We start from the raw sequence: 285,102 nt of genomic DNA on the forward strand, positions 1-285,102 counted from the left end.
TCATCCAGCCTGGCATTTCACATGATGTACTCTGTATATAGGACTTCCCTATTATGGCCACCTATTTCCCCCATAATTTAGTTTCAACAGCACTCTGAATAATCTTTAAACATAAGTTTCATTCTGTCTTGCCTCTGCTCAACAGTCCACTTGCCTTTTTCATGACAATGCTGTGAGCACTATTTACCAAGGGCTCAGAGAAGTTTAGAATGTGTTCAAGGTCATACAGACTTTAAATAACAAAGAAGGGATTTTCAACCATTAAAAGTGAAGTTTATGCTGGAAATAGAACTGCCATACGACCCAGCAATCCCACTGCTGGACATACACACCGAGGAAACCAGAACTGAAAGAGACGTGTACCCCAATGTTCACTGCAGCACTGTTTACAATAGCTAGGACATGGAAGCAACTTAGATGCCCATCAGCAGATGAATGGATAAGAAAGCTGTGGTACATATACATAATGAAATATTACTCAGCTATTAAAAAGAATGCATTTGAATCAGTTCTAATGAGGTGTATGAAACTGGAGCCTATTATACAGAGCGAAGTAAGTCAGAAAGAAAAACACCAATACACTATATATTAACACATATATATGGAATTTAGAAAGATGGTTACGATGATCCTATATGTGAGACAGCAAAAAAGACATAGATGTAAAGAACAGACTTTTGGACTGTGGGAGAAGGCGAGGGTGGGATGATTTGAGAGACTAGCATTGAAACATGTATATTATCATATGTGAAACAGATGACCAGTCCAGGTTCGATGCATGAGACAGGGTGCTCATGGCTGGTGCACTGGGATGACCCTGAGGGATGGGATGGGGAGGGAGGTGGGAGGGGGGTTCAGGATGGGGAACACATGTACACCCGTGGCGGATTTATGTCAATGGCAAAAACCAGCACAATACTGTAAAGTAATTAGCCTCCAATTAAAATAATAAAAAAGTGAAGTTTATGGAAACACCACAAATAATTAGAAACAGATAATATTATATGAACATATGTTGACAAGCCTAGGGTTATGTTAAAACAAAGATAAACCTATGATCACAAGAAAAGCAAATAAATACCAATTTTTTTCAAAATACCCAACCAAAACTGTCAAGATTATCAAAAACAAAGTCTGAGAAACTGGCACAACCAAGAGGAGCCTAAGGAGACACATGACCTCTTGGATAAAATCCTGGAATAGAAAAAAAGGACATTGGGTAAAAACCAAGGAAATATGAATAAAGTATGGAGTTAATAATCATGAATCAATATCGGCTTATTTGGGTAACAAATGTACCATACTAATGTAAGAGTTATCAATAGGGGAACAGGGTATGGTGAATATGAAAACTCTGTATTACCTTCTCAGTTTTTCTGTAACTCTTTAAAGCTGTTCTGAAAAAATAAAGCTTATTTAAAAAAATAAAAACTATGACTTGCTTCAAAACTGTGGAGAGGCCATAAATATAAAAAAAAAACAAGGGGAGGCTTGTCGTAAGCATTACGATGTTTACTTGCAATATTTTGAGTGGATGTGCTGGAATATGTTGTATTGGAGGGATCACTAACAGGAAATTCAGAAAATCTACATGATAATCTTGGCTCTTCTAACTCTGAACTCTTAAGAGTTTATTTATTTAATTTTCTCAGGAAGTTGAATGAATGATTCTCTTAAGTAATTTCCAACCCTATAATTCCACGATTCTATGATAAAATATTAAAGTCCCAGTTTTAAAGATTACTTCACCAAATGCAGTATATAACTAGTATGGCATTGCCATGATTAGTGATTCCATACTCATGGAGATGCAGTATACAAATAAATAAACTTCTTATAAACTTGGAAACAGAAATCTATGAATAGAATGGCTCATGGGAGGGAAACTGTGTGGCTGAAGACGGGTAAAACGATAGAAAAGGACTGATTTTTTTTAACCTCTTGAATTTTGAATTTTTTGCATATTTTGTATATTAAAATTACATGTTTACTTATTAATTTAAAACGTCTATGCCTAGTGAAAAAAAAGACTGGATGGAAGTATTCCAAAATAATAATTAGTGATTCTGTTTGGTGATGGGACCTCAAAAGCAGTCTTCTTTTTCTTTCTACTTTTCTGTGTTTTCCAAGTTTTCTTTAAGTCTTATGAATTCCTTACAGGATCTAGGAAAAATATGTAAATGAATATGCTATCACCAGAAAAAATTCTTAGAAAAAAAACCCCACAGGTCACTTATAGCACCCTCCTTTGGCACTAAGGGACATGATTTGTAGCATATTTTGTGCTTATTGATACAGTGTTTGCTGAAGTTGTTTCATTTGTGACCATCATATTCTCACCTAATCTGTAATGGGAAGCATGGAGAGCATGGAGGAGCACAGTTTATATTCTTTCTGGTTTTGTTATAGCACCCAGTTTAGGACTCTGGAGTCCTGAGTTCCTAACCTGGATCTGCCACTAACTTGGGTGGAATCTGCAATATGCCATTTCTCCTTTTTTTCCCCACTTATCCCTTGTTAGCATGCAGGATCTTAGTTCCCTCACCAGGGATTGAACCCATGCCCCCTGCTCTGGAAACGCAGTTTTCACTAGACCAACAGGGAAGTCCCCTGTCCCCACCCACCTTTTTTCCTTTTGTCCTGTGCCAGTTTAATGCCTTCACATACTGCCATAGGCCTGCCTACCTATAGTTCTTAGAGAGCAAGCAACAGATGTCTCATGCTGCTTTATATGTCTATAGTGCCTTCCTCCGGAGAAGGCGTTGGCACCCCACTCCAGTACTGTTGCCTGGAAAATCCCATGGATAGAGGAGCCTGGTGGGCTGCAGTCCATGGGGTCGCTAAGAGTCGGACACGACTGAGCGACTTCACTTTCACTTTTCACTTTCATGCATTGGAGAAGGAAATGGCAACCCACTCCAGTGTTCTTGCCTGGAGAATCCCAGGGATGGGGGAGCCTGGTGGGCTGTCTATGGGGTCACACGGAGTCGGACATGACTGAAGTGACTTAGCAGTAGCAGCAGCAACAGCAATGCCTTCCTCAGGTGTAGGAAAACAACTACAAATATTCTATATCTTCAACCTCTTCTCTGAATGTCCTCTTTTCTTTCTCCCACCCGTTAAAATGAACCTTGCTTTTCCTGGAGTGTTAACTGTTTTTTCTTTCACAGACACTGGAGGAAGGTGGATATTTTCCTTGCTCTCTGTTGCTGCCTCTAGACCATTGCTCTTTCTCCTTAAAAATCCAAACTTCTCTGAAATGCATGCCATCAGACCACATGATCTGCGTTGTGGTTATCTGCAGACCTCCTGGTCACTTGTGTATTTGTTGAATATTTTAGTATCTGGTCAAAGTCTTTTTCTTTTCATCATTACTTTTATCATCATTCTTAGTGACTTAAGTCACTATTTTAATCCTTTCATCTTGACCTTTTTCCTTCCAACAAGATTTTCCTTTACCACCCTTAGCTACCAAATCTGCTTCAAGCATTCCATTCTTTGGGTACCAACTCCTGCCTTTTCAGCTCAGTTACTCTAGAAAGCCTCTATTGGCACATCCAATCCATTCACCCTGTCACTTTTTCACTATTCATCTCACCCCTTAAGTTTTCTCTTCTTTGTTCAGTTTATCTTCCATGGTCTTTCGTTATAATCGCTACACTCTCAACAGTCTTGCCCCTCTTTCCATTTCTCTTATATTTTTGCAGGCAAACCTCATCCCAAGTGAAATCCAGTTCTCTTCCTTTTTCACAGCTGTACCCAAGCATTGGCGTTTAACTGGAAGCAGCTACCACCTGTGCTGACGGGTCTCACTTTACATGTGGCCCATAGACTTCAAGTCAGCCCTCCATACTGACCGACAATCCTAATACAGCCCCCTAGTTAATTTATTTGCATACTTTATGAGATGACTATTCCTGACCTTCTTCCTCCACCTCACTCTCAACTGATAATCTTGCTTATTTCCCTGAAGAAAAAAAAGATCAGGAGCAAGCAGTAGAGTCACATTTTTCCCCTCACTAAATCTACCAATGCATTTACATCTAGATGTGTGGACTCTGATTTCCCTCCTGTAACAATAGTAACAGCTAACACATGTAGTCTAGGGGTTACTATATGTTCAGCAGTGTTTGGAGTCCTGCATATATTAAGTCATTTAATCCTCACTATGAATTAAGTATTATTATCCCTCACTTTAGAGATGGGAACTGAAACAGGGAAATTTCTTTTGAATTACCTTGTCCAAGGTTACAAAGAAAGTATTCTGGATTCAGAGTATAAGCAGATAGGGTAGGGGTATCCGTGGAGAAAGAGAACCAAGCATGACTTTTCTGACACAAGAGAAGTCCTTTTGGCCTAAGCCATTTTGTGATCTAACCTCGGCCACAGTGCTTGTCCTTGAACAGGTCTCAGTATTCAATTATCTTAAGGGAAGTGAGGGAATGTAGGAATGAAAGAAAAGCAGTCAAGAAACAATAGTTCAGGGTAAGTACCCTGGTAGTCCAATGGCTAAGACTCTGCATTCCTCATGCAGGGGGCCTGGATTCAATCCCTGGTTGGGAACTAGATCCCACATGCCACGATTAAGAACTGGTGCAGCCAAATAAATAAATTTTTTTTTTTTAAAAAAAGAAACAATAATCCAGGGATAAAACAGAGTCCCAGTTCCTCGTCAAGGGGTATACATAACAATCTGATACACAGCCTTGAGTTCTGCCGGCTCCCACCAAGGTGGAGAATGGACTAATGACGTTGACCTTTTCTGACCCTTATGACTTCAACCAACTAAAGCTTGGACTCTGTCAACCTCTGCCCCACTTCTATGCTGAATTCAACTCTGTTCACACCCCTTCATGAATATGCATGTACTATTAGCTTAAAACTTCCCCAGTCTTGCTGTTCAGGGAAACACTACTTTGGGACAGATTCCCAGTGTTCTTACTTGCTGCAGGCAATAAATCCTTCCTTCTTCTATGGCTTGGTTGTGTCTTTTGCCTTGCCACCTACCAAGAGGTGAACCCAGTTTTCAGGTAACAAGAGCTCATGCTTGGTATTTCTCTGGTGGTCCAGTGGTTAAGCGTCTGCCTGCCAACGCAGGGAACACGGTTTCGATCCCTGATCTGGGAAGACCCCACATGTTGCAGAGCACCGAGGCCTGTGTGCCACAACTACTGGAGACCATGCAGCCTACATCCTGTGCTCCCCAACAAGAGAAGCCACCGCAATGAGAAGCCTGAGAACCCCAAGCAGAGAATAGCTGCTGCTTGCCACAACTTGAGAAAGCCCACGCGCAGCAACGAGGACCCAGCACACCCCATAATAAATAAATTTAATCAGAGTAAAAAAAGGAAATACACTACAATGGGAAAAAGTCTCTTCAGCAAGTGGTGTTGGAAAAGTTGGACATCTGCATGTAAATCAATAAAATCAGAACACATCCTTACACCACACACACACACACACAAGGGTCATTCTTTCAACCACTACATTGTATTAAGTGAACTGTCCTATCTAGGGTCAATGTTTTCTCCTGTAAACTTGAACCCCTTTTTTCCTGGTCACTTAGGAACTTTGCTCCTTTGGTTATCCCTTCCATTTTTCTCTCTACTGGATGATTCCCATCAGTTTAAAAACATGCTTTAAATTCTCCCATCTTAAAAAGTCCTTCCCAGACTTCCTGTCCTCTTCTCCCCCGCCCCCCCACCCCCACCCTCTTATGATTACTGCTCCATTTCTCTGCTTCCTTGCTTACTAACACTGCTTGGAAGAATCACTTTTATTTGCTGCCTCCACCTTCTCACATATCATTCTCTCCTCAAATTGTGGCAAGCAAAATTTCATCCCTAGAATGTAATTAAAACCACTCCTAAAAAAATTCACTGTTCTTCAAAATCCCATGGCCAGTTCTCAGTCTGCCTCCTACACAATTTATCAACAGCATTTAAACATTTGATAGCTTCTTCCTTGAATCCTTTCTTCACACTTTTCCTCAGATTTCCCACTTACTCACTGGGAAAGGGGAGAATCTATCCTTTCTGTATCCAATTTCTAAATACTGGCAGGCGGGAGTTCAAGTTCTGGGCCTTTTTTCCTACTCTGGCTACCCGTGCCCCCTCACCAATCTTACTAGCTCCTTTAGATACCCCAATAACTCTGGATTGTTTTCTCTTCAGACAAGACCTCTTCCTGAGCACCGAATTGCCTTCTCAACATTTCCACTTGGATATCTGATAGGTTTCCTAAACTTAACCTTGTCCAAAAATACTTACGTCTGCTCCTCCCCCATCTTCATCTCAGAAAATGACACCATTATTTCCCACTCAATATTCTTGGGTTTATTCTTGATTTCTCTATTCCTTTCACCTCTACATCCAGTCCAAGCCTGCTAAGTTCTACCTTAAAAAAAAAAAAAGAACCCATAAATCAACTATACTTCAATTAAAAAAAAAAATACCCAGAGTCTGGGGGCTTCCCTTGTAGCTCAATTAGTAAAGAATCTGCCTGCAATGCAGGAGATCCAGGTTTGATTCCTGTGTCAGGAAGATCCCCTGGAGAAGGAAATGGCAACCCACTCCAGTATTCTTGCCTAGAGAATCCCATGGACAGAGAAACCTGGCGGGCTACAGTCCATGGGGTCGAAAGAGTTGGGCACGACTTAGCAACTACACCACCACCACCACCACCCAGAGTCTGACCCTGCTGATCATCTCTACCACTTCCATCCAGGCCACCACCATTCTCCCTTGGACCACAGCAGCAACCTCCTAACTGGGTTCCCTGCTTCACTTTAACCAGCTCTCTCTATTTTGTTCTTTTATTATACAGTAGCCATAATAATAATAATAGCAATTTCATAATTTATATAATAATGTTATTACATATTTATTTATATTCTGCCTCTACTACCAAGATATTACCTCTATGAAGGCAAGGATTTTTTCTTCTGTGTTTTCACTCTGTCCCCAGTACCTGGCTAGCTTGAGAAGTATTTGTTGAATGAATGAATGACAGAAGCATGGTAAATCATTTAAGACTTAATGAATGAGCAATATGAGCTTTAAAAGCATTATTTACATGCTTTTTAAATAATCTGAGTTTAGGGAATTTCCTGGTGGTCCTGTAGTTAGGACTCTGTACTTCTACTGCAGGGGGCATGGGTTTGATCCCTGATCAGAGAACTAAAATCCTGCAAGCTAGGCTTCCCTGGTGGCTCAGTGGTAAAGAATCTGCCTGCTAATGCAGGAGACACGAGTTCGATCTCTGGTCCAGGAAGAACCCATGCAACTAAGCCCAGGAACCACAACTACTGAGCCTGTGCTCTAGAGCCTGGGAACCTCAACTACTGAGCCCACGTGCTGCAGTTACTGAAGCCTGGGACCCCTAGAGCCTGTGCTCTGCAATAAGAGACGCCTCTGAAATGAGAAGCCTGCACACTGCAACGAGACAGTAGCCCCCATGCAAGCCCCACAACTAAAGAAAAGCCCACGCAGTAAGAAAGACCCGCCACAACCAAAAACAAATAAAATAATTAAAATCCTGCAAGCTGCACAGTGCAGTCAAAAAAAAAAAAAAAAGAAATCTGAGTTTCAATCTGAGGAAGAATTTCCCAACTAGCAGGTAAGTGAAGAGAGGTATGGAGGATACTGGCAATCTATAAAGGTCCTGCAGGGAGATTAAAAATCATCCTGTGTGAAAGTCGTTTAGTTGCATCCAACTCTTTGCGACCCCACAGACTAGATACAGTTCATGGCATTCTCCAGGCCAGAATACAGGAGTGGGTAGCCTTTCCCTTCTCCAGGGGATCTTCCCAAGCCAGGGATCGAACCCAGGTCTCCTGCATTGGAGGTGGATTCTTTACCAGCTGAGCCACAAGGGAAGCCGAAGAATCCTGGGAATCACCTGAATCTAACAGTAATAGTTCTTAATATAAATGAGAATCATGATACTACTACATGGTAGCATATAAGTGCTTATTATGTGACAGATACACAATTATCTAATCACAACCCTATGAGGTAGGTACCATTGCCACTGTTTTACAAATGAGGAAATTGATGATCCAAGGGGTTAACTTATTCAAGGTCACACCTAAGTGTCAAAGTCACGATTTGAATCCAGGTCTGTCTGACTAACTCCAGAACCATCATGCTCTATTCCTCCATTTGTTCATTCATTCATTCATATAGTTATTTAACAGTTTATTCATTGATACCCTCCTATGTACCAGGCACTGTGTGAACTGTTACCTGTGAAGTGTCCTTCCTTTCAAGAAGCTTACAGTCGAATGCAGGAAGCTAACATAAAGTAATTACTCATTCATGCATGATTATAAGCTGAGATAGATATGCTAAAGGGAAGGCAAGGATCTACTAGCGGCTACAACAAAGGAGTTTACCTGACTAGAGTATCAAGGAGGCTTCCCTGAAGAAGTGATCCTGGAGCTGAGGGCTGATGAATGAGCAGGAGTTAAGTAGGCAAAGTGGAGAGAAATGGGGAGAGCATTCCAGGCTGCAGGGGCAGCAAGTGCAAAAGCCCTCCTGCAAAAGGAATCAAGATTTTCTGCAGGGAAGAAAGAGGCCTGGGGGCTGAAGAGCAGAGAACGAGGGGTGAGAAGTATGAGAGGAGAGCAGAGAGGCAGTACGGTCAGACCACTGCAGACACTGCAGTAATACGATGTTGAGTTTTTTTGGTTTGACAAGTTGGAAGAAACAGACACTTATACAGCTGGTGAGGTGAAAGTGAAAAATGAAAGTGTTAGTTGCTCAGCCACGTCCAACTCTTTGTGACCCCATGGACTGTAGCCCGCCATGCTCCTCTGTCCATGGAATTCTCCAGGCAAGAATACTGGAGTGAGTAGCCATTCCCTTCTCCAGGTGATCTTCCCAATCTAGGGCTGGAACCCAGGTTTCCTGCATCACAGGCGGATTCTTCACCATCTAGGCCTCCAGGGAAGCCTGGTGAGAAGTAAATAAATATAACCTCTATGGTGGATAATTCATCAATATCTATAAAAAGCCAAAATATGTAAAATGACATATCAGGGTTATTTATTCCAGCATTGTTTTTAGTAGCAGAAGATTGAAAATAACACAAATCTCTTTTGATTGGTTAAACTGATTATGGTACATCATATAAAAGAATAAAATGTAGTTGTGAAAAAGAGTGAGGACATACTCTCTACTGATATAGAAACATCTCCAAGATATATTTAGTGGGGGAGAAAAGCTGCAAACTAAACTCTGCATAGTTTGCTGTTTGTATATATTTAAAAGAGAGGATATAAATTTATGTCGGCATTTGCTTGATTATAATGAAGAGAATGTGGAAATGTATACAAGAAACCAATTATGTGGTTATGTGTGTTATGTGAGTTGGGAAGGTTGGGTAAATGGAGAACCGGAGTGAAAGGGAGACTTTTCCCTTTATACCACTTGGTCCTTTTTGGTTTTCTAACATATTACCTATTCAACAAAAATGAATACATTCATGTAAAAATAGTTTCAACCTTTGTCTAAAGGATAATGCAATGCCGCTGAAGAATTTTAAGCAGCAGGGTGATGTCAGAGTTGGCTTTAGAAGACAATTTCCAAGGTTGAAATGTGGAGAATGAATTGAAAGAGGGCCAGAGTGGATGCTGACAGGACAGTCAATGAGACACCACTTCATTCGCACTAGAATGTCTATACCAATAAAGACAGACAGTAACAAGTGTTGGCGCAGATGGGGGGAAATTGGAACCCTTATACATGTTTGGTGGGGATATAAAATGGTGTGGCTATTTTGGTAAATAATTTGGCAGTTCCTCAAAAATGTTAAACAAAGAGTTACCATCAGTTCAGTTCAGTTCAGTCGCTCAGTCGTGTCCAACTCTTTATGACCCCATGAATCGCAGCACGCCAGGCCTCCCTGTCCATCACCAACTCCCGGAGTTCACTCAGACTCAAGTCCATCGAGTCAGTGATGCCATCCAGCCATCTCATCCTCTGCCGTCCCCTTCTCCTCCTGCCCCCAATCCCTCCCAGCATCAGAGTCTTTTCCAATGAATCAACTCTTCGCATGAGGGGGCCAAAGTACTGGAGTTTCAGCTTTAGCATCATTCTTTCCAAAGAACACCCAGGACTGATCTCCTTTAGGATGGACTGGCTGGATCTCCTTACAGTCCAAGGGACTCTCAAGAGTCTTCTCCAACACCACAGTTCAAAAGCATCAATTCTTCGGCGCTCAGCTTTCTTCACAGTCCAACTCTCACATCCATATATGATTACTGGAAAAACCATAGCCTTGACTAGATGGACCTTTATTGGCAAAGTAATGTCTCTGCTGTTCAATATGCTATCTAGGTTGGTCATAACTTTCCTTCCAAGGAGTAAGCCTCTTAATTTCATGGCTGCAGTCACCATCTACAGTGATTTTGGAGCCCCCAAAAATGAAGTCTGACACTGTTTCCACTGTTTCCCCATGTATTTCCCATGAAATGATGGGATCAGATGCCATGATCTTCGTTTTCTGAATGTTGAGCTTTAAGCCAACTTTTTCACTCTCTTCTTTCACTTTCATCAAGAGGCTTTTGAGCTCCTCTTCATTTTCTGCCATAAGGGTGGTGTCATCTGCATATCTGAGGTTATTGATATTTCTCCTGGCAATCTTGATTCCAGCTTGTGCTTCTTCCAGCCCAGCATTTCTCATGATGTACTCTGCATATAAGTTAAATAAACAGGGTGACAATATACAGCCTTGACGTACTCCTCATGACCCAGCAATTCCTCTCATAAGTAAATACCTAATAGAATTGAAAACATATGTCAGTGCTCATGTCCCATGCACCCTTGCAGTCAGTGGGTGAGCTAGGGCAGCAAGGCAGCCTCCTTATAGCCCTGTGGAGTGCCTCTAGCCTCCTTACTGGAGTCGCTGGCAGGGGCCAGCCTTGCAGTGGTGTGTTCTACATCAATGGCTCCAGCTGGATTCATTGGACTAGGCAAATGGGGCATCCCATGGCAAAAAAAAAAAAAAAATATATATATATATATATATCCCATGGACATGGCTATCCGCTTGTTATTTATGATGTGTTTCCTGACGCATACAGAGAATTTCTAGATGCAAGTGAACAGGTAGTGTCTTCTCCAGCAGATATAGCCGGCAAGGATAGAATTATTACAATGTTGCCCACCAGTATCAATGGAATAGAAGCTTATTCTGGAGCAAATGGGATTCCAAAAAAAGCAAAGTAAGGCTCACTATTAATAGACTCTAGTACTGCTGCTGCTGCTGCTAAGTCGCTTCAGTCGTGTCCGACTCTGTGCGACCCCATAGACGGCAGCCCACCAGGCTTCCCCGTCCCTGGGATTCTCCGGGCAAGAGTACTGGAGTGGGTTGCCATTTCCTTTTCCAATGCATGAAAGTGAAAAGTGAAAGTGAAGTCGCTCAGTCATGTCCGATTCTTAGTGACCCCATGGACCGCAGCCTACCAGGCTCCTCTGCCCATGGGATTTTCCAGGCAAGAGTACTGGAGTGGGGTGCCACTGCCTTCTCCGATAGTTTGGCAAGATTGGCCAAAGAAGTTGAGAAAATGGGAGCAATTTTCAGGGTTGCCCCTGTTTCTGGTGGTGTGGAGGCTGCTCAGTCTGGGGACCTCACGTTTATGTTGGGAGGTGTGCTGTGCCAAGTTGCTTCAGTTGTGTCCTATTCTTTGTGACCCTATGGACTGTAGTCCACCAGATTCCTCTGTCCATGGGGATTCTCTAGGCAAGAATACTGGAGCGGGGTGCCATTTCTTACTCCAGGGAATCTTCCTGACCCAGGGATCAATCCTGTGTCTCTTATGTCTCCAGTGTTGGTAGGTGGGTTCTCTATCAATAGTGCCACCGGAGGAGTCACAGACCAATTTGCTGCTGCCCAAGAGTTGCTGGGGAGCAAGAACTCCAATGCGCTGTATTGTGAAGCCTGTGGGCCTGGGCAGGCTCTGAGGATCTGCTACAACATACTGTTAGCTATTGGTATGATTGAAACTGCTGATGCTATGAATCTGGGAATCAGGTTAGGACCTGACCCAAAACTCTTGGCCAAAATCCTAAATGTGAGCTCAGGACAGCATTGGTAAAGTGCTGCTTATAATCCCATATCTGGGGTGATTGATGGAGTTCCCTTCCCTAATAACTATCAGGGTGGATTCAGAACAACACTCATGGTTAACGATCTAGGATTAGCACAAGACTCTAATGTTAGCACAAACACACCAATCTTTCTGGGCAGTCAAATCCATCAGATCTGTGTGGATGATGTGTGCAAAGGGCTGTTCAAAGAAAGGCTGCTTGTCCGTGTTCCAGTTTCTATGAGAAGAGGAGACATTCTGAGTCTGTCCACCTTTGGCAGTGGACACTGTTGGAAACCAAACTCTATTTCGGAACCTGTTTATCTTGCTCACTCTGCAAGTAAATAGGTCTGTTTGTTTTCAATTGTTTAGGTCACAGTAAACCCTGGGATTTTTTTCACCCATTTTTAGCTGCTTATTCTTTTTTAAATCTATTTAGCAAATATGTAATACCTGAAATTGTTTTCCCTGTAAGCCACTAATGATCCCTTGCTAACTAGCTGACTGGCTTTTTCAAAAATTTGAGAACTTCTCTGGTGGTATAAGGATCCCCCTGCCAATGCAGGGGACACGGGTTTGATCTCTGGTCGGGGAAGATCCCACATGCTGTGGAGCCACCAAGCCCATGGCCACAAGTACCAAGCCTATGTGCTGCAGCTGCTGAAGCTGGTGCACCCAGAGCCTGTGCTCCACAAGAAGAGAAGCCACCACAATGAGCAGCCCGGGCACCACAACAAAGAGGAGCCCCGGCTCACCGCAACTAGAGGAGCCCGAGCGCAGGAACGAAGACCCAGGACGACCAAAAAGATAAAAGATCCCTGAGCATCTTTAAGTAAATTGTTGCATATTTCAATTACTACAATTGACAAATAAAACCTATTTTTTTCAATACAATAAAACCCATTTTAGAGGGAAGAAAAGAAACTGCTCTGAGGGAAGGAGATAGAAAAAAGGAAAGAATAGTGAATTACCACCGATGTCCCTCAGAAAGTTTGTCCCTTTTGTAGTATTCTTGCATTACTGTTGTTGTTCCATCGCTCAGTTGTGTTTGACTCTTTGTGACCCCATGGACTGCAGCACGCTGGGCTTCCCTGTCCTTCACCATCTCCCAGAGTTTGCTCAAATTCATATCCATTGAGTCAACGATGATGCATTACTGAGGTTACTGATTTATTTTCTAGGAGTTGATAAAGCAAGAGAATGCCTTGCCGTATGTTGTATAATTTGGACTCTGTTACATTTATCTTGGTGTGTCCCTCTTTACAACTCCCAATACTTAGTAAGCTTGTTTTTTATATATTTGCTTCCTTGTACATTCTTACTACATATTTTTGACTTCAAAAGTATACCTTTATAACTGTTTCAAAGCCAAGAATGATATGTGCTTTCAATAATTATTACATTATTCTAAATATAACCATATAATCTTGAATTCAAATAAATTTCTGTGCTGATAATAAAAAGAAAACATATGGTCACACAAACTTGTCCATGAATGTCCACAGCACCAAAGTACATAATAGGCAAAAATGTAAAAACAATTCAAATGTTCTTCAACTAATGAATGGATAACTAAATGTGGTATAGCCAAACAGTGGCATACTAGTCAGTACTTCCTTCATAAAAAGGAATGAAGATTCATACTACATCATGGGTGAACCTTGAAAATATGCTAACTGAAGCCAATCACGATAGGTCACATATACAATGTTCCATTTGTATGAAATGTTTCAGTTCAGTTCAGTTCGGTTCAGTTGCTCAGTCGTGTCGGAAATGTTTAGAATAAAACAATTTATAGCAAACATTAATTAGTGGTTGCTTAGGGCTTGAGTAAAATGAGGGAGAGCTAAGGAGACAAATGAGGATTCACTATTAATGGGTATGAAATTATTTTAAGGGGGACAAAAAAATCTTCTAAAATTAGATAATGGCGATGGTTACACAAGCTCACGAAACGCTAAAAACTATTGAACTGTACACTGTACATGGGTGAATTGTATGGTATATGAACTATATTTCAATAAAGCTACTTTAAATAAGAGATAGTTTTCAAATTTCCCCAGTGGTCCAGTGGTTAAGAATCCATCTTGCAATGAAAAGGAACCAAGTTCAACTGCTGGTGGGTGAACTAAGACCCCACATGCTGCAAGGCAACTAGGCCCACACACCGCAGCTACTGAGCCCGCAGGTTGCAACCACTGAAGCCTGTGTGTCCATAGCCTGTGCTCCACTACAGGAGCCGCTGCAATAAGAAGCCTGCGCACCAGTGAAGACTAGCCCCCGCCTGCCACACTAGAGAAAACCTGTGCACAGCAACAAAGACCCAGTGCAACCAAAAGACAATAAATAAATGATAAATTCTAAGAGGAATCATGCCCATACAGACATACTCATAATTTCTTTCAAACTCAATGATCTTTCAAGAAAGAAAAAAATCAGATATCAGTTCAGTTCAGTCGCTCAATCGTGTCCGACTCTTTGCGACCCCATGAAGCGCAGCACGCCAGGCCTCCCTGTCCATCACCAACTCCCGGAGTTCACTCAGACTCATGTCCATCGAGTCAGTGATGCCATCCAGCCATCTCATCCTCTGTCGTCCCCTTCTCCTCCTGCCCCCAATCCCTCCCAGCATCAGAGTCTTTTCCAATGAGTCAACTCTTCGCATGAGGTGGCCAAAGTACTGGAGTTTCAGCTTTAGCATCATTCCTTCCAAAGAAATCCCAGGGCTGATCTCCTTCAGAATGGACTGGTTGGATCTCCTTGCAGTCCAAGGGGCTCTCAAGAGTCTTCTCCAACACCACAGTTCAGAAGCATCAATTCTTCGGTGCTCAGCCTTCTTCACAGTCCAACTCTCACGTCCATACATGACCACAGGAAAAACCATAGCCTTGACTAGATGGACCTTTGTTGGCAAAGTAAAGTCTCTGCTTTTCAATGTGCTATCGAGGTTGGTCATAACTTTCCTTCCAAGGAGTAAGCGTCTTTTAATTTCATGGCTGCAGTCACCATCTGCAGTGATTTTGGAGCCCCAAAAAATAAAGTCTGACACTGTTTCTACTGTTTCCCCATCTATTTCCCATGAAGTGATGGGACCAGATGCCGTGATCTTCGTTTTCTGAATGTTGAGCTTTAAGCCAACTTTTTCACTCTCCACTTTCACTTTCATCAAGAGGCTTTTGAGTTCCTCTTTACTTTCTGCCTTAAGAGTGGTGTCATCTGTATATCTGAGGTTATTGATATTTCTCCCAGCAATCTTGATTCCAGCTTGTGTTTCTTTCAGTCCACTGTTTCTCATGATGTACTCTGCATATAAGTTAAATAAACAGGGTGACAATATACAGCCTTGATGTACTCCTTTTCCTGTTTGGAACCAGTCTGTTGTTCCATGTCCAGTTCTAACTGTTGCTTCCTGACCTTCCTGAGGCAGGTCAGGTGGTCTGGTATTCCCATCTCTTTCAGAATTTTCCACAGTTTATTGTGATCCACACAGTCAAAGGCTTTGGCATAGTCAATAAAGCAGAAATAGATGTTTTTCTGGAACTCTCTTGCTTCTTCCATGATCCAGCGGATGTTGGCAATTTGATCTCTGGTTCCTCTGCCTTTTCTAAAACCAGCTTGAACATCAGCAAGTTCATGGTTCACATATTGCTGAAGCCCGGCTTGGAGAATTTTGAGCATTATTTTACTAGCGTGTGAGATGAGTGCAATTGCACGGTAGTTTGAGCATTCTTTGGCTTTAAAAAAAAGTTCCAATTCATCTTAAATACTTAGTACAAGCCTGATATAAAACACATCAAAATGTACTATGGTTATGCAAAACATAGTATTGTATGTCAAGTGTATTTCAATAAAATATATAGCAAAAACTTTTAATTAAAAAATTAAAATCTATCAATTTTTGTTCAAGATGATAAACTCAGCATAAGATATATCTTCATATTTTTGTACCTTGCAAATTGGGGGTGTAATATTTTCATTATGGTTTGGTTTAAAGTATTTCATTTCCATACTATTTTATTCTTTGACTCAGAGTTATTTGGAAGACTTTTGCCTTTTTAACTTCCAAATATATGTTTGTTTTGTTGAATGCACACAAGCTCATGTGTCCAACACACAGTGAAGGCCAAACAAACCAGAACATTGGAGTTTGGAACAGAGAAAGGTATGTTGCTGAACTGAGCAAGGAGAATTGGTGGTTAGTGTTCAAAAAACCCAAACTTTTGTGATAGTTTTTGGAGAGGAGTTTTTATAAGCAAAATTGGGGGCTAGGCCTCCAGGGCACATGACTTTCTTCTGATTGGTTGGTGGTGAGGTAACAGGATGGTATTACATGAATGTTGTGCTCAGAAGGAAGTTACCATTCTTTACCTGGTTGGGGGGCTTTTTCCCACAGAAAAACTAAAAAATAAATTGTTATGTATTTCCCTTGAGGAGAAACCAGGGCTCTGGTCTATGGCTGCACTATTGTTTTTTAACAGTTCCTCCTTTGCTTCTGCATTCTCTCTCTTCCCTGATTAGTAACTATTTGAATCTGCCCTTTGGAATTCAGGGACAGTCTAGGAAGCTGAGGGCTTCCCAGGTGGCACTAGTGGTAAAGAACCCACCTGCCAGTGCAGGAGGCATAAGAGATGCAGGTTCAATCCCTGGATTGGGAAGATTCCCTGGAGGAGGGCACAGCAACCCACTCCAATATTCTTGCCTGGAGAACCCATGAACAGAGGAGCCTGGAGGGCTACAGTCCATACGATCTTGACAGAAGTGATTTAGCACGCATGCTAAGAAGATGAATCCATTTTCCTACAAACAAGAAAAGGGGACCAGGAAAAGGCTTGTGGGGCCTTCACGGGTACACGTGAAGGCCCCACAGGGCCCTGCTCAGTTTCATTTGTATTTATATTTTACACTGTGGTCAAAGAATACAGTATGTATTACACAATTCTCAAGTTTCAATTACATTCCTTGAGACCGATTTTTATAAATGTTTTATGTACGCTTAAAAGGGATAAGTAGTTTTTACTTTGGGTGAATGGTTCTACATGTTTATTAAATCAAGCTTGTTAAGTGGGTTACTAAAAAAAAAAAAAAATTGAGGCCATTGCAGCAGTCCAGTTAAGAGATGATGGTAGGCTAGGAGCAGAGAAGATGGAGAGAAGTATAGAGATTCCACATTTATTTGGGAAACAAAACAGATCCTTCCTGATGTTGGAGGGGGATGGGAGGAATGTGGAGAGAGCCATTAAGGATGACTTTCTTGGTTTCTGGTTTATGCAATTTGCCAGATGGCAGATATATGAAATTAAAAAAAAATTTTTTTTTAAGTTCTCCCAGTTTATTGCCAGCAACCCATCTCCCTCCACCCTCATGCATGCATGCTCAGTCATGTAACCCCATGGACTGCAGCCCGCCAGGTTCCTCAGTCCATGGACTTTTCCAGGCAAGAATACTGGAGTGGGTTGCCAAGGTATATGAAATTGAGATAGGGAATTCTAGGAGAGATTAGACATTTATATTTCCCCCAAAATGTTTCTTTGCTTTCTATGGGGGCTAAGAGGGCAGTGGCAAATATTGAGGCTATGGGTGAGAGCATCTCCCTGCCATTCCTTAAGCCCTCTGTGTATGTATGTGTATCTGTACAACACATCACAGTACAGTAAGTCCCCTATGGAAGAATGAGTTCCATTCCAAGAGTGTGTTCTTAAGTCCAATTAGTTTGTAAGTTCAACGAAGTTAGCCTGGTTACCTAACTAATTTTGGCTATTTAGGCTAACACAATAGGCTATATAGTTGTTCTTCGGTTGCTAAGTCACGTCCCCTCTTTGTGACCCCACAGACTGCAGCACACCAGGCTTCCCTGTCCTTTACTATCTCCTGGAGTTTGCTCAAACTCATGTCCATTGAGTCGGTGATGCCATCCAACATCTTATCCTCTGTCGTCCCCTTCTCCTCCTGCCTTCCATCCTTCCCAGCATCAGGGTGTCTTCCAATGAGTCGGCTCTTCGCATCAGGTGGCCACAGTATTTCAGCTTCAGCATCAGTCCTTTCAATGAATATTCAAGGTTGATTTCCTGTAGGATTGACTGGTTTGATCTCTTTGCAGTCCAAGGGACTCTCAAGAGTCTTCTCTAGGACCACAACTGGAAAACATCAATTCTTCAGCCTTCTTTATGGTCCAACTCTCACATCCATACATGACTATTGGAAAAACCATAGCTTTGACCATATGGGACCTGAGTCAGCAGAGTGATGTCTCTGTACTGTAATAGGTTTATAATACTTTTCACACAAATAATACATACAAAAAATAAGGAAAATAAATTTAATCTTAAAGTACCTTGAAAATTATAGTAGTACAGTACAGCTGGCATACAGTAGTGGTAGTAGCTGGCATACAATAGTACAGCAGCTGACATACAGGAGCTGGCATCAACAGAACAGGGAAGAAAAATTACTGACTGGAGGAGGGAGAAGAGGTGGCCGAGGGTAGAGCGGAGGGATTCGTCAGCAATAGGAGACAGAGGGCAAGCTGCATGTGACAATGTACGCCAGACGCGTGAACCAACTTACCTAATTGGACACGTGAACACACGCACATTCTCATCTTCGAAAGTTCATAACTTGAACGTAAATTCATATTGGAAGGGTGTGGCACCCCCTAGACGAACAGCTCAGAAGTCAAGGGTCGAATTTCCTCTAGGCACTTGGGGACCTCGCCCTGAAACTGCCCAGCCCTCTCCTAGCTTGTTTCTCTGAGCCCCGCCCACGGGGATTTCCGGCTGCCCTTTTGCACCCGCCTCTCCCCGAAGCCCTTGGCTCCGCCCCTACTGCCGCTTTTGCCTTCTAGCCTAGAGAGGGAATGGAGTGATTGACGAGTACGTTCTCCAATCCTAACGCAGAATGAACACATATTACCAATTAGACGGTAGCAGGGGCGGATGCTGAAGCCTACGGTGGGAGGGTTACCAGGAAGTGAGTAGAGGCTAAGAAGGACAAGTCCGCCCAGGCAGTGGTCTAAGGGTGACCGGACATCTAGAAACCCCAGTCTCCTTCTTTCTCCATTCCTGGGTGAGGAGTCCCTTCGCAGCTGGGAGTCAGGATCTTTATTTGCCCTTTTGAATGGCTGGGGGGAGGGGGTGTGTCTACTATGTAAGCAACTCCTTTCGCCTCAAGTCAGGTCCTTCTCTTAGCCTGAGGTGGGGGTCTTGTCCCCCGTCTCTCTCCGCCGGGAGCGGTAAAGTGTTTAAGGTCTTTGCGCAGCCTCTGGGTGGTTAAAGTCTTCCGGACTCGGTCATGGAAAGGCAGATGAGTTTATAGGGAGTTTAGGTTTAGGGAGATTGGCGGACTCAGCCTCTCTCCCGACAGGAGAGAGGAGTTAGAAGCCTCCTGCCGCGGCCAGAACTAGTGGAAGGTGGAGGGGCTCTGGGAGCTAGGTTCCTGTGGCTAGGGAACTAGGGATAGAATTAGGTATTGGAGGCGAAAGAATGTGTGGAAAGAAACATTTCTTCCGTGGAGGTCGTGGAAGTTCTCTAAGGGACTGCATAGAGTGGAGCCGAAGTCGTTGGAGTTGGGCCTGGGGCTTGGTCTCTAAAACCCCCACCCACTTGTGGGCCATCAGCTGTTTGCCTTCATTTCTTTCTCCTCAGGCTGAAGGAAACATCTGAACATGTGGAATCCCAATGCCGGTAGGTGTTTGGGGGATCGCTTCTCTCGCCCCAACCCCTTTTCAGATGGGCCACAACAGGGGGTTTCTGCGTCAGTTTCTCCTCCTCCTCTCCATTAACCCGCAAAAGCAAAGTCCTTAGTCGCTGACCCATCTTCTCGTCTTTCCCTAGAGTTCACTGTCTCCATTTCTCCCCTGCCCTGCCAGGGCCCTTCCCTTTTCTCTCTCTTCTGTTAAGTTTGCCTCCCCTTCCCTTCATTCTCTTTCCTCACCTTCCCATTTGCCCTTAACTACTGAGTGATTCTTTTTGTTGTTGTTTGTTGTCAGAGGCTCTGGGCAGTTGTAATCGTAATTTATTCTTTGTTTCTTCCACCAGGGCAGCCAGGACCATATCCACACCCCCCTAACGCTGGGTATCCTGGAGGTTGCAATCCTGCCCATCCACCACCTGCCAACCCTCCCTTTCCTCCAGGCCCCTTTCCCACTCCCCCAGGAGCACCCCAGGGGAATCCAGCCTTTCCCCCTGGTGGGCCCTGTCATCCTGTGCCACAGCCAGGATATCCAGGATGCCAGCCCTCAGGTCCCTACCCGCCTCCATACCCACCACCTGGCCCTGGCATGTGTCCTGTGAATCCATTGGTTCCTGGTATAGTGGGACCAGGAATAGTGATTGACAAGAAGGTGCACAAGAAAATGAAGAAAGCTCATAAAAAGAAGCAGAAACACCATAAGCATGGCAAGGTAAGTGCCCCTGGAGCCTGGCTGGGAAGGGGTGCCCCTTCGAAGGGACTGAGGAGGCAGGGGAGGGCAAGGAATGGAGGTTTGAAGTCTGAGGATGTGGGACAGTAACTGTGTAAAGGATTCCCACTGGGAAGAATCTGATAAGCCTAAAAATTTTATTAGGCTTATTAGGCCTTCTGTCTGGGAGGTGCTAGGCTGAGCCACAGAATGGATGTCAGCATCAAAAGTCTTTCTAGTTTGCCTTTCTCTTCCTAGAACTCCCCACCCCACCCGCACCCCATGCTTGTTTTAGCAAGTTGGAGACACCCACTGAGGTGGTCAAACATCAAGTAATAGAGTCAGTCCTTTGACAAAGCAATGTCTTATATAATGATTAATTTGTAATAATTTGGCCCTAGGTCCTGGAGTTTCTTTTTCTCCTTCAGTGTTCTCAGGGTGTTGTGTTAGTTACATGGGCCCCATTGTCCTACTGTTCAGTAGGGAAACTGAGTTCGAGAGCAGTCAGTGACTCTCAGCCTCTAATAAAACCTGAGTTTCATGCTCAGCTGCAAGGCTAAATATCTTCACTCCAGAGGATTGTTCATTAGCAAGAGTAAAAGTAGCTCTCAGGAAAACTCTGGAAGGAGTGAACCAACCCTGATCTTGAGGAGGCCTTAATTTACATTTTTCTGCCCAATATTTATTTGCCTTATGGCTTTGGATGCTAATTCTAGTTCTTCATCTTTGGTAGAAGACTGAGGAGGAGGAAAAGTGAGCTTGAATGGAGACACTCGAAAATGTTTTTGATGACAGTTTTGATGGGAGTATACATGTAAAGAACCTTGACTAGGACTCTCCCAGCCTCCTCTCCCACCTTCCTCACTTTCTCCCAGTTGGGACTTAGGAAAAAGTAGAAATAGATGCACACACAGCTACTGGTTCTACTCACTTTTCTTAGTCTCATAGCCACTAGGAATGTCCATGCAGCTAATAAATACTATAAGGGACCAGCTGTTTCCTTGTATAATTCTACTCTAGTGCCTATAATTTATTCCTTGCCTAGGCCTTGGCTCAGGTAAAGAAAATTGGGAACTTTCTCCAAATGCAGTATGTTAAATTCTGTGCAATGATTGAGGATGGTTTCATCCATTCCTGTATGCTCACTGCTGAAGGAAATCCTTGCTTTTGCTGTTTAAGGGACAGTCGAGTTGAAGACTCCTGACCTTAGAAAGCAGAGGGCACTGGGGTGGAGGTATAAGGCACCAAAGAATGTCCCACGAAGTAACAAAAGTCATTTGGATCTGATGTATCCTTTCCCCTTTCCCCTTGCAGCATTCCTCCTCCTCCTCCTCTTCCAGCAGTGACTCTGACTGAATACAGGGCCTGGACCCTTCCCTCAAGTCTCTCCAGTTCAGCTCTCCCATCAAGCTTCAGATGCCTTCTTGTACTGGGGGAAATTAACTCTTGCTACCCCTTCCCCCCACCCCTGCAATCTAAGCCTCATTCTGCTGTTCAGCATTAACTAGCTAGGACAAATCGGAAAAGAATTGCCACGGGCTAACAAAAGCCATCTTCTCACTGCTTGGATAGAACTTTTAGCTGATGGGTTTGATAGAACTGTTTTTTGAAGATGGTAAGATTTGAGCTAAAATACTAAAGACAAGTCTAAGATCTGTAAAATGTGATTTTTGTTTTTTTTACTTTCTTCTGTAATACTTATGATTGAGGAGATGCTGTGGACATTGAGTTATGGAAAGGAAAAACGACCTGTACCTTTCTTATAATTGTAGCATGCTTGGGTGATTCAGTGGCAAATAAACATTTCCCAGCAGGCCTCTTATTGGTGGTGCTCACTGCAAGGCTGATGGCAGGTCGAGTCTATTTGGTGGATGAGCCCTGACTGCCATTTTGAAAACTAATCTCTCTTCTCTCACTCAGTATGCTGTCTCAGGCCCTCCTCCCACTCTCCAACTGTCAGTCCAAATAAAGCTGTTTCTCCTGGTTTCTGTTCACCTGTACCATTACCTTGGTTAGCACCTTCTACTAGTTCTGCCCTAAAAAAAAGGATAGATTTATCAAGTGGATGGTGGAGAGGAGCTGGGAAAGGCATGTGCTTAGGAACAGGGTCTAAAGCTCCACAGCATGTTTGGGAATCACAGGTATCCATCCCAGTGGGGCTAGATTAGTTCCCTGCTGCCAAGTCGCTTCAGTCGTGTCCGACTCTGTGTGACCCCATGGACTGCAGCCTACCAGGCTTCTCTGTCCATGGGATTCTCCAGGCAAGAACACTGGAGTGGGTTGCCATTTCCTTCTCCAGATTAGTTCCCTAGAAAGTGTTTATTGAGGAAATACTGTGTTCTGGTGCTGAAGGTACAAAGATTTAGAATAACACAGTCTCTGCCCTTCATGGCCTTTGAGAGCTAATGAAGCAGATAGTCATGTGAATATATGAATGGGTTATTATAATATTGTAGAAGTGAATAAGACAGGGATCAAGCAGTTGGGGAGCAAAGAAGGAGTGACAGTGCCACTGGGAAATAAGTGAGGTCCTGGCTGGGCCTCAGGATGCATAGGGGTTTCCCTGTTATAAACTACAAAAGCTAACACCCAGCATTCATTATGCCCCAGGACCAAGCGCTCTGCATTTATAACTTGTGTCCATCTTCATGGCAGCTCTATGAGGTAGGTACTGCTGTTCCCATTTTGAGGAAGAAGAAAACTTCAGTCAGGATTTGAACTTGGGCAGTGTGGGTCCTGTGTCTGTGCTTGTAACCCAGTGGGTTTCCAGCAGAAGAAGCAGTTTTGTAGAGGCAAAGATTTGTAAAAAGGTGAAGGATGGACGTTCAGGAATTCCTGAGCCGGAGATACCATACCAGAGCCTGATAGCAGGAAGGAGTGGACCTGAGCGATGTTTCTTAGGTGGAACCCACAGGGTTTAGGGATTTAAGTGTGGGACTTGAACAGGAAAGTTGTGTTTTCAGTTGACTGGGTTTCATCTATGACTTGTCCTGGGGGTGAGATATATGAAGTCCATGCTTAAATATATTAGATCTAGCTTCTAATTTTATTAGGAAATCCAAGACCAAGCTGGAGAAGGAAATGGCAACCCACTCCAGTATTCTTGCCTGGAAAATTCCATGGACAGAGGAGCCTGGTGGGCTACAGTCCATGGGGTCACAAAGAGTCAGACAGGACTGAGCGATTGAGCACCAAGACCTGTTTTCCAATGTCCTAATTTTGGGGCCATTTTAGAATCTTAGGATTTTCTTCCTCTGTAACACTGTTTTCATTTATTTATTAGCTTTTCCTTTTCCAGGAGGAGAAGGGAAAGGTGGGCATAAGGGGATTGTGAGGTGAAAGAAAAACTGTTGAAAAATAACCACAAATTAAGGAGAGACAATGTGAGATGGCTCAAGGGGGAGAACACAAAGAGAAACAAGTTAGGGAGAAAATTCACCCACCTCCTTGCCCAGTTTTAATCATAAACAGCCCATTTCCCCTTCCTGCCTTTTCTTTTTCTAACAGCACCTTGCTATTTTGCTATCCTTGTTTCTTCAAAAGTCCATTAACTTTTTGAAAGCTACAAGTAATACATGTACCTGGGGTGGGGGAGGGGGTGCGGAATGTAACATTTCTAATAGGATGTTCAGCAGAAAAGTAAGGTTCTCCTCATAGCAGATTTCTAGTTTACTCCCCAAAGGCAACTATGACTACTAAATTATTTTGTGAACTTTCAGAGCTGTTCTGCACATAAGTAAACATCCTGTTTCTACCTTACATGGTTCCTATTGCTTCTAGCCCACTTTATATCAAATGAGAGCCCTGTTTTGGATCTAACATTTTCCCATTTAATTATCTATTGGAGTTGATTCCATATCAGTGTGTGTGTGTAACATTGTTTTTAATAGCATTTTATTCAACCTTTTTTTTTTGCTGGAATTTAAAAATGTTTCCATCTTTGCTATACACTTAACTGCTGTGGGAAATTTCGGTATGTATATCTTTGCCAGAGGTTGGAACATTGGTTGTACATGGCTATTTCTGGCTATGGACTTTTTTTTTTTTTTTTTAGGGACTACTTTGTTAATTATCAGACCTTTTCAATAAAGGTTTAGATTTCACGTTTCTGAAGACAGAAATTTCTGAACCACTACTGATCCTTCCTTATAGATGGATTCTATACTCTCCAGGGGCTTCCCAGGTGGCACAAGTGGTAAAGAACCCGCCTGCCAATGCAGGAGATGTAAGAGGCTTGGGTTCAATCCCCTGGAGGAGGTCAGGGCAACCCACTCCAGTATTCTTGCCTGGAGAATCCCATGGACGGAGGAGCCTGGTGGGCTACGGTCCATAGGGTCGCAAAGAATCGGACACGACTGAAGCGACTCAGCAGGCAGGCATGCATGCTCTCCAGTCTTAATCCTCCTTTCAGCCTCCTGTTGCCTTTCTTCAGGCAAATTACGTTAGTTGTCTGGCTCTCTGGAGCATTGGGTTGGCGCGTCCTATTTTGTGCATCAGTGTAAGACTCCAAAGATAGTGGTTCTCAAATGTTTTTATTTTATGCCCTATGTCCATGAGAGGATCTGGAGTTCTACCATTCTGTCCTTACTAGAAACTGAGTATAGTAAGAGTTCCACACAATTAATTGAAAATGGGAAAGGATAGGAAACCCATTAAATCTGAAATGCAAATTGACACTTCAACTTTGAGGACTGTAAGTCATGGGACGAATCATCAATTTGCTGTTTTTCCGGAATCATTTCCCTGTATCAGTGTGTTTTGTAGTCATAGACAAGTTCATTCTTTTGACTAGTTTGGTTCTCCTTCTGAGAAGAATTTATTAATTCATAAAACCATTGAATATTGTTATTGGCTGCATCTTTTTCAAAGCTGGCTGCAACTGTTGGCTGGCCCCACCAGAAGCCAGGTTATTGTTAATAGAGTTATGTTGTGTTATTTTGTTGTTCAGTCACTAAGTCGTGTTATTTTATCAAGTTTTAATTTGATCTTTGTTTTGTCTACCATTATTAGAGATGACTTCACAGATAGCCACTCACTTTATTTTTTTGCCACTCACTTCTACTCCAGCTCTTAGAGTCCCTGGGGTGTAAATGACCCAACTGCAAAATCTTGAGGTTAATTTGACCTTCAGCCCAGGCCCTCACTGGGGCTTCCCAGGTGGGTAGACGTGGGTTCGATCCCTTAGGTCAGGAAGATCCCCTGGAGAAGGGCATGGCAATCAACTTCAGTATTCTTGCTTGGAGAATCCTATGGACAGAGATGCCTGGTGGGCTACAGTCCATGGGATCACAAAGAATCAGACATGAAGTGACTGAGCAACCCAGGCCTCATAGTAAGACTGCTCTTTGGTTTGCTTTTCTCTGGGTGTCCTAACATTTTCCTACTTCCTTTACTCTCTTTCAATATTTGCTCTGCTCTTTGCTTTTGTTAAATGACAGACTTCTTTTTATTTCTCACACTGTTCCTAATGCCCACTTATCATTTGGAAGGTGGCAGGAAAGATGTTAGAGTCCCCAAGCTTTCTTTTCCACTTCAGAAAGCTATCTCTCTTCAGATAACTCCACTGAATTGAAGTTGCCCAATAAAACCTGATGAATATAAAGGCCAGAACTGACACCCAAAGAACTTGAACGTGGATAAACAATAACCCCATAGTAGCTGTCTCTTTCAATAGCCTTTTTAAAAATTTTGTTTTGTTCTCTTTCAGAGTTCTTCTCTATTTTTTGAACAAAAGTTTTAATGTGGAAACTTACAGATATGTACAAAAGTAGGGAAAGCAGATTTCCCATAACCTAGCTCCAGTAATTATTAACAGTTTGTTCATCTTTTTTTGTTTGGTTGGTTTGTGTGTGTGTGTGTATGTGTGTGTTTCACACACCCTAACCAGGAATCAATCCTGAAACCCCTGCAGTGGAAGGACAGAGACTTTTTTAAGCATTTAAAAAATATGACCCAGCAGTGCCTCGCTTTATTTATTCATTTATTTGGCTGTGCTGGGTTGTAGTTGGTGGCACATGGGTTCTTTGTTGCCACACACAGGATCTTCCTTGTGGCATGTGGGATCTAGTTTCCTGACTAGGGATGAAACCTGGCCCCCTGGGAGCGTGGAGTCTTAGCCACTGGACCGGACCACCAGGGAAGTCCCACACTTTGCCAATCTTGTTCCATTCCACATCATATTTTTTCCAATTTTTATTATGAAAATTATTATTATTATTGTTATTTTTGGGCATGCCACACAACTTGTAGGATCTTAGTTCCTTGACCAGGGATTGAACCTGGGCCACAGCAGTGAAGGTGCAGAGTCCTAGTCACTGGAGCGAAAGGGAATTCCCTGAAAATTATTTTTTAAAAGTCTGAAGAACAGTACAATGATCACCTATAAACCTACCATCTATACTCAACAACTGTCAACATTTTTACCAATTTGCTTTATTGATTTAATTGTGAAATATTTGAGTCTGTTCCCATGCATCACGACCCTTCACTTTAAATAGTTCATTATGTACCTCTTAGAACAGCATTTCTCCTGGATAGCCATAATTCCATTACCACACTTAAGAAAATTAACAATACCTCCTAATATTAGCTAATATTCATGTCTGAATTTCCTCTGCTGTCTCCAAAATGTCTTATATAGCTATAAAAAAAACAAACCAGAATCCAAACAAGATCCACACGTTATATTTGATTATTATTGTCTTTTGAATTTATCGTCTCTTTCCTCCCCCTCTGTTCTATTACATTTTCATTTTGATGAGAACAGGCTAGTTGTCTTGTTGAATGTCTTGGATTCTGGATTTGCTGATTATGATATGTTTAACTTTTTCCTTGATCCCTTGTAAATTTCCTGTAAATTGCAAGTTGGGTCTGAAGGTTTAATTCGATTAAGATTAAACACTTGAGAAGAATACTTAATAGATGATGCTATGTACTACCTGCATCTCATCAAGGACTATGTCAGAGTTGTACTATTAGTGATACAAGGTTTGATCACTTGGATAAGGTGGTGACCTATCTGATCTTTCCATTTAAAACTTTTGGGTTCCTTTCTTTTCTTTTTTTGCAAATAATCATGTGGTGATATTTGTCACCAGGTTAGTATCCTTTTCCCTAACAAATTTTCCCTTAAAGCTTTGATGATTTGATGACACTTGCTTAAGTCAATTATTTCATTTTGGGTTGGAGAATGAATGATTTTCTAATTTTTAAATTTCTCTACATTCATTATATGGAATTCTTGAAAAAAGTTTTCCCTTGTTGACTAAAGATGAACTACAGTTCTTCCTAAAAGAAAAAGTGCTTCTTTCATTTTAATTACCAATTTTCAGAGTAAAGAGTTGGTGTAAAAGTGACCTCCAAGGTGGCAAGTTAGCTTTTTTTCCTATTTGTATTACTATAGACTAGGGGTTTGTCCCAGTAGTCTCTTCTCACACATCCCATTTTCCTGTCTGGTTTATCCATGGCGATTGCCGACTCTCTCCGCACTTAAACGTCTGGGCTTTCGAACCAGCCCGCTAGGGGACACTAGTTTCCTCCCTGCCCCCACACTGCCGCTCTATCATGCTCTTCGCCATTTGCTACCGGTTGTTCTCTCGCTGGTGCCAACGCTGTCCACGGAGCCGCTCTAGGCTGTTGGGAGGCCGTCCGCATTGCGTGGGGAAGGTTTGGACGACGCAGTCGCCTCGCCGGCCCCCGGGGCGGTTAGCGCTTCCGGGGTCGGAGGGTGCGCGGGGTTGAAAGCGGGCCGCTCCGCCCCGTCCCCCTCCCAGACCAGCAGAGGCAGCAGCCGGAGCAGCCGCAGCCTGCGCCCTCTCCCGCCCGCCCGCCCTCCGCCCGCCCGCCCGCCCTCCGCCGCCCTCCACCCGCCCCGGGGTCTCTTTCCCCCTTCCTCCTCCTCCTCCTCCACCCCCCCCTTCCTCCTCCGCCCGTCCGCGGGGCCCCCCTCGCCTTCCCGCCCGCCCCTATTGTTCCGCCCCCGGCCTCCCGCCCTTCCCCTTCCCGCCCGCTCCCCTTTTCCCCTCAGTCGCCTCGCGCCTGCAGGTAAGCTTCAAATTTTTCCCTCCGCCCGCGGCTATGGCTCTATTTCTACTCTTGCCATCTTTCTTAGCGGGCTCCGGTCCTCGTCACGAGCCCCGGCCTCGCGTAGTCCCGCGTGAGCGCCTGCTCCCTCCTTCTGCTTGGCCGGCCATTCACGCGAGGCCCTGGCTCCGACGAGGCCTAGTAGGCCTCGCGCAAGGCCTCCTCCCCTTCCCCCCGCCTTTTCCCGGTGGCGGCTGCGCAGGAGTCAAGGAGGGCGCGCGCGCGGTAGGGGGGGGGGCGGCGGTGGATTTGTTGGTTGAGGGGGGTTGGGGAGGCGATGGCCGGCTTGCTGGCCGGGCGGGTGAGCGCGGCTCCCCGCGGGGGTCAGGCGCTGGCGCAGCCACTCGAGGAGGCGCTACTAGTCTGGCCCCTCCCCCTGGATCGCAGCGCCCCCCCCCGACCGAACCGTTTATTTTTTCCTTTTTTTCTAGTGGAGGGATGGGGGGGTACATTTTTTGAGTGGAAAATGCTTGGATGGCCAAGGGGAGGGGGGCTGTGGAGTTAAAGAAAGGGTAGACGGGCTCCCAGTTACCGAGTTATTCAGGACGTTTTCTCGGGGTAACGAATTTTGAAATTACAAAATGCCTGCCGCTATAGACCCAGACCGAGCTATTTATAGGAGAAGGGGTAATGGATGCAGGATTAACAGCTGGATTCCTGGGGTTGGGTACACTTACATTCTCCTAGTCAGGAGAGAAACATGACAGGGATTTCTTGAGTGGTTTGGTGTTGGAAATGCACCTTTGTGGCATACCTCAAGAAATGGCTTCAAATAGGTTTCCAATTTTCTTGCCTTTTCGAATTTGCTTTTGTCATGGTATTTGTAAAGTGCTTCTTATTCTGTGAGTGAGGATAAGGGATTAAACTGCCAAATTTTTTCCATGTCTTACTAAAGTCGTCCTTACAGACCCAACTATTTTCTCCCTACCCCCAGTACAGTTGTTTTTCCTTGAGTGAAAAGTGTTGAATTCTGGGATTTTTTTCAGCAATTATATTCTGAAAATGGGGGAATGAGGTTCTTTGGGGATGCAAAGCCCTTCTTTTAAGTAATCACATACTTGAGGTAGCCGTGGGGCAGCTTGCTATATACAGGATGGTCTGGCAGCCACTTAACACTTTTAGGATGTTTAGGATACAGCTTTGTGTTACAGCAAAGTTGAAAAGGTGGCTGGTTTTGTGAAGGAGGAAGACTGGCTGTAGGAGAGATCATTGATGTTGTTTTGAAGAGGTGGCTACTAAAAATGTCACTGGAGAAATTTCACCACTTTGGGGAGGTCCTTTTCAAAACTAACACTGTTAGGTCCTAAGGAAGCATTGTAGGCTGATGTATATTCAAAAGCATTCTTTATCCGTTAAAGCAGAAACGTTAGTAACATTGCTTTAGTGCTTACGTGGGGAAAGGGCCTCAGTAGGAAAGTCTCATTACTGCTGTTGCTTAAAACAACCACACAATAAATTTTTAGAGATACCAGCTATCATTTTGATTGTTTCCTTTGGAAGAAAATTTAAGATTAAATAATTTGAATAAAGACTTGAGTAGTAACAGGTTAATGCGGAAACAGGTAAATTCAGATCTTGAGTGACTATCAAGTTTGGTTGGGAAAAGACGACTCAGGCTGCACTTAATGTATTGAGTCATTTCCCAAAGGGGAATGTGGAACCCAGCTTGCATAGAAGGCATTTCAGATAATGCCTTTTTCAGTGAGGTTGTTGATTTAAATCTTTTAAAAATTATTTGGTGACGTGTATTCACATTCAGAATTTTAAGGTGAAGATACATCTTAATTTTTTTAACCTAAAAATTGCTGCCAATAAAAACATTTACATGTGTCCTTTGTAGCTTTCAACCTGAATGGCTTCATAATAGGGAAGCCAAAGTCATAGCCCTCAGTGTATAGTTAGCTTGAGGTTTGCCCTCATGATTTCCAGGTGTTTCTGTATTCTTTGGAAGCTTATTCTGCTAAAGGACAACTGGTGCAGGTTCAGCAGTTCCCCTTAGAACCATTGCCAATTGAAGGAATCTTTCACATCCTGAGAGTCAGCGGAAACCCTATCATTAATGAGAGTAGACTGGAAAGTTGCTTTATATACTTTGTAACAGAATCTGAGCTGTTAATGCAGTGTGCTGGATGTATACAAGCCTGCCGACTGATACACTGTCATTTAAGGAAGAGAGTCAGCTAGAAAACATTGATAATGACTAAAGTAACATTGGGAAATATTTCTATTGTTTCCTCCTCTGAGTTTGGTCATGTTTGCATTTCAGTTTTTGGCTTTCACCCCCACCAGTGACCAAAGACTTGACCACTCAAAGTCCAGCTCCTCAGAACACTGCTCGACATGGACACCGGAGTGATTGAAGGTGGATTAAATGTCACTCTCACCATCCGGCTACTTATGCATGGAAAGGTATGCAACAGCTTGGGAAATTGGGTCATAGTAACTGCTAGAGGAGGGGCCAGGAAGAGAGGGCATGGATCTTGGAGCTCATCAGATTAGCTCTGTGGGAAGTCTGGCTTTAGCACTCCTCCTCTGGTGGACTAGATGAGACTGTAGTGGGAAAATGGACAGACTTTACTAGGAAGCTCCACTGAGCACGAAAGGCTTAACCAGAGGCTAGAGCCAAAACTATCTGGATGATAAGATTTTTCTCATGGATGTTGTTATAGCTTGTGATAGGTAGATTTCCACTGCCCAAACAATTTTGGGTAACTTTAAGGTGAACTGGTATTTGATATTTTTAAAAATGATTTATATTAAAGACAGCACTTTATTACTCCACTATTTCTTGACAATTCTTTGATAGCTTCCCTTATGTTTTGAGCAAAGAAAATAATAAGCCTTTCCATTCCCCTTCCCAGTGAATCCTAGTTTTTCCATTGCTTTGGATTGTTTTAAAAATTACTTTTTGTGATAACCAATGCTTCAAGTTTCCTTGTATTTGACACTAGTATTCTCCATTGTAGGAAGTTGGCAGTATCATCGGAAAGGTAAGGCATTAGTTGAACTCTTAATCACTATTTAGTCAGCCTGGGTTTAAATAATAATTGGAACTCATTTTTGACTTTCCCTCTTTCAGAAAGGAGAATCAGTTAAGAAGATGCGCGAGGAGGTGAGTTATTGAGGATGGAGGGATAGGGACTGTTAACTTGGAAAGTTAGACACTTCTAAAACAAAAGCAAAGTTTCTGTTTAATGAGAGATTGGTAGGCAGAAGTTGTTTTTTTTTTTTTTTTTTTTTTTAATATTTTGGGTGCACTGTGGGAACATGGGATCTTAGTTCCCCAACCTGGGCAGTGGAAGCATGGAGTCTTAACCACTGAACCACCAGGGAAGTGTCCCAGAAAAGGGAAGATCTTAATAGGAGAAGCTGGTATTTTTCTGGCTTGGGTTATTTGTATGACAAATAGTATGCTGGGAAATGTTTTAGGAAGTCTGCATTCAAGACTTAAAGCAGCTTCTGTAGTTTGTTGGAGGATAAATATGGAGCTGTATTTTAAATGATGTTGATGATGCCTTTTATCAGGATCATGTACATAGGCAGCTTCTTGCCCCTCTTGTTTAAGAGGGATTATTTATATATTTGTATGTGTGTCTGTGCTTAGGTTTTTTTTGTCTATTAACCTTTTGGCTCTGTTTCTATCCAGAGTGGTGCACGTATAAACATCTCAGAAGGGAATTGTCCTGAAAGGATTATCACTTTGGCTGGACCCACTAATGCCATCTTCAAAGCCTTTGCTATGATCATTGATAAACTGGAAGAGGTTTGTTGTTCCCTGCCCCTCGTTCTTTATTTTTTATTGCTTCTTGATAGCTTAGTGATTTCCAAGAGCTTTTAAAATTGAAGAACAGACTAGGTCATAAAGCTCTGTAAATGGGTTCTTTACTCCCATTCAGCATCCCCAAAATTGGACCATTTATAGTTAAAAAGTCACTTCAGTTGGTTAGAAAAATACCATTGGCCATAGAAGAACATGAGTTTGAACTATGCTGGTCTGCTTGTACTTTGATTGTTTCAATAAATAATGTATTACAGTAGTATAAAATATGTACTGTGGAATTACAGTCAGCGATTGGTTGACTCTGTGAATGTGGAACTATGGATAAGTTATACTTGGACTTTTGACTGGGGTGAGGGGTCAGCACCCCTAACTTCCAGCTATAGTTAGAGTGCTCACTTTGGCAGCACATGTGCTACAATTGGAATGATACAGAAGAGATTGATGTGGCCCCTGTGCAAGGATAATACACAAATTTGTGAAGCATTCCATATTTTCCCAATTATGAGTCATTGGGGGTTTATATATACAGTGTAAGGAATATAGTCAGTAATACTGTAATAACTTTATTTGGTAACAAACGGTTACTAGACTTACTTTGATCATTTTTTTAATGAATTTAAATGTCAAACAATACTTGTACACCTGAAACCATAGTGTACATTGACTGTGCTTGAATTTAAAAACAAGAACAAAAAAACCCCAAATAGTTTGTTATTAGGGACTCTAAAAAATGTGAAAAAACAGCATCTTTTACTTCTTTACCAACAATTTGAAGGTATGCCACCATTGTGTTCATAATTATGTCCCCTGACTCTTAGTTGAGTGAACTAAATTAATATGGATTTGTTAGGAGCCCTGCTAAATACTAATATACTCTATAAATACAGGTAGGCAGTTACACATTTAAAAAAAAGCCTGGTAACTGTCAGAGCTATACTTGGAGGGGAGGGAATAGTTATCAGAAGCAAAATGTCAATAGTGGGGATTTTTTTTCTGTTTATTAAACTTTCTCAACCTTACAGTGCTGAACCATCATTGCCCTCGGTTCATCCAGTTTTCAGCCTCCCAGCTTCTGTAGTAATGCTGCTAATAATGCAATTGATACTGCAGGCAGAGGAGGGCTTCTGGGCTGTTGCTAATGCCTTAATGGTGCCTGAAATCTTACTCTTGCCAAGATCAGAAATGTTATCTTTCTGACCTGTAAGACCTTGCTAATCCAGAGCTTGTAGCTTTAAAAAAATTCAGAAAATCTATTCATACTTTAACAAATAAGAAACATGGTCTTGACTTAAGGGGCTTATGTCGGAGAAATTCCCAGGTCTATCTAAATACATACTATATACATAGAGATTAAGCTAAATCCTCAGAAGGATAAATTTAATTAGTTTATAGACAAGATGCAGCATATTGTTATGGGAGAGATTACGGGCTTTGAAGCCAATACAGTCTTTTAGTTTAAAATCTACAACTTTTCAGTTGTGATTGGGGTAAGTACTCAGCTTCAATTTCATACCAAGAAAAAAGGATAAATAAAAGTACACTATTTTTAATCTCTACCTAGTTTAAGAGGACAAAATTGGTCACTTGAATTTGGGTTGCATTGTCTCATCTTTTCTCTTCATGTTTAATGTTGACTTCACCAGTATTGTTTTATTTTGCTGAGAAAACTTATTTTACTTAACAAAATAAGTTTTCTCTCTACTAAGAACACTGTTTCTGGCATGAAGGAACATATATTAAGGCTAAATCTGAGGATATTTTTAGGCCATTTTATTTTTTTAGTAATAAGTTGTTATTGTTTGGGGCAGGGGCAATGTTTAAATGTTGTTGGAGATCATGACATAATATGTCCCTTATAAGGTTGTTTTATGCCAGTTAGGGGATCCCAGGGATCTGTTTAAACTTGTATATTCTTGTGGTGTTTTGACTAATTTCTTTTTGTAGGACATCAGCAGCTCTATGACCAATAGCACAGCTGCCAGTAGACCCCCAGTCACCCTGAGGCTGGTGGTCCCTGCTAGTCAGTGTGGCTCTCTCATTGGGAAAGGTGGTTGCAAGATCAAGGAAATACGAGAGGTTGGTTAATTTGTGCTCTTTCTCTTTTTGAAGTGTAAATTCTAAATGAGCTTCCTCTACTAGCTTTTATTATCTAGGAAAAGTTAGCATTTATTGAGATGAAGATTTTTATTAAAGTAATAGTCCTAGAAGACTATAATTTGGTTGATATGCATATTTTTCTTAGATTTCATATATTTCAACAACAGTAAATCAGAAAAGTTAGCCAGAATTTCCAGCTGTTGCGTGGGACCTGTTGGTGACTTTTCCATGAGGCTACATGATCCTTTTTTATGTCTAAAGAACTTACAATTTGATATGTAATAATATCAAGTGTTTTTCTTGGCCAAATTCTTAAATAGCTTGGAAGAAATGAAGGTATATTGGGATATAGTTGTAATTCTCCCTTCAAAATTATGAAAGTTAATGGTGAATTATGGGAGCTTTTATTTATATCTGGGAGTTACCGAATTGGATGTTGGGATGAAATTTGAACAGCTCCTATTCGAATTGGACTTATCTGGGAGCCTATTGTACGTACTATGTGAGCAGGGATTTTTATTTTGCTCATTGATATATTCCAAGTACCTGGGATGGTGCTTGGCACATAGAATGGGCTTAATATAAACATTTGCTGAATAAAAGGTGGGTGATATTTATGAATATTTTGTTTGATGACCCACAGAGCTATCATTAAATGAGAGGAAACTGTGTAGAAGGACCTTTCTCTTAAGAGCAGGTTAAATTTAGGCTGTTATTCAGGCTTATTCTCAGCTTTCAGAGGCTAATTTATTTATAACTGTGATTAAACAATCTTATCTGGAATAAGGAAAGAGAGGGGAGGGAGGATTAAAAGGGTTAGATAGGAGATGGGATAAATGTTTACTGAGTTTTAGACTCTAAAATTTCTGCAGGGAGATGTAAATGGTATGAATGATCTGTTTCTCTGATTTTTAAAATTTCTTTTTACCCCAAAGAGTACAGGGGCTCAGGTCCAAGTGGCAGGGGATATGCTCCCCAACTCAACTGAGCGGGCCATCACTATTGCTGGCATTCCGCAATCCATCATTGAGTGTGTGAAACAGATCTGCGTGGTTATGTTGGAGGTAAGCCCTCAGGCTCATGCTGAGAATGGGGGGGAGGGTGATTTAGGGAGACAGACTGATCTATATTTAGTAAGACTAGAATTAGGTGAGGCTGTTAGAAGCCTCACATGGGGGTGGGGAAGAGGTTCCCTGAGTTCATCTTTTCCTTCTCCCAGCTTTGACTTTTCTTATAGTCCAAGCAAAAATAGAAACTTAAGCAGCAGTGATCATTTGGTTTATAGCAATTTTAGCAGGGTTGGTAGGGGGGAGATTTGCTACTTGGAATTTGAGGACAAAAGATGTATCTGGGGTCTTGAGAAGCTAAGTTAAATTGCCTTTCAGGTTACAGTATTTTGGCTACATGCAACTTTGATATGTTTAAATTAATTTCTATGTTATAAGGCAGGATTATTCAAAATGATCTACAATAACAAAAAATATCCATAGTAGTGTTTCTGAATGACTTACGAGGTCCTGGTGGATGCTATTCAGTTAACAAAAAGAATAATAAAATTAAGGAGAATTAAACCTTTCTAGAATTGTCATAGGGAATTGGTCCCATATTGGTGAGAAAGGAAAGTAGAACTTTTAGGTAGAGTTTAGGAAACTATTGACTGAATCATTGAGCTATTAATGGAAAGTCCTGAATTACCCTAGATAAAAAGTTTGGGAGCTTTATTTCCTATTTGATTTTATTTCCTATTCAGGTCAAAATGTAGTTACAAAGGTACATGGGTACATCTAGAGGTTTTGGTTTTTTGTGTTAATTAGCACAATTTGAACACATGGAAATAATGCCTAAATTATTACAGGGGAATCTGCCTTGATGAGAATTAGTGTGAACTGTATAGTCCACGGACCATCTTACTGTTTTAGAGGCAAATAACTGCTGATGATTTGAGATTAGATCTAGCCAGAGACAAAGTTGATAGGTGAAGGGGTGGAAATAATAAAGTTTTTAATTTAACTGACCTGTGTGAGCTTAAGCCACACAGCTGAAGCAGCTTTGAAACCTTATCTCTTTTTGTTTTTTTCCCCTCTGACTCTCTCCCAGTCCCCCCCGAAGGGCGTGACCATCCCGTACCGGCCCAAGCCGTCCAGTTCTCCGGTCATCTTTGCAGGTGGTCAGGTAAGAAGTTTTTTATTGCTGGGCTAAGGTGAACAAGATTGTATTTGAAATGTCAACTTTGCCAGCAGCACACCAGGCCACTCTGCATGCTTGCTGAAATCTGTACTCTGGCCATAGTTTGACCTGCTTTCAGTTTTATTTTTTGTACTGAAGAAAGCTATGAATGCCACCTTATTATTAGCAGGCATTGGGAGTTTTGTAGGCACTCGGAAGAGGTAATCTACTTAGTAATTTAAGGTGGGTTGGGTTAGAAGAAAAGATAAAATTGCTTTGATGTCACTGCTCTCCCTACCCCCACCCCATCCATGTTTTTTCATGTGTGGGGTGTTCTTTAGAGGTCCAAATAAAACATAATAAGGAGTTGGACCTCTGAAATAGATTCTTGGATGGTGGTCTCAAATTGGGGGCTCCTGAAATTGAGTGTCCTACAAACTTCCCCTTTTCCCCACCTCACCTCCCCTATTCCTACCCCTTCACTCCCAAATTCCAGTGTGTTGTCCCTGGGCTCTTAACCTCAAACACTGGTTTGAACCCACATGGCATAACTGAAATCAGCTGGGGTAAGGGTTCAGTGTCTAGGAGCGGGAAGAGCATGTTGGGCTGTGACCTTTGGTGTTAGAGTAAGAACACCAAAGCACCCCTTGGCCTCTCCTCCTTCACCAACCTAAACTCTGGATCCTTGGTACATGGTTTATTCTGAAGTTAGAGTTTTATGACAAAAGGCACTGATTAGCACCATGTTAGTTTTATGCTTTTTGGTTAGCGTTTGAGGCATAGGTCAGTTTTAAAATAATTGGGATTCAGGCTGAAATAGTGACCTTCATTTTGGTAGCTGCCTAAACAAGTACAAGTGTCCCTTTTCCTACGTGGGGCTGACCTGTTAACAAACGCAGATAACTCACCTATTTCCATCTTGTATTTAAACTGGGGGAGCTCTTAGAGTCCATCTCATTCCCATTCTATTGAATTGTCATAAAACTGAACAAGTTTTGGGGAACTTAGTTTGTCTTGTAATTCTGGAAGCTTTCATAGGAAGTTAATCATATCACAGTTTTGTACTTTTTAATACTAGCATTGTACAAACTGGTTTGGTCAAAGTGTGCTTCATGAGTCTGGGTAGTTAGGCGGATAAACAAAGGCCCAGAGTTAGAGTAGCAGGTTTAGCTTCAGGTGTTTTCCCTTCTCCCCTGGAACTACAAGTTCCTACTTTTCTGGATTCTTCCAGGTCACTTGGGATTATCTAGAGTCCATACCGCACAGCAGCAGTCCTCTCTGTTTACAATTCTACCTTCATTTCCCTTTCCTTCCTTCGCCTTCCCACTTCCCCCTTCTTACCTCTTTGCTTTCCTTCCCTCCCTCCCCTTTATTCAGTTGACCACTCTAAAAGCTTGCAGCTTCTTCTTCCATGAGTGGCCCTGTCTTGGATTATTCCCATGGGCCTTTTTAAATGGACCAGTTTATGCATTGTCCACAGGTGAACCTGTGTATTTTGTTCCTTTGTGACAAAGTGGGCTCTATAGGGGTGCAGTTTAATCCCACATTGACCAGGAGCTGGCATCAGCTCTGTTGCCCCACTCCTTCATTCTTACTGAAAATAGTCCAATTGTGCAGTGTGAAATCTGCCACTATAGGTAACTTTTTTTTTTAATTCACTGATTGCAGCTCGTTTCAAATTGTGTTGTGAGCTCCTTTTTAAAGGAAAAGAAAAAATTAAACAACTTTTTTTGTGTGAATTTCATGCTGGTGACAAGGTGCCGGATTGACAGCCCTGGAGACTGAAATCCTCTATTTATCCACAGGACAGGTACAGCACAGGCAGCGACAGTGCGAGCTTTCCCCACACCACCCCGTCCATGTGCCTCAACCCTGACCTGGAGGGACCACCTCTAGAGGTGAGAGGGGATGTTCAGTCTCCAAGGCTCACTCAATCCTTCCGCCTCAGCCGAGACTGCCAACACGCGGGGGGCCAGTGGCGCTGGTGATTTTTGTGCTGTGGACACCACCTGTCCACGGGGACCTGGACTGACCCCCCCCACCTCATTTCACACAGGCTGCGTAGCCCACCAGATGGTAACACCAACTCTTTTTTTTTTTTTTTCCCCTTTTTTTTTTCCTTTTTTTGTTCAACCCCTTTTCCCTGTCTCCTATTCCTCCTACCCCATTTTCACCTTCCCACCCCCACCTGGGTACACTTCTGGGGGTACTGGCCACTGTGATGTGAGAAGCTTCACATCCTGTTAACCAGCTGCTCCTTTCTTCCCTTCCTGATTCTCCTTGCCCCCCACCCCATTGCCCTAAAGACCCAGCTCCCTTTTTGGGAGGTTATGGTGTGGGGGGAGGAGGGCGTAGTGGGAGCTGCAAGTGCCTTTTATGGAGGGGAGGTGGGAGAAAGCAGGACCTAGAACATAAGATTTTTTCTTTTTTTTTTTTTCTATATGTATTCCTATGGTCAGCTCCCTAGTGCTAGGGACCCAACTAGCTTCCAGTGCACTTAAGATCATTAGGCAGATGTAGAGAAAAGTCAGATAGGAAAAGGGAAGTGTTTTGTTTTAACATGCCGTGTGGGTCTGTGCAGATATAAAACATGTCACCATGATTGGTAGAAGGGTTGGGGTGGTTGAGGAAAAAAAATCATTTTCCTCCTAGGCCATCTTGTACAAAGGGAGAAAGAAGGGGGCTCAGGCAATCAAGGCATTGTTTAATCCTATCTCCCACATTTTCGTTAAGAAACAAATGTGTTATTTTGTCTTTGATTGCAGGGAACATGGCTCCCTTTATAGGCATCCTGAAATAAGCCATCATATTTAGGGTATAAAGAAGGCCAACTCGGGTCTGACTGTATTTGTGAGATACCATCTACTGCTCAACCCCTGGCCTCCCCATTCTCTGGTTCAACTCTGGCTTCCTGGCTAGTTGAAATGTCTCCCCCTACCCCCCCACCCCCCAACTGGGTGGCTGTCCGTGATTGGTTTTTAATAGGAACTGTTTTCCTCCTTTTGTAGGCCTATACCATTCAAGGACAGTATGCCATTCCACAGCCAGATGTAAGTTTTGTTTTCACTTGTTTTGAAAAGCTCCCTCTCCCTTCCAAAATTGTCTCAGTCCTTTCTCCATGTAGGCAGAAGTGAGCTGGGTCTCAAACATTTGCAGTCTTGTTTCCCTCACAAGGTGAAGTCTGTATTTTGGCCCTTAAATAATCTTTAATCAGGAAAAAGTAGCACCTTGTTTTGAAATTTAATCCCTGGAAATTATAATAGATTATTCTACTTTCTCCCGTGTTACAGATTACTCTGAAAGAGAAATGTTCCACTGTTTACCGTCATTGGTTATCCCAGGGCACAATGTAAATTCACAGTGGACTGTGCATCTTTGCATGAAGTCCTTTCTATGGAGGGAGGGTGAGGGAGTGGGAGGTTGGGTTCGCTTTTGTGTACTCAGTCTGAGGTGGTAATGTAAAAAGCTTCTGGAGGGGTGGGAAAGGGACTTATTTACACAGGGAGGGTTAGGAAGTGAAATACTTGGATTCAACTCAGTGAAATTCCTTGTCACTGAAAACTCCAATTTAAAAAGTGCTGGTATTTAGACTTTTAAGGGCATTTCCTTCTGCACTTACTCTCTGCCCTTACTAACCTTTTCAGGTGCTGAGCTTTAGATTTGAAAAGTTGGAGTTTGGCTTTTGGTTAGTGGTAGGCCCCCGGAGGAGAAGTAGACTTGAAGAGAGATGGTTTTACAACAGCCAGGACAGTTTATATAGATGAAGAAAAATAGCTATAGAAATCATAGGGTCAGGGTTGCTAAACCCAGTTTGGTTTCGCCTTAATCTCTCCTCCTTGCAGTCTCCCTATCCCCTCATTTCCTTCCCTCCTCCCAGTACTGACGGAACCCTGCATGGTGTGTTTTTCCCTAGCACCACTGCACAGTTTGTTTACCTAGCCTGTCTGTGCTTGTCCCTGGGGCAACTGTTGCAATGGCTGCAAACACCTTCATTAAATAGCCCACAAGGGGGTGGTTGTCAGGCGGTGCTGCTGCATTTCACACACCCCAAACGCATATATTCTCTTTGTACTGATACTCTATTTCTAACCCTCACCTTCTTGTGCCCATCCCCAGGATTGTGATACCAGCCCCATTCCTTAGCCTCTGTCATAGTTTGAGTAGTAGCCAACTTTGAGGATCAGGAGCTCTACATTTTCCAATTTGAATGTGCTTGAGCTTTGGCTGTGTTACTCTTTTAATGTCAACCTCTTCTGTTTCCTTCCTGCAGTTGACCAAGCTGCACCAGTTGGCAATGCAACAGTCTCATTTTCCCATGACGCATGGCAACACCGGATTCAGTGGTATGGATACCTCAGTGTTGATTTTTGTAAGGTGTAGTACAAGACAGAGGCCAGCCCCAAGGTCTCCATTTGACATCTGTTTAAAACAAACTTCATTACCCAGCGTCCTGCTGGCTTAAACTTGGCTGTTTTCTATGGCTAAACCGAAGGAGGTAATATGTTTGTTAACTTGGTTTTCATTTGGGGTGAGTTATTCTAAAAGAGAAAAAAGAAAGGCCCTTGGAAGGTTTGGGGTGAGATCTGGGGATGCTTGTCAGGCAAAGGGTAGGCTGATATTTCTTCTAACCCGTCCTTATCGCTGCCCCTTTGATCTGATTGGCACCCCCTTTCTCTCCACCAGCTATTCATAGATCTGGGTAGAAACAATCCATTTGTGTAGTGTGTTTTTGTTTTGTTTTGTTTTTTTGGGCTTTTCTATATAAGGAATAACTTGTCCGATAGGGTTAGGATGAGACCACCAAACTCATTTTCACTTGTATCTTAACAGGCATTGAATCCAGCTCTCCAGAGGTGAAAGGCTATTGGGGTAATGATTAAAAAAAAAATCTGTAGTATTCTACTGTTATATTAATAAACTGGTGGGAGTCTTGTTTCACTGCCCATGACATACCAGCAGAACATGCACATGGCAAAAAGGAGCTGAGAGAGCAAAGCGGGGGTGGGCCTGGTGCCCCTGAGGGTCCCTTGATGGATCTGGCCTACCCCCTTCTAAAAATGTTGTTTCAGCAGCCACAGCTGAGAGCAGGACTAGACTTACAAGTTAGCCAGCTGGCCTTGTCTAGTCCAGGTGTCATATAGATGGGTATGGGTGTTTGCTGATAGGATTTTTTTTTTTTTCTTCTTTTTCTTTGGAAAGCAAAAACCAGAACAAATTATTGAGCAAAGGACAGGGAGTAGTTTGGAGAAATGAAATTCCCACACCTCACTGCCATTTCTTTCTCACTGACCTTTAAGTGTAGGTTAGGGTAAGGGTGTTGGGATTGGTTAATCTGGTATAGGTATATTTAAAGCAACTCTGCATATGTGCCAAAAGTCCATGTTACCCAGTAATAGGCATGGTAGTGGTGCTGGTGATAGCATCAGGTGAGATAAAATTGGGATACAACAATAGGAAATCCAACCAGAAAAGGGGAGAAGTGCAGAAGTACTTGGTTAGATTTCGGTCCTGAGAATTGAGGATACCACATCCCCTTGCCCCGTGCTTCCACCCCCTTAGACCCTAATAGCCTGGGCTTTGCAGGAAATGGCATGAAATCAGCCTCTTTTGTTGGTACAGAGGAACCTTTCCAGCATTATTTCTACACCCCTCTCCCCCTCTTTCCTCTTTGGAGGCTTCCAAGTTAGAGATGAATCCCAACAGCCAATGCTGGGTTTCCAGTTCATTTTCCTTCTGTTAGGTTAATGTGCAAACCAGCGGGAGTTGTATGCTGTGCCTTGAACTTCTTTGCTGTCTTCTGTCTTTTAGCAGGTTTGGATGCATCTGCTCAGACTACTTCTCATGAACTCACCATTCCAAACGATGTAAGTAAAAACAGAGGTTGGGCTACTCTTAACACCTTGGGGAAGAAAATGGAGTTACAGGCACTAAAATTCTTAAAACTGTAAAATCTCAAATAAAAACTGATGGAGATTGATAAAATTATTGTGTGAGTTATCTTGAGCCAGAGGAAACTTTTTGTCTCAAATAGAAATTCCCATTTGCTTTTGCATCTTGTAGAATCTGCATATGTAATCCCTAATGGAGTGGTCATTAGATGTTATCTGTGCTGTCCAACATGGTAGTCACTAAGCACATGTAGCTGTTTGAATTGAGAATAATAAAATGATAAACTCAAGTTTGTCAATCTCACTGGCCACATCAATGTTCAGTAATGACATTATTAGTGTCTACGGTATTGGAGAGTGCAAATGTTGACCAATGGTTTACTTTTTTCTTAGGCAAAAGCGTTAGAAATTAGCCAGAATCCTTGTCACTATAGTAAAGTAATAATCATGGCAGGATGAGTTAAGGCATCTTTATTGCCAAAAACAGAAGAGGTTTATCATCATCTTTGCACTGCTTTGTCTTTGGAATTAGTACTCTGAAAGAAATGAGCTAATGGTCCTAGGAGTCACTCAGTTCAGAGTTGAATGCCATGTTTGTGGGCCTGAGGTATAGAAGCCTGAGGGGTGGGGTGGAATGCTGGGACCTAGCCATGCAACTCTTAATTTGGTATGCCTTGTTTTTCTTCCTTAAGTTGATTGGCTGCATAATCGGGCGTCAAGGCGCCAAAATCAATGAGATCCGTCAGATGTCTGGGGCGCAGATCAAAATTGCGAACCCAGTGGAAGGATCTACTGATAGGCAGGTTACCATCACTGGATCTGCTGCCAGCATTAGCCTGGCTCAATATCTAATCAATGTCAGGTAAGGGTTCCCTATCTTTTGTGTTATTGGTGCCAACACAAGTAATGTGTGTGTTGGGAAAAGTTACACTGTAATATTAAGTATGGGATTCTCTGGGGGATGGAAATGGGAAGGGTAGAGATTGCAAAAGAAAAAGTATCTAGCTCTACTTCTCATCCTTTAGTATAGGGGGGGAAAGTAACCAGACTGTAATGAGTTTGCATGGGGTTGGGGAAAGGGAAGTGGATTGTTTGCATTTGACTTTTTGTTGGTTTGGGGAATGGAAGGTATGGAGCATGTCTTCACTTTGTAGGACTGCTCTGGCTGGAGCACCCATACTGACTTAAAACCAAATGTAGGTCTCATTGTAGGTGTCATACAGACTAATACTTCACTGAGTTTAGGCTCCCAAGCACCCTTAATTGAAATAAAGATAATGACAGCAAGATAGTTTCTTCGAAGCAGTCATTACTGTTTATTCTGAACACATCCATTTGTGCCATTGTGTTCCATTGTTTAGAGCTTGTGTGAAAGGAGAGGTACAGGTATTGGAAGTTTCTAGAAATGCTTAGTATTTTCTTTACCCCCCACCATCTCATCTCATCCCTTATTGACCTGCTGAGGTTTTACTTTTCTTATCCAAAGGTAGCTAATGTTAACACACACAGTTGCAGCAGCACTGTTACAGTTAATGGGCATCTTGCAGGGCATTTTGTATTTCTTGCTTTCTCAGCACATGTGCTTAAGTCATGTTCTTAATTGCTTACTAACATCTTAAAGCAGCCCATTCCGTAAGGGACTTAGTTTTCCCTTTTATGTAGACTTTTACCTAAGTTGTTTATCTCTGTCACAATTAGTTGGTCTCTGTTGTATAGACAGATTTTATGGGTTCCTAAATGTGTAGTGCAAGGGAAAGGAATTCATAAGTATGGTATGGGGTCTATTTTTTGCCATGCTTACGCTGACCATATATTTATTCCATGGTCTTTTATCCCCTGTAAGAATTTATCAGTTTCCCAGTAGTGGTTCCATCTGTTATCATATCTCTTTATGCCTTGAGGTATTTTCTTGTCTTTGTGTAGAAAAGATTTCTATACCTAGATCTGCTTTCTATCGTCTTGCTGTTTGCAAGGGTTTGTTTCCCTGTTTCTGACTGTGGTGCTGTATTGTTAAGAGGCAAGAATTACGTTCTTGCAAGCTGGACGCGTCTGCTTGAGTAGATGTGCACTGAATATTGTCAGATAGTGTTTCCATGTAACCTGCTTGCCTGACCCCTCTACTGGGTTGATGGCTAAGTCTTAAGGAAGCAAAACTTGGGTCCGCCTTCATTTCTTGATTTAGTCACTCTTTTCAGGACCATCCTTTTTACATGAAACTGCCCAAGCTGTGGATTTGGGTCAAAACTTTAAAAAAAACCTTGATTTATTAACAATCAAGGGCTGTGCATGCACGCAGCTAACTCATATTGGCCCAATTTGAACACAGAAAGAAGACTGATTTTATTATGAATACTAGGCAAGAAAGATGTCTCTGTTTTTAGTAATAGACTTTGAGAGTTTCTGCTGATTGTGGCAGCTTTTATGGATTTTAACTGTCCTTGGATTTAGGTAGACAAAATGGGGGTCTTGAGGAGCCTCCCTGTCTTGGAAGAGTTAGTCTTATGCCATAGGATGTCCAACAGACTTCAGCACATACCTGCAGTTCTGGCATAGGCCCATGGAGGCATTGGGAGCTACAGGTCATCACTATTACTTAGAGCTCATTTTAGAAGTAGAAGTGATGTTTTTAGTTCATTAAACTGAATTTTTCAGCAGTGCATGAAGTTTCTCTTCTCTAGTTTTGTAAAGTCTGTGTAAGAAGCATGGTCAGTTAAACAAAAGAACCTTCTTTTCTCCTCACCCATCACCAGAAATAAGGCTTATCTATGCTTCTGTTTTCAGCAATTTTCATTGAAAATGCTACAGAGTTTGAAATGAGTGACCTACTTTGGGCTCTTGTCCCTTTCTATCCTGATATATTAGTTAGTTGACTGGCAATGGAAACAAATTTTGATATTAATTACAGGGGGAAAAAAAACAATTTGAAAAATTCTCGGGGTTAGTGTCCCAAAGCTTCACAAGTGCTTGGTGGATGAAACATTTATTTGTTTGGGAATTGATGAGTATTCTTTCATTTTCTGCTTGAAATCTTTTTCTGCCTTTTGGGTTGCATCAGTATGTCAGGTACATGAAAGTGTGTGATGTCTTTTCTCAGTCCGTCAGCCTTTTCTTCACGTAGAAGTTCTTGATAGCATTGGAATGGAATTTGGCAAAGTATGCATTTTTAGAGGGTGGGACACAGAATAAAAGCTTGTCACAAGCTGATAGAAGTTTTCTTAGTTGGCAACAGAGGCACTTACTGATAAGCGGATTTTGTCCTGTACTTTGCCCTTTTGTGGTCTTCCCTTCCACCCACCCTTTTTTTTTTGTTCCTTTTTTTCCTCTGTTACAGTTTAGAAAACGCTAAACCCTCCTCCCAGGCAGCCTCCGTCACGATCCCCGATCACCTCAGCATCAACCTCTCTCAACCCTCCACCCCTTCTTCTTCTTCTTCCTCCTCCACCACCACCCCCTCGCTCGCCACAGCGGGGACCTCCGACGCACCCTCCAGCCTCCCCAACCCTCTTCCGACCGCCCCTTGTGTCTCCAGTCTGCTTGGCATGAAACCCATCCCTCTCCTGGCTCTAAATGTTGTGTCTGCTGCTAAGGGTACCGGGGCTTCAGCTACCACCACCACCACCTCTGCTGTGCCATGTGTAACTAACAAACTGAAAGGCGAGAAACAGAGATTCTCTCCCTACTGATGGCATATGTCTTGGGGCACCCCCTCAAGTATTTCATGGTTTTTTTTCCCCTTTGTTAATATTGGTGAGAACCAAACAATTGTGAGCTTGTGACCGTTTCCTTTTTACTGTTTCGGGGGGATGACAGGGTGGGGGTAGGGGCTATGGGAAACTGTGTTTAGGTTTAGGCCATTTCTGCTGAGTGCCTGTTTCAGAGTCTGACTTGTTGAATTCTTTATCTAGAGCCACAGTTCTTGCTCTTCTTTCTCATTCTGTTACTTTTTGTAGCTTTATTCTGCCTTGCAATATAACAATGTGTTAGGCTCTGTGTTAATGAATAAAAAATTCTCAGTTAACTTTTTTTTTCTTTTAATTATTTCATGGTTAAGTTATCAGCTGTCCTCCTTGGCCAGATTTGTGTTTCTAGTTGTAATAAAGTTGCCACAGTAAGAACCTTAGTTGACTGCTGTGTAGGAAAGAAGTTTTTTCTTTACCCAGAATGGGGAGGCAAGTTGGGAAAAGTCTAATAAAGTTTGCCAGCTTCTGTCTGCATTCCTCTGAACTAGTATTACTTAAATCTCAAACAACCAACCAGTGACATTGCCTCAAATTTGGCAAGATCCTGCCTGTTTATCCTAAATCAACTCTGATTACTCAAACAGGACCCTTTACCCTTTTATCCCCACCAACCTGTCTGTACCAACCCTGTCATAACTTAGAGGATTAAAGACCTGTAAGATCAACTTTAACTCATTGATCCACTTAAGATTGTTCTAAATTGTCCAAAGCCTTATTCTTTTTTGTATCCCAAGATTACAGTTCTCTCTCCATAAGAGTAGAGATGCCCTGAGTAAAATGGTGGAAGGCCTCTGATAGTCTCCACTTAGCCTGAGTGTATATTGCCAGAGTAATGAAAGTACAGTGCTCTTAGGGCTTAGGAGAACCAGTGTGGAGACTTTTTTTTCCTGGTGACCTTTTCCCACATCCCCCTTCGGCTTACATTGTTTAAAAAACCTAATTATATTGTAGTATATTAACTACAGTATATTGTTGCCCTTAAGATTGGGGCTGTAAATAAAGTCTGCATGAAGGACTAGTGGGGTGTTTCATTGTCCAGATGGGGGTTTTGTTGGTTGGTAGATGATGCTTTATCATGTGGTGCAGTGCCCCTTAGTAAGCTTTTTTAATAGCTTGCTGATACCATCTCTCCCCAGAAACCTTTTTTTTTTTTTTTTTTTTTTTAATTTTTTACCTAGTTCTTTACCTAATGAGTACTCCCTGAAGGATTGCTGGGAAGAAAGTCAGAGGTTTTTTTTCCCCTAAGTGCTTGCTGACTAAAATCCAGAGGTCCTTGGTGTTCAATTTTTTGTAGCAGCCTACAGCTCCCCCATGTGGTCTTTCTTTTCTAGAGTCCTTAATATATTTTAGTTGGGTTTTCCCTTTTCTTTGTTCTCTTTCCCTGCCACCCCCAATTCCTGCCCATACTGGGTGTAAATTCTGGACAATTCTTTTTGAGTTCTTTTTGGTGTCAGAGTGCCACCACCTTCTTGTGTGAACTTACTAATTTTTTTAAATCCTAGATCTGTTTGCAGCAGCTCCTTTCCTGAACCTTCAGTTCCTACTTAAGTCTTTGATTAATGGTCTGTTTTTTATGTTGCCCTAGATCATCCCATTTTGAGGTTGGCAAGAATCTGTCCCCTATTAACTGTTCTCCTTTATACTGAGGTCAAAATACCATTTCTGACTTGAAACTATATGCAGTTTGTAATTGAAGGAGCTCTGTGTTTCCTGGCTTTCCTCCTGGCCAGTTTTTCAATTTGCATTATTCTGGAAGAGATTCAAATGGGGAAGTATTCATGTTCTCTTGACAAGGAATGCCATTACATTTAAAATCTTTACGAAATAAAGTTACAAAATGCGGGGCTTCCCTGGTAGTCCATTGGTTCAGATTCCACACTTCCTTTGCAGGGGGCATGGAGAGGTTCCACATGCCCCAAGGTGAGGGTGTGCTGTGCTTATTAGGTGCTTAGTTGCTCAGTTGTGTCCGTGGGCCATAGCCCGCCAGGCTCCTCTGTCCATGGGGATTCTCCAGGGACGAATACTGGAGAGGTTTGCCATCCTTTCCTCCAGGGGATCTTCCCAACCCAGGAATTGAACCCTGGTCTCCTGCATTACAGGCAGATTCCTTAAACTGTCTGAGCCACCGGGGAAGCCCTGAAGTGTGCTGCCCGCCCACAAAAAAAAAAAGTAAAAATGAGACTGGGTCTTAGACATTTAGCTCTGTTCAAAATGGGAGCCAGGTCTTGCTGCCTACCTAGTATCAGAGAAGCAAGCTGATCACTGAACACCTAAAAGACCTTTCCTTCAAAGCCCCAAGCTGGATTCCAGGACTTCGAATGATCTATTTGAAACAGGCATTGTTGCCAGAAATATTTGAATGGAGAGTTTGGCCTAATAAGACCACAAATTGGGGAGCCCTTAGAGCAAGCCTAGGGAGTTGCTGAAAATGGTTTTGATTTCCACTCCAAGTCTTGAAAACTAGACCTAACAATTGTAGGTTGAGTATAATTCTTAATCCAAACTTACTATATTTGCTCCCTCTTTAACATGGCTTAGTTATAAAACACTAGTATCTCTTAATAGTAATAGTCTTTACATTGATAGAGAAACCCAGGACTGTTCTGTGAGCTTAGAAGAAGCCAAAATAAAGCTGGGCAGTAAAGTTTCTGTGTATTGTGAGCCCCCTAAGAGGGGGCTTTTGTGTGTGTGGTCTGTTTTTGAGAGAATGCTTAATGTATCCCACAGAGATACTACGAAGAGCATAGTTTGAGATAGAACTATGGTTCTGAGGTTAATTTGCCCTAGGAAGCTTGGATTGCAGGGCTTATATAGGACCATGGTACTGGTTAACTCAAGAAATCTTAAAATCAATGTCTCCCTTGATACGGAAACAGATTTATGTACTCCTTCACATCTTATCAACCAGACTAAGTTTTGGAGGTGAGGTACTGCCGGGCACTCAGGAAACTAACTTCGAGTTTTTTTTTGTGTGTGTGTTACAGGCTTTCCTCGGAGACGGGTGGCATGGGGAGCAGCTAGAACAATGCAGATTCATCCATAATCCTTTCTGCTGTTCACCACCACCCATGATCCATCTGTGTAGTTTCTGAACAGTCAGCGATTCCAGGTTTTAAATAGTTTGTAAATTTTCAGTTTCTACACACTTTTATCATCCACTCGTGATTTTTTAATTAAAGCGTTTTAATTCCTTTCTCTGTTCAGCTGTTAATGCTGAGATCCATATTTAGTTTTATAAGCTTCTCCCTGTTTTTTTTTTTTTTTTTTTTTTGGCTCATGAATTTTTTTTGTTTGTCATGGAAATGTAAGAGTGGAATATTAATACATTTCAGTTTAGTTCTGTAATGTCAGGAATTTTTCAAAAAAATTAAAAGATGGACTGGAGCTTTTTCTTTGTGAATAGAAACTGGATGCCACAGTGATTTCATGTGGGTTTTATTCTGGTGTCTTGCTGTTATTTTTGCACCTTTTATCCCTCAAAAGGGTAAGGACCCTGCTTGGGTTTTTAAGCGTTTATTCCAGTGCAGATGTTTTCTTCTGTTTTACCACTCCCATCTTTTTCTGGAGCCCTTGAGCCTGCATTGCAGAGTGATCTTAATAATAGCTATAGCAAGCTGGCTGTGCCCTTGGTCCAAGAGAATGGGGATTACAGTTTTCTAAGACATGCCTGCAAAATGTAAGCAAGCACTTCCCACTGGAAGGGTGCACACGCATACACACGGAAGCAGCAGAATTTGTCTCACTGGGATTCACCTTCCTGGGAATACCTACACCCTTGTCCAGAAATCATTCTGTTTAATAAGGATGGATATTTTCTAAGGTCTGTCCTAGTACAATCCTTTATAAAGATAGACCTGTTTATACAGGTTTTAGGTTGGTGCTCTAAGTGGTTAGCATCACTTAAAGCATAAAAGGAGCAAGTCATTCAGCGTTGTAGGTAATTTCCAAAGCCCACGGCTCCTACTTAACCATGCAAGCTACCCCATTCATTCACCAAGAAAACCCTCAACAGCTGGGCCTGCATGGAGTGGTTATATTTCAAGGTTTTTCACAGGGGTTACAATATGACAGTCCCCACCCCAGTCAGGCACCAAGATAAAAGTAGGGACTTAAAACAATACCCCGGTTCTTCAGCCTGAGCCATCACATGCTTTCACAATCTCCTGGCCTCCCCTAGGCCCTAAGCCAGGGCTTGGGCAGAGAAATGGAGGGACAAAGAAATTACATTGCCACCTGAGAAACCTCAGAGGGGAGGACCCAGCCTTAGCCTCCCTCCTCCCAAGTGCAAAATGTGTAAACAGAGTAAACAGAAAACAAAAAAAAGTGCAGTCTAAATGGCTCCCTTTCCTGCTCCTTAGGGTTTGGGCAGAGAAAGTAAAGGAACATAGGCAAGTTGGGCTTTCATGTTGCCTCACCACTGGTTGAACTCATGGGGGTGAAGCAGGAAGGGGCCAGTTTGCCCTTAACCATATCTCTAGGGCAGTATTTATCCTTCATTTCCACAGCTGCCAGTGTCCCTAGAGTTTATCAGGTGACTTGGTTAGGGGTCAGTCTCCCTTGAGCCCAACTTACGGCTGGGACAGCCCTGTCTTTATTGATTATGTGGCGCATATATATTACTTATATAAATATTTCTCTATGTACAGGGATGAGGGTGGCTTTCACGGAGGGAGGGAGGCTGGGGGCCGCAAGGCTTCACCGCTGTTGGCGTTGTCCAGTTCAGTGCTGTCACAGTCTGAGTCCTCAGGGTTGGGAGGGCCCTGGAAAAGGCAGAAAGGCAGTGAGGTGAGACGGCATCTCTTGGCAAATCGCTTCCTTCAGAATCCACTGACATCTTTGTAGTAACAAGTTAGTGATTTTACTGTCTCTAAATTTCAGTGGTTCAGGCCATTCTCCAAGGCACCAGACTGTCAGGATTTCCCCCTGGTTGCAATTTATAGGTAGCATGCAAGCAACCTTATTAAGTACTCTAAATCTCCCAGAGTCTATCAGGTGAATATCTGCTCTTCAGTATGGGAGGGAACAGCTTCAGCTACAGAGTGACAGAGGTTAAGTACCTCTCTCTCTGGCCTGTGCATCTGTCAACCCAGTAGCCCTCAAATGATCAGGCTGTCTCCTCCCTGGTCAGTACCTGGTTGGTGTGACGTACCTGCTCCCCTCTGAGTAGGTCGTGGTGTGGGACGGGCAAGGAGCTGGGTTCTGGGCCAGTAACCACCTCAGAAGCTGGTGGGTCCAGTGGGATTTCTGAGCCCTGCGAGCACATGTCATCAGACCGTTCATCCGGCCGCTCATCTGTGTTGGTACTGCCAACTTCAGGTGTGCCACTGGGGGAAGGCTCACTAGCTGTGCCCTCCTCCCCATCTGATGGATTCTCTGAGCTGAAGGTAGATAGTGACTGGCGCATTTTCAGGCCCTGAGGCCACCTGTTTGTGGGAACAACCAGGGTCACAGCTTGACTACACCTTGCAGTGGAAAGCGAAGAATGCTGTTACCTCCTAATTCCATCACTCACCTCTGGCTTGAGGCCAGTTCCACTTCACTGTCCACCTCTCCTTCCTCTTCCTCTGATGAGATGCCGCGTTTCTGCAGGAAAGATGAGTGACTGGTCAGAGGAGGAAAGAGGTCAAGAACTCAGGATAAGGAAACATGGTTATATAGTGTTAGGAATGGCTTGAGAAAAAGAACGGAAGGTGGGAGCTACAGTGGAGAGAAGGGAAGGGGAAGAGGTCAGGCAGCATCCATTTACCTGACTTCGGGTGACAGCAGCCCTGTACAGCAGTGCGGCTGGGGTCAAGTGCTGGGACCCAGCCCGGCTTCCTCCCCGTCCCGCCGTCCCTTCCCTTCCAGTTCCCAGCAGCCCTACACTGTCACCAGGTCCTACTGGTGGAGGCGGCTCCCCTTTGGCTCCCCCTGGTGAATCCGGGCTGGTGGAGCCAGGTGCTGAGCCCTCGCTTGGGGGCGTGTCTCCCCGGGCTGGAGGTGGTGAGCCAGGATCCCCAGCTCCCCCTGTAGCCCCCCGGCCCCGGGCTCCCAATGCTGCTGACAGCAGATCTGGCGATGATGAAGACATCTTTCGGAGCAGGAGATCATGGTGGAGCCCACGGAGGGCTGGAGGGCAGGCTTCCCAGGCTGAGGGTCCCCCGCCTAGCCCCACGGGGCTTCCTGGTCCCCCAGGTTCATGGGGTGGCACAGCTGCACGAAGCCCAGGCAGGTCCCCACAGCTGCCCTTGGCGCTGGCCTTGCGGTGACGAGTCTTGCCACGGCGACTCCGTCCTGGTGAGGGGGGGCCCTTAGCACACCCAGGAAGCCCCACCCCACTCAGGGCTGCATCTAGTTTGGGTAGCAAAGACTCAGTCTTGAGGATATCTGGCCTGGTGGGAGAGGGAAAGTGCAAGTTGGAGATTTAACACATTACTTAGGCAGTAAAAGGCACCTCTCTCCCACCTAAGTATCGTCTTCCTGGCATTCTTGAGCCCTACACCTGTCTCTCCAGCACCCCCTTGCCATTCTGGAACCGTGGCACTTGTCAACTCTGGTTGGTCCTACCTTTTGCTGTGGGGCGACAGTTTCTGTGGGACATTCCTCTTCTTGATCAGTTTCTCCATCGTGTTCCCGTGCAGCAGGCCCCGGGAAGGGTGTGACTTCAGCAGACCTGGACACCGCCGCTCTAAAGCTTGCTCCCTCCTAAAGACAAAACGCCTTAGGCATGTGACGAGGGAGCTGGGCCAAGGCTCAGTAGACTCTGGGAGTCAGGTACAGCTTCAGAAGATGGGAATTGGTGCGTGAGGGTGTGTGTGGTTACCTGAGTAGCTCCCGTTCCTTCAGCTCCAGCTGCAACATAAGGGCATTAAGTTCCATGTACAGGTTGTTGGCTCTCTCCAGTTTCCGCTCATAGTGTTCCCTAATGTCCAGGGCATGTCTGAAATGGGTAGAAGTGTTCAGAGGTGAGCTGGCTTCATCTGCTGCCATCATTTATCCCAGTCTCTGGGAACCGCTCTACCAGCCCTGCAGTTGGTGAAGTCACCTTGCCAAACACAGCACGCACCTGAGCTCCTCCCTCCTCCGCATCACCAGCTCCTCTTCTAGGCGGTGCAGACAGGTCCCTTCTGACTTAATTTTTTCAAAATGCAGCTTTACCTCTTCACGCCACTCTGCCTGGGGGTGGAGAGACATTTCGCAGTGAGGGACATCCCTTTACCTGTCACACCTGTAGGTGCCTGTGCTGCTGCAGACTGTGGTGTGTGGCAGCAAAAAGGATTGGGGCACGGGATCAACCAAGACAGGTCCCAGCCCTTCAAGAGCTGATCTACCCATCCCCAGCCACCCTTCTTCCCAGCCTCCCCTCAAAGGGTATCATTATCTCTGCAAAGAGAGGGAGCCGGGGCATTCATCTTCCTCTCCACAGCACACCTGGGACTTAAAGTAAGTCTCCTGGGGTGTGGAGAGTACGTCGGCTGAGGCAATGTCCAGATGCAGCAGGATCTGTCGGAATGATGGGCGGTTTCGTGGTTTGCTGTTCCTAGATGGAATAAAGTTTGGGGGCGGGGGGGGAGGCATTTCAGGAAGGAATTAGAGCACCCTTTCCCAAAGTGTGTCCTGGTCCTGGAGAATCCAACCCTAGAATGTTTGCTGTGACAAAAGGATTCCCTGGTCAACTAGCCAGGACATGTTACAAGCTGTCTGTAGTACGTCAAAGTCCTGCAGTAAGGAAACCTATTTAATCCTATCTTGCAACTTGTTTGCCAAAACAAACCTTTTTGAGTAACTCCATTAAAAAAACACTTTGGGAAATGGCTTAGTGAAAAATTAGAAATCTCCCACCTTCCTCCACGGTCTAGGTTCCAAACAAGGATGCAGGGCCCTGGCCTTCCAGGGAGTGTCCTGAGGCAGTCTACTTGAGGTCTAGCCAGCCGTGCTTAGCGGCTGTGCTGGGCCTGCACTGGCACTTCATAAGCACCCTCTCTATCAGATGCTGCTGTCCCTATTTTGCAGATAAGGAAACAGGTCACACACACCCCTGCAGACTACTGGTCTCCCCAGCTCCTCTCAGTTCTTTATCCTAGCGCCCCTGATCCACACTCTGAGTCCTAGGGTCTTGGAGAGCCGTATCTGGGAGCCCAGTTCCCCTTTCCCTGTTGAGGATTCTGGGCCTGGATGCCCGGATCCTGGGTGCTGGCTAACCATCATCCATACTCCCTTGCTTCCCAGGTGGTCCTTACCAGCACTGGCGAAGCAGGATTTTGAAGCCGTCTGGGCAGCTGGAGGGCACAGGTAGATGGAGACTGTTGCTTCCCACACCCCAGATGATGGCTGAGGAATCTACGTCTTTGTAGGGGATCTCACCAGTCAGCAGCTCCCACAGCACCACGCCAAAGGACCTAGGGATGAGAGGGGACAGCACTTTGGAGGAGGCCCTCCTCCAGAGGCCCTGCTCACTGCAGGCTCATCTCACTTGCACTCAGGCCCTGGAACAACCCTCTCCCCACCCACCGCTGGCCACCTGCCACCTTCAGTCCTCAACCTGGCCCTCACCAGATGTCAACCTTCTCAGACACAGGTTCGTTGCGGATCACTTCAGGGGCCATCCAGGCTACTGTCCCTGCAAAGGACATCTTGGTGCTCTTGTCACTCAGCTCCTTGGAAGTGCCAAAATCGGAGATCTTCACCACATCGTCGTAGGTGATTAGCATGCTGGTAAAGAGTGTAGTCAGCTGGGGTCCGCGCCCCTCCACGCGCCTCCTCTAGCTGCAGCAACTCTTACTGTTTGAAGTCGTTTGGGACACCCGGAAATGGAGGGCTTACCACAGCCTTCTCAAGATAGGGCTGTCACTTGGGAAGGGTTTCTGACATGGCCATGTGGACTTTAGGACAGGGTCTGAAAGCAGGGAGATGGCCACACTGCCCTGGGTGGGGACACCTATGGGAGACTGCACAGGCGCTTCTCCCTGCTCGCTCGCTTACTCACTTGGGGGACTTGAGGTCCCGATGGATAATCTTGTGCAGGTGCAGGTAGTTCATGCCACCGGCGATGCCCATGGACCAGTCAACCAGCAAGGAGGGCGTGACGGGGCGGCCAGCCCGCAGCACCTCGTACAGCTGGCCCTGGGCGCAGAACTCCATGAGGATGCAGTAGCAGGGAGCCTGGGTGCACACACCCCTGGGGGCCGAACACAGTGGGATGAAGGCCTCAGCCATCCCAACAGCCCCGTGCTTCACACCTGGTACCCCCTTCCCAACTGTGCCATTTTGATACCCACTTCAGGAAGATCCCTTGCTACCCAAGTAGGTCTCTGCCCTCAGAAGAGTGCGCTGAGGGGAGAGTACCACGGCCCCTGCCCTGGACCTTACTTGAAGGTGATGATGTTTGGGTGCTTCAGCTTTCGCAGGTGCTTGATGTCAGTTTCCTTCAGGTCCCGCACCTTCTTCACAGCCACCTCCTCCCCATGGAAGCGCCCCAGGAAGACGGCGCCCTGGGCCCCTGAGCCCACCCACTGCAGGTCCAGGATTTCCTCAAAGGGGACCTCCCAAAGGTCTGTGGACAGGAGGCACAGTGCCATAGGCTCAGAGAGCCACACTCAGGGCCTTGGGGTGGTCAGGCACTGGGGAAAGCCTGGGGTTGGCTGAAATGACTCAAAGAGGGTGAGGTAGAAAAGCAGCTAAAACAGGCCAAGAAGGTTAGATTTGAGGGGATGGAGGAAATGAAGAGGTGGCCTAAAATAAAGCTGGGGACTCAGCAGCTGATGGACAAATAAGGGGCGGGGGCTGGGCTCGGGGGGGTGAAAGGGTCATCGGGCGACTTTGGTGCGGCTGTCCAAACACATCTCGGGCTCAGGGAGACGGGAAAGGGCCCCCTTATGGACACAGCCTACCTTCCTGCTGCTGCTTGTGCTCCGTGGAGTAGGCTTTGCCGATCATGGTCCACACAGGGCGCAGGCAGCCGAAGAGGCCCTCCAGGAAGCCGCTGCCGCTCTGGCACTGGAGCCGTACCTCATCCGCTCGGACCCTGGACGCCCGACTCTCAGGGGACCCAGTGGCTCCCCCTGGGCCCCCTGCATCCTGCTCGTGGAGCTGCAGGACACTGTTGGCAAAAGGCTCAGGGGGCGGCTCTCCACCTGGGGAGGGGCTGGGCCCGCCCCCGCCCTGACCCCCGAGTGGCACTACGTCTCGGAGTACACACTGGGTGGGCGTCAGGTCCTTCTCGGGGGTGCAGTCGGAAGTGTCTGGGTCCAGCTTGCGCATGGATGCCTCGCTTAGGGTGGACACGAAACCCCCAAAGGAAGGGGAGGGTGTGCGGGTCTCATGGAGGCAGGCCATGGCCTCTGGGCCCCAGTGTGGTGGTAAGCGGTGGGCCCTGTGGAAAAAGAGGGAGGAGCTGTCAAAGCCCCAGGTGCCCAGCTCAGGTACATAGAGGCAGAGGCACAAGTTGGGGAGCTGGGCACACAAGAACACTCCTAGAAGTAACACATATTTTAGCTTCAGGTACCCATCTTCCTCCAAGTTTCAGCTGGGACCCATCTTGGGGAACCTGATACACAGGCTTCCTCTCTAGCATCTATTAGTAACATAAGTCTTCCTTCAGTTCAGTTCAGTTCAGTTCACTCAGTCATGTCTGACTCTTCGCGACCCCATGAATCACAGCACGCCAGGCCTCCCTGTCCATCACCAGCTCCCGGAGTCTTCCTTACTCAGGTATATAGGCAACATACCTAAGTATCACTCTCAGGCGGATACAGCTAACAGCCCTGCTCAGGTAGATACTGGGGAAGTATGTCCCAATCTCAAGTATGGTAACAGACTAGATCCCTTCTCCCTGTAAGAGTGCTGTAACTCACCTCTGGAAAACATGTTTCTTTCACTTGAGGCTCACATGCACACGAGTGTTGTATTAGGGTCTTTCAGATACACAACTTTTACTTTGAGTCTCAATCTTACACATGTTAACAGTACATGCAGGCCTCCCTCACACCGAAGCAAAGACAGATGACACTGCTCAGACTCTGCCGCTCAGGCACTCTCAATGACATTTCCACCCCTCCTGTGTACATGTGATACACCTGGGCCTCACACTCATGTACTCGATATGTGATCCTGCTGAGAGTCTTATCCTAAGGCACACTCAAGGCTCACAACTGGGTCTCTCAGGTGCTCACAGCTACACACCTGGGCTGATCCAAGCAACAGCTGATCAGCTCTGTGCCCAGCACAGACACAGAGGGAAAAAGGTAGAACTGTCCGAGGAGGAGGCAGAAGCTGTCAGGGCAGGCTGTGTAGCCTGCTCGCTTGGTCCCCCCTCTCCACCATCCCCCCACCTTGTCCCTCCCATTAGTCCAGCTGCTCCCTCAGGGCTCACTTAGAGAAGGGCCTATCTCCTTTCCTCTTCATTACTCTGTCCCCTACTACCTAGCTTTCCAATCAATGGAGATTTGTCCCAATTGATAGCTGACCTCAGCCAAGCTGTATCTGAGCCTTGATTTCTCCAACTGCACAAAAGGACAGACTAGCTATCGTTCAGGCACAGCAGATTTTTCAGCCTGACGGAAGTCATCTCATCTCCCATCTCCCACATCATCTTACCAGTTACCAGATTCTGAGAGGTAGGGATTTCGGAGGCCAAAATGCCTCTCTTAACACTACTCAGTATAGTAGCGTCCCTCCTTGACCCCTTGCACCGGAGCTTCTGAGTCACTACTGGAGAGGGGTGGCAGGAATCTACAATAAAAAGGACTCCCTGGGTGGGGATGTATGCACAGAGAGGCTTGGCACCTCTGATGGGCTCAGCTCTTGTAACAATTTCCAGGCCTCTCAAATACCTAAGTGTTTAACAAGCACCTGAGGTGATTCTTATGCCTGGCACATCGGTAAAGACCAGAACCAATGCCTTACTAATTTCTCCTCTATTCCACATTACTGCCTTAATCCAGGCCTCAGTAGCTGTCACGTGACCTAGGACAACTGCCCCTTGAATGGTCTCCAAGTTCTTCCAAGATCCCCCTCCACCCCATTCTCCACCCACCCTTTAGAAGGGTCTTTCTAAAGCACAAATTGGCCTTTTGGAGCTCCCCTTTTCTTCAAACCCTCTAGTAGCCCCTCCTTGGTCCTGTAGCCTCACCTCCATGCTCTTGGCCCCTCCCCAGCCTCATCTTCCATTGCTGTTCGTACCCAGGCCCTACTGAACTGAGCCTGTTCCCAAGGTTCATCAGGTGTTTGGGCCAGGGCACCTAATGAGAATGGCTCACACTTATGGAAAGCTGCCGCCCATATTAGCCTCTGTTATAGGTCCATTAGCTTATTTAATCCTAAAATCTCTTAAATTAGGCGTCTAAGTTACTCTCATTTAACAGAGGTATTAGAGGTCTTAAATAACCTGTCCTAAGTACTTCAGCTAGGATGAGGCTCCAGCTCAGTGCCCAGTCGTTCTCAGTCTGGAAGGCGCTTCTCACATACCATCTGTTGTCCTCCAAGTTTCACTTCATCCTGGAAGTGCCCCCCCCCCCCATGCTCTGAGTTAATGTCCAGTCTGAGCTGTGCTTCCTGCATGATGGCTCCCACCATCCTGGAGGCACAGTACAGTCGGGCGTCCTTTGAGAGCCTGTACTCCTGAGAGTGACGACGCCACACGGGATCCCAGGGCTTCCAACAGCATCCAGAGCGCATGAAGGTGCCCAGTTAGGTGCAACCACTGTTCTATGCATCCGAGGATCGTCCTAAGGACCACATGTACTAGCTCCCTCACTCCTCAGAACTCTCCAGGGAAGGAGGTATTATTATAGGTCTCTTTACACTCTTGAGAAAACCGAGGCTCAGAAAGATGAAATCCCAGCCTCCGGACCCCCAACATATCCTGCGAGATAACGGCGGCTTCAAGGAGTGAGATGCACATAGTAAGACAAACGACAGGCCAAGCAACGTGCCAATTCGCTGGAGAACGTCCGCGGGAGGACCCGAGGGCTTTTGCCTGTGCCTCCTCAAGCCGGCCGCCCCTTTGGGGCCGCTGAGAACGAAGGCTGGGGCTCCCGGCACTCCGCCCGGGCGGGTCTGCGGGGAGGGCTGGCGGGACTGGGGCGCTCAGACAGCTAGAAGCCAGAGTGAGGGCGGTTCGCAGCGGAGAGGAAGGGGTTACGGCCCCAGCGCCCCCTCCCCCTTCCCGACCTCCTTCCTGGCCGTCACGTGGAAAGGAGCTGGGGGCGGGGCGGGGGCCCGGCCGTGAGAGGAGGGTGTCCGGGAGGGGACGCAGCGGGTTGGGGGAAGCGCTGGGCGCTGCGGCGTAACCATGACGACTGGACCCGAGGCGGCGCGTGAAGTCACCGGGACAAGATTAGCCCGGAGTCACGTGAGCGGCGACCGCGGGGGTGGGGCCGCGCCAGGGCCCCGCCCCTGACCTGGGCTGGCCCACGTGCTGGTTGCGGGCTCGCAGGCAGGGACCACCGACCAGAGCCAGTCACCGCCTCTGCGTCCCGTCTTCCCCATGTCCACCCCCGTCCCCGAGTGCAGCGGAGAGAGAGCTGTGGTGGTGAAGAGAGGGGACTTGGGTCGGCATTGGGGGTGCGGTGCCATAGAGAAAGCAGGAAATGGGAAAACGGGGAGACTGGACAGGAGAAAGGGCGAAAGGCAGACCAGAAAAGGAGGGCCTGTCTAGCTGAGAAACAGAAGAGCGTGAAACACTGGGAGAGGCAGTCCTAAGAAGGATGGGCTGAAAAACTGATTTGGGAAGCAAAGGACACGGAAAAAGGAGCTGAATGAAAGGGGATTGAAAAACAGGAGATCTGTGCCCTCCCTGATTCCTTTCGTATTTAGAAGCTGAGTTCTGAGTAGGTACAACACCTGGCTTTGTAAAGGAATTTTTCAGCTTTCATCTGGTGTTTGGCAACCAGGAGGCTTAGGCATAGAGAGGGTGACACGCTCCACGACACTTGAAGCCGATCTTCCCTCCAGCTGCCCAGGCCTCCCCAGGGGCCCCTCCTGTATCCAGGGCCGGCAGCTGGGGAGAGAGAGAAGCCATTTCACCTGTTTGTCTTTTCGGGCAGTGGAAGAAGCTGAAGAAGTAGTGGATGGGACCAAAGAAAAGGGAGAGAACCTAGCCAGGCTCAACCCACCCTTTCCTGGTTCTCAGGCTAATGACAGCTCTTCCAGATTGACCTGAAGGAGTGAGTGTGGTGTGCACGTGCGTGTGTGTGGTGAGGGGAGTGGAGGTGGCGGAGCTGAGGCCCCAGGGAATTCTAGTGAAGGAGAGATTCCTCTCTCCTGGCCCACACCCTCTCTGTGTCCTTTATCTCTGACCTGCCAGCTGTGTCCCACTGCCCCCCAGCTGGGCCCTGGCGCCGAGGCTTTGGAGGGGGATATCACGGCTAGGAGCCCCTGGCCCAGACACCCGGTCACCCGGGGGGAGGGGAGCTGTCTCCCTGGCCATCAATTATGCAGAGTGTGGGGGAAGGGCTGGGATGTGACGGGAGCGGGTGGACCTGTCAGTCATTCTGTCACCCATGTTTATCAAATGCTCACAGTGCAGAATTCTGCTTCAGATTGGGTATGGGGCAGAGTGGCCTGTAAATTATGCAAAAGAGGCTCTGTGGGCACCGGGGAGGGGGGGGCCCAGATCAGTTTCAGGTACCAGATTCTCTGTTTGCTGGTGGTACTGTGGGGGCAGGGAGTACCCCCCCCCCCAACCTTGGTTCTCCTGCCTGAAAGGCTGGAGGCCTGTGGCAAGGCAACCCTTTAAGTCCTTTCTCTCTCCCTCCTGTTTAACAGCAGAATGTCAACGCCAGGCTGCTTGTCTGGCTGTCTTGGGGGTTCAGTTGAGAGGCCAGGCCATCTGTCTAAGTCTTGGGCTCCCATAATGAGCCCTCGCCACTGTCTTGGACTCTGTTTTGCACTCAGGAAAGGGAGGAAGATTCCCCATCTCTCTTGAGTGGGGGTGTAAGGAATGTCTTCCCAGGGAAAGGAGCCCCAAGACACTCCTGAGAGAATAAAGGACTCTAACCCCTCCTGGCCAAGGGTCCTGGCGCCAGGGTTATTCTCAGCTGGAAAGAACTGTAGCTTGTCTGTTGTGTCCTCCTGAGGGGGGAATGCTTTCCCCTGAGAGCCAGGGTAAAACTGGAGATCACCGCTATCTCCAGGCCCCCAGGCTCACACAGGTCCAGCCCCTAAACCTCTAGCCAGCACCACTTCTTCCGGTAGAGTGGGTACCGAAAGGGCTGGGAGGGAGCAGTACTACTTAGGAAAAAAGGAACCAGCTTTGGATTTGGAGAGATCAGAACTAGAACCTTGGTTTTGCCACGAATTAGTTTAAGGACCATAATCCCTCTGAGATTCCCACCCCTACCTTATGGGGTAGTGAGGGCTAAGTAAGATGATGTAGGGAATGCCATGAGCACAGTGCCAGGCTCCTGGCTTTGTCTTTCTGGTTGGCTGGACACCAGGTCTTTGTAGATTCTGGAGTCTGGAGAGGCCGTCTCTTCTCTCTGGTCAGAAGGGAGACTTGGGTCTCCAACCTTCTATTTCCCCAGGACACAACTTGTTTTCAGGTCCCAGGGGAACCAGGTCCCAAAGGCAGTGGTGTGCTAGAGGCCCCCCGTCCTTCCTCTGCAAATCCTTATGTCCCACCTCCTCTGAACTGAGGGGGAAGGCCTCCTTCTCTGCACCCTGTCGTCACCCCATGGCTCTCGTGGCCCAGGATCACCCCTCAGCCCTACCGTTAAGATGTGAGGGGAAGGGGAGGCAAACAGCAAGGTATGGTGGCTCATAGGGGTCCCTGCTACTCAGGACTTCAGGTGAGCCTGGAAGAAGTTCTGTGTATTTTTAACAAATTGTTCCTGAGCCGGGTGCTATTGAAAAAGATATGGAAGGACAGATAGAAATGTATAACCATTGCTAAGTAGATGGAATTGTGGGTATTTTTATTAAGAAATTTAAAAACCTATTTTAAGTTGAAAAAGAAGAAATGAAAATTACAGAATGCCTATTATTGATTTCTGTCACCCAGCCTTGGACAGTAAGACAGGGAGGGAACATGGATGACCTGAGAAGCAGAGTGGTCTGGTTGAGGGCCTGCCTCTGCTCTTGACCACAGTCTCCAGCTGGGTGACCTGGACTACGAGACTTTTTTTTGGCCGCGTGGCATGAGGCGTGTGGGATCTTAGTTTCCTGACCAGGGACTGAACTTGTGCCTCCTGTATTGGGAGCGTGGAGTCTTGACCACTGGACCATCTGCAAAGTCCCTGCCTGAGACTTAACAAACCTCAGTTTCTTCATCTCTAAATGGGGGCTCACTAATTCACACGGTGGCAATGCAAGCTATTATGAGGGTAAGAACACAGGCTCTGGGTCAGACAGACCTGGATTCAAATCCTAAACTCTTTGGCCACTGATTTTTTGATTTTGAACAGATTACTTAACTTCTTTAAGTTTCAGTTTCCTCATCCCTAAAATAGAGATGATGATCACACTACCTCTCAGTATTGTTATGAGTGGTATTGAGATAATCCAAATAAAGTTCGTGGGCCTGTTACCTGGCATACAGGAAGCTCCCTATAAACATTAGCATATGGAAAGGACCTAACAAGCAGCAGTAGGTTTTTATAAATGGTGTCCCTTCCCTTCTTTCCCCTGTCTGCCTCCTCAAAGCAAGAGGCAGCGGGGAAGGTACAGATGGAGAGTTGGGTAAACATAGGGGATAGAAAAGGGAGTAAGGAGAGAAGGAACCAGAGGAAGATCCTTAGTCTACTCTGGAGTAAGCGCCCCTGCCTCCTCATCACCTTTCCCCAACACACAGCTGCCCCTAGTTCTTCTGGGAGCAAATGAAGCAGACAGACCAGTGTCTGTGGCCAGCTATCGTGAAGCTCCTGTGTCCCCTGCTGGTGTCATTTCCATACTATTCTCTGTTCTGCCCCAACAGGGACTCCTGAAAGGGTTGATTCCCTAATCCTTTCTCCCAGCCCAGCAGGGCAAGGTGGGACTGCCTGTGCTAAGTCACAGGGCGAGTCCATGTAGTGGGTACTAGAATTTAGGGTCCTCTTCCTGGCAAAGCCAGAGTAGCACATCATCACCTCTCGGGGAGGAACCTACAAACAGCAGTTGGATTTTAGACGGGTTCTGCCTTCCTTAGCTGGAAGGACACCCAAGAAGTCCTGAGCCACTTCTTTATGTAAACTTGACTCTCCTGCCTGTAACTGGGTTGAATTACAGGGTGGATATTTAGTTGCTTGTTTTCACAAGTGCTGGAGTTAGTGTCTCACACCATTGGTCATCCCAGCATCCCGCAGTCCCTATAGTGAGTGAGTGGATGGGCTGCCCGGCTGGAGAGCGCAGAATTTTTTTCCACCCTTAAGTGTGAGATAGGACAGAGCAGGCCCTTAAGCTTCAGAGAAACTTCAGTGTCTGGACAGGAAGACCCAGGGCTTTTACTCAGGTCCTTTCCTTCCTGAATCCCTGCTACTTGCCTTCCCTAGGTATGACCCTCTGGCTGAAACAGCAGAACTCTCAAAGCCATGGAGTCCATTCTGTGAGCTGGAAGGGAAATGGTGTTTAGAGGGAGGCACTGACTGTGGCTTGAGAGGACCCTGAGTGCAGGAGAGACCTCGTGTGCACCCCTTCCTAAGGCCCTGACCCACTCTCCTCCCAAGAGGGAGCTAAACGGTGGGACTTTTCCTTCAGTTCTAAGGGACACCCCACTATTTCCTTCCATTGTCCATGCACACTCTGACCCCTTAGCCAAAGCCGTGGTTAGAGGAGTTTTAACTCTGTGGAAAGGATTCTTGCTTATTTTTAGGCCAAGGAGTTTAAAGAGTGTGTAGGGAAAAGGGAGGAGGTTCATGAAAGGCCTGGGCTGGGGAAATGGGTTAGAGGAGCCAGAGCAGATGGAGAGATGGAGAAGGGAGAAAGCCATATATGGATGGGGGAGGGGAAGATGACCATCACCTGGGCATCCAGGAACAGGTGCTGTCTGCCTATAATCCTCAGGTCCAGCCTGCAAAGTGTGCCTGTGCGCGCGCAAGGGGTGGGGAGGGGGAGTGAGGGGCCTATGAGGCCTTGTCCTTCCTTTCCTTTCCTGTGGGGCCGAAACTCTTCCTCCTCCTCCTTCCCATTCCCTCTTCCTGAGGGTGAGTGGGAGGAGAGGAAGATGTTCTCTTGCCCGCTGTCCTTTAAGTCTGTCCCCCAATCATCCCCCTACCCCCACCCCATACACTCCTTTCCAGCTTTGGAGGCCCTTCACCTCCAAGCTGGGCCGCGGCGTCCCTCGGCTCGGCTCCCCTCCTTCCCATCCCCACAGGCGGCGGGTCCAGGTCCCCAGTTCCTCCATCCCGTCTCAGCATCCCCGCGCCACCCTCCCCACACCCCTCCACATCTTGCGTCCCGACCCTCCCTGGGACCTGGATCCCAGGACCCAGACCCATCCCTGCCCCCCACCCTCCACAACTCGGCCCGGCTCTCACCTCGGGGGCTCCGCGGCCGCAGCACAAAAGGCGGCGCTGCTGCAGCTCGGCTCCGGATGCTGCTCCCGCCTCCTCCTCCTTCTCCTCCTCCTTCCCGCCTCCCCCCGCTGCCCTCGACCGGACCAGGGGCGCCGTCACAGGCGATGCTCGTGAGGTGTCCGGGTGCACGGGTGTGTCAGTTCCAGCTTTCTCCCCCCACCCCCCGACCCCAAACCCCGTCCTCACACGGCTTGAACTCCCGCTCCTTCCGAGGCCCCCGCCCCAGGCCCCCCGGGACGGACACGCCCTGAGCGGGGGATGCTGCGCTGGAGCCACGGCCTCTTAAAGGAGCCCGCTGCTGCCATCCGGCACGCTCCAGGCTAGTCCCTGGCCCGTCTGGTCCTCGCACCTCCCTGCTGGCGGTGACCTGGAGCGATCCCACCCCCGACCTTAAGCCCTATGACCGGTCTTATAAGCTCCCTCCTATACCCTGAAACAGCAACCCCTCAGATGGGAACCCCCTCCTCCGCTCAGCGCTCTTGCATCGCTCCCCCTGTCAAACGATCTTGCCTGTCTTCTTTTCCCTAATTGCCACCACTCCGGGTCCACCAATTGGAATCCACTCAGCTCAACGCCCCGTCCCTTTCCAGTGTTCCTGGATGACCCCTCGTTTTTATTCCAAGATTCCATCGGACCTCTAGCCCCGCACGGAGCAAGCCCATCTCGTCTCTGACCCATTCCCAGAACCCTCATTAGAGTCAGACATTTTTCGTGATTTCTTTCCCTCCAAGGTCACAAAAATTTCCCTACATCTTTCACGCTAGTGGCTGAGACTTTGGCGAGGAGGAAATGGAACTCTGGGACCCAAAAATACGGGTTCTGTTCCGCACAGATAAGTCGATTAATCTTAAGAGGCCAGAATTCTCTCTTGCCCTCTCTTTAGCTGAGACCCGGGACACATGGCAGAGGGAATAAGACCACTATGTGCCTTAGTCCTTCTAATCTTGTCCCTTATAGCTCGATTCTCAGGCCCCGGAGGGTATCTCGTGGTGTAAGGGGAAAAGGTGTAGGTCCATTCTAAAAAGGCTTTAGAAAATAAGCGGAAATCGACAGCCTGCAGAATTAATGAGAAGGGTGGTGAAGGACAACACAGGAAAAAGAAGCAGGTTCTATAAGACGAAGGCCCGAGCGCCAGAGGATTAGGCCAAAGGCTGAGGTGGAACTGAGACTGAGGTGCACCAGGATTTACAACAGCCCCAGCTCAGAGGGGCAGGGAATAGTCGCCTCCCGCGTCCAGGCAGGGCCCACCCTCCTAGACTGCAAAGTGTCAGCAACCGACAGCGGCCTCTCACCTGGGCCAATCACAACCTTTTCTCAAGAAAGAGGCGGAGTCAAGAGGGTTGACTCTTCCCTTGTCCCCGCCCCTTTAGATGAGGTAACCAATCGCAATCCACCTGGAGCGAGCACGCAAAATCGGGACTAGCCAATTATGCCGCGAAACTTTTCGCGCATGCTGCCTCCCAGCTGCGACAGTGATGGCGCGCGAGCTCCTGGGTTCTGTAGTTTTCTCGGTACCCGAAGCATCCCTCCCCACCTTCCTAGGCTTGAGTTCGCCCTTACTGCCCCGCCCCCAGCCGCTTCCACTTTGCTGGTACGCATGCCCCGAGTTCCAGCCCGGAGTGAGGAGACGCGGAAGGAAGGAGGCGGGACGTTGTTAAAAATAAAAAAAACAAAAAACCACCCTCAACTCGGGAAGCGACAGTGGAAGGGTCCACTCCTCCCAGAAGGCGGTGCTGCCTGCCTGAACGAACCACGCGGAGGGTTGTGGGGCGGATAGCTCCCCTCCTGATGGAGGCTCATAGAGTCCGGTGGGCGGGGGACTCCATATCCCAGCATGCCCCGCGGTGGGCCCGACCGGCCGCGACTTGGGGCTTGGCCCCGGCCCTAGCTCGTCGGCGGTGTATTGGGGCGCGTGGAGGCTGCAGTCACGGTGGCGCCTGCGGGGACGGAGGAGGGAATGAGTGAAGAGGAGCAAGGCTCCGGCACTACCACGGGCTGCGGGCTGCCCAGGTGAGCCGCCTGGTACCGATCCCTGCAGGGCGCAGAGCTTGGCGCGGTGCGGAGAGAGTAGCGGCGCGGCCCCAGCATGCATCTGGCCTGAGGGTTGTTCCCGGCAAGCACTGGGGTAGTGGGCCGTGGTTCCCGGCATGCACCCCGGCAGTGGCCACTGCCTCCAGCTTTAGCTAGTTGGGGTTGGCCCGGTTCCCAGACTGCACTGGGGCACTGGGCTTTATGCCCCCGACATTCAGTGCATTTGGTGGGTACTGGGTTCCTGGCCTGCACTGTGTCAGGGGACATGCACTTCCAACCTGCACTGGGGTACAGGATCCCCCGCCCTAACTGAGACAGGAACAGTGCTTTCCCTGCTTGCCCCGGGGCAGTGGACCCTGCTTTCCCAGCCTGCACCTCTACTCCACTTTGACCCCAGCCAGTGGCTGCCTGAGGTTTCCTGGACCCAGTGTCCCCCATAGTGTGCGTGGGTCTGATAATGGCAGTGCTTGGCCAGGTGGGTGCAGAGAGGGGAGATGTGATGAAGGGTCTGTGCCCCTACCCCCAGTATAGAGCAAATGCTGGCAGCCAACCCGGGCAAGACCCCGATCAGCCTTCTGCAGGAGTATGGGACCAGAATAGGGAAGACGCCCGTGTACGACCTTCTCAAAGCCGAGGGCCAAGCCCACCAGCCTAATTTCACCTTCCGGGTCACCGTTGGCGACACCAGCTGCACTGGTGAGGAAGGCTTGGGCAGCCTGGCTGGGGTGTGCATTCACAGGGCCCCATTGGCTTTATTGCTTGGAGTCTCTTCACGGTCCTCTTCTCCAAGACCAGTGAGGGAAGGAGAAATTTTAGGGGGAAAATCACTGACTGGATTGGGAGAACAGGTCTGTGAGGAGGTACCTAGGACTTAGGAGAGTTAGAAAAGCAAGCAGAACTGGCACAGTGATCGGGCAGATCGTTGTCATCCTAGAGGAAAAAGGAGATAAATCGAAATCTCAGTGCAGCATTTGGGGGAGTGAGTGCCTGCTGTGCTGGACTCTGTTCCAGGTGCTTAATCAAATTCCACTTAATCTTAAACCTTGGTCGAATCCAGTGATGTAGGTGGTAGTATTTTCATGTTGAATGCGAGGAAACCAAGAGAGAGATTCAATGGCTGGGGCGAGACCACATTCCTAGTAAATGGCAGACCCAGGCTTTGACTCTGGAGCCTACACTTTTACTATTTTTCCAGCAATCTCTATTGAAAGAAAGTGCTCCCCAGAGGAAAGTAGGACAGAGCAAAAACTTCCAGGTGGCTAACCTCAAGGACAATTCTACCTGGCATGACTTGATTTGGGGAACTTGTGGAAAGATAAGGGCCCTTCCTTCTAGCAGTTAGAGTAACACTTCCAGCGTTGGGCAAGGGGAGGTTGGTGAGATGGGGCTTGGTTGATTCCCTCTGGTTGTGAGGAGAAAGGCTGTGGGATGCTGGTTTCTTTTCCATCCTTCTAGTGACCTCCAGTATTGCCCACACCCCCTCTCTTAGGTCAGGGCCCCAGCAAGAAAGCAGCCAAGCACAAGGCAGCTGAGGTGGCCCTCAAACACCTCAAAGGGGGGAGCATGCTGGAGCCAGCCCTGGAGGACAGCAGGTGAGGGAGGAATGGCCGAGGATCCTAGAGGCTCTGTCAGGAACCCAGGCCCCTGCGTCAGCCCCTCTGCCCCATAGGCTTCACTTGGTGACACTGAACTGCCTTGACGTGGCTGCTTCCTGAGAGCTTCCCCTGAAACCTGAGCAGGATGTTTCCAGGGCTCCTGCTGCTGTGAGGGATGCTGGGAGGCAGTGGCCAGCCGCAGTGTGGGGTTGTGGCTGTGGTTTGGGTCCCAGGTTGGGCCTGGGGAGGGAGAGGGGTGGAGGCTGAGGCTGGAGGGGGTTGCTCCCCAACATACTTCTCCTCTCCAGCAAGATGTTGTTCCCTCTTCTGCACTCAGGTTGGCGTTGGTTGCTCCCACGGTTCTTGGGTAGGAAGAAACACCCCTCCCACTTTTCTTAGTATTTTTGATCAAGTGTTTGACACCAGAAGATCTCAGGTGGAACTGGTGGTTGAGCTTCCCTGAGGTTTTGGCTTCGGTAGAAAGAGATTTTCTTAGGGGAGGGCAGCTCAGGAGGACCTGGGTCCCCCACCTTTTATTCCCCACCACCACCCCATGTGGGTGTGAATCAAAGGCCCCCTTCCCCTCGGGAAGTTCTTTTTCTCCCCTAGATTCTTCACTGCCTGAGGACGTGCCAGTTTTTACAGCTGCGGCGGCTGCTACTCCCGTTCCATCTGCTGTCCCAACCAGGTATCTTGTCTCTCCTGACTGCCTGAGGAGGGTGGAAAGGGGTCCTAGCTCCCGGTCTCACAGCCCTTAGACCCAGGCTGGTCAGGCATGAGGAAGTCTGAGAGTGAACAGAGGATGGAATAGTTGGGGACCAGAGTTTGAAGAATTTGCACCAGCTGGTAAGCTCTTGAGACAGGAGGTAATTTATAATTTGGCAGTACCACGTGGATAGTATTTGACCACGCTAAAGGTCTTCCTGGTCCCATTTTCTTCTGAATTGGCCGCATGATGGTCCTCTGTTTGAGTCCCATCAGGTGCTTCTGGGGACTGGATATACCCTCCTCTCCACTGTCCTGTCTAGGTGGTGATCAAGTGTTCCAGAAAACTGAAATGAGCCTGGGACCTGGAGGAGACCTCGTCGGGGGGAGGGGGGGAGGGGGCGGGAGGCGGGCTTGATGTTTGGAGAGACAGCTGCCTGCCTGGTGGGGAGCAGGGAGCTGGCAGTGGGGAAAACAAGAGCAGGGCGGAGGACTCCTGGGCAGCCGCAGGAGGAGCCAGCCCCCTCAGCTTTGGCCCTGGGCCCTTTTTCCTTCAGGAGCTCCCCCATGGAGGTGCAGCCCCCAGTCTCTCCTCAACAGTCTGAGTGCAACCCGGTCGGTGCTCTACAGGTGTGCCGCGTCCTCGTTTCCCATGCCTGCCTGCCTGCCTGCCTGCCTTTGCTTTTACCCGGGGCTGTGGGGGAAGCTGATCGGGGGCGGGTACCCTGTTCTGAGGGCTTTTCCCACCCACCTCCCTTTACTCCTGCTCTAACCTGGAACCTGAGACTCCCAGGATGGGAGCGGGGAGGATGTGAGGACTCCTCTCTCACACTCTTGCGCGCCCTTGTTTCTCCCTTCCAAGGAGCTGGTGGTGCAGAAAGGCTGGCGGTTGCCTGAGTACACGGTGACCCAGGAGTCTGGGCCAGCCCACCGCAAAGAGTTTACTATGACCTGCCGAGTGGAGCGTTTCATTGAGATTGGTAACTGGGCGGAGGGGAGTGCTTGTAGTGACTACCCCGCAGCACTCCAGCCCTGGCCAGGGGCAGCTCCCAGCTTCTCTCTACGCTCCTGGCTGAGACCCCAGCTTGGCTGCTGCTTCCTTGCACCCTTTCTTGCCCTCCTCTTCTGGCCAGCCAGGTTCCCGGGTGCCTGGCAGGTCCTGAGCTCCCCTTTTCAATTGACAGCCACTGAGGGGACCCTCAGCCCAAGTTTAAGCTGGGTGGAAGCAACGGGTCTATTGGGAGCCATAATTCAGCAGCCCTCTCCCCTGTGCAGGCAGTGGCACGTCCAAAAAGCTGGCAAAGCGTAACGCAGCGGCCAAAATGCTGCTTCGAGTGCACACAGTGCCTCTGGATGCCCGGGACGGGAACGAGGCAGAGCCCGAAGACGATCACTTTTCCATTGTGAGTGGCTTGTGGGCCATGCCCCATGCTCCATCCTCCATGCCAGGGCAGGGCACTGAGGACTCAGGTCTGTGACTTGGAAGTGAGCCTCCTGGGCCCCAGGCCTCCTCCTGCCCATTTTCCTTCTGGACACAGGGACCCCTGGGCCCCCTTTCAGCCTCAGCTGTAGGCCTGCGTGGTGAGTGCTTTGGGGGAGGGAGCTGGCCCAGGGCAAGGGACCTGTAGGCTTCTGTTATTGGAATAAGAAAGGCTGCCTGACCATCTGGTCCACAGTCTAGTAGTTAGAAGGGGCCACACAGGGATTGGGCTTCCCGGTGGCTCAGTGGTAAAGAATCTGCCTGCCAATCAGGAGACATGGGTTCGATCCCTGGATCAGGAAGATCCCCTGGAGGAGGAAATGGCAACCCACTCCAGTATTTTTGCCTGAAAAATTCCATGGACAGAGGAGCCTAGTGGGCTACAGTCTGTGGGGTTGCAGAAGAGTCAGACAAGAGACCAGACAATCCAGGGATTGACTGGCAGGTGGGAGGCAAACAGGAGGAAGCATTCTTTGGGCTTTTCTCTCCTTGGGCATAGAATGTCTCTTCAGGGCCTGGTTTCAGAGCCCCTGGCTGCATCCTTCCCCCTCCCTGTCTTGTCAGGGTGTGGGCTCCCGCCTAGATGGACTTCGGAACCGAGGCCCAGGCTGCACCTGGGATTCTCTGCGGAATTCGGTGGGAGAGAAGATCCTGTCCCTCCGAAGCTGCTCCCTGGGCTCCTTGGGCGCTCTGGGCCCTGCTTGCTGCAGTGTCCTCAGTGAGCTCTCTGAGGAGCAGGCCTTTCATGTCAGCTACCTGGATATTGGTATGGCTAGTCGGGGATCGGGGGCCGGGGGCCGGTGGGGACTAGACCAGAGCAAGTATGGATGGGAATGAGGGCTCGGGAGGGCATGACAGTGACATGGACCCGCCCCGGTGCTGCTCTCCTGCCCAACACTGCCTCCCTCTTCTCTCTCGGTCTCCAGAGGAGTTGAGCCTGAGTGGGCTCTGCCAGTGCCTGGTGGAGCTGTCCACACAGCCGGCCACCGTGTGTCATGGCTCTGCAGCCACCAGGGAGGCAGCCCGTGGCGAGGCTGCGCGCCGTGCCCTGCAGTACCTCAAGATCATGGCGGGCAGCAAGTGAAGCCACGACAGGACTCATGAAATACATCCTCTGCTCCCTGCTCTTCCTGCGCCCGGCCTGTGCGCCTGCCCAGCTCTGGTACCGCCTGGAGGTGCCACCTCTACCTCTGACACAGACTGCAGGCTGAGGAGGGCACAGGGTCAGGAACCAGGGACCACAGGGCCTCAGCTGGCCCAGGTTCTGCCATCATGTAACTGGTGATGACCAAGGGGAATGAAACTGGGGGCTCTCCCATTAGAGCCCCAAATAAATGTGCTGCTTTTTGGATTCTTCAGTCCTGGTCTGTTTCCCTGAGTGGTCAGCAGCAGAGGGGGTTAGCGCCAGCTCACGTGCCCGGTGCGCCTCCCCACTCTGCTCCCCACGCGTCCCCATGTTTGCCTTTCTGGTGGGTGCGCTGACATCTGGGCACACCATCGCCTGTGTTCCTGGAGAGTTGGGTTTAGTGGAGGTGGGGGAGGCTGTGGTTCTTGTCTTGGGACTCCCTCCCATGTCTCATGCGGATGCAGACACGCGCACACGGATTCAGAAGCCAGACAGCTTTATTTGCAGGGGACACGTGGCAGTTTGGGGCGTGGGCCTTGCATGCAGACCTCAGAGGATGACATGTCACTTCTTCCCAAAGCGCTGAGGGGCAGCCAGGCTCCAAAAGGGGGAACTCAGCCCCTCTCCAGCTCGAGGACTCAGTCTTTTGTTGCTCCAGGAGCCCCGGGTGTTTCTGCCAAACCTTAGGAGAGATCCACCCTCAGCTATGGGTCCTCCCAGATCCCCCCTTTCCTCCTCTCCTCCCACTCCTCTCCCTTCAGCCCTGGCCTTGCCTCTGACCCTCCTAGACTCACCTCTGGGGCTGAAACAGGAAGGCTGGACTCCGGCCGGGTCTCTGCATGGCCTGGAGCAGGGAGCGCAGGAGCGACCTAGGGGTCTGAGCATCCTGTGCTGGGTGGGCGCCGCTGTCTTCCTCCTGTAGTATAGAGCCATCCAGGAAGGAAGATGGGTAAGGGCCTTGGGCATTTAGATCACAAGGGGAAGGGAGTGACCTCCAGGACAAGTTGTAGGAGGCTAAGGAGTCATTTCCTCAGATGTGAGGACCCAGTGACCCTGGGAGCCAGAGTATTTGAACCTGGAATGTAAGTCTCAAGCTTTTGTTTTTAGTCAGTCGTGTCCGACTCTTTGTGACCCCCGTGGACTGTAGCCTGCCAGGCTCCTCTGTCCATGGGATTCTCCAGGCAAGAATACTGGAGTGGGTTGCCATTTCCTTCTCTAGAAGTCTCAAACCGAGGTCCAGGAAAATGGTGAGATGAGGACGGGCATGCTCACTTACCATGAAGATCTGGTCTCCTCCATCCCGGCCCCCTGGTCCTTCAGCGTGGCTCCAGTCTGTTACTAACAGCAGCACCAGCAGCAGCGCTGCTGCCTGCCTGGCGTCCATGCTGCCATCTGCCTTGCTGTGGCCACACCCGCCTCTTATACCTGCTGTCCCCCTGTTCCTCACCTCCCACAGCCGCCTGAGGGGCAATCTAGAGAAGGCAATGGAAATGCACAGCTCCATTAAGAGCCGCCTGGGACCCCCCTCCCCGGCCCCTGTGGGACTTCCTGCTCTCAGCCTCCGGCCCCAGCCCCTAAGCTTAGAGTTACAGACTTTATTAGATGCATAAATCCTGTCTCCAGAGCTCAAGAAGCATCATTAATTGCAGATGCTTTGTCAGAGCCCTGGGGGGCCTTCAAGAACTCCCAATCCCTCAACAGGTTGGAGAGCTCCCATGGATCACCTCCTCTCCTTGCTAGCTTGTAAAATAAAACACACAGAAAGCCCTGTCAGGCTAGGCATCATGTTCTGGAAAGGAAGGAGGAAAGAGCCAGGGTGATCCCGTCCGGGGACTTGGGAGGCTGCAGGCAGGGCCTCCTGGCCCATTTACACCCACGTGGACCTGCCTCTTGGAGGGTTAAAAATGGAGTCACTACTCTGAGATGTGCCTGTGGAGAGAAAAGTGAGGTACAGGAGACAAAAGCAGTCTCAGAGCCCCTCAGAAAGTGGAGATTGCCTCAGATGTTTGGAGACAGACCCCATCTTCACCAGCACTGCTCTGGACCAGCCCCACTTCAGAGTACGGAGCAGCGCTCTGCAGCCGAAGCACTGCTGCCACCCTGCGGCCACGGCTGTGCACGGTCGGCTTGGCCATTTTCTCTCTGGAGTAGAGTTCAATGAAGGCGAGGTCCCAAGGCCCTGACGTCAGAGTCCCAGAAAGGCAGGGGCAGGATCCTGGGGTTAGATTGTTGTTTTTGTCTACCTCCCTCTAGTCGGTCCAGCCTCTTCCTGGCTCTGCCTCTGACTGATTGGGGCAGGTACCTAGAATCCCCCTTAGGAAAAATCAGTCACCACCTCTCAGGAAGTATTCCCTTCTGATCCTAGTCCTTCCTCAGAACTCCCGCCAGTGTGGTTCTTTAGCTGATGCCAGAGAGGTCTCATGATATAAAGTGCCTATGAATCAGCTTTGGGCGAGATGCTTAGCTCTCTGTAAGTGAAGTTTCTTCACTTAAAACATGGCAGCATTAAAAGGAAGCACTTTCAAAGGGGAACATTATTTGAGACGCTTTTGGTAACCCTGGCATAGAGGAGGGGTCCTTAAAACACTAGCTGTGATTGTCTTTGCACATCCGGGTCCCAGGGAATTTACCATTTCCTGAGCAGTCCAGACAGAATCATCCTTGCAAGGAGTTGGCTTTCATCTTGTGGCCTCCACCAGGGGTTCTGGTTTGCCCCACTCTGAGCGGACCTGTCATCTCACATTACAAGCCTTTCCCGTGTTCGAAGACAGATTGTGATTCTTCCACTCTGTAGAGTTGGGAAGCATTCATTTTCTTTAAAGTGAGGCATCTAGAAACCAACTCACACTTTGGAAAGGTAGATGAGAGCAGGTTTTGATCTGGGTGGCCTAGATACTCGTTTCTATCCGTGCAACCTCAGTTAGGGTGCGCCTTTCTGCGAGGTTTGTCTCCTGGATGGTACGAAGCACAGAACCTGACCTTCATCGTCATCATGTCTTAGAGTTTCACCACTTCTCAAAAGGAAGTGTCATGTCCACGGGTAGATGGTTTTCCATGGGAAATGGATCGTGCACCATACTGAGGTCCTTGTCCGTTCTTATCCGACTAAGTTCAGAGGAGCAGGGTCTGAGGTGGGTGGCACGCTGCAGAGCAGCTCCCGGGTCGAAAGGTTTTAATGCAGCTGTTAACACTTCACTGTGTGCCTTGGTCAAGAGTCTCAACCTATACCTCATCATCCGTGACAGGAGGCAACTACTCGTTATCCAGAGCGCTTGTGAACGGTAATTTAATGAATGCCAAGCATCTAGCACTCCACCAAGCACGGAGCGGGCTCACCGAACACGTTTATCCTGTTATTTCTCTGATCACTTACAGATGGATCTGAGCTGAGGCTGATTCAGAAAGGAGCTGTTCTAGCTGCTTCCTGTGTCCTGGATGGAGGTGATGGGCCTCTCCTTCGGCGAGAAGTTAGAATGGGTTAGTTCTTCTACCTTGGCAAACTGTCCTGCTCTCAGTTTCATCTCAGCCTCCAAAGCTTCTGTCTCGGCTTTGGTATTTGGCCTTCAGCAACTCCCTTTGCCATTCGCTGGATTCTCGTGCTCTCGACCACAGTGAGGACCACCCTGCCTTCCTGCTCTCCCGCAGACTGGAGCTCTCTGTTTGTGTAAGTTGCACCAAACATCAGCCATGAACTGCATGTAAATCACCTCTCCTCCTGGACACTCCCCTGGGGGCAGCTGGCTATCTCCTAGTCGGCTTCTTCAGCCTGCTCACCCTCCTCATTTGTGGTATCAAGAAATAGAGATACAAGACATTGGTAGTGCCTGCCCACACCGCCTCACAGTTCCTGAGCACTACCTGTTTTTCTTGTGAACTACCTTATCTGCTTCTAAAGAAACTCCACCTCTCATTTCTAGATTCTCTTCTTCCCACACCCATAGACTCACAGAATGCTTCTCTAAGTCTTCGTGTACTCCTAGCTTCTTGAGGGTAGGGCTTATTATTCTCTAATTGTGGGGAAGTGGGGACAAAATGCTGAAAGGCTAAGAGGCCACTTCACCTGCCTTCCAACATCGTCTGATCTCCGAGTTCTTTCTAGGCGGGCTCCCATGATGCCGAGGACCCTTGTCCCCAGGGCAGAGCTGAGCCTTCTGGTGTGTTATGTAATTCCTACAAACCACCCACCTCCTCTAGGCTGTGTCTTCCCCTGCATAAAAAGAAGGGATAAGAATGCCAGTTCTTTCTGTCCTAAGAATTGGGAGAGTGAAGATCCCAGGCATGAGAGCCCAATGAGTTCCCAGAAAGAATGGGACTTGTAGATTGAAGCATCAGACAGGACAGTGGTTCTCTTCATAGTTTAATGTTATATTTGCAGCATAAATAAGGCACAATATACGTCAGGGCAAGGCTGGGAGAGGGAGAAGGCATGGCTGGGGTGACTGCTATGTGGCGAGGGGAGAGGAGGAGGGACGGGAAGGGAGAACAGAGCGAAGCCTCCGCCTCAGCCCCGTCCCAAGGAGACTGTGAGAACCTGCTCACAGGGATCATGCTGAAGTGGGTGGGGGGAGAAAGGAAGACAGTTTTGTAACAAAACAGCCTGTAGCACTGCATCCTCCTGCCTGTCAAAGTCCACCACTGGGGCCCGGGGAAACCCAGACCCAGAGTCAAGTTCCTTAATGACATGGAGAGGTGTTGCTACATGTCAAAGATATACAGATGAACAGAGATAGAACCATAGATACACACAGCTTTCTTTTCAACAGATACTATGTCAGGAGACTATGGCTTCCACTGCTGGGGCTGGAGGCTCATCTCCCTGCCTGAAAGGTGTGTTAGGGGGTGGGGTGGGTGGGAGAACAGGACAGCTGGTCCTTCCTGTAACAAAGAACATGGAGTAATCCGTTTGCGAGGGGGTATGGGCCAACTCCTGTCCGGATCCACGCAGGACAGGTTTTGGGGGTAAGTAGAGGAAGACAAATCTAGGTTTTGAGATGAGTGATGTTGTTATTGTTTTAATGGCAGTGGAGGGAGGGACTGGACAAAATGGAAAAATGTTAGTGCTACGGCAGAGGATGGGACACCCTACAAGGATTTCCCAGCTCGCCCCTAAGGCAATGGTTCTCAAACCTCAGTGTGTCTGAGAATGGCTCTGAGTGCTTATCAGAGCCCATCCCCAGAATTTCTGATTCAGTATGTCTGGAATGGGGCCCGAGCGTGCATGTCTAACAAGTTCTCAGACGATGGTCCTGCTGGTCCCGGACCACATTCTGAGAACCACTGCCCTAAGGGAGTCAGTGAAACTAGTGCTCATAGCCACTTCTTACAGCTAAAACGGCACTCACCAGAGGTTAATGCTGATGAGACAGCTCTAGGCTACCAGCCCCCATTAAAAAGAGAAACTCTGTGATACAAACCTGCATCTGCCAAGGACGGAAGCTGCCCTAAGCTGCCCTACACTCCCCAGCCCCTTCTCATTCTGGGGAAGAACTTTACCCCAAACAGAAACGAATGAACGGCTCTGGAGGGTGGGAATGCTGGCCAGCAACCATCTCTGCTCATTCCTGCCGGGTCACCGCCCTGGAGTGTGGCATTTAGGCCTGTGTGCGCCTGCATGCGTGCATGCAGAAACAGAGAAATCAGTTCTCTACGATCAAGGGAATGATTAGGGTTGTGGGAGGCTGAAGTAGGACTGTGGGGCAGGATCCTTTAATTTGCCTTAGGATCCTCACCTGTCCTGCTCTTCCCTCCACCCCTGTCAAAAAAAAGTCTAAAGAAAGCAGAAAGAGCGTATCAACAAAGGCATATGTGATATACAGCTAGAAGGACTGGATTCTAAAGACTGGTTATGACATTAAAAAAAAAAAAGGAGTACATTTCCTTCCTGTGTATACAATGTATAATATTACTGAAAAATAATGATTTCGGGATGGGAAGGAAGTTAGGAAAGAAATGGGATCTTTGTGGGGAAGAGCTGTCTCAGGGCTAGCACCTTTCAAGGAGCCTCTCAGTGTGAGCGAACAGGGGAGGAATACTTTGGTGTCTGCTTGGTGGTTCAGGCTGCAGTTGGGGCGTTGTTATGGATAAGCACCCTGTCTACCAGGATGGGTGGTGCTGGAGGGCAGTAAATCAGGAAAGGAACTGAACAACAGAACAGGCATAGGGAAGGCAGCAAAATGCAGTTCAGTTAGGCTATCTCCTCCTTACTGCCACCAAGAGTGTAGAGTCTAGGGCTCAGGGCCAAGGAGGAGAGCAGAGGCCAAAGGAAGCCAGATTTGGGACATACAACCAACAGGGAAAAATGAAGCAAAGGAGGTCCTACTCCTTCTAGTCCTTCCTAATAGAGTGGGAGGCTTTCTCAGACTTTTCAACTCTAAACAAGCTTTAAGACGACGTGGCTGAAAGTCTGTGAACCAGAAGACGTGGTTCTGGCCCCTCCTCTATGGCCTTGCATCTCTAGCAGCTGTGTCCTTGGGGTGAGTGGGAGGACTGAGTCCTGTGTTCACTTAGGAAAGTCCCAAGGCATCACTCTTCCCCTTTCAGAAACTGTCTTCCCTTAGAAGTCAAAGTGTTAGTGGCTCAGTTGTGTCCAACTGTTTACAACCCCACGGACTACAACCTGCCAGGCTCCTCTGTCCATGGAAGTTTCCAGGCAAGAATACTGGAATGGGTAGTCATTCCCTTCTCCAGGGGATCTTCTTGGCCCAGGGATGGAAATCGGGTCTCCTGCATTGCAAGCAGATTCTTTACCATCTGAGCCACCAGGGAAGCCCATTCCCAGCCGCTTTCAGAATGTGTCCTCCCTTAGGCCCATAGAAAGGCCATGGTCCTTCAGAAGGAGTAAGTGACACCCTCCATGATGTTTGTTCTGGTTCAGATGGGTCTGGAAGGCAAGGAGCGGGGTGAGCGGCCACACAGCTGGCTGCAGTCACAAGGTAAGTGTCATTCTCCTTGACTACAGGAGGGGCTTCAGCTCTAGCAATTGCTCTGCTTTCTCAGTGAGACCGAAAACCAACAAGAGGGCTGTACGGGTGGGGGCGGTCCTGTCGCGTCCCTTCCGCAGCTCACTGCTGCTCCACTAAGGTTCTGCCCATGCCTCTCAGGTCCCCAGGACTAACTTCCCACTGACGAGAATGAAATAAGGACTTACTTAGACACGGGGACTAAGAAATTAAGACCCGCTCCATAAATTAGACTTCCTACCCAGGGAAGACCAGCAGGGACTCCAACTTCCCTCAAGGTCAGGCAGTGAGGCAGCACACATGTGCAGTGCCAGCCTGATCCTTAACTTGAAGACACTTGACTAAAGGGGGAAGAAAATTAGCCAAGGGCCTTATGAAGGCTCCTTAGGAGCCATAAACGCAGTCAAGCTTTAGGGCAAGGCTACTAGCGGGAAATCAAGGTAACAAAAAAATGAAACACAGCTAAGGCAGGAGAAAATCCCAGAGAGCAACCATCTACAGGAAATGTCCTGAGCATAAGTATGGCTGTGAAGTTTTAAAGGCAAGCAGAGTCCCTGGAGGTGGTCACCTGTATCCTGACCATCTGTTGTGCCGTTTGCTAGTCTGAGTCACCACAGGGGCTGTTCCTGTTGGGTCCTAGGTGGGGGAGGATGAGAAAACCATGTTTCTCTCTCCTCTTTCTTCACCAGGTGTGGCTTCTTCAGCACCAGCTCTGAACACAGGAGGGGAAATTAAAAACAAATGCAGTAAACATGTCATCTGGCTGGCTCACCAGTTTATCAGTCTGAGGAGACAGGGATCTTGCAGTTTAGACCATTTCCTCATTGCTCTCTGACAGCCAATTTTGGAAGATAAGAAAGGAAGCTGGCAGTTACTCTGTATGCATGTATAAGATGGAAGTAGGAAAGAGAGAGAGAGACAGAGAGAAAGGGACATTACTGGCATGGGCAGATGGCAGAAAGTGGCTCTGGGACAATTGGAAGGGATTCATACTGAAGGGCTATTAAAGCTGACCTATCTATCCACAGGCCTCTGGCTTTGGACTGCTTCCTATGGCCTTGGTAGAAATTGCATAGTTCAGAGCCAAAGGAAGACGAGAAGTCTTAATGGGGAAGAAAGAGGGGCAAGAAGGATAAAAATGTCCCCCCTGCAACCCAACTTTTCAAAGTAAGAATGGCTGAGAGCAATAGTCACTAATTTCCCAGCAGGTTGGACCTTTCAACAAACAGGGCTCTTTGGTGGACATCAGTATTCCACCTCCCCTTCCCGCGCCTCCTTCCAACCTATCTCATACTCAAGAAAACCCACTCCGGACCTTGGCTAGGATGCCTGAGTCCTGGGGCTTAGACTACAGAGAAGCATCACATCCCGGGGGCAGAGAGCAGAAAAGAGCGAAAGAAACACTACAGAACCAGGAGACCTAGAGGCCAGGCTTGGAGTCGCGCGCGAGAAAGAAGGTAGATCAGTGAGGCTCGTTCGTGCATATAAGACCCTTGCTCATAAAAGACGACAGGCATGTGAGGCTGAGAGATGGGGGTGAGGGGAGTGAGGGAGCACAAAAGTCCCCCACATGACAGCCTCCAGAGGGCTGCATCAGAACCAATTACAGAAGAGAGACAGAGGCAGGGATACAGGCAGGGGGATGAAGAGACAGAGACACAGGAGTGTAAAGATGACCAAAAGGAGTATGTACGCTTTGGCTGATATGCTGTTGTAAAACATAATCAATCCAGTAAACTGATGGAACAAGCTTTCAAACCACATTGTTCCTGTCTGTCCTGGAGGATAGAGCAGGGGTGGGGAGGGAATCAGCCAGTCAGATCCTGGGTGTTTTCTCTTTTCACTACTGAGCGGTATCTAATAAGGCCATAAGATGAAGGTGCTAAGGCTTAGTGGGAGGTGGAAAAGACTTCACCACCAGACTGGGAAAACTCAAGAGAAAAAATGAGGTACCCAAATAGCTCTGAAATAAATGAGAAAGTACTAGAACTTTTAAGATTTCATTTCTTTTTGTTTTTGGTGGCTGGTAGGGAGAAGGGCTAAAGTTTATGGAAGAGCTGGGAAATACTGCTAATTCATACATTAGAGGTAACCTTACATTCTCCATAAGTCAATGTTTTAACTAGAATTTATGAAGGGGAAAATGGGACCAATAAGCAGCTCCTGGGAGATGAAGTCCTGAGTCCACGGGGTGGCTAGGGACGGGGCAGCAGTGATGTGCTGTCAACTCTAGCCTCCCTCTACCGAGCAGGAAGTGGCATGCTGCTAAGGATCAAGAAGGTATCATCCATGGCTGGGTGGGAAGAGAGGCAACTGAGAAACTGAATCCCAGAAGTGCAAGCGTTAGTGTTAAGAGACAGGTACACGTGCATGGGCAGGGTGATTGTTCAGACCATCCATAAAGGCCTCTGGCTGTGGGTACATCAGAAACTTCCCTCTTGGGGAATGATCTATGTGGCTCTGGGGCTGGGAGGCTCCTAGTACAGGTGTCAACGTACATGACTGTGTGAGAAAAGCCCCACATCTGACCATTACTCACAACACGCAATTCCCTCCCCCATATTGCCGTGTCCAAGGCAGACGGGAGAGCATAAGATGACGTCTCTCTTGACTCTTGGGCGGGCGAGCTCTGGCTGGGGACCCCTCCACCAGGGGAGGCATCATCTGCCCGCAGACTGAGACTGTGGGGTCATGATCACATGCGACTGTATGGGCATGCCCAGTTCTGTCCTTTGGCTGGCCATTTGAGTGAGCACTGAGGTGGCCACAGCTTCGGCTGCAGAGCGAACACTGAGGCCGTTGCTCGGGGCTGTTGCTGAGCTGTGTTGAATCACAGGGGCTGGTGAACCCGTTGGCTCTGAGCTTTCCTTGGGGCTTTCTGAAAGGAAGCAGGGCAAAAAACAGAGCAAGTGGTTAGGAAACAGAATGTGGACGTAGGCAGAACTACCTTTCCCTGAAATTCTAAAGGGCCCCAAAGGAAAACGAAGCCCATATTTTTAGTGGGAGAAACTTCCCAGAATCTTGGCTTCTAAGGCACAAATGGGCTAGGAAACCACTAGTTGTGAGAAGGGAAGTAAGCTAGGCCAAAATTCACCTATTCATCCCAATAAAGCAAATCCCCAACATGTTAATTACACTACCTGGCTTCTTGGTCTCTGCATAGTTCATTAACCCATTGGAACACTCTTCCTCTTATTCATGTCTTTAAAGGTGATTTAAAATAAATCTCTCTTTTTAAGCTATCCTCTCATTAATGCTCACAACACTGCAATCATTCTATTACTTTTAATATTCCTTTAGCATGGAGTTGCACTAAGGATCAGTTCAGTTCAGTCGCTCAGTCGTGTCCGACTCTCTGCGACCCCATGAATCGCAGCACGCCAGGCCTCCCTGTCCATCACCAACTCCCAGAGTTCACTCAGACTCACGTCCATTGAGTTGGTGATGCCATCCAGCCATCTCATCCTCTGTCGTCCCCTTCTCCTCCTGCCCCCAATCCCTCCCAGCATCAGAGTCTTTTCCAATGAGTCAACTCTTTGCATGAGGTGGCCAAAGTACTGGAGTTTCAGTTTTAGCATCATTCCTTCCAAAGAAATCCCAGGGCTGATCTCCTTCAGAATGGACTGGTTGGATCTCCTTGCAGTCCAAGGGGCTCTCAAGAGTCTTCTCCAACACCACAGTTCAAAAGCATCAATTCGTCGGCGCTCAGCCTTCTTCACAGTCCAACTCTCACATCCATACATGACCACAGGAAAAACCATAGCCTTGACTAGACGGACCTTTGTTAGCAAAGTAATGTCTCTGCTTTTGAATAGGCTATCTAGGTTGGTCATAACTTTCCTTTCAAGGAGTAAGAGTCTTTTAATTTCATGGCTGCAGTCACCATCTGCAGTGATTTTGGAGCCCCCAAAAATAAAGTCTGACACTGTTTCCACTGTTTCCCCATCTACTTCCCATGAAGTGATGGGACCAGATGCCATGATCTTTGTTTTCTGAATGTTGAGCTTTAAGCCAACTTTTTCACTCTCCTCTTCACTTTCATCAAGAGGCTTTTTAGTTCCTCTTCACTTTCTGCCATAAGGATGGTGTCATCTGCATACCTGAGGTTATTGATACTTCTCCCGGCAATCTTGATTCCAGCTTGTGTTTCTTCCAGTCCAGTGTTTTCCAGCTTGTGTTTCTTCCAGTCCAGTGTTTCTACACTCAAATCATGTTATGAATGACCAGTCCTTGGCCAAGGTTGTTAACACAACCAACTACATGAGGTATGTCAGACCCTCCTGATTGTCAACTAGCTAGGCATTAATGATTTAACACATTTACTCTGAGTTATACCACTCCATGTAAAGTGACAGTAACATTTTACTACTAAACAAGTGTCTGAGGTGCATACAAAGATATCCACATGCTGCTCAACGTTCAGGGAGTTTCATTAAACATTGGATAGCCTATCTGGCTCAAGATATCCACATGCTGCTCAACATTCAGGGAGTTTCATTAAACATTGGATAGCCTCTCTGGCTCTTTAAACAGAGATGTGTAGAGTAAGGGCAAATTCCAACAGTTGGTTGTATTTTTGACCTCCTGATAAATGCCTGTGTCTTCTTTCACAACTTAAATATTACCTCCTCTGTGAAGCCTTCTTTTTGTTATGCTCAGGAAATTTAACTATTTCATTGTCTGTGCTTTCAGAGCATACTTCATTTATTCACTGAAGATTTACCAGGTATTGGCTGTGTGCCAGGCACTGGGGTATACAAAGAATAAACAGGCTTCCTGTCCTCAGGAGTCCCCAGTCTAGGGGCTCTTCGGCACATTTGTGCTTACCTTACCTATGAGTCTCTCAAAGATAGGACAGCGTCTCGCTGGTCTTGTGTCAGGCACTCACTGCAATGTCCACACCACCCAGTAGGAACTAAATATATCTTTGCTGTAACAAGTGATTTCAAAGACTAACTACCTGTCAGAGTTCTTATAGGGACTGAATAGAAACCCTACTGTATATAGACTTCATACTGATAAATGCTCAGTCCTTGTCTTCCTTAGCTCATCAAAAGGATTTGAAATAGCTAATCACTAAACTCCCTGAAATACTTTCTTATCTTGGCTTACAGAACACCACACCCAGCTAACTCAGCTGGTTTTCCTCCTACCTGTTTGGCTGCTCATTCTCAGTGTTTCTTATGGGTCCCTTCTCATCTCCCTGACCTCTAAATGTTGGAGTACCCAGGGCTCAGTCTCGGAACTTCTCTTTTTCTACCTATGCACTCTGTCTTGACAATAGCATCTCATCCAGTTTCATGGCTTTAAAAACTAACCATCTTCTGCTGACTGCCAAAGTTGTACCTTCAGCTTTTCCTTGGAATTGCAGACCCATACAACTGCCTGGTTGACAGCACCACCTGCAAGCCTAAGAGGCTTCCAAATCTGAGCTCCTAATACACCAGCGAGTCCACTTGTTCCTACACTTGCCCCATCTCAGTCAATGGCAACTCTGTTCCTGTAAGGTGCTCAGGCCAAACAATTTGATGCAATTTTTTTTGGGGGGTGCAATTTTTGATTCTTCTTTTTCCTCACATATACTGTCCCATCTAGCCATCATCAAACCTTGTTACTCTAACTTCAAAATCTATCCTGAATTATATCCCTTCTCACCACTTTCACTACCACCAACCGGTACAAGGCTCCATCCTCTTTTGCTCATAACTGTGACAGTCTCTTAAGCAGACTGCCTGCTTCTGCCCGTTCATTCCTCATTCTCTACAGAGTGACCCTGTTCAAACTAAGTCAGATCAGTCACGTTGCTATTGTGCCGAAAACCCTCTAGTGGGTCCCCAAAGCAGAGCGAAACCTGAAGTCCTCTCTATGACCGATGAGGTCCTCCAGAAAAATGCTCCCGTTGCTCCTCCTGCCTCATCTCCAAATACTCTCTAGTCCCCATTCTCTCCAGTCTGGCCACACTAGCCTCCCTGATGATTCTAGAATGTGTGAGACATGCTCCCACTTTGGGTCTTTGCATTTGTTGCTGCTCTTGCTTGCAGTACTTTTCTCCCATATTAATGTGTGGCTAGCTCTCTCAATTCCTTAAAAGTCAAAAAACACCTCATCTAAAATTTCAACCCTGCTGCTAACATTTCATGTTCTTCTTCCCTGTTTTGTTTTTTTTCTTCTAAGCACTTACTCTTATCTGACATAATATATATTGTACCTATTTATCTCGTTTATTGTCTGTCTCACCCACTAAAATATAATCCCCTTACGGGCAGGGACTTTAATCTATTTGGTTCCATATTACGCCCTCAGCATGTAAAACAGTGCCTAGGACAGGTTCAATCAATATCTGCTGGATGAATGAATGTACTCTGAAGTACACATTAAAATTAAAATTGTTGTTCATTCACTAAGTCGTATCTGACTCTTTGTGACCCCATGAACTGCAGCACGCCAGGCTTCCTTGTCCTTCACGATCTCCCAGAGTTTGCTCAAACTCATGTTCATTGAGTTGGTGATGCCACCCAACCACCTCATCCTCTGTCACTCCCTTCTCCTCTTGCCCTCAATCTTTTCCAGCATCAGGGTCTTTTCCAATGAGTTTTTATTTAAATTAAATGTAAATAAAGATGTTTAAAATTGGTGATGTGGTCACTCTCTTTTTATGGGAACATATCTTTGAAATGATAAAGAGAGTTAGTGGAAAAATAATTTAATATATCAAAATTTGATAGCCAACATTTCTATGAATTTAATTTGTAAAGGGAAATGATTAGTTTTTACTGTCCATAAACAAATTATTCACAGTAATTTTAATTTCAGGATTGTGCTTATCCTGAGCATGACTGTGACCAGCTCTTCCTAGCCCTATATTATGCGTTCACAGATTACAAGAAGAAACCAACATTATCCTGTCATTAGAAAGATAAAACATATCACCAAATCTCAATGCTTGACAAACCCCAAGGTATCATCTGCTGTTATATCCTCTTTAGACTAAGATGGTGGCTTTGGAATAAGGAAGAGCTGGATGTGAATCCTGGGTCTGCCACTTCACCAGCGGTGTAACTTCAGGTAAGAGACTAATATGAGTGAGTAGAAATGGAAGTAATATCTATTTCATGAGAGAACTGGGAAGATGGTTCAGTGCCTCATACAGAACAGGTACCCAATATATATTGCTACCCTTTATCTCCAAAAGGATAGTTAATTAGGATAACTACGCTGTTGTCAAAAATTTTTTTTGGCAGGACTGGTTGTTCCACAAAGGCTGCTCACTCATCTGTCTGGGCCCCCCAGAACATTCAGAATGGGGTTATAAAATTATCAACAGTTGAGACACTCATTACATGCAGTTTACTGACTGACTGACGTTGCTTAGGTTGTGAGCCACTCACCTAAATAGCCTTGAGTCTTTTTCTGTAGTGCTGTGACTGGGCAGTCTTTATGAGCTAACAGTAGCTGTTTCAACTGAGCCACCTCATTGCGTAGTAATGTGACTTCATTCTGAGGAGAAAGGTAAGAAAAGAATATGAAGAAATGCATGCTCCACTCTTGAAGCCCCAGTGACTATCCTCAGAGTGAGGACAGAAGGCTGCCTGGATTTTCTCCTTCGAATCTAGAAAAGATCCAGCAAGGCTTCAGACAGCCCAGGGCCAACATGGCCACAAATTCAGTGACAGAAGCTGCTTTCAATGATAGTAGGAATTTTACACAGAAAACTTACTCCTTTGTAGGGTAAATATGATTGTACAAAAATTAATAATACATATGTCCTTTGACTAGTAAAGCCTACTTCTAGGAATCTATTTAACAGAGCTATTTACTCAAGCGCATACAATGTACACTGCAGCACTGCTGTTCTGGCAAAAAATTAAAAACATTATAAATATCTGAATCTTATAACCAAACTATAGAATGCTACATTGTACAGCTATTGAAAAAAATGAGGTAGGTTCTCTGTATACATGACTAGATCTCAAGAAGATAACTGTTTCATGTTAAAACAGACATATAGTCCCTCTATGGCTCCCCAACAAAAGCTAAAAAATGAAAAAAATATTAGAAATATATATAGATCTGGTAGGTACAAACTTATCTACAAGGAATAGAATGAGACTGGGAAAGACATACTGAAGAGAGACTTTATTTTTAATCTATACTTCTGTGTGTGTATGTATGTATATACTACATATATGTTATATAAATATATTACCTTTGTAACTGAGTATTTTTAAAAAATCAGAAGAAGGGAATGATATTCAAGAAAATGTCTGGATTATAACTGTTCTATTTGTACTTGTGTGGTTTTTTTCTTAAGTGAAAGAAAGCTCATTCGGGGAAGAAACACACTTCATAGACAGAGTTAGGCCATCTCAGAAGGTCAGAGAGGCCTTCTTTCTTTCTTTAATTAAGCTGCATTATCTGGACAAATACTTTCCCTCTAGGTGTTCCACTACCAGTCAGATTTTACTGATGATTTAAGAGAGCACCCTGGGGCACTTCATTTATTTTCCTTCATCCAAAAGGGTCTATGGATGACTCATTCTGTAGCTGATTTGGGATTAGATGGTGAGTGTCCTTTCCAGTCCCCAGGGAAGAGATTTCAAGTCTGACTGTTAAGACATTCGTTCTGTATTCTTCCTGGCATATGTTCTGAATCCATCTTAATTTAAAGAATTATCATCTTCTACTATATTGTCCCACTTTCTCATGATTCAACATCACTTTCCAGATTCAACAATCCTAATAAGCACCCAGGACCCACTCACACTCAGCTGAATGTTCTGAGAAGTGAGTTCCTCAGCCTTCTTCTCTAGGGAGGACACCCACAGCTTCCGCTTTTGACGGCAGCGGGAGGCTGCAGCCCGGTTGCGCTCCAGAAAGCGCTGTCGCCGCTCATCTGGATCTTCATCAACCGTGCGCCGACGTCGACCTCCAGTACTAGGAGTGGGTTGGGCTGGTGAGACCTGTTGCCCAGAAGGAAGAGGAGTTACTTGAAGATCTGCTTAAAGGATCTACCAGCCTCTGTCACCATAGCAAGTCTCCTCACTCTGTCCCTTAGCTTCTCTTTTGCAGTAGTTCCTCATTCTGCCTCCTGTTTCCTTTCAGTCTTCTCAGTTCCATACTTGGACAAACTATAGTTCAGTTGGAAACTGATTGTTTCTGAGACAGACAGACAAAAATGAAACTAGGATCATTTTTTGTTTCTTAACAGTGAATATGGTGGGCAGGGAAATTATAATCAGGAGAAGTGTCAGGGGAACTTTCAGGGAGACTGTGGAATAAAAAATTGGAGAATTACTGACTTGGCCAAGCAATACAGACAAAACAACTGCATGCTGTAAGTTTCAGAAAAGAAGAAGAGATTTTACCATCAGTGAGATATGAGCTATCATGGAGATATATGAATTAGCATATTCTTTTTTTGCTGTACCACGAGGCTTGAGGGATCTCAGTTCCCTGACCAGGGACTAAACCTGGGCCGTGGCAGTGAAAGCCTGGAATCTTAGCCATTAGGCCACCAGGGAACCCCTAGTATACTCTTTTTATTTATAATCAGTTATTAGTCATACTCAACAATGGCCCTGCTTCCTGCTTTGTTTGTTCTGTTTTTAAAGAGAAAAACATTTTTAAATCCCTTTACAAATTGGTGATTTAAGACCATCTTTTTTTATTTTTTAAAGTTTTTATTGAACTTATTCGATTTAGCTTTTTTTTTTTTTTAATGTGTCTTTGGTCTCGAGGCATGTGGAACTTAGCTTCCAGACCAGGGATCAAACCTGTACTCCTTGCATTGGAAGGTGAAGTCTTAACCACTGGACCACCAGGGAAGTCCCCGAGACCATCTTTTTAAAAAAAATACTTATTTTCGGCTGTGCTGGGTCTTCGTTGCTGCGCGTGGGCTTTCTCTAGTTGCGGTAAGTGGGGTCTACTCTCCAGTTGCTTCGTGAGGCCTTCTCATTACGGTGGCTTCTCTTGCTGTGGAGCATGGGTCCTAGGGCACTCGGGCTTCACTGGTTGTGGTGCACGAGCTCAGCTGACCCATGGCATGTGGGATCTTCCCAGACCAGGGAACAAATTGGTATCCCTTGCATTTCAAGGTGTATTCTTAACTACCGGACCAATAGGAAAGCCTTTATCTTTTGTTTTTAAACTTTAGGCTGATGTCTCTTGTTTCTAAAGCACTTTTGAATCATTCTCCTTTTCTGTTAGCTGGTATGTACTCAAAGAAGATAGACCAATCTTATAATAATGGCCAAAATTAAAATATAGAAAGGTTAGCCATCTGTATAAAAGAAACTATGTAGTGTAAAACAATGCCAAAAATTAATTCTTCCCGAATCTGTTGCTATTAGAGAACATCTATATTGGTAGTTTCCAAATGCCAGAGCTCAAATCAGTTGCATGAGGATAAACATAAACTCATAAGAAAACAGAATCTTATTCTACTTTAGGCCCTACTGAATCATAGTCTCCAGTAATACAGATAATGAAGAGATAATTTTAATTATTCAGATTAATAGTCTCTCCCCCAAATGAAAAAAAGTGGAGAAGAAATTTCAAACTCATTTTAATGAGCTACAGGCCTTGGGGTTGCTGCTTCTTACTGTACTAAGGGAAGTTTACATAGATTCTCTTGTGATTTTCAACTTGCTCTTTGTTCTAAGCTCACTGGTGCACACGTAAAGACTGGCAATTGAGGGGGAGAATGGGGAAAAGGAAATGATGGATTCCTATTCTCTCATAGGCAACTTAATAATACATGCAGGGAATGGAGGTAAGAGAACAGACCAAGAGAAACTTGGGAAGAATAAGAAGGAAAGGAATTAGTGGTAACTAAAAACGAAGTCATGTCATTTCCTCAAGGGGAAGCAGCACAGTTTGGGCAAGGCGGCTGCTGCTTTACCATTTCTAGAAGGGACTGGCATCAGAAGGGGTTACAGGAAGGTGGGCAGGCTTAGCTTCTAACAAGAAAACTCAAATGAAAGCTTTTGTTGTTGGCCAAGCTTTAAGGCAGCATATGGTCATTAAATGTTAGGACATGTGGTGGTAACTGATGAAGCAGGTGGTGACATCAGGAAAAGGGGATGGGCCAAAGACCTAACTCCACAAACTAATACCAGGTTGTTGTCACCTAACCAGTACAGACAATATGAAACCAAGGCTTACTCGGTTTCCAAAGAAACTTAGTAAAACTGAGGCCTCCTTGAAAAAAAAAGAATTGGGCTTCTAAAGAAGATCTCTCTGGCTTTTTTAAGACTTTAATTTCTCCTGATAAAAAAAGATTAAATTGATAAGGAAAAAGTGTTTTTCAGGGTATGTGTTTGTTTACTGAGCCATCTTAATGCTGTGACATCATATTTTATTAATATATTGTTGTATAATATATTGTATCTGATTTTTGTATAAATATAATCAGTTAAGTTTTTGGGGGGGTTGGTGGGGGTTAAGATAGGAGAGACTAGAGACTTTGTTGTATAAAGTAGCTTGAAATGAGGTTCGGTCACATTTTAGAGGGCTCTACAGATAGAGCACTCACTTGTAGAAATAACAAAAAAGCAGAAAACAAAAACTGAGACCTCCTCTGTGGCAGTTCTGCATTATCCAGTCTGCTTGCATTTGTCTAACAAAAGGACAGATAAAGCAGAGTGCATTTTGCTGTCAAACTGTCAACAAGAAACAAAGTGCAAGTCGAAGCCCAGAAGGCTGAAATCCATTCCTCCTTCATTTTCCTGCTCCTTGAAAAAACAGATATGACCTAAAGAGTAACAGCGACAAGCTGGTTCCCCCATCAAGGGTCTAACTGACCTGTGGCTGGGCCGGGGATGGGGCGTCAGGGTGCTGGATGAGGATCTGGCTTTGCTCTGGACGGGCTGTCACCATGGTGCTGGCAGTCCCCACCACCATTCCACAACCACCATTGATTGAGGAGACTTGGTGGGTTAGGGTAGCTTTTAGTCTCTGTGGTAAAAGATAAGAAAAAATAGCTTGTCAAAGGTGAGATTTTATTAAGGGTGAGAAAAGTGGGCTTAGATTTTATTACTGGCCTTACAGACAAAATTCCCACAGTGATTTTCCCTTAACAAAGGGATTAAAAGAAAATGACATAGAGAGAAAGAGTGCCCATGATCCCTAAAATACCTACTCTGTTCCCTCATTATCATCCTGGGCACAGTTGGAGGGTGGGGGTTGTTGAACCGATAGAGTCCAGATGAAAGCTCTACCCTGGAACCTGGCCAGGGGCTGGTTACGCAGTTATTCACCTCTTGGCCAGCTCTCCTGCCCACTCATCCACCCTCCATCTGTCACCCTGGAACTGAAACAGCAAGAGTTCCATCCAAACAATCTGTGCTGCTTCTTTTCACTGCCATGGCCTGTGTACCAGGCTCTAAAGGTGGAAGAGAGGAGATAAGAGTCATGAATCAGGGTCTATTCTTCTCCAGACCCGGCAACTGGGTAGGTCTTTTAGCTCTGCAAGCCCCAGAAGATACCACTTCTTTCAGAGGGGCCAGCATTGCTCCAGGTTGGGATGTACTTACCATCTTGGCTTCTGATGGCATAGGGTGGCCAGAGGGAGAAATGGAACCACTGCTGTTAACTGGTGGGCCAGGGATACCAGGAATGTTGGGCACCATAGACACAGGTCTGGCCAGCTGGATCAAGAAAAGGAAGAAAAATCAGAAGGGGACATAATGCTATTAGTGGGGCAACAACTTCCCCAAATGAAGTGCTTTTGAGGCTGGCACATTAGGGCCTGTTCTATGCACCCTGTCCATGGGGCATGCAGAAAGTCTGGGAAATACCTTCCCTCATGGAGCACCACAGGATAGGGGATCTAATCCTTCAGTGCTGTGACAGTTTCTATGGGAAAGGCTGAGACTGTGTCTTGAGGAAAGTGGTGGGCAATTTGTGAGGTACTTAGTGCCAAGTGAAATAAGCCAATCAGCAGGCTGGCAAGATCAATTCCTAGACCAGGAGCCAACGGTCCAGATGAGCCTTTGTCTAGTGTTCCATAGTGCTGGATTGGCAGAGGTTAGTGAAAAGTATGGGCAGGCCGCCATGCTCAACTAATACAGACCAGAGCCCATGTTTCCCTGGGGCTCATGTGTGTTTATGAGCATTCAGGTGGAAGGGAGGGGTTCGTGTGTTGGTAGGGTTGGCTGCCCCAACTACAGAACTCACCGATATAACAGAAGGCATCTGTACTGGAGGCCCTGGCAGCACAGGCATGGTCTGTCCATTAGCAAGATGCATGACGAGAGGGAGGGAGCCGGTGGGAGACCTAGAGGAGATATAAAGTGAAATGCTCACAATACAGACTCTTTTGCCAATGATCTTCCTCCTGTAATTATAGCAGATTTCCCAGTCTTTTCTAGTTATGGTAACACTGTAAAATGTTGACACCCTCATGATGGCAGATAAAGCAGGGAATGCTACTTACCTTACCTTATAGATGGAGAGAAATGGCAAGACCTTTACACCTTGCAAATTAAGCAAACATCACTGAATTCAAGTGGGTGGGAAGCTAACTACTGAGTTTAGAACAAATAAATAAACATTCCTACACTGGCATGTATAAATTCTGTGCTATCTTAGATAAGGACTACTTCTACCAAAGTTGCCATTTTGCAAGGCTGTGTCATATGATAGCCAAATCTGAGTAAGTTACTCCTGTTCCTTTCCATGTTTTGTTCTACTCTAAGAAGGAAGCCATTCCTTTGTATTTTTCTTAATGGGTCTAGAGAACAATAAGCTTTCAGAGGCTGAAGCCTGACAACAGCCTCTTTAACCCATGGGTACCTGGAGACAGGATCTTAAGTCATCCCATTATGAAATCTGCATGGGCCACGCTAGGAGTGAAGACAAATAGACAAAATTAGGGATAGCAAAGACCAAGAGCCTTAACTGGGACTCAGGGGAACAACCAGACTTAAAAAAGATGACTTAATGGGTTTCAGCCCCTCATTCAGTAGTTCCTCCATAAACGTCTATAAAATTGAGGCCAAGAACTAAATATATACTTCCCTGTGTGACCTCAACCATTATAATGAACTTCCTAAAGTTCAAAGGATTCTTCTTTTAGGCTGAATAAGTATTAAACCTCCAAATTAAGGAAGTACACGCTCAAATAAATACTTGCTTGCCTACCAAAAAGGTAACGAAGATTCTGTTTATGGAGTGAAAAAAATTCATTTTGAAACACAATCTCAGTAACTTGTTTTCCTTGAGAATTCAGAAACAGTCTCTATTTTATAAAATAATTTCATACAGAGCAAAGAGATTTAAGCTTTGCTGCTTCTCCCTGCTCTCTATACTTACCCCAGTTGCCTGTTAGATGGGGGAGCCTGTGTGATGACGGAGGTTGGGGAAGGAAGGGTTGGGTGAAGTGGATCATAGCCCAAATGGAGAGGCAGGGAGCCCGGGCGTACGATGGTAGGCGTGGGAGTAGAGATCACAACAGGCTTTGGGGCAACATCCTGGGGAGAAGAACCAACAGATCACAAAATGCTTTAAGGGGTGCTTATAGGGAAATACAGAGCTGGTAAAATCTAGTATCAATTTATTGGAAAGAGCACTCAGGCTACTAAGGTAAATCGTGACCTGATTCCATGGTGATCATGGATCCACACCTCACTAACCCATTCAGAAGGAATGATGAGTTAAGACCTTTGGTTATCTCCCTTCCAGGGATAATGGCAATATGAGTGGGATGACAGTTGGAAGACCACTTGAAATCTCTGTAGAAGCATTACAGTATCATATAAATTCTAAGGAGTGACATAATTTTTGTTTGTTTTGGGGCCATGCTGTGCAGCATGTAGGATCTTAGTTCCCTGACCAGGGATTGAACCTGTATCCCCTGTAGGGGAAGCATGGAGTCTTAACCACTGGACCAAAAGGGAAACCCCAGGAGCATTATAATTCTTCATAATCTAGGTACTTTCATTCTAAACCTGATGCTCAAGTGTCCACTGATCCCTAATGGGAAAAGACAAGCATAAGACTGGCAATAAGGCAATCCAGTATCTCCCATAGACCACTTAAAAAAAGGGCTACGGAAGTCTGAATAATGACCATATTGTGATAAAACAAACTGCTTCCCATTGTTAACCCATTAGGACCTTAGACTGCCAGTGCCCACAGTGGCCCTGAAAACATCTCTAAGCAGCCTCTAGGACCTGGCTGCTGCTGGAAAGAGGAGGAGGGGAGGATAGCTGCAATGTTTATGGAGGGGATAGTTTTGAGATGTTAGCAAACTAGTTTTGGAGAGGTTAAGATGAGGTACAGATGCTCTATCCACAGTGGATACTAAATAATAACCACAGTAGAGACTGGAAGGGGCCATAAGGAGACTCCTGAGGTTCTGATAATATTTTCAAAGTGTTGGTTATATACACTGTAGACTGTGAAAATTCAGTAAGCTGTATACTCACAATTTATGTGCTTTTCTGTATGTGTACTATATTTAAATAAATTTATAAAAAAAAAAATCTCACAAAGTGTTTGCTTCAAAAAAGTAACACTAAGAATTCTGATAAATATTTCCTTCGAATCACTTAAAAATGTTCCTTTGGGAAGATTTTTTTTCCTAAATGGTTTAATGTTCAATTTATGAATTATGTGATTTTTCATTTTCACTTAATTGAAGTAGTACAACATATATGATCTAGTACAATATACATAAAGTATATAAATTTAAAGGATAAAACACAAATACATATGTAAAATAAAAACAAAGCCCATTTTTAGCACCCCAGAACATTCTCCTGTGTTCCTTCCTAATTCATACCTTCCCTCAAGAGGTAAAGGGTTTCCTCCACTTAAAAATAAATAAATTAAAAAAAAAAAAAAGAGGTAAAGAGTTGAAGATGAATTCTATCATCTTCAAATAGTTTTGCCTCTTCTTTACTTTTTTTTTTGGCTATATGGCATGTGGGATGTGAGCTCCCCGACCAGGGATCAAACCCGTGCCTCCTACATTGGGAGCTCAGAGTCTTAACCAATAGATTGCCAGTGAAGTCCCAGTTTTGCCTATTCTTGAATCTGATGTAAATGGCTTCACATGGTACGTACTTTTGTGTCTGAAATTTGTTGTTGTTCAACATAATGTCCACATTGCTGTATATATCATTAGTCTATTCTTTTTTTAATGCCATGTGGTATTCCATTTTAGAAATATACCACCATTTATTTATTCCCTTGTTGAAAGACATTTGGACTGCTTCCAGTTTTTTTACTATTATGAATATGAATTAAATTGAAGAAAGTGGGGGAAAACCACTAAAGCATTCAGGTATGACCTAAATGAAATTCCTTATGATTATACAGTGGAAGTAAGAAATAGATTTAAGGGACTAGATCTGATAGACAGAGTGCCTGATGAACTATGGAGGTTCGTGACATTGTACAGGAAACAGGGATCAAGACCATCCCCAAGAAAAAATAATGCAAAAAGCAAAAATGACTGTCTGAGGATGCCTTACAAATAGCTGTGAAAAGAAGAGAATCGAAAAGCAAAGGAGAAAAGGAAAGATACAAGCATCTGAATGCAGAGTTCCAAAGAATAGCAAGGAGAGATAAGAAAGCCTTCCTCAGCGATCAATGCCAAGAAATAGAGGAAAACAACAGAATGGGAAAGACTAGAGATCTCTTCAAGAAAATTAGAGATACCAAGGGAACATTTCATCCAAAGATGGGCATAATAAAGGATAGAAATGGTAGGGACCTAACAGAAGCAGAAGATATTAAGAAGAAATGGCAAGAATACACAGAAGAACTGTACAAAAAAGATCTTCATGATCCAAATAATCACGATAGTGTGATCACTCACCTAGAGCCAGACATCCTGGAATGTGAAGTCAAGTGGGCCTTAGAAAGCATCACTACAAACAAAGCTAGTGGAGGTGATGGAATTCCAGTGGAGCTATTTCAAATCCTGAAAGATGATGCTGTGAAAGTGCTGCACTCAATATGCCAGCAAATTTGGAAAACTCAGCAGTGGCCACAGGACTGGAAAAGGTCAGTTTTCATTCCAATCCCAAAGAAAGGCAATGCCAAAGAATGCTCAAACTACTGCACAATTGCACTCATCTCACATGCTAGCAACGTAATGCTCAATATTCTCCAAGCCAGGCTTCAGCAATACGTGAACCGTGAACTTCCTGATGTTCAAGCTGGTTTTAGAAAAGGCAGAGGGACCAGAGATCAAATTGCCAACATCTGCTGGATCATGGAAAAAGCAAGAGAGTTCCAGAAAAACATCTATTTCTGCTTTACTGACTATGCCAAAGCCTTTGACTCTGTGGATCACAATAAACTGTGGAAAATTCTGAAAGAGATGGGAACACCAGACCACCTGACCTGCCTCTTGAGAAACCTATATGCAGGTCAGTAAGCAACAGTTAGAACTGCACATGGAACAACAGACTGGTTCCAAACAGGAAAAGGAGGACGTCAAGGCTGTATGTCACCCTGCTTATTTAACTTATATACAGAGTACATCATGAGAAATGCTGGGCTGGAAGAAGCACAAGCTGGAATCAAGACAGCGGGGAGAAATATCAATAACCTCAGATATGCAGATGATACCACCCTTAGAGCAGAAAGTGAAGAAGAACTAAAGAGCCTCTTAATGAAAGTGAAAGAGGAGAGTGAAAACGTTGGCTTAAAGCTCCACATTCAGAAAACTAAGATCATGGCAAATGGTCCATTACTTCCTGGCAAATAGATGGGGAAACAGTGGCTGACTTTATTTTTGGGGGCTCCAAAATCACTGCAGATGGTGATTACAGCCATGAAATTAAAAGACACTTACTCCTTGGAAGGAAAGTTAGGACCAACCTAGACAGCATATTAAAAAGCAGAGACATTATTTTGTCAACAAAGGTCCGTCTAGTCAAAGCTATGGTTTTTCCAGTGGGCATGTATGGATGTGAGAGTTGGACTATAAAGAAAGCTGAGCCCTGAAGAATTGATGCTTTTGAACTGTGGTGTTGGAGAAGACTCTTGAGAGTCCCTAGGACTGCAAGGAGATCCAACCAGTCCATCCTAAAGGAGATCAGTCCTGGGTGTTCACTGGAAGGACTGATGTTGAAGCTGAAACTCCAATACTTTGGCCACCTGATGCGAAGAGCTGACTCCTTTGAAAAGACCCTGATGCTGGGGAAGATTGAGGGCAGGAGGAGAAGGGACGACAGAGGATGAGATGGTTGGATGGCATCACCGACTCAATGGACATGAGTTTGGGTGAACTCCAGGAGTTGATGATGGACAGGGAGGCCTGGTGTGCTGCGGTTCAGGGGTCGCAAAGAGTCGGACACGACTGAGTGACTGAACTGAACTGAACTGATGAATACAACTGCTATGAACATCCTTATATACTTCTTTTGGTGGACATATGCACTAATTTCTCTTCCATACAGACTTAGAAGTGGAGTTGCTGGGTCAGAGAATAGGTGTAATTTATATAAATCCTCTAAACAATGAACATTTATTTAAACATAATCAATCCTTCTGTATCACACTGTGTTTATACAACTATCACATCAAAACATCATCTACCAATTAAGTTTTAGATGACTCTTGGTAAACAGCTTTACCTTCTCCTTAAGCGGTGGGGAGCAGGGGCTAGAGGCAGGACTGTCAGGTGGGGATGAGTCTACCTCCACTGGCTCTTCTTCTTTGATTTTGATGTCTGGTGTAGAAGGCAGAGACATGTCAAGGGGCCCAGAAGCAGCCTGTTAAAAGAGAGAAATGAGCACAGTTCAATCCCATGATTCCCTTCAGGTTTAATCTATATCTTCCCAGTTAAAAGATGAGTGAATATACTTCTAAGAAGTTCAATCCTTGGTCAAAGCACCAAACTGAAAGTCAAAGAAATGTGGAACCCAGGTTTTACACACAACTGTGGCCAAATCGTTTAACTTCTCAGGGCTTCTGTTTCCCAACTATAAAATGAAGTTATTTACACCTGCCTCACCATGGATGAACACTGATAAAGATTCTGAAAGGAGGGGAAAAAAACCTTTAAATGCCTATGAAGACCCTGAAAGGAGAAAATAAAAAAAAGATGTCATTTATCCATCACATTCTATGATTATTTTTTAGGAAAGCACAACAATTTCTGAATCCAGTGCGTTCCTATTCTCAACCAGCTCCACTGGCTACTAGAGAGCTGTGAACACTTTTTCTGCCAATCAGAATGACTAGGTTACCCAATTATCAAAAGCAAACAAAAAAAAGTTGGCTATTAAAGTACTGTCAATGAAAGAGGAAATATCTTTTCTGGGGAACTCTCCATGCTTGATGGTGTTCTCACCCCCAAATCTGATGCTAGATGCTAGAAGCTAGGAAGATAGGGTTTTGGGGTAACAAAGAAAGGAAAGGCTGATCATTTGATCAGTCAAAGAAACTAGAACTTGGGACTAGGGGCAGGACTGGAGAAAACTAGAAGGGAAAGAGTACTCTTCTGGCAGTGGTGCAATCACCTCACAGAACTGGGAAGCCATAAGTGGCTTTGAAGAGAACAATAAACCATCTAAGATGACCCTGATACTGCACAACAGGGAGGCTGGCATTGCAGTTCAGTTTCATGACAAAGTGGATTCTTGGTTCTATTCTTCCCACATCCTAGGCTTCTTGGTGAAAGAGGAGCTTGTTTTTAATTTATCCCTTGCTATTTTAATCACTAGAAATCCTGGTATTTGAGTGAATTGAAGATAATCTGGTATCTACTACATTAGAGAAGGTGGTAATAGTTCTTTCTCTCCAATCTGATAAGGATGAGCAACAGCAAAGATGGTTTCAATTTCTGCCCTCATTTTTTTCTACACAGATGTCAGGTCCAAGTGGGCTAATTCCTGGATCCCTGAAGTCAGAGGGTGGTGGGAAGGAGAGGCCTCTTAAGTAAATACAACCACAAGTTTAAAATCTCCTAGAGGCATCTCCTAGAAAAGTTGTGGTTCAGAGAAGTTTTGGGCTCATAAAACACTCCTGGAGATAATTTTCCACTGAGCCTATGCTTCTCATCAAGAAGAGGTGAAGACCACTCCTGACCAAGCAGGGAGAAACACCAAGAGATGCCCAGTGAGTAAAGGCATGACTGACTGTGTCAACTGAGCTAAAAGGGCAGTGGAAAAGACTTGGAGCCTTTAAAAGGAGGCTAATTTTCTTGAATTTCCCTATAATGAGTTTGGTTTAAAATCCTTCACAACCTGGTGGAAACAATTTGACTGATTTCTTTGGGGCGAGGAAGAAATGACAGGGGGGATAAAGTAGAGAAACTGTAAAATAAAATTATACCACATAGATTGTAAGCAAGTGACTGATAAAAAGAATGACGAACAGACCACCACAAGTTCTGCCATTTGAAAGGAGAACTACAAATATATGCCACTGAGTTTCCCCCCACTTTCTTTTAATATGTGGGAGATAACAGGAAATGAAGATGACAGAAAGCTATAGAACTTGGAAGGACCCCCAGTGATAGGAACACTTCATTCTTATAATTTAAGATGGATGGAAAAATTGTGCACAAACTCTTTTGATTTACCTGCTGATAGCTTATAGTGAATGGTGTTGGATTTGTGGCCTCGAGAGGAGAGAATTTCGATCTGGGGCCAGAGACAAGGCTTGATCACTCAGAGTTTTGTGTAGCAGAAGTTTTATTACAGTGAAAAGAGACAGCTTCTGACATAGACATCAGAAGTGGGCAATGAGTGCCCCAATCACTAGTTCGGGTGGGGCTTTATATACTTTTTCAGTTGGTACCATCAATAGATCAAAAGAGTATCTTAAGGTTGTAAAGGTCTTATCAGACCCACTGGGACAACATAATCTTAAAATAATAGGATTAGTCAGAAGGTTTCTGTTAATGGGAAGCATGTCTCCAAGAAAGATACATTGTTGCTGCTGCTGCTAAGTCAATTCAGTCCAGTCAACTCTGTGCGACCCCATAGAGGGCAGCCCACCAGGCTCCCCCATCCCTGGGATTCTCCAGGCAAGAACACTGGAGTGGGTTGCCATTTCCTCCTCCGAGATACACTGTTGTTATATAATAATTATATACTATATACAGAGCTTAAGGAAAAACACACCATTGAGCAAGATGTGCTGTTCTGTTGTGTAATCCTTAGCTCTGGACTTAAAGTTGGTCTCAGTAGAAACAGATTGTTGCCATAACAACTCAGAGCTTTCCAAGGGCCCTGGTCTCCTTATCAACATACCTAAGAATAAGCTCTCTCACTGCTATCTCCCTCTTAGAGGGGAAGAGTCCTCCCTGGAAATTTTTTCTTAAGTCTTGGCTTTCCTGTATTCTGGTAAGATTCCATGCCTCACTGCACCCTGCAATTATGGGAGGTACACGTGTTAATGTGTATGTTCTGAGATAGAGATATTGGAATTTTTTCTGAATTATTATGGAAAAGATACCTGATTTTAAGTAGTGACTAATAACCCAGAATTATAATTCTAAAATAGAGTAAACTTTAACTTTTTCTTTTGCCCCCAAACCCCTTATTCCATGGGAACTATTTTTCTTTGACTCTGCTTCTTGAACTATTTCCTCTGATCTTCCAAACTAAAGGATTCTCTAGGGATCTTGAATATAAAGGTTAAAATCAGGATCACAGCATCTCAGAATCTGAAGTGATTCCAGTATTTTAATCCTCTCCACAATATCTATCCTAAGAGACCTCCATATAATTGGACATACCTTGTGATAGCTTCCTATCCTGATCCTATTTCTACTTCTAGGCCACAGAGAGTAAGTTTAACCCCTCTCTTACACAAAAACTCTTCAACTATTTGAAGACTGCAATTTTGTTTCAATAAAATTTCTTTTCACACTTCCCTGGTGGTTCAGGGGTTAAGACTCCATATTCCCACTGCAGGGGGCATGAGTTTGATTCTTGGTTGGTGAACTAAGATCCCAATGCCACTGCTGCTGCTGCAGCTAAGTTGCTTCAGTCGTGTCCGACTCTGTGCGACCCCATAGACGGCAGCCCACCAGGCTCCCCCGTCCCTGGGATTCTCCAGGCAAGAACACTGGAGTGGGTTGCCATTTCCTTCTCCAATGCATGAAAGTGGAAAGTGAAGGTGAAGTCACTCAGTCGTGTCCGACTTTTAGTGACCCCATGGACTGCAGCCCACCAGGCTCCTCCGTCCATGGGATTTTCCAGCCGAGAGTACTGGATGGGTTGCCATTGCCTTCTCCCCCAATGGCACTGGGTGTGGCCAAATCAAAATAAGAAAATAAAACAGGAGACAAGTATGATCCTTTCTATGCAATAAAATGTGTATGCAGGAAAAAAAAAAAAAGCGGTTTCTTTAAATGTTCCCAAAGTGACCTAATTTCTGATTCTTTCACCATCCTGGCTGATCTCCTTTGAAAGGCTTTTAAGAACATCCTTCCTTAAGCTTAATGTCTTGACTATTACTACAGAGTTACTCGGAGGTAGGAGTTACATACACTGAAACAAAGAAGAGTCAAAATTCAGTAAATGTCTACTGATTGGCTGACTGAATAAAACAATCCAAGTGAGAAGTCTGATTAGCGCAGAAAAGAGTGGGATTTGGCAAAAAAAAAAAAAAACCATTATATAACAAAATTTGAGTAACATATCCAGAACAAAAATAGTTTAAAAAATAGATTACTGAACAACGTCCACTAGAAGGGCAAGAAAACTGGTTTTTGATGAAGACCCAACACTTGTGCTTATCCATCACCTGGACACCCTAAAGACTTGAATGGCTGACAAGGATAAGTGAGTATTATCTGGTTCTATAGAACCAAGCCCATAATTTGTTGCTTTAACCAATTATGCAAATTATCCCAGGGCACAGTGCAAGTTGCCTAGATCTGAACACCACCAGTTTTTTAGCAAAAGTCCCGCCTCTTGCCTTTTTTTCATCTTCATCTGCAGCTTTTTTGAATTCATGTTCAAAGGAGTTAGCTAGTTCATTGAAGAGTCCCACCTCTTCACAGTTCTTCAGGAATCGAGTTGGAGTAGGAGTTTGATCTGTAGACATGAAAAGAAAAGGAACCTTTATTTTAGTTTTGATCTGAGATTAAAACTAGAGAGCACATCAAGAACACATTTTTATTCTTCTGTTTGGAAAGAATCTCTATGTTTAGGCAGATTTGCTTTTATGGAGCACTAGTCAGTAAAGACTGGTGTTAGGCCACCAGAGGGTGTCTGTGCTGTGTTGCCTCAAGGCCAGCAGAGGGACGACAGAACAATGTTTCGTTGTGTGGCTATCTATATGTAACCACCTTTCTCTCAGAGGCTGGTTTCAGCTCCCTCACCCCCAAAACAAAACAAAAACTGCCCACCCAGGTGGAGTCTGTGAAACTTTTAGGTGGGAAAATCAAGTACAGTTAAGTGACATTTTCTCTTTACACTTATTCTCTGCTAGGTCTGAAGTGAGTAGGTGTAAGCAGATGGACACTAAAATCTGATGAGGAGAAGAGACTGAGGATCAGATGGCTGAGTCTACTTGCTAAAGCTACCAAGTAAGAAATGGTGCCTTGTTTTTCAGCTGTCACTAAGGTAAGAGTCTGTTACCTTCTTGAAGGCATTCCAGGCACATCTAGGGGCTGGGGAACAAGATAGCAAGATCGTGAGCTAGAAAAGGAAACTGCAAACAATAGACCTCACTGCATGGAGACCTGGGACCAAGAGCAAATTCCGGAAACCAGGATATTTGGATTTAGATTTGCCAGCCAAAATATCCTCTCAGAGGCTGCACAAATCTTTCCTCAGCCCGCTGCCTCTGCCCTTGGGAAGAAGGAGGCTCTGGGTAACCCACGGGAACTTTTCAAGCAACTTGAATTTTAGATTTGAGCTTCTCTCTCCCCATCCTGTTTTTCTAGTTTTCCTCTCTTGCATGCTAAGTTGCTTCGGTCGTGTCTGACTCTTGGTGATCCCATGGACTGTAGCCCACCAGGCTCCTCTGTCTATGGGATTCTCAAGGCAAGAATACTGAAGTGGGTTGCCATGCCCTTCTCTGGGGAATCTTCCTGACCCAGGAATTGAACCCATATTTCTTATATCCCCTGCGATGACAGGTTCTTTACCACTAGTGCCACCTGGGAAGCCCCTTTTCTCTCTTAGGTCAGTTGTATCTTGTTCTCTGGTCCTAACTCAATTATGACGGTTTTCCTTGCACTGCTAATCACCTTGGGGATTCATTTCATATTCCAAACCACTAAACCGAATGATAGGGATAGAATGATGTTTAAACAATATTTTAAGGAGTGAGACCTGGGGCTAAAATCACTCCTCCTAGCATGATCAATTGGGAATAGTCCAGTGGGATTTTCCATGGAAACAACGTAACTTTTTTTTTTTTTTATTTAAACAAAACTTCTTCTGAATCAGAGTGTTTGGAAAACTTACCACTAACCTCCCAAAATAGTTTTAAAAGGTTCTCTGGCAGCTTTGGTTGGCCAACGATAAAGCCACTTTCCCTCCATCCCCGGGTGAGTGGAGGTAATATTCCCTTATGCATAGAGAGTACTTCAGTAAGGGCACATTAAAAAATCACAACTCAAGTGGAACAGGACGGGGCAGCTAAGGGCATGGTTACAGCAGAAGAGGGCCTTATGGATCTCTGATCTGAGGCTCATATAAACTTTTTCCATTCTTGAACAGCCAGCCAGAAAATGTATATAAGAAAACCCTTAGCTTGCTCTGATGATTCCAGAGAAATCAACAGGTGTTTATTGAATGCTTTCTGTGTTTTGCTGCTGTATGTATAAACTGTGTGTACATTTGGGGGAGGGGGAGAGGGAGAGATAGAAGTATAGGAGTTTGGGCCAAAAAGAAGTATGGTTCTTGCCATAGAGAACTAAGAGGATGTTTTATAGTTGAAGAAATAAAGTTAATTTATATAGAGAGTATCACAGTATACAAAAGATATGTGCCATGTATGGCACAGAATAAAACTGTTACAGAAATAAAGACAAATTAATGGCGGAGCAATTAGGAAAGATTTCAAGAACTGGGACTTGAGCTGGGCCTTAAAGAATGGCTTCAGAGGGTAGATGAGAGAGAAAGATTAGTAGGCTAAGAGGAGTCAGGCAGGTGAAGGCACAGAGAGAAGCAGGTATGGCACCAATATATAGATGAGGAGAAAAAGGTATGTGCAGGTCAAAAGACAGTCATGTTAGGGACATAAGTTGCATTTAAAGATGGGTAAATACCGCAGGGCAAGGTTATAGAAAGCTTGAAAACCCAAATAAAAATAGCCTTAAAGTAAGAGAAAATAGGAAGATAATGACAGATTTTGAGCAGAGGACAAGAATTTCAGTAAGTCTGGTTTTTCAACAGAATGCAAGATGGATTAGAATGAGAGACCAGTCAAGGAGGCCAGCTAGAAGACTATGGAGGGATTCAAGCACACTGATGGTGGATGGCAGGAAGCACAGAAAGGAACACAACAGTCAGAAGTGAAGAAAGAATAAAACGATACAAGATTGTGAGAATATTGATATCACTGAATATCAAAGCGGAGGAGCTGGTTTTGAGGACAAGGAATTCCTTAACTGACAGTCACTGACATGAATATCTGAAAACAGAAAGATAGCCAAGTAAGTGTTCAGTAGGGGCTGAAATACATGTGAGGTACCAGGTCTTAATTTGGAGATATGAGAATCACCAGACTAGATAGGAGAGCTGAAATGGGCAGTGGGATGAATGCCCTGAAACAGAAGGCAAAGAATAACAGGAAAACAGTTTATCTCTTTGGGACTGTCCTGTGTCATTTTCTCTCCCCACTCATGGAGGGTGGCATAGGCATTTCCACACATTTGGAATAACCTCTCCAGCTTGATAACTCTGCCCCAAATTTGGTGTGTGTGTTCAGTCATTAAGTTGTGTCCAACTCTTTGCAACCCCATGGACTGTAGCATGCTGGGCTTCCTTGTCCTTCACTATCTCTTGGAGTTTGTCAAATTCATGTCCATTGAGTTGGTGATGCCATCCAACCATCTCATCCTCTGTCGCCCCCTTCTCCTCCTGCCCTCAATCTTTCCCAGCATCAGGGTCTTATTTTCCAATGAGTCGGTTCTTTGTACCAGGTAGCCAAAGTTTTGGACCTTCAGCTTCACCATCAGCCCTTCCAATGAATATTCAGGGTTGATGTCCTTGAGGATTGACTGGTTTGATCTCCTTGCTGTCCAAGGGACTTTCAAGAGCCTCAAATTTACCTGTTGCATAAACTTCTTCGATCAATTTCACTTAATAATAATTCTCTGAGTACTGATGCTGTTTGTATTATTCACTTATACTTGACTTAAAAATACTAAAATTTTTTCCATACATACATGCCCCAACAATAAATTTAAGTATGTGTTGCCTACATACATGTTTATGCCCTCTCCACTCTTCCAAGGACCTTCCCCAGGCTTTCTTAAGGATCACTAATGACAATGTCCCCAACTTAAGTCTTTTTCCAGGAATTACAATCCACAAGCTCCCAGCAAAGTGCCTGGTACACACAGTAGATATTCAACAAATAATAAGGTACAGGAGATCTGTAGGGCAAGCCCCTTCCTTCATGTACAGAACTATGGGAGGAGGTTCTCTCTTTTCTCCTCTGTGTCTCAAGCAGCACTTTGGCTGGTAGTACTTAGAGAGATTGGGCTTTCCAGGTGATGCAGAGGTAAATAATCCACCTGCCAATGTAGGAGATGTGGGTTTGATCCCCACGTTGGGAAGATCCCCTGGAGGTGGAAATGGCAATCCACTCCAGTATTCTTGCCTGGAAAATTCCATGGACAGAGGAGTCTGGCGGGCTACAGTCCATGTGGTTGCAGAGTCAGACATGACTGAACACATGCACACTTAGAGAAATTGTGCCTTACCTGAATTATTAACTGATACTATACAATAATCATCATTAAATTCTCCACTGGTTAAACATGGAGGTAAGCTTGCTTAACTCAGGCTAAATCAGAACCCCTTGTGGTAACAAAAGAAAGAGCCCACTTTGTCTGCCTGTCTAGCTGAAAACAGCATGAGAGAACTGCTGCAGTGTTTGAGAGGAGTTGCTAAGAATGCTCCCTTGAGAATGGCACAGGCAAGCAAAACAGTATCTAGAGCAACCGGTGAGAGGTTCCAGTCGCCCAACTGCCCTAGAAAAGCCCACTGTTTGCCCTCAGTGGTCATAAGGGAAGTTGAATTTACGAACCGACAACCTGCCTGCTTGGGGAGAAACTGACACCCAGTGGAAGAGAAGCAGCCAGGCCAGGCCAACTTCCTTGCTCTCTTTTGTTCACCCCTTTGCTGTGGGTAGGGAAAAATGTCAAAGGCATCTTTTGTCTGCAAATCTTCCAAACTCTTAATAAAAAGGCGGCAAGGAGGGAATAGACTGAAAACAGCTAAGACAAAAACCTCAACACACCCACCTCAAAAACCGCAGAACCCAATCTTGTATTAAAAACTGAGAGAGTGGAGGGCACAATAGAAACTTGGGAGCTTTTAGTGTTCCTTTCTCCTGATTAAATGCAGATCACATAAGGGCTCTTAATGGGAGAAGGGGAGTACAGCTCCCGGTACATCTGGTCCCTGGTATTAATCTTAACTGTCTGGTGATATCAAGGCACGTGGCTTCTGGGGCAGCAAATACCTGCGATGATGACTGAGTCAGTTCGGGCTGGGCCAAATTTCAATGTCATCTCATGCTTGTGTTTATGAACTGCCAGGTGGTCCTCGTTTGTAAATCTCTGAAACGAAACAGAAACAGAGATGTGAAAAAAAAAAGAAGTGACTCAGTGCCCTTTTAAAAATGTCCTACCAAACATCCTACAGTAAGGTTGGTCCCTGGAAAGAGGGACTGGAGAGGGAATGGGAAGGAAGAAAAAAATGGAAATGATGGAAAAGGAGAGGAGATGGATTCAAAAAGAGAAAATAGGAAAGGAGAAAATGAAGCACTAGAAATCTGGAGGAGAGGGGAAGGGGAAGACCGTAGCACCAACTGCTCTGTATTACCAGGTCCAAATGAGAGAAATGGACAGATTGTTGGTGAAGTGGGATCCAGGCAGGAGGTTCCAAATGAAAAAAACATTAAGGCTAGCTCGTAGCAAGCAAGGGAAAAATAATGTTTAATAATGATAATAAAGAAAGGAGAAGGGAAAGGCTGGGTACTGGTTGGTCATCACGAAAATATAGGAAATTCAGGATGAAGCTCTCCATGGTAGGGCTGAACTGGACTATTTATGAGGGGCCTAACAGAGAGATAAATTATGCAGGATTAGGAGAACCATTTAACTTCCTGGCCCCTACAGTGCTGCAGCAGGCGCCTGCCCAGCTATTTGGCTGAGGGTTTTAATGAGCCAGGATGGAGCTGTAGAGGACAGAGGCCCATTGGCCAGAAGTAATGGCACACACCAGCCCCATCGGCCAAATGCTGTCTCCCTTCATCGGGCAGCCCGCCTGGGCTCCATCAGCCATAAAGGGGGCCAGTGCAATGCTGTTGACTACATAATGGTAGAATAAAAATGCAAGCAAAAAAAAAAAAATTTTTTTTTTAGGGTAGGGGGAAGCCTGTAGGCAGGATGAGGAAAGAGAAAAAGGAGATGGTATGGAAATTTTATTTATTTAGGGGTTTGGTGAAAGGACAATGAAAATGTGAGGCTAGGTCTGCCTCAGTTTATGACTAAGTGAGACAGGGTTATTGGACAGTAATTTATGCTCCCCCCCTTTCTTTAGAAGGGGGTGATGAATAGAACAGATGAACAGCAGTAATTCAAAAGAATGATACCCTCAAAATTCCCTTTGAGGCTGCCTGGCCATGTTCCTTCATTAAAACATGCCTGCAACGCAGTAACAGCTTGGATGCCGCAGTTTTCCACAGCTCTTTCACTAGCCAGGCTCTGAAACATGGTTCTATTCGTCTTTTTGTTTCTAAAAATAATGATTGGTTAGTCCTCTTTTTTCACTCTCATTAGATAGATACACATTTCCCACCAAAACTCATCCTTTGGCTCTCTATCCACAGCTCTTCTTGACTTCAAACCAGTCAGGAGTTGGCTCCATCCTAGCACCTATCTAGGCAAGAAAGCAAAACTGAACTTTTAAAATTTCTTTATTTTACCTAAAAGTAGCTTTCCCCACATTTTCTCTAAGCTCTATCATAACTGAAGCTTAAGACCTAAAATCCTTCCAGGCTAGGCCTACAAGCCTGAAGGGTAAAGGGAATTTTCAATTAAACATATTAAGAATCAAGAAGTAAAAGAATCAAAAGAAGACTGCCTTCGTTGTTTCCAGTGGATCCTGGACAAAACTGAATAGAGTGTGTGCATATTTAGCCAAGAACTTTAGTTTTCTCCATTGTTGGCTAATTTTAGGCAACGTAGACATTGATTATTATCATAGGCATCAACTTTTTCAGTCACAGATTTTTCCCTAAGGAAAGGATGGAGAGAGTGGGAAAGGGGGGGAATAGTCTTTTAACCATGGGTATGACATTTCTAGGTTAAACAAATCAGTGCAGAGGGTTTGGGATTGCTGGGTATTTGGTAAAAGGAAATGAGCAGAACTAGTCTATGAAAGAGGAAAAACAATCACTTTACAGGGACAGGAAGGGTAGCGGATTAGGGTATATGTTTTCAAAATGTACTGGTGATGTTATGACAATCTTTTTTCAAAAATACATTTATAGGTACTTCAAGGAAATTATCTGTAGGTAGTTTAAAAAATGTGGCACAATGTTCTAGAATACACAAGGATGACTTTCAAGCAAAAAGTCCTTTTCTACTATCAGAAGTCTAGCTTGGAGAAGATTTTAAATCTCCAGGCTTTGCTCTAGTTAGGATCATTTAGTATTTTAAAAGGCAACTCCCCTTCTTGTTACAACTTTTCTGCATAGTTGTGATCTGTTTGTTCTCTAGTTCTTGTTCCTCTCTGCTACACAACCCCACTCCCTTCACATCACCCTATTCCCCTTTCAGTGGTTTATTTTTCCAAACCAATAGCTGGTGTCTGAAGAGAACTGAACATGACTAAAGGGATCTCCCACCCATCAGCATCTCATAGGGTTTTGAAAACTGTGATCATAGGAAAAAAAATTACATTTTCATTTTCACTAAACTCTGAAATTTAGCATTCCTAATTCATCAAAGAAATTGCACATATTCTCATATTACATTACAGTTATTATAAGTATCTCAGAATAGCCTTTCTACTCATCACTATTTCAAAATTATGATAGTCACCAGACCTACCACTAGAACTTACAGACAGTATTATGCGTAAAAAAGCACATGTATTATCAAATATTTTAAAAATATTTTGATAACTGTATATAAAAATAATCACTTTGTTTGTAATCCTATGTCTTTTATTTTACTGATTTAAAAATATTATTCTGAGGAGGGGTTCATAGGCTTCATCAAACTGCCACTGTGGGTTACGACACTACAAAAACTAAGAATCCTTCTGAACTAAATCATAGTATGCTTCAGAGGAGGAGCGAAAATGGCAGGAGGAGGAGCTTAAGAAGCAGGGCACTGGCATGGTTTGGCTCCAGTCACCTCTCCCTGCCAGAGTAAGAAAGAGAATAAAAGTTTACTCAAGTTTTTTTTTTTTAGTGAGAGAGTGTCGAGGTTTTTTAAATTTCCAGTTGTGTTGGTGTTTGTTGTTGCACACGGGCTTTCTCTAGTTGCGGAGGGTAGGGGCTACTCTCTAGCTGTGGAGCACAGGCCTCAGGCACACGCGTGTCAGTAGCTGTGGCCCAGGGGTTCGTTAGAGATATGGCTTGAGGGTCCCAGAGCACCAGCTCAGCAGCTGTCATGCGGGGGCTTAGTTGCTCCATGACATGTGGCATTTTCCTGGACCAGGGATTGAACCCATGTTCCCGGCATTGGCAGGTATATTCCTGTTCACTGCACCACCAGGGAAGTCCTAAACTTTTTTTTTTTTAATCAAAGCGAATGTCAATTTGGCTATTATTTTCATTGTTCCTTATATTCTCTCTTGTTATATTTAAGAGTTAACTCAAGAATTCTCTGTGAAGTGTCAGTCACTCAGTTGTGCCTGGCTCTTTGCGACCCCATAGACTGAAGCCCACCAGGCTTCTCTGTCCATGGGATTTTCCAGGCAAGAATACTGGAGTCGGTAGCCATTTCCTTCTCCAGAGGGTCTTCCTGATCCAAGGATTGAACCCGGGTCTCCTGCACTGCACGCAGATTCTCTGACTGAGCTATGAGGGAAGCTTCTAGGTGAATCTTGAACAACATGCTTAGGAAACCATACCTTTAAAAGCAATTTCTCAATTAAAAAGTCTAAAATTATTAAGTGATAAAAATTTGACCTTATTAAAAATAGATTATTCTATTGAATTAAATAAAATGGGTAGAGACGCTTCTTAAAAAGATCTCCTTTTTGAATTATTGCCCATTTAAAAATCCAGCTCTCTCATTTGTTAATACAGTTAGTGAGTCTTCCTTTGTTCTTTGCTCTTACCTATTCCTAAGGTTTTGGCAAAGAGCCACTCAACTTAGGGGAATATTCACTCTGGTTGTAGAGTAAAAAATGATACTTTTCAATAAATGTATAGATATTAACCATTCCAAGACAACTGAGGGTTGATATTATTCAAAATTGGACTGAAGAATTTAAGTTATACTGGATCACAAAGGCAGTTTATATGCCTTGGGAGAAGATGTAAATAGTAACACAATAAAGTTAAAGAGTTGAGAGTCTTATTTGCCCAAATAAATGAATCAGGACAGCTTCTTGGCATAAATGGGAGAGGGAAAGTATTATGTGCTAATTTGCACCATAGCTAGAGCCCAAGATGACTTAGATTCGCCCTATCCAATGCACTTGAAACGTGGCTGGGCCAAACTGAGGTGTGCTGTCCTGCACTGTGCACACAAGGCTTCCCAGGTGGCGCAGCGGGTGAGGAGTCTGCCTGCGATGCAGGAGACACCGGAGACATGGGTTCCATCCCTGGGTCAGTGGGTGAGGAGTCTGCCTGCAATGCAGGAGACACAGGAGACATGGGTTCCATCCCTGGGTCAGGAAGGTCTTGGAAGAAACATGGAAACCCACTCCAGTATTCTTGCCTTTAGAATTCCATGGACAGAGGGAGCCTGGCGGGCTACGGTCCATAGGGTCGCAAAGAGCTGGACACGACTAAAGAGACTTAGCACCCACTCACGCACGTACTAAGTCAAAACACAGACTGGATTTTGAAGACTTAGTATGAAAAATGAAAGAGAGAACATAAAATATCTCAATTTTATTTTGATTCTATGTTGAAATGATATTTTGAATATATTTGCTTAAATAAAATATATTAAAATTAATGTCACTTGTTTATTTTTACTTTTTAATGTGGCTACTAGGAAATTCAATGCTACTTATGTAGCTTGCATTTTGTGACTTGCAATATATTTCTTTTGGAGAGCTTTGATCTAGATAACATGCCTGAAGATCCAATGGGAATTTTAATCATGTGCCACACTTGATTTTTTGTTTTTTTTCCTCCAAATTAACTTTTTTGGCCTTACTGCACAGCTTGTGGGATTTTAGTTCCCCTACCAGGGATGGAACCCACGTCCCCTGCAGTGGAAGCACGGAGCCCTAACCACTGGACTGCTAGTGAAGTCCCCAAACCTGATTCTTTCCCCTCAAACACTTTCTCTAAATACAGTTTACACTCTATGGTAGTGGTTCTCAATTAGGGGCAACTCTGCCCCCCAGGGGACACTTGGCAATGTAACATTTGCTTATTACAACCTAGGGAATGCTACTGAACTATAGAGGGCAGAGGCCTGGGAGATGCACTGGACAGCTCTCTAAAATAAAAACAAAATTATCTGACCCCAAGTGTCATTTGTGTCTCTGCTGAGAAATTCTGCTTCAAGATAACAGGGAAAAGAAAAAACAAACAAACAAAAAGGCTGTTTTTTAGTTTCCTTTGCCGAACTGCCAACACATGTTTTTGGATATGAAACTTGGAAGGAGAAAAACACAGGCAGAAAACTCGCAACCTCATTTCAGAAAATGGCTGATGTACTGCCAATCTGCAAATACTTAGGAGAGGGAAATTAGGAAGATGAGACAGAAGGCACTGTAATTGGGAGAAGAACAGACTAAATGCAGTTGTCATGCACTGCCTTGTTAGTGGCAAAGAGGTAACACCAAAAAAGCAAATCGGCTATTTCCTTTTTGGCTATTTTGGATTTTCACTCCTCAACAGAGGGAAAAAAAATATCAAGAAAGGAAATTTTTTTAGTTTAAAAAGCATAAAATAGACTACAGGACTATGAGGAAGTCAATCGGAAAAGTGATATTAGTATCAGAATGGGCACAGAAGGTACAGTTTTGGTAAAAAATACTTTCCATTTCTAGGAGGTTTCATTCTCACCCAGTCTCCTGTAATAAGAAACTGGACTCCCACCTGCTAGCAAACGGACTAAATAACAGAACGAAGTAAAAAGTTAGGAATGGCCTGAAGAATAAGCACAGTGGGAACTGGAAATCAGGAATACATGTCAGTGAATGAAGCCTTAAGTTTTTAAAAAGTTGATGTATAATGTATATAAACTGCAAAAACCTCAAGTGTAGAGCTCAATGAATTTTTATATAAGTATGAAAAGAAATAAAGTGAAACCGTTAGTTGCTCAGCTGTGCCTGACTCTTTGGGATCCCATGGACTGTACTGTGTCAGGCTCCTCTGTCCATGGAATTCTCCAGGCAAGAATACTACAGTGGGTTGCCATTCCCTTCTCCAGGGGATCTTCCCGACCCAGGGATTGAACCCAGGTTTCCCACATTGCAGGCAGATTCTTTACTGTCTGAGCCACAGGGAAGCCTACGCTGGTGTAATCACAACCCAGGTCAAGATATAAAACATTTCAGGCACCCCAGAAGGAACCCTCATACCCCACTTTTCTTAAGCTTTTAAATTAAATAGTTATATAAATAGTTATATAAAACTTAGTACCTGGCACACAGCATATAGTCAGTTAGCTCTCCCCTCTTTCCCTTTTTAAATCTTAAGGTAGACAGGTATATTTAAAAATTAGTTTTTCTTTGTAGAGTAATTCTAAATGAGTCAATGCAGAGAGAGTTTTTTTCCTAATCCCGTTAAGACAAGTTTCCCAGACACTTGTTGAAACAGCACCGCTAAACAGAATTGAAGAGAAGGCTCAGGGCAAATGAGAGCTTAGCCCAAACTAAAGATAAATTTTTGTCTATTGACTTTGAGCCAGGCATAAGCATATGGGCATTAGAAATGTAGTAGTTTTAAGCTAAGTCCTTGGTAAATTTTTGTGACCAATGAAATTTCTGTGCAATATGCGCTCCACCCTTAGCCAAATTCATTCCTGAAATGTTGTTTTTGGCCACCACAGCTCCAGTTTCCATGTGGATTTGCCTCACATTTTAAAATGCTCTTATATCCTGACCTATGATTAATTCACGTCCCTTTCCTTGTTTTAGAAGAGTAGACTGGGGGAAGGAGACAAATCAGAACTCTTTAGTTACTAGGAAATGAGTCCTGGATGCCTAAACTATCAGGGAACTGAGTTTCTACTTACGATAGTCTGAAAAATCACTTACGCTGAAACCTAACTATACTCTTCTCCAAAGTCTGTGGGTTTGGCAGCACTTCATGAACAGAATAGCTTTCTTTTATTATAACATCTACACTCAAGCATATCCTGATGAAAGAAAATAGTTTGAAAAAGCAGGAGAAAACTGATAACTATAGGTAGAAAGCTCTAGAATATAGTGATATTGGTGCTGAGCAGGGTGGAAGGAATAGCTGACCTTTTCGAAAACACTATTTAATCACTTCAACTGATCACGTATTCTGAAAGAACAAACTGGGAGATCTCCAACAGTCTTAACGCTTCTCACCCTCACTGGAGAACTTCTATTCCCAATGCAAGATATCATTTAGGTTTGGGAAAGTGGGGAAAGGGAGAAGGGAAGGGACTAAACACACACACCTCAATCCAACATAACTTTCATTTGTACCTTAGTTAATCTTAGGTTCCTGCTTTCTACTTCAAGATGCTGCTGTTTATGAAATGAGTCACACATCCTGCTTTGAATGCTTCATGGCTCTTGAATGAATCATTTCAAAGCACAGGATTGTTCAACAAATAAATACAACCACAGCAGCAGCAGCAGCTCCTAGGCTGCATGTGTGAGCAAGGTAATTTATAGAGGAAAAATAAGAACAGGAAACTTCTTCCCAAAATATTCTAAGAGAAAAATGTTGTCAGGGGAATGAAGGATATAAACTGAAAGAAGGGGGAAAAAAATCCACCAAACTGTACCTAAAGAAAATCCTTCTGTCTGTGGACTGAGACATTTTCTGCTTGGAAAAGGCTGTTTGAGTATCTTAAAGAGAAGATTTTGGCAGATGACTAAATTAGTCCATTGAAAAAAGAAAGAATTTTTAGAGGAGATATATTATTTTATAGTTGGCCTGGCAGAGAAGCCATCTGATAGAATACAAGCCCCTCAAGTGCAAGAATCCTCATTCATTTATGGAAGTACCATGAGCACTTTGAACAGTACCTGCGCACAGTGGATGCTTAATAAACATTTGTTGAATAGATGCCAACTAGCATATCACATTAAGGGCGACAAAGCACCCCCAACTTAGAAAACTCTTATTCATGTGTACAATGGTGCGAGCATTTTCATTATCAATATTCAAAAGGGGAGTTGATATTATTATAAACATTAGATCTTTCCTATAGGACTAAAGGCTGGGCCCAGTGAGGACCAAGAATACCCTAATGGGAGGAGCTTAGAATAAGAAACAAATAGAATTTCAAAAATTAAGACAACATGAAAAGGTCAAAACAACAGCAAAAGGGATTTAAATCACTGAGAAGAATTTCTCAACTCTGAGGGTGAGGGGGCTGAAATTGTTCCCAAAGGAGATTTTAAAGGAATGTAAAATGTATTCGTTTTCTGGACCTCTTTTATTTTTATAACTATTTTCTCCTGTTCTTCCATTAGTGCTTTCTATCCAGGTGAGTCTCTCCTGATCTGCAAAATGCACTTGTTTTCAATTTTGTGCCTACACACAATCCCTCTACTCTCAGACATGCCTTCCTCTCTTGCCTCAGTTTATCTAAATACTATAACCTTCCAAGGCTCAGCTGAAACCCAACTGCTTTTTGAAAGTTTCTCTAATGATTCTAACCTTCAGTAGTCTAACTTCCCTGAACTTGTATGGCACTTTGAACAATCTGCCCCATATAATTTAGAATTCTAGTCTACATGGTCTCACTGTTTTTATCCTTTAAAGTGGACTATAAACTACCAGACAGTTAAAAGTGTATCCTACAATTACTTTTTTTTTGGTCATGCCAAGTGGCTTTCAGAATCTCAGTTCCCCAACCAGGGACTGAACCAGGCCCCAGCAGTGATGGCGCTGAATTCTGACCACTGGACCACCAGGGAATTCCCCATACTTATTCTTTACTCTCCCAACCAACCCCATCTTGGGGCTTAACTTGGCAGAGAGCACACAATGGGTACTCAATAAATTCCTTTTCCAGTGATTCAGTTAAGTCGCTCAGTCGTGTCCGACTCTTTGCGACCCCATGAATTGCAGCACGCCAGGCCTCCCTGTCCATCACCAACTCCCAGAGTTCACTCAGACTCACGTCCATTGAGTCGGTGATGCCATCCAGCCATTTCATCTTCTGTCGTCCCCTTCTCCTCCTGCCCCCAATCCCTCCCAGCATCAGAGTCTTTTCCAATGAGTCAACTCTTCGCATGAGGTGGCCAAAGTACTGGAGTTTCAGCTTCAACATCAGTCCTTCCAATGAACACCCAGGACTGATCTCCTTTAGGATGGACTGGCTGGATCTCCTTGCAGTCCAAGGGACTCTCAAGAGTCTTCTCCAACACCACAGTTCAAAAGCATCAATTCTTTGGCGCTCAGCTTTCTTCACAGTCCAATTCTCACATCTATACATGACCACTGGAAAAACCATACCCTTGACTAGACAGACCTTTGTTGACAAAATAATGTCTCTGCTTTTTAATATGCTGTCTAGGTTGGTCCTAACTTTCCTTCCAAGGAGTAAGTGTCTTAATTTCATGGCTGCAATCACCATCTACAGTGATTTTGGAGCCCAGGAAAATAAAGTCTGACACTGTTTCCCCATCTATTTCCCATGAAGTGATGGACCATTTGCCATGATCTTAGTTTTCTGAATGTTGAGCTTTAAGCCAACTTTTTCACTCTCCTCTTTCACTTTCATCAAGAGGCTTTTTACTTCCTCTTCACTTTCTGCCATAAGGGTGGTGTCATCTGCATATCCGAGGTTATTGATATTTCTCCCAGCAATCTTGATTCCAGCTTGTGCTTCTTCCAGCCCAGCGTTTCTCTTGATGTACTCTGTATATAAGTTAAATAAGCACGGTGACAATATACAGCCTTGACGTACTCCTTTTCCTATTTGGAACCAGTCTGTTGTTCCATGTCCGGTTCTAACTGTTGCTTCCTGACCTGCATATAGATTTCTCAAGAGGCAGGTCAGGTGGTCTGGTATTCCCATCTCGTTCAGAATTTTCCACAGTTTATTGTGATCCACACAGTGATTAGGTCAAGTTTTATATAGTGGTATAATTGTTGAAAAGCTTTTATCACCTTTAGATTCTAAGACCTTTAACAGGTACATTTTCAGAATGATCTGCTCCCTTTCCATCTCCATTTCCAAAGTATATTTCACTAAGCAAATAAATGAGAATCAATGTATCCCCCTATTTTGTTAGACACCAGGTTCCCTTTATTATAGAAAGGCACTTTGGACACTTTCAATAACTGCAGTTATACTGTTGTTGTATGAAAGGGCATTCAAGCCATGGCTTGCGGATCAATTTACTGTCTTTGGGTATCTGATTCCATCACTGAATTTTGGTTGATGTAGCTGCAAAGTCATGTCCAACTCTTTGTGACCCTATGGACTGTAGCCCACCAGGCTCCTCTGTTCATGGGATTTTCCAAGCAAAAATACTGGAGTGTGTTGCCATTTCCTTCTCCAGGGGATTTCACCACCGAGGGATTGAACCTGGGTCTCCTGCATTGCAAGCAGATTCTTTATCAACTGAGCCACCTGGGAAGGCCTCACTGAACTTTACTACCAACTAAAATGCTCTGTGCAGAAAAATATCAATTCATCAACAGCAACCTTTTCCTTCTTCACTCCCCAAACCACCAGTGGTAGTTTTAACCACATCCTTTTAAGCATTTTCTTTTAGGATCCCAATTACTTGAATTTTATTGGGCAGAATATCAGCAACACACACAGAAGTCAAGCCATGTCAAGAACTGGATTCCTCCCTTTACAATGTTTGCCCTGGAGTATCTGACAAGAGGAAAAGGTACATTACAATCAAACTGACAAACCAGTTGGCATTTGGAAAAAGAATATTCAAACCTATTGTCAACACTGAATTGCTGGATCTTCACTGTTAGGATCTGGGATTAACACTAACGCATTATTCATAACATACAGACAAATGATGCAAAGTTTTAAATGCTAAGCCACACCTGATCACTCATTTTTATTTTTGTTCCTGTTCCCTCCTCCTGTTTGTGACAAATGTGAAAAATCATGAGCCCCATGGGTAGTGTTTTTTGCCAAGTAAGTTACAGGTGCCTAATAAATCACAGCAGAAAGGAAAAGAGCTCCAAAGGTCATACAGGCCAACTCCAACCAGGGACTGGGCAGTGTAGAAAAGGGAATGGCAATATAATTTCTTGTGAGTTTTATAACTGAATAAAAATAGTATTTTATTTTTACTTTAATTTATGAATGTTACTTACTATGGGACTGAGAAATATAATCTTACTTCAGGTTTCAATGTACTTAGAAAGTCCTGGTCATCTCAACTTCTAAGGGATTCCGTAGTATCACAGTAAAGCAGGAAGTGTAAATCTTTCCTCCTCCTCTTGCTTTTTTTTTTTAATTGTGATAAAATACACATGACATAAAATTTACCATATAAGCTGTTTTACCTGTACAGTTCTGTGGTATTAAATACATTCATATTATTGTGCACCCATCACCACCATCCACCCCCCCATAACTCTTCCTCTTGTAGAAATGTAACTCTATACCCATTAAAAAGTAACTCCTCATTTTCCCCTCCCCACTCTCTGGCACCCACCTTGATATTTTCTGTCTCTATGATTCTGACTACTCTAAGAACCTCATATGAGTGAAATCATGTGGTATTTGTCTTTTTGTGACTTATTTCACTCAGCACATCCATGTTGTAGCATACTGCAGAATTTCTTTTTAAGGCTGCATGAAAACCCACTGTATGTATATATACCACATTTTGTTTATCCATTTATCAGTAAATGGACAGCTGGGTTGTTTTATATTTTAACTACTGTGAATAATGCTTTGAATACAGTTGAATAAATATCTCTGCTTTTAATTCTTTTGGGTATATACCCAAAGTGGAACTGCTGGATTATATATCAACAAATAGTAATTCTATTTTTAATTTTTTGAGGGAACTATCATACTGTCTTCCTCATTGGCTGTACCATCTTACATTCCCACCAACCGTGCACAAGGGTTCTAATTTCTCCATATCCTTGACAACACTTGCTATTATCTGGGTGGTTTTTTTATGTTGTTGTTCTTGAAGCATCCATTCTAATGGGTGTGAAGTAGTTATCACTGTAGTGTTAATTTGCATTTCCCTAGTGATTAGTGATATTGAATATTTTTTCATGTGCTGGTTGGCTATTTGTATATCTTTTTTGGAGAAATGTCTATTCAAGGCTTTTTGCTCATTTAAAAAAATTATTCATTTTTAATTGGGGGATAACTGCTTTACAATGTTGTGGTGGCTTCTGCCATACATCAACATGAGTCAGCCATGGGTATACATATGTCCCCTCCCTCTTGAACCTCCCTCTTCCTCCCATTCCATCCTACACCTCAACGTCGTCATAGAGCACCAGGTTGAGCTCCCTGCGTCATACGGCAAATTTCTGCTATCTATTTTACATATGGAAATGTGTATGTTTCAATGCTGCTCTCTCAATTCATCCCAGCCTCTTCTTCCTCCACTGTGTCCACAAGTCTGTTCTCTCTGTTTGCATTTCCATTGCTGCCCTGCAAACAGGTTCATCAATACCATTTTTCTAGATTCCATATATATGTGTTAATATATGATATTTGTTTTTCTCTTTCTGACTTATTTAACTCTCTATAATGGGCTGTAGGTTCATCCACCTCACTAAGTGACTCAGATGTGTTCTTTTTTATGGCTGAATAATATTCCATTGTATATCTATGTGGAGAAGGCAATGGCACTCCACTCCAGTACTCTTGCCTGGAGAATCCCATGGACAGAGGAGCCTGGTAGGCTGCGGTCCATGGGGTCGCTAGGAGTCGGACACGACTGAGCAACTTTACTTTCACTTTTCACTTTCATGCATTGGAGAAGGAAATGGCAACCCACTCCAGTGTTCTTGCCTGGAGAATCCCAGGGACGGGGGAGCCTGATGGGCTGCCATCTATGGGGTTGCACAGAGTCGGACACGACTGAAGCGACTTAGCACCAGTAGCAGCAGCAGTATATCTATGTACCACAATTTCTTTATCCATTTGTCTGTTGATGGACATCTAGGCTGCCTCTCTGTCCTGGCTATTATAAACAGGGCTGCAGTGAACACAGGGGTACATGTGTCTTTTAGAATTATGGTTTTCTCAAAGTATATGCCCAGCAGTGGGATTTCTGGGTCATATGGTAGCTTTATTCCTAGTTTTTAGAGAAATCTCCATACTGTTCTCCATAGTGGCCATATCAATTTACATTTCCACAAACAGTGTACTACCAGGGCTTCCCCTGGTGGCTCAGCATTAAAGAATCTGCCTGCCAATGACAGTGATACAGGTTCAATTTCTGGGTTGGGAAGATCCCTGGAGAAGGAAATGGCAACCCACTCTAGTACACTTGCCTGGGAAATCCCACAGACAGGGAAGCCTGGCAGGCAAAAGTCCATGAGGCTGCAAAAGGTCAGACGCGACTTAGCAGCTAAATAACAACAGTGTAAGAGGGTTCCCTTTTCTCCACATCCTCTCCAGCATTCACCATTGGTAGTTTTTTTTTTTTTTTTTATGATGGCTATTCAGACCAGTATGAGATGATACCTCCTTGTGGTTTTGATTTGCATTTCTCTAATAATAAGAAATATTGAACATTTTCCATGTGTTTATTAGCCACCTGTATATCTTCTTTATAGAAATGTCTGTTTAAGTCTTCTGCCCATCTTTTGATTGTTTGTTTTTCTGCCATTGAGCTGCCTGAGCTGCTTGTGTATTTTGGAGATTAATCCTTTGTCAGTAGCTTCATTTGCAATTATTTTCTCCATACTGAGGGTTGTCTTTTCATCTTGTTTATGGTTTCCTTTGCTGTGCAAAAGCTTTTAAGTTTAATTATATCCCATTTTTGTTTTTAATTTCCATTACTCCAGGAGGCAGGTCATAGAGGATCTTGCTGTGATTTATATCAAAAGAGTGATGTTTTCCTCTAACAGTTTTATAGGTTCTGGTTTTATATTTAACTCTTTAACCTATTTTTATTTTATCTTTGTGTATGGTGTTAGGAAGTGTTCTAATTTAATTCTTTTACTTATAGCTGTCCAGTTTTTCCAGCACCATTTACCAAAGAGACTATCTTTTCTCCACTGCATATTCTTTCCTCCTTCTCAAAGATAAGGTGCCTATAGGTACATGGGTTTATCTTAGGGCTTTCTATCTTACTCCACTGGTCTATATTTCTGTTTTTGTGCCAGTACCATACTGTCTTGATGACTGTAGCTTTGTAGTATAGTCTGAAGTCAGGAAAGTTGATTCCTCCAACTTCGTTCTTCTTTCTCAAGATTGCTTTGGCTATTCAGGGTCTTTGTGTTTCCATATGAATTGTGAAATTTTTTGTTTTATTTCTGTGAAAAGTACCATTGGCAATTAGATATAAAGTGAAAAGTGAAAGTGTTAGCCACTCAAGTTGTGTCTGACTCTTTGCGACTCCATGGTCTGTCCATGGAATTCTCCAGGCAAGAACTTGATAGGCATTGCATCAAATCTGTAGATTGCTTTGGGTAGTATATAGTAATTTTCACAATGTTGATTCTTCTAATCCAGGAACATGGTCTATCTCTCCATCTGTTCATGTTATCTTTGATTTCTTTCATTAGTGTCTTATAGTTTTCTGCTCTTTTGTCTCCTTGCTGCTGCTGCTGCTGCTGCTAAGTTGCTTCAGTCATGTCTGACTCTGTGCAACCCCATAGACGGCAGTCCACCAGGCTCCTCCATCCCTGGGATTCTCCAGGCAAGAACACTGGAGTGGGTTGCCATTTCCTTCTCCAATGCATGAAAGTGAAAAGTGAAAGTGAAGTTGCTCAGTCATGTCCGACTCTAGCGACCCCATGGACTGCAGCCTACCAGGCTCCTCCGTCCATGGGATTTTCTAGGCAAAAGTACTGGAGTGGGGTGCCATTAGGTAGGCTTATTCCTAGTTATTCTTTTTATTGTAATGGTGAATGGGACTGATTCCTTAATTTCTCTTTCTGATTTTTCATTGTTAGTATATAGAAATACAAGGGATTTCTGTGTATTGACTTTGTATCCTGTGACTTTTCTAAATCACTGATTAGCTATAGTAGTTTTCTGATCATACCTATAGGGTTTTCTACAGATAGTATCATGTTGTCTGTAAGTAGTGAGAGTTTTACTTCTTTTTCAGCCTGAATTCCTTTTATTTCTTTTTCTTCTCTGACTGCCATGGCTAGGACTTCCATAATTATGCTGAATAACAGTGGCAAGAGTGTTGCCCATTTTTTAATTGGTTGCTTTGTTGTTGCTGAGTTTTATTTTTTATATTTTTAATTTTTATTTTCTTTTTTGGCCACACTGTGTCTTTACTGTCGTATGAGGGCTCTCTCTAGCTGCACTGAGCATGAGTTACTTTCTGGTTGTGGTGCGTGGGCCTCTCACTGCAGTGGCTTCTCTTGTTGTCAAACGCAGGCCCTAGAGTGCCTAGGCTTCAGTAGGTGCAGCTCACAGTCTCTACAGCACAGGGTTAGCAGTTGCGTACACAGGCTTAGTTGCTGCACAGCATGCAGGATCTTTCCAGACCAGGGACTGAACTGGTATCCCTTGCGCTGGCAGGTGGATTCTCAACCACTGGACACCACTAAGGAAGACCTGTTGTTGAGTTTTAGAAGTTTTCTATACATTCTGGGTATTAATCCGTTATCTGATATATGATTTGCAAACATTTTCTTCCATTGTGTAGGTTGCCTTTTTACTGTGGATACTGTCTTTAAATGTATAAAAAAAATTTTACTTAAATAAAATCCAATCTATTTTTTTCTTACTTGTTCCATTGGTGTTATATCCAAGAAATCACTGCCAAATCCAGTATCATGAAGCGTTTGTCCTATTTTTCTTTTAAAAGTTTTCTACACAGTCATTACATGTTTTTACTGCACTGAAACTTTTATTAACATATAATATCCTTCTTTATCTTTTGTAACTTTTTTTAACTTTCACTTTGATCTAAAATCTATTTATTCTTATATCTGTATAGTCATCACTGTGCTCTTTCAGTCACTACTTGCATGGAGTATCTTTTTTTCATCTATTCATTTTCAATCTGTTTGTGTCTTTGGGTCTCAAGTGAGTTTCATATAGACAGCATATAGTTGGATCATGTGGGCTTCTTTTGTTTTTATTAAAGTACGTTATTTACAATATTTTGTTAGTTTCAGGTGTACAGGAAGTGATTGTTATATTTTTTCAGATTATTTTAAATGATAGGTTATTACAAGATATTAAATAGTTTCCTGCAATATACAGTAAATCTTGTGGCTTATCTGTTTCATATACAGTAGTGTTTATCTGTTGAGCCCATACTCCTAATTCATGCCCTTACTTACTTTCCCCTTTGGTAACCATAAGTTTGTTTTCTATGTCTGAGTCTGTTGCTGTTTTGTAAAAGATTCATTTGTATTATTTTTTAGATTTCACATATAAATGATATCATGTTGTCTCTCTGTCTTATTTATTTCATTTGGCATGATATTTTCTAGCTCCATCCATGATGCTGCAAATGGCAATATTTCATTCTTTTTTGGATCATGTGTTTTTAGCCATCCTGCCAATCTCTGTCTTCTGAGTGAAGAGTTTAACCCATCTATACTTGAAGTAATTCCTGATAAGGAGGAACTTACTTCTGTCTATGTGTCTTCAACATGCCTTATAGTTTTTTACCCCTCATTTCCTACATTACTATCTTCTTTTGTTGATTTTTTGTAGTGAAAAGTCTAAATTTCTTTCTCATTTCCTTTTGTGTATATTCTACAACTACTTTCTTTGTGGTTACCATGGGGATTACATTCAACATGCTGAAGTTTTAATACTCAAATCTGAATTTATACCAGCTTAACATCAATAATAAGCAAGAACTCTGCTCCTTTACAGTTCTCTGATGATCTCCTTCCATTGCTTATGTCACACAATTAAAATTTTATACACTGCAAACTCCCAAAACATAAATAATTCTTATAAATGCATGAATCTCTTAAATTACATGGAAAACAAGATTTGAAGTGACAAACCAAAGTTACAATAATACTATCTTTCACAATAGAAATGTTTTTCTTTAAATGAATTACTGTCTTAAATCATACAGAAAACAAGTGCAATTCCAAGTCATTCATTCTTGTAGTAATATTAGCTTTATAATTGCCAATGTATTTACTTTTCTAGAGATTCTTACTAGTATTTCTCCAAATGGTATTGAGTTACTGTCTTGTACACTTTCATTTCACTTTTCAGGACTCCCAAGCATTTCTTTCAGGTTGGGTCTAGCAGTCACAAACTCCCTCAGCTTTTACCTCTCTGGGAATGTCTTAATTTCTCTCTCATTTTTGAAGGGCAATTTTGCTGGATATAGGATTCTTGGTTGACAGTTTCTTTCTTTTAGAACTTTGCATACATTTGGTCAACTGTCTTCTGGCCTCCAAAATTTCTGATCAGAAGTCTGCTTGTAATCTTATTGATGATTCCTTGTATGTGATGGTTCACTTCTCTTTTGGTGCTCTTATGATTCTTTGCCTTTGAAAATCTGCTTATAATGTGTTTTGATGTGGGTCTCTGAATTCACCTTCTTGGAGTTTGAGATTTTTGGTTGGGAAGTGGTCAAACATTATTTCCTCAATGTTTCTCTCTGTTCTGTCCTCTTTCTCTATTTCCTGCCTCCCTCATTCCCTCTATTTCTGGACTCCCACAATGCATATACTGGTCTGCCTGATGGTATCCCAGGGGTCCCTTAGGCTTTGCTTGCTTCTTGTCAGTATTCACTTTCTGTCCTTCACACTTGATAACTTCCAAATTCCTATTTTCCTTTTTTGGCCATGCTGTGCAGCTTGTGGGATCTTAGTTTCCCAACCAGGGATCAAATCTAGGCCCTGGCAGTGAAAGCACTGGGGCCTAATCAGTGGTCACCTAGGAAATTCCCCAAACTCCTATTTTCAAATTCACTGATTCTTTCTTCTACCTGCTCAAATCTGCCTTTGAAACCCTCTAGTGAATTTTTCATTTCAGTAACTGAACTTTTCAGCCCCAGAATTTCTTTTTAGGTTTTCTATCTCTTTATTGATATTTCCATTTTGTTCATACATTGTTTTCTTGGCTTTCTCCACATCTTCCTTTAGTTCTTTTGAGATTTAAGACAGGTGTTTTAAAGTCTCTGTCTAGCAGATCTGCCATCAGGTCTTTCTCAGGGACAGTTTATGTTGATTTTTTTCCCCCTTTGAATGGGCCATACCTTGCTATTTCTTTGTATGCCTTGTGATTTTTTGTTGAACACTGGTTACTTGAATCTAATAAAACAGTAACTCTGGAAATCAGATTTTTTTCTCCCCTTTCCCAGAACTTGCTGATTTTTCCTTTTTTGTTTGTTGTTTGTTTGTTTTTATGATTGTTATAGAGTTTTTTTGTGTTATGGATCAGCCTGAGGTGTAAATTTAATGTTTTCTCAGGTCTTTCCTGATCCTTTCCCCAGGCATGCACAATCACTTTCTAACTTTCCACATATATGTGGTTGTTTTTGAATGTCCTAGACTTTAACAATATGAGGAGATTCAACAAAATGGTTACCTGTTTACCCCTCTGTGATCAGAGCAACAATCAGCACCCTGAGATACAGCCCTGATACCTAGAAGAAAGGGTTCTTTTTGCCCATCTCAGCTCCCTCACGTTCTGTGTGCAAACTGCATGCACAGCTGCCTGGCACTGGCTAAGGGTGGGAGGATAGGTAGTTGCTACTGTGTACAGCCAAACTTGACAGAAATAGCCACAATTTACCCTTCAATTCTTCCCCTGGAAGTTGTAAGCCCTCAACAGACTCCAAAGTTCTAAAATAGTTACATCAGACAGATTCTGCCTGTGCAACTGCTGCATAAGCGGGGAAACAGATTCCTGGTCCTTTCTACTTTGCCACTTTTCCAGAATCCCTCCTTCTCTTTTTAATAATATTTTTTGACTTTTTTTTTTTTTTCAGTAAGGCCATAAATTAATTCTATGTCCAATGGCTTTAAAAGTAGAAATCTATATAGCTTATTAGGCTTCTCTGGTCCTGAGAAGACTGTTGTCAATTAATGCCTTGCATACTAGATTGTTTGGGGGAAGGTAGGGTGCTGGCATGGGGTCTGGGGACAGGCAATAAGTTTGGGGAATAGGTTTACTCCCCAGTAGGTTTATTAGCTTCTAAACCCCAATAGGTTTTAGTTTTAAAACCCAACCCTTATTTCCAATGCTTCTTCCTTGCCTCCCATCACAAAGGCTGAAAAGCCAGATACTTACTTTTCCAGTTACACATGCAGCTAAGATTAAATCTGTCATACCGTTCAGGCCAATGAGACACAGAAAACTACTGGGAGTCAGGGTAGAAGACTGCATTTCTGGGAAAGCATTTACTTCCTTACAAAAGGGAAAGCTGCTGCTGCTAAGTCACTTCAGTCATGTCCGACTCTGTGCAACCCCATAGACAGCAGCCCACCAGGATCCCCCGTCCCTGGGATTCTCCAGGCAAGAACACTGGAGTGGGTTGCCATTTCCTTCTCCAATGCATCAAAGTGAAAAGTGAAAGTGAAGTCGCTCAGTCGTGTCCGACTCTTAGCGACCCCATGGACTGCAGCCCACCAGGCTCCTCCATCCATGGGATTTTCCAGGCAAGAGCACGGAGTGGGGTGCCATTGCCTTCTGGTGCTATTCCTTTTTTCTTCCTTATCTGACAGTGAGGCAACAAAACTTGAGAGTGAAAGGTAAAATAGCTAAAAAAAGGGCAGAGCAGAGAGGCAGAAAGAGCTGTCTTCAACAACCTTGCTTAACTGCTCCACCTTAATTCTTAGAACTTCTTGTGTTACATGTATTTATAAAGTTTTAAGTTACTGTTAGGTATCAGCAACTGAAACCATTCCTAACCCATACATAATGGTTTTCAGAATATAGATTTTTCCTCATTTTCTATTTAAGGAACGTGGATATGGAATATGCACTAAAATATCTTGCTCTATGTCTTCAAGAATATTATCAATTGTACTCTACTGCAGAATTCCATTTTCACTTTCACACAGTATACCAAATAAATTATTCTATCTCATCATCAGCTATAGCCTCCCGGGCTCCTTAAAAACAATGGCTACACATTGTCTGGGCTTTGGGAAGGAACAAAACAGTAAGAGTGAAGCTACCTATGATGCTGCTCTTGAAACTGAAGCAGTTGAAGATTACTAAGGTATGGAGGCTGAGTCTGAACCACATCTTTTCTTATTCCTGGCTGCTCCTCTTCCTCAATACTTAATGGCTGGCTCTTCATTAAACACCAGGATACTCTTGGGAGCTATGCTAAGGATTTAACAACAGTAGATCCATTATCTTTCTTTAGATGGCAGCTACTTGGATAGATTAAATGCTCAACAAACTTTAAAGGACCAGTGTCTAAGAGCACAGAAATCCCAGGGACAATTCAGCAGGGCTGGGTCCTGTGTCAGTTACATGGTTAATTGCTTTCTCCATAGCTCTTGCCTAATGGTAGACCTTTTAGTATTTTACTTTCCAGATGTAGCCACTTAGTTGGGGTACCATTAAAGCTCCCTAAGGAACAGCTTTAGTTCTTAACCAAGCAAGGAAAGCTTCTTTTTGGGTCAAATGATTACCACACGGTCCTATTAAGTTCTTACTGATATTACAAGCTTATATTTTTCAATCTCATTTCTCTTCCCAAATTCTTACTAGGATATTATGAACTCTTAAAAAAATCAAATACTTTTATTTTTTAATTTCCTACACAGTAAAAAAAAAAAAAATGTTGTCATTCCTGGGACTCACACATATGGGTGGAAGGACAAACATGCAGTGTGAACAGTGTGGACCTTAACCATTAAAGTTAGGAAAATCTACTACACTGTGTTTTTCTCTTGGGGTGCAAAAAATTTCATTATGGAAAAAGAATACTCTAACACATCTAAACACATCTCAGATATGCAGATGACACCACCCTTATGGAAGAAAGTGAAAAGGAACTAAAGAGCCTCTTGATGAAAGTGAAAGAGGAGTGAAAAAGCTGGCTTAAAACTCAACATTCAAAAAACTAAGATCATGGCATCCCGTCCCATCACTTGATGGCAAATAGATGGGAAAACAATGGCTCCAAAATCATTGCAGATGGTGACTAGAGCCATGAAATTAAAAGATGCTTGCTCCTTGGAAGAAAAGCTATGCCTAACCTAGAGAGCATATTAAAATGCAGAGAGATTACTTTGCCAACAAAGGTCTGTCTAGTCAAAGCTATGGTTTTTCCAGTAGTCATGTATGGATGTGAGAGTTGGACCATAAAGAAAGCTGAGCACCAAAGAAATGATGCTTTTGAATTGTGCTGTTGGAGAAGACTCTTGAGAGTCCCTTGGACTGCAAGGAGATCCAACCAGTCAATCCTAAAGGAAATCAGTCCTGAATAGTCATTGGAAGAACTGATGCTGAAGCTCCAATACTTTGGCCACTTGATGCAAAGAACTGACTCACTGGAAAAGACCCTGATGCTGGGAAAGACTGAAGGCAGGAGGAGACAGGGAAGACAGAGGATGAGATGGATGGATAGCAACAGCGACTCAATGGATATGAATTTAAGCAAGCGCCGAGAATCGGTGGACATGGAAGCCTGGCATGCTGCAGTCCATGGGTTCACAAAGAGTCAGACGCGACAGTGCAACTGAACTGAACCAACTGAAACACATCTTGGAAATACAGGAGATTCTGAATGCTTACAATAAGCTGAGCAGAGCATATATGAGTCACAGAACAGAGTATACAATAACTAAAACCCTGCCTTGTAAAGGCATATAGAACTTACTAGTGTAACAGTTAAGCCAAAAGAAAAATTAAGCTGAGGGAAAGAGAGAGAGAAAGATGGAGGGGAGAGCGGAAGGAGAGAGAGAGATCTGTCTCTAAAAGTGTGCTTAGATTGTTGGGGCAAGCTTACAAGATTACACTCACTCACTCTAAATAATTCCAAAACACAGCAATGCATTTTTGTTTTAAATAAACTATCAAATCTTAAGTGCCCTGAGCCTTAGCAACCACAGAAGAGGTTACAGGCTGATAAAGAAATGGGCAAAGACAAAGACTCAAATGGTTTGGCAGCCTCTAGAATAAACCACCTTATAGCTGTTAGGGGAAGCACACTGACTGAAACCACCCAGCCTGGCCAGGTACCATAGTAACCATCTGAGTGAGTTATTTTATGACAGGAGGTCCTGGTAAGGAACACATAACTAAAAAGCCACTACTAACCAGAAGAGTTTGGGAAAGGTCAAAAGGAGACGCCACGTGTCCTGTCACCTCCCAGAATCCTTCTTGCTGACATCTATCTGAGCTGAGCAATGTGTGCACCACCAGGAAGGACTCTGAGTCAGAACAATTGGCCAAAGACAACCAGGAAATGAATCCCACACCATAAAATCCAAGACTGCTAGCCATGTGGCAGAGCAGTCCTCTTGGGTTCCCGTACCCTACTGCTCTCCGCCCGGCCCTCCTTCCCAATAACGTCTCTTGCTTTGTCAGCTCATGTATCTCCTTGGGTAATTCATTTCCGAGTGTTAATCTTTTGGGCCCCGGAAGGGTCCCCCTTCCTGCAACACAGGTATACTGATTCTGCCTTGCCACCTTAATTTAATGCAGCAAAAACTTCTTACCCCAATTTGTTGACATATTTGGCTGATATATTTTTGTGTCTAAATAGTTTTTAAATAAAACCAGGCAAATGGTAAACTTACTAAACTTTGAATGTTTGCTTTTTAGACATTAGAGATAAATTTTAGAATGCTGGCCACTGAATAGATGTCTATAATAAAAGAACACAGGCAGGCAGAGGAAAAGAATGGAATCTATGCTGCCTAACAGTAACACTTATCCACATGCTACTTGACTTTCATAGTGATCCAAAATAGCAACAACATCAGGTAGTGGGGAAACTGCCCCTGCTAACCTCTCCAGCCTCATCTTCTGCTGCTCTGCATCACAATTTGTGCTCCAGCAACATAAAACTATATGCAGTTTCTCTGAACATGATATGCTGCTTCATTTTTTTGTATATGCTGTTCTCTTATGTGCAGAATACTCTTATCCACCTTCTGTCTGGCAAATTTCTACTTATCTTTCAAAACCAGTTAAAGCATCATTTCCTCCATGAAACCTTCCCTGATGTTTAACAGACCTCTCAATACTTGTGAATACTTACAAGTAACTACATTTTTATGTCTGCTTCCCCTATGAGACAGTGAATATGTTGATGTCTTACACATCTTTCTGTCACAGTATCTAGTGTTATGCCGAGCACGTTGCAGATATTCAAAAAAATTTTTTTAATTAAACTGAATCCACAAAAGCTAAAGAGAAGATCTGAAGAAACTGAGAAAATTATTCATTGACTAGTTTCTGTAAACCTGTTTCCAGGCTTACTCAAGTTTGGAGGTATCTAGCAAACTACACAAAGGGAAATGCCTTGATTTTAACAATGGATCTTTTTTGTGCACACAGTCTCTTACTAGAGACCTTTGTGAAAACCAATAGTCAATTTTTGATTGTGGTTTAAAATGATAACAAATTGCTCCAATTATATAGAACCTCCATCCATTCGGTGGTAACGGGATCCTCTTAACCATCATATCCCATTACAGCATGTCCATTCGTCAGTTAGGGGAAGATAGGAGAGAAAGGATAAATATAAAAGCCATTAAGCATACCAATGGGTGTCAGGGAGGAGTTAATAAGACTCTGGTACTCCTAGTTTCCACTTTTTGGCAACAAACCACTACCGCAACATGGTAGGCCAATAGTGGCTCCCATACTAGCTCACTAGAGTTGACAAAGTACCACAAACCTGCGGGCGTAAATAACAATTTATTGTCTCATAATTCTGGAGGCCAGAGTTTGAAATCAAGATGTCAGCAGGGCTTGCTCCTTCTGAAGGATGTAAAGGGGAATTCAACCCATGTTCCTCTCCAGCTTCTGGTGGTTTACCAGTGATCTTTGGTGTTCCATGGCTTGTGGCAGCATAACTCCATCTTTTATGCCCTGGGTATACATCTGTGTCCCATTTTCTCTTTTTATAAGGACATCAGTTACACTGGATTGGAGACCTACTCTACTCCAGTATGACCTCATTATCAACTAATTACATCTATGATCCTATTTCCAAATAAGGTCACATTTTGAGGTACTTGGGTTTAAGATTTCAACATGTATATTTAGGGGCATAATTCAACTCATAACAGCTCTCCAAAATATGCCCATGTCCTAATTCCTAGAACCCATGAATGTTACTTTATGCTACTGCTGCTAAGTCGCTTCAGTTGCGTCCGACTCTGTGCGACCCCAGAGACGGCAGCCCACCAGGCTCCCCTGTCCCTGGGATTCTCCAGGCAAGAACACAGGAGTGGGTTGCCATTTCCTTCTCCAATATGTTACTTTATATGATGACTATATTAAAGGTTTTGAGATGAAGAGGTTATCCTGGATTATACAATTAGGCTCTCAATGCCATCACAAGCACTGCTGTTAAGACAGGTGCTTATAGACAAAGAAAAAGGTGATGTGAAGGCAGAATCAGAGACTGGAATGACGTGGCCACAAGCCTAAAAATGCTGGCAGTCATCAGAAGCTGCAAGAGGTAAGGAGGTAAGGAAAGGATTCTCCTGAGAGCCTCGAGAGGGGTTGTGGCGCTGCCTGCACCTTGATTTTGGACTTCTGGCCACCTGAACTGTGAGCATAACAAATATGGTGTATATTAAACCAACTATCAGTAATCAATAGTCACTTTAAATGTCAATAGTCTAAATACATCAATTAAAAGAGATGATCAGAGTGGATCAAAAAACAAGACCTGGACTTCCCTGGTGGCTCAATGGTAAAGAATCTGCATCAATGGAGGGGACACAGGTTCGATTCTGGGTCAGGGAAGATCCCACATGCCACAGGACAAATAAGCCTGTGCTCTACAACTACTGAATCAGCGCTCTAGGGCCCACAAGCCACAACTACTGAGCCCAACATGCTGCAACTACTGAAGCTTGCAGACTCTAGGGCCCGTGCTCTGCAAAGCCCTCACACTCCAACTACAGAGCAGCCTGTGCTCTCCACAACTAGAGAAAGCCCGTGTGCAGGATTAAAGACCCAGCATAGCCAAAAATAAATAAACAAATAAACAAATAAAACAAGACCCAACTATATGTTGTTTACCAGAAACTCAGTATAAGTATAAAGACATATATAGATTCAAAGTATGGGATAGGGAGGGGACGAGTATATGCCTATGGCTGATTCATACTGATGTATGGCAGAAACTATTCCAATATTGTAAAGTTAAACCACCACAATATTTTCAGTTCAGTTCAGTTCAGTTGCTCAATGGTGTCTCTTTGCGACCCCATGGACTGCAGCACGCCAGGCCTCCCTGTCCATCACCAACTCTCAGAGCTTTCTCAAACTCATCTTCATCGAGTTAGTGATGTCATCTCATATTCTGTCGCCCCCTTCTCCTCCTGCCCTCAATCTTTCCCAGCATCAGGGTCTTTTCAAATGAATCAGTTCTTTGCATCAGGTGGCCAGAGTATTGGAGCTTCAGCTTCAGCATCAGTCCTTCTAATGAATATTCAGGACTGATTTCCTTTACGATTGACTGGTTTGATCTCCTTGCTGTCAAAGGGACTCTCAAGAGTCTTCTCCAACAGCACAGTTCAAAAGCATCTATTCTTTGGTGCTCAGCTTTCTTTATGGTCCAACTCTCACATGTATACATGATTACTGGAAATCCTGTAATTTTGACTATACAGACCTTTGTCGATAAAGTAATGTTTCTGCTTTTTAATATGCTGTCTAGGTTGGTCACAGCTTTTCTTCCAAGGAGCAAGTGTCTTTTAATTTCATGGCTGCAGTCACCATCTGCAGTGATTTTGGAGCCCAGAAAAATAAAGTCTGACACTGTTTCCACTGTTTCCCCATCTATTTCCCATGAAGTGATGGGACCGGATGCCATGATCTTCGTTTTCTGAATGTTGAGCTTTAAGCCAACTTTTTCACTCTCCTCTTTCACTTTCACCAAGAGGTTCTTTAGTTCCTCTTTGCTTTCTGTCATAAGGGTGATGTCATCTGCGTATCTGAGGCTATTGATATTTCTCCTAGCAATCTTGATTCCAGCTTGTGCTTCATCCAGTCCAGCATTCCACATGATGTATTCTGCATATAAGTTAAATAAACAGGGTGACAATATACAGCCTTGATGTACTCCCTTCCCAATTTGGAACCAGTCTGTTGTTCCATGTCCAGTTCTAACTGTTGCTTCTTGACCTGCATACAGATTTCTCAGGAGGCAGGTCAGGTGGTCTGGTATTCCCATCTCTTGAAGGATTTTCCAGTTTATTGTGATCTACACAGTCAAAGGCTTTAGAGTAGTCAATGAAGCAGAAGTAGATATTCTTCTGGAATTCTCCTGCTTTTTCTATTATCCAACAGATGTTGGCAATTTGACCTCTGGTAAGACTAGGGATCTCTTCAAGAAAATCAGAGATACCAAAGGAACATTTCATGCAAAGATGGGCTCAATAAAGGACAGAAATGGTATGGACCTAAGAGAAGCAGAAGATATTAAGAAGAGATGGCAAGAATACACAGAAGAACTGTACAAAAAAGATCTTCACGACCCAGATAATCACGATAGTGTGATCACTCACCTAGAGCCAGACATCCTGGAATGTGAAGTCAAGTGGGCCTTAGAAAGCATCACTACAAACAAAGCTAGTGGAGGTGATGGAATTCCAGTGGAGCTATTTCAAATCCTGAAAGATGATGCTGTGAAAGTGCTGCACTCAATATGCCAGCAAATTTGGAAAACTCAGCAGTGGCCACAGGACTGGAAAAGGTCAGTTTTCATTCCAATCCCAAAGAAAGGCAATGCCAAAGAATGCTCAAACTACTGCACAATTGCACTCATCTCACACACTAGTAAAGTAATGCTCAAAATTCTCCAAGCCAGGCTTCAGCAATATGTGAACCGTGAACTTCCTGATGTTCAAGCTGGTTTTAGAAAAGGCAGAGGAACCAGAGATCAAATTGCCAACATCCGCTGGATCATGGAAAAAGCAATTGGGTGGTAGTTTGAACATTCTTTGGCATTGCTTTTCTTTGGGATTGGAATGAAAACTGACCTTTTCCAGTCCTGTGGCCACTGCTGAGTTTTCCAAATTTGCTGGCATATTGAGTGCAGCACTTAACAGCATCATCTTTTAGGATTTGAAATAGCTCAGCTGGAATTCCATCCCCTCCATTAGCTTTGTTCATAGTGATGCTTCCTAAGGCCCACTTGACTTCACACTCCAGGATGTCTGGCTCTACGTGAGTGATCACACCATCGTGGTTATCTGGGTCATGAAGATCTTTTTTGTATAATTCTTCTGTGTTTTCTTGCCACCTCTTCTTAATACCTTCTGCTTCTGTTAGGTCTATACCTACTTTCCTGTCCTTTATTGTGCCAATTTTTGCATGATACGTTCCTTTGGTATCTCTAATTTTCTTGAAGAGATCTCTAGTCTTTCCCATTCTATTGTTTTCCTCTATTTCTTTGCAATATTGTAAAGTTATTTTAAATATTATCTTCCAATTAAAATAAAAATTTTAAAAAGTAAGGGAATGGAGAAAAATACCATGGTAACACTAGTCAAAAGGAAGGGGAGGAGCTATATTAATTTCAGACAGAACAGTCTTCAAAGCAAGGAAAGTCATCAGGGCTAAAGAGAGGCATTACATAATGATAAAGGGATAAATACTCCAAAAAGACAAAAAAAAAAAGTCTTTAATATGTATGTACATAACAACAGAGCATCAAAACATGTGACCCCAAAACTGACAGAACTGCTAGGAAAAACAGATAAACCAACTATTAGAGTTGGTGACTTTAACATTCTTCTATCAGAAATGGACAGATCAGCAGGTAGGAAATCAGGAAGGACACAGCTGAACTCAACAACACCATCAATCAACTGAATATAATTGACATCTATAGAAAACTTCATCCAAGAATAGCAGATTACATGTTCTTCTCAAGTTCACATGGAAGGAACATTCACTAAGACAGACCTTAACAAATAATCATACACTATCTGCTCTCAGATCACAATGGACTTGAAAAAGAAGAACAAATTAAAGCCAAAGTAAGTAAAAGAAAATTAATAAAAATCAGAACAGAAATAAAATAAAATTAAATACAAGAAATCAATAAAGCCAAAACCTGATTCTTTGAAAAGGTCAATAAAGTTGATAAACCTTTAGACAGGCCAAGAAAGAGAGAAGACACAAATTACTAGGACCAGATATCAAAGAGGGGCATCACTCCAGATTGCATGGATGTTAAAAGGATAATAAAGGACTATTATGAATAATGCTATGTACACAAACTTGATAACCTAGATGAAACGGACCAATTCCTTAAAAGACACAATCTGCTAAAACTCACACAAGAAGAAATGGACAATCTGAAAAGGCCTGTATCTTTTAAACAGATTGACTCAACAATTAACAACTTTGAAAACAGAAAGCACCAGGCCCAGATGTGTTCATTGCTGAATTCTACCAAACATTTAAGGAATAAACTATACAAATTTTCTTCAGTCTCCTCTAGAGGACAGAAGCAGAGAGAAAACGTCTAACTTATTCTGTGAGGCCAACATTACTCAAATACCCAAACCAGAGAAAGACATTACAAGAAAATATGACTACAAACCATTCTCTCTGATGAACATTAATGCAAAAATCCCCAACAAAATATTAGTAAATCAAATCCAACAGTGTATAAAAAGTTATACACCACAACCAAGTGGGATTTATTTCAAGTATGCCAGGCTTGTTCAACATTCAAAAATAAATGAATGCAATCCATCACATCAGCAGGCTAAAGAAGAAAAATCTCATGATCATATCAATAGATTAAAAAAAAGCACTTGACAAAATCTTGCATGAATTCATGATAAAAACTCTCAGCAAACTAAGAGTATATGGGAACTTCATTAACTTGATAAACAACATCTACAAAATACCTACAGTTAACACTAAATGGTGAAAAGCTCAAAGCTTTTCTGCTAAAATCAAGAACAAAGCAATGACATGCCCCACTCTCACCACTCTTTTTCAACATTGTACTGGATACACTAGCTAATGCAATAAGATAAGAAAAGGAAATAAAAGTCATAGAGATCAGGAAGGAAAAAAGAAAACTGTTTGCAGTTGACATGATCATCTATGTAGAAAATCCAAAAGAAATAACAAAAAACTCTAAGAATAAATTATAGCAAAATTTCAGGATACAAGGTTAATACACAGTCATCATCTGTTTACTATATACCAGAAATAAACATGTAGGGTTTGAAATTAAAAACACAATGCCATTTACATTAGTACCTCCCCAAATTAAATACATAGGTATAAATCTAACAAAATATGTGAAAGATCTACATGAGAAAAATTATAAAATTCTGATGAATGAAATCAAAGAACAACTAAATGGGTATTTATTATAAAGATGATATAATTTCTTCCCAACTTGATCTATATATTTAATGCAATCCCAATCAAAATCCCAGCAAATCCCACAAAATTATTGTGGATGTCAACAATCTGATTCTAAAGTTTATATGGAGAGGCAAAAAACCCCAAATAGCCAGCATAATACTGAAGAAGAACAATGTTGATGGACCAACAGTACCTATCTCCAAGATACACTATAAAGCTATGGGTAATCAAGATGTAGTATTGGTGAAAGAACAGATTAAAAGATCAATGGAACAGAGCAGAGAGTCCAGTAACAGACCCATCTAAATCTAGTCAATTTATTTTTAACAAAGGAGCAAAGACACAAACATTCTTCTCAGGTGCACATGAAATAGTCTCCAGGATGAATCACATGTTAGGCCACAAAACAGTCTTAATAAGTTTAAGAATACTGAAGTCATACCAAGCATATTTTCAGACCAGAATGGTATGAAACTAGAAATTAGTCACATGAAGAAAACTAGAAAATTCACAAATATGTGGAAATGACATATGCTACTGAACAACCAATAGGTCAACAAAGAACTTGAAAGAGAAATAAATTCCTTTAGAGAAAGTAAAATGGAAATATAAAATACTGAAATTTATGGTATGCAGCAGAAGCAGTTCTAAGAGGGAAGCTAAGAGCAATAAATGCCTACCTCAAGAAATAATAAAAATCTCAAATAAACAACCTAACTTTATAGTTCAAGGAACTTAAAAAAGAACAAACAAGGCCTGAAGTTAGGAGAAGGAAAGAAACAACAAAGATCAGAGCAGAAATAAATGAATTAGAGACTAAAAAGACAATTAAAAAGATCAGAGAAACCAAGAGCTGGTTCTTTGAAAAGATAAAATTGACAAACATTTAGCTAGAATCACCAAAAAAAAGAGCACTAAATAAAGTAACAAGAAAAACCAAACAGAAATGAAAGAGGAGACAGTACAAGTGATACCTCAGAAATACAAAGTATCATATGAGACTACTACAAACAACTATAAGTCAACAAACTGGACAACCTAAGAGATATGGATAAATTCCTAAAAACATACAAATATCCAAGACTGAGTCATGAAGAAATAGAAAATATGAACAGACTGTTTACCAGTAAGGAGTTTGAATCAGTAAACAAAAGCCTCCCAACAGACACAGGTCCAGGACCAGATGAACTCTACCAAGCATTCAAAGAATTAATACCAATCCTCAAACACCCAAAATATTAAAGAAGAGGGAATACTTACAAACTCATTTTACAAGGCCAGCATTACCCTGACACCAAAACCACAACACCACAAGAAAAGAAAATTATGGGCCAATATCCCTGATAAACATAAACGCAAAAATCCTCAACACCATATTAATAGAATTCAACAATACCTTAAGAGGAATCATATACCATGGTCAAATGGGATTTATTCTAGGGATACAAGGATGGTTCAGTATCCAATACACCAATCAGTGTGATATACCACATTTACCAAATGAAGGATAAAAAGTATTCCATCATCTCACTAGATGCAGAAAACATATGACAAAGTTCAACATTAGTTATGATAAAAATTCTCAACAAAGTGGTATAGAGGGAACATACCTCAGTGTAATAAAGGTCACACATGACAAGCCCATAACATCATACTGAACAATGAAAAGCTGACGTTTTCCTCTAAGATCGGGAACAAAACAAAACACCACATTTACCATTTTTATTCAACACAGTATTGGAAGTCCTAGCTACAACAGTTAGGCAAGAAAAAGAAATACAAGTAATCCAAATTGGAAAGGAAGAAGTAAAACTGTCATTATTTGCAGATGATACATAGAAAACCCTAAAGACCACCAAAAAATTCTTAAAGTGAATTCAGCAAAGGCTGAGGATATAAAATCAATATACAAAAAATGTTGTATTTCTACACACTAATAATGAACTATCATAAAGAAAAATTAAGAAAACAATACCATTTATAATTGCATCAAAAAGAATAAAATACCCAAGAATAAATATCACCACAAAAGTGAAAGGCCTGTACACTGAAAACTCTTAAGACACTGACAAAAGAAACTAAAGAAGACACAAATAAACGGAAAGATAATCAGTTCATGGACTGGAAGAATTAATATTGTTAAAATGCCCATACTATCCAAAGCAATATACAGGTTCAGTGCAATCCTTACCAAAATTCTAATGGCATTTCTTACAAAAAGAACAACCCTAAAATGTGTATGGAAGCACAAAAGAATCCAAATAGTCAATGAAATCTTGAGAAAGAACAAACCTGGAGGCATCATGCTCCTTGATTTCAAACTATATCACAAAGCTATAGTAATCAAAACTGTATGATACTGGCATAAAAACCAACATACATATCAATGAAAGAGAGCCCAAGATAAACCCATGCATATATTGCTAATTTATGACAAGACTATATAATGGGAGAAAGGGGAGTCTCCTCAAAAAACAGTGTTTGGAAAACTGGACAGTCACGTGCAAAGGAGTAAACACTGGACCACTATCTAATACCAAATACAAATATTAAAATTCAAAATGGATTAAAAACTTGAATGTAAGACCTGAAACCATAAAACTCTTTAAGGAAAAAATAAGAGGCAATAAGCTCCTTGCCATCCATACTGCTGACTGTTTTTTGAATCTGACACCAAAAGCAAAGGCAGCAAAAACAAAAACAAGTGAGAATACAACAAACTAAGAAGCTTCTGCACAACAAAGAAAATCAACAAAATGAAAAGACAACCTACTGAATAAGAGAAAATATTTGCAAAACATATATCTGATAAGGAGTTAATATCCAAAATATATAAACAACTCATACAGTTCAATAGCAAAACCTCACACAATTCAATTAAAAATGGCAGAGGATCTGAATATTTTTCCAAAGAAGACATACAGATGGCCAACTGATACATGAAAAGATACTGAACAACACTATTCCATATCTATGGATACAGAGAGCCAATCATATATGGAATCTTAAAACAAAACAAAACCCCACCAAACTTACAGAGAACAAATTGGTAGTTACCAGAGATGGGGGGTGAAGGGGGTCCAAGAGGGGAAGGGGGTCAAAAGGCACAAATTTCCAGTTATAAATAAATCATGGGGATTGAATGTACAGTATGGTGACTACAGTTAATATATTACATATTTGAAAGTAGCTAAGACAGAAAGTTTTCATCACAAGGGAAAAAATTCTGTAATTATGTAAGGTGATGGATGTTAACTAGATTTACTATGGTGATCATTTTACAGTATATGTAAATATCAAATCATTATGCTGTACACCTAAAACTAATATAATGTTATATGCCAATTACACCTCATTTAAAAAAAGAGCAAAAGCAATACGATAATCTTTTCAACAAATAGTTCTGAAATAGTGCTTTTCAACAACTTGAAATCCATAAGCAAAAAAGTGAATATAGACACAGACTTTAAAACCTTTTGCAAACTAATTCAGAATGGATCATAAACATAAATGTGAAACACAAAACTATAAAACTCCCAAAAGATACCATAGGAAAAAACCTAGTATAATCTTGGGTTTGGCAATGACTTTAGAGGTAACATCAAAGGCATGATCAATGAAAGGAATAATTGATAAGTTGGACTTTGTTAAATAAAAACTTGTGTTCTGTGAAAAACAATGTCAAGAGAATGAGAAGGAAAGCTTCAGCTGAGAGAAAGTATTTGCAAAAGACACATTTGATAAAGGACTGCTATCATACATATAGAACTCTTAAATCTCAACAATAAGGATGGGGCTTCCCTATTGGTCCAGTGGTTAGGACTCTGCACTTCCACTGCAGGGGGTGTGGGTTTGATCTCTGGTTGGGGAACTAAGATCTCACATGCTGCTCAGTGCAGCAAAAAACAAACAAACAAAAACTCAACAATAAGGAAACAAACAACCAAATTAAAAAACAGGCCAAAGACCTTAACAGACATCTCACCAAAGATATACAGATAGCAAACAAAAAACCTATAAAGAGATGCTGCACATCGTATGACATCAGCGAAATGCAAATTAAAACAACAAGCGTATACCACCACACATCTATATTACTGGCCCAAATCTGGATCACTGACAACACCAAATACTGACAAGGGTGTGACGCAAAAGGAACTCTCATTCATTGCTGGTGGGAATGAAAAGGGACAGAGTCACTTTGGAAGACAATTTGGCAGTCTCTTGAAAACTTACGTCCACACAAAAACCTGCACATGGATTTTTACAGCAGCTTTATTCACAACTGCCATGACTTGGAAGCAACCAAGATATCCTTCAGTAGGTTAATGGATAAATAAACTGTGGTACATCCAGACAAAGGAATATTACTCATTGCTAAAAAGAATTGAGGTACCAAGCCATGGAAAGACATGAAGGAATCTTAAGCATTTTAAGTAAAAGATGGCAATCTGAAAAAACCTACATACTATATGATTCCAGCTATGTGGCTTTTTGGAAAAGGCACAGCTATGGAGACAGCAAAAAGACAGTGGTTGCTTGGCGTGGTGGGGGGGATGAGGGGAAAATGAATAGGTGGAGCACAGAGGATTTTTATGGCAGTGAAACTATTCTGTGTGATAATATAATGATGACTATATGTCATTATATATTTTCCAAACCCATCAGATGCACACCAACAAGAGTGAACTCTTAGGTGAGCTGTGGACTTTGGGTGATTATGGCGTGTCAGTGGAGGTTCATTAGTTGAAACAAATATGCCACTCTGGTGGGGCGTGCTGACCACAGGAAAGGCTACGTCTGTAGGGAAGCAGGGAGTATATGGGGAATCGCTGTACCGTCCTCTCAATTTTGCTGGAAAGCAATCTTAAACATTTTTGGAAACCACCAAGAAAAGTAAATTGTTCCAAGTTTATTCTCAGAGTGCTTAGAAAAGAGCCTGAAAAATTAAGCCTGAAGTAGAATGAATACTCATTGCTTGTATTTCAAATGTGAAGACAGAAAAGCATGGTATAGCAGAAAGTCCAGCTTTCAAACAAGAATTGTTGTATCTGTGACAGAGCTCCAATCTAATTATGCCCTAGCCACTGATTTTTCTATCACCACTTCCCCTTTGTTTCAGAGACAGCATCCACGACCTTCTGTCCATGTGGTGGAGGAAGAAATTGCTTCCCAGAAAGGCTTAGCCCACTGCATTTTACTAGATAAAGAAAAAACAAAAAGCCATTCGACTCTGACAAGCCGATTATTGTCTACGGAGGAGCAAAATGCCTCCCTTAGGACTGCAAGGTACAATATGTTCAAACCTTTAACCACTGCTCTGCCATGAGCTGCTATACGTGCTCATACATAGTGCTGCACACAACTCTCTCCTCTGAGCAGTCACATGCATAACTGAAAGTACAAGCCTCCAAGAAGCCCTGTCTGGCTGTAGCTTTAAATGCATATAAAGTAAAATTAAAAGAATGATGAAATAGTCTCCCCTTTTCACTTTTGCAATTATCTAGGTAAAAATTAAAAGGGAGGAAAAGAAAGACTGAAGAGGGAATAGGCAAATTACTGAATCTAACATGATGCCTTAGAGAACATATGTAGACATCTAGACCCCAGAAAATTTTAGAGTAACTACTTTTACTGTTCCCTTTCAACACCGTTTAAGTGGACTGCAGTCTCTTCCTTAATCCCAAGAAATACCTGAAACTGAATAAACGTTAACACAGTGAAAAAAATTAATGCACACAGATTGCCACCATGTAAAAAAAAAAAAAAATGATGCTCACTTAACTGACAAATGTCTGTAATATTATTTGCCCACTCTGGTATTATACAGTTATCTCCACCTACACACCACAACAGATCTTTAAAACAATCTCAACAACTCTCTTCACTTGAGTCAAATAACCTATGGCAGTGAAAGATTTTTGTTGCTGTTGTTGTTTTCGTCAGTAAGCTTAAGAACGGAGATACAAAAAGGAGGTAACTGAGGTTAGCATTAAAATGTAGGGCCTTTTTCTTTAAAAAAAAAAAATCATCTATCCTGCTAAGCTGTCACTGTCTACCTGATAACCTCTTAGGAGCCAAGTGTGCAGTTTCTGTTTGATAGGTTGTTGCTCTGAATCACCTCTCCTTTGTATTTACAATTTTACAGAAACTCTTGGCAGGAGACAGACAGACAGACACACACACACACACACACACATGCACACAACTTGTGTGTGCATTGTCAGAGGTATCCAACAAAATAAACAAATGAGATCTCTGGACATCCAGAGTTATCATTTTGATAGTTTGTGACCTTGCCCAATAAGGAAGGCTTTCTCAGCTCTGAAGCCAAGAATTTGACTTCATTGTCAGAGGTAGAAAAGAAAAGACTCCAGTCAGACATATCCTGCAGCTGAATGTAGAATTAGTTTCACACAGTCCACAGTTATATAATGAATCACTATCAGAATCAAGAAGGAAATGTACATTTTAAGCAACTTTCCAGTAAAGGATGAAGATATTCAGACCAAACATACAAAGAATACCTTTGCTAAAAACATCAACTATAGAGTCGGACACGACTGAGCGACTGATCTGATCTGATCTGATAAGACTCTCCAATCTCTTTTGATCCTTTATGTGTTCATGTACGTATTTTTTAAATCACAAATTATTTCACATAAATATTTCCATGTATCTACTTGGTTATGTGATTCCACTTCCAATGATAAAATGTCCACTGCATCAACACACCACAGTTCATAAGAGAAAAGGAAAAAGTAGATCCATGGAAGTGTTACGAAGTCAAAGAAGGAAAGAATGTGAGATCTGAGTGGAGACGAATTCTATTAGTCAACAAGTTAAGACCTTCCATGCAATCATACCTCCAGAAAGTCAGAAAATAAATGCGCTATCAACCACTAGGCAGATCACATATCTCGCTACACTGGCAAGTAAGTATTAGTCGCTCAGTCGTGCCCGACTCTTGGCGACCCCAGGACTGCAGCCCGCCAGGCTCCATTGTCCATGTGATTTTCCAGGCAAGGACACTGGAGTGGGTTGCCATTTCCTTCTCCAGGGGATCTTCCCAACCCAGGGTTCGAACCCGGGTCTCCGGTACTGCAGGCAGATTCTTTACTGACTGATACTACACTGGTAATACACTCCAAATCAAACTGTAATTCCACCTTAGTCATGTTTCCTCTTGCTACCAATCAGTATTACAGCCACAATAACAAAAGCCCCACTGCTACATGGCACTATATAAAGCAAGACACCCAGATACCATCCTCTGCATCTTACAGCCATAAAACTAAGAAGGGAAAGAAGGGAATATAAAACAGGAAGTGACTAAGTCTACGATTCACAAAGATGACACCACAGTGTATCTTTGGGCCTATTAGTGGGGAAGGCTGAAGCTATGGTTTTTAGGTCACAGTTTTCTAGTTCTATCTACATTTCTGGTTAGTCAAGAATTGGTTTTCTTGCCCATCCTAAAATCATGCCCCTGCTACTAAACAGTGGCTGTTTGCCTCACAGAGAGTTAGATACATCTCAGCAGCATTCCCAGGCAGATAAAAAAATGCAGATTAATAAGGCTGTGGCAGTTGCAGAGATGGCTCTTCATTTTAGTAAGAACTCTTATCTCTTCATACAGGCAGAGCTCAGCTGTTGATCCAGCTCTCTCTGGTATGGCAGCCAGATGTCTGTCTAGATCAGTAACAAACTACAGCTAGGACTTAAACTTAAGAGACTGCATTTGGAGCAGTGCAAAAAACCCCACCACTTCTTTTCTTGTTCTGTGCTAGGTGTGCATATTTACATGTTTATGGGAAAGAATAAGGCAGCAATTTACCCTAGAAAAAGTGGTCTGAAGTCTGTCTGGCCTTATAGGTCCATCACAAAGTACTATATGACCTTGTACAAGTTATTTAACCTCTCTGAGCCTTAATTTTCTCCTCTGTATTGTAAAATGAAGATAATATTATACTGTCCCTCAGGGGATTTCTAGGCTAAATAAAATAATATCTGTAAACTACTTCTGCACAGTATGTAAGAGCTCAGTTAGCTTTAGTTATTATTATTCTGCTGTTATTAGACATGGATAAAGTTAAACCATTTTCTTTGCTTTTCTTCTCTCCCATTTCCCCCATATGATCTCCACATAATTCCTGTACATTATATAAACACAATATTTCCTCTAAGTTGTAGATGTATGTATGCATACATACAATGTTGGTCTGCACTAACTGATGTTAACTCTAAACATTATTCTATAGAGCCTACCCTAGGTTAGTGTTCATTTTTACCATTAAGTCATCTCAGTTCAACAAGTAAGCAAATTAAGTAAGTACTGAGGCCAAGAATCAGAGAGGGCAATGGCACCCCACTCCAGTACTCTTGCCTGGCAAGTCCCATGGATGGAGGAGCATGGTGGGCTGCAGTTCATGGGGTCGCTAGGAGTCGGACTGAGTGACTTCACTTTCACTTTTCACTTTCATGCATTGGAGAAGGCAATGGCAACCCACTCCAGTGTTCTTGCCTGGAGAATCCCAGGGACGGGGGAGCCTGCTGGGCTGCTGTCTATGGGGTCGCACAGAGTCGGACACGACTGAAGCAACTTAGCAGCAGCAGCAGAGGCCAAGAATGAATCTCATATATAGCCAAATCTAAAAGGTAAAGAGTTAGTATCTCTATGAAAAGAGATCTTACCTAATACTATGGAGTTAACATTCTAAGTGACAGGAAACTTGAATCCCAGAACTAAAGAAATCATGTCACTCCATTTCTCCCATATTTTATCAATCTAAAATGTCCATGGGAATTCCCTAGTGGTCCAGTGGTTAGGATTCCACGCTTTCCCTGCCAAGGACACAGGTTCAATTCCTGGTCAGGGAATTAACATCCTGCAAGCCTGGAGGCACAGCCAAAATAAATAAGGCAATGGCAGCCCACTCCAGTACTCTCGCCTGGAAAATCCCATGGACGGAGGAGCCTGGTAGGCTGCAGTCCATGGGATCACTAAGAGTCAGACACGACTAGGTGACTTCCCTTTCACTTTTCACTTTCATGCATTGGAGAAGGAAATGGCAACCCACTCCAGTGTTCTTGCCTGGAGAATCCCAGGGACAGGGGAGCCTGGTGGGCTGCCATCTATGGGGTCACACAGAGTCGGACATGACTGAAGTGACTTAGCAGTAGCAGTAGCAGTAATAAGAAATAAAATTTCCAAACCAGGACAAGCAGGAAATGTCTCTATCAAAAAAGAATTAAGTTGTTTCTAATGTTTATTGGTGCCCTTAAAATTTATGGTGGTGGTGGTTTAGTCGCTAAGTCGTGTCCAACTCCTTGCAACTCCATGGACTATAGCCTGCCAGGCTCCTTTGTCCATGGGATTTTTCAGGCAAGAATACTGGAGTGGGTTGCCATTTTCTTCTCCAACGGATCTTCCCAGCCCAAGGATCAAACCCAGGTCTCCAGCATTGCAGGCAGATTCTTTATCGACTAAGGCCACCAGGGAAGCCTTAAGATTTATACTTCTTGGGAATTCCCTGGCAGTCCAGTGGCTAGGACTTGGTGCTATCATTGCTGGGGCCAGGGTTCAATCCCTGGTTGAGGAACTAAGACTCTGCAAGCCATGCATCATGACCCCCCCACATCCCCCACACACAATTTTTACTTCTCAACTAGTATCTAGCAGAAGGAAGTCAAGATAGCCCAAACAAAGCTAACAAGTAAATCTGTTTGTTTTTGACATCCTCATAAGTTGCCACGTCTCCTTTGCTCAGGGGCCATTCCTCCTAAGCCAGTTCTCATCTGCTCTGTCGTGTCTTTGTGACTCTTTGTGGCCCCATGGACTGTAGCTGGTTGGGTTCCTCTGTCCATGGGATTTTCTAGGGAAGAATACTGGAGTGGGTTGCCATTTCCTAATCCAGGGGATCTCCCTGACGCAGGGATTGAACCCACATCTCTTATATTTCCTGAATTGGCAGGCGAGTTCTTTACCACTAGCACCACCACGGAAGCCAGTTCTCATCTACTAAACCTTAACCCAAATAAAAACATCTATTACCTTATGTGGGCTTCCCTTCTGGCTCAGCTGGTAAAAGAATCCGCCTGCAATGTGGGAGACCTAGGTTTGATCCCTGGGTTGGGTACCCCTGGAGAAGGGAAAGGCTACCCACTCCAGTATTCTGGCCTGGAGAATTCCATGGACTGTATAGTCTATGGGGTCACAAAGAGTCGGACACGACTTAGTGACTTTCACTTTATTACTTTATGTAGCCAATATTACAACTGTGTTTGTTAAACTAAGTGTGATTGTCAGCTCCCATTTTTTAAAATAATATTTACTTACATGAATAATTAATTTAAAAGTACAGGAGTTTATTTACACTGATTTTTTTCAATCACAAATAAGGCTGCCAATGGGAGAGGAGAGACTTTATTGCTCTCAGCTTCAACAAATGAAAAGGAATCATAGGTTTTACTTCCTCTCACCTTGCCCAGCCCTAATACTTTGACTCCCCAAACAGTCCATTCAGCGTTCATCCAGTTCTTGTTCCCAATACGTAGAATCAGTAAATATGTCACCAGGCAAGCCAAGTCTTGAACATCAGAGAGACTCCCAGTACAGCTGGCCATGTAAAGCTCCCTAGATTTGATTCTTGTACTTTGAGAAAGACCTCAGAGCTATGACTTGACATGGCTTAATCTTCTCTCCTCCATTTCCCAGCTATTCCAAATTATATGGTTATCTGCTCACGACTTCAAAAAAAAAAAAAAAATCAGAGGAAGGCGTGATTCTATACGATATTCTGGGCTTAGACGGTAAAGAGTCTGCCTGCAATGCAGATGACCTGGGTTCGATCCCTGGGCTGGGAAGATCACCTGGAGAAGCGAAAGGCTACCCCTCCAATATACCTGCTGGAGAACTCCACGGACAGAGGAGCTTGGCGGGCTACAGTCCATGGGGTTCGAAAGAGTAAGACAGGGCTGAGTGACTAACACTTACACATTTTCACTTTGACATGAAGACAGTAAAACAATCAGTAATTAGCAGAGTCTGAGATGGGGTAGTGGATCAATAGGTGGAATAACGGGTTTTTTAGGGCAGTGAAACTATTCTATTTGACATGGTAAATGGAAGATACATGTTATTATATATTTGTCAAAACCCTAATGTAAACTCTGAACTTTGGTTAAATAAGAATGTATCAATATTGGCTCATTAGTTGTAACAAATCTACCCCACTAATACAAGATGTGGAAAGCTGGGGGTGGAACAAGGTGGGGGTATATGCTTACTCTCTTCTCAATTTTTCTGTAAATATAAAACTGCTCTAAAAAAATAAAGCCTATTTATTTTTCTTAATTAGAGGAAACATTGGTTAATAATCCCTGTCAGGTACAATGGCTAATAAGAGCCAAGATAAGCAGTAAAAGAGGAAGGCAAAAACATAAAAAAATTAAGACTATAGGGCTGATTTCAAACTGGAGAGGACAATAACTAAAGACAAGGAAGAGACTTGAGAAAGACAACTCTTGCAGCACTTTCATAGTGACTGGTGTGCAAAACACTAAAGCAAATGTTATCTCCCTCAGAGAGAGAGAAGAGAAGCCAAGCTTATACAGAGGACTGAGATACTCAGCAGAAAAACCACCACCATTAAGCCTCTGGCATACTTATGAGTGTCACCCTGATGTCTCTCCCTGTGGCTAAGAAATCAGAGCTCGTCACTGTAACTGAGTCTGCAGCCTGTGCTGGTGCCAATCTTTATAGTAGCTTGAGGTATTTTTCAGGAAAAATCAAGGGGTAATTGACCAGTATAGAAAGAGGATCTGACCCTTGGGAGGAGAAAAGAGGTGTTCCTTTTGCCATTGGATGATTCTCTCCGGAATAACATAAACGGCTCTCAGAGAGATTATGTATTTGATAAGCAGAGCTGCAACACTGACAGCCAATCTGCTGAATGCCGAACAGAGTATTCAGCTTTCTACAATGACTCAAAGGACACAGCAAAGCTGCACATTTATTCTGCTGACTTTCCTTGCAGAGCTCCTTAAGTTTTTCAAAGGCAAAAAAGGAAGAACTCTCTCCTTCCAATCCAAGGAATTGCAAATTTCACCTGGGATCTAAAGACAGGACCAGGTGTGTCCCAATTCTGACATCATCAATGGGAACAAGAAGATTTAAAAGCTGGAATGATGGCTGGCAATTTTAGTCTTTAGAGCAGAAGTTGGTTCAGCTCTTCAATCTGCCAGCAGAATCGGCAGCCACACAGGGCACATGGCGTGCCAGACTGGGAATGGGCTAATTTCACAAAGTTCATTCTCATTCCCTCTGTACTTTCACATGACAATTGCAAATAGTCCAGATTCTTACCAAAGCACAATCTTAGGTAGCATGTTTCACTGCACAAATAAACTTGAAAGTAAAAACACTAAGAGATAAATCCCCAAACTTCCATCTTTTCTCCATGATGCTTTCCTTCTTGAAATCCTTTCCTTAACCTGATAATTTTATGTGAAGACTTAAAAAGCAAAATCTATCTACAATAAACTATTGATAGCAGCATTTCTCACTCACAATTTGTATGTCACTTCTTCGAGATGAGATTTTTAAAAGAGAAAAGCTTTCTATATATCCTAACTGGGATGTAACAGCCACGTGTGATAATTTATAGGACTTCCCTCTGTGGTTAAATAGACAAAAGAAAATTAAGCTGAAGAGTTAAAAGATACCCAATTTTAAAAAAACCTTTTTTATGTTACCTTATGGTAAGACAAGGTTAAAAACATTAATGTTTAGAGGTAATTAGTTTTATTTTGGTTTTCAAAAACATGCATTATTGTACTGAGCAAGGACCCTAGAACAGATACTGGAGGAAGGAGACTAGTAATGACAAGATATAGAATAGAAAATTATAAGCAGGCTAAACCAGAATATGTTCCCCCAAACAAAATACATAACCCTTTTTAGAAAAACGAAGAGGATAAAAATTAAAATGTTTTGCTCTATAAATAATATGGACAAACAACATATGCCTTAAATTTTAGCCATAACCCAAAGTCTAAAATTTTAGCTAAATGCTAAGCATTTACTAACACTTGCAACTATAACTTTTTCAAAGGGATTTATCACTTAGTTATAAAGACAATTAAGACTGAAACCTGGCCATGACCAAACTTCAGCTGAAGGGGCTTTTCTTGTATTATAAAGTCCAATTTAAAAGGGGCATTTTGTTTCATTTAAGTCACCAGCATAAAGTTAAAAAGCTTAAGTTTGCCCAGTTACACCCTTTGAGCAGAACACTGAAGTTCTCTTTCTTCTCCTATGAAAAAGCATTCAAAGAACATCTCTTGCACCTTGTTCATAATGCACAATTTATCAGCATTTTGTTTCCTTTCTAAATGGCTGGGAGGGAAGAAGAGCTCCACAGCCACTGTGCGTGGTTAGTAATGGCGCTTTTACTTGTCATTGTACAAAGCCTGTTAAATATTTACAACACAGACAGCAATAGCTAGTCCTAAACACCCAGTTGTGAGTTTGAATTTTTTTAGAAATAAATCTATGACAAGTTTTCTCCAGCAAAATGCCAGAAGACTCTCCTAACAGCTTCAAGAGACCCAGCGGGTCCAGAGGAGCAGTTATAGGCCATCTGGTGATTACTTATTATTATTTATACAGCACTGTAGATGTACACACAGATGTGTTATGAATCCACATACCGGGTAGGCCTTAACAAGGGTTTCAGACAAAATGCAACTGCTGAGCAAGTCAATCTGCATTAAAGAAACATGCTAACCAGACAGAGGGAGCACACTGACTGTTCTTCAATCTGCCTCATTAGCTGGAGGGGTATTTGATAAAAGAATGAAGAATTCTATATAATGCTGACAATATCTTGTAAGTTAACAGCCTAGCAATACGTATGTGGTTTTGCAGGGGTGGCAAAAGAGGGATGAATGAAAGACAGGCTCTCCGATCTAGAAGGCAGTATATAAACTCAGCAGTTTGTAAAAGAAGGGACTAGGAAAGAGCCCCTTCTCCTGACTACGGATGAACTGAGATGCAAAGATAGAGGATTTTTTTCCACCAGGAATATTCAGAGAACAGTTTCTGGGCTCCCATTCCAAATATTAAGTCATATCCAAGGAAAAACAAGAGTGAGTAACTGAAAATTTTCACCTTAATTTCTTGAATATAGCTCCAATTAGGTTCATACAACAGTCTCTCTTTTTGGCACACTGGAACAGGGATGCTTTTAACCTACTATGCTCTTAGTAACATAATAACAAATACAACACAAAAAACTAAAATAACCAACCACTTGTTTCTAAGGGCAAGTGTCAAGAGTGCCAGATCTGACATGAAAAAACTAGGGTTTAATTTCTTGCTCTTAACATGTCTACATTTTTTTCATCCCAGTCCCAGTTTTCTTCTTTACTATGTATAACAGTGGTCTACTTCTATTACAAGATTACATAAAACTGCAGCATTCTCAGAGTGGACTGAAAGTTACTGCAAAATCAACATATTATTACAAAAAACAAGGTTAGCATTTGGCCTAATTGTGTATAATGCAGTGTATTTTCAGCAGCCTGACAGCATGCAGGCACTCTTACCAGATGGGAACTGGATGAATTATTGAATGAAATATGAATTATTAAATAAAAATTTGAATTTTTTTAAACTCTTGGCAGGGGGTGAGAAAAAAAGGCTTATTTGTTTGCCTGAAACCGTCCTCACCTGTCGAAGCATGTAAAGATAGCACATATCACCACAAATGGTATTTATGTACCAGAGCCATTTTTTCCTATATTATTCTCTAATTCAAGATGCTCCTCTAACATAAAGAATTAGTAACAGCACCAGTCATTCTTCCCTGCTTTTCTTTTGTGCCAATGCCAGTTAATAGGAAAACTTGCCAAAGGGACAGAATTAAAAATCCAGAGTCCCATAGTACCAGTAGGGCCCACTTAATGGGAGGGCTGGGATAACAGGAATAATCTCTATAGATGTGGGTTATATAGGCAATAAAATACACACCTTTGTAGCATGCCAGCATTTAACCAATCATAGAAGCTATTTGTTGCCTCATATATTACAAAGCAATAGAGATTTAAGGGATAATGTTCATGGAGGCAGAGGATACAAAGCAATAAACAGCACTGGAGGTTGGTTAAATGCCAAGTGAAGCCAGGACTACAGCACCATAAACATTATTCCTATTATACGACAAGATAAGGAGGTAAAGAAGCAGCCCTCCATCCCACCACAACTAAGGCTCTACTGCTACCCTTGGCCTCAGGAAGGGAAAGCAAGCCCTGGAGGTCTATGAGCTAGTTATACATTTCATGTCTCAGAAAGATATGAACAGAATCTCAACCTGTACCTAAATGTTCTCTGGGAGAAGAAAAGATCTGGTAGTAGATATCCTCAAGGGGGAAAAAAAATACAGCTCCTCAGGGTCACAACTGACAGAGAAACAATCAAAGCATTTTTCCTTTAAAGGACAAAATTGATACTGAGTGGTTATGATAGAAACCTTTCTCAATGGCTAATAATGGGATGATACTAATTGTCCATTAATAGTAACTTCTCAGAGGAAATGTGTTCCTGTTCTTAAGGAAATAGACATTCTAAGTAAAAAGCTTATACAACCAGCTCAAAGACTTGATTATGGTAACCGGAAAGGCTACTTAAATCTGCATAATTTGTACTGCAAACCAGTGCCATGTGCCTGAGAGGGAGGTATAGGAATATAGAAATTGTTGACACTTGGTAAAAAAATCGGACTAGGAACTACCTGGCATCCAGTGGTTAGGACTCCGTTCTTTCAGTGCCAAGAGCCCAAGTTCAATCTCTGGTTGGGGAACTAAAATCCCACAGCCATGGGAAAGAAAAAAAAAAGTCGTGGACAGAAAGTATCCAAAAGGTTAGGTTATCTAACCGTATCCACGTGAAGTAACACCTCAAATTCAAGATTACTGACACAGACACAGTAGTAATTTTTCCTGCTTCCACATGCAATAAGAACAATTTTATAATCCACTTTCAAGTAAAAGTGCCCCTCAAAGCTTTAAAAACGTATGACTTCCTAGATTTAGAATCAAACTGTATTCCTATTATTTTAATAACACAGAGGCAAAGCTATTTACAGTTACAGAATTTTTAAATAGATGCTATCTTATAAACATTTCTAAGACCCATACACCTCAAATTCAACCAGCCGTTTACCACAGAGTAGTATCTGGGGCTCTGTTGCCTTAACAACACTAACCCATTCTCTAAAGGCAGTTCTACTAACTATTACTGTTACCACATTCCAGACAGAGATATTAGCAGGGATATTACTTTCCCCAAGTTCCTCTTCCTGAGGGTGATGAGGGCTCAGGGGAAACAGAGACTACAGGAGAAGAGGAATAAGAGAGCTCAGAAAACCCGATCACCTGTCTTTTCAGATAAGAATGCAAAGAACACAACCTTCAGCAACCATCTTTTTTTAAAAAGTACATGTAGCGTATTTAGAACTCAGCTGTGTCACATCAGACTTACTGTTGGGAAGTGGATCATGAACAGAATCCAAAAATAACAGCCATTAAAGACCTAGCAACCAAAACATGTTTACGTATCCATTGAAGGCCCGGTGGTTTTGATTATATGGTGGACAGCATAATCCGCTAGTCTATTTTAGGTGAATTTTCCTTTCACCTCCCCTTAATATTAAAGTGTAAGATGATTTCTGAGTTTAGGGGTATACAGGGTAAAACCTGGGCAGAGAACAAATATGTAAATAATTACAAGATTCCTACAGGTTTTGCTTTATGCATAGATCTCTTGAAATATAATTTGCTTTCATTCCTGCTTCCTCTAACTGGTAGAAGCCACTGATTTTTGAGGTTTCTATGGTTGCTGAGTAGTAAACATGCCTTGCGTAAATTACCATGGTCCTTATTACCTCTCCTGGGACTTATATAACCTTTTTATTATTCTTCCATTTCTGGAGTAACGACTTTGAATCAATGATGATCGATTATAAATAGACTTGAAGGCCTCAAGGAGGCTCCAGAATGAAACCGTTTTCAGGGCATATAAGGAAGCTGGAACAACAAGCCAAGGGTAGTTCACTTTACCAAATTTATCTTCTCTGCCAGATTTTCACTATTTTATATAACATAAAGTAATCACAGTAAATCTTATAGAGACCTCTCTAGAGTTATTACTAGATATTGGGGGAAACTTGAAAGGAGACTAAACATAACTAAAGAACTGCAGTCTCACATGATTATAAGGCTTTGGACATGCAAAGGAGGTAAAGGATGAATCACGCTACCCCAAAGCCTTAAGTTACAGCTTTTTATCTTTTTTTTCTATGAAACAAGTAACTCGAATCCAAAAGAAGGTAGCAATCTCCCTCAGTTCGACATTCACTGAGGGGAAAAAAAAGCCTTCAGAACCTATGCCAGAGGTTACAGGAATCCTAATAACCCAAATACCAACAAACAATTTCAGAAATGGGAAGGAGGAGTAAGAGAAGGAAAAGGCTTATGGTAAACAGAACCCAACAACACAAGAAAGAACTAAAGTAAAGAGTCTCTGTTTTCCTACCTCTAGTTCAAAAATAATGCAAAACAAAAACAAAACCCTTCTGGGATCTCACAAATCTCAGTGAAAACTACTTTTTTCTGATGAGACAGCCTGAAGAAACCCTACTGCTATATTTTCTTTCTTAGAGAGTTTAAGAGATGCTCTTCCTATGTATTCCTTTATTTTTATCTTCCATTTTTATTTATTTAAGTCCTTGTCTGGGTAGTCTAAGCATACAACATCTAAGTGGGGGCACTGAGCAGCTTAAACAGTCAGTGAAGAAAAATCTTTTCATCAAAAGTGCAGACTCTTAAAGTGAGAGAAGTATTGAAAAAAAAAAAGGTACCAGGTTTCAATCATGGGAGTCACAGTAAGTACAATTACCAACAAATTCACACACAAAAATTTGGATAAATCAAATTTAGGTGTGTACTTCAATAAGGCCATCTGAAAAGTGAAACAAATTTACTCTAATTTTCCAAGTGGCTTCTATTGAAAAAAAATTATATATATCTATATAAACCTTACAATGATAAATACTCAAGAGTATATTGGGTTTTCTTAGTCTTTTATGAAATTTTTAGCATTTATTGGAATCTGGAATCACCCTTCTGACTGTTTCTTGTTATCAATCCACCCCATCCCACTCTCATATTCTAATTCTTAGGAATCTCTGGAACTTAACTCTTTTCTTTTTATACTTCTCTAAAGTATTTACAATGTTTAATAGAACTAGTCTGCAATCTCACATACTACCTGTAAGTGTCACTGGACAGTCACATGACATATTCCTGTGTGTGTGTGTGTTAGTCGCTCAGTCGTGTCTGACTCTGTGACCCCATGAACTGTAGCCCACCAGGCTCCTCCATCCATGGGATTCACCAGGCAAGAATACTGGAGTGGGTTGCCATTTCCTTCTCCAGGGGATCTTCCCGACCCAGGGATTGAACCCGGGTCTCCTGCACTGCAGGCAGATTCTTTATAATCTAGCTACCAGGGAAACTCTGGACATATTCCTAACTGAACAGAAATTCAACCCTTCAGGCTCCAGAAAATCAACTCATGAGGGAAATAAAACTTTCTTGGTAAGACTTTCTTTGTATTCCTTTCTTCATCCTTTATGGAACATGGCAGAAGGGGAGGGTCTAGGAATAAGAGTTAAGAAGGTATTGAATAAAAAAATGAAAAAAAAAAAGGCAGTTTCAACAAAATTATTTAAAAAGTACATGATGAAAAACTGTTTGATATATAATGATATTCACATAAACCATGACACGGCAGCTAACACACAGGAGGCATCTAACGGCATCAGACAGGGAAAATGGCTGAGAAATCCTGTGTTTATATGTTGCTGTGAGAGCTTGGGTTCTGTGTTGGATTTGTCTTTCCTGGACAGGTATTTGCCTTAGCTGCTAACAATGAGTTTCTGGGTCAACAAACAAAAGAAACTATTTTTTTCTTATTTACAAAATCCAAAATAGGCTCTGCCAAATAGAGGTTCACAATGAATGGGTGCATTTTCAGCTACTTATCCAAATATGTTGAATAGACTTTTATATTCATGAAGGCTAAAAAGAAGATACTTCTAAACTTGCTTTGTATTTATATAAACAGCTTTAGAAAGGGTGCAAGAGCAACATGTATTCCTAAACACAGTGTACTGGGAAACAAACACCAGCAGAATAACAATATGAAAGAGAGCAAGGCAGATTTCATTACAGTAGAGTGCCTACCCTTCCTCATAACTTGGATTTACACACTGCAAATCCTCTGATCTGATTACCTCCAGTGATCACGTAAAACACCGGCTTTAAACTCTTTGCCTTAGTGATAAAACAGCCACTTTGATTCACAACGAGACATTCTCAATAAAGTATATTGTAAACGTACCTGTCCACAGCCCGGGGCATTGCACACAAACGGTCTGTCGTCTCCCATATTTCATAGAGCAGAGCGGAGCTGAGGAGGGGGAGGTAGGGGGAAAAGTTATGTTAAATACGCTGGAGTTAAAAAAAAAAAAAAGTGCTTCAAAAATATCAAGCCCAGAAACAGGTGTTCCAAGAATGCTGTCTATCAAAGCTGTAAACACAGGCTACTTTGGGGAGACCCATTAGACAGGTGGCATATGATCTACTGTGCCTCAATTGAAACTTTTAATTAGAAAAATGTAGACCTGAAGAGTAAAGGAATTTCAAACCTTTTGCTATTTTCCCTCTTTCTGCTATAGTATATAACACACTTCTCCAGTCTGCTGAATTACAACCAGTGTAGTTCCCTACGTCAATAAATCCACTGAACGCTTGATGCGGAAGCCATATTTCTGAACTAGAGAAGACCAAAATTTGTCATTTAATTAATTAAGGGATTATAGGAGGGGTGCTCCATTTTACAGGGCCATAATCTGGCTCCCTGGTGTATAAACTATGAGACTGTTGGCAAGGGCTGTTTATCCCAGATTATTGCCAAAGAAAACAAAGCACCCATCCTATTGGGCTACATGGGAAATGATTTTCATTAATAAAAAAATAAAAATAAAACCTTTCTCTCCCTACGGGGAGCCTCCTTCTCCCCCCACCAATCATCTGTGGCAAATGGAGAAATATCGGTGCCCTTCCCCCCTGATTCTATTTATGGCTAGGTTTTTAAAAGCAGCAATAAAACAAATGTCGACTCTTTGGGGGTTTACTGGGTGAATATGTTCCGGCTGTTTGTGCTGCTCTCGGCCAGAGTTCTTGGGCTGCTCCGTTGCAGCCAACAGATGTGAGCTGCTGCAGGGGATAAAAGAAATGGCACTAAAAGGCATCACCATCCATCCTCTCTGTTTCTCTGAAGAATTAACAGGGTTTATACTGTTGCTGTTTTTTAATTATTGAAGCTAAATTCTTGAAATGTTGATCAAAATTCTTTGTCAAAGAACAATAATTCCAAATGTATGTGTTGGGGGAAATTTCTCACATCCTAACTAGGAATAAAAATAGAAGTGGAGATGAATAGATTAGAAATGTAAATCATAGTAAAAATATCCCTAAAAGATGTACCATATTTTGAAGGAGTAAAACAGAAAAAAGGGAGGGTCACAAAAATAGTCTTTTAAAATAAAACCCCTAAAGGACATTTTCAAACATCCTTCTACAAGAGTGAAAGCTGTATGAAAGAACAAGAACAAGGGAAGATGAAAGAGAAGAACTACAATCTGAATATGCCTAGAAACGATTTCAGAACTGTAGCCAAACTTTGAATTTTTATCTTGAAGATAAACCAAAATGTCAGGTTAACCTCAGTCAGGTCTACATCAAAATAAAATATTAAAGTGCTAGATGGAATCCGACAATCAGAAACTTAAAAACATGCTTAAAACTCAGATGGGAGTGGAAACATCTCTCCTACTCTGTTAAGACTCACTCTGGGGTTGGATGCCCGTATTTCTGGTAGTCTGATCAGTAATTCCACAACTAATCGGTGTTTAAAATTGTGGGATGCCCATAAAATAGAAAGGGCTTCTTAGTAATCCTTCAGTGTGATAGAACAGGGTCTAACTATGAAGGAAACTGATGCTGCAGCACTGCTGTAATGGAAGAGAGCCTGTATGTACATAGGTGTACACAGATTTATCTCACATTTAGCCAGGATAAATTGCTTCAATAAATTCTGTTCCTGGGAGAGGCCAGTTCAAGCTGATGACTGGGTACTGGGAAAATGAGAGCTTTATTCTTCACATAGCCCCAGGACAAGGGGGTTTTCTGGTTTGTTTGTTTATTTTAAATACATCATGATTTTTTAGCACTTTCTATAACTACATCATAGTGCAAAAAATAAATACAAATATCAATATATAACAGTAAATAAATGCAAAGACCAATGCCACTATGGCTGAAAACTCAGAACATTTCTGGAAAGCAATTATCTCCGGAAAAATCCTAACAACTGCCCTGCTAGAGATAATTCTACTTCCTAGTCCCAGAACCTGCTTTCCTAATATAATCACTAAATGAGAATTTTATTCCAACAAGATCCTCTAACATATTTTTAACCAGGAAGCAAGCTACAAGGTCTAGAATAGATATAATATAAAGAACCAGACAGGATTCCTAATTTTTTACCTCGGTTGTTTTTGGAGGCTAAGTTTTCTCAGTTTTCTACCGATTTAGAGGGAAAAACGGGTCTTGGCTGAGGAATGGGACAGTACTGGAATGGTTTTCCTCAAACCACAAAATTCAAAATTTTTGATTTTGCACAGTCACATCACAATATATGGTTTTCAAATTTTATTTCATTGCACCCTTACTAAAAAATAGAGATGAAAAACTATGATTTTCTAAAAGTGGGGAAAAGGGCAAAATAAGTTTGGGGGAAAAGCATTAAAATGTAACAGAAGCAAGCATTCTTACACCTCTTAAATACTCAAATTTGACAGTCACTATCTAGGATTTCCTGCTTCCTTCCCATTTGCTGGCTTTTGTTTGCCATTTTCACCAAAGGGAGACCACAATGGGAGGAAGAAGGCCCTCTCTTTTACATACCTACAATTCTCCTTCTTCTTTTTGGGCTGCAACACAACGCATGTGGGATCTTAGTTCCTGACCAAGGATCAAACCAATGCCGCCTGCATTGGAAAAGCATGGAGTCTAACCACTGGACTGCCAGGGAAATCCCCCTACAATTCATTCCCTCAGTCTCTTGCCTTCTTTCATTTCCATCATTCTTGCTTTTAGCTTCAAAGTGATATCTCTTAGAAATATTTAACTACAATAATGATCTGTCTCCCCACTTAAAAAAGAATTTCCAGTTAGCATCCGTTAAAAAATTTCTTTCATTCCCAATCTGCTGTATCAACTGCTGCACATAAAGAATGCGATTGCTTATTCCTCTTTGATACTTAAATCTCTAATTATGAAAGGTCAAACTGATGCCTTCTCAAAAAACAAATAGCAACACATTTCTGTAGTACAAAGACTGAGACAAAAGGTGAAATCTTGAATAATGATGCTGTCATTCACTAGAATTTAACTCACAGCCCATCTGTAACTGTACTGCTTGACAAGTAGATCACGTGTCCAGGCATGGCACTCAAGTCTGTGGTCTGTTTCTCAATCTATTCTTCAGGATGAAACTCAAGCATTTTACAGAACTAAGCAATAAATAACAGAGAGAGGATACACATATTTAGAAACATTTCCAAGGAAAAGTGAAATGCTCTCAATGGAGATCTCAAAACAGGAAAACAAAGATGCAAAAAAGAGCTGTCCTAGGGGCCAAGATAAAAGCTCACACCCTCAGATTCACCAGAATGCATGAATGATGAGAACTGGTATTCACTTAAAAGAGAGAAAGTTATTTGAATGCTGACAGAGAGAAAAGTGAAGAAAACCCTAGGTTTAGAGAATGATTTTTAATGACTGGGGTCATTTAATAGAATCTTTCTTATATAATTTTGTCAGAGCCAGAAATATACCCTAAAATGTATATAAAATGTATATACATAAGTATACATATGTATATCTATCTGTTCTTTTTTTAAATAGAATGAGGATGGAGTCTGTCACTGAGGTCTACAAAGTCATTTCTCTGGAACTGGTGGTAATATGATCATTTCTTTAGTAACCAACTGATGTTAATAAGAAAACCCAACTTTAGGTAAGCAATAAAAGCCATGGTAAGGAATAAAAGCCACGTACCAACACACCCAAGCGCCTGTTTTAGGTTCCTAATAACAAAAAGCAGATATTCCTAAGTACAAAAAAATGAGAAGGGCATATACAACATAAACATCAAAGATTCATGAAAATCTAGAAGGGGTTCAGACTAACTATCATGCATTTTCAAAAACATTACTAAGAAACTACTAAGTGCCAGGCAAAGTAGACATAAAAATAAAGACAATAGTCCTTTGCAAAAAAACAATCTTTCATCTGTGTGAAAAAAAAAAAACCAGAACTAGACAGTAGTCAGGGCTTCCCTTGTAGCTCAGCAGGTAAGATTCTGCTTGCAATGCAGATCTGGGTTCGACTCCTGGGTCGGGAAGATCCTCTGGAGAAGGAAATGGCAACGCACTCCAGTATTCTTGCCTGGAAAATCCCATGGACAGAGGAGCCTGGCAGGCTACAGTCCATGGGGTCGCAAGAGTCAGACACGACTTAGTGACTAAACCACCAGACAGTTAAGCAGTAAAAAACAGATTTTATTTAGGAGCATTGCAACAGAAGCTAAGAGACTTCAGTACATAACTGGGCTCAGTTTTAAATATACCATCAGTGAGTGGGAATTTATAGCCAAGGTATAGGGTGGGGGTCAGTGACTAGAAAATTACCAAGAGGAGACATAAGGGATAAGGAAGAGTCTGGTTAAACTAACCTAACAAGATTCTTCCTGAAGACAAGCCAGGGTGATCAGACATCACCTGAGGGATGGTAGAGGATGAAGAACCTGATCAGATATGAGCGTGAACAGATTTTGAGGGGGAGGGGGTTCTTGGTAAACTGACTTAGCAAGGTTCTTGCTAAAATTCAATTTTACAAGGGAGATGGGCCTAAAAGAAGGTTCAGGAGCCTGACTAAAGTTTGGCCAGGCAAAGAATCCTATTAACTAGCATGAAACGTGCCAAGTTAAGATAAGAATGATGGCTTAATTTACAAGTTCAATTAGTCAGAGGTTGATCAGTGTACATATTAGATCTCTTATTATTTCTCCTATTCCTTAAGATCATTTATCAAATTATTTTGCTAGCAATTCCAGAATATATATACATGGGCACAATAGAGATGGTTAGGTCTTGGTAAAATATTTGACAAAGAGATGTATGAAACTAATAACTAAGATTCATCTTTGGGATCAAAAAGTAAATTTATATATTAATATATAATTATATATTAATAATAAAATATATTATTAATATATAAATTTACTTTTTAAATTAAAAAGTTGATTAATTCACTGAACACCTTTATTCAGCACCTAACACACACTCTAGGCTCCAAAACTCAATGAGTCAGACAAGATATCTGCCCTCATAGTGCTTACTTAAGAGTCTACAAAGATGAAACAAATACAAGTTAAAAATAATTTCACATTAATAGATAATTGCTATAAAAGATGCAGTGGTAATGTGTTAGTAACAAGGAGTGGACTACTTTAGTTTCATACATAAAAAGGAAATGGCTGTATTATCTGTGACCAGAAGGAAAATGGGGCAGAATATAGAGATTCAGTTTAAAACTTCTGGAAGCCCTTTCTTTCTTAACACAGTTGATGTTCAATAAATGTTTATTAATTTAATTTGAAGTCAGTATTCAAGTATGCTGCTACTGCTGCTAAGTTACTTCAGTCGTGTCCGACTCTGTGCGACCACATAGACAGCAGCCCACCAGGCTCGCCCGTCCCCGGGATTCTCCAGGCAAGAACACTGGAGTGGGTTGCCATTTCCTTCTCCAGTGCATGAAAGTGAAAAGTGAAAGTGAAGTCGCTCAGTCGTGTCTGACTCTTCGCGACCCTATGGACTGCAGCCTACCAGGCTCTTCCGTCCATGGGATTTTCCGGGCAAGAGTACTGGAGTGGGTTGCCGTTGCCTTCTCCGATATTCAAGTATACTTTGCTGAAATTTTACACTTATCTTTCCAAGTTTTGCAGAAAGCTGCTGGGTTCACAAGACAACTGCGATGTAGATTATTTATGTAGTTAAAGCAATATATATTTAAGACATTATTTTAAATACATATTTACAACTACCTTGTGCCTAAGGAACTTTATGTGACTACACCCAATCAATTCTATGTTCTTATCATACAAATAACATAGAAGAAGTTCTACAGTTTTTGGTTAGAGTGTTAAAAATGGGGAGAAGAGAGGTATTCATCAAGTTAATTGACCCTTGAAAACAAAACCTAGACCACAGATTTTAAGATACATTTTCAAGTATAAAAGAATGCTTGCTAATCAAGGATGCAGCAGAGAGGGAACCTTAATATGAGACTTTGGGGAGTACATTATTTGGACAATCTTTCTGGAAAGCAATCTGGCAATGTTTATATTAAGTGTCTTAAAATGTTTTATATCCTTTGAACAAATAATTCTTCTTTTGGGACTTTATTCTGAGGCTAAAGCCAGAAACATGGATAATCTATATATGAAAATGTTCACCACAGTCATATTTATAACAAAAAAAGGAAAAGGAATTAAATAAAATGTTTACAAAGGATGGAAAAATATAAATTGAAACACTGTCTTACAATATATATAAGTTGTTAATAATAACATTTCTCAAAGCTATTTAACAACATGAGAAAATGCTATACATTAAGTGCTATACATTAAGTAGGATACAAACTTGCACATGCACCATAATTCCAAATCTATAAAAAAGCAAACAAAATAATAAGCACAGAACAAGATGAGGGCAACAACATCAAATGTTAACAATGGTTATCTCTGGATAGTAGCAGTCTAGATGACTGTATTTTCTTCTTTCTACCTGCAGTGTTTCCCAAAGTCTCTACAATGATCATAGATTGCTTCTAATAAATCAAATAATAATATAATTTAATAATAAAAATACTGATTTGCACGACTAAAAAATGTCTGAGTTTAAAAAAAAGGCTTGTATCTGCTAGACTATTCTAAATCACTAACAGTATAGTATTTAAAAACCATACAAAGTTGTTCACTCTACATTACAAAGCAACAGAACCATAGAATCAACTGATAAGTTCAAAATGGACTACCAAAAAAGCTTTCTAAAAATATAAACTAACAGCATCATATATCAATAGAAATAGATGTGGTAGAAACTCAGATTGATACACAGGGTAAATCAAGCATTTCAAGATAATTCCTTCTTTGTTACCCTCAAGGATCCATTTTCAGAAACCCACGAATGCTGCCTAACAATAAAAAGTAGTACTTATATTAAAACACCTAGAAATTGCCCAACCATTCATCACAAAGGGAACAGAGCTGAAATCAAGGTACAGAATGTCTTTCAGTGAGCTACAAACAAGCTAAAACATTCAGACACCCAAACAGAGCTCTATAGGCTCTATGCCCCTATGATACTGAAAAGAAAAAAATTATACACAGCTCTCTTCTAAGAACATAACTCTGGTTACCAAGTTTCAGATTCTAAGATAATTTAGCTGCTGCTAAGCAAAGAGCACAAACACTGAAGGGGTCCACCACAGCAGTCTCAACATTTTATTATACACACAGTAGGACACTGTGTTGCTGTGACTCGAATTACATCCAGAACACTGACTTAAGGAAAAGATTCCAATAAACATATGAGACTATAATGAAGGTATTTAACCCCAGACACCATAGAAGACTCAAGTTTAACTAGACAGTAGATTATTTAGGAAGTGAAATTTCTGTTCATAAAATCTGGGTTCATTTGCCACTGTATTATTTAGCATAACAACAGTTTAACACATTATTTCATTAGCAGGTAATCCAAATGCCTCAAAAGGATTGCATAAAAAGCATGTATACTTTTATAAACTTAATTAGCCTTTTATAAGGTCCTTCGCTAACTAACAAATTGGAAAACTGAGGTAGAGAGTTAAAAAAAAATAGGCAAAAGGTAAGTCAAGTAGTTGAAGTTGGACTAAATCCTAGTTACCTGTTCTCACACATCCCAAAGAAGATATAAAAATGGACACCATATCTTTTTGTAATACCTGAAAGTTGTATGGTAACTTGCATATTGTATGACTACTTTCAACTGAATAGCACATTTCCAAGTTTACACACAAGTGTTTCTTATATAAATGAATGTCCAGAAACATGACTTTGAAGGACTACAGTTTCTTGGAGCATTATTTTTGTCTAGGAAAATTAAATAATATTTATGGCTTTAACAATAAGTATGTTTTATCATAATAATTTTTAAACTCATAAACCAGTTACAGTATACATCAAGGATTGGCAAACTCCAGCCCATAGGCCAAACCCAGCCTGCCACTTGGTCTTTTTTGGTCCACAAGCTATGAGTGGTTTTTACACTTTTAAATGGCTGAAAAAAAAACAAAGGAAGAAAATTTTGTGACGTGAAAATTTTATGAAATTCAAATTTTAGTGTCCATAAATAGTTTTATGAGAACACAGCCATGCTTATTCTCTGCATGTTGTCCCTGGCTAGCTACTTTTGTGCTGCAATGGCAGAGTTGTAGTTATAACAGAGACCTCATGACTTCAAAGCCTAACATATTTACCAAGAGGCCTTAGTTTGCAAACTTTTGGTATTATGATAACTATTATTAATTAAAATACAAGGTTAAGATATCCCAAATATGACAAATGTCAGAGTGCTTAATAATAAGGACTTATATTAGGACTATTCAAGTACCAATTTTTTTATTTGACTTCTTAAAATTTAGAAAATAGATTTTCTTAAAATATGATTAAGCTATCTCCAGGGTTCTCAATCTTTAGCATATTCATGTAGACACAGTGTAAAAATACAGATCCCCAGACCTCCTCCTGGATTCTCTTGGCTTTGGTGCCCAAAAATCGACACTAAAAAACACCCTGGGTAATTCGGATGCACGTGGTCAGTAACCCACCCTTTGAGAAGCATTAAGATGGTTGGATATTCCTCCTACATGATAAACAGCTGTATTTTTCAAGTGTGGTTCTCAAAGAGGGCCTCAGGGATCCTTACAGGTCCTTGAGACCCTCCCAGAGGGTTCATGGGTATTCAGAACATACATGGGCAAAAGACCTGTTAAGAGGCAACATAAGTCTGGGTGTTAAAAGTTCACAGATGTGGTATCAGATTCTATACAACAGCCTACTTTTAAGAAGCTATCACTTTTCAGATTTTGATGTAGTTATCAAAGAAGAAAGATTACCAACAGTTATCTGAAAAGAATCTTTTCTTTTCCTATTACATATCTGTGTAAGCACAGGTTTTCTTCAGATACTTCAACCAAACAACATATTGTTAACAGATTAAATGCAGAAACAGATACGAGAATATGGATGTTTTCTATCAGCCAGACATTTGATGTTCTTCTCCCCAACTTTTTAAAACTATAGATACATTTATACTGTTATTTTAAAATAAGTATATGAAATATTTTAAAATTTTCTCCATTTTAATTTCTAATATGGTAAATACAAGTAGATACAATAAGCAAAAGCTCTTTGGAGTCCTCTTTAAGAGTGTAGAGGGGTGGGTACTAAGACCAAAAGCAGTTTGAGACCCACAGTTTGAGAAATAAACAGTAGAGTGCCCTGAACTGATCAAAGAGAAGGTTAAAATTAATTTCTGGATTTCAGGCTCAGACATGCAGCGACAGGTTTCAAAGAAAGGAGCCAGTTTAAATAGACCAAATAGTTTTGTAGCAAATGACTGAAAACAGATGGGAGTGAGAATTAGGCTGAATCATAAGTTAGGCAACACATGGTCAAAGCTTAGAAGCTGTATGGAAGTAGCTTCATACAGGCAATTACTAGACTAGAACTTTTTAAAAGCCTCTCCAGGCTTTTGGAGGATTCAAGGAACTATTCTGAGCTATTCTCAGGAAGGTTAATAAAGCAAAAACAAAGAAGAAATAACTTGCTAAAGTGATAGCAAGGAAGCGGAGTTAGAAACAACTAGAGAACATTATACCTATCTATGCTTGGTCTCAATAAGATTTTAGAAGTAAAAAAATTCCTGGAAACTGATAGGCTGTCAAAACTCTGGCGTTGTTTTGGTTTTTTTCCTACTCATTTTCAGGTAAAGTGTGTTCCCTGAAACAACAAAGCAATAGCAATCAAAGGGCCAACACTGATCTTTGAGGATAAATTTTAAATCTTCATGGACTTAAACAGGCTGCAAACAACAACAAACCTGATAGACTTTAATATTAAACCCGAGTATGAGTTTGGTCCCAGGTGGGAAATAGCTATAATATCCCACAATGATAATCATGGAGACCCTCAAAAGTTCTCAAGAAAAAAATTTATTTTCTAATACTGTCCACATACTGGCAACACAGTGACCTATCTAGGGTATTGCAATGTTCAATGACTTTCAGAAGTCCCTAACATAGGTATGTAAAATATTAGCAAACTACTGCTTGACCAAAACTTAAAAAAAATTAAATGGTGCTATGAAAGACATACCAGTACCAGAAATACCAGAAAAATCATGTTAAATCCTAGTTTTATTTAAGTTTGATAAAGCTTAAATAAACATTACTGGCAAGAAACTTGGTGACAACACAAATCATTTATAGCAATCGTGTTATATTCAATAAATCATCCTGTTTTTATAATAAAGGCAAGCATATTCCTATTTCAAAAAGAATGGTTATATTCTATTTTTTAATCTGAAAAAGTGACATTTATCTTACCTGGTAAATTTTAAGCCCCAAATAAAACTGACCAATTTAGAACATAAATCTCTCTCTGTTAGGTCAGAAAGAAGCACCATACTAGATAAGAAGATATTAGTAAATAACTTCACTCAAAGAAAACAAGTTGGGTTTTGTGAGGAGATGAGACTATGGCAGAACAAAACTATTCCCAGGGAAGCCCAAGACATAAACTCACAAAGTAACTTCTCAAGCTAAATCTTGGCTCTTGCTAGACTTTCACAAATTGATATTTATTAAGGATAAATGCAGTACTGAATTAGAGAAACTTTTGGCACAGTCAGGTTTCAAATACATGAAAACATTTAGGATTAAATTCACCAAAAGATGAGACGCTAACAAAGTTGTGAGTTTGTAATGAGTTTTGTTTTCCCTCATGACACTACTGTAGTAGCTCACCTTTGGTTTATTTATTTTTTTTTATAGCGACTTTATTTATTTTATTATTTTTTTAATTTAATTTTATTTTTAAACTTTACATAATTGTATTAGTTTTGCCAAATATCAAAATGAATCCGTGGTTTAGTTGGGAATCTTTCCTAGATGTCTGCTTCAAAAGTTTTAAAAACTGAGTAGTAAATTTGTCTTTTCATAAAACCTCTCCTGAATTTTAACATTCATCCTTCCTCTCCAAGGAAGCCAAGGAGTTTATGTTTACTTTCAAAGCTGAACTGAAATTTGCTTCACTGTATACAGGCAGTGAATATATTATTCAGATTTTTTTTCCCCTTAAGTTTCTCAACAAAAGGACAAACAAGAGAACCAAAGGAAACAAAATACTATGATTTAACAGAAGAAAAAAAAACAAAACCAACCACATTCTTTCAACACAGTGTCCACCAGGGAAATTCTGAAGAGAAAATGTCATGATAAAATACTTTAAGACATAAAATGACTCCAATGCAAAATATTTGTTGTTGATGACTTTTGTTCTGCTTTTAGCTCACAGGAATTATTATTTCTTGTCATTTATGTTCCTTGCTTTTTGTTTATCCATTCCCACTGGGTCAGTAGAACCATTTCAATTTCATTTTCTTTACATTCTATTTTTCTTCTTGATTCTTAAATAGTAAGTTCCTTGATCTGAGCCTCTACTTATGAATTTTGGGGCTGGAAAGGACTTTGAGGGGTCATCAAGTCCGTATTTCTGCTTTCTAGGAAAATTCATAATTACGATCTTAGATGGATGAGAATGTTATCAGAAGAAAATGTATTCTGTCCCTACAGAGTGCTACTTCATTCCACACAAACATTTCCATACAGAATGTGCAATTTGCTAAAAATGAAAGTAAAAATTAAAACCCCAAAAGAGGAAGATGCTTTAAAATTGCATTTATCAGCTAAAATTGCTCAAACATAAATTGAACTATCAGGCTAAAATTAACACACAGTAAAGTTGTTGGCTGCCAACATAAAGTCTTCAGTCCCTAGAGATGTCTTCTGATGTTTTATCTCATTTGTAAGCACCATTTTCCCTACAGAACAGAGCAAGACAAATTTAGACCACCACACTAATAAACTATAATTTAAATATGTATTTACATATATGGGCTTCCCTTGGTGGTAAAGAATCCACCTGCAATGTAGGAAACAACAGGTTCGATTCCTAGGTCAGAAGATTCTCTGGAGAAGGAAATGACAACCCACTCCAGAATTCTTGCCTGGGAATCCCATGGACAGAGAAGCCTGGTGGGCTACGGTCTGTGCGGGTTGCAAAAGAGTTGGACACGACTTAGCAACTAAACAACAATATACATATATATGTGTACATTTTTTCTTCACAAGTGCTATAGTTTATTTCAAACATAAAACATAGAGATAAATGCAAATTCAACTGAAATTTAAAAATTAATTATATAAATTAACTGGATCTTAGGCTTTAAGAACAGAGGTACTGGAACTTCCCTGGTGGTCCAGTGGCTAACACTCCTCACTCCCAAAGCAGGGGGCCTGGGTTTGATCCCTGGTCAGGGAACTAGATCCCACATGATGCAACTAAGAGCTCACACAACTAAGACCCTACCCAGCCAAATAAATAAAATCAATGTTGTGTTTGTTTTTTTTTTAACTATTCAGTGCAGTGAAAAAAGAAGCCCTACTTGCCCCTGTACTTTGTATTGATCAGATTATATCAAATGTTATATTCAGATCTAAATAAGAAATTCTAAAAACTCAAGCAGGTTGACAAGGAGGCTGAACTTTATTAAAAATGTAACTTAAGGAATGGTTGAAAGAATATGGGATATTTACCCCAGTAAGAGAGAAGTTTTAACAGGACATAACTGTCATCAAACATTTGAAGGGCTACCAGGTTGACAAGGAATTAGGTTTATTTATTGTAGCTTCAGATGGCAGGAGTAAAGAGCACCACAATGTAAAGAATGTTCTAAAAGTAGAGCTCCAATAATGGAACGGGGTATCTATGAAGTAGGGATCGCTTCCTCACAGCATTCAAAAGTTAAAAGACCATCCACCAAACATTCCAAAATGATGCATTTCCACATTTCAAGAATATACTTGATCCTAAAAATAGGCCTGCTAGGGGAAGGCAACATTCAAAAATGAGAAAATTAAAAATCATTTTGTCATGTTTCTAGAAATGGAAGACTTTCTCCCATGAACTCTACAATCATAGTACCACAATCAGAGAAACCAACAACGAAAGAAATACTGTTTTTCTTTTTAAATGAATCCTGCATTTGTTTTTCTCAAAGAAACAACATACGCACCTTAACTTTCGTACCTTTATCAAGGGATAAGGGACAATTGTATGCCAGCCTGCCAACTAGTTTCAAAAAGAGAGCTGTTTTTATTAGACATTTATATGGCAATGCTATTTGCTCCACCTAAAACTTCCTTTCAAAAAGGTTCCTCCTCATCAGACATGGATAGGAGGCTACTGTATCACTGACTCCCTCCTACTGCAGCCTAGGAAAAACGCACTCTTGACGTGTACAAAACAGTAACTTGTGAGAATTTCAGAGCAGCTGTGTTCAGGCAGAGCCAGGGACTTAAAGCAGCAGTTTGAGCGTTGGTTGAAAAAAACAAATTTAATTCTGAACTGGAAGTGGGAAAGGAAAGGAGATGAAAGAGGGAGAGGAAAGGGACAGGGAAGAGAAAGGAGATATACAACGGTATTTATTAACATTTTAAAGCCATGGTAAGCAAAAATGCTTAAAAGTTACAACACTGAAACTATCACAGGTTGTACCCTTTGATCGACAAGTTTAAAGATGAGCAGTGTTTATTATACTCTAGCCTTCTGCTAGGTGGTAACACTAATGAGACAGTGCTCAAGTCAAAGCCATCACAAATTATAGGATGGAAGAATAAAACAAGGAACTTTGCTCTCATTGGAAATTTCTTTGTGCTACTGCCAGGCAAACTGTGAAAATGTCCGAATATCCAATAGCAATGCTCTGAATGTGAAATACTGGAACCCAATTAAGTAAGTAATGCTGTAAGGACAGTAATTAATTAGTCTCAATGTGCTGCAGGGGTAAGTTCCTGGCCAGGAGGATAAATGGTTGTTGAAAACCAAAGGTTAGTACAAAGCAACATACTCTGGTTTCTCTTCATATAACACCGTTACTGGTATTTCAGATGTCATTTTGCTTCCAAAAGTAAAAGAAGGAATGTAAAAGACAAATCTGTGCAACAGCAAAGAAGTTATTAATTGACTGTACTAGCTCGTTATTAAATAATAAACAAATATCAAACAAAGGGCAAAGACTTGTCCCTTTTTTGTATAGAATTAAGAACTGGTAAGACTACTTAGTATAGCTGCCAGACTTTTCTTTAGCTTCTTTTATTACTGACATGTTACATTTCGCAATAGTCTCCACTTACCTTATATCCTCCATGTTTAAGTACAAACTGTGTTTGATTTCCCCAACCCTTGCCCCTAAGATATTATGACATATCTGTAGCTTTCTGATCTGGACACAAAAGAAGAAACTGAAAAATTTTCACTTTCCTGAAATACGTGTCCATTTTATTTACACCACTTAAAAAAAAACATAAGCTAGCTAAAACGAACTGCAACCATCCATTTGGCAACTCAAGTGGGAAAGAAACAATTAACAAAACAAACTTCAGTATAGTACATTTTTCTGTGCTTAGAATACCTATAAAGACTGATGTCTCTGCAAGAATTACTTACACTAATGCAAAGTTTTTAAACATAGGAATCAAGTGAGCTTGTGGAGAAAACTCTGCGTACCCCCACAAAACTACACTTACTATGACACAACCCTCAGAGGTACTAAAACACTCTCTGGTAAGTAGAAAACAAACTTTTAGAGTCAGGAAAGTAGCAACGCCGGAATCTGGGTAGGAGGTGCCCTGGGCAGTAAACACCCCAGTCAGAGAACATAACAAGCAATTCAGAGCAACATATAACTCCCGATGGGGCTTTGACTTGGCCACCGAAGTCCCAATCCCCCATCCCTGAGCTGAGGAACAGATGAAGTCGGCAAGAGGAAGAGACGGAGAAAGGAAATCAGAGTAGAAGTGATGAAAGTGTTCTATTTTTCTCTTTACCACTATCCCAGCTTTCTTGCAGGCTGGTTACCAGACTGGATGCCATATTCACCAAAAGCTCTAAAATCACTTCTCAGACTTCTGATACCTAAGCTAAACACCTGTCCATATCAGCCGTCTCCCAACCAAATACCTCTCCTACCCTTCTGGATTCCCCCATACCCTACCCAAAGTGATGCCTTTTGGCCACTACACCCACCCCTATTAAATCTTCCTGAACTCATCCACTTAATTTTCTTCATATCCATACTTTTTCTCTGATATCTTGTCCCTGATAGGTTTTCTTATAATTCAATAGAAATGCCACACTCTCACTTCCACTTACTCCTTCCTATCTTCCCAGCAAAACCAAATGCTATGTTTTCACCTACTCAACCCTACCTCCTGCCTATTACCCCTAACTCTTCCAATGCCAAGCCTCTAACCCCACTCTTTGGAGAAGTCCAGCGTCTTCAATCAGTTTAGTACCCTTCCCCTTTCTCCCATTCCACCCCATTCCAGGCTCCACTAGACTTCCATTCCCTCAGGATTCAACTCCCCTCTTCTTGCCACGCCCTGTGCCCCCCGGGGCTACTTACCCCAAGTTCTCCCCACACTTCAGGCCTCTGGCCCCGCCTTCCCCCCCAAAGGAAGGAGGCGGGAGGAGGGAGAGAAGAGGGGCGTCACTCCGCAAGGTAAAGATGACCTCTCATTAGTATTTGTGGCCGCCAATCGTAGCTTCCTTCTTTCTTATTGGTCGGCGTTAGTCCATGCCCCACCCTCTTCCTCAGACAGGGCCCGGCCACCGCCTCAGCGCCCCCGTCCAACACATACTGGGAGGGGAGCCCCCGGTCTGGGACGCTGGGATTGACCAGAGTTGACGGGGAGACGCCCGTCAGGTCATGGACTAGTTAATGTTAACAGGACTCACCCTCTGGTAGCTCCGTCGCCTCCCGCCCGCCCGCGATCGGTCCCACAATCTATCTCCAGCTCCTTCTTTCCCCCCTCAGCGGAGCAGATACTTTTCTCTCGTCCGGCCAGGCGCTCTCACTTCTCGCGAGACGTAGAGAGGGGTTGGAGGAAGGGCGAGATCCGCCGAGCCAGGTCGGAAAGAAGCCGAGGGGCCGGGCTCCGGAAAAATAAGGGGCGCGACTTTCGGTGGGCAGGGCTAGGGAGGAAGGCTGAGCGAGTTCCCTAGGCGCTGGTCACACGTGTTCGACTGCAGAGTGTAAGGGGAGAAAAATAAAAAGAAGGAAAGGGAATGCTTACAGGTGCCTGTAGTAATGGAGATCCAAAGTATTCTCATACTAGAGAATTAGATTATTACAAAGAGCACACTTTAAAAACAAGACAAGGTTATATACCTCAATAAAGCTGTTGTGGTTTTTTTTTTTTTTAAGAACGGGGGAAGGGAATTCCCTGGCCTACCAGTGGTGAGGACTCCGCGCTTCCACTGCAGGGGCCACGGGTTCCAACCCTTGGGGATGGAACAAAGATCCTGCAAACCCTGTGGGACGGCCAAAAAAAAAAAAAATTTTTTTTTTTAAATCGTTTTAAAGGGGGGGAAAAACCGAGACAGCTACACAAGGTGATTCAGTGTGCCAAACAGTCGAGTAGTTGCATTTTCTTTTTGGCACTTAGAATAGCATCACTGTAGCCGTAGTCTCTGCTCTCTCTTTGTGTGTATGGGGGTAAGGGGTTGCTGTATATGGAGGTGGAGAGTTCTATCATTTTCTTTTGAGTATCTTTACAGTGGGGCCACCAATCCCATTTTACTCAGAGTTGTAATAATCAAATGAGATAAGCTATATGAAACTTGTTTGGTATTAAAAGGCACTATACTTATTACGCAGAAAGTATTTTAACAAATTCTTAGAACATACTGTGTACAAAGAACTAGGTGTGGGGAGAAGAGTAGACAGACCAGGTCCCTACTCTGGTAGAATTTACAGTTTTAGCAGGGAGGCGGTTGTTGTTTAGTCACTAAGTCACATCTGACTTTGCGACCACATGGACTGTAGCCCTCCAGGCTCTAATGTCCATGGAATTTCCCGGGCAAGAATACTGGGGTGGATTGCCATTTCCTTCTGCAGGGCATCTTCCCCACCCAGGGTTAGAACCCATGAATTCTTTACCATGAGCCACCTGGGAAGCCCTTCCATGGGGAGCGGGAGACAGTTAATAAACATAAATATTTCAGTTAGTGAAGAACGCTTTCAGGTAATGAGACAGAAAGTGACCAAGAGTAGGAAAGCAACTTTACTTCTGCATTGAGAGACCTCACTGAAGAAGTAATCTTTGTATTGAGTTGAACAATGAGGAGACAGCTGTGGGAAGATTTTGGGTGAAACATCAAATGTAAAGGCTGTATTTAAAATTTTCTCATGTTGTTACCAAGGTGGTAAATTTTATATTATGCAGTTTTTTGTGTTGTTTTTTTTTTAACCACAACTTAACAACAACAACAAAAAACTTTAAAAATGTTATGTAATTATAAAGAGGGTTAACTCAAAATATTACCTATGGAATCTATTTTCTCTCAGGTAACTTCCTTTTGCAGCTTTATATTACTCAAATTTCTGAACTTCCTGCCTAGGATCTCATTTATCTTCCTAGCCTCTGAAAGGTAGACAGAATCCAGGTGACTTCTCCCTATTGTACAATTATGCTCATTTTACATGCTAGCAATGTAATGCTCAAAATCCTTCAAGCTAGACTTCAACAGTAAGTGAACCGAGAACTTCCAGATGTACAAGCTGGATTTAGAAAAGGAAGAGGAACCAGAGATCAAATCGCCAACAAACATTGGATCATAGAAAAAGCAAGGGAATTCCAGAAAAACATCTATTTCTGCTTCATTGACTATGCTAAAGCCTAACTATGTGGATCACAACAAATTGTGGAAAATTCTTAAAGAGATGGAAATACCAGACCACTTGACCTTCCTCCTGAGAAACCTGTAGGCAGGTCAGGAAGCAATAGTTAGAACTGGACATGGAACAATGGATTGGTTCAAAATTGGGACAGAAGTACATCAAGACTGTATATTATCACCTGGCTTATTTAACATCTATGTGGTGTACATCATGCTGAAATGCCAGGTTGAATGAATCACAAGTTGGAATCAAGATTGCCAGGAGAAATATCAGTAACCTCAGATAAGCAGATGATTCCACTCTAATGGCAGAAAGTGAAGAGGAACTAAAGAGCCTCTTAATGAAGGTGAAAGAGGAGAGTGAAAAAGCTGGCTTAAAACCGAACATTCAGAAAACTAAGATCATGGCATCCAGTCCCATCACTTCATGGCAAATAGATGGGGAAAAAATGGGAACAGTGGCAGATTTTATTTTCTTAGGCTCTGAAATCACTGTGGATGGTGAGGATGGTGACTACAGTCATGAAATTAAAAGATGCTCCTTGGAAGAAAAGTTATGACAAACCTAGACAGCATATTAAAAAGCAGAAACATCACCTTGCTGACAAAGGTCCGTAAAGTCAAAGCTATGGTTTTTCCAGCAGTCATGTATGGATGTGAGAGTTGGACCATAAAGAAGGCTGAAATCACGATGGTGTGATCACTGACCTAGAGCCAGACATCCTGGAATGTGAAGTCAAGTGGGCCTTAGAAAGCATCACTACGAACAAAGCTAGTGGAGGTGATGGAATTCCAGTTCAGCTATTCCAAATCCTGAAAGATGATGCTGTGAAAGTACTTCACTCAATATGCCATCAAATTTGGAAAACTCAGCAGTGGCCACAGGACTGGAAAAGGTCAGTTTTCATTCCAATCCCAAAGAAAGGCAATGCCAAAGAATGCTCAAACTACCGCACAATTGCACTCATCTCACGAGAAGGCAATGGCACCCCACTCCAGTACTCTTGCCTGGAAAATCCCACGGACGGCAGAGCCTGGTAGGCTGCAGTCCATGGGGTCGCTAAGAGTCAGACACGACTGAGCGACTTCCCTTTCACTTTTCATTTTCATGCATTAGAGAAGGAAATGGCAACCCACTCCAGTGTTCTTGCCTGGAGAATCCCAGGGACGCGAGAGCCTGGTGGGCTTCCGTCTATGGGGTCGCATAGAGTCGGACACGACTGAAGCGACTTAGCAGCAGCAGCAGCACGTGCTAGTAAAGTAATGCTCAAAATTCTCCAAGCCAGGCTTCAGCAATACATGAACCGTGAACTGCCTGATGTTCAAGCTGGTTTTAGAAAAGGCAGAGGAACTAGAGATCAAATTGCCAACATCCGCTGGATCATCAAAAAAGCAAGAGAGTTCCAGAAAAACATCTATTTCTGCTTCATTGACTATGCCAAAGCCTTTGACTGTGTGGATCACAACAAACTTTGGAAAATTCTGAAAGAGATGGGAATACCAGACCACCTGATCTGCCTCTTGAGAAATTTGTATGCAGGTCAGGAAGCAACAGTTAGAACTGGACATGGAACAACAGACTGGTTCCAAATAGGAAAAGGAGTACGTCAAGGCTGTATATTATCACCCTGTTTATTTAACTTATATGCAGAGTACATCATGAGAAACACTGGACTGGAAGAAACACAAGCTGGAATCAAGATTGCCGGGAGAAATATCAATAACCTCAGATATGCAGATGACACCACCCTTATGGCAGAAAGTGAAGAGGAACTAAAAAGCCTCTTGATGAAGATGAAAGTGGAGAGTGAAAAAGTTGGCTTAAAGCTCAACATTCAGAAAACGAAGATCATGGCATCCGGTCCCATCACTTCATGGGAAATAGATGGGGAAACAGTGGAAGCAGTATCAGACTTTATTTTTCTGGGCTCCAAAATCACTGCAGATGGTGACTGCAGCCATGAAATTAAAAGACGCTTACTCCTTGGAAGGAAAGTTATGACCAACCTAAATAGCATATTAAAAAGCAGAGACATTACTTTCCAACAAAGGTCCGTCTAGTCAAGGCTATGGTTTTTCCTGGGATCATGTATGGATGTGAGAGTTGGACTGTGAAGAAGGCTGAGCGCCGAAGAATTGATGCTTTTGAACTGTGGTGTTGGAGAAGACTCTTGAGAGTCCCTTGGACTGCAAGGAGATCCAACCAGTCCATTCTGAAGGAGATCAGCCCTGGGATTTCTTTGGAGGGAGTGATGCTGAAGCTGAAACTCCAGTACTTTGGCCACCTCATGTGAAGAGTTGACTCATTGGAAAAGACTCTGATGCTGGGAGGGCTTGGGGGCAGGAGGAGAAGGGGACGCCAGAGGATGAGATGGCTGGATGGCATCACTGACTCGATGGACGTGAGTCTGAGTGAACTCCGGGAGTTGGTGATGGACAGGGAGGCCTGGCGTGCTGCGATTCATGGGGTCACAAAGAGTCGGACATGACTGAGCAACTGAAATGAACTGAACTGAACTGAACTGAATTGAGCTGCTAGGGAAGACTCTTGAGAGTCCGTTAGACTGCAAAGAGATCAAACCAGTCAATCCTAAAGGAAATAAACCCTGAATATCAGTCATTGGAAGGACTGATGCTGAAGCTCCAATATTGTGGCCACCTGATGTGAAGAGCTGACTCATTGGAAAAGACCTTGACACTGGGAAAGATTGAAGGCAGGAGGAGAAGTGGGTAACAGAGGATGAGATGGTTGGGTGGCTTCACCGACTCAGTGGACATGAATTTGGGCAAACTCTAGGAAATAATGAAAGGCAGGGAAGCCTGGTGTGCTGCAGTCCATGGGATCGCAAAGAGTCAGACATGACTTAGCAACTGAACAGACAGACAAAGGTGAAATAGGAATGTGCAGTCGCTTGTGTTTGTGTGAAGTGAGAAAAGTTGAGAGTAGTCTTGGCTCCAATCTGTTGTTGTTTAGTCGCTAAGTTATGTCCAAGTCTTTTGCAACTCCATGGACTATATAGCCCACCAGCCTTTCTGTCGATGGGATTTCCTAGGCAAGAATACTGGAGTAGATTGCCATTTCCTTCTCCAGGGGATCTTCCTGACCTAGGGATTGAACCTGAATCTCCTTCATTGGCAGGTGGATTCTTTGCTACTGAGCCACCAGGGAAGCTCTGGCTTTCAATCTACTCTCTCCTAAAACAATTCCTACTTAAAGGAATGCAATGATAGAAACAGACCCTCAATGTATGTGGAAGATTTGTGTATAACAGAGGTGGCATTACAAATCAGAGAAGAAGGGATTCCACAAGTTATGCTAGGCCAACTGATTATTACTCTACACATACAAAATAATATAATAGCTAATGTTTATAGATCTTACTATGTTCCAGGCACCATTCTATGTGTATTACATGTATTCATTTTTCTGCAAATGTATATCTCCAATCCATATATCTCCCCTGAATTACAGACTAATATTTCCAACTGCCTACTTAACAGATTGACTTGGATGTCTAAGTTTGGTATTTCAAACTTATCATGTGCCAAACAAAGTCTTCCTTTCTCTCCCACATGGGCCCCTTCCCTAGTCTTCCCTGTCTTAGTAAAAGTTACCATTCCCGTTGTATATTTTTATTGTGATAAAATTCATATACCATAAAATTCATCTTTTTTGTTGTTTTTTTCTGGCTGCACCATGCAACTTGTGGGACCTCAATTCCCTCACCAGGGATTGAACTCAGGCCATGGCAGTGAAAGCACTGAGTCCTAATCACTAGACCACCAGGGAACTCCCCAAATTCATCTTTTTAAAGTGTATATATAAATCAACTATATTTCAAAAATAAAGTATACAATTCAGTGATTTTTAGTGTATTCACAAAATTATGCAGCTATCACCAATAGCTAATTCTAGACCATTTTCATCATCCCCAAAGAAACCCTATTCTCACTAGCAGTCACTCCCCATCACCTCCATCAGACCCTGGCAACCACAAGTCTACTACCTACTTTCTGTCTTTGTGGATCTGCCTATTACAGACATTTTGTATAAATGGAATAATATGATGTGTGGCCTTTTCACTTACCATAGTATTTTCAAGGTTCATTCTCGTTGTCATGTGTATCAGTCAGTACTTTATATCTTTCATGGCTGAGTAATATTCTATTGAATGAATATACCAAGATTTTTAGATTTTTTTTCACTTGGACCATTAAAAATTTTTTTATTGAATTTATTACAATATTGTCCCTGTTTCATGTTTTGTTTTTTGGGATGAGAAGCATGTGGGATCTTAGCTTCCTGACCAGAGGTCTAACCCACACCCCCTGCATTGGAAGGCAAAGTCTCAACTACTGGACCACCAGGAAAGTCCCCAGTATACTAACTTTTGTTTATCTATTTATCAGCTGATGGACTTTTGGGTTGCTCCCACTTTGGGGCTATTATGATAATATGACTTTGAACATCTATTTACAAGTTTTTACAGGGACATTGTTTTCAATTCTCTTGATACATACCAAGGAATGGACTTACTGGGTCATATGTATATCTATGTTTAACTTTTTGAGAAACTGCTATACCAATTGCAACATTTTACTTTTAACAGCACTATATGAAGATCCCAATTTCTCCACATCCTAACACCAACACTTTTTTATTCATCTTTCTGATTCTAGTCATCCTAGTGGATGTGAAATGGTATCTTATTGTAATTTTGATTTACATTTCCCTAATGGCTAATAATGCTAAACAGTGCTTCATGTGCTTATTGGCCATTTATATATCTTCTTGAAAGAAATGTTTATTCAAGTCCTTTACCCATTTTTTAATTGGGTTATTTGTTTATAATTATCAAGTTTGGATGGATACCAAACTTGCTAAATTGCTATTGCTAATTTCAATAGCAAACAAAATCTTTGCTCTTATATAGTTTTGCTCTTATTTCCTTTCTCCTTTTGTTGTTGTAACCATATATATTTTAATTGATATTCTCTATTTGTGCTGTTGTTGTCATACAAATTACATCTCTCCACATTGTACTGAAGTAGGGGATAGATAGGCCGAACAGCTGTGACTAGTTTCCCCAGGCTGAGCCACTATAGCTGGTCTCCTGCTGATGCTTCAGGATGGTATAACAGTGGGAGCATTGGGTCTTGATTGGGTGCATTCTTGTGGATTTTCCAGCCCAACACATGCTCAGAGAAGGCCCTCAGGCTAGGGGAAGAGCTGAAGGAGAGAGAAAATGCTACTGGAATCCATTCTAGCTGAGAGATTAACATGCACACCAGGACCAAATATGGAAATGATTGGCCAGAAACAACCCAGAAAACTGCCCCGATATAACTGACTCCAAGTCTGCCCATGTGTTCTTCCACACACACTATGCTTCTCATAAACACTTTTATCTTTTTCACAACCTTGGTCTCTTTGCTGAATTCTTTCTTCAAAGAAGACGAGAACTGAGGTCCTTCTAGCTTTTCACTGCCAGAATCAGTATGATTATCAATATAGATTCATGATTATTATTTTATATAATTATCTTTTAAATACTATAGGAGCGACAGTGTTACAAACAAAAATTATGTTTATACCATCTTTTATATTTACCTGCTACTATTTTTAATTTTTTCATGTGACTTAGAGTTACTGTCTAGTTGACCTTTCACTTCAGCCTAAAGAATTCCGTTTAGTATTTCTTATAGGACAAGCTTGCTAGTGATGAATTCGTCTCATTTTTATTTATTTGGATATGTCTTAATTTCTTATTCATTTTTGAAGGAAAGCTTTGCTGAATATAAGATTTTGACAGTCTTTTTCTTCCAGTACTTTGAGTATGACACCCTACTGCCTCTAGCCTCCATGGTTTCTGATGAGAAATTGTATTGAGAATTCCACGTATGTGGTGCGTCACTCTTCTCTTGCTGCTTTCAAGATTCAATCTTGCTTTTTTGACGGTGTGGTAATCATGTGTGTAAGTAAGGATCTGTTTGAATTTTTCCTACTTGGAATCTGTGGAATTTCTTGGATATGTACATTAAGTTTTGTCATCAAATATGAGAAATTTTTGGTCGTTATTTCTTCAGATATTTTTTCTGTAATTTTTTTCTTCTCTCATCCTGCAGTACAACTGATGGCATATCACAGGTCATTTTTCTTCATTGTTTCTGCTTATTCCTCAGACTGGATCATTTCAATTGACCTGCCTTCAAATGCACTGTTCTCTCTTCTGTTTGCTCACATCTGCTGTTGAGTCCTTCTCGTGAATGTTTTTATTTTTGTTATTGCATTAATAAACACCAGAATTTCTATTTCCTTCTTAAAAAAAATTATTTCTATGTTTTTACTGATATTCTCTATCTGGTTAGACACTCTCTTTCATTTATTTCTGTAGACGTGGTTTATTTGAGCTCTTTGAATATATTTATTTTTAACTGAGGTAACATTGGTTTACAACTTTATATAAGTTTCATGTGTACAACATTATATTTTGACTTCCTTGTACACAACAGTGTGCTCACACCAAAAGTATAGTTTCCAACTCTGTCACCACAGAGTTGGCCCCCATTAATCATTTTGCTCTCCGTCCCCCACCACTCCATCTCTGTTCTTTCTATATCAATGTGTTTGCTTTTGTTTGGTTTTTTCATATATATACGTATAATTTCACATATGAGTGAAATCATACGGTATTTGTCTTTCTCCATCTGTCTTATTTTACTTAGCATAATACCCACAAGTTTCACTCATATTGTTGCATTTGGCAGGTTTCATCTTTTTAAAGGCTGGATAGTATTCCATTGTGTGTGTGTATGTGTGTATCACATGTTCTTTATCTGTTTTTTGAATATATTTAAGATGGTTGTTTGAAAGTCTTTGTCTCGTAAGTTCATTATCTGATCTTTCTCAGAGACAGTTTCTATTGGCTACATTTTTTTATTTGTATAATCTGTATTTTCTTGTTTCTTTGAATATCTCATAATTTTATGTTGAAAACTGGACATTTAAAATAATATAATGTGGCAACAATAAAAATCAGATTCTTCCCCCCCCCCCCCAAGGCTTGTTTTGATGCTGCTTGGTGTTGGTAGTTGTTTATTTTAGAGGATTTTCTGAAATAATTCTGTAAATTCTGTATTCTTTGTCATGTGTATCCTCTGAAGCCTATGCAGAGTTAGCCTAGCAGTCAGGTAATTAGTTGACAGAGATTTTCTTAAATGCTTGGAACCAACATGTCTTTGCCAAGGGACTCTGATTTCATATTGGGGTTTGTCTTCAACATTCAGCCAGGCAGTTCACAACTCTACCTTAAGCTTCACTTTCTGCTTGTACAGAGCCTTAAGTTTAGTCAGTGGTGAGAGTTTAAGAGCTTCTAAGGTCTTTCCTGACCATGCACCCAAACTTATGAATGTGCATGGCCTCCTAGACTCCTAGGAACATGTCAGAACATTCCAAACCCTCAGATCAGATCAGTTGCTCAGTCGTGTCCAACTCTTTGCGACCCCATGAATCGCAATACGCCAGGCCTCCCTGTCCATCACCAACTCCCGGAGTTCACTCAGACTCACGTCCATCGAGTCAGTGATGCCATCCAGCCATCTCATCCTCTGTCGGCCCCTTCTCCTCCTGCCCCCAAGCCCTCCCAGCATCAGAGTCTTTTCCAATGAGTCAACTCTTCACATGAGGTGGCCAAAGTACTGGAGTTTCAGCTTCAACATCAGTCCTTCCAAAGAAATCCCAGGGCTGATCTCCTTCGGAATGGACTGGTTGGATCGCCTTGCAGTCCAAGGGACTCTCAAGAGTCTTCTCCAGCATCACAGTTCAAAAGCATCAATTCTTTGGTGCTCAGCCTTCTTCACAGTCCAACTCTCACATCATACATGACCATAGGAAAAACCATAGCCTTGACTAGATGAACTTTCGTTGGCAAAGTAATGTCTCTGCTTTTGAATACGCTATCTAGGAAGGATAACTTTCCTTCCAAGGAGTAAGCGTCTTTTAATTTCATGGCTGCAGTCACCATCTGCAGTGATTTTGGAGCCCCTCAAAATAAAGTCTGATACTGTTTCCACTGTTTCCCCATCTATTTCCCATGAAGTGATGGGACCAGATGCCATGATCTTCGTTTTCTGAATGCTGAGCTTTAAGCCAACTTTTTCACTCTCCACTTTCACCTTCATCAACAGGCTTTTGAGTTCCTCTTCACTTTCTGCCATAAGGGTGGTGTCATCTGCATACCTGAGGTTATTGATATTTCTCCCGGCAATCTTGATTCCAGCTTGTTTTTCTTCCAGTCCAGCGTTTCTCATGATGTACTCTGCATATAAGTTAAATAAACAGGGTGACAATATACAGCCTTGACATACTCCTTTTCCTATTTGGAACCAGTCTGTTGTTCCATGTCCAGTTCTAACTGTTGCTTCCTGACCTGCATACAAATTTCTCAAGAGGCAGATCAGGTGGTCTGGTATTCCCATCTCTTTCAGAATTTTCCAAAGTTAGTTGTGATCCACACAGTCAAAGGCTTTGGCATAGTCAATAAAGCAGAAATAGATGTTTTTCTGGAACTCTCTTGCTTTTTCCATGATTCAGCGGATGTTGGCAGTTTGATCTCTGGTTCCTCTGCCTTTTCTAAAACCAGCTTGAACATCTGGAAGTTCATGGTTCACGTATTGCTGAAGCCTGGCTTGGAGAATTTTGAGCATTACTTTACTAGCGTGTGAGATGAGTGCAATTGTGCGGTAGTTTGAGCATTCTTTGGCATTGCCTTTCTTTGGGATTGGAATGAAAACTGACCTTTTCCAGTCCTGTGGCCACTGCTGAGTTTTCCAAATTTGCTGGCATATTGAGTGCAGCACTTTCACAGCATCATCTTTCAGGATTTGGAATAGCTCCACTGGAATTCCATCACCTCCACTAGCTTTGTCCATAGTGATGCTTTCTAAGGCCCACTTGACTTCACATTCCAAGATCTGGCTCTAGGTCAGTGATCACATCATCGTGATTATCTGGGTCATGAAGATCTTTTTTGTACAGTTTTTCTGTGTATTCTTGCCATCTCTTCTTAATATCTTCTGCTTCTGTTAGGTCCATACCATTTCTGTCCTTTATCGAGCCCATCTTTGCATGATATGTTCCTTTGGTATCTCTGATTTTCTTGAAGAGATCTCTAGTCTTTCCCATTCTGTTGTTTTCCTCTGTTTCTTTGCATTGATCGCTGAAAAAGGCTTTCTTATCTCTTCTTGCTATTCTTTGGAACTCTGCATTCAGATGCTTGTATCTTTCCTTTTCTCCTTTGCTTTTCGCTTCTCTTCTTTTCATAGCTATTTGTAAGGCCTCCCCAGACAGCCATTTTGCTTTTTTGCATTTCTTTTCCATGGGGATGGTCTTGATTCCTGTCTCCTGTACAATGTCACGAACCTCATTCCATAGTTCATCAGGCACTCTATCTATCAGATCTAGGCCCTTAAATCTATTTCTCATTTCCACTGTATAATCATAAGGGATTTGATTTAGGTCATACCTGAATGGTCTAGTGGTTTTCCCTACTTTCTTCAATTTAAGTCTAGCAGATATTATAATCCTCAGATTTTCCTTTTAAATTTTTTGGTAGCCTATTATTTATTTATTTATTTTTTACCTCAACTGCTGTCCACCACTACAGGCAGCTGTAATGTTGAAAAATTGCCTCATATTATTTTAAACAAATGCCTCCAGGAAACAGGCTGTTTGCATGAGGAAAGCTCTGAGTCAGATCAAATAAAGATAGCCTTGAGTGGCGATCTTCCAGAGAACCACCAAGCAGTTCGAATAATGACAGTTCTCTGAGGATGAGGCTTTGAAGGCGCTCCAGCCCCATTCTGCCCCCTCCATGAGGCTATGAGGCTGTGGGTTTTTGCCGTGGTTACAGGATTTTGGTTTTCAAGGTTATCATGGAGCTTGGAGGAGGTGAAGATGGGAATAGGACAGATTAAAATGCCACATAATTCACTGTTCTTACTGAGATTCAATCTTTTTTTTTTTTTTTTTGCATAAACTCTCCCTTCATTGTTGCAAACTTTTGGTTAATTTCCAAAGTTTTAAGAAAAGTTGATCCTGACAATTATGCCAGTGTTCTCATTGTTTATGGAAGAGTAGATTTTTGGAGATTCTTATTCCACCATTTTTGCTGATGTCACTCCTTCCAATTGTTTTAAAGTCAAATTCTTTAGAGTCATCCTTGATGTCTGTCTTTCTCAACATCCTATATCTTTACAAATCCTGTAGAGGCAAAAAATTTTCTACTTTCAAAATATATCCAGGGTGCCACCAATCATCACCACCTTCTCCTTTCTAATCACTCATTATTTTCCAACAACACCACCTCCTCACGTTTCCTAAGACTGCCAAGCATGGTCCTGCATTTTTCTACCAGGTATGCACATTCCCTTACTTCCTTCAAATCATGGCTCAAATGACATCTCCTCAGAGATGCTCCTCTGACAACCCCATCACTCTATCCTCCTCATCTTGGTTTATATTTTCCTAGCACTTATCTGACACTATATTTACTCGTATTTATTGTTTTTCTGCTCCCATTAGGATGTAAGCTTATAAAGTTAGGGACTTTGTTATGGAGTTTATTGTTCTATCTTTAGTGCCTAGAACAGTTGGCTCATGTTGGCAACCAATAAATTCTGGTTGAAAGTATGTCATTATCTTTCATTTGCTTCTCCAGATCCACTCTGCACCATTTTCTCAGTGTCTAGTATGGACATTAGTGGACTCCTCTGCCCTCTGGATTCAGCCTGTGCAGAAGGAAGAGGGACATTTGGAGGATGGAAGGACAGCAAAATCAGAGTACCTATTTCACAGGCTCTTCCCTGCCAAATTGCTTCAGATTTACCCTGTGCCTAGATCTGAGATCACTATCTTTCCAATAACCACCACCTACCCTATTCCTGCCTTTGGGCCTCAGTGTTATAACTGCTATTACTACCCTCAGGATGTTGTACTACCTCTTATGGTTCCCCTTTACCTATCCATATCTCTGTAAATAACCCATCTTGTATCATCCTAATTTAAAAGTAACATCTGTTTCTTTGTGTCTCTGCCTCATACAGATGAATAATCCTAAGAACAACCCTATGAAGTAGACATTATTACCATCCTCATTTTAAGACTCATCTGAGTCTCACAAAGATTAAGAAACTTGCCCAAGATTACATAGCTAGTAAGTAACAGAGGTAGAATTTACCTTAGAAAAAAATATAGGAGAATACTTTTATGACAACACAATAGCGAATGAATCCTGTGTGTGTACTCATTGGAAAAGACTCTGATGCTAGGAAAGATTGAAGGCAGGAGGAGAAGGGGACAATAGAGGATGAGGTGGTTGGATGGCATCACTGACTCAAGGGACATGAGTTTGAGCAAGCTCTGGGAGTTGGTGATGGACAGGGAAGCCTGGCGTGCTGCAGTCCATGGGGTTGCAAAGAATCAGACACAACTGAGCAACTGAGCAACTTAACTGAACAGAAGAAACAGAGCTGGGATTTACTTCAGGAGAAAATATGGGAGAATATTTTTATGACAACGTGATACTGACTGAATCCTGTGTATGTGCTCAGTTGCTGCAGTCGTTTCTGACTCTTCACAACCCTATGGGCTATAGCCTGCCAGGCTCCTCAGTCCATGGAATTCTCCAGGCAAGAATACTAGAGTGGGTTGCCATGCCCTCCTCCAGGGGATCTTCCCAACCCAGGGATCGAACTTGAGTCTCCTGCATTTCCTGCATTGCAAGAGGATTCTTTACTGCTGAGCCACTGAGGAAACCCCAGGGAATGAATCCTGAAGAAAACTAAGAAGCATACCTATAAAGTAAAAGACTAAAAAAACTTAAACTCTCTATATCAAAAGATAACATAAAGTAAAGAGATAAATCACAAACTAGAAGTTATTTGCACTCCACATAAAGGATTAGCATAGAGAAGATATAAAGAACTCCTAGAAATTAATTTTTTAAATTTTATTTCTGATTGCACTGGCTCTTTGTTGCTGCATACAGGCTTTCTCTAGTTGTGGTGAGCAGGGGGTACTCTTCCTCACATCTTACTGCGGTGGCGTCTCCTGTTGCAGAACACAGGCTCTAGGGCATGTGGGTTTCAGTAATTATGACCTGTGGGCTCTGGCGTTTGGACTCAGAAGTTACGGTGCTCAGGCTTAATTTCTCTGCAGCATGTGGAATCACCCCACACCAGGGATTGGACCCATGTCCCCTGCGTTGGCAGGCAGATTCTTATCCACTGTGTCACGAAGGAAGTCCATGGAAATTAGTTTTTTTTTAAAAGCATAAACACCACAGTACAAAAATAGACTGGGCAAAGGATAAGAAGGGGAAAACAGAAGAGGAAACCCAAATGGATGCTAAACATTTAAAAAGATGTTCAATCTCTCTAATATCAGGGAAGTGAAAATGAAAATAATGAGATTCCATTTCATACCATTTGCCAGATGAAAACTTGGAGAAGTGCAGTAATTGTTGGTAAGAATATAGCTGGTGGGAATGTTAAGAATAACTACTTTGGAGAACAATTTGACAATATTTCATAAAGCTGAAGATACATATAGTCCATTACCTAGTATTTTCAGTTGGAGGAATCTTCCCTAGAGAAGTATTTACTCTTGTGCACAAGGAGACATGCATACTATGTTCATGGCTACACTGCTGGAAACTCTCTCAGTGGGAAAGTGACTACCATGGAGCAGTTAAAATGAGTGAATAACATTGACACTTACAAAGATGGGGGGCTTCCCAGGTGGTTCAGATGGTAAAGTACGGCCTGCAATGTGGGAGACCCATGATCATTCGCTGGGTCAGGAAGATCCCCCGGAGAAGGGAATGGCAACCCAATCCAGTATTCTTGCCTGGAGAATCCCATAGACAGAGGAGCCTGTTGGGCTACTATCCATGGGATCAGAGTCGGACACGACTGAGGGACTAACACTTTCATTTACAAAGATGGACTGCAGTCCAGTGGATAAGACCACTGCTTGAAACTGGGTTCCATCCCTGATCGGGGAACTAAGATTGCACAAGCCATGGAATGCAGTAAAAAAATTTAAAAAGCAAATAAGAAAAAATCACCGCCAAAAGTTTCACTCCTACTCATCCTCTGGCCAGCTTTCTATAACCATGGATGAGCCTTCACTCTCTAGAATTCTGTACAACAAAATCATACGGTATGTACTATTTTTAAAAATCCAGCCTCTCACTCAGCATAACTGTTTTGAGATTCATCCATACTGGTGCATATACCAGTAGTCCATTCTTTTTTATTGCTGAGCGGTATTCCATTATTTGGATACACTGCAGTTTGTGTACAAATCTTTCTGTGAACATATACTTTCATTTTCTTTGGGAAATACCTAGGAGTGGAGTTTCTGAATCATATGTTAGATGTGATTTATTTTTTGAAATTTCCAAATTGAATATATCATTTTTCATTCCCACCAGGAGTGTATAAGAGTTCCATTGGCTCTAAGAGGTGTGTGGTGGCAGCTCATTGTGGTTTTAATTTGCATTTCCCTAGTGACTAGTGATGTTCATCATCTTTTCAAGAGTTCATTTGCTATTTACATGTCTTCCTGGTGAATTATCTGTTAATAATTTTTGCCAATTAAAAATATTAGGTTGCTTGCCTTCTTGAGTTATGAAGATTATTTATAATAGTTTACACATAAATCTTTCTTCAGCTATGTGTTTGGCAAATACTTCTCCCCAGTCTATGGCTTGCCTTCCTTTTTAATTTATAGTGTCTTCTTAAGAATTTAATTAATTGTTTTTTGGACTGGGCTGGGTCTTCATTGCTGCACAAGGGCTTTCTCTAGTTGTGGGAAGTGAGGGTTACTCTCTAGTTGCGGTGCTCAGGCTTCTCACTGTGGTGGCTTCTCTTGTGGGGCAGGGGCTCTAGAACATGTGGGCTTCAGTAGTTGTGGCACACGGGCTCAAGAGTTGAGGTTCACGGGCTCCAGAGAACAGGCTCAGTAGTTGAGGTCCACAGGCTTAGTTGCCCCATGGCATGTGGAATCTTCCCGGATCAGGGATTGAACCCAGGTTCCTTCCTTTGGCAGATGGATTCTCAACCCCTGGGCCACCATGGAAGCCCTACAGTGTCTTTTGAAGAACAAAAGATTTTAATTTTGATGAAATCCAATTTGTTGATTTTTGTCTGGTTAAGTTTATGTGTCAGTTTGACTGGGACATAGGGTATCCAGATATTTGATTAAGCATTATTCTGGGTGTATCTGTGAGGTGTTTCTGGATGAGATTAATATTTGTATCAGTAGACTGAGTAAAGCAGATTGCCCTCCTCAGTGTGAGCCGGCCTCATCCAATCCACTAGAGGCCTGAATAAAACAAAGGTAGGGTAAGATAGGGGCTTCCCTGGTGGCTCAGATGGTAAAGAAGATACCCAGGTTTGATCCCTGGGTCAGAAAGATCCCCTGGAAAAGGAAATGGCACTCCAGTATGCTTGCCTAGAAATCCCATGGGCATAGGAGCCTGGCAGCTTACAGTCCTTGGGGTTGCAAAGAGTTGGACACAACTGAGCTCACACACACACACACACACACACACACACACACACAAAGGTAGAATTTGCTGTTTTCTGGATGGGATATCAGCCTTCCCCTGCACATGGACTAGAACTCACACCAGTGGCACTCCTGGTTCTCAGGCCTTCAGACTTGGACTGGCTGTTATACCATTTGTTCTCCTGGTTCTCAGGACTTTGAATTTGGAAACAAACTACACCATTGGACTGGGTCTCCAGTTTGCAGAAAGCAGATTGTGGGATAACCTCTACAATTGCATTAGCCAATTATTTATTTATTTATAATAAATCAACAAATAATCAAATTACTGGTACTGAATTATTTTAATACATCTTATAATAAATCTCATACATAAGGATGAAGGAGTTCTCCTGTGGCCTAATGGGTAGGATTCCAGGTGATCACTGCCATGGCCCTAATCCAGTCCCTGGTTGGAGAACTGAGATCCTGCAAGCTGCACAGCATAGCAAAAAAAAAATAAAGAAAGTTAAGGATGAGTTCTGAATTGGCTCTGGGGTTTCTGAAACTGACTCTGTAATCTAATTAGATTGATAGATGCTATCAATCAGAAACATGGATGGGATCCTTGGATCGGGAAGATACCCTGGAGGAGAAAATGGCAACTCACTCCAGTATTCTTGCCTGGAGAATCCCATGGACAGAGGAGTCAGACGGACTACAGTCCATGGGGTCCCAAAGAGTCAGACATGACTGAGCACACACACACAACAATAAGATTCCATATGCACAGCCTGACTGAAAAAAAAAAGAAAGAAAGAAGAAGCTGGTTGACTGTGTATGTGATACCTCAAACATTTTTTATTATTATTTAAAATTTTTTATTACTGCAGTATATTTGCTTTACAATGTTTTATTAGTTTCTGCTGTACAAAAAATAAGTTAATCATCTGTATACATATGTCCCTTCCCTCTTGAACCTCCTTCCCACCTCCCCCATCCCACCTTAAGAGGGTGGGGTGCACCACAGAGCACCAAGCTGAGTTCCCTATACTGTACAGCAGTTTCCCCACCAGCTGTCTATTTTACACATGGCAAACATTTCAAGAAAACTAACAAATATAATGAAATTGCCTGATTGCTCCTGCTACTGGACAACGTGGAAAGAAAAGGATGAGCTCAGAGATTAAAGTTTTCAGTTCAATCACCACATAAAAGACTGAAGGCTTCTGTGTGTACCCTAAAGGAGACCCTTACGTCTCAGAGAAGCTGGATTGAGACTGCTGAAAATCAAATCCAGAATTTCATTCCGTGACTAGCTGAATTACAACTCAAGTTGAATTCCCAGCTTTGCAGAGTATCTGTTGTTAAAGTGGGACATTGATTGGGAGAGAATGGGGTCCTTTAAGATGGGATGGGGATATGTGGGAAAAACCTGGTGATGGTAAGGATGTCGAGCCCTTAAACTCTGATGAGTCTTCTTTGCCAGTGAAGAGACTTCCCCACCCCCAGCAGAAGTGGCTTCCCACACACAGTGATATTGGTCTTCCTATACCCATCTGAGGGGGCTAATCCTACATTGCCTGAGGAAACTGTAATGATTGCTCCTGAGACATTCGCCGTGTAAGACAAGGTGGATTCTCCTCAAGACTCACTGTCACTCTCTTTACTTCTGGACCTGTAACTAAACTCAAGTCCCAGCAGACCCCTGAAGATGAGATAACAAGTGGACCCATGAGGAAGTGTGTTATACTCCAGAAAAACTACTTGAATTTTTTGGTTTAGGCAGACAGAAAGCTAGGAACTACATATACCAATGGCGTGGGATAATGGTGGAAGGAATCTAAAGTTGGATCAGGCCAAATTTATTAACAGGGCCACACTAAGCAGAGAGTCTGCATTTAATATTGCAGCAAGGGGAATTAGAAAGAATTGTAACAAATTCTTTGGTTGGTTGTCTAAAATATGGACCAAAAGATGATGCACAGTGAGCAAATTAGAGTAACCAGTTATGCCTTAGTTTAATGTAGAGAAAGGGACTCAAAGCCTTAGGGAAACTGGAATGAATCTGTCATTTAAGACTTAACCATAGTGGGAGGATCCAGAAGACAGACATTTTTAAAAAATATTATTTATTTATTTGGCTGTGCCATGCCCCAGCAGTGGCACTCAAGATCCTCCATTGTGGCACTTGAAATCTCCAGTTGCAGTCCACAGGCTCGGTGGTTGTGGAGTGTGGGCTTAGTTGCTCTGTGGCATGTGGATCTTAGTTCCTCAACCAGGGTTCGAACCTGTGTCCCTTGCATTGCAAGGCAGATTCTCAACCACTGGACAACCAGGGTAGTCCCCAGAAGACAGATCTTTCAACACTACTGTGAGAAATTTGTAAAGGGAGCCCCAGAATCCTTGGAATCTGTGATCACTCTTCTCTGTAGGCCAGACCTTACAGTGGGCATTACAGTCACTGAGCTGGGAAACCTAAATATGGTGGGAGTAATTGGATCTCGGGGTGGCAGGGCCAAGTGGCAGTGCTCAACACCAAAGGTAAGGTAGGCATAGTTACCGTAGTGAATAGCAGAGTCAGAGCAGCAGTCTGAATAGTCTGACTCTCGCAGACCTATGACATCGGCTAGGTGATCATGACATTCCTAGAAGTGAAACAGATAAGAAGCCTACTAAATTTCCTACTTGAGCTGTATAAGGAGAAAATTTCTAGGTAAGGCAAACAAAGACATAACTTGGATCCTGAAAACAGAGAGTCATTGCCCTTCAATCAATTCCCGCACTTGAGCTACTTTACAGACTTGGGACCACTTGAATGAAGGGGAGGCTGGGTTCCTTCCCTTGAGGAAGCACCCTGGTACACCACCAAAAATTTCATAATCTTTCTCTCATCCTTCCCCAAAGAGACCTAAAGCCTTTTACCAGGATGACTGCATTGGGGAAAAGAAAATAATCAGAACTTTCAGGGACTACTGTGCCTTGACTCTGAATTGACATTAATTTCAAGAAACTCAAATCAAACACAAACATCACTGTGGCCAACTAGTCAGAGTAGGAAGTTAGGTGATCAATGGAGATTTAGCTCAGGTCCTTCTCACAGTAGGCCCAGTGTTTCCCCAAACCCATCCAGTGCTTATTTACCCAGTTCCAGAATGCATAATCCCATAAAACTTGCCTATTTGGTCTGTGCAGAAGACAGATGGATCTCGGGAAATGACAATGGATAGGCTTAACCCGGTGATCACTCCAGTTGTAACTGCAGGATGAGGTGTAGTTTCATTGCCTTAGCAAATTAACACACAACTCTTAATCTGGGAAATGTTTTTTTCTCTATCAATAAAGCCTCCCAGAAGCTGTTTGCTTTAAGTTGGCAAGGCCAGTGATACACTTTCACTGTGCTACCTCAGGGGTGTATTAACTCTCCAGTCCTATGTCTTAATTTAGTTCACAGGGATCTTGAAGGTCATTCGTTTCCACAAGATATCACACTGGTTCATTTCATCATTGACAGAATGTTTACAGATGTAGTGAGCAAGAAGTAGCAACTATTTTAGATTTCTTGGGGAGACATGTGCATTGCAGAAGGTGGGAAATAAATCTGACAATTCGGGAGTCTTCTACCTCAGTGAAATTTCTAGGGATCCAGTGGTGTGGCGCATATCAAGATATCCCTTCCAAGATGAAGGGTAAGTTGTTGCATCTGGTCCCTCCTGCAACCAGTAAAGAGGAAGATGCTTAGTGGGGGCCTCTTTGAATTTTGGAGGCAACTTATTTCTCCTTTGGATGTGTTCCAAAGTGACTCAAAAGTTGCTAGTTTGGAGGGAGGGGCCCAGAACACAAGAAGGCTCTGCAACAGGTCTTGTGCAAGCTGCTCTCGCACTTGGCCACATGATCTAGCAGACCCAACGGTGCTTGATGTGAGTTGTGTATATGCTCTTTGGAGTTTTTGGCAGGCTCCTCTTGGTGAATTGCATCATAGCACCTTAGAATTTTGGAGCAAAACCCTGCCATCTCTGCAGATAAATCCTCTCCTTTTGAGAAAGTTTTTGGTCTGCTATTGGACCTTTCCAGAAACTGAATCCTTATCACTGAGCAACCAAGTTACCATGTAACCTCAGCTGCCCAGCCTCATGAACTGAGTGTTATCTGGCCCACTAAGTGAGAAAGTTGTGTGTGCAGAGCAGTACTCTATTGTCAGATGGAAGTAGTAGATATGAGATTGGGCTTGACCAGGCCTTGAGGGCACAGTAAGTTATATGAAATGGCCCAAATGCCCCTGATCCCCACTCCTGCTACACTGCCATCTCTCTCCCAGCCTGAAACTATGGCCTCATCCAGAGTACCCTGTGATCACTTGACAAAGGAAGAGATGTAGGCCTGGTTTACAGACAGTTCTATGTGATGTGCAGGTATTAGGCTGCAGTAGACAGCTGCAGTATTACAGCCCTTTTCAGGAGTATTTTTGAAGGACATTGGAGAAGGGAAATCCTCCCAGGGGGCAGAACTCAAAGCAGTACACCTGGTTGCTCACTATGCTTGAAAGAAGAAATGGCCAGGCATGTGATTATATACCGATTTATGGGCTGTGGTTAATGGTTTGGCCAGGAGGTCAGGGACTTGGAAAGAACATAAGTGGAAAATTGGGGACAAGGAAATTTAGGGAAGAAGTATGTACACAGGGAAATCCCTGGAAGTCCAGTGGTTAGGACTCAGTGCTTTCACTGCCGTGGGCCTGGGTTCAATCCCTGGCCAGGGAACTAAAGATCCTACAAGCCATGTGGCCCAATCAAAAAAATTAAAACAACAACAAAGAAAGAAAGAAAGAAAAACAAAGTTATGTATTCAGACTTCTTTGAATAGGCAGGAAAAAAGTTGGAATATCTGTGTACATTGTGAAAGGTCACCAAAGGATGACCTCAGCAGAGAAGGATTTTAATAATTCTGTGGATATCGGTCAGCCTCCTTCCCAAGCTGCTCCTGTAATTACTCAGTGGGCTCATGAACAAAGTGGCCATGGTGGCAGGGATGGAGGTTATGCATGGGTTCAACAACATGGACTTCCATTCACTAAAGCCAACCTGACTATGGCCACTGCTAAGCACCCGTTTTGGGACCATTCCTCAGGGTGATCAGCCAGATACCTGGTGGCAGGTTGAATACCCTGGACAATGGAAGGGGCAGCATTTTGTTTTTACTGGAATAGATACTCTGGATATGAATTTTTCCTTCCTTGCACACAATGCTTCTGCCCAAGCTACCATCCATGGATTTATGGAATGTTTAATCCACTGTTGTGGGATTCCATACAGTATTGCTTCTGATCAAGGAACTCATTTCACAGCAGAATAAGTGCAGCAGTGGGTCCATGCTCATGGAATTCACTGGTCTTACCATGTTCTCTACCATCTAAAAGCAGTTGGTTGATAGAACAGTGAGACTCAATTATAGTCTGCTGGGTGGCAACATCTGATTATTTTTGCTAATGTCTTGGGTTGGCCAAAAAGGTCTTATGGAAAAAACCGAGTGAACTTTTGGCCAATCCAATGTAAGAACAGTTGATTTTTGCATGTTGATCTTGTATCCTGTGAACCTCACTAAATTCTTAAGTCTAGTGTTTTTTTAGTAGAGTCTAGAATTTTCTGTAAAAGTAATCATGTTACCTATGCAAAATGACAGTTTTACTTTTTTTCTAAAATGTATGCTTGTTATTTCTTTTTCTTTATGCACCAACTAGAATCTTGAATATGATACTGAATACAAGTGGTGAGAACAGTGAAAAGTGAAAGTCGCTCAGTCGTGTCTGACTCTTTGCAACCCCATGGACTATACAGTCCATGGAATTCTCCAGGCCAGAATACTGGAGTGGGTAGCCTTTCCCTTCTCCAGGGGATCTTCCCAACCCAGGGATCAAACCCAGGTCTCTCACATTGCAGGCAGATTCTTTTACCAGCTGAGCTACCAAGAAAGCCTGGTGAAAGCAGACGTCTCTATAATTCTTGGTACATTTCTATATATTTCAAATGATTCACATTTGAAATTAAATGTCAAATTCAAAGGACATTTAGAACATCACTTACATTGTAATTCCTGACAAAAATGCATAATCTGAATAGAACCATGAGGAAATATCAGACCTACTTGATTGTGGAACATTCTACAAAAAACTATACTATAATCTTCAAAAGTGATGTTCTAAATTAAATGTTAAAATTAAAGGAAAAACACAAGAATAGTAAAGGAAATGATGTTCTAAATTAAATAGTAAAGGAAGTGATGTTCTAAATTAAATGTCAAAATTAAAGGAAAAACACAAGAACAGTACAAATAACTTTTCCCCCGCCTTTGAGACATGATGTCTCATCAGCTCTGAATACTTTAGTGTCTGATTTCTATCAAGTAGGGCATTCTCCTACACAACCACAATAGAGCCATCAGAATCTGGAAATTGATATTTGATATACTACTACCATATAACCCACAGGCCCTGCTCAAGTTTTGCCAGTTGTCCAAAAAATATTCCTCAGTGCAAAAGGATTCCCTTTTTTGTGTGTGTGTTGCTGAGGTAGCACAGTGCAAAAGGGTAATGTGTTGCATTCATTCTCTTTCAATATGGAATTTGTCTTGGTCTTTTCTTGATTTTCATGATCTTGACACTTTTAAAGATTATAGGATAGTTTTTTGTAGAATGTTCTTCAATCAAGTATGTCTGATATTTCCTCATGATTCTATTCAGATTATGCATTTTTGTCAGGAATTACAACGGAAGTGATGTTCTAACTGCATTCTCAAGCCTGTATATTATTTTGATTTGTCCCATTAATGGTAATGTTACTAACTTTCATCCCTTATGGTGATGTCTTCAGATTTCTCCACTGTAAAATTATTCTTTTCCCTTTTTTAGTTAATGAGTATTGTGTGGGAAAGTACTTTGAGAGTATGGAAATATCCTACCCCTCATCAAATTTTCATTTGTTTTAGTATTCATTGGTGTTTTGTGGCCTAATTATTTCTGATGGCTTCTAAATGGCGTTTTCTAAGTCCATCATTGCTTCTACATTAATTAGTTGTCATTTTACTGAGAAAACCTTTTTCTTCTTCCCTTCTATTTATTAATTATTCCTATCAGAATGACTCACAGATTCCTGTTTTATTCAGTGGATTATAATCTTTTACTGTTATTATTTAGTTTGATGTTCAAATTATCACAGATTTGGCCAGTGGGAGCCCCTTTAAGCTTTTTTTTTTTACTTTTTTTAATTTGGAATAGTTGCTTTAAAGCTCTCGTTTATGTCCTTTTGAAATGATGCGCCCATCATTTTTTGGAAATATAATTGACTCACAATTTTATATTAGAGGTGTGCAACATAGTGATTTGATATTTTTGTACACTGCAAAATGATCACCATGGTAAGTCTAGCTGCCGTCTGTTACCATACAAAGTTATTACAGTACATTATTGACTACTCCCTATGCTGTACACCACATCTGTGACTGCTTTTATAAGTGACATGTCCCCATCATTATTTGAGCATTCTGCACTTTGTCCTGGCACAACCGTATATTTCAGGTTCATCTTGTAGTTCCCTCCCCAGACCCTGAAACAACCATTTTCCCATGGAGCAATGGTTCTTTTCAGTGGAGAATTAGTATTTAGAAACCATAGATCAATGTTTTGGGGTATCACTATTCCCAAGTCCTCTCAGTGAACTGAATTGGGGGGAAATGTGTGTATGTGTGTGCCTGCTAAATTGCTTCAGTTGAAAAAGAATAAAAACAAATTGCTTCAGTCGTGTTCAACTCTTTGCAACCCGATGGACTGCAGCCCACTAGGCTCCCCTGTCCATGGGATTCCCCAGGCAAGAATACTGGAGTGGGTTGCCTTGCCCTACCTCCAGGGGATCTTCCTGACCCAGGGATCTAACTGGTGTCTCTAATGTCTCCTGCACTGGCAGGTGGGTTCTTTACCACTAGAGCCATCTGGGAATATTTTTTGTATATACATTTTACCCAAATACCTCTAATTCTAACCTAATGTTACAGGGTTCATTCTGATTTTTTTTCCACAGTTGAACCTTTTATCTGGCAGAAGAAACCTGGCTCCCTTTGTCCTCAATATATTTATTTGAACAATCCCACTTATATATAACCAATTTTCTGTTGCTGCCGCTCCCTCTCCCTGACCACAGATGCCTGCTTAAGCTCCAATGCTCCATGCCAGACTCCCACCGTGGTTTCCAAACATGGAATCGGAACCCTCTTTACCCTCTTCAGGCTCTAACATACTGCATGAGCCACTGCTGCTACTCTTTCTAGCTGGACTCCTACATTCCCCACCTAAAGGCTTTTAGGCTGAATTACTCAGGAAGGAAGGAAGAAGAAAGGAAGGAAGAAGAAAGGAAGGAAAGTAAGAAGATAGCAGGCTCATAATTATTTTTTAACTAAGGGGAAAAAAGCCTCCAATCATTTTGATTGCGGATTGTCATTCACAGGAGTATTGATGGCTGCTCTTTTACTTGTGGCCAAAAGAAAATGAGGTTTTATTAAACTGCGTATGGTTAATCTGTGTCCATGATATTTTTAATGATTTACATAGTTATAGCCTAAAGAACTATGTTTCAGATAACCACATATGCAAATTAAGGAGACAAAAAAAATAGAATAGTTGGATCCAAGAGACCTACCATTCAGTATTACTCTTTCATCTTTGACTAAGCTCTGAAGTACAGGCTTCTATTCTAGCTGAAGAATATGCCTCAGACACTTATAGATAAGCCATGCTCTGCAGCTTTTGTTATACTGAGTCAGTTGTAAGATTTGAGAATTATCTTAGATGGGAGATGTCAGATCTGAACCAATAATGGATGATAAATATTTCACACTGATTCAGGAAGGCAGCAGTGCAAAAGAGCATGGGCTCTGAACCCACACTGGCTTCCAATCTGCCTTCTCATATTTACCAGTAGTGGGAGCTTGCAAAAACTGCTCAGCCTCTTTAGGCCTTAACATCTTCATTTCTAAAATGGAAATTCTATATAACAGGGTTGCAGATTAAGCAATACCCTTAAAGCAGTGTCTGGCACTAGAGGTGGATTTGCCTTGAAAACTAAAGATATTTAAGTTTCAGGGAATCTCACTTGCACAGGCTATCTCTATGGCCCTGCAATTAATTTTATATTTCTAATTTTTTTCTTTTTCTTAAAGAGAATCCCCAAATTGTATAAACTTCAGGCCCTACTCATCTGGGTCTGCTCCTCTTTGGCACATAATAAGTACTTGGTAAATGTTGGTTTTTATGACTTACATCTGATAGTAAGAGTGGTCCTTTATGGTATTTTTATTTTCAAATTTTGTGTATGTGTATTTTTCAGTTTTTAAGTTGCCCCAAGAGATTTAGCATGCACCTTGTAGAAAGATAAACTGTAAGATAACCCATAATGTAGGATATTTCTTTCATTCATTCATCCATTAAAAAAAAATTTATTGAGTGGCTACTATATCATAGGTGGTCACAGTCTTGTGGCCAAGACTGACATGTACGTATATAATGATAGTATGAATAGTAAGTACTATAATAAATGTATATACAGACAAAAAGAGGGACAACAAACTCTAGAGTGAGTTCACGAACTTGGGCTTTTGACTGAGATATTTTAGTGGATAAATATGAGATTTGGAGGGTGGAGATTTAGACATATTCAAAGGACTTAATTCCTTCACTGAATAAGTATTTATCAAGGATCTGTATTATGGCAGGTACTGTTCTAAATTCTGAAGATACAGTGATAAACGAGTAGGGGGAGAGCTAGGCTTTCGTGGAGCTTACACTCAAGTGGTGGGGGCACCGAGCAGGGTAATGAGTGTGTGTATGAGTGTGTGTCCACTCTAAACTGAAAATGGTAAGAGAAGGTCTTTCTGAGGAGAAAACATTTAAGGTGAGGATTGAATGACAAGGAGGAGTCAGACGTGAAAAGATGGGGAGAGGGAGGGGCACTCAAATGCAAGAGTTGCTGGTAACAAGACCTGGAATAGCCAAAACACTTTTGAAAAAGAAAACGAAGTTAGAGGACACACACAACCTGATTTAGAGATTTACTATAGGGAGTTTCTGGTGGTCCAGGGGTTAAGAATCTGCCTTGCAATGCAGGGTACTCAGGTTCAATCCTTGGTTTGGGAACTAAGATCCCACATACTGTGGAGCAACTAAGCCTGTGCACCACAGCTAGAGAAGCCTGGGCCACACCACTAGAGAGTCCGTGAGCCACAACGAAAGATCCCACATGATGCAGAATTTACAACTCATACCTTGCACCACATAAAAACGTCAATTTGAAATGGATATAGACCTAATTATGAAACCCAGAACTATAAAACTTCTATGAGAAAATATAACTGAAAGTCTTTATAATTTGGGGTTAAGCAGAGATTTCTTATCTAGGGCACAAATGCCACAAGCCATTAAAAAATTGATAAATTTGGACTTCATCAAAATTAAAAACTTCTGTCTTCCAAAAGATCCTATTTAAAATATGAAAAACACAGCCATGGATGGGGAGAAAATGTATGAAAAACATATACCTGATAAAGACTGCTATCCAGAATACAAAAAGAACTCTCACAACTTAGAAGAAAACAGTCTAACTTTTAAAATGGGCAAAAGGTTTGAATAGACATTTCACCCAACAAATATATAAAAAGATGCTGAACATCATTAGACTTTATGGGAATGCAAATTAAACCACTGTGCCATATTACCATATACCCATTAGAATGGCTAAAATTAAAAACAGATAATACAAAATGCTGGGGAGGGTGAGGAGCCACTGGAACTCTCACACACTGCTGACAGGAGTGTAAAATGACATACTCCCTTTGGAAAACAGTTTGGCAGTTTCTTATAAAGTTCTACCAGAGAAGGCAATGGCACCCCACTCCAGTACTCTTGCCTGGAAAATCCCATGGACGGAGGAGCCTGGTAGGCAGCAGTCCATGGGGTTGCTAAGAGTCAGACACGACTGAGCGACTTCACTTTCCACTTTTCACTTTCATGCATTGGAGAAGGAAATGGCAACCCACTCCAGTGTTCTTGCCTGGAGAATCCCAGGGACGGGGGAGCCTGGTGGGCTGCTGTCTATGGGGTCGCACAGAGTCGGACACGACTGAAGCGACTTAGCAGCAGTAGCAGCAGCAGTATAAAGTTCCACAAACACTCACCATATAAGCCAGAAATCCCACTTTTGGTTATTTACCCATCAGATCAGATCAGATCAGTCGCTCAGTCGTGTCTGACTCTTTTCGACCCATGAATTGCAGCACGCCAGGCCTCCCTGTCCATCACCAACTCCCAGAGTTCACTGAGACTCACGTCCATCGAGTCAGTGATGCCATCCAGCCATCTCATCCTCTGTCGTCCCCTTCTCCTCTTGCCCCCAATCCCTCCCAGCATCAGAGTCTTTTCCAATGAGTCAACTCTTCGCATGAGGTAGCCAAAGTACTGGAGTTTCAGCTTTAGCATCATTCCTTCCAAAGAAATCCCAGGGCTGATCTTCAGAATGGACTGGTTGGATCTCCTTGCAGTCCAAGGGACTCTCAAGAGTCTTCTCCAACACCACAGTTCAAAAGCATCAATTCTTCGGCGCTCAGCCTTCTTCACAGTCCAACTCTCACATCCATACATGATCACAGGAAAAACCATAGCCTTGACTAGACGAACCTTTGTTGGCAAAGTAATGTCTCTGCTTTTGAACATGCTATCTAGGTTGGTCCTAACTTTCCTTCCAAGGAGTAAGCATCTTATGCCTACATAAAGACTTGTACATGAGTGCCTGTGGCAGCTTTATTATAATAGCTCAAAACTGGAAATTACCTAGATGGCTATCAGCTGGTGAATATATACATTAATTATAGTACATCTGTATAATGAAATACTACTCAGCAACAAAAAGGAACAATACATGCAACAACACGGATGAATCTCAAAAGCATTTCGTGAAGGGAAAGCAGACAGACACAAAACCCTACATACTGCATGATAGCATTTAGTGGCATTCTGGAAAAGACAAACCATAGGGACAAGAATCAACTCGGTGGTTGCTTGAGGCTGTGGTGGTTGTGATGGAGGGGAATGACTACAGAGAGGCATAAAAGAAGATGCTGAGGTCATAGAAATGCACACATCTCAACTGCAGTGATTCTATTACTATACACATCACCAAAACTCAGCACATTTAAAAATGCTGAACTTGATTGTACATAAATTCCTCACTAGGTCTGAATTAAAAAATAATCACCTATAGGAATAAGTGCAGTTTTAAAATGTTTCCACAAATTCTACACTTGATCTTAGTCAGAAGGCTGAGAATTGATTACCTACAAATTCTTTGACATGCCTCACTTCAAAAGGTAGAGCCTAATTCTACTCTCCTTTGGTGTAGTCTGCATTGACTTAGTGACACACTGCTAAGAAACAGATGATGGCAGAGTGACAGTGTGTGACTTCTTTTGCCAACAACCATTTAGGTGAGACATCTTGGAGTTAGATCTTTGAACCTCAATCCTTGAGTCAACAGGGGCTACAGCTCTGGCCAATTTCTTGTCTGCAACCTCATGAGAAATCCTGAGCCAAAAGCAACTAGCCAAGCCAGTTCTGAATTCCTGATCCACAGAAACTGAGATAATAAATATTTGTTGTTTTAAGCCAGTAAGTCTGGGGTAATTTGTTACACAATTGTAAATAGATTATTGAGATGAGAGGAGTAATCTGAGGTAAAGTTGGAGAGGTAGATAGAGACAAGATCTTGTAAAAACTTACCAGGCATTTTGACGACTTCAGATTTGATTCCAAGTCTAATGGTAAGCCACTGGTGGTTTTATTCAGAAGAATATGAATCACAATTTCAGAACAGTGATTACAAATCCCAAAGAATACAAATCACAATACCAATTTCACTTTCAGTAATCGTTTCACTATGGAGTGGTCAAGAATGAAGGCAGGGAGACCGTTAGGAGGTCATTTGGTAGTACAGGTAAGAGAGGGTGGTGACTGAGACGAGGGTGGTGACAGTGGATATGGATGTATAGAGTGAAGGAAGTAGAGGAATCAAAGATGAGCCTAACCTCCCTGGCAGTCCAGTGGTTAAGACTCCACACTCTCAGTGCAGGGGGCACGGGTTTGATGCCTGGATGGGGAGCTAAAATCCCACATGCAGTGCAGTGCAGCCAAAAAAAATATTTAAAAATAAAATTAGCCTACAGTTTTGTTTTTTTTTTTGTCTGAATAGTTGAAATGATGATAACTGCAAAAAGGGATATATTGGGAGAGGTGATGAATGAAATCAAGAACTGAAGGAGTGTATAAGCATAACGTATTTGAGAAACTGCAAATAGGTCAGTATGGTTGGAGTTTATGGTGATTGGATAGGAAGAGAGAGTGATGAGAAAGTAGACTGAAAAGACAGGCATGAAAGAAAGGCCCTCTTTATCACCATAAAATGTCTGGTCCTTATCCAGTTAGTCACTGGGAGTCACTAAAAGATGTTTAAGTAAGAGAATGATTGATCAAATCTACACGTTAGAGAACAGCCATATAGAGTTTGGATTGAAGATGAGAGATAACGGAAAGCAGCAGACATTACGAGTAACTTTCTGATTTTTAGGAGGCAGCATAGTACAGCAGAAAGAACACAAATGACTTTGGAATCAGAGGGACTCAAGTTCAAATCTTGGCATAGCAAGTTACCATCTACTACGGCTTGAACTGTGTCCCCCTCCAAATTCATATGTCAAAGTCCTAACCCCCAGTATCTCAGAGGTGCCCTTTTTGGTCAATAGAGTTATTGTAGATGTAATTAGTTAAGATAAGCTCATACTGGAGTAACGCAGACTCCTAATTCAATATGACTGGTGTCCTTATAAAAAAGGGGAAATTTGGTCACAGACATGCCACCTAAATATGAAAGCATAGATCTACAGGTCAAAGAATGCCAAAAATTACCAGCAAACCACTAGAAGAGAGGGGAGAGGCATGGAACAGACTCTGCCTCATAGTCCTCGGAAGGAACCGACTCTGCCAACACCCGGATCTTAGACTTTTAGCCTTCAGAACGTGAGAGAATACACTTCTGTCAAGCCACTCAGTTTGTGGTATTTTGTTATGGCAGCCCTAGTAAACTAATACACCATCTGTGTGACTTAGGCAAATTATTTTATTTTGCTAATCTCCAGTATCCTAATCTGTAAAATGGAGGCAATTGTATCTACCTGATAAAATGGTCACAGAGATGAAATGATATGGGATTTGTAGAACATCTGGCACTGCATAAATACTATTTTACATTTGTGAGACACTAATGCTATCCGTCGGCAATGCAGGAGACCTTGGTTTGATTCCTGGGAAGGTCCCCTGAAGAAGGAATAGGCTACTCACTTTAGTATTCTTGGGCTTCCCTGGTGGCTCAGATGGTAAAGAATCTGCCTGCAATGCAGGAGACCTGGGTTCAATCACTGGGCTGGAAAGATCCCCTGGAGAAGGGCATGACAACCCATTCCAGTACTCTTGCCTGGAGAATCCCCATGGACAGAGGTGCCTGGCAGGCTACAGTCCACAGGGTCACAAAGAGTTGGACACGACTGAGCAGCTAAGATTTCTTTCAATGCTACCCATTGGGCATCCTTGGTGGCTCAGTGGTAAAGAATCCGCCTGTAGTGCAAGAGACACAGAGACACAAGTTTTATCCCTGGATGGGGAAGATCCCCTGGAGAAAGAAATAGCAACCCACTCCAGTATCATCACCTGGGAAAACCCATGGACAGAGAAGTCTGGTGGGCTACAGTTCTTGGGGTTGCAAAGAGTTGGACATGACTGAGCGACTGAACAACAACAATGCTATCTAAGGAAAATGGGACATTTCTGGACATTCTGGGAAAGACTGACTACAACTATAAGAGTCATGTGCAATACAACCTAAGAGGAACAGGTTGGAGAAAATGATCTCGGAATCCCTATTTCCTGTTGGACTCCTTAGAAAGGAGTCCTGGGATTGTCTTGCATTTTGTGAAAATGTAGCTTCTTTGGGGACAGAACACTAGTACAAGAACCAAAAACACCTTCAAAGGCAGGAAGGTTGAGGTTAACTAACATCCTATGCTGTGGTAATGTTGGGAAGGAAAGAAGCGAACAAAGCTGGAGAAGAATGGGCCAGATGCCTTAAGCCTCCAGGTTTCCCAGCTCACTTCCTTAGGTAAAAGATTTAGGCTGGGGGTTGTCCTCTTCTCAGCTCCATAAGGGAAACCTAACAGAGGCCTCACCAGTCTCTGGAACGCCTAGTCCTTTCAAGCAGGGAGTCTCTTGCCAAAGCAAACAATCCCAGCTCTACGATTGTGCTCTGGCTGGGGTAGGGGAGAACAAAGATCCCTTTCTTTGCTTCCCCAACTCTTTGGCTCCAGCCAAAGGCACTGTTTACACAGTCTTCCCTGGTGAAGAATTTGTTCCGTTTCTCTCTAGGTTACAGTTGGAAAAGATTGACTCCCTCCTTGCCTGATCCTTTTCCCTAGACCCCTGGACAAGAAAGGTGTCTGATACCTGAAGCCTTCCACCCTCAGAAAAGATGTCAGGCCACAGGAGTAACTCCAGACCCTTTGGTGACGTGACAGAGAACCTTACAGTTTTGGTGGCAGAAAGCCTGTCTGGCTGGGAAAGGGAGGCTGGCTGGAGCAATCAAGAGCCTAACTTGTCTCCATTCCAATTCTGTTTATCCTCTCTCTCTCACTCCCCAGGGCTTCCTAGGCTTTCCCAGGTCAGTATCTAGGAGTGAATCAAATAGACAAAATCCAGGGCAGACTTGGGTTCTTTCTTTAAAAGGATATTAAGGTGGGTAGGATGAAAACAATGTTTTTTTAGCAGGAAAAGTTTTCTGTGGTCTTTAGTTTACTAACTCCAGCAGCACATATGTTTCCCTCCAGCTCCCAAAACAAAAGCAAGAAGGAGAAAAGGAAGCCCCAGAGTGGTGGAGTCTAATTTTAGCCCTGGCAGAGAGTCCTAGTGTTAAATTACTCCTGGTAAATTGGTAACTAAAAAACAGAAGAGATAAAGACAATTTACAAGATCTAGGTCTCCAGCAAGAATTTTTTTTTTTTTTAATTTGGCTGTCCTGGGTTTTAGGTGTGGTACGAAGGATCTTTGATCTTTAGTTACAGCAATGTAAACTCCTAGTCTTGGAAAGTGGGATCTAGTTCCCTGATCAGGGATCAAACCCAGGTCCCCTGCATTGGGGACGCAGAGTTATACCCACTGGACCACCAGGGAAATTTCCTCCAGCAAGAATTTTAAAATCTAATTTCATTTATTTCTATGTCATCTCTAGGAGGCACATCTCAAGAAAATGTGCCTCTCATTTCACAAAAGGGAAGGAATTGAAGCACAAGAAGAATTAACCAAAAGTGACTTGAACCCAGGATTGTGGGACTTTCAATCTGGTCAAGTCCATAGGCTAAGCTGTTTTTGAAAATTTTATGAGTTTTTGCATTGTACAGATTTTACCTGAGCTAAATCCCCACTGACTATCCTCCTGTTGTTAAGGGAGTTATGGGCTAGGTGTTTGTTACCCTTTGCAGCTATGTTTTGGAAACTTAAAAGTCCTTGCTTCAGATAGTGGAAGAAGTGGATTGAAAAGCCTTAGGGGTGCAATGGGGATGGAAATCTGTTAGGCATAGATATCATTCCACAACATATGTATAAACACCACCCCTCAACTACCCTCCCCAGTAAGATCTACAGAATTGGTTTCTCTAAAAGCAGCAACGCAGTTCCTAGAAGGTTCTAATCCACAATAGTTAAAAAAATATCTATCTTGGGGCAAGAGCTGAGCCAACCAGTTAAACTGAGCCTACCCAGAAGGCCAGGAAATTACCAGCAGTGGATAAAATGAACACAAGGGTAAGCAAATGCTAACTATCTGCAAGGTAACCACAGAGATGATAACTATAAGAAAAACAGATCAGTCTCCTTCACTGAGAAATCTAAAAAACTGTCCAGATTCATCTTTCCCTCTCCTTCAATGATATCCTGGCCCCCACACCTTGTGGTGTGGCATAATGCAAGGAGCTCTGGTCATGGGTTTCTGTTCTGTTCTATGTTTCCACCTGGGTGACCTCTAGAACAAAGTCATGATTCTTGAATCTGAGTCTTAGTTTTCTCACTTGTTAAAACCAGAAAAAAATGGCTTTTTTTTCTGGAGTGGGGTGCCATTGCCTTCTCCGCTTAGTTCCCTGACCAGGGATCAAATCTGTGCCCCAGTTGACCAGATTGAAAGTCCCACAATCCTGGGTTCAAGTCACTTTTGGTTAATTCTTCTCGTGCTTCAATTCCTTCCCTTTTGTGTTTTTACCTCACACAAATGAAATAGCTATAGTAAAAATAGCTACAGGCATACAATTTTTGCTTATATGTCATTCCTGGAGTTCCTTAGTGGTCCAGTGATTAAGACTTCATGCTTCCTCTGAAGGGGGCACAGATTTGATCCCTGGTCAGGGAACTAAGCGGAGAAGGCAATGGCACCCCACTCCAGTACTCTTGCCTGGAAAATCCTGTGGATGGAGGAGCCTGGAAGGCTGCAGTCCATGGGGTCACTGAGGATCGGACATGACTGAGCGACTTCACTTTCACTTTTCACTTTCATGCATTGGAGAAGGAAATGGCAACCCACTCCAGTGTTCTTGCCTGGAGAATCCCAGGGACGGGGCATCCTGGTGGGCTGTCTATGGGGTCGCACAGAGTCTGACACGACTGAAGTGACTCAGCAGCAGCAGCAGCAGGGAACTAAGATCCTGCATGCCACATGGTCTTGCCAAAAAATAAATAAATAGGCAAATAAGTAAGTAAATAAAATTAAAAGATTTTTTCTTGTTTTGCCTTCTTGAGCTAGGTTAGAGTCAATGAAGTTAGGAGGCAGACGTCAGATAAGTCAACCTTAGAATTCCTTTCAACACAAGATTCGGATGAAACTTCACTCCTTTTGCAGACTGGAAAACTGCACTTGTGTTCCCTTTGTATTGCTACATAACAAACTATATAAACTCAGTGGTTTAAAACAAATTCCAGTTATTATCTTACTTTCTGTAGATCATAAAATCCAGGCAGGTTTGATTACATTTCCTGTTCGTGTGTGCTCAGTCATGTCTGACTCTTTGCAACCTCACAGACTGTAGTCCACCAGGCTCCTCTGTCCATGGAATTTTCCAAGCAACAACACTGGAGCAAGTTGCCATTTCCTCCTCCAGGGGATCTTCCCAACCCAGGGATTGAATCTGCGTCTCTTGTGTCTCCTGCATTGGCAGGCGGGTTCTTTATCACTGTGCCACCTGGGAAGTACATGTTTCCTGTTTAGTGTCTCACAAATCCCAAGTCAAGGAAGATGTTGACTGAGTTGGGCTCTTATCTAGAGGTTGTAGGAAGAATCCACTTCCCAGGCTTATTTAGGCTGTTGGCAGAATTCAGTTCCTTGCAGTTGTTGGACTGAGGTCTCATTTTCTTGCTGGCTGTTGGTTAAGGGGTCAATTTCAGATATAAGAAGCCACTTACATATGGTGCCCTCCAACTTCAAATCCAATAATAACAGTGTATCGAATCCTTTCTTCAAATCTGATTTCTCTTTCTGCCACTAGTCTGAGAAAGCTCATTGTTTTTAAGGGCCACTTGATTAGTTCAGGCCCACGCAGGTAACCTCCCTATCTGAGTCAGCTGTGCCATATATAACATTACAATAGCTTTCCTTTTACCTCTGTGGCCGCAGCCATGAGTATGCTCAGGCTTCAGAAGAGGCTTGCCTCCAGTGTCTTCTGCTGTGGCAGAAAGAAGGTCTGTTTGGACCCCAATGAGACTAACAAAATCGCCAATGCCAACTCCCGCCAGCAGATCCAGAAGCTGATCAAAGATGGGCTGATCATCCGGAAGCCTGTGACTATCCATTCACGGGCTTGATGCTGGAAAAACACCTTGGCTTGCCGGAAAGGCAGCCATATGGGCATAGGTAAGCGAAAGGGTACTGCCAACACTTGAATGCCCGAGAAGGTAACCTGTATGAAGAGGATGAGAATTCTGCACCGGCTGCTCAGACAATACCGTGAATCTAAGAAGACTGACCACCACATGTATCACAGCCTGTACCTGAAGGTGAAGGGTAACGTGTTCAAAAACAAACGGAATCTCATGGAACATATCCACAAGCTGAAGGCGACAAGGCTCGCAAGAAGTCTCTGGTGGAACAGGCTGAGGCCTGCAGGTCTAAGACCAAGGAAACCCGCAAGCGTGGTGAAGAGCGGCTTCAGGCCAAGGAGGAGGAAATCATTAAGACTCTGTCCAAGGAGGAAGAGACCAAGAAATAAAATTCCCCGCCTCTTCTCTGTACATAGTGGCTTTGGCAACTGCATAGATCACTCATTCAATAAAAAACAAGCCTACCTCTCTGCTTCCAAAGTCTCTGGCTGCCTGCTGGGTCTTCACTGTGTACTGGACCGGAACTGAGGATGGGGATACAGGCCCTTCTCTGGGTTCCTGCTTTGTTGCTTCCTTGGCTCTTAGCCTCTGGTCAGGTTCATGCCCCCTCCATCCATGGAGTGTGGGGCCTACTTTGAAGGGAGGAGAGGAATGACTTCTATCCAACTTTCAGATACTGTGCTTCAAAACTGCCCTTTACAGCAGAGTATGAGTGGGATCTCAGACGCGGCCTCAGATGTTGGTTATTATTCAATTGGGAGTTGTCACATTATTTAAAAACAACAGAAAATAATATGCTTGCACTCCTCAACTGCACTGAGGTTCAAGGTTGCAGTCTGCTGCCTTAGAACTCCAGGCCAGTGGGGACTGAACCACCACCACTCCAGAAGGTATGATTGACCTGAACTGCTACCTGCTGCCCGAGCTGTCTTTAGACAGCCTTATTGAGACAGAACTGAAGCCATCATTTGGAGTATCCCTATTTTTATTTCTAAACCTATTTTTCTTTCCTGTCCTTATCAGTACTGTTTCCTGTTTTGTTTTTCAGTTTATAACCATCAAAAGTGGTCCAAAGAAAAAAAAAAATCTTTCTTGGCAAGAGTTGGAATAAAAGCACCTAACATACACACTTGTCACAGCCATTTTGAGCTGACTTTATACTCTTTTTGCAAATGAGAAGTAGGTTTTATCTTGCCTCTTATCTGGTAGTAATAACCAATAAATTTTTCAATAAAGTATCTGCTCTATGAGCCAAGTTAAAAAACAAACAAACAAACATTACCACAGGTGCAATAGCTAATCAAATTCACAGGTTCTGGGGATTATTTTTAGGGGGTCATTTAAGAAATTCTGCCTGCCACAGCACTTATTCAAAAGATGAAAGGAAGTTCTTTTGGGATGCGGGGGAGAAGGAAGTGGGAATAAACTCTCTCTAAGTAATATACTAACAGGAGAAGCCAAGCATTTGCGATGAGAGTCCTACCCATTATATCTTCTGCCACCTCTAGAGTGGCTACTTTGGTCACAATGTCCTATCACAGTGTCTTGAGGTAAATGGTCAATAATAGACATTTTAAGGAATGCTTGGGCACTAAAAAACTATTGCCATGCTTTAGTTTTTCCTCATCAAATGGTGTCAACACCAAGCCCTCCAAGAACTTGTCCTAAGAATATACGTTGGAAAGTGCAGCTTTTTAGATATGGCTCAACTAAGAGAGAATTTCACCGCTCAAAACTCGGAGGACCAGGATAACACCCCAGTACTCCTCTTACATGTTCTACTTCAGGATTCAAGGTGGATATTCATCCCTTCACCTCATTTCTCTTCAGTGAAGGTTAAGACACACAGGAGCCTCTATGTTCCTGTGTACCAACTTCGGCTAAACACCAGGGTTGTTCCTGAGCTGCTTTTTCATCCTGGTGACCTAAGAAGATCTCAAACTAATAAATCCATCCTGGAAGGCGGGCTGGAACAGGGTTTCTCATTATTAATATTTAGCTTGTAGATGGTTTTCAAAGAACATCATTTTCTAATTAGGATGATACTTTTGCCTGGTACTGAAGAAACCCAACTTGGGGAAACTGAAATCTAAGAAGAGGGGACCAACTACATGGGAAAAGAACATAAAAAAGAGTGGATATATGTATGTGTATAACTGATTCACTTTACTGTACACCTGAAACTAACACAACATTGTGAAGCAACTATACTCCAATAAAAATTTAAAAAAAGAAAAAGAGGGAAACCAAGACTCGCTGCCTTCAGCATCCCTGGGGTTTTTTGCCTCCAGGTGCTTTATGGCCAGACTTGCCAACCACAAGAGGGAGAAACTGTGAAATGCCTATAACAGGCTCTGAGTTTCATGGAGAATGAGAAAGAAAACTATAATCAATATACATTGATCTTTCAAGTCACCATCCTTTCCAAATACCCAAGGTCACCTTTGTGTACATGCACTTAATTCTTTGAATGAGAATTATTATCCCGATTTAATAGATGGGGAGAAACTGAGGTCCCAGAGTTATTTATTGTGATCTGACCACCATCACAGTGGCCCAGGGAGAAGAAAGATTACAATAACATCTAATTTCAAATCATGCAATCTTTTTGAAATTACAAGGACAAATAGATAGCTTTCATTGCATGTTATCAAAACTGGAAAGATCTTCAGAAAAGTTGCTCTTGGACCCTGTTTCTACTAAAACAAAGCACTCCTCCACCCCAAACTGTTGGCAACTTGGGTTGCCAATAGATACCTCTTGAGACCTGAAACTAAGAGGATCCTGGTTGCCTCGGCTCCTTCTGAAGAAATTTGCTTCCAAGCGTCTTGCAGCACCATCTCATCATTCACCTCAGAGAGAACAAGAACACGTGGGCCACCAGATGTGCTCTCTCCAAGCACCTGAGTTGTTAAGGAGTCAGTTTCAATCCCAAAGAAAGGGCCAAGGAGAGAAATAAAACACAGATTAGTCTGATCTGATGATTTGGTAACAGAACTGGCAAGAGAAGCCCTCACCAGAGGTTCAAACTTAAATGAACAAAACAGAGAGAGCACTTTGATCATCCCCAAATATGTGCATACCCGTACCTACTTATGGCTGGAGGAGCTATTCTTGTGAGGTCCGCCTAGAACCCCAAAGGGCAGTAGGGTATAGTTTTTTGGAATAGTATAGCAATCTAGAAGCAAATTGAGGATACGATCCCATTCAATCCTTGATGACAATAGCGAAAGGACAGGGTGAATAGTTCGAGGTGACCTGCTTCCTAAGCATCAGTTTATTGTGGGGTCAAGTATCTGCTCTAGGCTTTAATTACTGATTAAACCAAAAGAAAAACTGGTAAGATCATCAACATTATCATGAAAGGACTTTTATACCCAACTTCAAGCATATGTAAGATAAGTCTTACTTGAAGTTTAACTTTTTTCTTCAAAAAAGATTTAAGAAAAAATTCAGTTTAGCTGTGCTGGATCTTCGTTGCTTCGCTTGGGCTTTCTCTAGTTGCAGTGAGCAGGGCCAACTAGTTGCGGTGCTCAGGCTTCTCATGGCAATGGCTTCTCTTGTTGAGGAGCACAAGCTCCAGGCATGTGGACTCACTAGCTGTGGCACGTGGGCTCCATTGCTCTGCAACATGTGGAATCTCCCCCCAGACCAGGGATGGAACCCATGTCCCCTGCGGTGGCAGATAAATTCTTAGCCACTGCGCCATCCACTTCTAAAGTTTAGCCCTTTAAAAATTTTATTTTTGGTTAAATAAATTTATTTTTGGTTTATTTTTGGTTAATTTTATTTTGGTTTAAATTATTTTGGGTCTTTATTGCTGCATGTGGGCTTTCTCTAGTGTGGCGAGCGGGGGCTTCTAATTGCAGTGGCTTCTCTTGTTGAGGAGCACAGGCTCTAGGCATCTGGGCTCACTAGTTGTGGCACATGGGCTCCATTGCTCTGCAACATGTGGAATCTTCCTCAGACCAGGGATGGAACCCATGTCCCCTGCGGTGGCAGATAAATTCTTAGCCACTGCACCATTAGGGTAGTTCTAAAGTTTAGCCCTTTAAAAAAAAAATTATTTTTAATTTATTTTTGGTTACACTGGGTCTTTGTTGCTGCACGTGGGCTTTCTCTAGTGTGGTGAGCGGGGGCTTCATAATTGCAGTGGCTTCTCTTGCTGCAGAGCATGGGCTTCAATAGTTGCAGCAAGTGGGCTCAGGGGTTGTGGCTCGTAGGCTCAATAGTTGTGGCACACAGGCTTAGTTGCTCCAAGGCATGTCAGATTCCTGGACCAGGGATGGAACCCATGTCACCTCACCGGTAGGTGGATTCTTAACAACTGGACCACCAGGAAAGACCCGAAAATTTAGCCTTTAGAAAATAATAATCCTTTACCTTTATACTAACCCCTGTCCAGAAGTCCCTCTTGAGGCATTTTTAAGGAAGAAGGTTTACCATTGCCTATTCTGCTCTTTTTGGATTGCTTGAGAAAATAGCAGTCACCAGCAACACTGGAAGAGAACGAGACCAACTGTGCGGTAGTCGTACACCCTGGACTACAACACGTGACCCCTGCTCCCACTCAAGCTCTGCCAATAAATGTTCCTGGGAGAGTCCTTTGATATCTCAAAGTCTGTTCCCTCACTTGTGAAGTGAGGTGGCTGGTTTAGACAATTAAATTGAAAATTTGACTAAGATATTGCTGAGATGTGTCATGCTAAGATACTTCTAAGGATACGAGTATGACAGAGCCCCTGCCTCAGGAAACTAACAATCTAACTTAGAAGATAAGGCACACATTTGTGCATACAGGCACTTAAGCCCACATTTGTCACACACAGTTAAGCATTACAAAGGACGCAGCATGCTTTATAGTCCTTTATATGGACTAATGTTCGTTTGACTGAAAGTAGAGGGAAACCAGACAAAAGCTTCATGGAATAAGAGGTAGCATTTAAAGTAAGTCTTTCAGAATAGCAGGGAGAGTTTGAAAAAAAGAGGAAAGTGACTAAAGATTCAGGCAAAGAAAACAGAGATGGACAAAGTGCAAGGCCTGCAGATATGTAAGGACAGGAAAGCAGGAAAGTGAAAAATGACTAACAGTCCACTTTGGGTAGAGTGTAATGGGAATAAGACATAAAGCTGAGAAAAGTTGAATCAGACTATTTTTGAATTGGTCAATGGCAGAACCAGTCCTGCATTTACAGATTAACCTGGCAGTGGTGGGCAAAAGTAAATGCCAGAGGGTAGAGACGGCAGGCAGAAGGCCAATTAAGAGGTTATTGCAATAGACCAGTGGGTGGCAATAAGGGCATCAGCCAGGGCAGTGGCAGTGGCAACAGACAGCCACTTTAGTCAAAATTTTACACCAGCTCTGTATGTTGCTTCTGTCCCAATTCTCCATGGTAATATGCCATCCCAAGTGAAAATTATTAAAAAAGAGCACTGATTTGAATAAAGCTTTCCCAACATAGAGAATGAAAAATAAGTGAGCCCAGATCCACATTGAGTTTAAAACCATCACTAACCTCTGGCCTTATACTTTCACCAAGGCATTCAGCCAATTGTGGAAAAGAAATATACACAGGAGACTCAAGAAACATCTTATTAATACAGTATTTATTTGTCTTCCTTCTGTCAAGCCCTGAGCCAACCACTTTCCCCAGGTTGCCTGGGGAGGTACAGGAAAAGAAACATACAGGGCAGATGAGACACGGGAGAAGAACTATGGGAGGTGGAAACGGCTCCTTCACATGGCGAAGAGGATGAGAAAGGCCACCATCAGGCAAAAGAGCCCCATGGCCTCCGAGAGGGCAAAGCCCAGAATGGCGTAGGAGAAGAGCTGCTGCTTCAGAGAAGGGTTCCTGGGAGGGGAAGAGAAAAGACTGAATTTCTAGTCCATATAAAGAAAAAGACAAACATTAAAGGAGGGCTCAGGGAGAATCCATCTCAGGCTGACATTTCAGTAACGAGTCTCTCAGGGTGACACCATTATGCCCCATTTCTTGCTCCGACACATTAAGGTCTCTACAGAGATGAAGGGGGGAGGGGACAATCCAAAATTCTCCAACACAGCCCAGGTACAAACATTACCTCCTCTACTGTATCACCACATCTTCCCTGGGTCTGGACACTTAACTATCCAGGGCTCAACCAAGATGGAAGACGTCTCTGGGTGGCAGGGTCTATCAGAGCAGCGTTTCCAAACTTTAAGCAGTAGAACCCCATAATACAAAACTTGTAACTGCTAAAGTGTAATGGAGTGGCGGAGTTGGAAGTCTTGTTTGGTCTCCCCTTCATTCTCTAGACGTCTCTGGGGTGTACCCTCAGAACCCTAGGGCTTGTGTAACACAATTAGAGAAATACTATTCTAGTGGACAAGGACATCAGAGGGACAAATAACTTCTCTTATTTCAAAATAGTCAAAAGATTTTGGGCTACAAACCGCCTTGGGGAGTGGGGGCACACATTTAGACAATATGAGTCAAAATGGGATAGATCAGATCAGATCAGATCAGTCGCTCAGTCGTGTCCGACTCTTTGCGACCCCATGAATCGCAGCATGCCAGGCCTCCCTGTCCATCACCAACTCCCGGAGTTCACTCAGACTCACGTCCATCGAGTCAGTGATGCCATCCAGCCATCTCATCCTCTGTTGTCCCCTTCTCCTCCTGCCCCCAATCCCTCCCTAATTCTGAAAATCAATATATAATTTCTATTTCCCTTACTGTCGCCTCCGGAAGACTTGATGGATAAGGTAAAGCAACACTAGCTTTTAATAGAATTGTGGACATAGAAGTTTCTTATTTCATACAAATCCTAAGAAATAAACTTATTTCCCCAAAGGCACTGAGAGAACTTGCAGGTCTCTAAAGGATTAATTTAGCTCTAACACTGAGTTGCCCAGAGTTGTTGGGGACCAAAGAGTCTCAAGTGTCAGGGAGCACTGGGGCTGGATGCAGAAGCAGTTTTCCCAGGAGTGATGAGGGAATTCCCGGGGATGGGGAAAAACAGCAGCGAAGCTATGCTGACTGAGGCTTTAGACTGGGGGGTGGACATGGCAAACTTTCTGTAAAGGGCTAGACAGCAAATATTTTAGTCTCTGTGGGTCACATACAACCTGTTACCTTTTTTATTTTCATGACCCTTTAAAAATATAAAACCCTTCTTAGTTCAGCTATACAAAACCAGGCTGGCCCAATACAGACCTCCTGCCTTAGTTTGCTAACTCCTACTCTAAACCAAAGCTGTCCAATAGAACTTTCCAAAATGGTAGCCACGAGTCACATGTGGCTACTGAGCTACACTGAAAGTATACAAAGTATACTTAAGTCAGTGTACTTTTAGTTAAAACTCACATTTGAATAGCACTACGTGGTTAGTGGCTACTGTATAGGATACTGCAGCTCCAGAACCCCAAATATTTCTGCCCAGACCGGCGGAAGCACATTAGAGAGCCAATGGAGGGCCCATCTTACCTGGCATAACCAATGATGAGACTCCCAAACACGGTCCCAATTCCAGCTCCAGAGCCAGCCACCCCTACTGTGGCAGCCCCAGCTCCAATGAACTTGGCTGCTGTGTCAATGTCCCTTGAAATGGCACTGGTTTGGAAGCTGCGGCTAGGAGTAAGTGAGGTGGTCAGGGGACGGGGAACTACTGCCAAGCTGCTGTGGCTCTGTGAAGAAGCAGCAGATAGCAAGTTTTTAGGAAACCCTTTTTTTGCTTTGGAAAACTTCTGTACCACTTAATCCCTTTATGCTATCAAATCCCATCGTTTCTCCTCCACACAAAAAATCTTTTAACTCCCCAGAAAACTCTACTGCCAAGCAGAACGCTTAAATGCAAGAGGTGGATGTCAAATATCTTCATGACTCAGGTACAGTCTAGAAATGGAAGACTACAGCCCTAGCCTGTTCCTGATGCCTTGAGGAGACCATCTTCCTGGGCTACATGCTCCCAACTCAAGTCAGCGCACTAGATCAAGTAAAATGGGAGTTATAAGCAGCACACAGGGGCATGTGCTGCCAGTGGCAAAAGTTGGAACATCAGGGAATATATCACATGGTATATGGTATCATGAGTCCTCAGCACTCCTCCTACTGGTTCTGTCAGTAACCCTCCCCTCCCCACCCCATCCCACCCTCACCCCTCCCCACAGGTCCAGTTCTACTCATAAGGTACCTCATCCGTCAGTGTTTCCGGTCGTCTTACCACCACTGCAGACAGTGATCGGCTCAATACTGTAGAGGTTCTCCTGATCTAGCCGGAAAAATACAAGGTCAAGAAACGCTGTGGAGAGTTTTAGAACTACTGCAAATTATTACTGAGATACCCCATTTATTCACTAGAACTTAAATTGGAACCTCAAAAAAGAATCTGGAATCATTCATTTAAAGTATTTACTTCACTCAATAAGAAATCTACACATATACTGGTAATGGCCAGCTCATTAGAAGGAAGTGAATGACTGGAACATCTTTCCCTGAACACACTGTTCTGGAAAACAGACATGAAGACCTATGCTGAAAATGTACCCCCTCCTGGAAGCCCTTTTCTAACTCCAAGCCAGCGTCTCCAAAATAGACAACATGGTGGTTAACAGCCAGGGCTTTAGTCATATATAACTAGATTCAAATCCTAGCTCTATCTGAGTTGTGTGATCTTAGGACAAGTCATGTAAATCTTTTTAAGCCTGCTTTCTCATCTATCAAATGGGAATAACATATCTCAGGGTTGACTGGAGGAGTAAATAAGATTATGTACATCAACTGGTAGACTTAATGCCAGGCATAGCAAGTGCTCAATAAATAATACCAACTAACAGCATCACTCCTTTTCACTTACGAGTGAATGAACCGATTGCCTCCACTATCTAATACTCTTCCATTTCTTCCATCTTGTTGCTTTTGAATCAAATATTTTTCCTATGTGTATTTTAGCTTCCCACCCAAATTTAAGCTTCCAGAGGAACTCCTAGCTACAGCTCTCTGACACTCAGGACAAGATCCTGTACACAGTGCATACTCAGTCTGAGTTAGGCTATTTATTTCATGTTTACCATTTCTAGTGGGGCTCCAGTTTACAAGGACACAGTGTTTCTGGATAGGAATAACCTGTCTTAGCCTAGATGCTCATTTATGCTCTTCTATTATGACTGCATGAGAAAAATCAACTGGCCTTCATGGGACACAAGGCAAGTAACGCCTAGGAAGTATTCACTCTCTTGTCAGGCTAGCAAAGCAAAGGGCCCAACTGTGACGCATAAGGTCTGAGAAGGAAAAGACAAAACACCTCTCCTTAAAAACTTTCTTGGGAAAGGTGGGTACTCACCAAGGAGGGGGTGGAGACGAACTTGGCGCAAGTGTACATTTTCAGGGGATGAAGGGCTATGGCAGGAAAGCTGCAATTACAGAAGCAGCAGTGTAAATGTTTTTTCTTGCTCATCAAAAGACCGCTGTATTAGCAAGTGCTCTGGAAAACTTAAATGGCCCAGAAAGCAGTGACTGACCTCAAGTCTTAGAGATGGAATGAGAACCCTGAAGTCAGGATTTCCTCCACACAGCTTTTAAGCTTTCCTTATAATCAAGTGACTTCTCTTGGTTTGAACAAGAAGCCACTTGGTCCCAGCTTTAAGACATGTTATCTCTTTCCATAGCCTCATGAGGTGGGGTTATAGACGTATTTTCCCAGCATCTTTTGCCCAAGTTTCCCCCCAAGTCTCTTACTGAAAAGGAACTCTTCTCAAGCCTTCATTTCCTGGATCTCAAAATGTTGCCCTTTAAGACCCTCAGGGTAATTCCCTGGCAGTCCAGTAGTTAGGACTTTGAGCTTCAACTGTAGGGGGAATGGGTTCCATCCCTGACTGGGGAACTAAGATCCCATAAGCCATACAGCACAAGTCAAAAAAAATAAAAAAAGACTCTTGGAAGATACGTGCGGAAGGTGAAGGCTCTGAAACGGTCTCTAACAATCCTCTTATTGAATTACCAGGAAGCATTTGTCAAAACACGTGAAAAGATTTGTTAAAGATGTTCAAGCTGGATTTAGAAAAGGCAGAGGATCAATTGCTGGATCATCGAAAAAGCAAGACAGTTCCAGAAAAACATCTAATGCTGCTTTACTGACTACGCCAAAGCCTTTGACCATGTGGATCACAACAAACTATGGAAAATTCTTAAAGAGATGGGAATACCAGACCACCTCACCTTCCTCCTGAGAAATCTGTATGCAGGTCAAGAAGCAAGTTAGAACTGGACATGGAACAACAGATTGGTTCCAAATCGGGAAAGGAGTTCATCAAGGCTGTATACTGTCACCCTACTTATTTAACTTATATGCAGAGTACATGATGAGAAATGCTGGGCTGAAGCATAAGCTGGAATCAAGATTGCTGGGAGAAATATCAATAACCTCAGATATGCAGATGACACCACCCTTATGGCATAAAGCGAAGAACTAAAGACCCTCTTGATGAAAGTGAAAGAGGAGAGTGAAAAAGTTGGCTTAAAACTCAACATTCAGAAAACTAAGATCATGGCATCTGGTCCCATCACTTCATGGCAAATAGATGGGGAAACAATGGAAACAGTGACAAACTTTATTTTTGGGCTCCAAAATCACTGCAGATGGTGACTGCAGCCATGAAATTAAAAGATGCCTGCTCCTTGGAAGAAAAGTTATGACCAACCTAGACAGTGTATTAAAAAGCAGAGACATTACTTTGCCCACAAACGTCCATCTAGTCAAAGCTATGGTTTCTCCAGTAGTCATGTATGGATGTGAGAGTTGGAATATAAAGAAAGCTGAGTGCTGAAAAATTGATGCTTTTGAACTGTGGTGCTGGAGAAGACTCTTGAGAGTCCCTTGGACTGCAAGGAGATCCAACCAATCCATCCTAAAGGAGATCAGTCCTGAATATTCATTGGAGGGACTGATGCTGAAGCTAAAACTCCAATACCTTGGCCACCTGATTCAAAGAGATGACTCATTTGAAAAGACCCTGACGCTGGGAAAGACTGAAGGCAGGAGAAAGGGACGACAGAGGATGAGATGGTTGGATGGCATCACTGACTCGATGAACATGAGTTTCCATAAGCTCCAGGAGTTGGTGATGGACAGGGAAGCCTGGTGTGCTGAAATCCATGGGGACGCAGAGGCACAACTAAGCGACTAAACTGACAGACTGAGGAAGCATTTGTCAAAATATTTATCTCCTATGTTAATTAACTAGATAAGGCAGATCAAGGAGAAACTCTGTCATTACTCTAATTAGCAATGACTGTTAAAGTATTCATTTCCACCACTGTTTTAAGGGGTATTCAATTTTGTATCCTCAAGACCTTAAACAGGGGTTAAGACTTCTGTGCAGGGGGTTCGGGTTCTATCCCTAGTCAGGGAGCTAAGATCCCTCGTGCTCAGGGCAAAAAAAACCCCAAAAGGTAAAACAGAAGCAATGTTGTAACAAATAAAGGCTTTAAAAAAAAAAAAGAGCTTAAACAATGCTAACACCCTGGAGCTACCTATGTTGGTAGAACTGAGAGAAGAGTGGGTGAGTTAAAGATCTCCAGGCAGGGTCTTTCCAAGTACAGCTGGTGTCCCACTTGAACTAGTTACAGGAGGGTAGGGGCTGTGTAGGTGTTAAAAATGTGGGACTTCCCTCACAGTCCAGTGGTTAAGAATCTGCACTTCTACTGCAGGGATCCCTGGTCAGAGAACAAAGATCCCTTGACCATGAGCTGTGGCCAAAAAACAAACAAAAAGAAAAAACAAAAAATGCAAATTCTTGGGTCTCACCTTAAGACTTTTTGGGTCAAGATCTCTGGGAATAAAGCCCAAGTACTCTATTTCGGGGTTCCCTGGTGGCTCAGCAATAAAGAATCCGCCTGCCAGTGCAGGACACTAAGGTTCAATTCCTAGAGAAGGAAATGGCAACCCACTCCAGTACTCTTGCCTGGGAAATCTCATGGACAGAGGAGCCTGGCTGGCTACAATCCACAGGGTCACAAAAGAGTGGGACACGACTTAGCAACTAAATAATAACGTTCTGTATTTCAATGAAGCTTCCCAAATGATTCTTAGGTACATGGAAGAGCTTGGTCTTAAAAAACAGTTTTAAAACTATGGCAGTGGTAGAATCAGAATTTGAACTCTTCTCACTCTTAATGCAGAGAAGGCAATGGCACCCCACTCCAGTACTCTTGCCTGGAAAATCCCATGGACGGAGGAGCCTGGTAGGCTGCAGTCCATGGGGTCGCTAAGAGTTGGACCCGACTGAGCGATTGAGCGACTTCACTTTCACTTTTCCCTTTCATGCATTGGGGAAGGAAATGGCAACCCACTCCAGTGTTCTTGCCTGGAGAATCCCAGGGATGGGGGAGCCTGGTGGGCTGCCGTCTCTGGGGTCGCACAGAGTCAGACACGACTGAAGCGACTTAGCAGCAGCAGCACTCTTAATGCTTTCTAATATGGTACAGGTTGAAATACTCAATGATTACTTAGGCCTGTTAAACGACACTTCCTTGAATGAAGTGGACTAATACTTTCCCAGATTAACTTCCGATTCCAGAATGTTACTTTTACATTAATGGATGTCTTCAACTCTTGTCCTTTCCAGAACTCTGATTTCTGCCCATATGTAACACTAACCCAATTTTGCTGCCAGGCTATTCAGGTTTTCTTAGGTCAAAAATCTAAAATTTCTTTTAAGCTTTAAAAAAAGAGAGACTGTTTTTCCCCCAAGGCAACAAAACCTCAGTATCATCACTTAAAAAATATAGTTCTTAGAGGAATGAAATGAAAATAACACATGGAAAGAGCCTGATGCAGAACTAAAGGAAGCCTGCAGGAAGCGGTGATCCCTCTGCTGGCCACCTAAACTTGGCCAAGTCTGCACTTGTTCACCAATATCACCTTGGGGAACAGCACTACCCAGGTTCATGGGTTTCTTCCTCAATGGAGGTCAGCCAGGGAGTTACAGGGCTGCTACTTAATCGTTCCCTTTCCTTAACCTTCTTTTCCTCTTGAGGGCAGAGTCTGGGGACTCTCAGTAAACCCCTTGACAGGAAAGCTGGCAGGTGGGTAGCACCCCATGATGGCCCCTCCGCTTTATAGGCCTGTTGCCTCTGAAGAAAACCTCACACAGGCCACGACTTGTGTTTTTCCCGCTTCACCGCAGTGGAAGGAAGAGAACGCCACTGGGAGACAATCCGCGGTACCAAAGAAACCTCCCTCTTTTCTGATATGGCTCTCTCCCAGTCCACAGCCTGAAGGTAGGGGGTGCTTTGGCTGTGCTGTTCATTTCTACCACTTTCATGGTTTATTTTTTAAATCGAGGGCTGCTGCCTAGAGGGACTGGTGGCTTTAGACGACCCACCAAACTCCACTGCTCGACACTTGAGATCCTGGGGCCAGAAGTCTGGAGGTTTCAGGATAAGGCAGGCACGAGTCACGATGAGAAGAGAAAGCAGAGATAGGAGGGGAGAGTCTGGGGGTTGGGACAGCTCTGAAAGGGCAAAAGGGTGAGAAAAAAGCGTTTGCAAGCGACAGGTGAAATGAGCACTCTGGGATTTGACTTTCGACAGCTCCAAGGCGCCCTCCCCCAACCCACGAGACATCAAAGATGGCGCCAGGCCCGCGCGGCTGGAGGTCACCGGCACGCGGAAGGGGCAGCCCTAACGCGCGGGGATACGGGGGCAAGGGAGGACGTGAGGACCCAGGTGGGAGCACGCGAGGTAAGGGCCTCAGACCATCCACGCGAGGTGGGCGCCCGGCGCGCGTGCGCGGCGCAACCCGGGCGCGAGGGCCCAAGGCCTTACCTGCTCCCAGTGCAGAGAAGACAGAGAGGGGCGGGGAGGGGGCGGGAATAGGAAAAGGAAGGCTCAGCGCAGGCGCGGCCCGGACCAAAGAGTCGCTCCGCCAAGGCTAGAGAGATTGCAAACTTGAGGGTGGGCCCAGGCACCACAGCGCCGCCTGCCAGCTCCGTGGCGGTAGCCGGCCGGTCACTCCACCTGGCGTTTGAGAGGAGAAACTGCAGGCAGAGCCTGAGAAATGAGGGCACTCCGCAGTGTAAGCCGATCCGTAACGTGGCCTGCGGTTTGCTCTGCACAGCGGCTGGGATCTTGGATTTGTGTCTCTTTTCCAAGCATGCGCGGTCACACTGCGGGGTGGGAAGAAGACCCAACTGTCCAGAATTTCAGTGTTAAATGGCTTACAATCGAGATGGGGTTCAATGTCCAAAATCTAGCAGGAGGAAGATGAGGTCACAGGAATCCCGACGCCTGTTGCCATCGACCCAGGCTTTACGGATGGCAAAACTTATTCAATAGGCGGATAGTCTGGAAAAAGCCCCGGCTGCCTCTAGTGGCTTCACCTTTATTTCCCTCTCCTTATTCCAGTGATCAACTATGAGAAAATCAGCATCAGGGACCAGAAGATAGGGGCTAAAGATGATTAGGGCTCGAGAGCCCTGACCCTAAGCATTCTTCCCTGAGGCCCGAGACAGTCGAGGAATAGAGGGCATCAGTGACCAGCAGTGAGGTTGGGAGGTCACCCCAGGCATGCCAGGGCCTCTGCTCAGGCTTCATCTACACGAGTTGAGATAAGCAGTCCCCCACCCCTAGGAGGTGCTCTTATGGAGGCCCCTCAGCTTCTTCCCCTTGACCTCTTGCTCGTCCTTTCCTCGATGGGAGAAAGTAGGGGGCCTCTTGGCCCTCGCCTCTTCTTCTAGGCTGCTTTATGTCCCAGGTAGGTCTGACCTGTTCCTCTGGAGGGAGGTCCACAAGGCCTACCCACTTCCCCTCACGTCCAAACCTCGGCCGTCCAGGGGCATCGTCTTGAACGCAGCACAAGAAACACGGGGAAAGCTCACCAAACCCCCATAAAAAATAAAAAGAAGGCCGCGGCTGTAAATAAAGCCAAATCCGCCACCCTCTGAGGGGCCGTTTGTCCTCCCCTCCTTGGCCCCGTCCTTCCCGCCGCCCCCTCCCGGCTCCCGGGCCCCGCGGCGCCCCGGCCCCGAGCTCCTCCATTTAATCGGATTTGGGAGAAGGGGAGGATAAATCACGGCAGCAGCTTTACGGTCCCGGAGGAGAGGCGAGCCGCAGCCAGGCACACCCCGGCCGGCGATAAAAACCGCCGCTGAAAGCCCACGGAGCAATTTCCCGGGACCCCGAGCGACGCCATTACAGGAATGTAATTTTGCCCGGATGAGGCCCCGAGTTTAATTATCCTCGCGGAGGAATTTCAATGCGGCCAATCCATCTTGCAGGCGGGCGGCAGAGGGATTTATATGGGCCCGTTATTTCACACCGATCCTCCATCTGCATTTTTATGGCCCTGAGCTTCTGAAAGGGAGGGGAAGGAGTAGGGAGAAATCGGAGAAGCGGGCGAGGAGGAGAAGAGTGGGAGACTTCCCGCCTTTCCTAAATCTAAGATTCCAGCTCGAGAATGAAGATTCTCACTGGTTCCCCTGAAATGCCCAGATCTCTCTCCAGTTCCAGTTGTTGACTCAGGGTGAGGTTGTGGGTAGGTGAGAAATGGAACTGGTATCCTTGGGAATCACTCAACAGGTATTTACCAGGTACCAAGCGGTGCCAGACACAGGGTAAGATGCTCAGAGGAGAAAGGGAAAATAGGCTACAAGAATATCTCCTGGGGGACTTCCCTGGCGGTCCAGCGGTAAGGACTCCAAGCTCCCAATGCAGGAGGTGGGGGTTCAATCCTTGGTCTGAGAGCTAAGATATCTCATGCCTGGAAGCAGTTGGCAAAAAAAAAAAAAAAAAATCTCCTGAGGTCCCCAGACACCCCAAGCCCGCCCACTGAATTCCTTTTAGCCCGCGGCTGCACATCCTCAGGGCAAAACTTCCACAGCTCGTAGGAGCTGCCAGCACTAGCCAGTTGTTACAGCTGTTTGTTGCGAAAATTTAGACCCCTCTCAGATATCTAACAATCCAAAGGAGAATTGGAGAAGGAGCCCGTGTCTGATATGTTTATTTCTCCCTTACCTCCATTCAGTGGTAGGCTCTGGATTCATACACCTGGCTTCCCAAATTGCTGTGTGACCTTGGGCAAGCTGTTTAACCCCTCTATATCGATCTTCTTTTATGTAATTTGGGAATGATAATAATTCTTCATAGTCGTTTAGTCACTAAGTCTCATCTGACCCTTTTGGGACCTCATGGACTGTAGACGGCCAGGCTACTCTGCGGGATATCTCCAGGCAAGAATACTGGAGTGGGTTGCCATTTCCTTCTCCAGGGGATCTTCCTGACCCAGGAATCGAACCCAAGTCTCCTGCTTGGTAGGTGGATGTCTTTACCACTGAGCCATCTGAGAAGCCCGATAATAATGCTTGCTCAGCAGCAAATATTGGGATAATATACATGAAGCTTTGGGGCTTCCCAGGTGGTGCAGTGGTAAAGAATCTACCTGCCAATGCAGGAGACGCAGTTTCCATGCCTGGGTCAGGACCATCTCCTGGAGGAGGAAATGGTAACCCCCTCCAGTATTCTTGCTGGGAAAATTCCAGGGACAGAGCAACCTGGAGGGCTACAGTCAATGGGGTTGCAAAGAGTTGGACTTGACTGCAGAGATACCTGAAGCTTTTAGCAAGGAGCTTGGAACTTAGTAACAGTTCAATAAATTCTAGTAATATAATAATACTGGGTGGTGGTTTTTTTTTTTTTTTTTGGTGTTAGTAGCAGTGTTATCTGGAGAAGACAATGGCAACCCATTCCAGTACTCTTGCCTGGAAAATCCCATGGACGGAGGAGCCTGGTAGGCTGCAGTCCATGGCGTTGCTAAGAGTCGGACTCGACAGAGCGACTTCACTTTCACTTTTCACTTTCATGCATTGGAGAAGGAAATGACAACCCACTCCAGTGTTCTTGCCTGGAGAATCCCAGGGACGGGGGAGCTTGGTGGGCTGCCGTCTCTGGGGTCGCACAGAGTCGGACACAACTGAAGCGACTTAGCAGCAGCAGCAGCAGCAGTAGTAGTAGTGTTATAGTTGGGAGCATGGCAGCTCAATTCTGCTCTGCTTCCTAGAGACTTTATTGCAAGCTGCTTGCAACGATAGCTCCTGAAAGAAACTAAACTATGGCTTACTGAACTTATTTACCTACATAAATCACACAAAGGAGTTACTTGACAGGTAAGTGGGTGGGGATCTGTGGGGAGGGCTGAGAATTCCCAGGGCTGTTGCTACCAGGTTTGCAACCAGACATTAAATCCGGAGGCATGAGACTATAAAACGTGGTTGGAGGTATGTGCAGAGGGGTGAATTTGAAGACAGCAAAATATGATCCAAGAGAACATTAGCTAAGGGTCTAGGGATTTTCTTAACCAAGGGCTTGGGAAAGGGTTCTTCCTTCACTTCACTGAGGGAAAACTAGGGTCCAGAAAGGAAAGGGTGTGGAGCCAGAACTATCCTTTCCAATCAATCCTTTTCTTTTCCTACCAGACCATGTAACAAGGTTGGCCTGATTGGCCAGTTTTTCTAAGGACTGTTAGTGGCAGATTCTGACTGGTTAGCCACCTCACTGCACAGTGGTGACGGTGAAATGAGATTGATCTTTTCTTTCTTAGGATTGGTTAACAACCCTCAGCGGGGCCAGAGACTCATTTTAATTGACTGGAGAGGCTAGGAGGGAGGTCCAGCACCTTTCATGTAGAAATTCTGAGAGTTCTTTTTCCACAAAGGTCACCAAGAAAGAGTCTTGACTGGCTTATGCATATTTGCCTTTGGACTGGAAACAATAGCTTAGAGAAGAAAAGTCAAGAGAGTCATGCAGGCATGCTACAGTTCAATGTGAAACCCAAACAGAGAGAGGGATTCACAGAGGGAAACAGAAGAGTGGTAGAAAGAGAGAGACTAAGACACAGAAAAATGAAAGAAACAAAAAAGCCAAAGAGGATGGATTTGAATAATTTGGTTTTCATTTCTGGTGGTTTAAGAGGAGGCTACTTTATGATGCATTTTGTCAGATGCACATGTTGCCAGCACGTGGCATGGGAAGAACAGTTGTCTTGGAGGCAGGAGACTAGGAATCTGGTCCCAGCCCTGCTACTAACTAGCTGAGTAGCTATGCAAGTTACTTTATCTCTCAAAGTTTCAGTGTCCCCGTTTGGAAAAATCAGGGGGAGAAGTAGGTGATCCGTAAGATTCCATCCAATATTAACTCTCCTGATTCTGTTTCTGACAAGCAGTCTGTTTTCTAAAGCTGAAGTGGTAACTTTACACTGCCAATAAGGACTATTCTTGGGTGCTATGTTCCTCTATTTATTTGAGTTTGTTAATTTCAAGCTTTTGGGACTGGTAGGCACTGACTGATGGATTTTTCTATTTTCTCTTGCTAAATCGGTTCCCCAGAACAACAGGATTAAGCCATCAGTAAACCTCCCTACTCTTGGAGAAAAAAAAAAGTAGATGGAAGAAGAAAAAGTGTCATGGGTATCCAGGATTCCAAGACAGGGATTGTGGAAGGCTTGGTGAGAGATGGCCGGACAAGTTTTTGCTGGGAAGAACCTAAGTTCTTTTGAATTTGTAAGATGAACTTATACATGCCCTACATATTTATATAGAAACAATGATTAAGTATTTATGTGAACAAATTTGGTCCCTGCCATTTATTGTCTCCCAAGCCAAAGCACACACAGAGACAAAACAAAATGAAAGTCATTGTGATAATTGACATATATATACCACCCTATGTAAAGTAGATAGCTAGTGGGGGCCGCTGTATAGCGCAGGGAGCTCAGCTTAGTGCTCTATGGTGACCTATAGGGCTGGAAAGGGGCAAGGTGGGAGGAAGGTCCAAGAGAGAGGGGATTTATATGTACATATAGCTGATTCACTGTCTTGAACAGCACAAACTAACATATTGTAAAGTGGTTATACTCCAATTGAAAAAAAAAAGGTCATTGTGATACATTGTAAGAGCTTAAGACTGAAAGTTAGAGATCTGAATGTAGATGTGGGAATATCTTTAAAAAAATAATTTAATTAATTGATTTATTTTTGGCTGTGCTGAGCCTTCATTGCTGTGCAGTTTTCTCTGGTTGCAGAGAGCAGGAGCTACTCTCCAGTTGCAGTGCCTTCTCTTGTTGCAGAGCACAGGCTATAGTAAACATGGGCTCAGTGGTTGCAGTTCCCTGGATCTAGAGCACAGGCTCAATAATTGTGGCCCACAGGTTTAGTTGCTCCAAGGCATGTGGGATCTTCCTGGATTAGAGATTGCTCCCATGTCTCCTGCACTGGCAGGTGGATGCCTCACCACTGAGCCACCAGGCAAGCCCTAAATTTGGGATTGTTCTTAATTATGTGACTTTGAAAAACATCAATTCACCTCTCTGGACTTCAGTTTTCTTAACTGCACATTGTAGGAAAACACTTGCTGATTATTGAATTCTTTTTTGGCTTTAAATATAAATAGCATAGATCTGTTCTTCCTGTTTTGCCCTCATCTCCTGTGACTTTAAGTATTCGACCAGTATTAACTGAGCATCTACTGTATGTGAGGTGCTGAACCATGTATTGTGATTAGGAATAAAAAAGGAGAAAGCACAGTCCCTTGTCTTCATAAGTTTATAATCAGTAGGAAAAACATGTACATATATAACTATAACTTGCAGCAAAATTTAATGGTTTATATGGGTTATAGGAGTTGAAGCAGTATGATTTCCATTTAGAATGATCAAGGGGGCACTATGATTAAAAAGTAGTTTTTTTCCTTCTTTTAAAAAAATTTAAAGTATTTGAATTACATAAAGGAATGCAATTAATGAGTATAATTTATGCAACAGATATTTTTGGAGATCCTACTATGTGCCAGGTGCTATTCTAGGTGCTGGAAACACAGATGTGAATAAAATAAGACAAAAATCCTTGCCTCCTCAGAGGTGACTTTAATATAAATTATGAAGCATAATAATAAAATAGACATCCATTAAATGACCCCCAGTTTAGGAAAAGAAAAAAAAAAACCCTACTAATACCACTGAGCCCCCCTCCCCCATGCATCTCTCCTATAGTAAAGTAATCCTTGAATTTTATATTTATCATTTCAAGATTTTTCCTCAGATTTTTACCGTATTGCTTATTTTGGTCTTTTCCCCCTACTGTTCTAAAAGTGATATAATATTATTTGTATCCTTCTTTACTTGCTCTTTTCATTCAACATTATGTTTCTAAGATTCATTGAAGCTGATGTAGGTAGCTATAGTTTATTTACTTTCATTGATGTATCATTGGAGAAGGCAATGGCACCCCACTCCAGTACTCTTGCCTGGAAAATCCCATGGACGGAGGAGCCTGGTGGGCTGCAGTCCATGGGGTTGCTAAGAGTCGGATACGACTGAGCGACTTCACTTTCACTTTTCACTTTCATGCATTGGAGAAGGAAATGGCAACCCACTCCAGTGTTCTTGCCTGGAGAATCCCAGGGATGGGGATCCTGGTGGGCTGCTGTCTCTGGGGTTGCACAGAGTCGGACATGACTGAAGCAACTTAGCAGCAGCAGCAGCAGCAGCAGCTGCATCATAGCCCACCAATTTGTCAATTAATTTCCCTGTTGAAGAATATTTAGGATTGTTTTCAGCTGTTTGCCACTACAAACAATGCTGCTCAGAACATTTCTCCTAGTATACATGCGTAAGAGTTTCTTCAGGGTACATATGTATGAATTGCTGGGTTGAAGCATATGAATTTTTTAACCTCTCTGGATAATGTCAAATTGTTTTCCAATATTTATGCCTACTAAAGTATATAAAAGTTTTGATTGCTACCCTATCCTTACCAATTTTGGTTATTTAGTCAATCTGTTGGATATAAAATGGTGATTTGAATTTATACTTAATTATATTTGCCTTATTATTAGTGAAGTTGAGCATCTTTTCATATATTTATTGGCCACTCATGCTTCTCCTTATGTGAAATGCCTATTCATGTATGTCTTCTGCCCATTTCCTATTGGGTTATTTGTCATCTCCTGTGGATTTTTAGGAATTAACAAATATAGATAGCCTAGTCCTGATTCTTTGTCAGTATCAGTTATCTCCTTCCAGTTTTTAGCAGGGTTGGGATTTTAATAGAGGCTTAAAGGATGGATGATTTCAGTTCCAGCTCAGAGTCCTCGTTTAGTTGGATTAATTAATTCTTAATTCATTCATCAAATATTTATTGAATGTCTAGCCAGACGTCATGCTAGACTCTGAGAATACGAATATATTCCACACTTGCTCACCAGTTACCACTTCCAAGATCTATCTGGGTTCAAGCCAGTGACATATCCTGGTGGACCCACTACTATGGCCTTCTAGCTGTTCTGCCTTTTCCAGTCTGGTCTTGCCATGGTCTACTCCACCCAATAAGCAGCTAAAGTGATCTAATGAAGTGTAGATCAGATCATGCAACTTAAAACTTCCCAATGGTTTTCCAGTTCTCATAGAAAAAAAATTCGTTGTTCAGCTACACTAGACTCCTATTGACCCTCAGTCACACCACACTTACTTGTTTCTGCTCGGAACCTTTGCTGTTTCCTCCGCCTGGATCGTTCTCCTAGATTATGCTCACTCTCATTTCGTCTAGGTCTCATTTCAAATATCACCTCCTTAGAGAGTGCTTTTCTGACCACCCAATCTAAATAGCTGCCACTCCCCGGCCCCTTTTAACTTTCTGGCCACGTTGCTTGTGATATCTGAATTCCAGGACCAGAGATGGGTCCTGGACGGGTTCAGGGGTCCAGAGATTCCAGGGCCCGGCTGCTTGCTCATTGAAAGCTCAGAGTCTTAACCATTGGACCACCAGGAAACTCCTCTACCTTCCCTTCTTTATCTCATTATCCTCCTTCATTTTTCTTTTTAGCACTTACCATAGTTTTATTTTTATTGCTTTTTTCTTCACTAGAAGATAAGCTCCACTAGTTGAGAGACCTTGTCACCACTGTATCCTCAGCATTTAGAAAAGTGCCTGGCACTTAATAGGCTCTCAATAGAAATTTTGTGAATGATTGAATGGTGAATCAGATAGAGTCCTTGCCCTTAAAAAGCTTTAGTCTATCAGGGAATACAGGGAAGCAAAAGGCAAATAATTTCAACACAATTTGACAATGTTCTAAGATGGATAAGCGCTGGATGCCGTGGGAATGCATAGGGAGGACATATATTTCGGTCCTGAGAACTAGTAGTCAAGGGAGGCTTCCAAGATGAGGTGACATTTACAAGAAACTCAAAGGACCTGGAAAGAGAAGGATGTTCCACAGAGAAAAAGCAGTAAGGACAAAGCTTGAAGAGAGGGATAAGTGGTCTCTTCCACAAAGGCAAGTAATTCAGCGTGGTCAGAATGAATAGTTGTGAGTGCAACAGAGTGCAGAGACTGGTTGTTAGTGGCTAGATCCTGAAGGATCTTGAGCATCAAACTCAAGCCGTTTGGATTTTATCCAGAAAGCAGCCAGAAGCCATTTAAACCAGAAAATGAGCTCAGATTTGCATTTTAGAAAAATCATTGTAGGTCTAGTGTGCAGAATGGATGAGAGGGGGCAGGACAGGGGACAGGGAGCGCTGTAGGGGACTGTCGTCAGAATCCAGGTGGGAGATGGTGGTGGCCTGAGCTCTGAGGTGATAGCTGGGATGGAGAAAAGTAGGCAGAGCTCAAGAGGTTTAGGAAGAAGAACCAATGGGCCTCAGTGATTGATTGTTATGGGGGATGAAGGAGGTGAGAGAGGTGAAGACAGTGCCCAGTTCTCTGGCCTGGGTCACTGAGTGGTGCCATTCTCTGATTGGAAAAGAGTCAGAGGGTTAGAGTGAGATGAGCAGGCCAACCCCTGATACTTGTGAGGCCCAGGGCAAGGTAAAAAATATAGCCTACATACCAAATGTCTAAATATGTACAAGTTATAAATCAAAGTTAACAAACTGCTAAATAAAACATGTTCTACCCTCTTATCTTGACAAATATATCAATATCAGTTGGAAGATTTATATTTAGAATCCTGGGACTCTTCCAGCCCCAGTCTGACCCTCGGGTTCTCTCTCCATTTCGTACTCCATCCCACTACCTGAGGGGCTTCACACCAAAGTGCGTGCTGGGGTCAGCCTCACCGCTAAACTCCACACCAACAAGGCTGGTGCTGCGCTCCCCAGCAGCTCCTTCTGTGTTTTCAGGAAATCAAACCCCAGGAAGAGGTCCTGGAAGTCAGCCTGGGGCAAATTGACAGGATAGTCTGGCCACTGGAGCATGGTCTAGGAGTGGGCAGGCGTGAGCTCTGGGTAGGCACACCCCCTTGGCCTAAAGTTATCCGCCCCCTGCAAGAGGAAGAGACCCTCTAAAACTGTCGCCCAGGGTAGAGGTCCCTCTTGCCTGGTCTAAGGGCATAGACTCTGAAATCATACAGACTGGGTTCAAACCCCTATTCTCATGTTTATTTACTCTTCTTTGAACCTGGGCAAACTCTCTGAGCCTGTTTCCTTCCTTGTAAAATGGCAATAGTAATATCTACCTCACAGGGTTATTGTGAGAATTAAATAAGGGTATCAGTCTTGGGTGTCCATTGGAAGGACTAATGCCAAGGCTGAAACTCCAATACTTTGGCCACCTCATGCGAAGAGTTGACTCATTGGAAAAGACCCTGATGCTGGGAGGGATTGGGGGCAGGAGGAAAAGGGGACGACAGAGGATGAGATGGCTGGATGGCATCACCGACTCAATGGACGTGAGTTTGAGTGAACTCCAGGAGTTGGTGATGGACAGGGAGGCCTGGAGTGCTGCAATTCATGGGGTCGCAAAGAGTCGGACACAACTGAGCGACTGAACTGAACTGAATATATGCAGAGCACTTGGTATTTAATATTCCCCTCCTCACCTCCCCAGTTTACATTGTTTTCTTCCCATTCATCACCGCTTTCCCTCAAACTAATCATGGAGGCTGGGGAAAATATGAAGTTTGTTCTAGGTAAATTCTTTTTTTGTTTTTTCTGGGAGGAGTGGTTCCAGGAAAAAGGAGTTTATAAAGGAAACAGTAACAATCCAGGCAGCAGTAATCCCAGCTCAGGCTGGGGCCATGTGGGAAAGGGGGAGTCAGTTGTCTTGTGTGTAGATGAATGAGAAATGGTAATAGCGTAATTGCTTTTACAATCTGTTTGTTTTGCTGACAGTAGCAGCTGGTTACTGTTTCAATTCTTGGTTTTCATGTTAAGACAGGGGAAGAAGGTGTGAATAGAAAAAGAATAGAAAATCCAAACGTAATGTCTTGGAGACCAGGAAAATGGTCAGAGAAACATGGTTGAAAACACAGATGGTTTCCATCTTTCAGACATGGCCCGGTCCTCTCATTAAGTTGATCTTGTGTTGTTGTGTAACATGTATAGATTCTTACCACATGCTGTCACTCTCTCTACTCCTGCAGCTAGAATGCCCTTCGCGGCTTCTCAGCTGTTCCGGATTCTACTCTGTATTTCAGGCTCACTCCCTCCACAGTAGTGTGACCCTCCCCACTTCCTCTGAGCTCTTCCTAGTCTGTCTGTGCTGTACTAGGTCGCTTCAGTTGTGTCCGATTCTTTGGACTCTATGGACCATAGCCCACCAGGCTCCTCTGTCCATGGGAATTCTCCAGGCAAGAATACTGGAGTGGGTTGCCATGCCCTCCTCCTGGGGATCTTCCCGACCCAGGGATCAAAGCAGCATCTCTTACATCTCCTGCACTGGCAGGCGAATTCTTTACCACTATGCCACCTGGAAAGCCCCTAGTCTATATCACCTGGAATTTATTCATGGTCTTAATATGTTCAGTCTTGTTCTCTTATCGTTTAAAAATTATTTTAATTTTTTAAAATTTATTTATTTGACAGAGTGGCATGTGGGATCTTAGTTCCTCAACCAGGGATCGAACCTGTGCCCCCTGCAGTGGGAGCTCGCACCTTAACCACTGGATTGCCAGGGAAGTCCTGTTCACTTATCCTTTTATGTGCACAAGTCTTGTCTCCCCAACAAGAGTTTAAGCTTATTAAGGGAAGGAACTATATTTCTATTTCTCTTCCATTTCCCATAGTGTCTATATATTCACTTAATATACATTTATTGAGTTACCATGTGCCTAAACTGGGGTTCAGGTGCTGGGGATACAAAAATGAAATATATATATTTCCTCTTCACTAGTGAAGCTAGTAATGGACTCATGGTTTAATAACTGCCTATAAAAGTGTTGAACACATAATGGTTCCTCAATAGAGGTTTGATGGATTGATGAACCATGCTGCTTTTTGACTAGGCATTCAATGAATGAATGAATGAATGAAATTACTGGATAGCAACCCTGCAAGCTGTTCCAGGTGTATCCCTCTTATATGAAACAAGTTCTCACAGACTTAAAGGTGTGAGACTGGTTTGAGGGGAGAAGTGCTCTCTAGAGGCATCAAAACAGAGAGCCTACTGTCTTTTCAAGGCAGTGTTCACTCCTTTCCTTAAGGCCTAGTGATTAAAACACAAAGCATTTTACAGGCATTGGTGAATGCCTTTTGCCAGTTTGGGTCATTCAGGTTGTAAATTATGAGAACTGTGTGCATTTTTCATAATAAAAAACAGCTATTATTGAATATTGATTATGTGCCAGATATTTTGCTGATTTCTTTACATGAATTATTTAAATCCTAACAACAACCCTATGAAGTAAATATGATTATTATCCCACTTTACAGAAGAGGAAACTCAGGTACAGGTAGGAAGCAAGAAAAGACAGAACTTGAATCCAGGAAGCCTGTGCTGTCCAGGCGATGATTGGGAGAGTGGAGAGCTGAGTTCTTCAGCTCGCCCTGCTGTGTGCTTGCTGTGTGACCTGCAAAAATCATCTCAGGTCTCTGGTCTTCGGCCCCTTCTGATCACCAATCTTAAAGCCTACTCTTTTGAATTCAAGTCCTCTGCTTCTCCACCAATATTAATTGCCTAAATCTGGTTGTGATCCCCTAAATCTCATCTTTCATCTCCTTGTAGTGTAAGATGCAGCTTGTGATATTGTGTTATTCATAACTGGAGCATCCTTTTGAGACATTATATATGAAGACCTTGATGACTTCTTGAATGTCTTGGTTCATGGCTGCAGCTGATAGAGCTGCAGAAGGACCCCTGAACCCAATTTCTTCCTGTGACTCCATCCCTCAACTCCTAGTTAAGTAAAAATATTTCCCAGTATTAGGATGCTTGTTATCATGAATCCATTCAGAGGACACAGCCAAAATCAAGCACTAATCAAAAGGAAGGTGGTGGGTCTGATTCATTTCTGTGCATGGAGATTGATCAACACAGGCAAGAGATTGAGACCAAGTAACATGAAAGAGTAGGCAAGAGTGGATTTGAAAGGTCGATTTCTCTGAGGAGCCTCCACATAGAAACTGAAGCTGCTCAAATCCTCCATTTTGTCCCTTCATAGCTGGAATTTTTACTTCCTTGTATGCAGACAAAGGATAATAATTATCTGAACAAGTGTGCTTGTTTAGCTGGCATCAGTGTTTTAAATTGGTATGCTTAAATACCAATGGCTTGCTGTACCCCTCATGTTGCTATTTGACTCAGCTCTCTCTGCTTAGTCTATTTTGTCTGTGCATCAAGAGTAGCTGTGTGTTTTGTTCTCACCAGGGTAGCCTCTGGCTGGGGTGCCTACTAGTGTCCTTTCCTAGAGCTTCTTTAATACCAGGCAACCTGGCAGGATGGTTTTTATGTCCCTGCCCTCACTTCCTTCCCTGCCTCCAATTTCCTCTTGTTGTTTTCCAGAATCATTTGCATGGTTCACCTGTATTTTTCCCAACCTTCTCTATCTCTGTATACAATTCTACAGAGAACAGGGACAAATATCTACTAAAGAGGAATCAATCTCTCCCCCGGCCACCCCACCCCTTCTCTCCCTTTCTCTCTCTCTCACACACACAAACACACACAGAATGTATGGCAGACTTCATTTCTCTTCTGACCTTATCATGCTCCCAAATACTAAATCAAGATCACTCCCAAAACCCAAACCCAAGCCTAAAAGCAACACAGAGAAAGAATCACTTTTCTTCTAGGAGATGAATGCACCCCTTTTGGGGATCCACCTGAGGTTACTGAAGGGCTTAATTTCTGAAGAATCTGCTTCTGTCAGTTTTTCCTGTATTCCTGTGTGTTATGGGTTTGTAAAGATGTCTTCCTTAAGCAGAAGTTAACTTTGGTTGTAGGTTATAATTCTAACTGTGAGTGTGGGAGAGAAATTTTGGTGAGGACTAAAATCCTGTCTTATCATTTAAAAGGGATTCCAAGGGAAGTCCTGGTACCCGCCTTCTGGGAGGCAGATCTCTGGGTCAGATGGGATGAACCAGAGGAGGGAACACTTGAACTTTGTTTACAAACCAGCATAACATACAATGACAAACGAGTTCACGCAAGGGCACCCACAGCTTCAAATGGAGGACAGAACTGGGAAAGAGTGTTGGCACAAGGGCAGTACTGAGAAAATTAGGAAAGTTTCTTGGAGGGAGCAGTGCGCGGCGAGGGGGCCCGGGAACCGTGGCTGAGGGAACGCACACCCGGGCTGCCTTTCCCGGGGTCTCCTGGTGGCGAGCTGGGTGAGGTGCTCTCTGGGCAGGTCCGCTGTCTGCCTCCCTCCATTACCGATCTCTCCGGCTCTCTCGCCTCCTGCATGCCATCCCCGGGCCCCTTCCTCCACATCCACTCCTCCTAGCTCCCCCTCGATAATCTTCTGATATCTCTTCAAATCCAATTATCGAATTAATTGACGTGCTAACCGAGAGGCAAACAGAAAGGGGCGGCAAACACCGGTCGGCTCAGATTTATCCTCCGGCCTCCATAGGCCCCGGCCGGGCGAGATTTACTGGGCCTCGAACACGACGACAGTTCAAACCTTTGATTAATCATGTTTTTCTCCCGGCCCCATAATTTAGTTGCTCTTTTTCCCTCCCTGCTTTTTTTTTTTTTTTTATCAGTGGAAACAGAGACAGAGTCCTCATCAGCTTCAATTACAAATATTAAGCCCCCGGACAGCACTTTGACAGAGAGGCGGCCAGCCCCAACTCCTTCCCGCCCCCCTAAATCATCCCCGAATTAACATCACAATCGGCGGCTGGCGCGCGTTCAGATTTAAATGGTGGCATATTGTTCGCGGACGGTCTAGTTCAGACCAGCGGGTTCTCAGTTCCCGGTGGCGGCCCCCGCCGCTCCCCTCACTGCCCCCTCCTGCCTCCCGGGATGCTGTGACTCAGGAGCCGCGGGAGGCTCCGGAGCCGGGTCTCCTGCAGCGGAGGCTGCAGGCGGGGGTACACCGGAGTGGGGCCGAGCGGGCTGGTGAGAGGGGGTAGAGTGAGGAGGAGGGGGCGAGTCAGGCACACGGAGAGGGAACTGCAGATGTAGGGTGGAGGGGAGGAGGGGCCGAGGCCGGGCAGAGGCGGGTGAGTTTGGGGGTAGCGGAAGAACGGCACTGATGAAAATGAGATGCAAATGAAGATGCAGAAACCACGGGTTTGAGAATGCCACTATATAGCCACTATATGGCCGCCTCGACCTTGGCGCGGTCTGCAGGGCATCCTTGGGTGGTTGTGGAGGGGCCATTCTGCAGGGAAATCTCTTGCTCTTTGAGTCTTGCGATGTGAAAGAAGAACGTGGGACAAGATTTCTCGTTTCCTGAGTATGTTAGAGAAAATGGTTCATAAACTACAGCCAGGAGGCTTGAAGGGAGGCCTCAGAAAGGACTTCCTAAATGGGGAGACTGAGTATGAGGCTGGAATACCTCCGGGGGATTTTTTTTTTTTTTTTTGGATTAGAACACCTTCGAGGCAGCCAGATTTCTCTGAAGGCGTTTTGGGGAAACGGTAACTATTTGGCTCTGTCCCACTGTGGAGGAGAAAAGGAAGAGTGATTCCCCTGACCCCATTAATCCTTTAAGAATGAAGGAGCTCAGGAAGAAAAATGACAATCCAAGAGTCTAGGTTTCCAGATATCCTCATATCCACCTGTCTCTCCGGTCTTGCCCGCAGCGATCTCCGGGACCTCATTTCTGCCTAGCAACATCACAACCAATCAAGATGCAATTAGGCCTGGCAGTTCGGCTCATCCTTCACTGGGATTGGCTGCTGGTGGTGAGCTCATCCTAAGTTTTCATTGGCTGACGGCCACCTGTATGGAAATGAGAATGACAGGGCACTCTCAGCGCCTTCTCTGCTACGTGGACCTGTGGCTTACTGCACTGAAACCTGCAAGCTCAGAGCCAGAACTCCTGGGCTTTTTTTCTGCCTTCTCTCCCTGTTCTTCCCCCAAAGAGATATCTCAAACTTTTCCCTCAGCTCCTCTGTCTGAGGCCCAGTCGGAAAGCAATTCGCAAAAAACAAGGCGAATTTGTATACTTTTTTGCATTTTCTTTGCCTTCTCTCGGTTCTGTATCAAGATTTTTCCCCTTCCGTCCAATGCTATGACAGTTCTTGATCCTTTCTCTCTTCCATGTCCATCCAAGGAGCGGCTTCTCTCCATGTGGAGTCCCTCGGGCCCTGCCCCCTGTTGCCTCAAACCCTCCCTTCGGGCTCAGCTCCACCAAATTCCCAGTTGCCCCCTTCCTCCCTCTCAGGATCCAGGCGCCTCGCACAACGATCTAAAGCCCAGTTTAGAAGGGAGTTAGAGGGGGAGAGGACTCCCCCACCTCCCCCCAAAAAAACCTCCATCCTCGCTCCCCATCCATTTTCTCCGAGGGAGCCGAGTTTGACAGCGAATTCATTCCGAGAGGGGAGGGTGATTTATTCTTCAAATATACCGACAAGTGCGGGCATGATGGAGCCCATTAAAATGTTGGGAGATTGTTTTTATGATTGAAGTCTGTATTACTCCAACCATAAAGAAAGAGAGCAAGGAGTCATTAGCATTTTCATGATGGTGTATTTCTGCTTGTCTCCGCGCCATCACTCATCTTTACTGCCCGTCCCTTTGCTCTCGCTCTGCTACAACGAGGAGAGACTGCAGCCTGAGTTGGGGTTGGGGGTGGGGGGAGGCGGGGGCCAGAGATCCCCTCGCCACTCTGCCCTTCACGCCAAATCCTCACCCTCCCTGGGACGCAGATCATGGGGTGAGAGGCCAAACGCAGACAATGATGTGCCTCAGCTTTCTCCAGCCTGCTCTCCCTGCCCCTGACTGATGGAAGCTGGGGGTCTTGTCCAAATGGTGCTTGGAGATCTGCACAGACCTGGGTTGAGAAAGGCGGAATACCCCTTCCTTCCTCTGGCTCTTCACTTCCTGGCCTACACCATTTAGAACTTTCCAGGGTTATCCATATAGAGAGAAAGTCAGAAATTCCTGGCTGAGTGCCCTGGGCTAGAGACATCAGAGTAGGAGAGGACAGAAGGAGGAGACCCCAAGTCCCTAGGTTTGGAGACTGAGTTGGGAGGAAATTGGAAACCTGGATCTTTGGCTTCTGTCTTTGCTACTCCCTCTTTAGGGTTAAAATCTTCTGTCACTACCCTAATTCCCTTGCTCTTTCTCTCTCCTAATTCCTTAAGTCCTTGATTCTTTCTACCCAGTACTCACAGGTACTCCAAGGAACAAGTTCATAACCTCCATGAGAATAGTGGAGCTCAAAATAATCATTGTCAAGATAAGAGCTTGGAGAAAGTTGGTTACAGGTGAAACAGTGTCTACAGGTACTCAAGGATTGTGGGAGTCACCTGTCCTCACCCCTGGCTCTGGACAAGACTCATAACCCAAAGAAACATTCATTCTAGGTTGGACACAACCTTGCCTCCGTACCCTATTGAGCCAAATTGTGTGGTGGCACTTGTGTGAGCATTGGTTGGGATAAAGGCTAGTTTAAGGGTGGTGAGAAAATGGAAGTGTAAGCTCACAAGAAATCAGTGGTGATAATAACAATTAGTGGACCACTTTCCTGTTGGTTCAGTGCTTTCTCATGGATGTCTCACAAGAACCTGAAAGGTAGGTTCATAACTGCCATTTTACAGATGAGGAAACCAAGGCTCAGGTGAGCGTGTGTGTGTAATTTAAGATCACTTAGCTAGTAAACTGGGCTGTTTTCATTATCTGATACTGCCTGAGAAGGAGTTCAAGAGCTCTAAAGTGGAAGTCAAGATGACCCATAAACTTCATTTGAGTTTATAAGAAGGTGGGGAAGACTCTCTGCTGCTGCTGCTGCTGCTGCTGCTGCGTCGCTTCAGTCGTGTCTGACTCTGTGCGACCCCATTGACGGCAGCCCACCAAGCTTCCCCATCCCTGGGATTCTCCAGGCAAGAACACTGAAGACTCTCTAGTGAGTGTTAAATATTTTGGGAGAAATCTTAGTAGGAATAGTCATCCCTTGGCCACCAGAGCTGGGGACCTAGTGGTGGTTAGCATTGCTAGGATTAACCCTTCTCTTATTCAGGGAACATTTATTGAGCAGCTAGTATGTGTCATCTTATGACTGACCCCTCCCCTTTCACAGGCCTCCTCCTCCTTTTGAGAGGGGGTATATGATAGGGCTCTGGGGTCCTGGGCAGAGTTAGAGCCCTGGGCAGCTGGGCAGAGATGGAGCAAAGCGGGGTACAGAGGTGAGAGCCCCCCTACAGCCTGCACAGTGCCCAGAGGCAGTTGCAGCAGCAGCCCCAGATTTACAACTGCCCTGGCGCTGATGCCATAAAAGCAAACGATCCTTCTCTGTACTAATTTCTGTGTAATTAGATCTCTCCTGGCATGGAAAGTGGGGAGTGGGGGTGGCCAGGAGGGGAGGGTGCCAAGGACTCTTCACAGAGGTGGAAGGAGGGGTTGTGGGACACGCATGGCTTCGTGTGGCAGAGCTTGGGCACAGGGATCTGCGTGCACTGTGACAAAGATGGAAAAGGAAATCATGCACACACGGAATGCGAGGAGGCAGGAGTCCTGATATGGTAACACCCTTGTGCCCAGGATAGGGACAAAGCTGGTGTCCTGCACAAAGATTCTGAAGCCAGAAGAATAACTCCTGTGTATACATAGGAAGAATTGAAATCCTTGGAGGATTTGCATATGGATACCCCCACAAGCAGCCAGATAACCAAAATCCCACAGAGAAGCCTGAAGAGTGGGAAAAAAAAAATGTGTGGCCCCATCACATTTACAAAAGACTATAGGTGGCTTAGATGGTAAAGAAATGCACCTGCAATGCAGGAGCCCCGGGTTCGATCCCTGGGTTGGGAAAAGCCCCTGGAGAAGAGAATAGCAACCCATTCCAATATTCTTGCCTGGAGAATTCCATGGACAGAGGACCCTGGCGGGTTACAGTCCATGGGGTCTCAAAGAGTTGGACATGACTGAGCGACTAACACACACATACACATGTATCTGCTCTCATGTTTAACCTGCATGAGAGCAGATACACACTTCTTAAATGCAAAAATGACAGCAGCTACACTAAATAGGAACTCAATAAATGTTTGTTTCCTCCTCTGCCCCCACCTATTGCTTGCCCACCTCTTGGAGGCAGAAAACTAAAAGATGAAAAATGTCTTTTTTTTTTTAAAGCAAAATTTTCTTTAAGATATTTGAAGATAGAAAAAAAAAAAAAAAGAATTAGAGGAATGTGGGGATGGTTAAAGAGGGAACAATCCCGGAATCTTGACTTTCCTTGGGAAGAATAGTCTTGAATGGAAAAAGTATATAGTTATTATTACTCTCCCCCCATCCCACCCCATGGTGACAAACAATGGCCTTGGGTATGGCAGTAACGTCATTTGGGACAACACTTATACAGAGCTAAGTATTCATTATTCACGGCAGTGTATTCGTGGAGGCACCTCAAAGGGCCTCTTATCCAGGCTCCCTCTGCAGCCCAGATTTCTTTCACAGTAAGCCTGCCAGGGCATCAGCCAGCTTCTGCTTCAGTATTTCTCCCCAAAAGGAGCTCTTTACTTCATGAGCAGTTTGCCCTCTGTCACTGGACAGCTGTAATGGTTAGATATTTTTCGGTAGAATTGAAATCTGTCCTCTTTTAAATTTCAGAATATACTGTTTCTAACTGCCTGTCATATCTCGAGTTATTCTAATGTTTTAAGACCAGTTCAATCAAAGCATTAATCATCCCCCCACAACAGCAATAACAATTAGATACCCATTGGAAAATCAGGAGATTCTGATCTGCACAGATGACTGTCATGTACTTATCTTAAGCCCTTGTTCTAATGGGTAATTCCTGATTAACCTGAGTAATGAAAATGTATCACAATAAAGAAAGATTTGTCATGCCTTGTTATCACTTCATAAGGCTGTCCTTCTACATACCTGCCATAACATCAGGATATTTCTATCCCAATAAAACATGATCATGATGTGCTTGGCTAATAAAAAGGAAAAAAGCCACGTATTAAAAATATGTTTAAAATGATTTGCGTGAGTGATGTAAATATAAACCACCACCATCATCAGTGTCAACAATATCCTCAGTTCATTTGCCTTTTGCAATCCCTGCCGCATCTTTGGGGTGGGAGGTAAAGGAAAAGGGAGGCAGAAAATTAGCATCTATCTATGGGCTACACTCACAATAACCCTGTGAGATGGGTATTAACATGCCTTTCAAGTGAGGAAATTGGACTCAGAGAAGTTAAGTAACTTGCCTGAGGTCAGATGGCTAGTACAGGGAATCAGGATTTTAACCTAGGTAAGTCTGCTTCCAAAGTCCACACTTTCCCCCCTAAACTCGGACAGGTAAATTTTACTTTGATGCCCGCAGAGCCTCAACGAGTGGGTTCATACATGACGTTAGTGAGGCGTCTGTTGCGCTCAGAGACCTCCCTCTTCGCAGTCTGGACTCCCTGAGGGGCAGCCAGGAGTTCAGAGCCTGAACTTTGTGACTTTTGTGCTCGGTCATATTACTGCCATCACCCAGGGGTGCCCACATACAATCTCAGGTGGGGTACCACAGGCACCGTGACCGCTGTACGGTGACACCCTCACAAAACACAGTGTCGTATTCAACCCACGCTGCGACCCACACAGGCCGGCTGTTCCTTCCCTTCTCCTGAGCAGTGAGGTGCGCAGCCGGCAGGGGTCGCCGGCACACCAGGAATTACCACTCGCTGGGCCCGAACAGAACGGAAAGTTCCTCCTCTGTCTTCTCCTAAAATCTCTCACTAATCCCTCCCCTTTCCTGCTTTCCCTTTCTAGCACCCCTCCCCTTCCCCAGGCCCTGTAGTTTCCTGTTGATAAGCTGGATAGTTGCTCCTTATATAGCACCTAAACTGCCCAATCCCAGCCTAGACTAGGGACCAGGGTTTCAGGCTGTCAGTCCTGCTTTGGGGATGCAGGTAGCAAGTAAGGAGCCTGGATTGCGCAACCTTCGGGTTCGCCCTTGACCAATTAAGAGTCTGCCTCTTCTCCGTGTCTTCCCAGCACCATGTCTTGATCATCCATTTATTGTCCCATTGTTCATGTAACGTATGTCCCAAACATCCCGAGACTCCCAGGGTCCCTTAGCTGCTTCATCTTGGGACAGCCTAAAAATGAAAGAGGCGGCAAATCTCTGGTGGAGTGAGTGACCTGTGACCTGTGGTTTTAGATGAGAAATCACAATTTGGGGAGTACAGGGGAAGGACCCAGGTACCCTGATTCCCAACAGAAAGAGGGGTCAGGCGTCTGCTCCCTGCAGGAAAGCTGTGGTCGCCTTCTGGGAGTGGCATCTCTCTGCTCTTTTCTGCCTCTCCCCTCCCATGCTGTAGCAACAACGCCCCAGCTTTTCCAAGCCCCCTTCTCTCTGCAGCCCCCTCCCCGCAACTCCTGGAGCCCAGTGATTGGCGGCTGCCTGCTGCAGGGCCGGCTGGGTTTATGGCTTTGCGGCAGCTGGGGAGAAAGCGAGGCCAGAGACAGAAAATGGAAACCAACCAAGAAATCGAGAATGATGAAAGAGTAAAAGAGAGGGAGACTGAGAGACAGAAAGACCTTGAGAATATCAGATACGCCAAATCAAAGTAATGAGAGGGACAGACTGAAGCACAGATGGACACAAAGAAAATCATAGAGATGGTGATAAAAGATGAAAAAATGTAAGAGGGATGGGATGAAAAAGAAAAGAAGAGCACACAGGAAGACATTTGGATGAGCCCCGAGAGTGGGGATGTTCAGGGCTTCCCAGGGCGACAGGAATTGCTGGTAGTACGTAAGGGACTGTACATCTAGGGTAGACATCTAGGGATTCCTAGAAATTCTGAGACAGAAGAGGCCAGAGGATCTTGCAGTTCTCCCTATACCTGTGCTACCATTTATCTGTTCTAGCCTTTTCCATGGTCACACCCTCCTGGAATTTTAAAGGTTTTTACAAAAAATGTCCTCCTTAAGAATGACCCATGGGACTTCCCTGGTGGTCCAGTGGTTAAGAATCCACCTGCCAATGCAGGGGACGTGGTTTGGATCCCCGATCTGGGATGATCCCACACGCAGCAGAGCAACTAAGCCCATATGCCTCAACTATTGGCCCACATGCCCAGAGCCCGTTCTCCACAGCAAGAGAAGCCCCTGCAGTGAGAAGCCCACACAGCGCAACTAGAGAGCAGCCCCAGTTTGCTGCATCTAGAGAAAGCCCGTATGTAGCAATGAAGGCCCAGCACAGCCAAAAACAAAATAAAAAAAAGAGAGTGACCCAAGATCTAATGTGGAAGGATCTTGCTGCATTTTCCATGAAATGAATGGGAACACGGAGGTCTGGGATTTAGGAGGGATTTCAACATTAGAGCTACACTTTGTTGCACATATATTAACCTATAAGGTTGTTGGCTCTGTATGTACCTTGACTGGCACATACCAATGTTTATCTTATGTGATAGTAATTTCTCTATCCTTTTTGCTATTATATAAGTAGGCTCTTTAACAGCGAGAACTGTGTCTGCCCTTCTTTGTGGCTCCCACAGTGCCTTGTTCTTGTTTATTGAGTGAACCAATGAATGGCCCCTGGAGATGTTTAAGCAGAGGTTGGATGACTACCAATAAGGGATGGAGTCTAGGAGATTTCTGCACTGAATGGGAAGCTGGAAATATACCTCTAAGCCCCTTTTTGGTTTTAAGATTCTATTAGTCCATATACATGAAACTGAGTTTGCTGTTTCTTTTCCTAATTCTCCAGATATTCAGGGATAAGAAGCAAAGTGAGAAACCCCAAGTTACAAAGTAACTGGCTCTGCACAAGGTGTTTTACACAGCTGATCTCATATAATCATCACAGATCCGTTTTGCAGATGAGGGTTCAGAGAGATGAGGTGTTTCACTCCAGGTCACGTGATTAGGAAATACGGCAAACTAAGTCTGCTGCTGCTGCTGCTACTGCTAAGTCGCTTCAGTCGTGTCCGACTCTGTGCGACCCCATAGATGGCAGCCCATCAGGCTCTGCTGTCCCTGGGATTCTCCAGGCAAGAACACTGGAGTGGGTTGCCATTTCCTTCTCCATTGCATGAAAGTGAAAAGTGAAAGTGAAGTCGCTCAGTCACGTCCGACTCGTAGCGACCCCGTGGACTGCAGCCTACCAGGCTCCTCCATCCATGGGATTTTCTAGGCAAGAGTACTGGAGTGGCTTGCCAAGATCTCTAAATCCTGGTGATTGCTATCACGCTGTGTTTCTACCCGTTTGAGAGATTTTCAAGGTTTCAGAAAGGCAAAGAAGGAGTTGAGAAATGGAGGTAACAGGAAGACATGGCTTTTAAATTTAGGGATGGGAGAGAGATTTGGAACTCTTAGGTAGGGGGAAAAATCTACTTTTCTGGGAGTTACAATAGGACATTTCTGCTCTTATCTGATTATCAACAGGTACCTGGAGAAGAAGGGACAGGCACAGAAAAACTGGGGAGGTTGGGTACTGAACACTGGAATCTCTTGCTATGGGTTCTGGCATTGGGAGCATGAGACATACAGGTACCTACAGAATGCAATCTTGGGATTCCAGGCCTTTCTGTTTCTGCTAGGAGGATGTTGGGAGGCTGGGTATTGTAGGGGTCCTATTTAGTGGCAAAGCTTAGACTAATGCTGTGCAGTAGAAATTTAATATGGGTCACATACATAATTTAAAATCTAGTGCCTGCATGCATGCTAGGTCGCTTTCAGTTGTGTCTGATTCTTTGTGACCCTACGGACCATAGCCCGCCAGGCTCCTCTGTCTATGAGATTCTCCAGGCAAGAATACTGGAGTGGGTTGCCATGCCCTCCTCCAGGGGATCTTCTGGACCCATCTTTTACTGGCATTTTTACGTCTGTTGCGTTGGATAGTGGGTTCTTTACCACTAGTGCCACTTGGGAAGCCCAAAATCTTCTAATAGCCACATTTGAAAAAGAACTAGGTGAAACTACCTTTAATAATGTATTTTATTTAACCCAATCTATTCAAAATATTATATCCCTTCAACATGCAGTCAATATAACATTATTTTAAATTTGTTTTAGTTTTGGTGTTAAATATGAAATTTGTTATGCGATTTGCAGTTGACAAATCTGTCTACACTAGTCACATTTCAAGCGTGTTTTAGTGGAGATTTCACTGGTGGTCCAATGGTTAGGACTCAAGCTTCTGTTGCACAGGGCACAGGTTCTATCCCCGGTTGGGGAAATAAGATCCCTCATGCTGCAAGGCCAAAAAGCAAAAGAAATTAAAAAAAAAAAAATCAAGTGTTCAGTAGTGGCGTGTGGTTGGTGGCCACCATGTGGGCAGTGCAGGCTTAGAGAGTGCCTAAATCTGATTGGTCACAGGCAGCAGGATCTTTGATGTGGGATCCAGACATCTTGGTTCCCACCCTTGATTGTACTTACACCTTGACTTAGGAGTCCTTGTTTTTCTGTGAGACTAGAGACATGTCCCCACTTCCCATGGGTCAGAAGAATTGCATATCTATTGCAGGGTATCTGTTTCAGGCTCTATGAAGTCCAGCTGTACAATTACTTCTACCTGAAACACTCTCCTTAAGTGCCTCTTGCTGAGTTGCCAGTGACCTCCTGGCTGTCAAACCAGCTATTTCCAGGGAAACTTTCCCTGGCTTCTCTGTTGCACCTGCTGCTGTGGCCTTTTTCCTTGACTCACCTCCCCTGAGTTGCTTCCTACCTCTCTGATTCTTCTATTTTCTCCATGGCTCAGCACTCCCCATCCTTCTCTTCCATGTTGATGGTCTCCTGAGTGCTGCCCTTGGTCCTCTGACCTCTCACTCTACACTCAGGGAGGCCTGGGTAATCTTTCTTCACTTGTATCATCTTTACTTACAAGGATCTTAAGTTTCTCTCTTCTGCTCTAAACCCATCCTGAGCTCTGGACTTAAATATCTATCCAATTGTCTACTGGGGTCCTGTCTCCTTTGAAAGATCTTTAAGACACTGAGAATTCAACAAGGCAAAACTGCACTGATAACCTTTTCCCCCAAGGTATTATTTCTCCATTTGTATTCTTAATTTGGTGAATGGCATCACTGGTTATCTGGTCACTGAAAGCAGAAACCTGGGATCAACAGGACTCCTTCTGTTCAATTCCCATATCTGATTATTAACAAGTCCCACTAATTCTGCATTCTAAAGAATTCTGCCTCTTTGCCTCTTGACACCGCTTAAGTTCAGTGTACACTGTTTTTCGGCCTCGCTGATCAGCTTTTGGGATCTAAGTTTCCCAAGCAGGGATTGAACATGGGCCACTGCAGTGAAAGTGCCAAGTTCTAACCATTGGACCACCAGGAAACTCCCTAGTTCTAGGCTCAATGTTCTGGCCCGGGTTATTACAGTGGGTTCCTAACTGGTTTCTTTGGACTTTCATGATCTTGCAATAGAGTGTAAGCTCTTTGAGTGTACACATTCCTATCTGTTCATGCAGCTTCCTAGTGCTTAGAACAGCACCTAGCACATAGTAGGCATTCAGTGAGAGTTTGTTGAGGAAATGTATGAGTAGATGTCTATGATCCATCTGTCCAGCTTCACTTCCCACGTCATATCCAATCCTCATTCAGAGCTGAGTGAGGATCAAGATTTCTTAGCGTTGGGATTTCTTAGTGAGTTCGGTCTTCCCTATTTTGTCCTGTCTGCCTGCATACACTAAGCTAACAAGTACACATTCATTAAGACTCAGCCCCCATGTCATTATCCACAGGAAGCTTTGTCTCCCCGAGTCTTGATTAATTAAGTACCCCTTCTCTCAAGCTGCATATCATTGAGAGAGAAGAAAAACTTGCAAACACATATAGCGAGTTTTGACAAAGTGCTAGCATGTGGTACCTCAGAGGATAATGAAGGGGATGAAGAAAGGCTTCATGAGGAGGTGTCTTTTGAGGCAAAAGCATGTGCTCAGAGGCATACAAAAGCAGTGCCTATTTCTGTGGAGTGGTTCTGTAAAACTGGAGTCCAGGGTTCCCCAGGGTAGGGTAGGAAATGGAAAGGCGAGTTGGTGAAGTGCCCCGACTGCACACATTGCATTGCTGTAGGTAACAGGCCGCCACTGAGCTTCTGTAAGGGGGGAGTGATGTTTGGACTCATTCATCCCTCCCCAAATACTGACACCTGAGTTCCTATTTGCTGCTACTTGGTCTGAGCCCATTCAGGTCCATCACTTTCTGCAAGAGTACTGGGAAGCAGAGGAAGACAGACGATCCATTACAGGAGGGGAACAGTAGGAAGGCTGAGTTGCCAAATACCTCACCGTGAGCAGGAGAAAACTCTGATGGGAACCCAGCTGTCTTCCTTCCCTGCCTGTGCAGTCATTTACTCTCCCCTGAGCGCCCCGTGTCAGGCACTGGCACCTGGGGTAGGAAAATCATAAGTGAGGAAGAGAAATCATTCTACATTTCCAGGGAACTCCTAGTCTGAAGGTGCAGACTGCACACCAGAAGACATACTAAGGGCAGAGAAAGGAGGGGCTGGAAATTCTAGATGCCCAGGTTGAGGGGTCTGATGAGGGACTGGGGAAGCCTCATGAAGGAGGAGAGTGCGGAGTAGATTGGGAAGGTGAAGCAGAACTGGGCTGGGGAGAAGGGAAAGAGGTGAAAATGGCCTATGTAGCTGTGGAGGTGGGAAAGAGTGAAACTTACACTACACTCCTCAGAAGCACTTTAAGTCTGGCAGCCTCTGTGTCGATGGCCTTGTGCAGCTACCCTTGTGGCTCCTGCCAGGGTGTGTGTGGCTTTGCAGGGGCTGTGGGGTGGCAGTAAAGGCCTTGGGTCCCTCTTTCTGCTTCCCTTCCTCCTCTTTTGCACTGGGGGGGCGGTACCTTTCTAGAAGCAGGATGTCTGGGTTCCAGATTCTTCCTTCTCCAACCTCCCCCAGACATAAATCACAAGTGATTTCATTAAATGCACCTCCTGCTGGGGATGTTGGCTCATAATTCCTCTCTGATTAACCCCCACTACCCCGGCAAGTTTATAGGCCAAGAGAGGGAGGGGATAAGGGGGAGGAAAAAAGGAGGGTTGGGGGAATCCCAGGCGGGTGATAGATGCCTCTGTCAGCCCAGCTCGTATTTATTAATAGTCTTAATACGGGAAGCAATAAAGGAAGAGAGGGATTCTATTAATTAAATCATTGTTATAATTAACTTTCATTAAAGGAGGATCAATAAAGAGGAGTAGAGATGGAGAGAGGAGAGATCCATTATCTCTAATTTCCTTGGAAGGGATTCAGGGAATGAGATGGGGTTGCTAGGAGACAGCAACGTGAGAGAAGGAAGGATGTAAGATGTCACCCAGGTGGGGCTGGAAGGGGGTGGGCAAGGAAGGTTTCAGGTGGATGCAGAGAGGGAATGGTGGGGGTGGCCCATCCATGGGCCCTGAAGGGAATGGAGGGTGGCTGATAAGACAGCAACTGGAGTGGAGAACAGTGGGCTGTAGACACGGCTAATGCTGGGTACTGCCGAGAGCCTTGGTGAGCACGTGGGTCCTTAATTCATGCTTTGTGATGCTGCGTGTGTGTCTGTCTAGCCTGTGAAGCTAGTTAGGGTGGATGAATGTGTTTTTGTGTTTGTAGAGTCTGCATGTATCTGAAGATTGGAACAGAGGGAGAGAGGGAGGCAGGGTTGGGAGAAATTCAAATAATTCTAGAGATAGGTTTAGGACATTTTTTACCAAGCTGATACTCAAAGGGGTGTACTCTTAACGGGAGTAATGTCTGTCCTTTGGCTCAGGTACAGTGAAGGCTGGAGAGTAAAGGTCTCAGCGGTGGAAACTTCACCCTACTTTCGAGACACACACCTCGGCCCATATCCCAGGTCCCACATTGCTCCACCTGGGAACAACCCTCCCCTCCCCCTCAGTTTGCCCCCTCCTGCACTGCAGTGTTCCCCAACCAGACCCCCATCTGAGACAAAGGTTCCTCTCTCCTCACTTCCCACCGGTGGCCAGCGTATCAGGAGGCATCATGGAAAAATACTGCTAGTCTCCTCCCTAAGGCATGGGGCTGGCTGGGGGGGCCCTTCCTCCCTTCCTCTTCCCTCCACCAAGGTCTAAGAGCCAGAGGTCTTGAGCATTTTTGCTCTAGTCACACCTCATGATAAGAACACATTTTATTAGAATAGTTATACATATCATATAAATATATTTGTTCAACTACTGGCAGGGGGAGAGCAATGTGGGGGGAGCTCTTATTGCTGAAGGGGGATGTGGTGAGCGAGGGAGGGCTGGCAAGTGGGGACACCTGGGACCATTTGTTCCCCCATCCCTCAGAGAAGGCACAAGTACATTATTTCTTTCCATGTGAGGACCCTGGGGGATGGTGGTGGAGAGGGACAGGAGATAAAGTACAGAAAACCTCAAAAATACAAAAGAAACCTCCAAACTTATATCTAATGGTATGGAAAAGGCTGGGTTGGGGTATGGAAGGCAGCGGGGGAACAGGAGGAGGAACCAGAGAAGCTCAGAACCGGAAGAGACCTAAAGAGGTCATGATGTCAATGCAGGCCCCAGAGAAAACTCAGGTAAACAAACACAGACCCCGAACAAAAGGGGGGGGGGGCGTGCCCCAGGAATTGGCTTTGGGGCATCAGAGAGTGTGAGTGTGTGTGGTGGTGGTGGTGCAGTGGTTGGTGTGACTAACAGAAGCAACCGGAGCCAGGAGGGGGTGATTCCATTCCCCCTAGAGAAGGCCTCCTCCATCTTGGTTCCTCCAAAACCGCTTTCAGGGAGTAAATTCAGCCACTGCTTCCAAGAAGGAACCCCTGCCTGGACAGAAGAGCCAGCTGGGAGAGGATGATGTTGGGGAGCCTGGGGTGTTTTCAGGCAACAGAATATCATGGAGTGGAGGGTGTTGGAAAAGAGGCATGAAATCTAAGTGTATGTCTATGCATGAGTGTGTGTATGTGTGTAAGTGTGTGTCTGTGTGTGGACTGGGAGTGGGGGGTGGGGTCACTCAAAGGTGAAAGGGTCCTGGGTGCTGAAAAAGAAGTGTCCATCCATGTGGTCCTCCATGGCATCCTTGTCACTCTCGGCTGGGAAGCGCTCCTTACAAATAGGACACTCCTTCCACGGCGGGGTGGCAGGGCCCCCAGTGCTGGCCTCTGTCAAGGGACCCACAGCAAAGCCACTAGAGAAAGACAGAGGGGAAAGAGAGGGTCAGCATGCTCTGCTGCCTTCTCGGCTTTTGGATCTCAGGGAGGGGGACCCACACACGGGGGCTCCCAGATGACCCTGTTCCTAACGTCCTCTCCAAGCCTCTCACAGTCCCCTCTCCCCACAGCACTGGAAGCCTTAGCTTCCAGGCTCCCCCGTGCCCTCTTTTCTTTAGTCCCTGCTGGTTGCTCCAGTACACAGCCCTTCCCCCAACCCCCTGCTCTCCTCCCTCCATCTCCGTCTGCTGCCTAATGAGGCTGAAAATGAGTCTGACATCGTCCTTCATCTTCCTGCTCCAGCCTGGAAGGATGACAGCATCACCTCCTCCTTGCCCCGAGCCCATCTCATATCCAGGAGAAGCTGGGGGCTGGACGATAAAACCTCTCTTGCCTCCCTGCCTTCCCCTCTTGACCTGCAGGGGGAAAAGGGAAGGCGGGTGGCGGGGGGTGCAGGCGGGGCACAATCTGATACCTGAATCCGCCACCCAAAGGATTGCCCAGGGGAGTCAGAGAGGAGCGACAGCATCTGCGGGGTGACCAGAGGGATGCTGGACCCCAGTCTTCTCTCTGTTCCTGTCCCTGGGGGCCTTGGTCACCTCCCTTCAACCCCTGACAGAGCCTAGGCACTTACCTGGTGGCTGGGGAAGGCGTAGGGGCAGGAGAGGGGGGATGCAGGGCAATTTGGGCTCTGCAGAGGACAGTGCTAGAACAACACAGAAGCCAGTTAAAGGCAGGGCCCGAGTGCGCATGTGCATTGATAGGATTGGGGAGGGCTGCCTGAAGGCACCAGTGATCTGGGGTGCTGGGTCATTCTCTGCGTCAACACAGCTACATCTCCTTTTCTTAGCTGGGGCCAAGAAGAGGGAGGTGGTGGAAGCGCATGAGGACTGTTCACCTGGGTGCCCTTTCCACGGGCATCCTCCCTGCTGTCTGCCCCCTTGAGCACTCACCTGGCCATGTCGTAGAAGGCACTGCCCAGTTCTGGAAGTAGCAGGTTGGCCTCCTCACCCCCACTCTGCACAGCTGCCATCAGGACCGACTTCTCATCTTCAGCCTCCTGGGCACCAAAGGGATAGGGCTGAGTCTTGGGGTAATGTCCCAAGACGGGGGGAGCAGAGTGCTGGGGCAGGTAAGGGACGAGCAGACTAGGCCGAGGTTGTTAAGAGGGCTGCAGTAAGAGTGGGGCATGAGAAGCATTTTTTTTTTTAATGTTTATTTTTGTTAATTTATTTGGCTGTACTGGGCCTTAATCACGGCATGTAGGACGCAGTTCCCCAACCAGAGATGGAACCTGGGCACTGGGAGTGAGCAGTCTTAGCCACTGGACTGCCAGGGAAGTCCCAGGAGAAGCATTTGGATGGGGGTTGGTGCACAGGAAGAAAATGGGCATGGGAAGAGGGGGTGGCAGCAGTGAGCTATTGGGTCACACTGGGTTTTGGGGTGGTGTCTACTGGGTGGCCTTAAAGACAGCCTGGGCCTTCCTTGCTCTCCTCCAAGAGAAAGAGAGCCCTGTATAGCTAAAGCTCCCTGCTCTGCAGGCTGGGCCACTTGGGATTGGGCCTACCCCTTGTCCCTGCCCCTGTTCAGTCTCTCCTCTCTGCTCACCGAGTCTGAGCTACTGTCCTCAGCTGGCCCTGAGAGTTGGGGAGCAATGGGAGCTGGCTGGCTGATGACCACGAGGGGAGAAGCCTCTCGCGGCCCCGTGGCAGGGGAGGAGCCCGGGTCCCCACTCTCACACAGGCTGTAGGGTGGAAGCCTCATGTCTTCTGGAGACTCGTCCTCCGAGTCTGTCAGAGCTGCTGGGCAGCCTGTAGGCAAGGGAGCAGGCAGAGAAGAAAGAGGGTTGGATCAGCTCTGGCTTCTCTGGAGGAAAAATATAGTTAGCAAATCAGGGACCAGGGTCTGGGAAGGAAGAAGGCAAAACACGGAGGGCAGAGACTGCTCCCAGAGGGTCACATGGGGAGGGAGAGTTGGGTGGGGGTGTCACAAGACTGTGGGTGTACAGACTCAGCCCCACGGCGGCCTCCTCGTCCTCTGTGGCAGGGTCCTCACTCCACTTCTCATCAGCCACCTTCTCTAGGCGGGCCTCCAGCTTTCTCATGTACTCCAGCAGTTCCTGGAAGTGGGGAGAAGTGTGAGAAGCTGAGAAGGTATGAACCAGGCAGCCCCACAAAGCCTTCCCCTCGTCCAGGGTGATCTCTGAGCTCCTGAGAATTTGATGCCTTCATCAAAAGGTGGGAGGGTTTAAGGCAGATTTCCACCCTGCCATGCCCACCCTGCTTCCCCCAGCAACCCTCCCCTATCCTGCCAGGTAGGCCTCTAAGAGGAGCCATGGTCCCATTTTTAGCCTCTGGGCCCTTCTTACTGATGCCCGTCTCTAAGTCGAGAGACGACAAGAAGACACCGAGCTTCCAGCCCTCGGTCCTCCTCTCAGGCATCCAGGGGCGCTTCTGGGCTCTCACCTGCTTCTCCTCCTGTAGTTGCTCCTTTTCCTTCTGGAGCACACGCAGCGCTGAGCGCAGCTCTGTCAGCTCCCGCTTGCTCTCTGACAGCTGCACCTGGGGGGAAAGGGCCAGATGGAATCTGGAGCCTAGAACGTGCCTCCTAGAACCTGGATGCCACAACGTGGAACCACGACTCCTCATGCTTTCACTCCTCGCTTGCCCCGACACACGGGAGGCCTGACTCTCCTCCTCCGAGAGCCCCGTCTCAACCGCAGGAGACTCACCCGAGTCCTTGCCTCCACCTCCCAAGTGGGGACTGGGAGGACTGCCTCTGGGCTGGGGTGCGGAGGCCGTGGTCAGAGAAGGGCCACCCTAGAATTCTCCTGAGTCATCCCCACTGGGCCCAGAATGTGTGCCGAGAGCAGAAAGGCACATGGCAGGCTTCCAACCAATGAGGGATGGGAGGGCTGCAAGTGGAATGCCGCCCACCAGGGAAGTGAGTGCTCAGCACTTCTGAGCCCACAGCCAAGGCAGAGGGAAGGGGCACTGATGCCTAGGGAGGCCCCGCCTGGGGCTCTGGGGAGGCTGGGTGCCTCACCAGGCTAGAGTCCTTTTCCCGGGCCAGTTCAGTCTTGAAAACTTGGCTCTGAGTCTTCTCCTCCTGCACTGCCTTTTCCAATCGAAGTATCTCTGCACTCAGCTTCAGGATCTTGTCCTTCTCTGCCTGGAGATGCCGAAGAAGCAAACGGGACATTAAGGGTAAGGGATGCCACTGGCAACAGCGCCATTCCTCACTGTGTCTCTTCTTTATTGGACTGAATGTTTTGGAGCCATTTAGAGACATCTTCCCTTCTTGCCTTCCTCATTCCTTGAAAGAAGGAAGGGCTCTGAGAGCAAGGTGCCTTGCTGAGTAGGAATGGGTATCGTGCAGGGCTGGGGCGTAGGGTGGAACATGTATCTGAATCAAGATGTTAACAAAGGCAGGTGCTATGAAGATCAGGAACTGGACACTCCTTGCAGGGAGGGGCCACACCGGGACAGTGAATATCCCTCCCTCATGGGCCCTCCTCACCCCTAAGTCCATGAAGGTTCTCACCCTTGTTTCTGTCCCCCCAGGGGATTTGACCACACTGAGGTGGGGGCAGTAGTGACCAGGAACCTGCAGATCCCCCATCCCACTACCTCCACACTCTGCAGCAGCCCTGCCCGCTCCTTGCTCCACTGGCTTTTTTCCTCCTTCAAGTGCAGACTGAGCTCAGCCAGCCTGCCGTTGACTCCGGCCACCTCCAGACGGCTGCGGTGCAGCTCGGCTATGGTGCGGTCCCGGGCTCCCGCTGCGCTGGCCAACTCCTCCCCAAGAAGGGCAGCTTTCTGCTGGCTTGAGGCTGCAAGCTCCTGGGCCCCTCGAAGCTGCTCCTTCAGGGGCTCCAGCTCAGCCTCGGGAGAGAGGAGGAGATGGAATCAGGGCTCCCAGCAGTCATCTCTTGAGCCAGGAAGACAACTAGGTTCCTTCCTGTCCCCCATTGCATCAGGACCTCAGGCCTGGGTTCTTTAGTCTTGAGCCATGCCTTTCCCCCTATTTGTTTACAACCAGCCCTGGAACGTTTGCTGCTTCCTGTTGCCCAGGGCTTTCACTCACCACCCGCTGCTGGACCTGGCCGAGGGTGTCCTTCATCTGGGCCACCTTGTCCTTCAGTCGCTGGGCCTGAGCACTCTGCTCCTCCTGCCGGTCCTTGGCCTCCTGCAGCTCCAAATTCAAGCGGCGGTTCTCCTGCTGTGCCATCTGGAGCTCAGCCTGGTGGAGGTGGAGAGGAGGTAAGGAAAGGGAATACATATTTGGGGTGACTGGGCAGATGGACCTCTGTGATGAGAAAAGCCAAGGTTCCACTCCTCAGATTTAACACAAACTCAAACTGTCAGCCCTGGCCAGCCCTTCCTGGGTTCTCAGCACAAAGCAACTCAATCCTGAACGTCCCATCTCCAGTGGCACAGCCTGGGGTCTTATGTGAATCTAGGCATCCCATGCCTCATGTCTGCTCCCCTACGCTTCCTTTTAGACCAAAACTCAACTTGGATGTGGTGTGGGCTCTCACACTCGCCATATTCCACCTCCCATTCCACCCCGTCCTTGCCACTTGTTTCTGTCCATGGTACTAACTCCGTCCCAAGTCGTTCAGGCTGGACACCTTGGTGCCATGTGCAGTTCTATTCTCTCCCTAGCAGCCCACAGGATGGATGCTTCTCCATCCTTGGGTTCTGATGAAGTCATTTGGAAGCTTCAATATTTGATTTCAGTTTCTTCCAAATTATGAAAAATGATGTTGGAAGACAATGTATAGACTCACATGTTAGCACACTGGAGAGCCCCAGGCACTGACATGTGCTTCCAGGTTAATCCATTTTTGTGAAAACCTCAGAATAAAATTTCAACTGTATTTTCTATTGACGTGAAGAGTGAACTGAGATTGCAAGGCAGAAGCTTAAAAATGATCATTTGTACTGGTCTGTATGTGAGACTCAAGGTATACTCAATACTGTATAACCACACACGATACAGAAACAGGTTAGCTGCTGAGGCCAACAAAACCGTCATCCATAACCTCCAATTTCAAAGTTTGGTATCCATCAAAATTATCTAATTGCTTTCATCATTTTATAAGGAAATGTTATACATCTGAATTTGTAGAAGTAAGTTTATAGTAAAACATGGGATGGACAACTGAGAGAGCAAACCAACTTGGAGCCTTACCTCGCTTTGCTCCTTGTCTGCCTGCACTTCCTTCAGCTGCCCAAGGAGCTTCTCTTGTTCCCGAGTCAAGGCCTTCACCGAGTCTCTAACCCTGTGAGTGGTGGACACAATGTCAGGTGACTTATCGGTTTCCAGAGAAGGAACAAAAAGACTCAGACTTTGTCATCAGCCCTTCTGCTGGGGCTCGTCTAGCCCAGAACACCACCTCTCTGGGACACCCAAATTCTAGGTCTAAGCCCCAGGTATCTGAGATTGCTGGCTTTGGAGCGCAGTCTGGGGGTAGATAGTTGTTCCTTCCTCTCTGTGTGTCTCTTTGAGGGAAGCTCTGCTGATGGCTTCCCAGTTGTCTGCACTCAATCAAGAGACTGGAACCCAGATTTTTGTAGACATCTGGGGCCAGTCATCGTTAATGACAAACTTTTGATTTAGGTCAGAAGTCAGCAGATGTGTTCGGTAAAGGGCCTGAGAGTAAGTATTTTAGTTCTGCAGGTTGTGTGGACTCTGTGGCAACCTCTAAACTCTGCCACGGGAGTGTGGAAACAGCCATAGACAGGATGTAAATGAATGAGCCTGGCTGTCTCAATGAAGTTTTTATGAAAACTGGAATTTGAATTTCATTTGATTTTCACATGTCACATAATATAACTACTCTTTTGTTATTCAAGCATTAAAAATTGTCAAAACCATTCTTACCTTGAGGGCTGTACAAAACCACGTGGTAGGCTGGATTTGGCATGTGGGCCACAGTTTGCTGACCCCTGGTCTAGACAGTCCCTGATCTTTTCCAGGTGCTTGGTTTGATCCCAACGTTTCTATTCCATGATTTAGAACCTAGACATTTAGTATCTCCCTAGGGCAAGACTAACACATCCTAGACTGAAGAGGCCTTAGGGACCAACTCACTTTTTACTCTGGGTCTTGGATAGCATGCTGCTTTTCTCCAAAGAGTTTTTAAAAAGATATTAAATCTACCAGCACTGAATGAAAGAAACTTAATTATGTCATTTGATGAAAGAAGTGTTTCTCCTGGTGAAAATCTGAAGGAGAGGCAAGGGAGGTGGCCAATATTTGTGCTATATGGTACAGAGAATAGTTGTCTAGCAGAAGATAGAAATTTATTCTATGTGGCTCCAGAGGTCTACACCAGGACCAATCAGGAAAGCTACAGCAGAGTAAATATGACACAAGAGATAAAAAAAATGATGGCTTTCTGATAAAGAGGCCACCTTCTGAGGCAGTGATCTTCCCTCACATACCCTCTTAAATACATTACATTTCTCCCAATGCTAAGGTTCTATGATTTGTACCTGTTTTCAGGGCAAAGATCCCATAACATTTCTTGATCACCAGTTCTAACATTTCCTAATAATGAGAACAGAGTCTAATCTTATGCTTTGCTGAAGTAAAATCTGAAATCCACCCTCTCTTATCTTGCCTGGACCATTCTATCCATTCCGTTCTTCCAAATCCTGCACTCCTAGCTCCTGCTTCACCTTCGCTGCACAATAAATACTAATGATTATTTCTAAAGGTAAGGAATACAGAATAGGTTGTATTCCTATTCTGAAAGATGGAAGAGAGCTTGGCAGACAGAGATATCTTTAGGAACTGGAATACCCTGAGTGAAGTTGAGAAGGGAAGGAGAAACCATCAGGCAGGTCTTGCCTGCCTGACACAGGAGGCTGAGGTTTGAGGGTCACAGGAAACGAAGGGAAGTAATGGGGCGGAAAGGGTGCCTCACCTGTCCAGCTCCACCTCCTTCATTAGCACTTTCTCACTGATGGTCTGGATGTCCTCTTCCAGCTCCAGGATGCGGGCCACATGGTCTCCCTGTTGTCGGCTCAGGATGTCCCTCTCTTCTGTGAGCTCCCCGTGGGACCGGGAAAGCCCCTGGAATTAAGGTTCCCCAAGAAGAGAGAAGCTGAGACTCACCTCGCAATGAGTGGACTAAAGGCTTAGGAGTAGAATCCTAAGTTTGACTACCTACCCATCTACCCTTGTAAATGTAAAATCTTTTACATTTACAAGTCACCTTCCTTGAAGAAGAAACTGTAAGGACACATCCCCTTCCAGTGAAGATGGCCACCTCCACCCTATCTCAGCACTCCTATGACTCAGAGAACTGAGTCTCACTACCAATTTGGGACAAGTCTCCCATCACAGCCAGTTTACTACTACTTGTGAGCCCTTCAGCCTGTATCTTTGATGCCAGAACCATTAAGAGCCCACTAACATCTCCCTTTCACTGTCTTCATTTTACTGGGTTTAGATTTTGGACCCCAGGTAGGCAGCCAGGACCTTCCCCCCACCGGCCCAGCTCCCACCTTATACTGCTCTGCCAGCTCCGCATGCTCCTGCCTGGCCGCTGCCAGAGCCTTCTCAAGCTCCTGCACTTGGCTCTTCAGCTCTGTCACCTGCCCCTCCAGCTGTAGCTTCAGCTGCATCAGGTCATTCCTCTCTTGCTGGCTCTCATCCAGCTGGTTCTACGGGGGACAGGATGAGAAGTTGGGTTCTGCCTGCAAAGCACCCATTCCAAGGTCCTGTCCCCACCACTCTGCAGATGCGTGTCAGGGTGGGGAAGTTACATCAGTACAGGCTATAAAGGGGAGAGTCAGGGAGGCCTGGTGTGCTACCAAATCCTGCCCACCTCCCATCACACATGGGCTCCCCGAACTCTTACTGCCCACCCCTCTTCTCTTTTGTCCCCGAGGTCTTGCCCCTTCTTTGCCCAGCAATGGCAGGAACTCCTCACCTGGCAGAAGTCTTTCTCAATCCACACAGACAAAAGGGATGGCTCCCCTAATTTTACCCTATTTGTTCTGGAGTCAGACAGATGTGGGTTTAAATCTCCAGTATGATTTTTGTTTTTACTAGCTAGGTGACCTTAACAAAGTACTTAATTTCTCTGAGTCTCTTTCCTCATCTGTCATGTGATTCCCTAGCCTGGATTGTTGGAAGGTTTAAATAAGAAAAATGAATGTAAAAACAGAAAGTGGGTAGGAGTTCACCCACCGCTGACTTACGTAAGATATGAGTATCTTCTTCCCATCCTTCTGGTGATTCCATAAGCTTAGAGGGTTCCAGAGGGCAGGAGTTTGCGTAAATCTCAAACTACTCATTCCCACCTTCTGAGCCTTCCCCAGGCCTGTCCTCTTGTCTGGGGCATGGACGTCCTCCCCATCAGGCCCTCTCTTTCCCCTTCCTTCCGAAGTCTTCCTTGCTAACATCTGCCTCCTGTCCCTAATTCTTCTCTATTTGGTCCAATAGAAAAATAATACAAGCTACATATATAACTTAAAATTTTCTAGTAGACGCTTAAGGAAAATAATAAGAAACAGATGGAATTCATTCATCTAATCCAGTCGATCAAAAATGTTATCATTTCAACATGGAATTGATATAAACCATTATTGAGATCTTTTACATTCTTTTTTTAATACTAGGTCTTCAAAACCCAGTGTCTATTTTATCCATACAGAACATCTCAGTTTAGACCAGTCACATTTCAAGTGCTGAAGAGCCACACGTGGGTAGCTGCTCCACAGGTCTGGGGCCCTACCGATCTGCTCTCCCTCCTCACTCATCCTGGAAATGGGTCTCATCCTTCCCTCCCTTGGAACGTTCCTTCCCCGAGGAGCCTCCCTCCACTCTCTGCAGCTTCCTCCAGAGTCCAGGGAAGGATGAAGCCCCAGAAGGAGGAGGTTCAAAAAGTTCTTAGGAAATACTGAGTGATGCTGGCCTGTGGGTGGTCTGCTTTCCTACCCTACGTGGTTGTGAGTATCGGACTGAGACTTTCCTGTAGGCAAGGCTTTGGGTAACTCCCAATGAGGTCACAGCTGAGGCTACAGCGAGGGCAGGGAAGTGGGAGGGGCCCCCTGCAACGGTATCCTCCCACACCCTTGCCCGGGAGCAGCTCTGCTGCTCTCTTCTCACCTGCAGCACAGTTGCCTTGGGGACAACCAGCAGGATGTCAGAGCCACCATCAGTCTCCTCCAGGGTCACCAGTTCATCCATGGGCCGTGGCTCTCGGAACTGGAAAGGGGGGCTCTGCCCACACACCCGGCCCTGGCGGTTCACATAGCGAAACTGGTAGAGCTGGGCTCCAGGTTTGGGCAGGTAGCTGGCTGTGGGGAAAAGTACAGACCCAGGACCCCAGTATGATGCCAGGCCCTCAGGTGCTCAGCAGACCCTCTTCCCCTTGGTGTATCTTATTAGCCACTGTCTTTGGCTCCAGCCCCTTGCTCCCTGTTCTATAGACTGTTTTCTCTCCTCTCGTCTCCCACAGGCTATTTCTGATCCCTGGCATACTCTTTCCCTCCTTTCTGCCTCGCCCTCTCTTTCCTCTCTTGCCCAAACCTACCCTCTTTAATAACAACAACAATAACAACAATGCTGTTGTTGTTGTTTAATTGCTAAGTCATGTCCGACTCTTTTGCGACCCCATGGACCATAGCCCGCCAGGCTCCTCTGTCCATGGGACATCCCAAGCAACAGTAGTGGAGTGGCCTGCCGTTTCCTCCTCCGGGGGATCTTCCCGACCCAGGGATTGAACCCAGATCTCCTCCACTGGCAGGTGATTCTTTATCACTGAGCCACTAGGGAAACCCAGTAACAACACTAGTTATCATTTTTTTGAGTACCCATTATGTGCCAGGCACTGTATTAACAGCTTTATCTGTATCATTTTAAATCTTCATATTGTTCCTATAAGCCAGGCATCCCCTTTTACTGTTACGATAACAGACACAGATAGGGTAAGTAATTTGCCCAAGGTCAAACAGCTTGTAAGTATTAGAGCTGAGATTTGACACTTTTAGAATCTAATGAGCATCTTCTTAATACGAAGCCACTTTTCCCCTCTTCCCTACCTCCTAATTCCACAGGAGGAGTCCCCTCCTTTTTTCTTAGGAGGCAGCGTTATTGGCCCTTTACTGTTCCTTTCATGTCTGAACCCCTGATGCTGTGAAAAGCCCATGATTCTATTAATATATCTGGTGAGCCCATTACCCTCTTCCAAACTCTATCCCTTTGACCCCTCCCTCCCGATTTTTCCTCTTCCTTGTACCTTGGAACTGGACGCTGGCGTGGATGGGAGAACCATCAGTAACACTTTCAGGCACCAAAGACCACACAAATGTGTGGTAATCCCGGACACAGGCAGCCTCCACCTGTCAGAGCCCACAGTGGGAGAGGGGTATGGCGATGCACCTCCCAGCTCTGGATAGTGCAAAGGGCTGAGGGACTGAATGGGGGCGGGCAGGATGGTGTGGCTGTGGCAAGGATGCTGAGAGACAGGGAAAGTGGAGGGATGCTAGTGTGTCAGGAGAGAGCAAGGTTAAGATAGGGAGAAGGTGGGCTTTGCTTACACAGATGGCCTTAGCCATTTCTGACATCCTTCTCCCTTCTTCCCTATCATTATGAGGTTGCGAATCCAGAAACCAAGTCATTCCCCTTATTCCAAACCACCCAGGACCCATAAACCTGAGCCCAAGGGGATCTAGGGATACCTTGAAGATGCCAATCCAGTCACTGGCACTGGGCACGGTGCCTGGCGGGAGTGTGTAGTGACATTCCACCTTGGTGTTGGGAATGTAGGTCCGGGCTACATTCAGAAAGTTGACTCCACCCCGGGATGGTGCCCGGCTTAGTGATGACTCTTCCATTCTGGTCTCGAGCTATCTGCCCTCCTGTGAAACAAAGATTTAATATCCTAAAAAGTCTCTCCCCTCTACCTCTCTGTCCCACAACTCTGTCCCTACCCACCCACAGCCCTTGCCCCTAGAGATGAAGGTGTATCTGGTTTCCAACCCTTGTGAGTTACAGGACTCTTTAAAGGTATCGATCTTTGTTTCTAGGGCATTGGCCTGGCCTTTGTGGTCGGTACACATCTTGTCTCACACTGCACCCTCTGAGTCATAAGCTTTTCCTAGAATTAAGATCTAATTTCTGCTCCCTTTTCACAGCCTCACTGACCAAGCCTCAGTACCCCAGAATCTGCTTCCTGAAGTCAGTCCCTTCTTTTCCATTTCTTAATAGCCTTGGATATTCCAAATTCTTCAGCCTCCATCTCCTCACCCCATCCCTCACATCTTCTGGCTCTTGAATTCAACTTCCAACTGAGGTGTGGGCCCTCCCTCATCCTGAGCAGGTCTCCTTGCTCAGTCCAGCTGTACCCAGAAATGACTTATGACACCTGAAAACAGCAGCCATCTCTGAAAGTAACAAGCCAGTCTTTGGAGCTGGAATGTGGCTGACCAATCCTGAAGCCTGTGAACTCTCACCCTCTCTTCCCATCTCTTGCCTGTCTTATGCCATGAATAATAATAATAATAATAAAGCCTGTACTCTTATCCAAGAGACAAAGGGAAAGGATGGAAATACAGGTTCTCTCCCTCAATTATTACTCCAGAAAGTCAAGAATTCTGGAGGTGGCTGCTTCAAGGGTGAGGTGGAACACTCAGTAGGAATGTGGTGCTGTGGGGAGATGGAATGTGGGGGCCCCACCCCCAGTAGGGACAGCCTGGAAGTATGGGCCCTTGGAACGGGGAAATGTACACATAATGTTGAGAGGAAGAGAAACAGTTCAAAAAGAACCTCACATTCTTTTCTTCAGGTCTTGAGCAGGGCTCAAAACCTACGGGTTTGACTGTTAACCCATCTCTAGTTTTCCCCTTCCCCCTCATTTTCTCTGTTCCCCTTAGCCTCAATTCTAAATGTCTGAACCCTTCCATCTGCTTGGACTGGTAGTTGGAGGCATGCTATAGGATGGGATTAAGAAGAAAGGTGTTCTAAGTTGGGTGAGGAGAGTTCACTGGAAAATGTGAGGGTAGAGTGAGGAAAGGTAACAATAATCAAGAGAACTCTGCAGCGGAGGACTGTGAGATGGCCCTCATCAACTCTCATCTCCAGCCCACTGAACTGAGTCCTGTGTCAACCACAGCCACTAGTCATGTGCACACCCTCAAACATCACAAACCCACACCAGGCTTAAGTCAGGTGGGCAGGGACTTTAAAAGACAGAAACTCAGTAGAGAAGGGAAGGTGGGCCAGCTCTGTAAAATGGAGCTACTTCTCCCTCCAAAATGGAGACTTAATTGACAACAAGAGGTGTCTCTTTATTTTCATCTCTGAAAAATCCCTAGTGAAAACTAGTCTATGTTTTTTCCCCTTCAATACAATTCTGGCTTTCTAAAAGGGGCCGAATTGTTCTCAAAGACATTGTCCTGGGCACCCAAGACAATATTCCCCACAAAATTCGTAACAGCTGGAAATATCCCCCAGGTTTGAAAGAGAGTTATGGGCACCTAAGGTGTGTATGTGTAGCCAGATTCAGGTGTTTGCGGGGGTAGGGGTGGGGGGTTCCCATCCCCCCACCACGCTGTAGGGCTCTAGAGTTCTTTGACATTCTACATCTTGGAAGGCTTCCCTCCCCACGGATCCAGCGTAGTGAAGGCCTTTGGACTGGTTGAGGGGAGCAGCGTAGAGGGTAAGGGGAAAGGGAAGGTTTGTGGGGCCAAGTCTTGCTGGGCCGAGAACGAGCGGACTTCAGCCTCCCTCGAGTTCCCTTAAGCGTATCACGCTTTATAGAGAAGGACTGAGAGGGAGGCAAGAGCCGTAAGAGGGCACCCCCGTGATCAGGCCCCCCATGAGACCAAGAACTCCCGAAACAGTGGGGATGGCTTCTCCAGTACGGAAAGTGTTAACGCTCAAACGCTCCTGCTCCCCCTTCTACGGTTCCCTTCGATGATCCTTTCACAGATTGGAAAGTGGGGTGACCCCCCATAAGATCGCCCCCAAATTAGGCCAAGTTTTCTTACCCCACAGACGGATCAGCTGTTCCCTCACCTTTCACCAACAACAAAAACAGCACTCGGACTCCGAGAGGGAGGGAGACGAGTGGGCGCGAGGGCTTCTGGGGTTTGTGGTTCTCCTGCACTTTTTTCCTGTTGAACCAGCGCAGAACTGGGACTACATATCCCAAGAGGCTGTGCGTAAGGAGGGCGGAGTAGAGGGCGGCCTTGGTGGCTGCCTCACCGCTGCATCCTGGGAGGCGTAGTTCTCACTTCCACTGCAGCCAACGAGGGTGTGGCCACCAAAGGACTTCACGGCCCAAGATGCCTTGGGAGGGGGCAAGCTATATTAGCGGCGACTGCTGGTTGGTAATGTGCGTGTTTAGGGGGTGGGGAGGAGTTACGGCTCTGACGCCCCTTGTACAATTCTTGAGAGCCGGCCGAAGCGTTCTGGTACACCCTCTTGTTTACTTTTTTTTCCTCTTTCGTTTACTTTTAACACAACAAGTGAGATAGGAAGTTTTGTTATCCACTCTCTACAGATGTAGAAGCCAAAGCCCAGAACGGTTACGGAACCGGTCTAAAGTATCAAAGCTATGAGATGTTAGGATTGCACGACTCCGAGTGTCCTTGCCATTACATCACGGCGACCCTACCGTTTAGGGGATAGGAAACTAATATCTATGGCAGTAGTTTCTCTGCTTCAACATCAGGGACAGCCCCGCAAAAACTATGTGCTGGGCACCACTGACGACTTTTTTTTTTCTTCCAACTTTAAGGTCTCAGTGCCAGAGGTCTGCCAATACAATCCTGGCCTGGCATCCCTGGAATGGCCTCTAGGTCCAGGAGGATCCATTGTCTAACGTGGTGGTTGGGGGAGTAGGGGGTAAGATGAAGTTCAAGTTGGAAAGGAAACCTGGCATAGTTCAGGACGGGCCACACACACCAGAAAAAGCCACTTAGGGGACTACTTTGTCCAAGCCTCTTAACTGGCTTAAATTTAGGATAAGAGACATATTGTTGCTCCTGTTTTTGTTTAGGAGAGGTGAAAGATTCACATTCCTTCCACACCCCGAGTTTTATTGAAGACTTGGGTATCCTGCTTCCCCTGTGCACTCTGGACCCTCCAAGTAGTCTGAGACATTCAGAATGATCTCTCTGTGTCTGTCTCTGTAAAAAGGAATTACAGTCTAAGAATTGATTTGCACTTTCTGGGTGCCTGCTTTAATTCTCTCCTGCATTAAGTTATGGAGCCTCTGCCTTTTCCAAGTTTGGGGGTAGTATTTTGCTTTTATGACTGAAAAGGATATCTGGTGCTTGCCCTTGGGTGCCTTTCATCTGAAGATGTCCAAGCACTTAACAATAAGTCATTGGGCTTCACAAACATTAAAGTGACATGTCTGTGTCATTAGTCAGGATTTATGAGTTAGGGAACAAGCTGCTGGTTGCTGAGATGGCTCAAGGTCCTGGGGTGGACGCAGAATGAGGCCTGTCCAGGGACTCAAGTCTCAGTAGTTCTTGGTTTTCGTCTTCCACCCAGAATAAAGGCTTATAGGAAAACTCAGTTTTAGCTGGAGCTAGAAATAATAACTTCATTTATTTGGTGTTTACAATGTGTTTAAATGATGACCACAGCCATGAAACTGAAAGACGTTTGCTCCTTGGAAGGAAAGCTATGACAAACCTAGACGGTGTATTAAAAAGCGGAGATATCACTTTGCTGACAAAGGTCTGTATAGTCAAAGCTATGGTTTTTCCAGTAGTCATGTATGGATGTGAGAGTTGGACCATAAAGAAGGCTGAGTGCCAAAGAATTGATGCTTTTGAACTGTAGTGCTAGAGAAGACTCCTGAGAGTCCCTTGAACTGCAAGGAGGTCAAACTAGTCAATCCTAAAGGAAGTCAACCCTGAATATTCATTGGAATGAGTGACATTAAAGCTGATGCTTCAATACTTTGACCACCTGATGCAAAGAGCTGACTCTGGAAAAGTCCCTGATGCTGGGAAAAATTGAAGGCAAAAGGAGAAGGGAGCAGCAGAGGATGAGATGATTAGATAGTCAGATAGCATCACTGACTCAATGGACATGAATTTGAGCAAACTCTGAGAGATAGTGAAGGGCAGAGGAGTCTGGGGTGCTGCAGTCCATGGGGTTTCAAAGAGTTGGACTTGACTTAGCGACTGAACAACAGCAACAACAAAACCATGCTAAGGATTTTTCCAATTAATACAACAGTCTTATAGATCAGATCAGATCAGATCAGTCACTCAGTTGTGTCCGACTCTTTGCGACCCCATGAATCGAAGCACACCAGGCCTCCCTGTCCATCACCAACTCCCGGAGTTCACGCAGACTCACGTCCATTGAGTCGGTGATGCCATCCAGCCATCTCATCCTCTGTCATCCCCTTCTCCTCCTGCCCCCAATCCCTCCCAGCATCAGAGTCTTTCCCAATGAGTCAACTCTTCGCATGAGGTGGCCAAAATACTGGAGTTTCAGCTTTAGCATCATTCCTTCCAAAGAAATCCCAGGGCTGATCTTCAGAATGGACTGGTTGGATCTCCTTGCAGTCCAAGGGACTCTCAAGAGTCTTCTCCAACACCACAGTTCAAAAGCATCAATTCTTCAGTGCTCAGCCTTCTTCACAGTCCAACTCTCACATCCATACATGACCACAGGAAAAACCATAGCCTTGACTAGACGAACCTTGGTTGGCAAAGTAATGTCTCTGCTTTTCAATATGCTATCTAAGTTGGTCATAACTTTCCTTCCAAGGAGTAAACATCTTTTAATTTCATGGCTGAAGTCACCATCTGCAGTGATTTTGGAGCCCCAAAAAATAAAGTCTGACACTGTTTCCACTGTTTCCCCATCTATTTCCCATGAAGTGATGGGACCAGATGCCATGATCTTCGTTTTCTGAATGTTGAGCTTTAAGCCAACTTTTTCACTCTCCACTTTCACCTTCATCAAGAGGCTTTTTAGTTCCTCTTCACTTTCTGCCATAAGGGTGGTGTCATCTGCATATCTGAGGTTATTGATATTTTCTCCCGGAAATCTTGATTCCAGCTTGTGTTTCTTCCAGTCCAGCGTTTCTCATGATGTACTTTGCATATAAGTTAAATAAACAGGGTGACAACATACAGCCTTGACATACTCCTTTTCCTATTTGGAACCAGTCTGTTGTTCCATGTCCAGTTCTAACTGTTGCTTCCTGACCTACATACAGATTTCTCAAGAGGCAGGTCAGGTGGTCTGGTATTCCCATCTCTTTCAGAATTTTCCAAAGTTAGTTGTGATCCACACAGTCAAAGGCTTTGGCATAGTCAATAAAACAGAAATAGATGTTTTTCTGAAACTCTCTTGCTTTTTCCATGATCAGCGGATGTTGGCAATTTGATCTCTGGTTCCTCTGCCTCTTCTAAAACCAGCTTGAACATCAGGAAGTTCATGGTTCACATATTGCTGAAGCCTGGCTTGGAGAATTTTGAGCATTACTTTCCTAGTGTGTGAGATGAGTGCAATTGTGCGGTAGTTTGAGCATTCTTTGGCATTGCCTTTCTTTGGGATTGGAATGAAAACTGACCTTTTCCAGTCCTGTGGCCACTGCTGAGTTTTCCAAATTTGCTGGCATATTGAGTGCAGCACTTTCACAGCATCATCTTTCAGGATTTGGAATAGCTCAACTGGAATTCCATCAAGTCCACTAGCTTTGTTCGTAGTGATGCTTTCTAAGGCCCACTTGACTTCACATTCCAAGATGTCTGGCTCTAGGTGAGTGATCACACCATCGTGATTATCTGGGTTGTGAAGATCTTTTTTGTACAGTTTTTCTGTGTATTCTTGCCATCTCTTCTTAATATCTTCTGCTTTTGTTAGGTCCATACCACTTCTGTCCTTTATCGAGCCCATCTTTGCATGAAATGTTCCTTTGGTATCTCTGATTTTCTTGAAGAGATCTCTAGTCTTTCCCATTCTGTTGTTTTCCTCTATTTCTTTGCATTGATTGCTGAAGAAGGCTTTCTTATCTCTTCTTGTTATTCTTTGGAACTCTGCATTCAGATGTTTATATCTTTCCTTTCCTCCTTTGCTTTTCGCTTCTCTTCTTTTCACAGCTATTTGTAAGGCCTCCCCAGACAGCCATTTTGCTTTTTTGCATTTCTTTTCCATGGAGATGGTCTTGATCCCTGTCTCCTGTACAATGTCACGAACCTCATTCCATAGCTCATCAGGCACTCTATCTATCAGATCTAGTCCCTTAAATCTGTTTCTCACTTCCACTGTATAATCATAAGGGATTTGATTTAGGTCATACCTGAATGGTCTAGTGGTTTCCCCTACTTTCTTCAATTTAAGTCTGAATTTGGCAATAAGGAGTTCATGGTCCGAGCCACAGTCAGCTCCTGGTCTTGTTTTTGCTGTCTGTATAGAGCTTCTCCATCTTTGGCTGCAAAGAATATAATCAATCTGATTTCGGTGTTGACCATCTGGTGATGTCCATGTATAGAGTCTTCTCTTGTGTTGTTGGAAGAGGGAGTTTGTTATGACCAGTGCATTTTCTTGGCAAAACTCTATTAGTCTTTGCCCTGCTTCATTCCGTATTCCAAGGCCAAATTTGCCTGTTACGTCAGGTGTGTCTTGACTTCCTACTTTTGCATTCCAGTCCCCTGTAATGAAAAGGACATCTTTTTTGGCCTTATATATAGACCTTATTATTATCCCCGTTTTCCATTTTCCATATGATAAAAACTGAGGCACAGACAATTTAAGGGACTTATCTGGGGTCATCCAACTAGTAAGTGGTAGGACTAGGATTCAAGCAAAACTAGTCGATACACCTTATTACCACCCCAGCAACTCCTGGAGTACTAACTCCCTTGGTTCTAATGAACAGTGCTGTTATTCAGTGGACAAGTGTTACTGAACATTTGTGTACACGGTGTGAGGTGATGTGAAACATTAATTCAGCAAACAGCTGTGTCAGGCAGTGTGCTAGGTATTCAGTACATTTTGTTGAATAGAATGGGATCTGAAAAGGATAAGCTTATGCCAGGCTGAAGCAAAGATGCGGCAGTGGGAATGTATAACTTTTTCTGGAGCCTAGGAAGTCACATGGGCTTCCCTGGTAGGTGGTAAAGAATCTGCCTGCAATGCAGGAGATCTGGGTTTGATCCCTGGGTTGGGAAGATTCTCTGGAGGAGGACATGGCAACCCACTTCAGTACTGTTGCCTGGCTAATCCCCATCCCGACAAGTCAGACACGACTGAGCAACTAAGCACAGCACAGCAAGGAAGTCACATAAGAACTGCACATCAATTTCACCTTTTCTCCTCCAAACTCAGATTATTGGTAATGACTGCTTGAAATGTTGTGTTGAGGGTTCTGAGGAAACAGAGCTAGGATTAATTAGTAATGTCTGTCAGGTACTCTAGGTGGAAGATGGCCATATTAGATTGACTTTATTATTTGAGATTATTTATTTTCTCCTTCTCTGCCCATTGCCATGTGGCTTGCAGTATCTCCTGTGGAAGGAGTACATGCCTCATTTTATTGACTTTGCTTTTTTAGTGTTTACATTTTTTACTTGGCTGTGCCAGGTCTTAGCTGTGGCATGTGAACTCTTAGCTGCAGCATGGGGGAACTGGTTTCTCAAGTAGGGACCCAACTGGGCCCCCTGCTTTGGGAGCATGGAGCCACTGGATCAACAGGGAAGTCCCCTCATTTCACTGACTTCGGACTTGATCATTTTTCATGTTTTGGCCAATGGAATGTGAACAGATGTGACTCATGCCATGTTTGAGCGTGTGAATTTATACTTTCTTGTTCTTCTCTGCCGCTGGAATGGGCATATCCCATATGAGGGCTGTTCCTTTTGCCTGAGTCCCTGATGAGAAGAGCTGGCTTACATGTACATAAGTTAGAGATAAATCTCTGTTGCTGTCAGTCGCTGAGATTTTGAGATTGGTTGTTATAGCAGCAAAGCTGATTAATGCACATGTCTAGGTAATGGTATCAAGTATGATAGGTAAGTTTAAGCCAGGGTGTGGAGAACCCTGAATGCCAGGTAAAGCAGAGCCTCCTATGTATTTATCAGAATCTCTTTCCTTCTTTTTCCTGGACATAAAGATGGACCGCAGTTTTTGGTTTCTCTCTGATGTGTTGCACTTTCACACCTGGCTTGTGAAACCTCCCAAGGGAAACCCTTCATGTTCTTTCCTTTTTAGTTTCACACATAGGACCTTATGCACAGTGATCCGAAGGTTAAATGTTAAAGATGGCGGGGCTACAGGTTGGAAGGAACTTAGATCCCTGAATCAGTACTCAGCAAAGAACTGTCTGCTAATCAGGAATTAGCAGATTGATTGATTATATTATTTGCAGCCAAAGATGGAGAAGCTCTATACAAGTCAGCAAAACAAGACTGGGAGCTGACTGTGGCTCAGATCATGAACTCCTTATTGCCAAATTCAGACTTAAATTGAAGAAAGTAGGGAAAACACTAGACCATTCAAGTATGACCTAAATCAAAACCCTTATGATTATACGTGGGGTGAGAAATAGATTCAAGGGATTAGATCTGATAGACAGAGTGCCGGAAGAACTATGGATGGAGGTTCGTGACACTGTACAGGAGGCAGGGATCAAAACCATCCCCAAGAAAAAGAAATGCAAAAAGGCAAAATGGTTGTCTGAGGAGGCCTTACAAATAGCTGTGAAAAAAAGAGAAGTGAAAGGTAAGGGAGAAGAGGAAAGATACACCCATTTGAATGCAGAGTTCCAAAGAATAGCAAGGAGAGATAAGAAAGCCTTCTTCAGTGATCAATGCAAAGAAATAGAGGAAAACAATAGAATGGGAAAGACTAGAGATCTCGTCAAGAAAATTAGAGATACCAAGGGAACATTTCATGCAAAGATGGGCTCAATAAAGGACAGAAGTGGTATGGACCTAACAGAAGCAGAAGATATTAGGAAGAGTGGCAAGAATACACAGAAGAACTATACAAAAAAGACCTTCACGACCCAGATAATCACAATGGTGTGATCACTCACCTAGAGCCAGACATCCTGGAGTGCGAGGTCAAGTGGAAGTCAAGTTAGGAAGCATCATTACAAACAAAGGTAGTGGAGGTGATGGAATTCCTGTTGAGCTATTTCAAATCCTAAAAGATAATGCTGTGAAAGTGCTGCACTCAGTATGCCAGCAAATTTGGAAAACTCAGCAGTGGCCACAGGCCTGGAAAGGTCAGTTTTCATTCCAATCCCAAAGAAAGGCAATGCCAAAGAATGCTCAAACTATTGCACAGTTGCACTCATTTCACACGCTAGTAAAGTAATGCCCAAAATTCTCCAAGCCAGGCTTCAACAATACCTGAACTGTGAACTTCCAGATGTTCAAGCTGGATTTAGAAAAGGCAGAGGGACCAGAGATCAAATTGCCAACATCCGTTGGATCATTTAAAAAAAAGAGAGTTCCAGAAAAACATCTATTTCTGTTTTATTGACTATGCCAAAGCCTTTGACTGTGTGGATCACAATAAACTGTGGAAAATTCTGAAAGAGATGGGAATACCAGACCATCTGACCTGCCTCTTGAGAAATCTGTATGCAGGTCAGGAAGCAACAGTTAGAACTGAACATGGAACAACAGACTGGTTCCAAATTGGGAAAGGAGTGCTTAAGGCTATATATTGTCACTCTGCTTATTTAACTTATATGCAGAGTACATCATGAGAAACGCTGGGCTGGATGAAGCAGAAGTTGGAATCAAGATCGCTGCGAGAAATATCAGTAACCTCAGATATGTAGATGACACCACCCTTATGGCATAAAGCGAAGAAGAACTAAAGAGCCTCTTGTGAAAGTGAAAGAGGAGAGTGAAAATATTGGCTTAAAACTTAACATTCAGAAAACTAAGATCATGGCATCTGGTCCCATCAGTTCATGGCAAATAGATGGAAACAGTGACAGACTATTTTCGGGGGCTCCAAAATCACTGCAGATGGTGACTGCTGCCATGAAATTAAAAGATGCTTGCTCCTTGGAAGAAAAGTTATGACCAACCTAGACAGTGTATTAAAAAGCAGAGACATTACTTAGCCCACAAAGGTTCGTCTAGTCAAGGCTATGGTTTTTCCAGTAGTCATGTATGGATGTGAGAGTTGGACTATAAAGAACGCTGAGCACCAAAGAATTGATGTCTTTGAACTGTGGTGCTGGAGAAGACTCTTGAGAATCCCTTGGACTGCATGGAGATCCAACCAGTCCTTCTTAAAGGAAATCAGTCCTGAATATTCATTGGAGGGACTGATGCTGAAGCTGAAACTCCCATACTTTGGCCACCTAATGGGAAGAACTGACTCATTTGAAAAGACCCTGACACTGGGAAAGATTGAAGGTGGGAGGAGAAGGGGAAGACAGAGGATGAGATGGTTAGATGGTATCACCGACTCAATGGATGTGAGTTTGAGTAAACTCCAGGAGCTGGTGATGGACAGAGAGGCCTGGGTTGCTGCAGTCCATGGGGTCTGAGTGACTGAACTGAACTGAATCAGGAACATGTGTTTTGGATTTCACTTGACGAAAAAAATCAATTTCTATTTTGTAAAAGCACTAACATTTGGGGACTTATGTTTGATAGTAGCTAGTCTTTTCCATCAGATTAAGAGATTTGGACTTGATTCCCATTAGGAGTAAGAAGTTAGTCACTGAGAATTTTTTTTAACAAAGGGAATAATATTGTGAAGACCAATGGCAATTTAGACTTTGCTGGTGGTACAGTAGATGAGAATCTGCCTGCCAATGCAAGGGATATGGATTCGATCCCTGATCTGGAAAGGTTCCTCGTGCCTTGGAGCAACTGAGCCCATGTGCCACAACTGCTGAGACTGTACTAAAGAGCCCTTGAGCTGCAACTACTGAAGCCTGTGTGCCTAGAGCCTGTGCTCCACAAAGAAGAGTAGCCTCTGCTCACTGCAAATAGAGAAAGCCTGTGCACAGCAGCGAAGACCAAGTGCAACCTAAAAAAAAAAAAAAAAGAAAAGACCAGTGGAAATTACAGTTGTAGGGATTGAAGAATCCTTCTGAGTGAGGTTGTGAGATCTTGGGACTGTTGGTATTTTCAGAATACAGGCTGACTCCTGATTGGGCTGGGGGAAGATTGCCATGATCTTGGGGAGGCTTTCTAGAGGCTGTGGAAGGAGCTGCTACAAAATGAATCCTATATTCCTGAAGTTTAAAATCTCTTTTCTCTTTGGTAAAAGTCCTAACTCTGGCATTGCTTCATCTAGCCCAGTGCCTGATACATTATAAATGTTGAATGGAAGTTAGTCTTGTACTCTTGGAATGCTTTGAGGAGCTACCACTAGTTGAGTGCCTACTGTGTAAGAAAGTCCTTTCACCCACTGAATCATCACAAAAACCCTGCAAGATGCTGTCCAATTTTACAGATCAAGAATCTGAAACTCTGAGAGTAACTTGCCCAAGATCTCAAAAAACAATCTTATTCTGAAACCCATACTTTTTCCATTATAACAAGATGCTTTCTCAGAAAATCATAATGGCTAATATTTACTGAGTGCCTGCCAGTGCCAGGCGCTCTGCTGGGTGCTTTACAAACATACAGAAGCAGCTGGTGCATCAGACATTGTAGGCTGTTACTAGTGTATCCAAACTGTGGACTCTGTGGGAAGTAGGTGTCTTAGTCTGCTTAGTTTGCTGCTTAGTCTGCTCAGGCTGCCATAAAATATCATAGAATGAGTAGCACAAACAACAAGAATTTATTTCTCATGTTTCTGGAAGCTGGAAAGTGCAAGATCACGGTTCTAGCTGATTTGGTTCCTGGTGAGGACTCTTTTCAGAGAAGGCAATGGCACCGCACTCCAGTACTCTTGCCTGGAAAATCCCATGGACGGAGGAGCCTGGTAGGCTGCAGTCCATGGGGTCGCTAAGAGTCAGGCACGACTGAACGACTTTACTTTCACTTTTCACTTTCATGCATTGGAGAAGGAAATGGCAACCCACTCCAGTGTTCTTGCCTGGAGAATCCCAGGGACGGAGGAGCCTGGTGGGCTGCCGTCTATGGGGTCAACACGACTGAAGTGACTTAGCAGCAGCAGAGGACTCTTTTCTTGGTGAGTAGACAGCTGAGTTCTCACTGTGTCTTCATGTGGAAGAGAGTGAGAAAAGACAAGCTCTCTGATCTCTTCTTATAAGGGCACTAATCCCATCATGAGGGCCCCACCTTCATGACCTCAGATCAGATCAGATCAGATCAGTCGCTCAGTCATGTCTCTTTTCAACCCCATGAATCGCAGCATGCCAGGCCTCCCTGTCCATCACCAACTAACACTAATTACCACCCAAAGGTCCCATCTGCAAATATTCCATTGCTGTTTAGGGTTTCAATATATGAATTTTGAATGGACACAAACAGTATATACCAGCAGGAAAATATAAACATTATTTTAGGGCAAGGTTGGATTCTTTTGGACTTCTCTTTAGGACCCCTGGCCCATTTTCTTTTGTCCTCTTAGTTCTTTGGCGCTATTTCTTCTTAGTTCTTTGGCGCTAGGTGGAAGGGTGATCCAGGGTTTTCAGTAATACTCAGGTCCTGGAGCTCCCCTTCACTCTATTGACTCTCAGACCCACTCTAATCTGAAAGTGTTCATATCACATCAGTCCTTCCTTTATTAGTGGTGAGAAGATGTGGCTATGAGAACTCACCTATACATTTATTCTCATTCATTTGTAGTTATTTATTAAACATTGTGAATAAGGATTATATGTCAACAGCTGGAATAATAGCCAATGACAATGTAGCTTTCTGGTTTCAAAGGGCTTTTACCTTCTTGGACTGATTTGATCCTTACAATCAATACTGTAAAGTGGGCTGTATTATTACTATGTAATTAAAAACATTTATTTATTTACTTTTGGCTGTGCTGCGTCTTCACTGCTGCATGGGGTTTTCTCTGGTTGCAGTGAGCAGGGGCTATGCTCTGGTTGCAGTGTGGGGGCTTCTCATTGTGGGGGCTTCTTTCATTGCAGAGCACAGGCTCTTGGGTTTGTGGGATCCAGTAGTTGCAGCTCCCAGGCTCTAGAGCATAGGCTCAATAGTTGTGGTGCACAGGCTTAGTTGCTCCAAGGCATCTGCCCGAATCAGGGATCCAATCCATGTGTCCTGCGTTGGCAGACGGATTCTTCACCACTGAGCCACCAGGGAAGCCCCTGTTTATTACTGTGTAATTTTTATCAATGAAGAAGCCAAGGCTCAAAAAGACTAAAATGCTAAATAACTTGACCAGAGTCACAGAGTCACAGAGATGGTATAATATTCAAATCACGAATTTCTGAATCCTTGAAATTCCCTGGTGATCCAGTGGTTAGGGCTCTGCGCTTCCACTTTGGGCATCACAGGTTTGACCCCTGGTCAGGGAACTAAGATTCTGCATGCTGTAAAGCACGCCCCCAAAATAAAGAATTTCTGAATCCCAAGTGCTCTCCTCTACCTTCTACATCCATTACAGTGCAAATTCTATGGTGCCTTAGGCCTGGTTTCTTGCTATTTCAGCCTTGTTACCTTAATTTGTAACTTTAGATAAAACAGCTGTAGCAGACAACCCCCCGATCTCAGCATCTTAACATGATAAAGACTTCAGTATCACATAATCCAGTGTGGATGTCTGTGGTCAAGTAACTCAGGAATCTGGATCTGTTCATGCTGTGTCTCTGTCATCTTAACTATGTGGCCTCAGGTTGCCGAGGTGTCATCCTGCCAGCAGATGGGGAAGAGAAACCATGCGGAGAAACGGTAACCACTATTAACCTCTTCAGTCCAGAAGTAACACATCACTTCTGCTTATATTCCATTGGTGATAACCAGTTCTATGACTTTACCTCACTGCAAAGGGGCTGGGGGTCAAATTTAGCCACGTGCCATTTCCACTTTCCATCAACATGGGGTTGAGTCAACATTCAAGATTTGATAAGAGTTGTCCTGGAAGAAAAGAAGCCTCTGGGAAGAACTTCAAATGTTGGTGAAGCATCAGGGCCCAAGGTGACTAGTGATAGAAGTGGTCTTTTCCCCTCAAGAAAGAGTTATTTCTGTAGTTTTTATGATTTTTATACTCTGCTGAAAAGTTTGAAAATTTTTACAGTATCACAAAGTAAACAAAGCTGTGTTACAGTCATAATTTTAGTCATTGATTTCATGCACTTGACAATTCTATAACCTTTCTAGCAGTTTCAGAATACTTCTCTCTGGGAAATTGTGTGGGTGGGAATGTCCTCTAAGCTTCCTGGGCCTCCCCAGTGCCATCAGAATAGAGGGGGTTAACCCCGGAGCCTGGGAAAGCAGTAAGGAGGCAGTTCAGTCATCTTGCTGAGAGCTCCTCATCTGCCAGAGAGAGTGGAGCCAAGTGGGCAGGTTCAAGAGTTATTTAGGGACTTCCCTGGTGGTCCAGTGGTTAAGAATCTGTGCTTCCACTGCAGAGGGCACAGGTTCCATCCCTGGTCAGGGAACTAAGATCCCACATACCTCAAAGTGAAAAAGCGTTAATCACTCAGTTGTGTCCAACTCTTTGCGACCCCATGAACTGTTGCCCACCAGGCACCTCCGTCCATGGGATTCCCAAGGCAAGAATACTGGAGTGAGTTGCCATTTCCTTCTCTAACCTAGGGATTGAACCCCCTGTCTCCTGCATTGCAGACAGATTCTTTACCATCTGGTGCAGCCCAGAAAAGTTCTTTAGGAGGTGTCATGGACAGGGTGTGAGGGTGAAGGAGAGGGAAGCAGGACATTTTGATTTTTGAAGTCATTTGGATGCCAATGGAATGTGACTCTAAAAAAGTTTGACTTTTAGCTTAAAAAAAGATTCCCTTGTCCTATTCCTAAGCAAGGGAGAAGGAAGAGTCATGGCTGATCACGGGTTCTTGGCTCAGTAGATGGGAGTTCCTCCTTGAGATGGGGAACTTGTTGGAAGGAGCAGGTGTCAGGGTGAGGCTGGGTGAAGGAATTTGTTCTCCTTCTGGACATAGATGGTTTGAAATACTTCCTGGTCTCCAGAGAGTCATTGTTTGTATTATGGAGCTAGGCCTTTCTGGCAATCTTTCTATGGCTCCAGACATGCTCTTAAAGGAGAAGACAGAGGGTGGTTCAGAAATTCAGAAACAGGAGTCAATCACAGATGAAATAAAGAGCGTGTGTGTATGTGTAGATACCATTAGGAGCAGGTTGGGGTTACAAAGACAATAGATTTTCTTCTGCACTTCATACACAACATTTGCACATTAATTAGCGCACATAAAAATGCTTATGCAAGACTCCCCCTGCAAATCTCAACCACGCTCCTAATTTAGGAATTGTCCTTCTCTTTTCTGGTTGCACCCCAAACCCCTAATTCCTGTTGTGTAAGGTTGGACTTGTCTTACCTGAAAGAATTGGCTGGCCTCCCTCCTGCCAGTTCAGGGGAACTTCCCTTTATGCCTGGGTCAGAGCTGTTGGGGAGGGAGCAGCTGTTGAGGGGCCAGGATTGGGGGAGAGATTGGCTTAGTCTGGTCTTAGGGAGTGTCCTTGTCTGTATCTATCTGGGTTCCTTTTTCTGTCTCTTTCCTCTCACAGATTGTGTGGCATTTTGGAGGGTGGAGTGCCTGGGCACCCAGCCCACTACATCCCGCCCCAATCTGGCCCTGGGCATGAGCCACATGGTGCTGGCCATCAGCCTGGCTTCTTGCCCATCCATTATAGCCTCAGCTGCCAGACTGGCACAGGTATCCAAAGGAACTACTACTCGGCCCTGCCCTCCCCCAATTCTGTGGCTGGGGCCAAAGTGAAGGAGAATCAGATGGAGAGAGAGCACCCTGGGTAGGGAACCAGTGTCAACCCCACCCTCCATAGTGGAAAGGGTCATCTGGACCTTGGGGTGGACGCCAGGCTGCAGTCCATGGAGGACTCCCTTAGTGTAGGGATGGGCTGGGGCAGTGTTGGGAGGAGACAGCATTGGTTGCTTGGGTGTGAAGGAAGACGCCCTTCTAGGTCCTGGGAGATGTTCTCCTTCTTTCTGTGTCTGTGCAAATCATGTGAGCTGGTGCATGTTTCCTGCTTATGGGTTTATCCCCTAATGGGACCATGCACAGGGCTCTGATGCTGTGGGGAGGGGCTTTTAGTTCTGCCCAGGCAGCGCAGATGTGAACCTGCCGTGAATACTGCATGTCAGGCTGTATGAATCTGTTGCATGCGGGAATGACATCTGTGAGAGTGCTGTTAGGGTACAGGAGAAGTACACGTGTGACAGAGGCATGGGGCCTTTTAGTCCCCTGGCACAGACCAACTGTGTCTGCGCTATGGGGCACTGAGTATCACATCGTTGGCCCCTGGTTGTGGAACCCATGTACCCTCTTTTCTGAGCACAGCGGCTTGGCCCGGGTGTAGACTGCTTCTGGTCATGGGCAGTCAGGGATTGTCTGGTGGGAGCTATGTCTCCGGAGCGTGCTGGCTATACCTTGTCTTTCCACCTATGTGAACCGTGTGTTCAAATATGTGAATCCCCTCGAGAAATGTTGGGTGGTGAGGGGGTCGGAAGCCTGAAAAAGATGGGAGAATTTATGAGCTGCTTTTGTCGGGAGACAGTCGTAATGAAGAAAATTCAATTTTCTGCAGCTCGAAGAGTCAATATGTTAAATCTTGGAGAAGCTGTGGAGTGACAGCAGAATGGCAAAGTCAATGGGACGTGTGTGGGGGGAAGCCGTCTATCTGCGTCTGCAGTGAGGCAGCCTCCTCTCTGTACCCTTGAACTGCAGCTGGAGACAGGATGGAGTCCAATACCTGAGTTCCTGGAACTGCCCCTCTCTCCCATCTTCCTCCACCTCAGTGGCCATCATGTCCTGCCTCTGGGAAAGCTGCTCTCTCCCAGATTCAATTCTACCCTAGCACCTTCTCAGGAAGTCCCTCTTATAGTCTAACCACCACTCCCTCTTGCTGTAGTTACTAATTTCACAGTGGCTGTTTATAGCCCAAAGTGATTAGTAGGAAAATTTTCTTTTCCTCCCAACTTTTCATCCCCACTCTCCCTGCAGCTACTCCATGGCTGGCCTCCTGTTTTCCAGCAGGTTTCAACTTTTTTCTAACCAGTCTTTCCCTCCTCCTTTCCAGCTTCCTGTTCTAGGAGGCAGGAGCATGGCAGGGGTGGGGTGGTGGGGTGGGGACGGGCGTGGAGGGGTTGGGGGGAGGGGCTGATGGGGAATGGAGAGAAAAGCTGGGGATTCCTCTGTGAGCCACAGTGTCACCAGGAGATGTGATTAGCTGAGCTGCTGGCTGTGTAATTAGTGTGTGCCCGCGTCTCAGGGGTCTGGTGTGTTAACAGCGGGTCCCTGTGGTGGGTAACGAGATCGTGCCTATGGCTGGTTGCACACGCTAATTAATTAGTGCTCCTCTGGTGTCGAGGAATGAAGAGGATCTGGGGGAGCTGATGGTGGGGGTGTCTCAAAGCCCAAGAGCCCAGCTGTTCAGAGCCCAGAGGTCACCTAAGGTTCTGCCAGAATAGGGGCATCAGGCTGGTGTGCAGGGTTTGGGTCACATACTTGGGAGCCCTGGCTGAAGAGAGGGTGTGTGGGGTACGGTGGCCTGGGCTCTCAGTGGTGGGTGTTCTGGAGTCCTGGGCTGGGCTGGTGGAGGTGGATGGAGGGGGGACAGCCCCTTCAGCTTAGAGCAGTCTCCAGGCTCGTGGCCTGTCTTAGAGCATCCTTTCTCCAGGTGGCCCAGAGAGGAAGGGAGTGGAACAGGGAGGAGACATTCGATACCCTTCCAGCCTCATTCCTGTCCCCTCTACCCTCTCGCATCTCACTAAGCCCAGCTTCTCAATCAGCCATTTCACACTTATTACCCGCTCACAGTGTGCACAGAGCTCCAAAAGGCTCTCTCCTGTTCTCATCTTAATAACCACTGCCTTCTTTTCTCCTTGCTGCCCATGCAGACAGAGACTCAGACTCCTCAGCTCCCGGGTCTATCTTAAGAGCCCAGAAGTGTCTTCTGTAGCCTGAGATGTGGAACCTAGATACCTGGAAGAAATACCATGAAAAACCTAAAGAAACAGGGGGAGGAGAGAAGGTTGGGAGAGAGCCTCACAATTTCCCGGGACAGTACGGTCATTTATAGCAGCAAGAAAGACTAAGGTGAGAGGAGAGGAAGAACTTCCAGGGAGCAGCCAGCTCTCCTCGTTTCCCGAGGCAGAAATCCTCCGCCCGATCCAGGAAGGGGTCAGGAGGAAAATGGACCGATGGAAGGATATCCTCTCCCCTTGAGCGGTGGGATTTAGCAAGGTGTGGCGGGAATGGGGAAGGGGAGACAGAACAGAGAAAACGGGCAGAAAAGAAGATGAGGCTGCGGCTTCCGTGTGGAGGCGCGAGTCCTATTCCTGCACACGGTAATTGCTAAATTACCCGCCATCTGCTCGGCTCTCAGACATAAATTATCTGCGCGGAGAAAAGACGCAGAGGCTGCGCACTTTCCTTTTTCTCCCAATCCCAAGCTAGGAGCAGCGGGGGAGCTCTTCCCTCCAGCCCGAGTGAAGGCGAGGGTGGTGAGACCACCCGATGGGGGAACAGTCCCCCTTTTCCTTCTGCCTTCTCCTGAGGAGGAGTGGCTTTGGGGCGACCGAGGTCCCAGCGCTGCCCAGGGTCCTTTCTGACTTGGGGCGGGGCGAGCTGCGGGCTGGCCAGGCCTCGCGAGGCCACTGAGGAGGGGGCGGGGCGCGCCCTAGTGGGCGGGGCTTCCCTCAGGTGTGGCCGAATTGCCTCGGCAGGTTTTTCCCTGGTCACCTTCCACCTCCCCCACTTCCCGCCCACTGCTTTACTCGTGGGGAGAAGTCTCTTAAGCTCTCATTTACACTTGTCCTGTCTGCCAGAAGGAAGAGAGGGAGGAAGGCAGGCAGAGGGCTTGAGGAGAGAGGAAAGGAGTAGGGGAGTGCGGCCCTTGGTTTTATTCTGCTCTGAACCTTTCCCTTCACCTCTAGATTCTGAAGAGTGGCAGAGATGTGAAAGCAGATGTAGGGGCAATAACTTGAAGTGGGGCAAAAATGGTAGAATGCAGCAGGTTGCAGAGATGGAGGTAATGCGAAAGCAGAGCTCTCTGGGAGGTGGGGTGGTTTGGGGAGGTGGGCAAGAGAAGCAGGTGATCAGGCTGGGGAGGTGAATGAGGAGGAGAGGAGGGGGCCAGAGTGGGAGGTGGGCAGGATGAAAGGGTCAGAGAGCTGGAGATGGGCGAGGAGGTGGAGTGATGGAGCAGATGGAGGAGGATGGAGTGGTAGAGAGACATGGGGTAGGGTGCGGAGGTGGAAGAACCAGGATGGGACAATGCCTGATGGAAGTTCAGATATGGTTAGTGTAGTGAATTGTCTAGAAGGAGAGCCAGAGGAGGCTCAGAGTGGGGATGACAGACAGCAGTTCAGAAAGCAGGTCAGGCTCTGGAAGGAATGTAGGGAGCAAAGGCTGTGATACAGAAAGCTAGGGTGTTTGTGGGTCCTTGGAGGGTCCCAGGAAGGTGAGCGTCAGACCTTCAGAGCCGCTTCCCACTTTGAGGCTGAGGCCTGACTCTTGAGGGGCGTTGAGGAGGCTGCTTAAGAAGCTGGGGTAGGGGTGCGATCCTGTTCCCTGCCCCAGCCCCAGGCACCTGCTGGGTGCGCAAATTAGGGTGGGGGTGTATTGGGCGGCTTCCCAGTTCTGAGAGCAGAAGCTGGTGGGGTTTCTTCCGAGCGATTGTTTAGTATTCATGGGGCGACGCAATCTCTCCCACATCTGCTTAGCACAGCAAGTCCTGTCATATAACTGTCTCCCGCACTGTCTGTCCATAAAGAATGTCTCGGAATTGGTGTAATTCAGAGAAATTAATGACGACTTTCCGCGGGACTGCTCCCTGGGGGATGATTAACACTTCATCGTCCATCTGATGCGCGGGGCCCAGCGCTCCATCGCGAACATTTGGGCCGTGGCCAGCCGCATTAAAGGTTATTACGGAAAACGCGACCTGCAAACGGGCGAGAGGCATGATGGACCGGGAGGGGCGGGGACCAGGGTGGGGGCGGGGGAGTCGGATGGAGCCGGCCAAGTCCGAGATCAAGTTTCCCCAGGTTCGCGCACCTGGGGGTCTGAGGCGGAAGGAGGCTGGGTTTCTGTTTCAAGGGATGCAGGACTGGGAGAGTGTTGGGGAGACCCTCACCAGGGGGACTGGGAAAGAAAGAAGGTGACTTTCCACAGTGGACACGTTGCTGATGGAGGCTTTCCCTGTCTTAATCGTCACAGAATTATTGGGTAAATTGTATTTAACCCACCTTACAGGGGGTGAAACTGAAGCTTAGAGAGGTTGTGTACTGTGTCTTAAGTAACACAGCTTATTCAGAGGCAAAGTTAGGATTTGCATTCAGGTCCTTGCTTCCTGAACTCTTGGTCTTTCCACCACACCACTGGGGAGGTCTCACTCGTATATGTCCACCTCAATTTCAGGCACGTAGGCATGTGTGTGGCAGACAGGTGCGCAAACATGTATGTTGTATAAATGAATGAATGAGCTTTGCAGGTTCCATTTCAATGGACGAGAATCCCAGAGATTCTGGAGGCAGGAAAGGGAACACAGCATAGGAGTTCCAGTTTGGGTCAGGAAACTGGAAATAGGTTTCCTGTGGGTTTCTAAGCTTCCCCTGGGGCATTCTAAACCTCTAGAATCTAGAGGGCTGGCCTCTTCATCCTTAGCCAGAAGGAAGGAGTGGAGACACATGTATGTGTTTGGTGAGTGTAGGAATATGTGTAAGTTTGTGTGTATATGCTTGTCTGTATATGTATGAGTTCATGAGCATGTGTCTGTGTTGCGTGTGTGTGAGAATGTGATGTGTGGATGTGTGTGTATTTTGAGGGTGTCTGTGTGTATGTATGTGTGCCTCGGTGTGTGTGTATCTTCATCTATGCAGGTGAATAGGTGTATAATGCGTGTCGTGTCCCGGGGGAGCCTCGCAGCCGAAGATATCTTTCGATTGCTGAAATCTCTAACAGGTTCCAGGATGTGGTATGTGGTGGGGCTGAGGTGAGAGGCCAGGGGAGGAAGGCTGTTTCTGCTAGGGATGCGGGGGGTTGGGTAGCCTGAACAGTGGGTGCCTGTGCCCTACCAGGCATGGGGGTGGTGGTGTCAGGGTCCCGGGTCTGAGGCTGGGTGGAGACCCGGGCCCTGAGGTCTTCATTCCAGGCTTGAATTGGAAGTGCTCAGAGGCCCTGCTCTGACCCAGGAGGGCAGTGAGGAGGTGGGGCCCAGACAGGGGCCTGGGCAGTGGAGGGGTCAGGCCTATTCTCTGCACATCTTCGCCCACCAGATTTTAGGAGTGTCTTCTACCCAGGCTGCAAGTCCTAGCTCTAGGCTCCACCCATTCTGCCTTAGGGTGGTAGAGTCCCCGAAAGTCTTCATGTGAAGGTCTCTGGCTCTGGGGGTGGTGGTGATCCATAACCACGGTGAGAACACTTCTCTCTAGTTAGCACTACTCAGGCAGGTCCAAAACAAATGTCCTTGTCTCTTGGAGACATCCAAGCTGAGGCTTTCAGACCTCTTGTGCTGGGAAGTTCTTCCTGGGTCTAACCTTATTTCCTCTTGCTATACCATGTGCCCAGTAAGCCCAGGCTGAGTTTGTGAAATTGGAACCTAGCACCCCCTGGCATGGAAGTAGCTTCTTCTGGATAGGGGAGTGGGTTTGAAGTTTAGGGACACTCAGAGAATGGGGGACTGAAGCCTGGAGGATCATAGATGGGTCAGATCATTCTTAGAGAGGAAGGCAATGATCACAGGACAATATCAGAGACAGGAGTTTGGAAACCATAGGTTCCAGCTCACTTACTTTACAGACAGCAGCTGGAGCCTCAGAGGTGGGGAACCCTGAACTCTGCTTCTCTTCTCTTGGTTTTATGGAGTTGGGGAGAGAGGGAGGAATACTTCAGCTAATGGGAGGCTGTCCCCCTTCTTCTTGCTCAAGCCTTCAGCGACTCCTTCCCAGTCTTCCCAGCTGGGCTTCGAGGCCCCTCACCCGCCAACACCTGTTCCTTCAGTTTCCCATCCCCTCGCAGGTCCCCACCATCTGCTCTCTTAGATGCATCCGGGGGCAGCCCTCATGTCATTCGGTCCTCCCTGCCTTCTCCTAGCCTCATGGTCTATGCCCAGTCTAAACCATTTCCTCTCCTCCTCTTCTGGCAGACTAGCCTCTCAACCCTTTGCAATATCACCTCATACTCACCTCCTCTGGGAAGTCTTCCTTGATTAATCCTCCTGTTTCTGGATCCCAAATGTTCTTCTAAACCACTGCCAGGGTAGCTGCAAGTCTCTCCTGGTTCTTCTGTCTGCTCTTTCCAGCTGTGTACCTTGTCCCTGCTCCCACTTCCGAATGGAAGGTGCCTCAATGGCAGGACTGATTTCTCTTCCCTCCCAGGACCCCTCTCCATGCACCAGAAAGGTCAGGACTGCAGTGGAGAATTGACTGAACCTTGTCCCCTTTCTGTGCTTTGGGGATGGGAGAGCTAATGCTGTCCAACTGGATCTCCTCCTGAGGAGGGAGGTGGCAATACAGACCCTTCCTGGTCTTTATTCTGGGTTAGGCCTCACCCCTCATTCCTGTCCTTCTTCCTGTTCTTGGTTGCCTCTGGCCCAGTTAACAGGCCCCTCTACACTACTGTCCTGGGGCCCTTGGGATGCTGGGCCTGGTGTGGGGAGTGGCAGGAAGCTCCACCGTGATGCCACCCTGCCTAAGGAGAAGGGGGTGGGGTGAGTGGAGATCTGGGTGGAGGAGAGGGTCCTGGCGCTGGTGAGGCACCAGTTCTAGTTCTAGACCAGTCGATGTGTCGGCTGCCACCTTGTGGCAGGCACTGAGAACTGCAGAGATGGAGTCCTGGTGCCAAGAATGGGACCTCCTTGGCAAGAGAGCTGGGAAGGCCGGTAGGGGTGTGCACTGTGAGGGTAGCAGGCCTCAGAATTCCTAATTGACATTGGTGGTTTCTTCAGGGAGCTTTGGATTCTTAATTGGCAGGGGAGTTGAAATCTGGGAGGAAAGTGGCAAGGTCACTTCTAGATGGAGAGGGATAATGGAAACTCTGTCATCAAGTCTCAAACCTACTATTCAAATTCTGCCTCCCTGAAAGAGCCTTAAAAGAGAAATAGCCTGAAACTAAAGCTGGAGGATTTCAGGTCTGACCTTCAGAAGAACTTCCCAATAAATCCCAATGTGTATTTGGATGTCACTGCTTCTGATAGTTGCATAGTCTTTCCAAGCCCACCATACCCAGGAGATTGCCCATCTTCTCTGGATTCCCTGATTTCATCATGCTCAGTTCATTGGGCCTATTCAGAAAAGCCTAGATTTCTTAGCCTTTGCTACCCTGGCCTGTGTTGTGGCCATAACCAAGAGGTTAATCTGGAAAGACCCTTCTGTGGTCTAACTCCAGTCCTTTCTATAGCACTGGAAATGGAGAGAACCACCACACAGCTAGTAGGGCTGCAGAGGGGAAGGTGGCCAGAGAAAGGAACCTGTGAGGAAGGTTCTGAGGGAGGGCAACTCTGCCTCGGATTCTCCATCCTCCACTCCCCTGTCCTGCTGGACCCTTGGTGATGGGACGAAGTGGTCCACAGGAGAACTCTCTCTGCTTGGGCCTCAGGATTCACAGGTGCTGGGGAAAGGCAAACCCCTGAGTTTCAATCATGGCCCTTATTGTCATCCGTAGAGTGGGTATTGTGGGGAGGCAAGTTGGGGGAAGGTTTTGTCTCCACCGGCCTGAGTCCTTAGGTTTCACTTAGGGTCCCTCTGGAGCCTTTTTCTTTCCCTGCACCTAAATCCCAGTTCCTCAGAAGCCCTCACAATGGTCCCTTCTCCTGCAGCCCCTAGTGCAGCTCCCTTCTGTGGTGGGCTGCTGCTGCTAAGTTGCTTCAGTTGTGTCTGACGTTGTGCGACCCCATAGATGGCAGCCCACCAGGCTCTGCCGTTCCTGGGACTCTCCAGGCAAGAACACTGGAGTGGGTTGCCATTTCCTTCTCCAATGCATGAAAGTGAAAAGTGAAAGTGAAGTTGCTCAGTCCTGTCCAACTCTTCGTGACCCCAGGGACTGCAGCCTACCAGGCTCTTCCATCCATGGGATTTTCCAGGCAAGAGTACTGGAGTGGGTAGCCATTGCCTTCTCCCTCTGTGGTGGGCTGAGAGGCATGAAATTCTTCCCACCATCTTCCCTCTGCTCCTGCTGGCACTGTTTGGAGATCCTGGCCAGGAGCCCTGGCTCTGCAGGCTCCGGGTGGGGGGCTGTGCCCCGGCGCCCTCCCTCTGAGGTGCCATTCCTCCCCTGCCTCATTTGCTGCTGCTGACCTTACTGAGTTAAATTAAAAAGCAATGTTCTGTGTGCGGCTCCAGCCCCGTGGAGCTTGACTCTGGGAAGACGAAGACAATTACCGGCCCCTCCATCTCCCTCTCGTCTGGCTGCCTTATAATTTTTTCCCCTGCTGCCTGGTATGCAACATTTATGTTTTTAATAACACCAGAATGGTTTTGACCTTGGGAATTCATAGCAGAATGGGTACCGTGAGAGGCCCCAACGTGATTGGCGTTTGTCTCAGTCCTTTGTGGGGAGGAGGCTCTGGCTAGTGCCTCCCCAATTCTGCGGAAGGTGGGGGCTGCCTCCAAGAGTCTAGGGGGACATCTCAAAAGCCAGAGTGGACAAGGAGGCACGTGGGGAGCGGGGAAGACAAGGGAAGGGTTTTGTCTTTTCAGATCTCCCCTGGAGGATGAAAGTTGGAATAAGGTGTTTGAGAGGTTGGGGAGTTTTTCTCCTCTTGTTTTATAAGGAATGAGTCCTGGATAGGGAATGACATGGAATGCACATGTGGGGGCTCTGTGGAAGTGGTAGGGGTGTGGTACCCCTGTATGCACATACTCAGCCCATGACTTTGGAGTTTGCATGAGTTCCCACCCCTCCCCGACAGGCCCCATCCCTCCTCACTGCCTCTCACCTTC

At 44.0% G+C, this 285,102-nt stretch overlaps 9 protein-coding genes, 1 non-coding gene and 2 pseudogenes across 54 annotated transcripts; 7 read left to right on the forward strand and 5 right to left on the reverse strand.

Annotated features, from left to right (window-relative positions):
• Positions 1-11,807: 11,807 nt before the first annotated feature.
• Positions 11,808-13,191, forward strand: LOC113893213 (annotated as a pseudogene).
• Positions 13,192-19,035: 5,844 nt separating this feature from the next.
• Positions 19,036-22,470, forward strand: PRR13 (proline rich 13). The gene is made up of 4 exons (XM_027543013.1): positions 19,036-19,153; positions 19,732-19,770; positions 20,125-20,489; positions 21,801-22,470. Exons 2-4 carry the CDS (start codon positions 19,752-19,754, stop codon positions 21,840-21,842), a joined length of 426 nt encoding a protein of 141 aa, XP_027398814.1. The 5' UTR covers positions 19,036-19,153; positions 19,732-19,751; the 3' UTR covers positions 21,843-22,470.
• Positions 22,471-28,251: 5,781 nt separating this feature from the next.
• Positions 28,252-49,667, forward strand: PCBP2 (poly(rC) binding protein 2). 34 transcript variants are annotated; one of them, XM_027543044.1, is made up of 15 exons: positions 28,256-28,529; positions 30,835-30,977; positions 31,535-31,558; positions 31,648-31,680; positions 32,215-32,331; positions 34,294-34,425; positions 35,382-35,510; positions 36,544-36,618; positions 38,418-38,510; positions 39,621-39,662; positions 40,883-40,955; positions 41,443-41,481; positions 42,421-42,476; positions 43,193-43,362; positions 49,225-49,662. In XM_027543044.1, exons 2-15 carry the CDS (start codon positions 30,909-30,911, stop codon positions 49,259-49,261), a joined length of 1,089 nt encoding a protein of 362 aa, XP_027398845.1. In that variant the 5' UTR covers positions 28,256-28,529; positions 30,835-30,908; the 3' UTR covers positions 49,262-49,662. The 34 variants fall into 34 exon arrangements, with proteins under 34 accessions (XP_027398852.1, XP_027398858.1, XP_027398845.1 ...); XM_027543045.1 differs by having other exon boundaries at positions 28,262-28,529; positions 42,424-42,476; XM_027543023.1 differs by lacking the exon at positions 49,225-49,662 and adding an exon at positions 45,832-46,714 and having other exon boundaries at positions 28,424-28,529; positions 36,532-36,618.
• LOC113893820 lies at positions 32,738-32,844 on the forward strand. The gene has a single exon (XR_003511349.1). It is a non-coding gene; the product is annotated as a U6 spliceosomal RNA (small nuclear RNA).
• On the reverse strand, positions 49,481-64,853 carry MAP3K12 (mitogen-activated protein kinase kinase kinase 12). 3 transcript variants are annotated; one of them, XM_027543014.1, is made up of 14 exons: positions 64,669-64,853; positions 56,110-56,591; positions 55,589-55,772; positions 55,206-55,397; positions 54,773-54,931; positions 54,460-54,618; positions 53,651-53,759; positions 53,286-53,395; positions 53,043-53,159; positions 52,787-52,924; positions 51,987-52,611; positions 51,753-51,823; positions 51,390-51,663; positions 49,481-51,000 (listed from the first exon to the last, which is right to left on the reverse strand). In XM_027543014.1, exons 2-14 carry the CDS (start codon positions 56,552-56,554, stop codon positions 50,902-50,904), a joined length of 2,682 nt encoding a protein of 893 aa, XP_027398815.1. In that variant the 5' UTR covers positions 56,555-56,591; positions 64,669-64,853; the 3' UTR covers positions 49,481-50,901. The 3 variants fall into 3 exon arrangements, with proteins under 3 accessions (XP_027398815.1, XP_027398816.1, XP_027398817.1); XM_027543015.1 differs by lacking the exon at positions 64,669-64,853 and adding an exon at positions 58,685-59,363; XM_027543016.1 differs by lacking the exon at positions 64,669-64,853 and having other exon boundaries at positions 56,110-56,318; positions 56,418-56,591.
• Positions 64,854-66,428: 1,575 nt separating this feature from the next.
• On the forward strand, positions 66,429-71,876 carry TARBP2 (TARBP2, RISC loading complex RNA binding subunit). Of its 2 annotated transcripts, none has more exons than XM_027543060.1 (9): positions 66,429-66,717; positions 67,265-67,434; positions 68,228-68,330; positions 68,926-69,021; positions 69,596-69,668; positions 69,901-70,018; positions 70,314-70,441; positions 71,083-71,284; positions 71,445-71,876. In XM_027543060.1, exons 1-9 carry the CDS (start codon positions 66,665-66,667, stop codon positions 71,600-71,602), a joined length of 1,101 nt encoding a protein of 366 aa, XP_027398861.1. In that variant the 5' UTR covers positions 66,429-66,664; the 3' UTR covers positions 71,603-71,876. The 2 variants fall into 2 exon arrangements, with proteins under 2 accessions (XP_027398861.1, XP_027398862.1); XM_027543061.1 differs by lacking the exon at positions 66,429-66,717 and adding an exon at positions 66,848-66,964.
• Positions 71,877-72,123: 247 nt separating this feature from the next.
• On the reverse strand, positions 72,124-75,899 carry NPFF (neuropeptide FF-amide peptide precursor). Its single transcript, XM_027543062.1, has 3 exons — positions 72,921-75,899; positions 72,439-72,560; positions 72,124-72,326 (listed from the first exon to the last, which is right to left on the reverse strand). The coding sequence occupies exons 1-3, from the start codon at positions 73,146-73,148 to the stop codon at positions 72,209-72,211; spliced, it is 468 nt and encodes a 155-aa protein (XP_027398863.1). The 5' UTR covers positions 73,149-75,899; the 3' UTR covers positions 72,124-72,208.
• An 89-nt stretch (positions 75,900-75,988) lies between these two features.
• Positions 75,989-171,284, reverse strand: ATF7 (activating transcription factor 7). 5 transcript variants are annotated; one of them, XM_027543018.1, is made up of 12 exons: positions 171,114-171,284; positions 155,202-155,270; positions 106,228-106,324; positions 101,497-101,615; positions 97,197-97,334; positions 92,917-93,074; positions 91,780-91,879; positions 91,137-91,250; positions 90,406-90,558; positions 87,366-87,563; positions 85,992-86,100; positions 75,989-81,481 (listed from the first exon to the last, which is right to left on the reverse strand). In XM_027543018.1, exons 2-12 carry the CDS (start codon positions 155,247-155,249, stop codon positions 81,264-81,266), a joined length of 1,452 nt encoding a protein of 483 aa, XP_027398819.1. In that variant the 5' UTR covers positions 155,250-155,270; positions 171,114-171,284; the 3' UTR covers positions 75,989-81,263. The 5 variants fall into 5 exon arrangements, with proteins under 5 accessions (XP_027398819.1, XP_027398818.1, XP_027398821.1 ...); XM_027543017.1 differs by lacking the exon at positions 171,114-171,284 and adding an exon at positions 170,782-171,065; XM_027543020.1 differs by lacking the exon at positions 171,114-171,284 and adding an exon at positions 169,511-170,735.
• Positions 171,285-206,386: 35,102 nt separating this feature from the next.
• On the forward strand, positions 206,387-207,006 carry LOC113893220 (annotated as a pseudogene).
• Positions 207,007-212,190: 5,184 nt separating this feature from the next.
• Positions 212,191-220,449, reverse strand: ATP5MC2 (ATP synthase membrane subunit c locus 2). 2 transcript variants are annotated; one of them, XM_027543065.1, is made up of 5 exons: positions 220,408-220,449; positions 215,924-215,993; positions 214,775-214,852; positions 214,069-214,268; positions 212,191-212,454 (listed from the first exon to the last, which is right to left on the reverse strand). In XM_027543065.1, exons 2-5 carry the CDS (start codon positions 215,960-215,962, stop codon positions 212,340-212,342), a joined length of 432 nt encoding a protein of 143 aa, XP_027398866.1. In that variant the 5' UTR covers positions 215,963-215,993; positions 220,408-220,449; the 3' UTR covers positions 212,191-212,339. The 2 variants fall into 2 exon arrangements, with proteins under 2 accessions (XP_027398866.1, XP_027398867.1); XM_027543066.1 differs by lacking the exon at positions 220,408-220,449 and adding an exon at positions 219,966-220,089.
• Positions 220,101-236,481, forward strand: LOC113893221. The gene is made up of 2 exons (XM_027543064.1): positions 220,101-220,323; positions 235,601-236,481. The coding sequence occupies exons 1-2, from the start codon at positions 220,212-220,214 to the stop codon at positions 236,233-236,235; spliced, it is 747 nt and encodes a 248-aa protein (XP_027398865.1). The 5' UTR covers positions 220,101-220,211; the 3' UTR covers positions 236,236-236,481.
• Positions 236,482-248,046: 11,565 nt separating this feature from the next.
• Positions 248,047-262,223, reverse strand: CALCOCO1 (calcium binding and coiled-coil domain 1). Of its 4 annotated transcripts, none has more exons than XM_027543068.1 (17): positions 262,116-262,223; positions 259,806-259,985; positions 259,364-259,466; positions 258,232-258,422; positions 256,623-256,781; positions 256,040-256,188; positions 254,299-254,389; positions 253,189-253,344; positions 252,732-252,986; positions 252,148-252,273; positions 251,568-251,663; positions 251,113-251,221; positions 250,711-250,913; positions 250,056-250,159; positions 249,737-249,808; positions 249,578-249,631; positions 248,047-249,080 (listed from the first exon to the last, which is right to left on the reverse strand). In XM_027543068.1, exons 2-17 carry the CDS (start codon positions 259,959-259,961, stop codon positions 248,903-248,905), a joined length of 2,202 nt encoding a protein of 733 aa, XP_027398869.1. In that variant the 5' UTR covers positions 259,962-259,985; positions 262,116-262,223; the 3' UTR covers positions 248,047-248,902. The 4 variants fall into 4 exon arrangements, with proteins under 4 accessions (XP_027398869.1, XP_027398868.1, XP_027398870.1 ...); XM_027543067.1 differs by having other exon boundaries at positions 250,056-250,162; XM_027543069.1 differs by lacking the exon at positions 249,737-249,808 and having other exon boundaries at positions 250,056-250,162.
• Positions 262,224-285,102: the final 22,879 nt, after the last annotated feature.

The sequence above is a fragment of the Bos indicus x Bos taurus genome, chromosome 5, assembly GCF_003369695.1.
Source record: "Bos indicus x Bos taurus breed Angus x Brahman F1 hybrid chromosome 5, Bos_hybrid_MaternalHap_v2.0, whole genome shotgun sequence".
Lineage (NCBI taxonomy): Eukaryota > Metazoa > Chordata > Mammalia > Artiodactyla > Bovidae > Bos > Bos indicus x Bos taurus.

Excerpts from the sequence above, each read along its gene's own strand:
- PRR13 (XM_027543013.1), top strand. Across the intron at positions 20,490-21,800 it reads AACACCATAAGCATGGCAAG|CATTCCTCCTCCTCCTCCTC; the intron begins GTAAGTGCCCCT and ends TTCCCCTTGCAG.
- PCBP2 (XM_027543023.1), top strand. The coding sequence starts at position 30,909 with ATGGACACCGGAGTGATTGAAGGTGGATTAAATGTCACTCTCACCATC. Across the intron at positions 32,332-34,293 it reads TCATTGATAAACTGGAAGAG|GACATCAGCAGCTCTATGAC; the intron begins GTTTGTTGTTCC and ends TTCTTTTTGTAG. Across the intron at positions 36,619-38,417 it reads TCATCTTTGCAGGTGGTCAG|GACAGGTACAGCACAGGCAG; the intron begins GTAAGAAGTTTT and ends ATTTATCCACAG.
- MAP3K12 (XM_027543014.1), bottom strand. The coding sequence starts at position 56,554 with ATGGCCTGCCTCCATGAGACCCGCACACCCTCCCCTTCCTTTGGGGGT. Across the intron at positions 55,398-55,588 it reads CCAAACATCATCACCTTCAA|GGGTGTGTGCACCCAGGCTC; the intron begins GTAAGGTCCAGG and ends TTCGGCCCCCAG. Across the intron at positions 54,619-54,772 it reads TCTGAGAAGGTTGACATCTG|GTCCTTTGGCGTGGTGCTGT; the intron begins GTGAGGGCCAGG and ends TCTCATCCCTAG.
- TARBP2 (XM_027543060.1), top strand. The coding sequence starts at position 66,665 with ATGAGTGAAGAGGAGCAAGGCTCCGGCACTACCACGGGCTGCGGGCTG. Across the intron at positions 67,435-68,227 it reads TGGCGACACCAGCTGCACTG|GTCAGGGCCCCAGCAAGAAA; the intron begins GTGAGGAAGGCT and ends CCCCTCTCTTAG. Across the intron at positions 71,285-71,444 it reads TGTCAGCTACCTGGATATTG|AGGAGTTGAGCCTGAGTGGG; the intron begins GTATGGCTAGTC and ends CTCGGTCTCCAG.
- NPFF (XM_027543062.1), bottom strand. The coding sequence starts at position 73,148 with ATGGAGCTGTGCATTTCCATTGCCTTCTCTAGATTGCCCCTCAGGCGG. Across the intron at positions 72,561-72,920 it reads GAGGAGACCAGATCTTCATG|GAGGAAGACAGCGGCGCCCA; the intron begins GTAAGTGAGCAT and ends TCTATACTACAG. Across the intron at positions 72,327-72,438 it reads TTCCTGTTTCAGCCCCAGAG|GTTTGGCAGAAACACCCGGG; the intron begins GTGAGTCTAGGA and ends ATCTCTCCTAAG.
- ATF7 (XM_027543018.1), bottom strand. The coding sequence starts at position 155,249 with ATGGGAGACGACAGACCGTTTGTGTGCAATGCCCCGGGCTGTGGACAG. Across the intron at positions 91,880-92,916 it reads CCATCTAACAGGCAACTGGG|GTCTCCCACCGGCTCCCTCC; the intron begins GTAAGTATAGAG and ends TATCTCCTCTAG. Across the intron at positions 86,101-87,365 it reads CTCAGAACATTCAGCTGAGT|AATGAAGTCACATTACTACG; the intron begins GTGAGTGGGTCC and ends CTTTCTCCTCAG.
- ATP5MC2 (XM_027543065.1), bottom strand. The coding sequence starts at position 215,962 with ATGTACACTTGCGCCAAGTTCGTCTCCACCCCCTCCTTG. Across the intron at positions 214,853-215,923 it reads TCGTCTCCACCCCCTCCTTG|ATCAGGAGAACCTCTACAGT; the intron begins GTGAGTACCCAC and ends TTTTCCGGCTAG. Across the intron at positions 212,455-214,068 it reads CTCATCATTGGTTATGCCAG|GAACCCTTCTCTGAAGCAGC; the intron begins GTAAGATGGGCC and ends TTCCCCTCCCAG.
- LOC113893221 (XM_027543064.1), top strand. The coding sequence starts at position 220,212 with ATGGCGCCAGGCCCGCGCGGCTGGAGGTCACCGGCACGCGGAAGGGGC. Across the intron at positions 220,324-235,600 it reads CCCAGGTGGGAGCACGCGAG|CGATCTCCGGGACCTCATTT; the intron begins GTAAGGGCCTCA and ends TCTTGCCCGCAG.
- CALCOCO1 (XM_027543067.1), bottom strand. The coding sequence starts at position 259,961 with ATGGAAGAGTCATCACTAAGCCGGGCACCATCCCGGGGTGGAGTCAAC. Across the intron at positions 251,222-251,567 it reads AACTACAGGAGGAGAAGCAG|GAACTGCTGGAGTACATGAG; the intron begins GTGAGAGCCCAG and ends CCCCACTTCCAG. Across the intron at positions 249,632-249,736 it reads ACGCCTTCCCCAGCCACCAG|ATGCTGTCGCTCCTCTCTGA; the intron begins GTAAGTGCCTAG and ends GTCACCCCGCAG.